This window comes from Ambystoma mexicanum, chromosome 2q, assembly GCF_040938575.1.
Source record: "Ambystoma mexicanum isolate Mex_15411 chromosome 2q, UKY_AmexF1_1, whole genome shotgun sequence".
Classification (NCBI taxonomy): Eukaryota; Metazoa; Chordata; class Amphibia; order Caudata; family Ambystomatidae; genus Ambystoma; species Ambystoma mexicanum.
Genome location: NC_090924.1, coordinates 1,123,463,944 through 1,123,752,301, shown reverse-complemented (window position 1 = coordinate 1,123,752,301; position 288,358 = coordinate 1,123,463,944).

Sequence of the window (288,358 nt, the reverse complement as noted above, 5' to 3'; positions counted from 1 at the left end):
TTGCCATACTTAGCAGTGGTCGAGGTTGTGAAAAAGTGAATGATACCATAATGGAACAAGAACTACTCCTTACAAAAATATGCCCTGAAAACTTAGAGTTACCCCTCCATTCAACTGAATCAGAACGTCTAGTGTACAAATGGCCATGCACGTCAATGTGTAACATTCCCAAACAATGTTTCAAATCTTTACTCCAATTCCTCAATAAATATGTAAAAAGCAAAGACAAAATCAAAATTAAATTACTACAAAATTTGGATACCTGTCCAGTGCGCAAGTACACAGGACTACAAGGACATTCATTGGCCTGCATTACAGGACCTACTTGTAAAACCACTTTCCATGATATCAAAAGCATATCAACACATCATTCAACTATAAGAAATCTAGTCTATAAACTGTACTATGCTAAAAGTCCTGCTTTAGCACTAGCAAAGTTAAATAACATCCTTCTACATGGTACAGCAAAAGACCTACTTGAAGAAATTTACTATATCCAGAAAAAATATTTTGGAAGTGAAATCCATTTACAGAATGAAATAGCTTTAAACCAATTAAGCAACAATTCTACATATGGCAACTTTTTGCTAAACACATACAAAAAAGAAATACTAAAATTTAAACGTACATCAGCTGAAGTACCAAACCATGTATGTGTATGTTGCCGTCGAACTTTTTATAAAAGTAACACAAAAACTGTAGACCTATCATACAAAATAGAAGACAATGAAGATTCTAAATGGTTTGAATTAGCTCTCTACCTTGTAGCAGAAAACAAATACGAAATAACTGAGCCCTTAATACTTTGCAGTTATTGTACTACAAAACTTGACAACAACCAAACTCCTTCACGTGCTATCACAAATAATTTGGAATTATACCCAGTACCAAAACCCCTACAACAACTTAATTTATATGAGAGGATCATAATTCAAACAGTACACCCATTTCAAGCAATAATACGCCTTCAACCAAAAACAGCAAAATAACCTCCGTCTGAATTGGTAAAAGGCATTTGTGGAAAAGTAGTTTATTTACCATTAGATCTAAAAGAAAATGTGCATACTCTAGGAGTGCAACGTCCAATGCAGCAATCTTTAATTATCTTAGTAAATGGAGTACCTACAAAAGACAAAAAAATATGGCTACAGCTGGTAGATTTATATAAAGTTAGACAAGCCTTCCAATATCTTAAAGAGAATAATGAATATTACAAAGAAATTAATATTGAAGAAAACTTGAAAGATACAACTGAAATAATTCAAGAAACACAAGAAGCTGGTCAATTTGAGCTACTAGATCCTGCTACAATATCAAATACTTTAGACCATTATACAATTCATCCTTTGCACTGTAATGACACCATAGAAGATGCACTGGAAACTTACCCAAATGCGTCAAACAAAAGGATCGCCAATCAGCATATGGGAAAAAAGTATAGAAGCACGTGCGTTTCCTCTACTCTTTCCTACTGGCAAAGGAGGAAGGTATGATGATAGACCTATTCAAATATCAGCTTCAGAATACCGCTCATTACGGATGTATTCTGAAGATCCCAGATTTAGACAAAATGTGGAATACATATTCCACCTAATCTTTGAAAGTGAACTAGCAACTTTATGTTACGGAGTTGCACACTTATTAAAATCAGGATCACACTTTCTAAATATGACAGCTACACAATTATTAGAAAAAGTGCAACAAAAGGATGAGGTTTTACAATCAAATATTACAAATCTATTAGCAAATATGCGTCGTACTAAAGAGTACTGGTTTCAACGTCATGGAGATGTACGTTGTATGATTAGAAACCTTGGCTCACCCACTTGGCTTGTTACATTAAGTTGTGCAGAATATGCATGGGAAGATTTACATGATTTCCTACGCATATCAAATAAAAACAAAACAAGCATAGATATACTAACACCTGGAGAACTTTGTTCTTTCGATCCTGTTAATGTTTCAAGATATTTTCACCATCGCTTCATTGCTATGCTACATTTTATTTGTAATAAAATGTTCCTCCCCTTGGAGAAGTGCAACACTTCTTTTGGAGAAAAGAATACCAAGCCAGCGGAGCACCACATATCCACATGCTTTTATGGATTAAAGATGCTCCTAAATTTGGTCAAGACAGTGATGCCACTGTTTTACAGTTTATTGAAAAATATGTCACTTGTGAAATTCCATCAGAGGCCACAAATAGTGATCTTCATGCACAAATTTTACAATTTCAAAGACACAAATGTGGAAAATATTGTTGTCACAAATACAAAAACAAAGGGAAATACTACACCAAATGCTGATTTGGTTTCCCTAGACCAGTTACAAATGCAGGTCAAGTGAACAACCTCATGTCTTCAGTTAGACATAGTGTTAAAGGTAAGTCACCTAAAAATACATATTACATAAAAAGAAAAGAAGAGGAAAAATATATCAATGATTATAATGCAATCATTGCCCACTTATGGAATGCAAACATAGATGTGCAGTACATTGCAGACAATTCTACTGCAGTTGCACGATATGTCACAGCATACTTAACTAAAGCAGAAAAGACAGAGCTCCAAGACCTCTGGAATGACCTGTCATCAGATAAAACAGTATCTCATAAATGATACAGCTTGGGAATAAAAATGCTCACCCATAGAGAATGTGGATCATATGAAGCAGCTGATTGTTTAACTGGTACTGCATTGTATGGTAAATCTGAAAATATAGTATGGCTAAGTCTTGGACCAGTTCTAAAATCATATGAAGATATAGAAACAATAGCCAAATATGATCCCAACAGCCAAGACATTTTAAAAAACAATTCATTGGACAAATACTACCCAAACAGAAGTAATACTTTGGAAGTGAAATCCATTTACAGAATGAAATAGCACATAGCCCAAAACTACACATACAAAAATAATATGAAACCTGATGAAAAAAGACAAACTGTGAAGGCAGCTTAGTTAAACTCACTAAACCAAATTTAATTAATCATATCAAATTGTCATTAAAGACTCCTCAACATAAAGAAGTATATTAAATGTCCCTGCTACAACTCTTCAAAACATGAAGAAAAGAAGAACAATTACTAGATAACTATGACTCATATGAGGATGCTTTCAAAGCAAATGAAAGCACTACAACTGATGTAAACTTTACACAGTACAAAACAATGTTGCACAATGAACAGCAACACGAAGAAGAACTCCAAGCCCAACTAGATAAGGACACTCCTGACAGTAGTCAACCTTCTGTAACAGGAAGCCAAGAACCTCTGGGAGAACCACTAATAATAAATGAGGAAGAATTAGCTATGATAGAAGCAGAAAACACCACATGTCAGTATGAAGATAAGGAAGACTTAACTATACTACCATCAAAACTAAACAATGAGCAAAGTAGCATTTTTCAAGAAGTAACAAAACAAATTGCACATGGTGTAAAACATGAAAATAAAGAATGTTCCTGCCATAATCATAAACCTATACTACTGTACGTCAGTGGTGAAGCTGGCTCTGGCAAAACATCCTAATCAAAATCATTAGTAAGTTCCTTCAACAATTGACAAACTACAAACTGTCAGCTGTTGTCACTGCCCCCACAGGTTTAGCTGCCTACAACATAGGTGGTGTTACATTACACCGATTACTACTATTACCAGTAGAACACCAGAACAAATTAGACTATTACAAACTTTCTGCAGAAGCTGCAATGGAATTTCGCAGAGTATTGAAACAAATTAAAATGCTACTAATAGATGAAATGAGCATGGTCTCCAACCTGATGTTAGCTTCGATTCACCTCAGATTACAAGAAGTACTCAAAACAGACTATGAAGAGATCTTTGCAGGAAAACACATTATTGTTTTTGGAGATCTGCTTCAAGTAACACCAGTAAAAGGTGAGCCTATTTTTAAAACATTAGGACACAAACTCTGCCGTAAAACTGTTGGCAGCATTGGAAATGTCAACCTTTGGCAACATTTCCAATGCAGAGAATTTACAGAAAACATGCGGCAATCTGCAGATCTCACTTATGCCAACATTTGAAAAAGTTTCAGAGTTGGTATACTTTCTAAAGAAGCAGAAGGAATATTGAAAACCCGGCACATTAATGCACTTTATGGCGATAATGCATGTGCCACAGATGTTATGGAACAATTAGCCCACAAAAATATCAATTGTATAGCCTTAATGCCAACTCTTGCAAGCTGTTTCAAATTCAATGAAATCATGCTAAGTAAAGAAATGCAACCAATCATGGAAATTAGCGCCACAGACAAACTAGATGTACATGGTATGACACTACCCATGTTTGACCAAGCCACAACAAGACTAAATAGTTTAGAAAAATCAATCTCAAACCCAGCAGGCTTAGAAAAGATATTTAAATTATCCTTAGATTGCAGAGTAATGCTTAAACGTAACCTTGACGTGGACCAAGGACTTGTTAATGGAGCACTGGTTACAGTTGTTGGCTTTCAAACATACCCACGTGACAACAAAATTCAGTTTGTCAATATACTCTTTGACAAACTTTCAGAAGTAAAAAGGATAGGACGCTCAACAGCTAGATTCCTTCTCTTCAAAGATATGTATGTAAGCAGAGAACCATTTTCTCTAACTCTTGCATACGCAGTCACGATTCATAAATCACAAGGTCTTACCCTAGACAAAGCAATGATAGATATTGGTAACACAGTCTTTAAAGAAGGCATGAGCTATGTAGCACTATCACGCTTACGTACACTTGACGGTCTATTTCTACTCAACTTTGATGTAAGTAAAATAAACGCTGATATTCCTTGCATTTTAGAATACAATAGACTTCGCTCACTATACACCCCCCACCTAAACACATATTCTGTTCCACAAAAAGTAAAACGTTATAAAAGAAAAATAAATCAAACAGAAATGCAACAGGATGTCACTGCAAATCCTCCAAAGAGAGTAAAAGAAACTAATACTTCATCAAGTACCACAAGCAAAAAAGAATCAATTAGGGAAAGTAAACCAAGTACTTCTTTAAAGAAGGAAGACAAACTCCAAAAAAGCAGTTAGATACAGAACTACCTGGACCAGTTAAATTCTCAAATATAGTTGGTGTAAGTTTCTACGCAAATGTAGCAATGAATATTCTATTTCAATTGCCACCAATTGTTGACAACATTTACTTACACAGTAAAGACCCATTGTGTTTGCAAATGTTAGTACTTCACAGAAATGCAGCAAACAATCCTGAAAACGCGTATAGTGTTTTTGGAATAAGACAACAATTGGACTACTGTGCTGGAATGGTGAAATGCACTATAAATTCACAGGAAGATCCACAAGAATTTCTAATGTACTTACTACAAGTACTGGAAAACAAAAACATACCTATAAATGAAATCTTTCAGATTTCATACATGTGGAAACATACATGCACTCTCTGCAACAATGTGACACAAGAAGAAATCCCCAATGAACGCTTTATATATATATCAATACCAAATTGTGAATCCATTCCATTTCAGCGACTTGTACAAAATGCAAACCATGGTAGATTATGCTCTACCTGCAATTCAGATAATTGCTCCACGTTAGTAATACAAACACATAGTAAATACATAACACTAATGCTTCTACGTTACAATGCAGATGGTACCAAAAACAACTGCAAGCTGACTGGATTCACACATGGTCAAATATCACTTGGTAAGAAAACCTTCACAACAATAGGTATAATCTACCACGCAGGAGCCACAACCAATTCAGGGCACTACACTGCATATATAAAAAAGAAATGTGGATGGTTTGAAGGTAATGATAGTACCATTACTCTAAAGCAGAGATTACCAGGAAATCTTACAAACGCTTATTTGATGTTCTAAAAACCAAAATTTGATAACTAAACTGTATTTAAACCCTAAGTAAACTTGTGTTAAAAAGAAATAAACTGTTAGAATACTCCAAAAGCTATCTAACTGCTCAAAGATTCTACAACAACTAATCAGATAAATGAATATCACTAAATTAGACCAAAAAATATACAGTTAGAATATGCCAATTGGTATCTAACTATCCCAAAATTTAACAATATCCAAATAGATAAATCAATACCACTAAAATATATCAAAAAAATAGACAGTTAGAATACAAATTGCTATCTAACTGCTCCAAAGTTTTATAATATCAAAACAAATAAATAATATGTTACTGCTCCCAAAAAATACAACAAGCCAAAGTATTAAGCATTAGCCAGAAACAACAAGTGAACACTGAAAACAAACAAACAAATAAACTGTAGCATAACAGAAAAAAGTTTTTTTTTAATCCAACATGGATTTTTTTTTCTCCCACAGACCCAATGATTTTAGCAACAAATACAGAAACTGAGCAAATTGCACAGTACTCTGATTTGTAATCTACTAAATATGAGGGTCCAACAAAAAAAAAAAAGTATATTGATTATACAATGTAATAAGTCATTACAAAATACTAATACTAACATGCTATTTTCTTTTATCACAGAAATTAACAAGAAAAACATGGACTCCCGTTACTAGACCAAACAGTAAGTATATTATAATAAGGAGAACCATAGCAGCATATCACATCCATAGTATCTAATACCTTTGATCCTTATACATTTGTTTTTCACCCAAAGTTATAAGCAAATATGAATGTGATATGCTGCGGTGGTTGTTGCCAGGGCATACAGTCTTGGGTGCATGGCCAAATGGTCATGCATCCAAGACTCTATGCCCTGGCAACAACCATCGCAGCATATCACATCCATAGAGTCAAACATTTCAACTATGGTCTATGGAAACTTTTAATGTCCGCGGACATTATGAGTGTTCTTAGAACACTTTCAACTTGCCAGCGAACAATACGGACAGCGTTTTCAGGACACCCCCTACGAACATTTCAGAACAACGCGATAGTTCTTAGAACACTTTCCACTTGACAACGAACAATACGGACAGTGTCCTCAGGACACCCCCATTTTGTTTATTTGCGAACATTTTGAGGACACTGCCAGTGTTCTTAGAACACATTCAACTTGCCAGTGAACAATACGGACTACGCCTTCAGGACACCTCCTACGAACATTCCAGGACACCGAGAGTGTTCTTAGAAACGTCTTCAGAACACCTCCATTTTGTTTATTTGCGAACATTTCAGGACACCGCGAGTGTTCTTAGAACACATTCAACTTGACAGAGAACAATACGGACAGCGTCCTCAGGACACCCCCTACGAACATTCCCCGGACACCGCGAGTGTTCTTAGAAGCGTCTTCAGAACACCACCATCTTGTTTATTTGCAAACATTTCAGGACACCGCGAGTGTTCTTAGAACACATTCAACTTGACAACGAACAATACGGACAGTGTCCTCAGAACACCCCCATTTCGTTTATTTGCAAACCTTTCAGGACACCATGAGTGTTCTAAGAACACATTCAACTTGACAGAGAACAATACGGACAGCATCCTCAGGACACCCTGATTTTGTTTATTTGCGAACATTTCAGGACACTGCGAGTGATCTTAGAACACATTCAACTTGCCAGCGAACAATAGGGACTACGCCTTCAGGACACCCCCTACGAACATTCCAGGACACCGGGAGTGTTGTTAGAAACGTCTTCAGAACACCTCCATTTTGTTTATTGGCGAACATTTCAGGACAATGCGAGTGTTCTTAGAACACATTCAACTTGACAGAGAACAATACGGACAGCGTCCTCAGGACACCCCCTACGAACACCCGGACACTGCAAGTGTTCTTAGAAGCGTCTTCAGAACACCACCATCTTGTTTACTTGCGAACATTTCAGGACACCGCGAGTGTTCTTAGAACACATTCAACTTGACAACGAACAATACGGACAGTGTCCTCAGAACACCCCCATTTCGTTTATTTGCGAACATTTCCGGACACCGTGAGTGTTCTAAGAACACATTCAACTTGACAGAGAACAATACGGACAGCATCCTCAGGACACCCCCATTTTGTTTATTTGCGAACAATACGGACAGCGTCCTAAGGACACCCCCTACGAACACCCGGACCCTGCGAGTGTTCTTAGAAGCGTCTTCAGAACACCACCATCTTGTTTATTTGCGAACATTTCAGGACACCGCAAGTGTTCTTAGAACACATTCAACTTGACAACGAACAATACGGACAGTGTCCTCAGAACACCCCCATTTCGTTTATTTGTGAACATTTCCGGACACCATGAGTGTTCTAAGAACACATTCAACTTGACAGAGAACAATACGGACAGCATCCTCGGGACACCCCCATTTTGTTTATTTATGAACATTTCAGGACACCGCGAGTGTTCTTAGAACACATTCAACTTGACAGAGAACAATACGGACAGCGTCCTCAGGACACCCCCATTTTGTTTATTTGCGAACATTTCAGGACACCGCGAGTGTTCTTAGAACACATTCAACTTGTCAGCCACAAGCCCATTTATATTTGCGAACATATCAGGACACAGCGAGTGTTCGACAATGTCTTCAGAACACCCCCATTTTGTGTATTTGTGAACAATTCAGGACACCGCGAGTGTTCTTAGAACATATTCAACTTGCCAACGAAAAATGCGGACAGCGTCCTCAGGACACCCCCATTTTGTTTATTTGTGAACATTTCAGGACACTGCGAGTGTTCTTAGAACAGTTTCAGTTTGCTTGCGAACAAAACTGACACATATTGAGTCCTCAGAACACCCCCCATTCAGTTTATTTAGAACATTTCAGAACACCCGTGATGTCTGCAGACAAATCGAACACAAAAAGAACATCTAACACATAAAAAACACAACTTTCATCCTATCTCATACACTCCCACCCTCCCCAAACACTCCTACACACCAACACACTCTACTAAATACAAATTTTGAACAAAGTTTCACCGCGCTGTCCGCGGACGACCGCGAATCCAAGATGGCGGGCGCTACCGAAAATCTGACGCGCTTCACGCTCCACGCCGTCCAATCATCGAACACGTTGCATGTCCGCAAACATCACGCAAGCCGATTGGCCAATCAGGACACTGTCCGCGGAGCGAACAGGGAAGTCCGTCCACAGACCGAACACAGATATCACACATTTTTTTTTACCTACTTTTTGGTCATTTAAAAAAAAACTACTGGACGGATTTTCACCAAATTTGCAAAAGCACGCTTTCGGGACCAAGCCGCTGCTCCTGGTCCAAATTTGGTGGAAATCTGTCCAGCGGTTTGGGCTGTAGACGCGAGCAAAAATGTTTTCCCATTCAGTCTATGGGAAAAAAAAAGTTTTGGGACCTCCCCTATAACTTTGCCCCCCCCTGGACGAATCCTCACCAAACTTTGCAACAAAAATTCAGAGTGACCCAAATACTTTTTTTGCAGAGTTTGGTGAGGATCCGTCCAGGGAGAGCGAAGTTATAAGCCGCCCAAAAAGTGCTCTTCCTATGGAAAAATCAACTTAACCATAACTACATGGCCACTACCGTGGCCATTTAATATATATATTACTACCCTGGCCATGTAATATATATATTACATGGCCACGGTAGTGGCCATGTAGTTATGGTTAAGTTGCTGTTTCCATAGGAAGAGCACTTTTTGGGTGTCTTATAACTTCGCTCCCCCTGGACGGATCCTCACCAAACTTTGCAAAAAAAAGTATTTGGGTCACTCTGAATTTTTTTGCAAAGTTTGGTGAGGATTCGTCCAGGGGGGCAAAGTTATAGGGGGGATCCCAAAACTTTTTTTTTCCCATAGACTGAATGGGAAAAAAATTTTGCTCGCGCCTACAGCCCAAACCGCTGGACGGATTTCCACCAAATTTGGACCAGGAGCAGCGGCTTGGTCCCGAAAACGTGTTTTTGAAAATTTGGTTAAAATCCGTCCAGTAGTTTTTTTTAAAATGACCAAAAAGTAGGTCAAAATAAATTAGTGATATCTGTGTTCGGTTCGCGGACACACTTCCCTGTTCGCTCCGCGGACAGTGTCCTGATTGGCCAATCGTCTTGCGTGATGTTCGTGGACATGCAACGTGTTCGCTGATTGGACGGCGTGGAGCGTGAAGCACGTCAGATTTTTCGGTAGCGCCCGCCATCTTGGATTCGCGGACGTCCGCGGACAACGCAGCGAAACTTTGTTCGAAATGTGTATTTTGTAGAGTGTGTTGGTGTGTAGGAGTGTTTGGGGAGGGTGGAAGTGTATGAGATAGGATGAAAGTTGTGTTTTTTATGTGTTAGACGTTCTTTTTGTGTTCGATTTGTTTGCGGACATCACAAGTGTTCTGAAATGGTCTAAATAAACTGACTGGGGGTGTTCTAAGGACTCAATATGTGTCCGTTTTGTTCACAAGCAAAGTGAAACTGTTCTAAGAACACTCGCGGTGTCCGGGGAGTGTTCGTAGGGGGTGTCCTGAGGACGCTGTCCGTATTGTTCTCTGTCAAGTTGAATGTATTCTAAGAACACCCGCGGTGTCCTGAAATGTTCGCAAATAAACAAAATGGGGGTGTTCTGAAGACGTTTTTGAGAACACTCCCGGTGTCCTGGAATGTTCGTAGGGGGTGTCCTTAGGACGCTGTCCGTATTGTTCGTTGTTAAGTTGAAAGTGTTCTAAGAACTATCGCGTTGTTCTGAAATGTTCGTAGGGGGTGTCCTGAAAACGGTGTCCGTATTGTTCGCTGGCAAGTTCAAAGTGTTCTAAGAACACTCACATTGTTCGCGGACATTAAAAGTTTCCCATAGATCATAGTTGAAATGTTTGACTCTATGGATGTGATATGCTGCGGTGGTTCTTGCCAGGGCATACAGTCTTGGGTGCATGGCCATGCACCCAAGACTGTATGCCCTGGCAAGAACCACCGCAACATATCACATTCATATTTGCTTATAACTTTGGGTGAAAAACAAATGTATAAGGAACAAAGGTATTAGATACTATGGATGTGATATGCTGCTATGGTTGTCCTTATTACTGTATACTTACTGTTTGGTCTAGTAATGGGAGTCCATGTTTTTCTTCTTCATTTCTGTGATAAAAGAAAATAGCATGTTAGTATTAGTATTTTGTAATGACTTATTACATTGTATACGCAATATACTTTTATTTTTTTTCGACCCTCATATTTAGTAGAGTACAAATCAGAGTACTGTGCAATTTGCTCAGTTTCTGTATTTGTTGCTAAAATCATTGGGTCTGTGGGAGAAAAAAAATCCATTTTGGATTAAAAAAAAAAACTTTTTCTTTTATGCTACAGTTTATTTGTTTGTTTGTTTTCAGTGTTCACTTGTTGTTTCTGGCTAAGGCTTTACACTTTGCTTTGCTGTATTTTTTTTGGAGCAGTAACAGATTCTTCATTTGTTTTGATGTTATAAAATTTTGGAGCAGTTAGATACCAATTGGCGTATTCTAACTGTCTATTTTTTTAATATAATTTAGTGGTTTTGATTTATTTATTTGGATATTGTTAAATTTTGGGACAGTTAGATACCAATTGGCGTATTCTAACTGTGTATTTTTTGGCCTAATTTAGTGGTATTCATTTATCTGATTAGTTGTTGTAGAATCTTTAAGCTGTTAGATAGCTTTTGGAGTATTCTAAAAGTTTATATTATTTTAACACAAATTTATAATTTTGGTTCAGTTAGATACCAATTGGCGTATTCTAACTGTGTATTTTTTTGGTCTAATTTAGTGGTATTCATTTATCTGATTAGTTGTTGTAGACTCTTTGAGCAGTTAGATAGCTTTTGGAGTATTCTAACAGTTTATATTTTTTTAACACAAATTTACTTAAAGGTTTAAATACAGTTTATTTATCAAATTTTGGTTTTAAGAACATCAAATAAGTGTTTGTAAGATTTGCTGGTAATCTCTGCTTTAGAGTAATGAATGGTACTATCATTACATTCAAACCATCCACATTTTTTTTTTATATATGCCGTGTAGTGCCCTGAATTGGTTGTGGCTCCTGCGTGGTAGATTATACCTATTGTTGTGAAGGTTTTCTTACCAAGTGATATTTGACTATGTGTGAATCCATTCAGCTTGCAGTTGTTTTTGGTACCATCTGCATTGTAACGTAGAAGCATTAGTATTACGTATTTACTATGTGTTTGTATTACTATCGTGGAGTGATTATCTGAATTGCAGGTAGAGCATAATCTACCATGGTTTGCATTTTGTACAAGTTGCTAAAATGAAATGGATTCACAATTTGGAATTGATATATATATGAAGCGTTCATTGGGAATTTTTTCTAGTGTCACATTGTTGCACAGAGTGCATGTATGTTTCCACATGTATGAAATCTGGAAGATTTCATTTATAGGTATGTTTTTGTTTTCCAGTACTAATAGTAAGTGCATTAGAAATTCTTGTGGGTCTTCCTGTGAGTTTATAGTGAATTTCACCATTCCAGCACAGTAGTCCAATTGTCGTCTTATTCCAAAAACACTATATTTGTTGTCAGGATTGTTTGCTGCATTTCTGTGAAGTACTAACATTTGCAAACACAAAGGGTCTGTACTGTGTAAGTAAATGTTCTCAATAATTGGTGGTAATTGAAATAGAATATTCATTGCTACATTTGCGTAGCAACTTACACCAACTATATTTGAGAATTTAAATGGTCCAGGTAGTTCTGTATCTAACTGCTTTTTTTGGAGTTTGTCTTCCTTCTTTAAAGAAGTACCTCGTTTACTTTCTCTAATTGATTCTTTTTTGTTTGTGGTACTTGATGAAGTATTAGTTTCTTTTACTCTCTTTGGAGGATTTGCAGTGACATCCTGTTGCATTTCTGTTTGATTTAGTTTTCTTTTACAACGTTTTAGTTTTTGTGGAACAAAATATGTATTTAGATTGGGAGTGTATAGTGAGCGAAGTCTATTATGTTCTAAAATGCAAGCAATATCAGCGTTTACTTTACTTGCATCAAAGTTGATTAGAAATAGACCGTCAAGTGTACATAAGTGTGATAGTGCTACGTAGCTCATGCCTTCTTTAAAGACTGTGTTACCAATATCTATCATTGCTTTGTCTAGGGTAAGACCTTGTGATTTATGAATCGTGACTGCGTATGCAAGAGTTAGAGAAAATTGTTCTCTGCGTACATACATATCTTTGAAGAGAAGGAATCTAGCTGTTGAGCGTCCTATCCGTTTTACTTCTGAAAGTTTGTCAAAGAGTATATCGACAAACTGAATTTTGTTGTCACGTGGGTATGTTTGAAAGCCAACAACTGTACCCAGTGCTCCATTACCTAGTCCTTGGTCCACGTCAAGGTTACGTTTAAGCATTACTCTGCAATTTACGGATAATTTTAACATCTTTTCTAAGCCTGCTGTGTTTGAGATTGATTTTTCTAAATTATTTAGTCTTGTTGTGGCTTGGTCACACATGGGTAGTGTCATACCATGTACATCTAGTTTGTCTGTGGCGCTAATTTCCATTATTGGTTGCATTTCTTTACTTAACATTATTTCATTGAATTTGAGACAGCTTGCAAGAGTTGGCATTAAGGCCATACAATTGACATTTTTGTGGGCTAATTGTTCCATAACATCTGTAGCACATGCATTATCGCCATAAAGTGCATTAATGTGCCGGGTTTTCAATGTTGCTTCTGCTTCTTTAGAAAGTATACCAACTCTCAAACATTTTAAAATGTTGGCATAAGTTAGATCTGCAGATTGGCGCATGTTTTCTGGTAATTCTCTGTATTGGAAATGTTGCTAAAGGTTGACATTTCCAATGCTGCCAACAGTTTTACGGCAGAGTTTGTGCCCTAATGTTTTAAAAATAGGTTCACCTTTTACTGGTGTTAATTGAAGCAGATCTCCAAAAACAATAATGTGTTTTCCTGCAAAGAGCTCTTCATAGTCTGTTTTGAGTACTTCTTGTAATCTGAGGTGAATCAAAGCTAACATGAGGTTGGAGACCATGCTCACTTCATCTATTAGTAGCATTTTCATTTGTTTCAATACTCTGCGTAATTCCATTGCAGCTTCTGCAGAAAGTTTGTAATAGTCTAATTTGTTCTGGTGTTCTACTGGTAATAGTAGTAATTTTTGTAATGTAACACCACCTATGTTGTAGGCAGCTAAACCTGTGGGGGCAGTGACAACAGCTGACAGTTTGTTGTTTGTCAATTGTTGAAGGAACTTACTAATGATCTTGATTAGGAATGTTTTGCCAGAACCAGCTTCACCACTGACGTACAGTAGTATAGGTTTATAATTATGGCAGGAACATTCTTTATTTTCATGTTTTACACCATGTGCAATTTGTTTGGTTACTTCTTGAAAAATGCTACTTTGCTCATTGTTTAGTTTTGATTGTAGTATAGTTAAGTCTTCCTTATCTTCATACTGACACATGGTGTTTTCTACTTCTATCATAGCTAATTCTGCCTCATTTGTTATTAGTGGTTCTCCCAGTGGTTCTTGGCTTCCTGTTACAGAAGGTTGACTACTGTCAGGAGTATCCTTATCTAGTTGGGCTTGGTGTTCTTCTTCATGTTGCTGTTCATTGTGCAACATTGTTTTGTACTGTGTAAAGTTTACATCAGTTATAGTGCTTTCATTTGCTTTGAAAGCATCCTCATATGAGTCATAGTTATCTAGTGATTGTTCTTCTTTTCTCCATGGTTTGAAGAGTTGTAGCAGGGACATGTAATATACTTCTTTATGTTGAGGAGTCTTCAATGACAATTTGATATGATTAATTAAATTTGGTTTAGTGAGTTTAACTAAGCTGCCTTCACAGTCTGTCACTCTATATTTACCTTTTTTTTCATCAGGTTTCATATTATGTCTGTATGTGTAGTTTTGGGCTATTTGGTATAGACACATGTTTTCCAAAGTATTACTTCTGTTTGGGTAGTATGTGTCCAATAAATTGTTTTTTAAAATGTCTTGGCTGTTGGGATCATGTTTGGCTATTGTTTCTATATCTTCATATGATTTTAGAACTCTTTTTCTAGATTTAGCTGGACCAAGACTTAGCCATACTATGTTTTCAGATTTACCATACAATGAAGTACCAGTTAAACAATCAGCTGCTTCATAAGATCCACATTCTCTATGGGTGAGCATTTTTATGCCCAAGCTGTATAATTTCTGAGATACTGTTTTATCTGATGACAGGTCATTCCAGAGGTCTTGGAGCTCTGTCTTTTCTGCTTTAGTTAAGTATGTTGTGACATATCGTGCAACTGCAGTAGAGTTGTCTGCAATGTACTGCACATCTATGTTTGCATTCCATAAGTGGGCAATGATTGCATTATAATCATTGATATATTTTTCTTCTTCTTTTCTTTTTATGTAATATGTATTTTTAGGTGACTTACCTTTAACACTATGTCTAACTGAAGACATGAGGTTGTTTACTTGACCTGTATTTGTAACTGGTCTAGGGAAACCAAATCGGCATTTGGTGTAGTATTTGCATTTGTTTTTGTATTTGCGACGACAATATTTTCCACATTTGTGTCTTTGAAATTGTAAAATTTGTGCATGAAGATCACTATTTGTGGCTTCTGATGGAATTTCACAAGTGACATATTTTTCAATAAACTGACCAAATTTAGGAGCATTTTTAATCCATAAAAAGCATGTGGATATGTGGTGCTCCTCTGGCTTGGTATTCTTTTCTCCAAAAGAAGTGTTGCACTTCTCCAAGGGGAGGAACAGTTTTATTACAAATAAAATGTAGCATAGCATTGAAGCGATGGTGAAAATATCTTGAAACATTAACAGGATCCAAAGAACAAAGTTCTCCAGGTGTTAGAATGTCTATGTTTGTTTTGTTTTTATTTGATATGCGTAGGAAATCATGTAAATCTTCCCATGCATATTCTGCACAACTTAATGTAACAAACCAAGTGGGTGGGCCAAGGTTTCTGATCATACAACGTACATCTCTATGACGTTGAAACCAGTACTCTTTAGTGCCACGCATATTTGCTAATAGATTTGTAATATTTGATTGTAAAACCTCATCCTTTTGTTGCACTTTCTCTAATAATTGTGTAGCTGTTATATTTTGAAAGTGTGATCCTGATTTTAATATGTGTGCAACTCCGTAACATAAAGTTGCTAGTTCACTTTCAAAGAGTAGGTGGAATATGTATTCCACATTTTGTCTAAATCTGGGATCTTCAGAATACATCCGTAATGAGCGGTATTCTGAAGCTGATATTTGAATAGGTCTATCATCATACCTTCCTCCTTTGCCAGTAGGAAAGAGTAGAGGAAAAGCACGTGCTTCTATACTTTTTTCCCATATACTGATTTGCGATCCTTTTGTTTGACGCATTTGGTAAGTTTCCAGTACATCTTGTACAGTGTCATTATAGTGCAGAGGATGAATTGTATAATGGTCTAAAGTATTTGATATTGTAGCAGGATCTAGTAGCTCAAATTGACCAGCTTCTTGTGTTTCTTGAATTATTTCAGTTGTATCTTTCAAGTTTTCTTCAATATTAATTTCTTTGTAATATTCATTATTCTCTTTAAGATATTGGAAGGCTTGTCTAACTTTATATAAATCTACCAGCTGTTGCCATATTTTTTTGTCTTTTGTAGGTTCTCCATTTACTAATATAATTAAAGATTGCTGCATTGGACGTTGCACTTCTAGAGTATGCACATTTTCTTTTAGATTTAATGGTAAATAAACTACTTTTCCACGAATGCCTTTTACCAATTCAGAGGGAGGTAATTTTGCTGTTTTTGGTTGAAGGCGTATTATTGCTTAAAATGGGTGTACTGTTTGAATTATGATGCTCTCATATAAATTAAGTTGTTGTAGAGGTTTTGGTACTGGGTATAATTCCAAATTATTTGTGATAGAACGTGAAGGAGTTTGGTTGTTGTCAAGTTGTGTAGTGCAATAATTGCAAAGTATTAAGGGCTCAGTTATTTCATATTTGTTTTCTGCTACAAGGTAGAGAGCTAATTCAAACCATTTAGAATCTTCATTGTCTTCTATTTTGTATGATAGGTCCACAGTTTTTGTGTTACTTTTATAAAAAATTCTACGGCAACATACACATACATGGTTTGGTACTTCAGCTGATGTACTTTTAAATTTTAGTATTTCTTTTTTGTATGTGTTTAGCAAAAGGTTGCCATGTGTAGAATTGTTGCTTAATTGGTTTAAAGCTATTTCATTCTGTAAATGGCTTTCACTTCCAAATTATTTTTTCTGGATATAGTGAATTTCTTCAAGTAGGTCTTTTGCTGTACCATTTAGAAGGATGTTATTTAACTTTGCTAGTGCTAAAGCAGGACTTTTAGCATAGTACAGTTTATAGACTAGATTTCTTATAGTTGAATGAAGTGTTGATATCCTTTTGATATCATGGAAAGTGGTTTTACAAGTAAGTCCTGTAATGCAGGCCAATGAATGTCCTTGTAGTCCTGTGTACTTGCGCACTGGACAGGTATCTATATTTTGCAGTAATTTAATTTTGATTTTGTCTTTGCCTTTTACATATTTATTGAGGAATTGGCGTAAAGATTTGAAACATTGTTTGGGAATATTACACATTGACGTGCATGGCCATTTGTACACTAGATGTTCTGATTCAGTTGAATGGAGGGGTAATTCTAAGTTTTCAGGGCATATTTTTGTAAGAAGTACTTCTTGTTCCATTATGGTATTATTCACTTTTTCATAACCCTCGACCACTGCTATGTATGGCAATTGTATTCGTTTGCTTTTGTTTGTACGCTTCTTCATTAAAATATGGTTCTGTGCTTGTAGTGTGATTCCATTCACCTCCGCTGATACTTAAGAAGTTCTTTCTGTTGATATTTCGCTTATTGAGAAGTCTTTTTTGTAATTTAGTTATTAGTTTTGTTTGTGGTTTCATTTTGTTTAACAGTAAAATAAATACATTTCTTTTGAGAAGAATTGCACTGTCCATCAATGCTTCTAAGATTAATTTCCTACGATAGGTTTTGGTTTTAAGCTTTGAACCTGATTTCTCTCCTGTTTTTATAAGATTTTGAAGGACTTTGTGACGGTATATTTTGGCTAAAATACTTTTCCTGGTATGCTTACTTTGCACTATGTTAAAATTTGAAGAAGTAGTTTTATCTGTACTGATAGCTGATTTTCTGTTAATTGTTTTTTGGTTTGTTTTACATTTTGATAGAGGAAGCGAAGTTGTTGTACTTGAAACTTCTTGTGTTTCACTAAATGATTGTATTAGCTGTTTTGTTTCAACTTTTTTTACAAATTCTGCTATAGATGGATGCTTATGTTGGACACCTTTATTTTCATTTGCTCTACTTTTGCGTCGCTTTCTACGGACTTGACTTTTGGTAGGCATTCTTTAGGGTCTGTTGAAAAAAATAAAGAAGATATGGATTGGGGTGTTCTGGAATGTATGTGTGCTGTGTGCATGAGTGTTTGAGTAAGATGATAAAGATGTATGTAATGGTGTGTGATTGTGCATTGGGAACTAAAACTAGTAGGGATAGGTATTCTTGAATTCATGTGTTACTAAACTGGGGTTCAGATGACAAAAAAAAGTAAGCTAGTGGTGTGGAAAAGTACAAATAGTAAATCTAATGTATACAATTAAAACAGTTGTTTGTTCTATAATATGAAAATTGTAGTGGTTCAGTTGGGTAATTTGTGTGTCCAAAAATAGAAATTTGTGGGCCATTCTGGCTGTAAATCGCTGTTTAAGACATGGAAATTTGTGGACAAAATGGTACAAAATCTCTATTTTTAGAAACCGAAATAGCTCGTATTAACGTTATAGTATATTTGATTAATAATACAAATATTATGGTGATATTTTACTTACTTTTTTTTTAAATTAACAGGTAACTTCTTAGTTTTTCTTTCTTCTTCGAATTCGGCTGCTTCTTTTCAGGAAACTGGTCTTCACTGCAATTGTAAAAGCTTCAAATTAGTAACTTTGTTTGTATATAGCACTGTTTTTAATTTAGATATTGATTTTTTTAATTGAAATCCTCAGTGCCTTCTGTAAAACCATTAAACTAATTTATTTACATAAGGTACATTGCATCAGTTCAGTACATATGATATGTTCTTAATGAACAAATTGTATTGAATGACTAACTGTAGCAAAAAAAAATATCTTTACTATGTCTTGTGAAATTTATAATATATTAGTGAATACCACTATTTCTGTAAGTAAACTGTTCTAGGTAATAGCGCCTCAATGTCATGTCTAATTTAAAGTAATTAAGTAAATAAATAAATAAAAACAAAAAATATGAAATTGTATAAGTATTTTTATAAAGGTTTAAACATAGATTGTGTTTGCATGCAATTTTGTTTGAATATATGTAGTCTATATATTTCATTTAAAAAATGTTAGTTTAACATGATTTGAGTGTGTGTGTATAAAGAAAGTAAATAGTATAAAGGTTTATAAGTGATAGTTGATTTTAGGAAATTGAAAAAAGTACAGTAAATTCATTTTACAGATTTTACAAGGTAAAAGTCTGTTTAAAAATGTGTTCATCTACTATACAGAAAATATGCATACCTGAAGTTTGTGTTCATGCATATGGATATGCATTTAGCTGTAAGTAGAAATCTTGAAGACTTGTACAGTATTTCTGGTAGATGCTGCTTGCCAATGATATGACACTTGTACTCAGAGAGATTCAGAGTACATTTGCAGTGCTGATCTATGATGATGCAGTTAGATGTAGAGGTCTTGAATGTGATTGGTGCATGGTCATGTGATTTCTGAGGTACATCCAATGAGGGAATGGCAAAGAGAGTGTAGTGGAAATGGTAGAAGGGCTGTTCATGTTACGATATGTCCGCGGACATGGCGGTAGTTCGCGGACATCGGGAGTTACATCCGGGGATTTTTGGGTTCAGAAGTCATGCAAATGAGAATAAGCACTGAAAGGGATTGGTCAGGAAAGTTTGGTGGGTGTGTTGTGCCAGGAGAGATTTTCTCAGATACTCTTTTTGCTGAGAGAACAAAAGATAGCTATGGCTGTGTGTTTCATAAAACAGATTGTTTGGATTTTAGGAGATTTGTGGATACATTGGTTGAAGGTGCATGCAGAAAGCTGTGGAGTAGCTGTAGATCTTGGATTCCCACATGTGGAAGTACACTGGCATGGAGTACGTGGAATGAAGTGGTTGGACTTGCTACCTCTCTGTGCTACTTTGGAGACAGAGCAACATCCAGACATAATTGTAATTCATTGTGGATTGAACAGTTTAGGACATGTGACTGGAATGTTTTTGCAATTTGCTATGAAAGAAGGACTTAGGAAGGTTATGGACATGTTTCCTAATTCTCAAGTGATATTTTCACGGATTGCGTAGAGACAAATGTGGCTTCGTTCTTCTTCATTTGGTCCACAAATGGAAAAAGCAAGGTGCAATGTTAATAAGGCTGTTTGTGTCTTTCTAAGAGATTTTGGCATGTCTTCTTTTCACAATGAAAATATTATGTTTTGTAGTACATACATTTTTCGCAGAGATGGAGTCCATCTTACTTATGCTGGCAATCAGATTTTTCTGAGAAATGTACAAAATGCATTGCGACCTTTTTTGGAATTACAACAACGATTTTGAAGTAGATGTTAAGCATTTACAATTTTTGACTTACAAACACCACCCAAAGGCTCTTTTCAGAGCCACCACTTCTTTCCAGAGAAAATTACAAAGTTTGTGATGGAGTAGCAACCCAATTTTTTTAATGTTCGCGAACTATCCGCGGACTTCTAAAAAATACAAAGAGCCCTGCTTCATTTATTTTCGCTTCTATTTTTTAACTGGGAAAGGCGGCTCTGAAAAGAGCCTTATTTTTTTTTGATTTTTGTAATTTTGTATTTTTTTGGGTTTTCAGACACGACACACTAGGAGAGGAGGGTAAAGGAGGGTAAAGGGGGGACACCAACCACAGGGATAAGAAAGGACAAGCTGAGAGAGGAAGATGTAGAGTGGGTTTTATTTGGGTAGTGAGCAGGTCATTGCGTGCTCTGAGACGACAGTCTCAAAAGCACTCCGAAGTCGCTCCCCCCTGCAGAGTACTGTGTCACAGTACATACATACAACTGTGACCCTCGAAAGGTAAGGGTCATCAGCATTCTGTATGGCTTGTGAGGCAGCTTGAGGAAGATACTGTCCCACAGAGGTGGTCCTTGTGGTGACAGGATCAGAAACAGGATGAAGTAGAGGAAATCAACCTGCTACGTTCTTCGCAAGGTAACCCTGCGAATAGCCCCAGAGTGAAATGACCTCAGGTGTCGCTTCAAAGTAGTGGTCCCAAAGCTGTACTTACCGTGCTTCCCGCGACTGAGTATCATTTTGCACTCATTGCAGGTAACACGGTTCGCACGAGCCTTAGGAACATTACCATGAATGGTAAATAACCACCACACCCAAGACTCACGCCTAGTGCGGGTAGTAGGGTTTTCCTCTACCTCATTCTCATCATCCTCTTCTTCCTCCTCTGCATCCTCACTCCTGTTCCCCTCTTCAGGTCCTTGGGGAGGTGGTGGTGGTGGAGGGGGTGGGGGTGGTGCTGAAGCAGGTGCAGCACCAAGTGGCAGTTCAGCAGCCAAGGATGCCATCTCGATGATGGTGTAGTCTGCAGGTGGCAGCAAAAATCACTGTGTTCTGAAGAATAGCCAGAAACACAATGGGAATAAGCTCTTGGGCGTGGTCTTTTATAGGGGTGCTTGTGCGCGGTTCGCAGACATGCGCACTGTCCGCAGACAGATCGAACACAAAAAAGGATCGGAAAGTTTCAAAAGGTATATAGAAACTCAAGATTGCTATGTGGGACTTGTGCCATGGTGAGATTTTATTGAAAAATATTATGGATTAACTGAAAATGTACTTTTAAATTGTTCGGGGACACGAACAGTGTCCGCATTTCAGGACACCAGATGAGCGTGGGCGCGGTCATATGATCCGTTCGCGAACTAGTCTGCGAAGAAAGCGCCTGTCCGCAGGACACCAAGTGCACGGAGATTGGTTAGCGCATGCGCATTGATGTCCTACGGACACTGTTCGGGTTCTGAAGTAATTAAAAGTGCATCACGCGTGAAACGAACATTTCAGGACACCGCGTGTGTTCTTAGAACAGTTTAAACTTGGTAGCGAACAGTAAGGACAGATATAGTGTTCTTCAGGACACGTGTAATTTCGTTTATGTACAACATTTCAGGACATCAATTGTGTTCTTAGAACAGTTTCAATTGGGTAGCGAACACTACGAACAGGTATAGTGTTCTTCAGGACACCTCCATTTTCGTTTACGTACGAACATTTCAGGACACCAATAGCGTTCTTAGAACAGTTTGAACTTGCTAGCGAACAGTACCGGACAGGTATAGTGTTCTTTAGGACACTTTAATTTTTGTTTGTTTACGAACAATTCAGGACACCGCGTGTGTTCTTAGTACAGTTTCATGTTGCTAGCGAACACTACGAACAGTTGTACTGTTGTTCAGGACACATCATTTTCGTTTATTTACGAACATTTCAGGACACCAATTGTGTTCTTAGGACAGTTTTAAGTTGATAGCGAACATTACAGACAGATATAGTGTTCTTTAGAACACTTTAATTTTTGTTTCTTTACGAACATTTCAGGACACCACGTGTGTTCTTAGAACAGTTTCAACTTGCTAGCGAACAGTACGAACAGGTGTGGTGTTCTTCAGGACACCTCCATTTTCGTTTATGTACGAACATTTCAGAACACTCGCACTGTCCGCAGACACTTTTATTGTTTTAAAAAAAAAAACAGAAACTATTCACAATACAATATAAAAATTAAACTTTATTTAACATATATTAATAATTTATGACAGAGAAGGTGAGGCAGAAACAGAAACAAAAACAGGAGAATTTGGGGTTTCAACATGATTGGTATTAGGTGAAGAAGGGATGGAAGTCTCATTAAAACGTTTTGGATTATGGAGAGGGTTTGGGGATAATTGACTGGGATATGGTGAGGAGGGACAAGTACATGTGGGGCAATGGTACAAAGTTTTTGGTTTGAAATGATTTTCTACAAAAGTTTTTAAATTATTAAAATTAGCCAACAATACATCCATTTTTTCTTCTATATTGTGAAGACTGTTATCCATAACAGGGTTTTCTGAAGTTTTTTCTATTTTGGTATGCTCTGTACAAAAAAATAATATATATGTTAAATGTATATAAAAAAAATAATAAATGAATGATTTATATTATAAAGTGTTTACCATTAGTTTCACTATCTTGTGACATTTCTTCATGTGGGAAAGTGTCCTCTAGCCATTCCAGAGTACTAGACATTTCTGTGAGAAAAAAAAAAGATAATATATTTTTTAATCTAATACAGAAAGTTTATAAATATATGAGTAAAATGAAGTACACTTACTATTTCTGGTAAGATAAGTCCTATGTATTCAGTGGGTCTGGTCTTGTTCTCAGTTCTGTTGTGTCTGTGAGGTAATTATGTTGGAAGCCAATTTATCTTCTTGTGGTATATTCCATTTCAGAACATATTGTATTTAAATGAATGGTTAGTGTGTTACATATATGGGTTACATTTCTTATGTATTACTATATATAATGTGTTTGTGTGCTGCTTTTTGAATTTGTTAAATGTTCCTATATTATGATATAACAATCAAACATACCCCACCACCTCCCCCCCCACAGTTTTTAGGTAGTGGTACTGTTCTCCGAATATGTCCGCGAACATTATATAAGTTCGCGGACATCAAGTTCATAAGAAGAGATCTAGTCAGTTCCATATGACATGTATATAAAGTCAAAGTAATTATTGTTAAGTTGTGCTACTAAAAAACTATGAAATTCAGTGAAAAAACTTTGTTAAAGGGACGTTATGGTTAAGTTGCGCTACTAAAAACCGATGAAATTCAGTGAAAAAACTTTGTTAAAGGGACGTTATGGTTCCAAGTAAAACTGAAAAACCCTTTAAATTCGCCAGTTATTGTAAGCTAAGCAACCATAACTCGCGCCACCACCGTGCACTGCTAAGACTAACACCCAGGACATCAAAGATGACATCACAAATGTCATTGATGACATCACTGATGACATCACATGTGTATGTACTTCTCATGAAATATGTGTAGAAGGGATTCTTATTATGTTGCGAAAAAAGTGTCAAGAATCATTGCAAGAAATATACCCTAATAAGTGCATTGAACGATGCATTGATATAATAGCATCCTATTATGGGGTTCTATCTAGTATACTAAGCTACTCATACAGAAACATAACATTGTGTGCAGCGTACAAGATGAAGGTATGATATTTGTAATGTTAATATGTTGAATAATGAAATGATCATTGTTGTTTTAATAGATTTTTGTGTACTGTGAAATATGTAATAAGTAGCTAATAAAACCCATGTATTACATAATTGCATTACTATAGACAAAACACAAAGACACAAGAACACATACCAATATGGGTATATACAGGGAAAGTGAAGCTAGCAAAAAAGCACAAGTAGTAGCAGAAACAATTCATAACTTAACTGATTAGTTTCATGAAAATAAATGATTGCTCTGTTTCAAAGCTGCTATTTACCCTATGTATATGTATCACTTGATGTGATTGGACCCTAAGGAAAGTAGTGTGAGTACAATGTATACAAATATGACCATATACAGGGAAAGTACAACCATAAAAAAAAACAACAGAACTATCAGAAAGTGCTTATAAGTCTAGTGATTATCTTTATGCACAAAAAGGATTGCTGTCTTTCAAGCTTGTGGTTTTCCATATGTATATGTTTCATATGATGTGACTGTACTCTAAGGGAATTACTGTAAGAACCTACTAGAAGGATATGTCTACAAATAAAATAAAATTCTTAGTTTCTGACTGTTACTGAAGAAAACCATGTGGCCTAGATATGTCAGCAAAAGAATAAATAGTGAGCCAGACATGTGATGTCATCAGTGATGTCATCAATGGCATTTGTGATGTCATCTTTGATGTCCTGGGTGTTAGTCTTAGCAGTGCACGGTGGTGGCGCGAGTTATGGTTGCTTAGCTTACCATAACTGGCGAATTTCAAGGGTTTTTCGGTTTTACTTGGAACCATAACGTCCCTTTAACAAAGTTTTTTCACTGAATATATATATATATATATATATATATATATATATATATATATATATATATATATATATATATATATATATATATGCAAACAAAACTTGAGGGGTGGCAGGGGCGCTACTCTCGATCCCAGCTGCAGTAAGCTCAAACAGTCCAAAGATGTTCTCCTCCTAGCGCGCTTTCATGCCTCAGCAATCTTCAGGGAGGCTGATTGGATGCAGGTGTGCAGGGTGGAATCCCTCTGGTATGTACCAGGAAGTGGCAGCAGGGAATTCCGGTAACTGTAGTGTAGAGCCAGCCAGGATCCAACTCTCCCCCATGTTCAATGTTAGCCCTCAGTGGGGAGGGGGAGGGAGTTACCATCAGTTTGGCACTCCAAAGTTAGGCAACAGTAGCCCAGGTGCAGCCTTCTGGAGCCCCAGTCTCTAGTTAGATGTGCAAACAAAACTTGAGGGGTGGCAAGGGCGCTACTCTGGATCCCAGCTGCAGTAAGCTCAAACAGTCCAAAGATGTTCTCCTCCTGGCACACTTTCATGCCTCAGCAATCTTCAGGGAGGCTGATTGGATGCAGGTGTGCAGGGCTGAATCCCTCTGGTATGTACCAGGAAGTGGCAGCAGGGAATTCTGGTAACTGTTGTGTAGAGCCAGCCAGGATCCAACTCTCCCCCGTGTTCAATGTTAGCCCTCAGTGGGGAGGGGGAGGGAGTTACCATCATTATGGCACTCCAAAGTTAGGCAAGGCAGCCCCTCTGAAGGACCAGTCTCCAGTTAGATGTAAAAACAAAACACGTACAATGTGACGGTTTTAATTCAAAATATACTTTTACAACTGCTGCATTTAAGGGCTGGCCCTATAACGAGTCTGTCATGTTTACCCCCAGCTCTGAGCTGGGAATAACCACTCAGAGAAAATGCCAGTTTTCAGTGCAATTACCACCAGTGGTATTACTGCACGGTAATTGCGCAGAAAATTCCCCATTGGGTCCAATGTACCCGATGGGGAATGGGGACTTACAGTTAGCACCCAAGCCATGATCCGGCAGCAATACCGCCAGATGGGTGGGCGCTAACCCTAATAAAGTTGGGCAGTATCCCATTAGGGATACCGTCCAACCTCGTGAGAAGGCCCAGTGCCTGGGGCTCCTCAATTCAAGAGGTGTTGTTTGGGAAACTTCAGAGTAAAAAGGGAACATACAGAGCAAAAGTACTATCCTCAGCCTTGGCAATATGTCAGAAGAAGCCTCAGACATTAAATTGGAGCCTACTATAAAGCCAGGCCAGACTAAGTTTAGTTTTAGGTCAGTGACTGAAGAAAAGCTGATGGATATCATTACTAAGTAGAAGCCCACCAGTTGTGGGGGAAATGTATGCCCCACCTTCACTGTGAAGGCTTGTCTGCCATCGCTGATCCCCACCATAATGAAATGTGTTAATATTTCATTCGAGCAGTGTGTGGTGCCAGAATGCATTAAGAATGCATTGATATTCCCGCTATTTAAAAAAAAACAGGTCTTGATATGTTGCTGCCAGTAAACTACCAGACTATTACAAATATGTAATTCGTATAAAAAAAATATTGGATAGGGTGGCATATATGCAAGTGTTGGAATATCTGGAGAAAAAAAAAACTGGCAGTCTGGCTTTGGCCTTCCCATGGTACTGAAACAGCACTAGTGATAGTGGGCAGTTAATATCGCCCATGCTTCTAGATCTGTCTGCAGCGGCCTACCTAGTTGATCACGCTCTGCTGACAGAAAGGCTTCAGAAGGTAACTGCTTCCTCAATTCGGCAGCAGCCTGGGTGCAATCCTTTCTGGAAAACCGGTGAGCAATTATCTGTAGTGGCATTGCAGAGGCAGCCCCTGTTAAGGTTTTGTATGGGGGTTCCACAAGGAGCTTGTTTTTCCCCATCACTTTACAATATCTTCACCTTACTGTTTATGTTATCTGCTGAGGAAAAACGAATCAAGAGGATAACTAATTACGTAGATTGCGTCATTCACTTGTCCGGCATATATCAAGTGGACTTGCAGTAAATCAATTGAGTCTACTTGTTAATACAAGTGTGGATGGTAATGAATGGGCCTATGCTCAACGATGAGAAGACAGAAATCATGAATGTGGGTACCAGGGCCAGACGTCGTAGTCTGAGTCTGGAATATCATCATTTCATGGTTGGAGACTGCAGGATCAATACACAAGCAAAGGTCAAGATCCTGGGGGCCTACCTGGATCAGACTTTGAGCATGCAACCCCAGGTGAATAGCAGAGTCTCTAGGTCAGTCTATTGCATCAAATCACTGACTATGATCCAACCATTCTTATCAAAGACAAATTGCATTAGCGTGGCCTAGGCGATCATCGGCTCACAGAAGGATTATTGTAGTAGCCTGATAGGCATCAACAAGGGTGATATATCTAAACTTCAGGTAATCCAGAATAGCATGTTAGGAGTAGTAGAAGGACTGTCTAGGAGAGATCATGTCTCTCACGCTAGAAGGAAGTTGCACTAGTTGCCTATGGATGCGAGAATCTCACACCGATAACGCACACATGGTTATCATGCAACTATCCCGCATATCTGGCAGAGAGTCTGACCAAAAAGGCCGCCCAGATATCACTCAGCTGTAATTACACCAATTTGCTCTTTGTGCCCAGAACCAAATTAACTACAGGGGGGAGATGTGCCTTTGTTGCGGTTGCACCTAGGACATGGTATTCCCTGCCACCAGATCTGAGAGGTATGGAATCCAAAGATGTCTTCAAACGGAATTTGAAGACATATCCCTTCAGTTAACTCCTGGCTCTTCCCCTGGCTTCCTTGGTTTGCATCTGAGTTTCTTTGTGTCTTGTAAGCATAGGTTGTGTCTGTTTTGTTTTTAAGTTTGTACCCTTTCCAGGGTAGGGCCCTTATGCCTTCGGGCCTGCCGACACTTTATAAATAAATTAAAATACATTTAAATAAGGGTTCTTCAGGCTTAGAGCTTTTTCCTTACAAGGCCTGATTTTGTCATCCTAATTCGCAGCTACTATTGTAAAAGTGCATAATGAACATCGTTGGGATGCTGAACTAAGATTTAGCAAACACGGTCTGTACGAATTGGGACAGTAAGAAGCTTGATCTCAAAATGGTTACCAGACTAAAGCACAGTTTTCGATTGTTCATGGTTACTGTAGAATGTAAGCCTATATGTTTGCAATGGTGATTAGTCAACATTATTTGGCTCAAAAACAGAGTACACAAACTTTGAATTTAAAACACTGAGTGGGAACAATACTCCTGTCGAGTACCAGCTGCATAATTTTGTATAACACTCATTGGCCAATTGAACACAATTAATTCCAATCTGTCAGGGTGGCGTGGGCTAAGCCAAGGCAGGAAGTGTTGTTTTTGGAACAACGCTGCACGGCCATTGCCATGTTACTGTCTACTGACAGATATGGATAGTGAGGGACTCGTAAGGCAATTTATCAACAGCCATTTGATTTCACACTGTTTGAAACCTGCTATCTACAGTCTGGGGAACAGTCGCATGTCAGTGAAAGGTAGAAACTGAACAGAGTAGACTCCAGGGAGTGACTGAGACAAGTGACTGCAGAGTTAGGCTGGTCTCCTTGAGGGCCTAATCTTGAAAGCAGCTGAAAGGCCCCAGAGCAGCCCTCTGACTGATCACAGAGCTAATCTAAACACAGATGCAGTGAGCGAAGGAGACCAGCCCAGCAAGGAAAGTGTGCCAAAGAAGTCGCAATTAGCACATTGTAAGGAGAAGTGCCCGTGGAGTCCCCGGGAGATAAACACGCTGCTTTTACATTAAATAGCTTGCCTGAAAAGAAATAATAAACGTTTTAAAAGACAATGAATGCAAGGAACACGCATTCGGCTAGTGCCAACTGATCTGCACGTCATTTTAAAAAAGGAAACCTTTTTATTCATTTGTGCCACTTTTGTTTTGCAAAGTGCAGATACGTGTGTTAACTTTACAGAGTAAGTAGTTTACGGGTGAACAACTAAATAGGCATGTTTAAATGCTCACGTTTACAACAATGTATGTCCACTCATTAAAGCGGAGATTTTGTGAACAAATAGTTCATTTAAAAAGAATGCTATTGACTGAGCTGCGTTGCATTCACATTCTAAAGGAAGTGTCCTTCTCTGTTATTGGGAAGAACCCCGTTAGCAATATGTTTTGCGTTTCCTCTGAAACGTGATTTGATGAAGAAAATGACAGTGCGGTGGGCATCAACCCTCATTGTGAGTGCATTGCACACATCCGTGCTTCGTCCGATGTTGAAATGAAGCACGTGGATTATGTGGCTGCAAACATTTCAAGGCGTAGCAGCCTTAGTCATGCTCCATGGCTGCCTCACCTTTGTGTACGGGCACGTCTCTATTATATGATCCAGGATGCAGCTGGGAGATCCTAAGCATGTAAGAACACATGGCACATTGTGATGTTTGTACAGCAGAGGTAGTCACATGTTAGAACAGAATAGGCTGCAAGAACTCTTCAGCAGCCCCCAGTTTTAGGCTTAAATATGTTCTGGCATACCCGTGGCACATCAGAGCGGGAATCTCCCCAGCTGCTCCCTATGCATACGTGGTGTATACAGGTCAACATGCCCCAATCCAGTAGGGAGATGATAGTCCATTCCCGGTTTTAACTATGCATTCTGAGACTTGTAGTCCTGAGTTTTAATTGGGAAATCCAGGGTTACGAGATCCAGAATGTAACACACGGACTGTACTAGCATCTTCCTACTGAAAAGGGGCATCTATGCCTATGGTGTCACCATACATGGGATTAAAGCTGCACCAGTTTTTTAGGGATGACGGATGCACTGACTATTGCGGATGTGAGAGTTACAAATAACAACCAACATATCATAAAATAACGTGTAGCACGGAGTTACATTGTGCATTGTGTCTTTAAATGATTTTGCACTGATTCTATATGTAGTAAGAAGATGTTGGCCATGTATTCACAGAATATAGAACAAACTGGCTTTCCACCTTTGGTAAATTGAAGGAGAAGTGCAGGTGAAATCGTTGCTGAACTTGCCTGTGAAACAGTGCGGACAGATCTTTGTTATAAGTTGTCACTCTAAGACAGGCACTCTTTGGCTGCAGTGGGCTTTTCATTGCATTTGTTCCTTTGTTGCTGCTGCTGGTTGATGACTGTCGTGTTGTCAACCCACCCTGCCATGGCAGGGCTGCCGATTATTAGAGAGCAGCACCAATGCCATGAAGGCTAAACGGAGCAGCTGGTGGGCATAGCGGGCATCAAAGCCCATGATTCTCCCTTTTCAACTCCTACTTATGAAAATGCATAATTTGCATTGCCGTGTGAGAGTGAGTGATCCAGTTCATGAACAACAACACGCCGGCCCTGGATGCAGAGACATGTGGCCAGTGAACACTGTCGTTGCTTGTTGTGTGACTGATTGACAATTGCAATAATACAGTTGCCAAAACACATCATTATTAAACTGAGTCTGGGACAATAAGTGACAGGGCTCAGAAATAACTGCCATAACTAAACCCTGGCAAACACTGATCTTCAGTAAAAACAATTACTCACACGTTTACATTGTGGCCGTGCATTCATGAATCAAACATTCCTTTATTTGCATAGGGCATGCCTCAGGCAAATGAGGGAATCGTAATGTCCTCTCTACGTGCACGGTAATAGCCTAGAATTCAGACAGGCAAGCACGCTCTATGCACGTTTACCAGGCCTCTCTTGGTGGAGCCTTCTTTTCAGTAAAACGTTGAAAAGTCCTGAGATGAGATGTACTTGCACGGTGTGTGTGAGACCTCTGCTGGGGACAGTTAGGTACTTGTTTAATCCGTCAGCTAATCTGTTTTTGTTGGAGGGCCAGCCTCCCACAGGATTAGTGGGGCAGGTGAGTGTTCAGGCTGTTAATACACCCCCAGTAGCGGTTGCCACAGTCTGTTGAAGAAGAGCTACTATAAAATGGAGAGGAAACAGCAGAAACACCAATATGTGGGAACTGGTGTTTGACCCGGCAATGAGAAACAAGCATTGCCAAAGCCAATAGTTTGGGCGTTTGTAATTCTTTATTGTATTTTACAATTAGGATGGATGAATGGAAGGAATGAGGAATGACACTACAAAGAGAAAGACATGATAACATGGGAGAGAGTGAAGGGCAGTGCCATGGGGCGGGAGAATCTCTGTGGGGTGGATAAATAAGAAACTTGGCAGAATAAAAATATCCAATGGGTGAAAGGTAGACCCAGCAACAGTACACAGGAACATTGTACAACATTTGAAAGAAGGAGTGACAGCGCATGCGAGGGCGGAGTGACATGGCAAATGCAATGGTGTGACAGGGCAAAGGAGGGTCGGAGCAACAGGACATAGGGGGTGGAGCAACAAGGCAAGGGGAGGGTTGATAGGACAAGGGGGAGGGACAGTGCATGGGCAAAGGACAGCACAAAGGGGGAGGGACAGGTTGAGGGGGGAGGAAGAGTGCAAGGTGGGCGGACAGCGCAAGAAGGCGGAAGGGGAGTGCAAGGAGGGAGGGACAATGCAAGGTGGGTGGGACAGTGCAAGGGGGAGGGACAACACCGGTGGGGAAGGAGAGATAGCACAAGGAGGATGGAGCGACAGCGCAAATGGGGAGGTGTGACAGTGCAAGGGGTGACAGCACAAGGAGTGACAGTGCAAGGGGTAGTGACATTGCAAGTGGAAGGAGCAACAGCACACGTGGGAGGAGTGACATCACAAGGGGGGATGTGGCAACAGCGCAATGGGGAGGAATCACAGCAAAAAGTGGGAGGAGTTTCATTGCAAGGGGGAGGAGTGACAGCACAGGGGAAAAGTGAGAGTGCATGGGACAAAGAAGCAACAGCACTGGGGCATGAGGAGCGACAGCGCAGGGGAGGGACATCACAAGGGGGGGCGACAACTAATGCACTGGGCACAGCGGAGTGGGAGGAACATGGCACTGAAAATAACTTAACAGATAGAAGGCACACCAAAATGTGGTTAAAGGTATTTTTTGGGGCGAATGGCAAGTAACGTGCACTTGAATAGAGCAATCTATTGACCCCATTTCTACGCTGACCTTCGAATTTCTCATTATTTAAACTTCCCAAATACAATACTAAAAGTGGGTGATTTTAATACCAAATGACTTTGGGCTCATAAGAATATGTTGCAAAAAAGGAAAATATGATGACTGGGTCGTTTTGATTGGTAAAACCTCATGTTTTCGCTTGGACACTTTCCAATCGATTGCTTTAGACAGTCTTCTTTGTTGAAGAAAGGAGAGAAACATGTCAGAAACATGTTATGTCAAGTTCCACAACCCACACAGTCCTCCCAGCAGGGCACGCTGGAAGTGTGTTCTGGCCCAACATGACGTATCCTGCAGTATATTCATTAGTGTACTAGGATGAATAAGCAGCCTATGCCATGCAGAGCCACGAGCAGTCAGAGCATTATTAGTACTTTATCTGTAGGAGGAATCCAGCCTGGCTCTTAGCACCCACCACAATCACCACTGTTGCAGCCAGGCTCCAATCCTAAATTGCTTCAGAATGTGAGAAAAGGTACCAGTGAGCCCTGGTGGCATCCTGCTTAAGGACAAGTGTGTATCTGGGGCTCCTTACCTTTTCTGCAAGTCAGTCACATTTTCTCTTCCACGGCCTGTTAGTTAACATGGTGGGCTTCTTCTTTCTTTTTTCACCATTTCTTGCTTGTTTGCAGTTTCTGAAATCTGAAAAATCTGAAAAAGGTGAGAACAACTACAGTGTCAGTTCTGTCTTCAGCAGGAATGCTTTGTATTCCCAAACAAGGCTCCAGAGTGTCTGAGAAGGCAGGAAGCAGTGGAGGAGTCCAAATCTAGGCAGCCCTTTGCCTTTCACCTTGCATTTGCATGAAAGGATCCCAGTCTCAATGGAGCGCTGTCTGTTCTGAGTGGACAACCAGACCGCCCCATTCTGTAAAATGCAGGAAGAGATTTCAGAAGCTGTGCTTTAGTTCCTGGTAAATACTCCGAACCTCGGAGCTGCTGACAATTCGACCACTGTAGCTATACTTGAAGAGGAGATGAAGAAATGACGGCTGTAGCAATTTCCAGCGACCAGCGAGCCTGCTGTTTAGCCAGAGCCTGCTGTAACCCTTCCAATTGTCCTGGAGGTCCCGAAAACAATGACTCAGACCTGTATTTTTTAGCCACCCCACATCATGCTGCATCCTTGTGGGGCTGCAATACCCCAATATCCTGGGACCTCAATCCTTTGGGCGCTGCATATTCATCTGAATTCCAAATTGAGCTGAAACTTGGATGACATCCTGCTGGGACTCCATAGACAGGATTTGAGTCTTTGAAGTACCCTCACCAGAGTGCTGGACCAGATTAGAGATGAGAACCCGACCAGAGCATGTCGGAAGCGGCTGTTGTGTGGGCTATCGAGACTAACGGGACAGTGCGGCTTGACACAGCGTCTCAGACACGTTTCTGTTTCCTGCTACATTTCTGCTACGTGACGTCTGGTACCTCTGGGTCCTTTCCTCAGTCATTGGAGTATGAGCCGAGGCGAGGCAAGGCAGAGGCAGAGGCGGTGTCACAGAGATGTGGAGATATGCAAAGACACCGGGGCAGGGAGGCAAGAAATCGTTTAGAGGACCTGGAGGATTGTAAGTGAAGTAAAGTGAAAGTAAAAGTGAGCAATGGGCACCTATGTATGTGAGCCCATAGTGAGCCCATAGAGAGCCCGCAGTGTCAGCAGTTCTCAGCTCCTCCTGCTCCCCTCTTCCTCTCCCCCCTCTCCCTTTCCCCTTTTACCCCTTCCTCAAAAACCTATCAATAGCAACTGGCTTTTGCACGCTGCTGCAAAGTGAATAAATAGGCATAATAGACGGTGATCCCTGGAGGCAGAATCACCTCGCCCATTTACATTTGCATGTATACTGATAGTTGGGAAGTAGCGGGAGACAGTTAGAGTTCTCTTCTCTAACCCCGCTAGTCCCATATCAGTTTTGCAAGTTGTGAAAGTTCTATAGAACCCTGCAGAGTCTGCTGCATTCGAAAAATATCTGCATTGGCTTGTTTGTCACCGAGAAAATCAGTGTGTAGCCCGGTTGCAATGAAAAGGGTGGTGTGTTTGCAGTCTCTGTGCTATTTTACTGTTTTGCTGCTGTTTGTGGCGGTGGAGGAAAGGGGACATAGCAACAGCTACCCTCTACTGTTGGAAATATTTAAACTGAGGACCTGGTCTGCTTTCTCTGCGATAATCGAAGTATTCAGTGTTTGCCAGCAGCATCTCGGCCCGTGCGGCAGACTGTTGGAGGTTTGTCTCCTTTGATCCCGCTTGATATTCTTTTTTTTCTTTCCTACTTGGGGACTGCGGGGGATTGCTGTATGGCACTTCCTTTTGAACCAAGTTGGACTTGGTGCTTGATTTATTTTTAATCTTCAGGTGACACAGTGCTTGTGGGCTTCTTGCCTTTGAGCTGTCTTTTCTGTTTGAATCTCGCTGTGGTGATCATCGATTTTTTTTTTTTTTTCTATTTTATTCTGTTTGCTATGGTCACCCTGCGTAGTGGTTATGGGGCCAGTTCCTGCAATATGGAACCCAAACCAGTGCATAATTTGGGACATATTCCTCACCTCAATGTTGAAATAACACAGGGGCCCTTGCCTGTACTTTTATCTGTGGCTAACGACAGTACAAGGAGCCCGGACGCTGCTAATAAGATACCAGCCCGGGGTAATGTAACTCTAACTGGTGTTATGATCAATCCTGTACAGGTAGATGTGCCAATAGCTGAATTACCTTTACATTTATCATCTCCACATGATGGGACTCTGGATACTTTAGTTAATGCTCCCCTGAATGTTGGACTACTGGAACTAACAGATGCTGAGTGCCTCCAAGAAACTGATGAGATGGTAGCTCCTCTGGCAATGAGGAAAATTGTTAGATTCCATGCTTCCACTCCTCAACCAATTGGGTCCTTTAAGAAGTCTGGTGCCCTAATTTGAAACCGTGGATTGGCTGGTGGACTGGGGGGCTCATTCTCGGGTTGGGGTGCCTCTAAAAATTAATCTAAATGTTCTGGATCTAATGTGTTTGTCAGACCCCAAGGAGACCATGTTGAGCATTGCCCCAATGCTGGGGTCTGTGATCAAGTGGAAAGAAGTCCTCATCCCTTATCAATGGATAAAAGGGCTGTGTAATGCTCATACAGTCCCTCAGCTCTGATAGAAGCAATGGGTAATCTGCATGATAGTGTGGCAGAACAGGAGGCAATTCTGGTGGAAGATTCCAATCTTTCTATTATTGAAAACGATTTGGATTTACAGTCAGCGCCCACTGATCCTATTAGGGGAAAAAGGCATAGGAAGAAAGCATCAAGTAATAAAAAAAAATCAGAAACTATGCCCTCTGTAAAGACAAAGGGGAGTGATTACAACCTTAAGGCTATTCGTAAGTTAAACCATTATGAGATAGCTGACAAAGTGGGTTGTGTTGAACAGGCTGATGAAGGTTCAGTGACTGAGGTATTGGTGAACAGCCCTGGACAGGTTCAGGATACTACTAAAGGTTATGGATCACCATTGGAGACTCCCGGTACCTCTAGGGGACCTAAAAAAGGGGTCCAGGATGAAAATGTGCTGGAATGGGTGCAAACTAAACAGACAAAAATGACAGCATTTGGTAAACTGATTAGTTTAATGCATGCTCGTATGTCTACTGGTCAATTACAACCTATTGCGCCTACCAATGTTGCCAAACGGGTGGCGGTTACAGGTCTTTCTGGGCTTACTCAGGAAGATATACAAATGGAACAACCTATGAGAGGTCTGCTGGTGCCCATTGTGGGGATGGGGCCCTGCGGTTCTCTGGCGGGTGGTACTGCCTCCCCAGTTCTGACACAATATGTTGATAGAGTGGCTCCTGCTCTAGCCTTGGATGGAGCAGCACTAGTGTCTTCTGTGCCAGGCTTGGGCTCACAGGCCGGTGTGGGGTCCAGTCTGGGGGATAGAGGGGTTGCACCTCGTCCAAGCAGTAAAATCAAAGGTTGGATACCTACTGAGAATAGCATAAAGGGGAACAGCCGTAATAGGGTCAGGTTACTGGCTTTCTCAGATCAATAACTACTGATGACATAGATGCCATATCTCTCCCTAGAGTAGATAATGGCAGAATGGTTAGCTTTTTTCATTTGGGTATGGTTGCTTCCATGGTTTGGGACCAACACTGCAATGTGAAATCCATGGGATTTGACCTGGTGGAATTGCATGATTCTGTGGAAGCAAAAAACATTTCTTTCCTTTGTACAACCAGTGGTGTCTACCCCTGAAACAGGTGTGGGGACTACTCCTGTGTCTATGGCTGACTCTGGAAATGTTATATCTCCTATTTACAACCTGTTGGGTAATGGCCGGGACTGGTCATGGATACAACCCACCCTCAAATCTTTACAGAGTTTAGGGCTGGGTACAACACATGCATGACAGTATAACTATTGATGTTATATCTTGGAATACTTGCGGTTGTTCTAATTTTTTGTATACATTATTCCATAATTCGACCTGTACTAGTATTCCTAGAATATATTTACTGCAGGAGACTTTGATGATGGCTGATCCTTCTTTAGCGGGCTATAATACTGTTTCCTGTCCTGCGGTTAGGGGGGATGAAGGGTGTCCGAGAGGCGGTCTAACCATTGCTATAGATTGCAATCTGCAGGTTTCATGGGAAATTCGGTGCTGCCTGGAATGGCTCTTGGCTATTGAGTTAAACTTAGGGGCTGGCTTCTCTCCAATATTGATACTTAATCTCTACTGGAACCCTATCCGAGTTAACTTTGAAATGTTGATGAGGGGCTGTGGTTTTCAGGTCATCTTGGGAGGGGATTTTAATTCCTTCTGCGCAGAAGGTGCCTGGTGGAACTCACTAGGGGCTCTTCCTTCGGTTCAGTACATGAACCTTAGCCGAGGCATTGGGTGGGATCTCTTTCTTAAAGAGTGGGACTTGTCTTTACTGGATCACTCGCCCTCTTCAATTGCCACTAAAAATACTCGGCATAGAGGAGCTTCGACCTCTCGTATTGATTACTTCTATGTCTCAGATGGCATTAGGAAACAGTGTGGATATCTTAGTCATTTTGACCTTGCCTTGCGGGACCATCTACCCATCTCTTTTACCCTGACTATTCCTATGTCTGTCCCTTGTATTAGGCGGGATCTGGCAGGTTTGGAAGGTAATATCAGGGGCACGAGAGTTAAGTGGAATAAGAAAATTGTACTTAAATTCAATCAACTCCTTTCTGTGTTGTTTCAAAGGTCTGATTATGTTTTCTAGTGATATTAGGGTTGATGATGGTACCTCTTCATATAATATTATCTTAGCCTGTATTCGTAAAATTAGGTACTCTATTGGCTATGTGAATTCTCATAAGAAATGTGCTATAAAAGATGACAGAATTTTATCTTCTAAGACACGCAAAAGAAAAGAGCTTGCTTCTTTGAGGAAGGATGGTCTTAAACCCTTTGATTATGGAAAATTCAAACATTCGATTATTTTGAGGCACAAGAACTATGTAACATCTATTAAGATGGACACTTATTCTCTCTGCCATCAAAATATGTTGGAGCTTTTGTGTAAGGGTAAAGACAGCCATTTCTGGTCAACGGTTGGGTATCCTTTTACACCAAGACATATGCCTTGAATGAGGCATTTGGAACATTTCATCATTCTGATTTGGGTTTACCTGAGAAGGGTATCGGTAATTGGAACAAGGAGTATATCGCATGGGTGATTGCCCAATTGCAGCCATCTAAGGTCCCTGGCCCGATGGGATTCCCCCTTTGTTCTTAAAGAGGACCCTGGAATTTGGGTCGAACTGTTAAAACCTATGTTCGACCACATTTTGCTGTCTCACATAGTGCCTGTTTCTTGGTCTAAATCCATTACTGTACCCATTTAAAAGGGGCGATAAATTGGATTTGTCCAACTATAGACCTATAGCTCTAACGGATGCTACTAGTAAGGTTTTTTCAATTCTGTTATTAAGGGACCTCAACCTTGTTATCAGGGAACATAACCTTTTGAGTAGGTTTCAGGTGGGGTTTCGTGTTGAGCTTGGTACTTCTTTAAATGCGGTTATTCTTTCCCATCTTAGACATTATGTCCACCACTCGCATGTTGGGGATGTGTATTTGGCATCCTTGGACATGTCTAGTGCCTTCGATGGGGTGATTAGATCCAGGCTCTTGTGCAAAATGATTACTCTGGGCATTCCCCGTAAAATGGTCCAGCTGATTGCTTTATTGCATTCTAAAACATCCATCTGCGTACGCTTATCTGAAGATGGTGTTCTCTCCTCTGAGATACCCACCTTTACAGGGGTCAAACAAGGATGCACTCTGGCCCCTACACTCTTCAATCTCTATACGTGCAATGCTTAGTGACTGTGGCAGGGCCCCTCCATTGCATCAGCGAGATTGGGGGGTGTTGGGCTGGAGGGGAGATTTAAAAACCAAAGTATTATTGCAACAGATGGTCAGAGGGCCTAGAGGTGGAAGTACACAGTTTCGAGGTCAATTCGTTCCACAAAGTAATGTGCCGTCGGGTCCTGTACAAGCGGACCAATGTGCTTATTGCAGTCAAGAGGGTCATTGGCGAGTACAATGCCCGATCCTCCAGCAAAAGTCGGATAACACATTTGGTGTCATGGGTAGAAGATCCAGAGGCCACCCTGGGGTAGGAAATATTTTTGATAATCCTTCAACTGCCTATCTTTCTGACGATCTTGTCTTTGACGATATATTGTTTCATTAGGACAGCCCAAAGCAGGGTCCGGAACCGATGCCTATTCCCGAAAGGTCCCTATGTTGAGATGATGGTGGGGAATAGGAAGCATCTATTTTTGATAGACACAGGAGCACAGAAGTGTTCCATTGATCATTCACGGGTTCCAGACATTCCACTGTCAGGGCAGAGTAACGTTTCTGTAGAGTTTTCTGGTACGCCAGTGGTCAGTCCGGTTTCTCTACTGGTACCAATTTCACTGGGGCCATTCATGGATCACTGTCCATTTCTTCTGATAACGAACTGTGGAGAGAATTAGTTGGGGTTGAATCTATTGAAGGAATTAAATGCGGTAATTCATTGTTCTTCAGATGGAGTGCGTTTGACGATTTCACCTCAGCAATCTTCTGCCTCACAGATTTTGACTAGACCTTTGCCGCCAGAATTTAGTGAAGTTCCGGCGTGTTTATAGGTGGTTAATGACAATGATGTTGGTATTTTGCAAATTGTGCTTGTTAAAATGGTTTTGAAACCAGGAGTTAAGTTGCCACGAATTCCACAATATAAGATTTCAGTTGATGGTGAGCAAGCTTTGAAGTGTATAGTTTCCGATTTTGTCCATCGTGGTGTAATCGAGGAAATTGCAGGAAGTTTGCGCAATAGCCGATTTTACCAGTGTATAAGAAAGGGGCTAATGCGATTTTGTTCCGTTTAATTATCGATTTGCGCGCTATCAATAAGATTGTTGCTCCACAATTTCCAATTGGGCCTGATGTAACGATGATACTAACAATGTTTCCAGCTTCTGCCACTCATTTCAGTGTGGTGGATCTTAAGAATGCCTTCTTTAGCATTCCCATACAGTATAGTAGATATTTATTTGCGTTCGCCCTAGGGGGACGCTTGTTTACATTCACCCGTGCACCACAAGGGTACACAGAGAGTCTGAGCATTTATAGTAGGGCTTTGAAAGAGCAGCTCGATACACTGGAGTTGCCTTCCACTTGTACATTGCTGCAATACGTCGACAACCTTCTCTTAGCTGCAGACTCAGAAAGTGCTTGCAAGGACGGTACTGTGTTATTGCTTATTCATCTAGCAAAGCATGGGCATAAAGCTTCATTGAAAAAGTTTCAGTATTGTCAACAGGAGGTCGCCTATTTAGGCTATCTCCTGTTAAAGGAGGGAAGAAGATTGACACCTGAATGAATTAAGAGCATTTCTAGCATACAAAAAAGGTAGCAGGCGCCCCTCTCTCGAAAGAACAAGGCATGATAACCTGTACAGTGGTTATTAACCACATTGAGAGTTCGCAGCCGTTGCTTTTTGCTCACTGTACCTTCATAGATGGGAAATATCCATTTGCATATCAGTCTTTGTCCTGCCCACAAGGGCAGTCCAGCACCGAAATGCTATGGCAATTACTCTCTGAACAAGAGTACCATCAGCAACCCCATACACGTGTTTCAGCCTTGTTGGGCATCATCAGTGAGGTGAAGCTGAGCCTCTCTAAGCACAGTGAGCAGGGAGTCCACGTCTGGTTGCCCCCAGGTAACCTAGGGTGACCAACCCCAAGTTCCTTTCAAAAATACAAAAAAGGTAGCAGGCGCCCCTCTCTCGAAAGAACAAGGCATGATAACCAGCATTTCTAGCATGTCTGTCCCAAATACACAGAAGGAAGTCAGAGCCTTGATAGTAATGGCTTCTTACTGTAGAGAGTGGATCCCAAACTTTTCACTAGTGATAAAACCAATGTTGGCATTGACAAAGAAGGGCATTTCTTTGCCACTAGCATGGAATTTGGAACACCAGAATGCTTTTGATCTGCTCAAGACTGCACTGTGTACAGCACCGGTTTTGGGCACACCAAATTATGATAAGGCCTTTGAGTTGTATGTGCATGAACGTGATGGATGTGCTTTGGCTGTGTTAAAGCAGGAACATGGGGGGAAGAATAGACTGTGCGGTTATTTTTCCTCCACACTTGATCCTGTTGCATGCGCTTTGCTGAGATGTTTGAGAGCTGTCGCTGCTGCGTCTGTAAAACAAAATGAGGGCATAGTTCTAGGCCATACTTTAACCGTGATGGTACCTCACTCTGTAGATGTTCTATTAAATAGAACGCAAATGCAACACCTTACTTCTGCACGATTAACAAGATAGGAACTGATCCTATTTGCAACGCATAACCAAATTAAGAGGTGTTGCGTATTGAATCCGGCTGAATTGTTACCTCTTCCACAAGATATTGCTTGCAGTGACGAAATATTACATGACTGCCTTTATACTACAGAGCAAGAAACTAAAGGCAGGATTGATTTAAAAGATACACCTCTGAATGATCCACAAGGGGAGCTGTTTTACGATGGCTCCTGCTTTAAACTTCCGGATGGTACGTCCACTGTTGCTTATGCCATCACTACACTAAGCACGATCGTGGAAACCAAGAGAATTTTGCATAACTCCGCACAGGCCGCAGAGATTATTGCACTGACTCGAGTTTGTGTACTTTCCAAAGGGCTTAGAGTGAATATATTTACCGACAGCCAGTATGCCTTTGGGGTGGTCCACAACTTCAGTAGATTATGGGCAGAACGAGGTTTCTTGACCTCACATGGAACGAAAATCCAACATGGCACCTTGGTAGTTCATCTACTCTCAGCACTTGCGCTTCCTACTCAACTAGCAATCATGAAGTGTGCCGCACATCAGAAGGTAGTAGATGATGTAGGGAATGGGAACGCTTTTGCTGACAGTATAGCTAAACAGACTGCTACTGATTTATATTCAGAAATATATGTTACAAAGGAAGCCACAAATACCTGTACAGTAGATGAAGGGATAGACTTGATAAAGAATATTCAAGCTGATGCCACTTCAGAAGAACTTAAACACTGGGCTGAGGGTTTAGCAAGTTTGGATGAAGAAGGGTGTTGGGTAGACAGTTCAAAAGGAAGATGGATGCTACCTGATGCATATGTCATCGCCATGGACACAATGGCTCATGGTCCCACTCACATATGTGCTAGGAAAATCCATAAATTACTAGAATCTGTCTGGGTGAATATCAACATCTCAAAAACTGCTGAGCGTTTTGTCCAGAATTGTATGGTTTGCTTACAGCATAATGCGGGTAAGGGTACAACAACACCGAGGGGTAGTTTTAGTCCCCCCTCCATGCCTTTTGAAGTGATTAATTTGGACTTCATCGAGATGGAGCACTGTTATAACTACAAATATGTCTTGGTAGTCATTTGTGCCTTTAGCAAGTGGCTTGAAACCTTCCCTGTGAAAGATGCTACAGCAATGACAACGGCAAAAACCATGCTTAAGGAATATTTTTCTAGGTTTGGTTTGCTGAGGGTCATCTGGGAGGATAATGGTCCACATTTTATCACTTCTGTTATTCTGCAAGTATGCGCGGAATTACAGATCGATAAATGGTTCCATTCGGCTAGACACTCTCAAAGTGCTGGACTTGTAGAATGCCATAATTGTATTTTGAAGAATAAACTCTCAAAGGTCTGTGCTAGCAGTCATTTGAAATGGCCAGACACCTTACCTATAGCACTACTGTCCATGCGGACAACCCCACAGACCAGAACTGGACTCTCCCCCTACGAATTTATAATGGGGAGGCCAGCTAATATTTGGAACCTGCCAAACCCTAAGAAACTGAAAGATGTGGAGCATTTGCTCCTTGCTGAATACTGTGACTAGTTAACTCAAAACTTGTATTTGATTCATCAACAGGTGCAAGAAGCCCTCCCAGTTAAATACGAGGGGCCAGGTCACAGAATTTGACCCGGTGACTGGGTGCTCATGAAGTCATTTGAGAGAGCATCCAGCCTCGCACTGTGCTGGAGAGGACCGTTTCTGGTCCTGTTAGCCACACAGACTGCTGTACGCATAGCTGGCCGACGACACTGGATACACGCTACGCACATCAAGAGGATACCTTTCCCTTTGCAACACGACAGAGATGAAAAGAAGGAAACTACTTGCTCTGATTCCGGTGATCAATCAGTCTTGAACAACATCAAGGGTATTTCGGAGACTCTTCCTGACCCCGTGGGGCCTGGGAGACTGCTGTTTTGACTCTGAATTCTTCTTCGGATCTTTCTGCACCCTTGAGCGACTTTGCCTCTGTTTCACCACTTCCATCAGGAAGCAGTGACACATTGTTCGCATATCACGCAGTACCTGGAGTCTTAAGGTACAGATCTACATCCACGGCACTAGATTTACAGAACAGCACTGCTGTGCCCACAGGAAATGACTGTTGAGCTCGTCCTTTGCCACTTTTACGCTGAAAACTTAAGTAAGTGGCTGGGACCGACAAAAGTTATCTCCAATCAAGATAAATCACGTGGTCAGGAGATCACCAACAAATGAATTTACGGAGTATATCGCAGAAACTTTCCATAAAAGAGCTTTGAGGAACAATGCCTGACGCTATCTCTACTCGTGCGGAGCAACTGATTGATTGTGTGGCTAACAAAGACATTGGACAGAAGAATACATGGTCCATGAGGACGTACTGTTTTCTTGTAATTATGTTAACTGGTCTGACAGTAGTAATTGCTCTTGGGTTTTGGTACATTGAGGGGGTGCGTCCACTTGAAACTTTTATACCCACTGAGAGTGTTCCCACTATGTCTTCACCTTTTGTGCATCTGCACACTCTATCTCCTGGGGATTCCCAACACAGACAGAGTTATCACAACAATACGCTTTTGTTAATTATGATTGAGACCCATGTGATCTTAAACACAACTAATTGCTGGATATGTTCGCATCTGCCACAACAAGGGGGGAAAAGGGTTGGGCTGGTATATTCATCCTTTGCCTCTAACTACTGCATGCTATACCTCTCTAAGGGCATTATTCTTTGGTTGTTTGAATGATAGCATCTCAGGGAACTTTGACGGGACTAATTTAAATGAATTTGAAAGGTGAGTCCTGACGCCTCTGGGATACTCCCTTTTTGCAAATAAGGGCAAGCTTAATGTGGCTTCTATTAGGCCTTAAAGACCATTCCAATTGCTAATTTCTTTCAAGATGGCTCCCGTAGGCAACCGGGATGCTACGCCTCCTTCCAATACTATCAATCACAGCCTCAACTCTGTTTCCTTCTACATACAAAGGAATGGTTCTCAGTCAATGGGTACTTTTGAGGGTTGTACCAATATTGCGAATTTGACTAGTGAGGACAGACCCTTATGTGTAGGTGATCCTGTTTATTTCATTTGTGGAAATTAAGCTTATACTTGGCTACCTAGAGATTGGCAGGGTATTTGTTATTTGGGTATCTTGCTACCAGAGGTATATGTAGCTAGCCCCTCTGATGTCTCTAGGGCTCGTCCAAGGTTGGAGAGAAACATCAACCGGACCACCGATATACTCTACAACATGACGTTAGAACTGAAAGCAATTAGATTAGTGGCTCTACAGAACCGGATGGTGTTAGACGTTATCCTGGCTGAGCGTGGTGGAGTATGTAAATTGGTGGGATCTGCTTGTTGTGTTTTCGCACCTGACTCCTCTCCGACCATATTCAAGGCAATACAAAATCTGCAAATCCTAAATACAGAAGTACATGTTCCCGAGGGAAACTGGGATCTTAGTGCTTGGTTCTGGGGCTTTTTACGATCTTGGGGATGGAAACTCTTTTCAGTCTTAATGGAAATCGTTGGTATTCTGTTGTTCTATTGTTGCATACAATGTCTTCCTGTCATATGTTCGATGTTCGGAGGATGTTGTGTGCAAACTGTAGGAACATTAGGACCGAAAATACTCACACCCAAGAAGATGACTAATGTTTTTGTAATGGAGGATATTACTGTCAAAGATTTGATGGCAATCGATATATCCGATGAATGTGATTCAGGAATTACAGACACTGAAACGTGGAGTTACGAGTAAAGGGAATATTTTTAGTAAGGCTCTTGGCTTAGGCCAAAAGGAGGGTTTGTTAAACAGTAATTATATAGTGCCTCCTTAGTATTTATATTGGCCTAAGCCTATTCGTGCTATACAGAACATAGTTCCGATTTTTGGGTTGACTTCGCTGCCATTTTAAGATTCACCCACCATTTTGATTTCCACTTGTGCGTTCTACGTTCTAAAATGGTGGACTAGGTTTTTGACTTGGAGCCAAGCCTTCCGACCTTTGAGTTCTGTTAATGTTTAGGTTGTCCGAGAGCCGACTGTTTAGACTGAGCAAAGAGACCTTGTGCTTCATATGAACTGTCATTCAAGTGTTGTCTGTGCTCACAAGCCTCATTGTTACTCACCGGATGGGAGTAGACAAGAGAGGAGGCCTGATCAGCGGGACTATGGTGTTGATTGAAGAGCTCGGGTTGGAGCCTCCACCCAAGCCTCCTCTCTATGAGGGAAATGACCTTTTTGATGATATGACCCACTGCTGTAAGGTGTATCAGACAGAGGGACCAATCACCCAAAAGAGCGGGGAGAGAACACACCGCCACGGAACCAGATGCAAGAAGCAGCACACGGTTAATCACTTGAAGCAACTACAACTACTTCTAGGTAACAATAAGAAAGAATAGTACCTGAACAACCCAGTCCCCTGATTCAAACGACAATGTACTGGTATCCCCTGGAATGGTAGAAGAGGAATTAGAACCTATCTTGATTAGTAGTGTAAGTAATAAGGAGGAAAACACTGAAAGTCTTACCCTTAGGAAGTCAGAGTTATCTTGTACTCCAGGATTAGGACACAACGACAGTGCAAAATAATAAACGGGAATGTTAGTCAGGTAGCTAGTCCCGGGCGGCACGAGGGTTGTACTAGATCCGGGTAGGTGCACAACTGCAAAGCGTCCTTATGTGCACTTGTAGGGCGGTGGCAGATAGAGTCCATAAACAGCAAAGCGTCCTTACACAGTGGAGCCAGTGAAATGGAAAACCAAACACACAAGAAGAGGGGTATAGATGGGAGTAGGGCGCGCTGGGAAAGCACGCACAAGTGCTTAGAACACCATGAAAGCGCCAAGGCAGTCCGTTAAGCAGGAATTCACGTAGGTACACGGGCGAGCAGGTAAACAGTAGAATCAGAAGGCAGGCAGTCCTTTAAGTAAAAAATCAAGTCGGTACACGGGCGAGCAGGTAAACGGTAGAATCAGAATGCAGGCAGTCCTTTAAGTAAATAATCAAGTCGGTACACGGATTAACTGAATGGAGGAGAGGGAACAGAATTCGTTCATCAGGTTGGAATTTGTTAAAAAGGAGCATCAGAGAGAAGGCGATGAAGACGGAACTTGTAAACGCCGGCTGTAACATTCAAACAGAAGCAGCATCCTCCGAGGTGCAGCAGCTTAAATCAATGAGGAGGCGGAGCCAAGTGACGAGGCTCACGTAATGTTATGAACTACAAATTCCCTCAGGCTTCATGGGAACCGTAGTCTGAAGCCGTCTGGATGATGCGGCAGTAGCCGGCCTCCATGGCATTCTCCACTTTGTCAAGAACGGCGCTGCAGAATGCCGAATACCACAGCGAAGCGCAATAGTTCTGCCAGATGTCATTTTCAACTGTCTGCCCTGAGGTAAGTATGGAGCACAGGGTCGCTGTGTGGAAAGGCGTCGAGGTGTGACAGCATCCACCCCCAAAGGCGGCACCAACCCTCTGCGCGCATGGAAGCGGCGCAGAAGCCTAGGCAAATGAATATTATGCAGCGGTTCCCAAGATCTGTCCTCAGGACCATAGCCCTTCCAGTCAACCAGATAGAACGGGCGACCCCTGCGTAGTCGGAAATCCAGGATATCCCCCACTTCGTATTCAACATCGCCCTGTACCCGGATAGGAGAAGGGCGGAGCGGCAACCAAGTAGCAGGAGGACAGGGCTTCAGGAGGCAAACATGAAAAACCGGATGCACTTTCCAGGAGGCGGGTAGAGAAAGCCGCACCGCCACAGGACTAACCACATCCGTGATAGAATACGGACCCACGAATCTGGGCAGAAGCATGCGTTTAGCAGGGATCCTCAGGTTGCATGTCGACAACCAGACCCTCACGCATGCCCGAGCTGCCGGATTGTCCATGGGAATAGAAGGATCCAAGGGTAACGACCGCGGGTGCTGCCCATACATTGCGTAGAAAGGTGACACACCAGAAGCCAAGTGCTGAAGTGGGAGAATGGGAGAAAAGACTTCCCACAATCTCCTCGCGCCCCTGGCCTAGAGGATCGCGACCCAGACACCTGCCACGAGATGAATTTGCCTACCTACCAGACGACCAAATACCTTGGCACAGGACCATACGGATGTGCCCCCCCGCCTGCCCGCCAGCCTGCCCTGCTCAAGCCGACACCTGCGGCATGGATGAACTCGACTAAGCCCTTCAACAATAAGGAAATACATCGTTAGAGATGCCATGACGACCTAGACAACTGTCAAGACCACGTGCAACCATGCACACTGGACACCCCCACACCAATCCACACGAAGAACATACTCAGTGCTATGACGTAGGTGACGGACACACCCACTGACGCGCATCTTTATTATTTTTCACATAGGTTTTTCCGAAATGCAGAAACGCAAGACGCACAAAGCACTCGTCTACATGCTTGCTGACGCTTCTCCCGACCCTTGCATTGTGATGAAAATACGACGAAGACATGATACTGCCTGTGAAGCAATGTGACACCGCAACTTAAGTGCCGTGCATTAAACATCCCCACCTATGCATCAGGCCCTAGTAGGCCGCAAGCAAGAGCCCCCGTGAACATTGGGCGAGCAAGAGTACAATTGCTGACCCTGCAGAATGAGCCCAGCGAGAACTGATAGCCAAGGGAGCGATGTTGCAACTCGTATGCTACCAGCCGACGCCAAGGTCACACCTACAAGCAAAGCCAGACACGCAGAGGAAAATACAACTTTAAATGTGCAGAATTCTGCCTCAGCCACGGTCTCTCCTCACGTGACCAAGCCAAACCTGACAGGATGCCAGACCCAGGAGGGAGAAGTCGCCTGGGTCCCACGTTTGAGACACAGGCTGCAACAATGAAATGACCCAATGGACACCTACAGCGATGGGAATGGTCTGCTCTCAGGCATATGAGCAAATCCGCGCATTGTCTGCACGAACACATAGTTACATATTGTTGCAAATGACAGGAACACCGCGAGCTGGGAACGACGATGGTCCCAGGCTGGGGGGCTCGCGAGTGGACCAATCAGAACATGGGGCACTCACCACTGACACCACTAACATTAGCCAATCATTAGGGGTCTTCGTGTAACAATTTTCAAGTATCTAATAGAAGGGACAACCCAAGTATACCACCTGACTGACCCTTAACCACTAACAGCGTTCTCTATACGTATGCTATACTAACCCTACCACTCGAGGAACCAATCCAGAGTGGCGATAGGTTTTTTGCTAACTTTCCCAGGTGACGCAAGTAGCGCGTCATACTGAGGCAAAAAGGGGCCTGCGAGCCCCACGAATTTCGAGAGTCTGGATGGACGCATACGATCCTAGACCCATCCCTGCCGTTGTTCAATAAACAGCAGAACCACCTTGCTTCTTGTGTGTGTCTCATACTCATTTTTGGGATACTCGGGAGGAGTTGGGGCCTCCCAGCCCGGAGGTCCGCGGAAGGCCCAGCCGACCCCAGGAGAAACTCCCCGACAAGTTGGAGGCACCGCTGAGATCTGTTTACGATCTACCTTTTATTTTATTTTTCCGAGTACTCTCGTTGCGAGGAGGCCCGGCGGCGGGGCCCCCTCTGCCACTGCCCCCTTTTTGAGGACTACAGGACCATCGCCGAAGTGCGAGAAGACCAGACAGCGCAATCCGGATATTGGCCCTCGGGAGCCGGTTGAGAAGTATCCCGCCCGCGGTTGGCGAGTGTCCAGACGTGGTCCAGACGAGGGGAGGTGGCGAGCCGCTTGGAGGGGTGCATGCAGTCGAGCGGCCCCGCATCAAGAGAACTTGGTGAGTATGCCACACCCAACAAGCAATGTGAAATTGTGAGGGAGGGGGGAGGAACGGAATAAGGGAGGTGGGAGGTGTTACCAAGGTGCGCAGCGAAGATTTGATAAATTAGTGTTGACGTTGAAGTGAATGCTAGCTGGACAAGTGCGAGAGCAGTCCGCTACGCTACAAAGAAGAGTGGGCGGAGGACAAAAACATCACGTGCGGCCGCTCGTAGACACTGATTGGCCTAGGTCGCGACCACCTGTAAGGGTGTCTGTGTGTGTGTGTGTGTGTGTGCGGTTTCCTACGAATTGGCGATTATTGATCAATGAGTAGATGAGGATCCCTATTGATCGAGCAGAGAAACTCGATAGATAGATGACGTTTTCCTGTAGGCGGTAGCTAACTGGTTGCCTAATATGGAAGATAATTGGCTGGTTAAGCCCTCCTGTTGAGGGGCGTATCACACGCGAAGCGACGCAGCGTGCGCAGTCTGATTATATTATTGGTTACCTTGTTCCAGGCGTGACAAGAGGACAGCTGTGGGCTTAACGGGGATAAATAGCAAAACTTATTTCGAGCTCTCTGAAATATGAAAAGAACTTACCGGTAGTTTTGGAAGAGGTCGGTGACGTCACCTGTAGGGCTTTCATAGGATACCTCAAGCACACGGTATTGTTGAAGAGTGGTGGGGAAGCAAATAGTGGTAAGGGGGTGGGCACGGACGTCAACGGCAACGATTATATCCGGGTCAGGTGGAGAGGGGGACGTGACCGCGCACGGAGAACGCCGGCCACGACGAGTGAGGAAGGAGGAGGAGGGGTGAAGTAAAGTGGGACGGGTGTATAAGCACGTCACACAGGGAACGCAGCCGCAGGGGGCTACGTGCACCTTGGCCGTAGGGGGCCGTAACGGTGTTAGGTGAGAGAAACGAAGACAGAAAAGAATACATAATTGCAAATGCTATATTTTATTACTTTCTTTTAGCGGACGATCGCAAGTCCCCAAAATTACGGGGCCAGGTAAAACATCTGAAATTGTATAGAGTTTATTATTAGCCAGGTAACCACTACCATATCAAGGGAGGCTAACAACACAGTGCTACCATGTCATATGGGATAGGATCGGGAGGGTGGGGGAACACCCTCACTACCCCGCTTCAGCATATATGTAAAACACTGTCACCCCATAGGGAGAAACTGATTAAATACAGCATAGAATGGACACAGGGGACGGACAACAAAATGATGACACCCTGGCCGCCTAACGGCAGTTTCGACCCATATGTCCAGCACTCACTATTGACCCATCTACATAACACATACAAGGGGAAGAAGTTGACGCACCATGTGGAGGTGTTTAACTTATGGAGGATGTTCCAGGGGTCCCGACCAGGACCGACCGGAATGTTCACTGTGGGGGAAACAAAGGAGGAGAAGAAGGTAAAGGAGGAAGAAGAGAATGGGGAAAAAGAGAGTGAAAGGACACAGGTTACGGGGAAAGGACAAGAGGGAGGAGAAAAGCCTAGCAATGTGAATGAAACAGAAATAAAAAAGGAGCAGGCCGCCGACATGCCCTTAGCGAAAGTAGTGAAAAAGGAGGAAGGGGGGTTATATCCTATAACGGAGCTACGAGAAGTGGTGAGGCAACAATTAGGGGCGGCTGAGGGGTATTCGAACCCAGCATACAGCCCACCACCATATACAGCTACAGGTGGCTACACGGGGGGGAGGCGACAAGTACGGTAGGGTCAACTTATACGAAGATGCCCGCAAGGGAAGGGAAGACTAGTGAAGAACAAATTGCAGCCATAGGACACGACGAGTGGGTAGCTGCGCAGGTGTTATTAAAATTGCGAGGTTCATTAACAGGAGAAGAGAAGGAGGTAGTAAGAAAAATGAATGAGGAGAATGAGAGTAAGAGCGAGATAAAAGGGGAAGGGGGAAAGGGAAGGAAGGGGAACTGTTACGAGAAGAGGAGGAGATTTTGGAGGAACGATTGGTGGAGTTAAGGAATGAGCAAAATGCCCTGATCAAACAGCTTGAGAGGGAGGAAAGAGAGAGAAGAAGAGAAAGGAAAGAAAGTGAGAATGAGTTGGAAAAAATGAGGGAACGAACTGAAGAACGGAAGAGGGAAGCTGAAAGGGTAAAGGCGGCAGCAGAAAGGGTATCTCGAGCAGCACAGCGCGACAAGAAAAGGGAGGAAGAAGAGAAAGAAAAGGAAATGGAAATATGGAAGAGGAAAATACTATCAGAAACCACAAAGAAATACGAAGAAGGGAGCGTGATAGAAAGAATATTAGAACGGGAAAGAGAGAGGTGGGAAAGGAGGAGAGAGGAAGAAAGGCTATTAGAAAAGATGAGTAGTGAAGTAATGGAGGAATTAAAAAAGAAAAGAGAGGAAATAGGTGGAGAAATAGTAGAGAAAAAAGAAGGGGAAAGAGGAGATAGGAGAGGGGAGAGTGGAATAAGGAAATGTGTACGCAGGGACACAGAAGTAGCAACAACATCAGCGCAAAGGGGAGCAATTGGTAAAGAAGAAGTGGGAGGAACGGATTTAATAGATTTAAAAACAGTGACGATTCGGGGGAAAAAGACATATTGGGGGTTGTCTCTCTTGGATGATTTTTTGCAGCGAGGAAGAAGAAGGATTGGGGAGAGAAGGAAGAAACGGGGAAAGGGAAAGCTTAGATAAATTGTACATCACCCGGACCAACAGGGAATCACTATGGGCCTGCAGAAGGAAGGAAGAACTGGGGGGAAGTGAGGAAGAAGAGCAAGGAATGGCGGGAAGGCACACACGTGAAGCTACACCCTCATCATCCCGTCCAACATGTCCACCTACACCCGCACCCGCCCCTCACGAACACACACCCTACGCTGGCAGGCTTAGAGATCTCCCTGGACGCAGGCAGGAAGAACAAACACACACGCCCACATCAAATAAAGGAAATAATAAACGAAGGGGAAGAGATGAAGGGGAAACAGCTATGAGCGGGGAAAATATGGGCATAACAGACGATGTTGATGACACGGAAGAAGAGGAGGGGTATACGGACTCAACACCGCGACACCCGGGGGGTCAGATAGGACACAACCTAATGCCACTTTTGGAGAGAGGAGGGGTTAGACCACAATACGTCCCTTGGAAGCATGCAGACAAGGAAAATATAAAGTGTAGGCTCCCATCACTAAGTGGAGGAGCAGGGAAATGGATATATGAGATGGAAAAACAGACTGTAGGACAGAAATTGGCAGTAGGAGACGTGAAGGGCCTACTAATATCAATATTAGGGGATGCAGCAGATGACATCTGGAAGAGAGCGGGCTTCCTCGGGGTCACAATAACAAACACATCACACGACGGGGCGCCATTTGCAAACTGCAGACATGCATTATGGCAAGCACTAAGGGTACAATACCCAGACACCTCAGACATAGGAGCAATTACATCACGCAAGATGCGTGAGAACGAAGATCCTGTTGATTATATCCAGGAAATTCAAGAGAAGTGGCGTATGGAAACTAGAGAGCAGTGGGACAAGACACCGGCAATATTCTATCATATACTAATACAAGGGCTTCCGGAGGCAGCGCAGAAACAATTGAAGAAAGTAGTGGGGATGGAAGCAAAGGCTTGGCCGGAAATACAACTGACGATAGTAAATTATTGTAGGACGTGGCAAGAAAAGATGAAACAAAAGGAAGAAGATAGAAAAGCGGAAGAGGCTAAATTAGTGCAGAAAAAACTGACTAAGTACACGATGGAAAGATAGTGAGCTAAAGACTCTGGGTAAGTCTCTCGTAACCAGGACTAATGTCTGGCAGAGGGACTCCCAGGACCCCCCTTGTTAATTTGCATATTTAAGTAACTTTGGGTCTCACCCTAAGTTACTAGGGGAATCCAGACGTGGACCCCTTGCTCACTAGTCTTAGAGAGGCACAGATCCACCCTACTGATGAGGTCCAACCAGACAGAAACACATGTCTGGGGTTTCTGTTGGTACTCTTGTTCAGAGGAGAATTGCCTCGCATTTCGGTGCTGGACTGCCCCAGGGCAGGACAAAGACTGATATGTTTGGGATATTTCTTCTCTGTGAAAGATAGTGAGCTAAAGACTCTGGGTAAGTCTCTCGTAACCAGGACTAATGTCTGGCAGAGGGACTCCCAGGACCCCCCTTGTTAATTTGCATATTTAAGTAACTTTGGGTCTCCCCCTAAGTTACTAGGGGAATCCAGACGTGGACCCCTTGCTCACTAGTCTTAGAGAGACACAGATCCACCCTACTGATGAGGTCCAACCAGACCGAAACACGTGTCTGGGGTTTCTGTTGGTACTCTTGTTCAGAGGAGAATTGCCTCGCATTTCGGTGCTGGACTGCCCCAGGGCAGGACAAAGACTGATATGTTTGGGATATTTCTTCTCTGTGAAAGATAGTGAGCTAAAGACTCTGGGTAAGTCTCTCGTAACCAGGACTAATGTCTGGCAGAGGGACTCCCAGGACCCCCCTTGTTAATTTGCATATTTAAGTAACTTTGGGTCTCACCCTAAGTTACTAGGGGAATCCAGACGTGGACCCCTTGCTCACTAGTCTTAGAGAGGCACAGATCCACCCTACTGATGAGGTCCAACCAGACCGAAACACGTGTCTGGGGTTTCTGTTGGTACTCTTGTTCAGAGGAGAATTGCCTCGCATTTCGGTGCTGGACTGCCCCAGGGCAGGACAAAGACTGATATGTTTGGGATATTTCTTCTCTGTGAAAGATAGTGAGCTAAAGACTCTAGTTAAGTCTCTCGTAACCAGGACTAATGTCTGGCAGAGGGACTCCCAGGACCCCCCTTGTTAATTTGCACTAATAACTACACCTACAACAATGACACCAAACCCCACGCAAGTAGTGGCCGCACAAGATCCCTCCCAAATACAACCACCACAAATTATAACACAACAGCTGCCACCACCCCCACCATACGCGGCTAATATGGGAGGAGGATACTCGACATCAGGAGCTGGATATCATAATTACAACAGGGGAAGGGGAGGAATGATGAGGGGGAGGGGATATGGCTATAACGCACAACAGCAAGGGGGAGGATTCAGAAGCATCTACCCCACTGGGCAACCCGTATACCAGGATAATTCAGGAAGATTCCCATGGCAGACCAGGGAACCACCTGTATGTTGGATTTGTGGAATGTTAGGACACATGTCACGCACATGTAGAATGAGACCCTCCACACCAGCGTGGGGGGAACAAGGACAACAAGGGCCTACAAGGGAACAGCAGGGTTACCAACAACAGCAGGGACTGCCACAGGGCAGCACGCAGCAACAGTTAGTAACACAACAACAGCCACAGACATATTCACTACCGCAACAACAGGTAGCGATATCACAACAACACCAAGTGCAGCAAGTACAGCAGCCCACTCAAATACAGGACCATAAGGTAACCTCCACCAATACACAGCTACAGCAAACACAACTGGGAAGGGTGACTGTCCTGGGACACAACCCTTACACAGGAAGTGGTCAATCATTATACCCACAATAGGACAGCCCACAGACGTCATTGGTGTGTGCCATCCTGTCGGTAACACCTAATAGTGCGGAGGAACCACGCATTGAGGTAACGATAGGTGACAAAAAATTATCATTCCTTCTTGATACTGGGGCAACCCGGTCTTGCATAAGGGAAGGCAAATTTAAGATGTCAGGTGAGGCCATGAACACCCAAGAATTCTCTGGGGCTAGAGGGTTGGTTCCCTTTACTGATAACATCTCCTTATCAATAGGGGATTGTGACATGTCCGTCCCGCTCCTGTATTCAAGGGAGTCACCAGTCAACATACTTGGGAGAGATATAATGAGCAGGTTAAATATGACAATCTCCTTCACGTAGGACGGCATAATTTGTTCCACCCCAGGAATAAACATGCTCACTGCACGGCAAATTATGCAAGCATACTGTGGGCAGACAGTGACTCGGGCTGAGCCAATAGATGGCGAACTGTTCCAGTACGGAACAGACATGGCATTCGCATGGATGCCAGGAATAGAAGGGAAAATCTGGAGGAGGCGAGCTGCCTATTTGTTCAGACCTGAGACACCAGCCAATGAACCGGAAGGAAAGGTGATTTCAGTGAGCATCGAGAGCATTATAGCGACTGCTGATTATATCGCAGTACATGCCCAAGACCGGGAAGGGAGAGCATGGAGGGCAGTGATAGCGCTGGCTGAGGGATGTAGGCTCACCCAGGTGTCCGATGAGGAGCTCTTTTCAGAAGACAAGGAAGAGGGTGAAATGGTATTTATGATGAGTGTAGATATATGGCTAAGAATGACATACAAGCAAGTGGCACAGAAAATTGCCATGGCACTTGAAGCACTCGAATCTACCCCAGTTCCCTTTTACGAGGAAGATATGGCAAAAGTTCCAACATCACTGTGGACCACTAGTCCCTATGACGTGGGCTGCATAAAGAGTATCGGGGGAGTAAGAATAAAACTGAAAAAGGGTGCAATATTCCCTAGAGTGAAGCAATACCCACTATCAAAATAGGCAGATGATGGCATGTACGAAACAATAACGGCCCTAATAAATAACGACATACTGGTACCATCAGAATCACCATGTAACATGGCTGTGTACCCAGTGCGCAAAACTAAAGGAGGGTCTTGGCATTTTATCCAGGACCTCAGGCCCTTGAACAACATTGTGGAAGCAGAATACCCCATAGCAGCAAACCCGGCAACAATATTATGTGGAATTCCAGCAGAGGCCTCACGGTTTACAGTGATTGACCTCAAAAATGCCTTTTTCTCAATACCCCTGCATCCCGATTCACAAGACTTGACAAGCTTCACGTACAGAAACACAAAATGGAAACACACCAGGTTACCACAAGGGTACTGCGAGTCGCCCTCAATTTTCAACAGAGTAATACAGATGGACTTGGAAAACGTTGAATTGGAAAGTACGGTGTTGCAATATGTTGACGACATAATAATTTGCAGCACAAGCGAGAAAAGGTGCAGGGAGGACTCATTGAAAATGCTGACAATATTGGCAGAAAAAGGTTACAAGGTAGACAAAGAAAAGTTACAGTACTGTCAGGAACAGGTATTATACATTGGTCAACTAATATCCCAACACGGAAGAAAGATTGCACCACAAAGAGCACAGGCTATATCAAACACGCCATTGCCGCAAACAGTGAGGGAGCTGCAGCAGTTCCTGGGATTGTGCAACTACTGTAGAGCATGGGTTTTTGATTACAGCTCATACATAGGACCCCTACTTGAAGCATTGAGAGAAGCAAACAAAGGGGAGAGAAAATTGGGGTGGACAAGGGAATTGAAGGAAGCATTTGACGAGTTAAAAAACGCGATATCAACTGCTCCGGTACTGGCCACCCCAGATTATGAACGACAGTTCCTTATCTTTTCACACTGCGTCTCAGCAGTAATGAAAGCAGTATTGGCTCAGAAAACAAGCATGGGATACAAGCCAATAGCGTTCTACAGCAGTCACTTGGACCCTGTTATGTTAGGTAATTTCCCTTGTGAACAAGGTCTTGCCTCAGCTGCCTTCGCAGTAGAGAAATCATCATCCATTACAATGGGGTGCCCAACCACACTATTCGTGGAGCATGCACTATTTGCAATATTGAACAAGCCTAAGTCCACACTAACCACGCAGAGTGCTTCAGGTTATGAGATCATCTTGTCTAGACCAGAACTATCTATTGTTAGATGCAGTACAGTTAACCCTGCAAGGTTTATAGCGGAAGTTATTGAGGAAGGTGATTATGCTCACGACTGTACGCAGACTACCGAAATGTACTCCTGTACTAGAAAAGTTGAAGAGGATGCGCTCAATGGAGGAGAGCTCCTGTTCATTGATGGGTCATCAACAATAGACCAGAGGGATGGGATAAGGAGAACTGGGGCAGCAGTTGTAAAAATGACAGAAGATTTGGTGTGTGTCCCGGTGAAATGTGTACAGTTACCACAGCATTATTCGGCTCAAGCAGCAGAATTGGTTGCACTGATCTTGGCGTTGAAGGAAAGCTTTGACAAAAGAGTTACTATATATTCTGATAGCGCATATGTCACATCAACTGTCCACTTGGGGTTGACAAAATGGCAAAGAAGGGGGTTTAGGAGAGCTGACGGCACCCCAGTGCAACATGCTCTCTTGTTAGCTGAATTAATTGAAGTAATCAATAATCCCCAAGAAATAGCTTTGGTCAAATGTCCCGCACACACTAATAGAGAAGATCATATCTCAAAAGGGAATGAAGCAGCAGACGCACATGCCAAACATGCGGCGCATTTTGGTGAAATATGGAACCCCCCAGAGTCAGAGAGAGGGAGAGGGAGGGGGATAGGAGGGGGATAGCTAAACAGATGTTGATGAAAGAAGGGTACACCCATCTCCCAGCCACACAGATAATGGAATTACAGGCGGCCGCACCAATGGCAGAAAAGGAACTATGGGTAAAAAGAGGATGTACAATGTCGCCAACTGACGCACTATGGCGTCAGGGTAACACTGGAAAGATGGTCATGCCATTGGCACTATTGAACAACGCCCTGGGCCAGCTCCATCAGCCAGCCCATACAGGGAAGGAAGTTATTGCAGCACGAATTAGGGAAGACTGGTTCTGCCCCGAGTTAAATTCTCATGTAACAAATTTTATTAGCAATTGCCTTACATGTCAACAGTTTACGGCCGGTCACACGCTGCAAGTGATAAAAGGTACTATACCCCGGCCAGAGGGACCCTTCCTGCACATTCATATTGATTACGTTGATATGATCAATGTATGTCAAGGAAATAGGTATATGATTGTAGTGGTATGCCCATTCTCCAGGTGGATTAAGGCAGGACCCTGCTCACATGCAGGTGCCTTCAGAGCAGCTAAATTTCTAGTGAGGGAGGTTTTCCCCAGGTGGGGAGTGTGTGAAGTACTGCGGTCAGATAACGGCCCGTACTTCACTAATGAAATGTTTCAGCACATCACGTCCTTACTGGGCATTAAGCATAAATTTGCGTGTGCATATCACCCGCAGGCCAACGGTGTATGTGAACGCCTGAACGGCCTATTGAAGGAGGAAATAGCAAAGATACAGCAAACAACAAAGAAGAGTTGGTTGTATTGTCTTCCGCTAGCTCTATTTGAGCTAAGGAATAGGCCAGGGTCTGACCACCACCTCACTCCTCACGAGGTGGTGACCGGACGTCAAATGTGCCTTCCTCTAACGCCTACATCAAGAGCATTCACAGATTATGAAAACACTGCAACTGTTCTTGGTGATGAAATGTACCAATATGTGTCTTCTTTGATTACTAGTGTAGCGTTTGTATCTCAACAGCTTGAGCGCACGCGGGGCGGGTCTAAGAGTTATCAACAAGAAGACGCCGATAAAGAATTGGAAAAGGAAGGTCTCTGCAAAATTGCTAAAGGTGACCACGTGCTACTCCGCAACTTCAATAGAAAGTGGAACAGCCCACGCTTTACTGGTCCTCACTTGGTAGAGGAGGTATCTACGAGAGCGGTGAAGTTGCAGGATAAGCGTGCTTGGAATCACTTACACGACGTGAAGATCTACAAACTCCAGACCCGCCCTAGCGTTACCGACAGGGCCATTGGAAGAACAACGACAGCATCACCTACGGAGAAGGAGACATCGACCACAGCTGACGACATTAGTGTCACTACACCATATCACCCCCCAGAGTCCCCAGAGACAAGTACTGAAATAGACACTGGACACTTGCCCACAGCCCATCCCATGGTCACGAGATCGAAAAGTAAACAGACTTCCACCAGTTGAGCCCCCTGCCCACTGAGGTCACCCCCAATTGAAGGACATTGTTTTGCGCACATACACATGTAAACACTTGTATGCTTTCTCTTTTTCTTCTCTCGCACATGCAGGTACCGTGTGGAATTGGACTGTTAAGAAAATAAGTAACTAGTAGCGTACATTGCCCAGGAGTAGATGCTACCCGCAGACGATAACTACCATGAAGCCCTATCACACCAATTTGTATATCATATAAGAAGGCCAAAGTACCTAAAAAGAAGGAGGGTACGTGTCTACTACACCGCATTTATTTTGGCCATAGAACAATCAATGCCCCATCTTCACCAGCACTTACCTGCTCTAAGAGATAGATCACTTAGGTTGGCGTGGGAGCAGCTCTTCGCCTGGGCACTGAACGACTACTTGATAGGGAGGGCTTGATAACGACAACTAACCATAATAACAAGCGTATTGAGAATTTTCAGGCGGGCAACTTTAATGTCGCAAGAATAAGCTGGCGGACTGCAGCAAGGTAAGAGCAAATGCCGGTGAGACTAGCTTTTGTAATAAAAATGATAGGAGTTTTGGTCATCACTGGTCTATTGGCTGCCTCTGTATGGCAGAAAAGTTATGCTATCAATATTATGGCTGCACCCAAACCTAACGTACCCCCTCCCACGGCTGCAACAGGTGTTACGTCAGGTGGTACTAGCAACCCTCCACATAAGGGAAGTAGAGTTAACTGCAGCACATACACAGATAATAAGGGTATAGATAATTACATAACAGATTCAGCGCACGTCTCCAACAACATGTGGTACCAGCACATGACCCAAATAGGTAAGCAGACAACAGAAGACAGCTGTTATGTTTGCTCATTGATCCCATAAGCCATGAGCGCTTCTCGAACATTCGTCGCCACAGAAATAGAAGAGAAGACGGCACGATGTATAATATACCTGGCACTATTCCAAAGACAGAGGGCGATTTCAAGGAACGGTGTTGAGAATGGTGTGGAAAACGCGAGACACATATCCATACGAAAACAATTTCCTCAAGTCATATTTGAGTTACCACAAGAGCAGTTTGCATGCTGAAGCGTTCAGATACATGACAAGTGGCCCTGAAAAGGGAGAAACGAAGAAAGTAACACTACAATACCTACCATGTGATTGGTACGCCACTGAAGTTCCTCGTACACAAGGCTGTTGGGAAAGACCACTGGTAACAATAACAGGGAAGGTATACATGAACAATGAATGGGACATGGGAGTGGTCGGCAGCAACATGGTAACAAGAGAAAATATTACCACAATAAAGGAACACAATGACAGATGTTGGACGATATGGGGCAAGTACGTACCCATGCTGACATGGATGGAGAAGGATGAAGACCCAATGAGCATACTACCGCTGACCGCGCCCAAGTTATGCTACCAACACAGAGGAGATGTGGAGGTGGGATACAACACCAACTGTGCAAGCGTGTTAGAGTTACCAGAGGGAGGTGCAGGAACAGCAGTGTTAATGGATCACTACTGGGCCTGCGGAAATAAGGCATATCACACCCTGCCCCCGTTGTGGAATGGTATATGCACAATGGTACACATCAATGTACCATCACTAGTGGTGCCCCAAAAACATGTGAACATGGCCAACTTCCCCAAAATGGATGAAGGCAACAAGAGGAAGAAGAGATCGGTACAATCACAGAGGGGTTCGGACAACGACAACAACAACAATAATGTCCTGAACAGGAAAAAGAGACAAGGAGAACCTCTGACAGGAAACTACCTGTGGGGAAGGTCGGAAACAGCACTCACTTCTATCCCTTCAGAACACAGATTATTTAGCCGAGCTGCAATGTTCTTCTCGTCAATAATACACCCCGGACTACAAGCTTATGCAAACGCTAAATGGCTCCAGATAACCCAATGGGAACTGATGATGACCATTAATTCAACAGTAAACGGATTCAACGCAATAAAAGAGGAACTACGAGCGGTGAGGATGGTAGCACTACAGAACAGATATGTATTCGATCTCCTTACAGCGATGGAGGGAGGAGTTTGCGCAAAGATAGGACAATCATGCTGCACATTTATTCCTGCTAACGATGCCGACAATGGCACACTCACCGAAGCAGTATCACAACTGGCCCAGATGCACTCCAAAATGATGGAAGAAAGTAAAGGAGTGAAGAAGGGTGATAGCTGGTTTTCATTGTTATGGTCATGGATGCCATCATGGCTGTCGGACGGGCTGAAGATTATAGTTGGATGTATAATACTGGCTGGGGCTGCATTGATTATAATAAGGTTCTGGAAGGCCCAGAAGGCACGCACTACAGACAAAATGATTGAAATGGTTGGTATGCACCCCTTGATGCCAACTGATGATGACCAGCACAGAGACACCATAATAAAGGAAAGAGAGAAACTGCGCAAACAGATCATCACCAACCACCTGGACCCGCCATCCGTAAAGCTCGAAAACCCAAGAAACCCGAGGAGCTACATCGGGAGATGGGTATACTGCACACCGGGAGGAAGTTGTGTGTATATGTATTGGTCATTTGAGGACCATGTCAACCACTATGGACACCTGGGAGGAGTAACTAAAACATGGAGAGTAAGAGGAGATAAAGAAAAGGATATGTTTGTGGTCGACAAGTCGACCAGAGGGGGGACTGAAGTGGGAGAATGGGAGAAAAGACTCCCCCCAATCTCCTCGCGCCCCTGGCCTAGAGGATCGCGACCCAGACACCCGCCACGAGATGAATTTGCCTATCTACCAGACGACCAAATACCTTGGTACAGGACCATACGGATGTGCCCCCCCGCCTACCCGCCAGCCCGCCCTGCTCAAGCCGACACCTGCGGCATGGATGAACTCGACTAAGCCCTTCAACAATAAGGAAATACATCGTTAGAGATGCCATGACGACCTAGCCAACTGTCAAGACGACCCGTGCAACCATGCACACTGGACACCCCCACACCAATCCACACGAAGAACATACTCAGTGCTATGACGTAGGTGACGGACACACCCACTGACGCGCATCTTTATTATTTTTCACATAGGTTCTCCGAAATGCAGAAACGCAAGACGCACAAAGCACTCGTCTACATGCTTGCTGACGCTTCTCCCGACCCTTGCATTGTGATGAAAATACGACGAAGACATGATACTGCCTGTGAAGCAATGTGACACCGCAACTTAAGTGCCGTGCATTAAACATCCCCACCTATGCATCAGGCCCTAGTAGGCTGCAAGCAAGAGCCCCCGTGAACATTGGGCGAGCAAGAGTACAATTGCTGACCCTGCAGAATGAGCCCAGCGAGAACTGATAGCCAAGGGAGCGATGTTGCAACTCATATGCTACCAGCCGACGCCAAGGTCACACCTGCAAGCAAAGCCAGACACGCAGAGGAAAATACAACTTTAAATGTGCAGAATTCTGCCTCAGCCACGGTCTCTCCTCACGTGACCAAGCCAAACCTGACAGGATGCCAGACCCAGGAGGGAGAAGTCGCCTGGGTCCCACGTTTGAGACACAGGCTGCAACAATGAAATGACCCAATGGACACCTACAGCGATGGGAATGGTCTGCTCTCAGGCATATGAGCAAATCCGCGCATTGTCTGCACGAACACATAGTTACATATTGTTGCAAATGACAGGAACACTGCGAGCTGGGAACAACGATGGTCCCAGGCTGGGGGGCTCGCGAGTGGACCAATCAGAACATGGGGCACTCACCTCTGACACCACTAACATTAGCCAATCATTAGGGGTCTTCGTGTAACAATTTTCAAGTATCTAATAGAAGGGACAACCCAAGTATACCATCTGACTGACCCTTAACCACTAACAGCGTTCTCTATACGTATGCTATACTAACCCTACCACTCGAGGAACCAATCCAGAGTGGCAATAGGTTTTTTGCTAACTTTCCCAGGTGACGCAAGTAGCGCGTCATACTGAGGCAAAAAGGGGCCTGCGAGCCCCACGAATTTCGAGAGTCTGGACGGACGCATACGATCCTAGACCCATCCCTGCCGTTGTTCAATAAACAGCAGAACCACCTTGCTTCTTGTGTGTGTCTCATACTCATTTTTGGGATACTCGGGAGGAGTTGGGGCCTCCCAGCCCGGAGGTCCGCGGAAGGCCCAGCCGACCCCGGGAGAATCTCCCCGACAGTGCATAGAGTTATTGTAAGCAAACTCAGCTGGTGGCAGCATCGTCAACCAGGAAGACTGGAAACGTAAGCACAGACAACGCAGGAACTGCTCGAGAGTAGCGTTGACTCTCTCAGTTTGCCCATCTGTCTGGGGATGATAGGCAGAGCTGTACCGGTCGTCAATGCGTAAGGACGCAGTTAAAGCTCTCCAAAAATGCGAGGTAACCTGCGGGCCGCGATCTGACACCACAATGGACGGCAGGCCAAAGAAACGGAAGACGTTCTTGAGGGACAAAGATGCTAAGATGGGTGCAGAAGGCAGACCCGAGCATGGAATGAATAGCGCCATCTTAGTGAAATCGTCAATGACGACCCAGACAGTATCGTAACCGTCCACCGGAGGCAGGTCCACTATAAAGTCCATGGAAACCATATGCCATGGCTTGTGCGGCACTGGAAGTGGTTGCAATAAACCCATGGGTTTGGAACGTGATATTTTGCATTGGGCACACACAGAACAAGCGGCCAAATTGTCAACCACATCCCTAGACATAGAGGGCCACCATGCCCAGAGATGCAATGTGCCCAAAGTCTTTTGTTGACCTGGGTGGGCCGCCATTAAAGAGTCATGAGACCATTCCAGTGCGCAGAGACGCACCTCTCCAGGCGGCAAGTATAAACGACCTTGAATGTATGGCAATCCCTGTACTACATCGAGATTGAGGGCCACACATTCCTCTGCATGTGAGGAAACCCAATCCGAGATCAGGGAGCGAAGCGAAGGCTGTGGTGTGCATCCACAAACTACCCTACAATGCAACAATAAAGAACGGTCAGGTGCGGGACTGCCCGGGTTGTGAGACAGACGCGAAAACGCGTCGGCACATGTGTTGAGCCGGGCCGGTCGGTAGGTGATGGTGAAGTTGAACTGAGAAAAGAATAGATGCCAGCGGGCCTGCCGAGCGGTGAGGCATTTCATTGATTTAAATGCCAGGAGGCTCCGATGGTCTGAGAAGACCGTGACCGGATGACGTGCACCCAGTAAATGGTGCCTCCATTCTGAAAAGGCGTCCCTAATAGCCAAGAGTTTCCTTTCCGTGATGGGGTAGTTGCTTTCATATTGGGTTAGCTTTCTAGAATAATATGCAACTGGATGAATCTCCCCTGAGTCAGGACAACGCTGAGACAGAACCACCCCTATGGCGGATCCAGAAGCATCAGCTTCCACCAGAAAGGGTAAAAGCGGGTTAGGGTGTTGCAGCACTGGTGCGGTTGAGAACGCAGCTTTCAAAGCCTCAAAGGCGTTCTGTGCCTCTTCATTCCATCAATATGGTTTTTTAGAGCTTGTCAGTGCCGTGAGGGGAGCTGAAATGGACGAAAATGAGTGGATGAAACGCCTGTAGAAATTTACAAATCCTACATAGGGCTGTAAGGCTTTGGTTGAGGTAGGGACAGGCCATTCAAGTACCACCTTAACCTTGGAACGACTCATTCTGATGCCCTGGTTGGTAAGGTCGTAACCAAGGAATTCCACCTCAGTGGAGTTTAATACACACTTCTCAGCTTTGACAAATAGATGGTTTTCCCTAAGTCGTTGTAGGACAAAGCGTACATGTTCAGTGTGTTGTTCGCTGGAAGACGAGTATATTAAGATGTCGTCCAGGTAGACAACAACAAACTGGTCAAGACAGTCATGAAAGAGGTCATTCATAAAGGCCTGAAAAGTGGCCGGAGCATTGCAGAGTCCGAACGGCATCACTAGATACTCGAACAGCCCATACCGGGTTTTGAATGCCGTCTGCCACTCGTCCCCTTCACGTATTCGGACGAGATTGTAGGCGCCCCGGAGATCCATTTTGGTAAAGATGACTGAAGAACCAAGCTGATCCAAAAGGACCGAAATCAGCGGAAGGGGGTACTGATTCTTTATCGTAATAGCATTCAATGCTCTATAATCGATACAAGGATGGAGGTCTCCCTCTTTCTTTGGGACGAAAAAGAGTGGAGACGCTGCAGGAGACTTAGATGGTCTGATGAACCCAGTGACCAGGGATTTGTCGATGTACTCCTTCAGTACTTTGTCCTCGGGTAGGGTGAGAGAATACACTCACCCAACAGGGATTCTGGACCCCGGCACAAGATCGATAGGACAGTCATATGGCCTATGAGGTGGTAGATGATCTGCCCCCCCCTTGTCAAACACATCCCGAAAAGGAGATGTATTCAGAAGTAATCTGTGTAGTGGTAGAAACGGCCCCAATAACTGCCATGGATGCTACTAAAGCCTGAGAGGAGGATTCCGGGCACACACTTGTGTTCTGAAAGCACTTTTCATTGCACACGGAGGAAGGAAACTGAACCACCCTGTTTGCCCAGTCGATAGCGGGATTATGGTGTTGTAACCAAGGGATCCCCAATACGACCCGAAACTGAGGAGCTTTGATCAAATCAAACGATGGGGTTTCCACATGCCCTTCCTCTGTCTGCATCCGGACCAGAGATGTATTTTGAGTAACCAGACCGGAGATCAAGGATGTACCATTTACTGCATGGACGGTTTTGGGTTGGGCTTTAGACAGCACTGGTACGTTGTTACTTATAGCGTAATCGTAGTCCATATAATTACCGGTGGTCCCAGAATCAATAATGGCAAGGGATGAAAAAGAGGTGTCAGTGGTCACGGTAAAGACTACCGGCAGGCTGACTGGAGCGGAAGCGACCCCGTGAGAGTCCAAAGTGCAACTATCTACCGCCGGGTTCTGGCATTTCCCGCCTTTTTGTTGGGTTTCTTTGGACAATCTTGTTATTGATGTTCGGCAGATCTACAATACATACATAAGTTGTGTGATCGCCATTCTCCTTTCAGCTCTTCTAGCGTCTATCTGTAATACCAAGTCCAGTAATTCACCAAAAACGGAAGGAACAACTGGGACCATGGCTAGTGTGTCCTTCAGCTCTTCTGACAACCCTTTATAGAACACTGCTGATTTCTTCTCATCGGGCCAGTCTGTCTCAGCAGCGAGTTGGTTGAACCGGGTAAGATAAGTAAACAGGGAATATGTACCCTGATGTAAGTTCAGGAACTCTAGGTCTGTTGCCTGAGATTTATAACAGGTATTAAAAACCCTGTTCATGGCTGTGATGAGAGCATCACAGTCATATAGGACAAAGCTGTTTGCTTCGAGTAATGGATTGGCCCAGGCTGCTGCCGTCCCCCCTAGATGTGAGAGGACAAAAGCTGCCTTCGTGGTAGAGTTGGGAAAGGCTGTGGGGCGGCAAAGAAAGTACAATTTGCATTGATTGATAAACGTCCAGTATTGCTTTGGATCGCCAGTGAAGTGTTCCCGACGGTCCAACGGAAACTGCGTAACCATGAGAACAGGGGCTGCAGTGAATCCGGACGTGGAGGCCGAAGAGACACCGGAACCTGAAGCAGTGGCACCAAACATTTCAACCCCTAGTGTCTGATGGGACGGGAAGCGTTGCAAACCGTCAATTCGGTGGTGCAAGGCATCATGTGCTGCCGTCATATCCGACCATAGTTCGGATACCAAACGAACCAGAGTGGCCAGAGGGTCTGTTTCCTCCATGGCTTCTGTTTTTGTTACTCACCGGACGGGAGTAGACAAGACAGGAGGCCTGATCAGCGGGACTATGGTGTTGATTGAAGAGCTCGGGTTGGAGCCTCCACCCAAGCCTCCTCTCTATGAGGGAAATGACCTTTTTGATGATATGAGCCACTGCTGTAAGGTGTATCAGACAGAGGGACCGATCACCCAAAAGAGCGGGGAGAGAACACACCGCCACAGACCCAGCTGCAAGAAACAACACACGGTTAATCACTTGAAGCAACTACAACTACCACTAGTTAACAATAAGAAAGAATAGTACCTGAACAACCCAGTCCCCTGATTCAAACGACAATGTACTGGTATCCCCTGGAATGTTAGAAGAGGAATTAGAACCTATCCTGACTAGTAGTGTAAGTAATAAGGAGGAAAACACTGAAAGTCTTACCCTTAGGAAGTCAGAGTTATCTTGTACTCCAGGATTAGGACACAACGACAGTGCAAAATAATAAACGGGAATGTTAGTCAGGTAGCTAGTCCCGGGCGGCATGAGGGTTGCACTAGATCCGGGTAGGTGCACAACTGCAAAGCATCCTTATGTGCACTTGTAGGGCGGTGGCAGATAGAGTCCATAAACAGCAAAGCGTCCTTGCACAGTGGAGCCAGTGAAATGGAAAACCAAACACACAAGAAGAGGGGTATAGATGGGAGTAAGGCACGCTGGGAAAGCACGCAAAAGTGCTTAGAACACTGAGAAAGCACCAAGGCAGTCCGTTAAGCAGGAATTCAAGTAGGTACATGGGCAAGCAGGTAAACGGTAGAATCAGAAGGCAGGCAGTACTTTAAGTAAATAATCAAGTCGGTACACTGGCGAGCAGGTAAACAGTAGAATCAGAAGGCAGGCAGTCCTTTAAGTAAATAATCAAGTCGGTACACGGATTAACTGAATGGAGGAGAGGGAACAGAATTCCGTTCAGCAGGTTGGAATCTGTTAAAAAGGAGCTTCAGAGAGAAGGCGATGAAGATGGAACTTGCAAACGCCGGCTGTAACATTCAAACAGAAGCAGCATCCTCCGAGCTGCAGCAGCTTAAATCAATGAGGAGGCGGAGCCAAGTGACGAGGCTCACGTAATGTTATGAAATACAAATTCCCTCAGGCTTCATGGGAACCATAGTCTGAAGCCGTCTGGATGGTGCGGTAGTGGCCGGCCTTCATGGCATTCTCCACTTTGTCAAGAACGGCACTGCAGAATGCCGAATAACACGGCGAAGCGCAATAGTTCTGCCAGATGTCATTTTCAACTGTCTGCCCTGAGGTAAGTATGGAGCACAGGGTCGCTGTGTGGAAAGGCGTTGAGGTGTGACACTCATCCTTGTATAAACATTGGGACAACAAAGAACAAACCTCAAGCGTATGCTTTAGCTGAGCTACATTGTGAAGAAACTTGGAAAAAGGCTTACAGCGGATCTGAGAACATACATCACTATTGTGTCTTCATGGAAATACACACCTATGTAATCCTCCGCATAATATTGTAAAATCTGTATGTGACCTAGGCACGAACTCTATAACCACGAATTATTAACACAAAGAGAGGCTGGACAATATTGCATGAAATGTATTAAAATACGAGTGTTTAGATGTTCAGAACTCTCTCACCTCTCCTTGTCGGCTGGTGCACACTGCGAGGTGTTGGGAGCCAGATAGCTATCTGTTTTGCTTTGTAGACTGTACAGTAATAAAAGATCTGTGAATCTTTTTAGCCTGTGATTGGTGTATTTCCTTTGTGGTACTCAGCCTCGATATTTCTTTGTTCTTTCAATTGATCTTCAAGTTATCACAAATAATTGGAAGAATTTTGACCAGATTAATCATAATCTATGGTGGAATTCCTTATGCAACATACATAGAATTTATGGATGTACTGCTTCAACCACATTATTGCATCATACATTTGAATTGAAATGCCAAAAAATTGCACTATTTAATAAGATATATTTGGACTGGTTCAAAACAGTACCCATTTCAAATCCATCTTCCCCTACACCCTCACATTCCCCACTACCTCACTTCTTGTTTGTCATGAATGTTATATGCCCCCCCCCTAATTTATTAAGGCTAGTCTTACTCTTTTCCTCTTTTCACTTTTACTCTTGCAGGGTCTAAACCCAATGTGTCATATCTTATATCAGTAATCATTTGTTTTTGAGATGAAATATTATACAAAATGGTTGAACCTTATTATTGCACTCTGGACTATGCTATTTCTGTACTGATCAATGCCTTTAATAAAAATGTGTTACACAATAGTATGCCAGCTTATGTGATATAAATGATCACCACAGATTCAAAAAGGGTGAATGACATAATCTTTAATAAGGTTTATTGACTCTTCAGTGAAAATTGTAATACGATTGCATGTTCAATGAAAATTGTAATTCCATTACAAGTTGTTCTCCGTAGCATTTACAACTTATTAGTGAGCATGACTTTAGGTCACTCCAACTGCTTTAATCCAATATGCATTGGAAACGGTTTTTTCTCTCTTTTGTGCTGGTGTATAGCCTCAAATGATAGAAGATGTTAAAGAAAGAGTATTTCTTGACACTGCTTTATGGCCTTTTGTTTGTGGCCATTTTATTTCACATTGATTAGCAGCCTCAACACATGTGTCACCACTGTGTCTCCAGTGGATCATCAAGAGTTGATTAGGCTCAAAGATTCCTTTATTCATACCGACAAAAATGTGTTTTCTCAGAAAAAGCCTAAAGGAGAAAAAAGGAAAAAACAAAGAAGAAAAAGTCTTGTGATAACTTTTTTCACATTGATTCAAGCTGTCTAGGTTAGCTATTTCTTATGCAATACCTATTATAAGTATTAAATAGTAGGTTATAAATGGGCACTCGCCCTTATTCTACTTATGCCAGGTAGTCCCAATAAGGGAAACATGCTCTATCTAGGGATGCGCATGCTAATACATAGCAATTTCAATTGTTACCTGAAGCTTTAAAGGATGATGGAGTAGAATTCGATTTTCCTGCTCCAGAAACGCTGTGGCTGCCTTAAAATGTGATGTTATACATGACCCCATCTGGTCGCATGCTCATCCCCTTTAGAACAAAAAGGAACTACCATGCTGGTTGAGCCTTATATCAGCACGATGCATGGACAACTGTCAAAGTGAGTGTACTGAAAGAGTTCCCATGAGGAAGAGTTTTGGTGGGGAGAGGTAGGAATGGGTGGGAATAGCCATAGGGATTAGCATGGCTATGCACAGGGAATGGGTGGACTTATAACCAAACAACACCTATACACTGTGTGTCCCTCCTCAAATGTCATTCCTCTGTGCCCCTCATCATATGCCATTCCTCTGTATGCATACTTGAATATGGATTTGAATGCAATAGTTTGGACTTTGTAGGTGTCACATGCAATCCCTAATAGCCCAATGCCACTTTGATAGTGGATGACACTTTTGGATATGTGGGTGAATACAGAGGTAATATGAGAATAAATGGTGAGATTGGACATTTTAAAATGGATTAATCAGCACTACGTTTTCTGTAAGCATATGTTCCAATCTTATGAAATGAAATTACAATTAGGTTGCTATTTATGTATTTATTTATTGAACATTTGTTTGGCGCCTATACAGCAGAAAGTGTCTCCAGGCGCCAGGTTGGGGTGAAGTGGACTTATTGTGTTAACCTCTTGTAACTACATTATTGATTTGGCTTTTGATCATCAATTCAAAGCGAGATGAATTAATTGAAAATGGACAAAATAATTCCTAGTTACAGACCAGGCCTACAAACATACAATTCATTCATCCTCATAACTCTATTGTCTCATCCAAAACATATTTCCGAGCAAAAACAGGTCCATGCCTATCACATGGATGCTTTTAAAGCACATCTTTGAAGGCAAATAATTAGCTATGCTGTCTAGAATAAAACGAGTTCAGGGAAGGCATCTACTGCACTATATAAACAGAACAAACACTGGAAGTCAAAATTATATAATAGCTCCCCCAACAAAGTAATTTCTGAAGTAGATTGGAAGCAATGTGATTATACACTTATTACAGGTGCAGACCACTAATAACAATGCCGTCACTACTCCTATTGCAGTTAAGGTGTGACATCACAATGACTGCACATAGAGCAATCACACTCTGTGAAAGGCAGATCTCAGCAGGATTCCAACTTCTACTAAAACACACAAGAAGCTTTTCAGATTCCTTTCTTTTGAATTCATTTTTGTTGTCAAATCAAAGCCACGAGTTGATACCTATGGAGATGTTTGTGATAGTGTATGTGTTAAGTGTACTTCTGGGCTTTACAACTGCAGAGTAAAACTCTATGTGCATGATGCCACTTTTTCTTTTTTTATCATTCACATCTTATCAAAGAAAATGAAAGCTTCAGCAATAAAAAAACTTTAGGCATTTAAGTAACAACAAGACAACTGCAAGAATCATTTAAACCATAGAGTGGGCCTTTAAATTGATTTTGTATTAAACTTCTCAAAACATGTTTTGTTAAACATGCTACAAGTCATATGATGCAGTGTTTTCAAACTCATCACATTCTACATATATTAAACACAGTAACCACTTGAATATTTTTTACATGAGACTGATTAAGTGACCAGGTATTACAGATGATGATGGTGTGGCTGTACATTTTAATAATATTGTAGGTAACCTCAGAGTTCTGTGATTTTATAAATTAACGCAGCCGTCCGCCTTGCTTCTATATTTTGGTACAGCACTCCTTCGTGACCAGCAATATTTACTCCATCCCTTATACAATACATAGCCTGTAATACCTGTGTAAAATCCAGTAACACAGACTATTTGAGACATCACTGTTTACCTGGAATATGGAAATAATGTATTGCCGAAGTTAAGACCTCAGAATGCCTGAGCAGATTTCCACCTGCCACTGCAGCACTCAATTAAAGCTGTGACACACTTTTCAATTGTCTTTCTTTTACAAGTATGTGACACTTTACAGCCATTAAGGAATACGGAACGTGTCAAGGTCTTATGTTTATTTTGTGCACTGGTGGAGTTTAACATGTGAGACCAATAGATCAATAATCTATCTGCATGTTTTTACTTATTCTAAAGCACAGCACAAAACGTTTTAGATGCATTTAATTAAACTGCATGTAATATAATGAATGGAATGCCACCTTCCATATGAAGCATGCAATTGCAATGAAAACAGTTTGGGCTTTTTTGTATATTGGGATTAACAAGCGATTGTTGGTAGCAGGTGCAAAATGGTGCGTGTATCTGAGCATATAATAGCAGTGCCTGGCAAAACCCTCCAACTGATGCACAACTCAAACATTTTTGCTTTGCCAATTCCTGTTTTAAACAGCATTTTGGCGGCTTTTCCAATGGTGGTTTTTACAAGGACTTCAGTAAAGGACCTGCAGAGTGCTTATAAATCGAGTGGCTGAAAGCAGGTCTGGTAAGACATTTTTAGTACACCAGTATCTTGTTTACTACTCCAGTTAAGTCATTAACTCTCAGCAGACTGCTTTGAAAAAACATTGGTAGGCACTTTGAGTGTAAAGTGTAATGGTAAGTCTTAATTAAACCGAGTTCAAAGAGTTCCCATGAGCAGGTGTTTTGGGCGTGTAGAGGCAGGAATGGGAGGGAATTACCACAAGGATTAGCATGGCCATGGGTGTGCAATGGGTGGGCACATAACTAACCAAACAACACCTACAGACTCTGTTTCCCTCCTTATGTGTCATTCCTCCCTATGTGTACTCCAATGCAATAGTATCGGCTTATAGGTGAAATTATATGATATGACATGATATGATAGGTTATTTATAACGGGCTTAATACCCAGAGGTTTCTAAGCGCAGACCTGGGGATCGAACCTGTATTGCTCCATATCATCTTGCTTCCAAGGCGAGCACGTTGCCCCTAAGCTATCCTCACAAGACAAAGGTGTCACCCAATAGCCAAAACTTTTTTTTAAAAAAGCACGAGTACCAGAATGAAAGTGCTGGTGTCTGATAAAGCAGAACTGGATCAAAGTGTAAACTTGGCTAGTAACAGATCCTGGCGGTTTCTCCTGGAACAATGTGGTTCCAGTTAAATACGGGATGCTTCTGACTGTTGCACTGAAACTGCTGTGGTACGAGCTTTGCAGAACAACTTTTACATGCCATGGTCCAAGCTTTGCTGAACAACTATTACCAAAAAATATATATTGTGATCTAGTTATGGGAAAGTGTTGCGACATCAAATCCGACTAGACAAAAATATAAGGGTTATCAGCGTACACCCTGAAAAACATTGTATACATTTGATAACGATATTTTGACTGCATTGAGAGCGCTTTGAATACTAACATCACAATAGGCACATTATAGAATAAGCTTAGCGTTATATTGCATTAGAAAAATGTTGTTACATGTTGTATGTTTGTCATGATAGGTATGCATTTTTTAATATTATGATTAATACGGATTGTGCATAACAAGTACAAATAAATGACCCTGTATGCATGAAGAAAATACAAAGGTGTTGTGCATTTCTAATGATATATTTGCATTGTAAATAGAATTCTGACCAGAACTGGAGATCTGAGGGAAGGGTAGCTGTTCACTTTGCTTCTGTAATACACACAAAACTAGACTCCATGACTCTGTAATGCATTCATTATTTTAAAAGTATCCTTAATACAATTAGCTGCATCAGATAAGGAATTGTCCACCTTATTAATCAGACACATTGCCCCGGAGCATGTTGTTATATCATTCATTTTAAAATGCGATGACAGCCAATGTTTCCTTGGCTGAATTTTTTGTATAAATTGAGCAACCAGTCAACATCATGGCACAATGTTTACAACTCCAATTAAGTAATTTACTCTGAGAAGACTGCTTTGAACAAACACTGGAAGGCACTTTAAAAGCAACGCTTGCTGGCAATGATTAAAGCAAGCTCAAAGAGTTCCAAAGAAGAGGAGATTTTGGCGGGCAGAGGCAGAAATGGGTGGGAATGGCCATTAGGAATTAGCATGTTATGTTATGTTATAGAAACTTAGTAGAGCGCACATACGCCCGAGGGCACTTTGCACTGTCGAGTGCATGGAGGACAATTAACATAACAGAGTCAGAGAAGCATATTAGAAGAGTGGTTTTCAGAAGTCTGCGGAAGGTGAGATGATCCGCAGTAGCACGAAAGGCGAAAGGAAGATCATTCCAAGGTCTTGCAGCCACCACAGAAAAGGCTTTCCCTCCCTTTCGCGACAGGCAGTAGTGAGGGACTGCTACAAGAAGTGAAGATTGAGATCTCAGTAGCCAGGTCCAAACATAGTGAGCAAATCTGCCTTGGAGGTACTCAGCTCCCATGCCACAAACGGCACGGTGCACCAAACACATAGATTTAAAAAAGATCCAGCTAGCAACGGGGAGCCAGTGAATTTGCTTCAGCAGAAGGGACAAATGGGATCCTAAAGGGGGGGAGAAAGATAGAGCAAGCGGCCGCATTCTGCAGTAGTTGAAGCCTGTTAATAAAATAATGCGGTTGTGCCAAGTAAAGGGAGTTTCAGTAATCGAGGGAACTGAAGACAAGAGCTTACACTGGCCACCTGGTCATCAAGGGCAAGAGAGGCAGAGATTTGTATACCCAGGTTCAAGACTGATTGTACCAGCAGGGGGAGGAGGTCCAAGCTAGTCAGCTGGAATTCCGAGATACAAAATAGCTGGGGAGATGTAGTACCCACAACCAGGACCTCGGTCGTACTGTCGTTGAGCTTCAACCAGTTTCTCATCATCCATCTCCCCAGATCCTGAAGACACTGGGCCATGTGCAGGCAATGGGTGGGCAGATAACCAAACAACACCTACAGATTCAGTGTCCTTCCTCATATGTCATTCCACCCTATCTGTACTCCAATGCAATAATGTTGGCTCATAGGTGTTGCAAGCGACACCTAATAGCACAAACTAAAAACGATGTTGTAGGTCACTTCAGTCTGAATCCAGGCAGAATAAGAAACCACCTGTAGAAGCCGCAAGACAGAAGCTAGAAAACTATTAGCACATCCGCATAACCCTGTGGCAAGGAAAACTACGAAGAGAGCTTTTTGGACTAAACCTAATGATTCTGTAGGAAGATCCTTCCTCGTAAGAAAATAACGCCCAACCTATGTGGACAAATTTTCGCCTGCTAATCAAGAAAGCCCGCACACTAAGAAGACCAGTTACTATCATCTCCAACAGAAGGCCAGAAGATTCCTAACTTGGCCAAAGCCCACTTGTAACCCCTCACATTGACCACTCCTGAAGAAAGTCCCAAGACCCACATAGAGGACTGAAACATGTCGAGAATTTTTTTGTCAGTCTAATTAATTAAACTGTCTAAGTGAATTGAATATTCCAGTGAAGGGATGTTCTAATTCTAATAATGGAATAGAATTAGAATAGAAGAATAGAAAAGATAACGATGAATCATAATCATAACTCTGATCTAGAAGAACTATACAACAAGGATTTAATTAGAGATCATTAACGTCAGTATCTCTAAGATTTTTTAGAATTGATTGTGCATGATGTTTGTCTTTGTTAATACGATACATATTTATCTTTTTAGAGGGTTTAATCATGTATTTTAGACAATTTTGTAATTTCTATTAAAATGTGTACTTTTTGAACTAATTGATGGCATTCAGATGAATGGATAACTGTTGATAAAGGACCAAGTCCTATCTTTTCGAGTCTTGTGTGGTCACTTCAGTGTACCATGGCCCACTAAACTAACTCCTTGGTGACATGCAATAACTTTTTAACATATGGTAAGGGATACTTTATCCTATATGTAATATAGAGGATTTTACACAGGTATTACATTTTTTATGGGGGTGGGTGTATAATAATACAATTATCATACTGCAAGTTTTTGGAATTTCCATATTCAAAGATATACATACTTTGGAGAGCCATCTAAGTGGGTAAGTCAATAGATATGTATTCAATGGCTAATACATAAATGATATGAGCAACATCACTGAAAATCCTCTGAGGCTCTGGGTCTAGAAGTATTGCAGGAATGTACTTTCAGTTCCAGAATAATGTACTTACACTATGAATGATATGGACACCTTCCTGACTAAGGAAAACCATTCCCAAGCTTGTAAATAATTAAATGTGTCAACACTTGAAACACTGACGTTGACACTGGACATTAGTCAAATTCATTGGAGGATTAAAGAAAGCTGTGGCACCATAGGTGGATGGATATTCTTGCCTGATAGTAGGAATATACATTATGGAATACTGGGCGTACAGTTCACGCATGTACCTTTTGTCATGAAATGTTTTTGAGCTAGAACATGTATATGTAGATTTTGACACATCACACATTTTATACAATCAGTGAACAGGTTTAGCAATATACGACTAGAGACATACATCGAAGTGTTTGGGATACCCATTTGGAGTTTGAAACAATATACATTTAAAAGATGGTATTTTTTTAAGCGAAGAATGCCAGTTGGATTTATTCTGTGTACGTATTGTAAATGGTACATTTGGTTTAACAAAACAGTTTACAGATGAGATGTTGTGGGATGTGTTCACCAGTACTGCAATCTTTTAGCCCATTTCTCAGGAGATATGGTTTCAACAAAATTCTATGGGGCTCATTACTGGTTGTCGCCGAACCGTAATCATTTATCGGTGCCTGACTTGCCGTTAACACCGGGGGATTACAAACCCAGCGCTCCAGAAAGTCAGGCACCAGTAAATTGTAAATTCCCATTCCCGAAGCACCGGCCCCGTTAATAATGGTGGCCACATAACCAAACAACACCTACAGATTCTGTGTCCTTCCTCATATGTCATTCCTCCCTATCTGTGCTTGTATGCCTGTTTGGGTGTCATGAGGCTTATACGCTGTTTTAAGGTTTTCACTTGTATGGTGATATCGATGTTATTTGGAAAGCTCTACATTTTAAAAGGCATTTGTGGCAGACCTAAGGGTACTATTGGCATCTTGTGAATTCATGGGGTGGGAGGATGAATGCATTAGGTATCAGCTAATGATGCATACGTCAAACCCTAAAATTCAGGAACGCCTGGGGCAGGCAAATAATCCATGCTAGAGGAGGGATTGGCAATTGTCAAAGGAATGGAATTAACCAGTATGTGTCTTAAGGAGGTTAATTCTTAAGGCAACAAGGAGTTAGAGCATGCCATAGTTGAAAATGGGGGACAAAAGGATTGTGGGTTGAGGAAACAAAGGTATGTGTGGTGAAAAAAGAATAGCAGAACAGGAATGGTAACCAAGGGGGGTTGTCAGTCCTTGTCTGCCAGTTGGATCAATTTGCCTGTCCAAGGCATTCACAAGGGGCAATGTACCAGGTGTGGGTTTATAAAACACACCATGGATGCTAAAGAATGTCCAGCAATGAGAGTCAAATGCAGGGGATGTGGTAACATGGGACATTTTGCAAGGTTGTGCAAGTTCAAAAGCAAGTTCCAGGAGGGGGACAGAAATATTCAGTATATAGGGGAGGACAAAGGAGAGTGGGCCAACAAAATTGGCCACATCGTTGGTGAAATTGAGGAAGGCGAAGAAGGAGAATTTGTTCCCCCGGAAGTCGAGATTATAGTGGCTGGATGTTTGGTAAAAGCATTATCTGATACAGGGTCCCGGTATACTATTATTCCTGAAACTAAGTAAAAGGAAATATGGGGAGATAAGGGCCATGTTATACACCCGACTGACATAAGGCCAGGAGCATACGGAGGAGGGAGGATTGGCATTATGGGCTTTGTGTGCAGTGACATTGCTTACGGTGACAAAAACATAAGGGCAAAGATTTATGTGGCTGTTAAAGGTGATTGTTTATTGAGGTGGAGACACTAAGGACAACTAGGGCTCGAATTGCACCCAGGCAAATAGCTGCAGGAGAGATCGGTGGGTGTGAATAGAGCAGAGAAATGTGCAAAGCAGTTTGGGTCCAGCTTAAGACAGGTGTTTGAACACAGCATAGGAACATTAAAGGGCTACTCCCATAAAATCCAATTGTCTCCGCAGGTAAGGCGTGTGTGCACAAATTACGAAATCTACCATTGAGAGTGAGAGACAAAGTAAGGGGAGAGTTAGATGGTCTATGGTATCATTGAACCCAAAGAGAGCAGCGAGTGGTTGTGCCCAATTGTCATCACACAATGCCCTGATGGGCGGATTAGATGATGGGCCTCATCACGAGTTGGGCGTTTAGCTATTAGCCCTACCGCCAACCCCCCAGCGCTATTAGCGCCGGATCATGGGTTTAGTAGAACGGTAAATCCCCATTCCCCATTGGGCCCATTCGGGAATTTCCCATTCCCCATTGGGCCCAATGGGGAATTTTTGGTGCAAGTACCGCCGGCGTTATTACCTCCGGCGGTAATAGCACCGAAAATCAGCAAAATCATGCCAGATTTGCCCCGAGCTCAGAGCTAGGGGAAATCCGGCAAATCCGTGATTTGGCGGATCCTTAAATGCGGTGGTAAAAGCGTTACCGCTGAATTTAAGGGTTACCACCAAACTCGCGATGAGGCCCTATGTGTAGACCTAAGGGATCTTAGCAAGTGTATCTGGGTCAATAGACACCCGTAGCCCAAGGTTAGTGAGACGCTCATGACTATGGAAGAAGCAGAATGACATTGTACCCTGGATCTCTCATCTCCATATGACCAAGTAGGCCTACATCCTTCAACACGCACCTTAACAGCATTCATCATCCCAATGGGCGCTCATCAATTCAAGAGAATGCCTTTTGGATTGGCATCGTCATCCATTGTTTAAAAAAATAATGGAGAATCTGTTGAAGGATGCACCTGGGGTGACATGTTGATTGGGGCCAAAAATGAGTGTTCGCATGATGCCAAAGTATATGAAGTGTTCCAAAGATTGGAAAGGACAGCTTGACTGTAAACATTGGTAAGTGTCAGTTCAAAGTACACCAGGGCCCTCATTACGACCCAATTACGAATTAGCGCCCCATTCCGAGGTTGGCAGGGCGGTAATTCCCCATGCCGCCATGGCCCTTCCCCATTCCCATTTTTGCCCCATAGGGCTCAATGGGACTGGGGAAGGCGCTTATTACGGCACTGTAAATTACGGTGCCGTAATTAGCTCCTAGGTCCCTTTGCGGGATGGTTTTTTAACGCCTGCTAAAAGCAGGCGTTAAAGTGCCACCCGCAAAGGGACCTCGTAATCAGGCGTTAAGGGTTTAACAGCTCCATCACCTTTTACGGCGACGTTAACCCCTTAACGCCTGGGTTGTAATGAGGGCCCTTATTTGGGTCACAGGATCACAAGAGAAGGAATGGTACCACATCCAAAAATGTTGGATGCCATTTTAAAAGTGAAATCCTCATCTAACAAAGATGAATTAATGTATTTCTTAATCCTTATATAATTTTCTTCTCGGTTTGTGGAGAATTTTGATGTGAAGAGTCAGCCCTTACGTGTGTTGTTTGGAAGGAGTTTCTTTGGGGTCAGGAGGAGGGGGAAGCATTCAGGAGGTTGAAGGAGGAAGTAGCGAATGCCCCCACTTTACACAGGTTTCATCCTACAGCTTAAACCGTATTTTTGGTAGATGCCTGTGCTGCAGGTTTAGGGTCTGTGCTAAGTTAGATTAGGAATAGCAAGGAAGGACCTGTGGCTTTTGCATTTAGAACATTATCAGATACGGAAACTAGATATTCTACAATTAAACAAGAGAGTCTTGCATGTTATTTGGCCTCTTTGTACTTTAAGACATTTAGGGTTTGCCTTACAAGCTCAGGAGTGATCATAAAGCCTTGGCACACTTGTTTTCTATGAAGGGTTCAGGGTTGGCATCCCCCAGGATTGCCAGGTGGTCACAGCCTTACAGACTTTCAATTTCACTGTGGAGTATGTTCCAGGACAATGCAATCCTGTAGCTGACTGTTTGTTCAGAGCTCTCGAAGAGGGTGCTGACCCATTTGCTGATATTAGTGATGAGTGGCTTGCTCAGATAGAAGGAACTGTTAGTAATGTTTTTTTGAAAAATGTCTGGTTTTACACAGTTAGTGAGGATCACAAGATGAGGATTGCTATTGACAACATGGTGCAGGGCTGGAAGTCGAATGAATCCATGAGATCTCCCTACTACATATTCAGAGATGAATTTAGTAGTTCTGAGTGGGGTGTAGCTCGAGGATGTTTCCATTGAAGTGAACTGACCAATCACCCACAAGGGTAGTTTGGCTAACATGTAACTAAGAGGAGCCTTAGGGCCAGATTTTTGTGGCCAGGCATTGATGACATTGTAGAGTCAGAAGTTGGGCAGTGCATTCCTTGTAGTAAAAGTGACAAATCCCTTAAAATTCAGAAGGATGCAATAGGCAGTGTGGATATACTGAGAGGGCCTGGGAGAAGATTGTCATCAATATCATGGGCACTATGAGTATGTTGGGGCAAGAGAACAGGTTTGCCATAGGTGTCGTAGACTACACATCAAGGTGGTTTGAGGTGGAGTTTGTGGAAGGTATCTTAACCAATATTGTGTTTGATTATTTAGAGAAGCTGTTTGCAAGGGAGGGGTATCCCAAGATCAACATATCTGACAACGGTGTCCAGTTAGTATCGAATGAAATAAGTCAGTATCTGCAACAAGACAGAATTGAGAATCACTGTACAGCCTTACACAACCCTAGAGCAAATGGGTTAGTCAAAGTTACCAATCGCTTAATCAAGGAGTCTACCCAGTTGTCTAGAGCAAATGGGATGAATTGAAAAAAGGGTATGTGTGAAATGTTGATGGCTCACCGAGACACACCACAAGTGTTGACAAGGTTTCACCTTTCGAAATGATAAAGGGAGGGTCTATGTGCTCATATCCGCATCTCGATTGGTTGATGGACCACTGTATTAAGGAGAAGCGTAAGTATTTGGGGAAGGAACATGGAATAAAAGTGGGTGATGTTGTAAGGATTAAAAAACTTTTCTGAGTACCAATAGGATGCTCACAATGCTTTGAATCCATATTTGTTGTAAAAGTGGGTGAGAATCACGTGATAACCAGTGGCTGCTGTGAGGCATCCTGAAGTAAGGGAATGAGTTATGGAAAACTCTAGCTACAATGCATTACAGAATGAATGGTACAAGGTAGGATCATCTAACGACAAGTTTAATTTAGCTTGGAGTTGGATGGTGACATGAACACCAATAGAGAGCTGAGAACAACATTCCATTGTGCCCCAAGTGGGGAGTTTGAACCTACTGACATTGATAAGGATAATTGTAGTGTGGAATGTACGCTGAAGGGTGAGGAATAACAGGTCGTATGAGAAAAAGACTGACAAAATGTGATGACTGTGTACTCTACAAGTGATCTTGTTATATCTGTCTAGCATTCCTCATAAAATGTTAGCCCAGTGTTTTCCTAACCGTTTTGGTGTGCTACTACATATCATTTTTGTTTTTCCCACTCCATTGAAATGTTATTGCATAGTTATTGCTACCCAATAGGGGGAACGAATGTAGTTTCTCCTCTCAGTGCGCGAGATGGTACCCCATGTCTCTGGAGTTCCATCACGCGCACCGTGATTATGATGTATTGCTGTGACAGTGGTCATTCGTGCTGAGCCTTATGGAAAACAGTTGCATTTGGGGGTCTTAAAAACCTTGTACTTAATAAATATACTTGGAGAACATTACTTGTATCCGCATCTTACTTGTATCCGTATTTTACTTCATAATATATGTTTAAAGAGTAACAGAGTGTAATGGGTCACTAGATTAATGCTCAGTGTGACGTATCATAGAAGGAATAGCTGACTAAAGGGAATGTTCTGTTATATTAATTGTTTTACAGCTTTTCAGAAATGTTGTTAATTCTAATACAACAATAGACTGGTTTTGTTTCCTCACCTATGGGCTTACCCTGAATGTTCAAGGTAGGGGATAGTAGCTTTATGTTGTGTAAAATCGGTGATGGCTATTGATACATCTGGTAATTTTCTATCTTTATTTACTTTTTCCATAAAAGATTACTAGGCCCTTTTTTAAAATCTATTTACAGGATGATTATCCAATGGTCAGCAAGTACATCTACATTACTTGGTACATCTTGCAATTACACCCCTTCAATTGATTAACTGTACTGATTTGGTAAGATTGGGGCTGGCCCTTAGGGTCACAATATGTGATTACCATGAATAAGCCACCCATTTGGTTTAGTGGTGTTGGACACATGTACACACTCTACTAATAACAGAGAGGCGAATGAATAGACATTGGAGTGAGAACTAGTGGGTGTTGGTGTTGTTCTGTGTCTAAGCAGGCTTTGGGCCTGAACTAACTAATGCTAGTTTTTTATGTTTATTTTGTCTTTTCCAACAACCCTTGATACCCACGCTAGTTCAGCGATGTGTTGGTTTTAAAATCCGTTTGTCTATAAGGCTGGCTATATGGCTATCCAATAAAAGAACTGCTAACTGGCACATATTCAGTTTATGTGGATTGGACTTTGCTTCTTGTACGAGCTACATTAGTACACATATGAGTGGTATCTAATTGGGGAATAGTGCGTTGGTCACACAAAAGATAGTTATTTACTGAATACAGCTCTCGCACATTCACCAAGAAAGTACAAACTAGGTGTAACCAAACCTGCATTCAGGATAGAATGTCATGAACCAGCATCCTATTTGGTGGGCAATTGGTACCCCATTCACCAACAATCTGCAGAATTTCCCGAAATTTGGGGCCCTTTCTAACTTCTGTTCTCACATGGAAACAATGTGTATTCTACTCCTTTAGCTTCCTCTGATCCATGTTATTTGATGATATAACTATGTAAGTATCATCCCTTATCTTGCAGTGCAAACCTTATCAGTCTTAACAAATCTCTGGCTTTCGGAATATGGCCTGTTTCTCTCCTCTGACACTGGCTCATATTTTATTGCGGTCATGTTTCATGATCATATCAGGAAATTAAGTTAGATGTTATACTTGAATTCTTCAAATGCTACTGGAGATCCCATCCAATCAACTGCTGTTCTCTCGAGTCTTCTTTTGTACCATAGTCCTGAATGTCGCCTAATATCCCTACTATCCCTACCTGTGGCCCATCCTCTATTTCTTTTGCTGTTTAGGGATTCAAATAAAATGTATAGAAATCTTCAAGTTTATTGTACTCCCAATACTTATATCTGTCATCTGTCCTAACACTTAGGTATGCCAGAACATATTTGCCTTTAATGTATGTTTCAGTATTCAATTCAACATATTACCCCAGAAAGGTGAAGCAGCACTACCTAGCCAGTATGCGGGTAGCATGTTCACATCTGCACAACGAAAGGTGCATTGGCAGCATGTCACTGACCTCATAAATGCCTTAGGTCTGGAGATGCGCACTGCTGAACAGGTGCAAAAACATTGGAATGATCTCACAAGGAGGACCAAGCACAAGCTCAGTGCCAACTTGGCTCCTGCACTGGCAACCTGAGGGGGGCCAGCAGAGGAGGAGGTGCTGAGTCCAGTTGAAGAGTTCACGGCAACCTGTGTCTCAGTGAAAAACCTTGGTTGCACAATGGACACAGATTTATCCCTGTCCCAACAACTCAACTCCATCTCCAGAACATGTTTCTTCCCCCTACGCATCGTAAGGCATATATTCCGTTACCTCGCCTATCCTCACTTTTTCTCCACCATCATCTCCATCATCCTCTTCCGCTTAGACCACGCAAACTGCCTTTACCTAGGCACACCAGCGTTCCAGCTAAGGTAATTGCAAAGAATCTAAAACACTGCAGCCAGCCTGCTCATTATCCTACCTTCCAGAGAACAAATCAGCCCTAAACTGATAGTCCATTGGCTCCCTATTGACCGACCCACTACCTTTAAAGCTATGTTCCTCATCCACATGGCCATCCACAAGACAGGGCTGGAATTCCTTCAAGACAAAGTCACACACTTCCACCTCTCAAGGACTCTCAGATCTGGTACAGCATCCCTCCTAGTAGTCCCACACTACAACTGCTACAGACTCTGTGAATACTCTTTCTTCATCCAAGTGCCGATCATCTGGAACTCCCTACCCCTTCACATCTGCAATATTGATGATCACCTGGCTGTGAGAAAGGCCCTCAAAACCTGTCTTTTCCCTCCCTCTGCCTGAAACCAGCCCCTCTCTACACTCTCGATAGGCGCGCAGAAACGCTGACCCATACACAAAAACAGACCTATCTGCCAATACCCACGGATGCAGGCAGAATTCGCAGTGGCTCACTGTGACAAGCTCCCAATTCCAAGCACGACACCCCTACAAACCAATAGCGCATGGATAGACCAGCTCAGATTTTCATTGCAGGAAGGCCCCAAATAGCTTGACCAGCCAATACCACTGACCAAGAAAAGAACCCTGCAGTCAATCTCCAGCCAAGCCTACGGTATGTATACCTTACACCACGTCTCTGGACACACGCCACAGGCCCGGCCACTCATCCATGCACCCTAGATCACAGGTATGGCTATGTGGCTATGCTATTAGAGTCTAGCAACACACAGAGCCATCTACACTGAAACCCCTGACATACATCAACACCTCTGACATTACTATACAGCAACAACCAACAAAACATAATTCTGTCTAGCTAAGCACACATTGAATCTTCCGCACTAGACCTCTATCCTAAACCACAAACAGCACCCACCCACGTGCCTGGCCTCTGGGATGCTTACTGGAGCCTAGCCAGTCCACCTAAGTCCTAACTTGGCAGAAATGCACACAAGCATATTTAATTTAGCACCTCCTGAACAAGGACTGCGGTCACCAAGGGCGTTCCAACCACAAAGCACATTAATTCCATACAAATGGGGAAAGAGTGCTATATAAATGACAAATACAATACAATACAGTGATGGATCAGGGGAAGGGTGCTGCTGAATTTCAGCAAATTACATATATCCGTGGCATACAGCTCACAGTGCGACAAGTCACGATGTCAGATGCATGGGTGTCCTGCCATGTTTGTGTCTGTCTGCCCTTTGCGGCACAAGTGCATGTTTGTCAGGACACACATGGTTGCAAATGTCAATCTCTGTCCATGCGCAGGTGAGGATGCAGCGGATTCAGAGGAGGAGGAGGAAGAAGAGGTGGTGGCATGTCAGTCCACCAGTCAAGGCTTTGAATTACTGCACCTCGAAAATCCACAGGTGCTACAGACCATTTTCAGCCATGCTCCAGCCTCTTCAATTTCTGCTGATTTGGATGCAGAACCAGATGTGGATGACTCGCTGAAGGAGCAGGTGAGTACCCCAAGGGGCAGGTTAGATGAGGCCGTTGGTTCTGCAGTGCTGTAGCTGGCTTCACAAGGCCAGTAAGTGGCGGGCCCCACATCCACGGTGGTTACGGCTGCAAGGCCACCCTCCCATGAGTTGATGTCTGGTTCTGAGGCTGATGTACAATGGAGGGTTGCAGACCTCCAGGAAACGACAGAGCCAACGCAGAAACGGGCCTGGTCCCTTGCATCACACCGCTGTGGGCCATGCACACATGCTGGACGAGTGTAGGGTCGAGAGACAGTGTGGAAGCAGCAAATGTTGCATAAGGCCATCGATCAAAGCAAATTGTTGGATAAAATTACAGATGGCATTGATCAACTGCCCAAGAACATGAACCCACCAGCAGCCTGGGATGTGCAACAGCTGTAGGTTCATCCAGTCCTGAAGCCGCTCCCACAGACTGGGCGTGGAGGCCAACATCAAGGGCCGACGGCTGATTCAGGTGTCTTCAGGAGTGCCTGCATGCAGATGCTAGGGCGCAGAGAGAGGCCCTGAGGTGTGAGATATTAGCATCTTGTAGATCAAATTGCCATCAGATGGAAAGCTTGAGGACTGCACTGCATGAGGAACTCTCAGCCAAAAGGACACAGCTCTGAGGCCGACACTTTACCAGCAACTCGATGCATTACAAGAAAGCATGTATACAGGCTCTTTAGCCATTCATAAGGAAACACATCATGACCTCACAGCCTTTGGGATGCTGCTGCATGCTTCAGTGTCATGGCTGGACCTGGCCAATAAAGACCGGGCCTTGGCACTGCATGGATATGATCCACCACCACAACCACCTGCAGATCAATCACAGGATGGGGGGGTAGAACACCAATGCCTCCTTAGCCACTATTGCTGTGATGTCCATGAGCCAATGGAGTTTTTTTTTTCTTTTTCTTTTTTTACTGTCCACTCATGTGGATTTGCACATGCACCCTCCCCCTGATCCCCTCCCGGTTGACATTTTTTTGCTCACAGTCCAGGATGGACATATTTCTTTTTTCATAACCTCTTGATGGGGAAGGCCCCGTCTTTCTTGATTCTTAATACCCCTGTTGAGGATGGAGGCATGTGTTTTTCCTCCATTCCAAGATGGACTTTTATTTTTTATTTTGTTCTACTTGAGCGATGTGCTGTTGCCCTCCAAAAGGATTGATGAGTGCAGTACTGGAGATGCAGCCATGCACTGGTGTGTCAACTGCCATGGTTGCGTTGAGTACAACAGGATGAAATGTGCTGGTAACACAGGGTTGATGGACTTTTTTCACATATGTGCTGTATGCATGATTTGGTACTATGGCTGGTGACATACCATGTCCCATGTTGTTGTAGTGATCCTGATTCGTCCAGTGACTGCACTTCATGGGGGTCTGCCCTGCACCCATTCACCTCTAAGGGCCCCATGTCCTCTGCCTGCACTGGCCCTCCTTTCACAAATGTGGAGGTACAATTTATGGTGGAGGTGATGATGGAACCACATCAAGGCAGCTCTGTCAGCAGGTATGAGCACAGTCTCTTGTGTCATATCTGTATTAGTTCACCGTTATATTTGCATGATTTCTCACAACTCTTCTCCCTGGGGGTTTAAGTTTGAGTCACAGTAAATGTCAGTGCAGATGGGTCTTTGTCCCCCAACCTTCTGTCCATCTGTTGTCCCTGTAGATGCTGTCAATGTACCATGTGATCCATGCACACTTACTGGGACAATCCTGTCCAGGGTGTGTGGTTTGTTGGAGGGTAATTGAACAGCTATATTGTGTCCTCATGTCCATTTACAGTGGTATCCTATGGGGGGTTGTTGCAGGGTATGCGCATGTGGTTGGAGGCACTTATTTGTGGGTAAGTTGCCGACATGGGTCTATTTTAGATTTGAATGGCATGGTGATTTCTGCTTGTTGTTTCTGTGAAGCAAAGCTGCTGATTGACCTTCCACAGGTGGCCTTAGTTTTCCAGTCTGCCCTTCCCATCACCCACTTTTGTCCTTCTACGCCCCCTGTCATGTGCTAGTGTTCGGTGTATGGGCTTCCAGGCTCACTGACCATGGTGTTTTTTTCCTTCATGTGCTTCTGTGTTTGTCTTCCTCTCTTGCCCACCTTCTCACTGCCCTCACCCACTGTAATGTACTACATGTCTCTCCTCATCTCCCCACCAACCAGTCTCCTCCTTGTACCGCAATTCCCATTATTTGACTCTCTGTCTCCACTCCACTGCTATACATTCATGACTCAATGTCCTGCCTCACTCTTGCCCTCTGTCATCCTTTTGAGCAACTACCACACTTGTACTTCCACTCCCAAGACCTCACTTGTAGTACTTTTCATCCCCTGCATCCATGGATGTCAGTGGGTGTGCAGGACCTGTATGCCTGAAAACAGTCCCCACTTGTGGCCACATCCCAGGGGTGAGGGCTGATGCCTGTTACCAGGGTGCAAGTCGTGCTGTGCTAGTGATCTGTTTCCTTCGCTACCAGTGATTTCTTTGATGGTGAGTTTTGCTGGTGGTATGTTGACAGTTGAGAACACTTGGTTTGTTGCACTTCCGGATGTTGAAACTGGATGAACCATGACTATTTCCTTTTTGCATAAGGGAGTTGACATGGCTGTCCATTGTCTTTACATTGTGGAATGCATGTCCTTTTCAGAATGTTGTTTCAGGTGGGTTGCTGAGGATGCCAGACAGGTGGTGGGTACCTTGTTCAGGTAAGTCAAATGCATCCACAGTGGCACTTGCTGTGGTATTTTTGGTGGCAAGGAGTCTGACACTGCGGGGTGTATTTTTTTGTTTCCTTGCACTGATGGGAGTAGGTCTGCATTCATGGTGTCAGTTGGCTGGTGGTTGAATGCTTGCTGTTTTTCCATGTCAATCAGGGGGGCACCGGTTGCAGGGGGATTTTTGTGAGGGAGGCTGTGACTGTAGGGTGTTTATTAGTGGGTTGTCATGGGGGTGGCCCATCCAGCTGCTTGGGTGTTGGGACATATGTGATGTGATTGCTTGCAGCTTTTGCATGTGTGTTGCGGGCTGCACAGCTTCCCATTCACTCAGCTATGCATTTCATGTCTACCCACACTGGCAGTCCACTCTTGGTACTTCAGGCCCTTCTTGGGGTGGTGTCCAGAGACAAATCAACACTCAGCACAGCACCGCAGGCCATTGCCATTAGGACATGTTCCATGCATTGCACACAAGCAGATATTGTAATGCCTGGTGACTGCCACTCCATTTTGTGTGGCAGTCTCCTTGGCCTCCTTTTCTCATTAATTTCTCTTGTCTGACTGTCTCTTTTATGCCAGTTGCCTTTGTGCCCTGCCTTCCTGTATGACTGCTGCCTCATTGACCAGCTGCATTGTATCAGATCCTTTCCCTTTCTTCTCTGCAATCAATAAGATGTTTGCATTCCGTCTTCTTGGACTTTCCATCATCAGCTCGCCTGCCAGTGTTTACTGCACTAGCCTAATGCCAAGTTAATCAAGGGATGCCGTGTTATTCTATTGGGCGTGCTTCCAATGGGATCCTGGGTTTCCAATCTCGCAGTGATCTCAATTTGGGAGTTCTTTCAGTGTCATTCTGACTGAAGCCGGATCAGTGTGTTTACAATGTCCCCTCACTAGGACAAGGGGTAAGTGGTACCTTCTCCTTCAATGCATGGCACTCTGGGGGACAGGCAGTGTAGATGTTGTGAGTGGGGAAGATGTCACTTTGTGGGGTGATTAAATTGCATTTGCCAGAGGTGTGTGGATATGACTGCATGGGTGTGTTGAAACACATGGTGATGGGTGGACGAGGAGTTCTTGTTTGCATGTGTTGCATGTCACTCAGTGCGGCACATGTTGCACTGGCTGGGGGCTTTGTTGCTTGTGTTGTGGGCCTTGGTGAGGGAAATGTAGGGTAACCTCAGAACAGACAGACATTGAAATGACAGCCCACTAGTGAAAAAGGCTTGGTACCCCCTTTTTCAGGAAGTTCAAGAGCTTTGTTTTCCAAACGAAAAATGGAAATGGCAACAGGTTATTATTAGTCAACTGCCACAGAGCTCTATGTCTTAATCTTAGCAAGCAGCATGTTGTGGCCATGGCAGTCATCACATGTGACAGATTTCATGTACATTGTTCATCCACCACCCTAATTGTGTACCGCCTATTTTCATGCTTATATTTATATAATGTCCAGTCTCACATTGGCCTTCTAATCTTATCCTCCAGGTTATTTGCAAATGGGTGACGGCCTCTTCACCTTGTGTGACTGTGAAATGTTTGGTTAGGCTTTCAAATACATGACCCTATCTTGGGTTCTTACATGTGATGTGCACATGGCCATCAACATGAGATCCGTAGATTACCTGCCTGGTCCTTGCAAAGTAGGAGACTGTTTTCACATCCCAGACACACAGGCCCTCCCATGAGGCCTCCCAACTGTATTCTTCTTGACATTGGCATCACCCTTTGATCTTCCTGGTACAAATGACAAACCTTGTTCTCTGTAGCTCACTTTGTCTCTAGTCCTGCCAAGGGATAGGTCTGGGGTTCCTGCATGTCCCAATGATCCATCTGATTCATGATCTTTCTCCCCGGGCGTCGAGTGATTCGAATGGGATGACCATTATCCTGGGGGGTGCTGGACTCCTTAATCTCAGCTCATGTTTTGGCAGCTCAGGACCTCTTCCCTGGCTCCCATGGGTATGACCTTCAAAATCGGCAACAGCCCTACTATCATTTGACTGCTCGCATTCTTGTATTATTGTACAAAGCTGTACATTGATATATTTGTATGTGTGTTTATGTGTGTGTTCCCGGCCTGCCTGTGGGTTGTGATGTGATAGTCAAGCAAGAGAAGAGGCCTTGTTGCTCTGTGTTTCAAACACATCCTGTGAGGACGAGGCCTACGGTTAGATACAGTGTTAGTTCATGATCTTTATATCATCCACATGCAATGTATTGTACATGACACTTCTGCATAGAAAGAGGTTGATTTCACCTAAATATATATGTGCTTCTACAATCCACATGTCTCTTGCCAGTCACCTCTACCCTTGGGATTCCCCGTCCCACCTATGCCCACCCATTTACATTCCCGACGTGCTCGTGTTCATTACACAATGTGATTTATTTGGTGGGGCTGGGATCTGAATGTACTTCCCGGCAACAGAATGGATTCTGTTGTTTCCATTGGCTATGACTGTGTTGACACACACAGTTTGCCTCCTGCAGGGTATTTTTATGGGCAGAGAGGATATGCCCAATTCATCACTGAATGGCATCAGGGCTGGGGCCTCATTGTGTGTGCTCCACAGGAAGAGGTTTCCACGTAAGTATGATTAGACCAGCTGGTTGTGTGCAGCCTCTCCCTGTGCCCTTTAGCCAATCAAGGGCATGGGTGGTGCTTGTGGGTGAGAGCAATGACCCACCTATATTTCGAGTTTTACACCAAGCCATGTGGCTACATTGGCAGTACGCATACAGCGACAATGATTTTATAGACTGATGGTGGGGCTTATAACAATACTCCACCAGAGTGGTCTACCAAGCGAAAACGTGACTTAAGCATCCTGAATGTGTGCTCCACTATAGCCCTTGTGGGCACATGTGCAGCATTATATCTTATCTCAGCTGGTGTGATAGGATTCCTGTATGGCGTCATCATGAGCAGTGATAGCGGGTAGGCACTCTCCCCGGAAAATGTTTACATGGTTATTGCCACTTATTGACATGGTTTGTTGTTCAGTGAGTGACATGCATGCATGGATGCATGTGCATGCCAGTTCATACCGACCAATGTGCCAGATGTTGCCATACTTTCCCAATACCAGGGCACGATGGAATGTTGACTGGTGGCAAATGTAGCTGTCATGCGTACTGCCATAGAAATTGGCAATTACTTGCATGATCACTCCATTTGCGTCACAGACAACCTGCACATTGTTGGAATGCTAGTGCTTGCGATTGCGGTATATGTGCTTTGTCATTCGGGGGGGCCATAGAGCAACATGTGTACAATCTATGGCTCCAAGTACTTGTGGAAAGTGTACCACTGCATAGAAATCCTGGCATACTCTCTCCTTTTCCTCCAGTTTTCTCAGTATATATATGTGCCTACACAGACATGTATGTGATGTAATGCAGGCCAAGACCTGATGGAGACAGCGGGATTGTGTGTGCCTGTGATATCCCACCAACTATGGCATGTTACGCTGGAAGAACCTTTTCAGGGGGTTTAAGGGCCTGGGAAGAGATGGTCGGTGATGAAAGGTCTTGCTCCCCCTCCCTGACAAGGCCTAGGATGATATGAGGTGGGAACTGGTACCTGCCATATACCTGATGATCAGGTATCCCAAACAGAGTGGTGTGTAACATTGCGGGTTGGAATCCATGTGCCTCATTACAGGTCCGGCTGTAGCCATGCCGGTAAAACCGGCAGGTAGCCGGCGGACCCATAATGAATTACCAGCACCTGACCTTTCGGTGCCACCGAGCTATTCCAAGTGGTGGTCGGTCAAAAGGGCAAAAAAAAAATCCTGAATAACAAAAATCTCGAGAAAAAAAAGGCCGAAAAAAAAATATCGAATTTATTATTTTTTTATATATATGTATTTTTTGGGTCAGCTAAGTAAAAAAAAGGGTTAAAATAAAAAAAATAGAAAAAAGGGGGGTTGGGGGGCAACCCCCCCATTTCGAAAAAAAAACGTCATACAAAAAATATATTTTTTTTTTCGGCCTTTTTTTCGTGATTTTTTTTTTCAAGATTTCTAATTTCGGTTTTATGACCATAAACCATTCCTAGTCCGGTGGTGGGAATTCAGGTGCCAGTAATTTTGATAGTCCGCATTCCATGAGAGCACTGGCACCATTAACAACAGTGCCAGTGCTCCCGTGATAACTCTGCCAGCAGGAGCGCACCGCCCGGCAGGTCTGACCCTGGCAGGCAGGACAGCACCCGCCCGCAGAATCGTACTGTGCCGGTTCAGTAACAACGGTGCCATTAGGCTTACCGGCACAGTGGTTACCGGACCCGCACAGTTAGAATGAGGACCCATGAATTCATTTGGGTTTGCGGTGGATAGGGTGTGCCATTGCTTTGCATGTCCTCTCCCCAACATGTCCACATTATTCCTAATTCTGCATCAATAATGGGGTATATGCATAATCTGCCTCCTGTTTTTGTCCCTGCACAGGCCCCACCCACTCTCTACAAGGCATCTCCCACAATGCGCTCGACTGCACACACAGACGTACCGGACCAGCGCATAGTCCACACAAGGTCTGGAAAAGTTCGGCAAAGTGGATTCAATGAATCAACAAAGGGGGGTTTTGCATACAGAATGTCCCACAAAGTCCCTGTTTTCCCCAAATCAACCCAGACCTAGCTGAGGTTCTCCTCCAGTCTCCACCACCATCCTGCCCTCTCAACAACCATCTCACCCCTGAGGCCCTTGATTCATGGCTTAGCGCATCTCTGATGCGCCTCACCCCCTCCTGCAAACCATCAACCCGCCGTGGCCCTTTCCCCAGATGGTTCACTCCTGAGCTGAAGACCACTAAACGACTATACAAACGCCTAGAACGCAAATGGCATAAAGAGAAAACCCATGAGAGCAGGACCACCTTGGCCCGACACCTGTATCGGTACAAAGCCGAAATCCGGAAAACAAAAAAGGCCCACTACAACTCCCGAATCCTAAACTGCAAAAACCCAAGTAAAGAACACCACAAAATTATCTCTGAATTCACCAATCCAGCTTGTAACACAACCATCCCGACCACATCGCAATCACTCTGTGACTCACTCTCCCTCCACTTCTACTCCACGGCTATAGAAAGGACAAATACTCTAACCTCCAAACTAGCACTCTTACAGCCACTAGACAATCCTCAGCCGTACCACCCAACCCATCAGCTGCAACCTCCACGCAACCAACGTTCGACTCCTTCAGTCCATTAACAACAGAACAGTTTCTCAAACTCCTATCTGCCCGCAAACCATCCGGATCGCCATTGGATCCATGCCCAGCCACTACCCTTAAAGAAATCTTTGCCTCCACCTGCGCAGGAGAACACGCAAGATCCATCATAAATGCTTCCCTCTCTTCCGGTACCTTTCCAGACGCATTCAAATTGGTGCACGTCAAACCCCTGATTAAAAAACCCTCGCTCGATCCGCTCGAGCCCAAAAACTACCGCCCCATATCAAACACCAGGTTCCTCGCCAAACTCATTGATCGAACCGCCTACTCTCAACTTAACGCCTTTGTTGAAGCCAACAAACTCCTAGACCCCGCCCAATCAGGCTTCAGAACTTGTCACGGAACTGAAACCACCCTAACCTCTATCTGAGACGACCTTAAAATGACTGCTGACTCCGCGGGATGCGCCGCACTAATCCTTCTCGACCTATCAGCCGCCTTTGACACGATCAATCACTCAATACTCCTTGATCGCCTCCACTCCCTAGGAATACGTGGAACCGCCCTCAAATGGATAGCCTCATTCCTCAAGGACAGGCACCAAATAATGACACTCTCCAACTTTACCTCCCAAGCCCGACCAGTCGACACAGGAGTCCCACAAGGAGCGTGTCTATCCGCCCTCCTTTTCAATCTCTACCTGATCACCCTCCCACCGATAATTCGTGCACACAACATCCTATGTTACAATTACGCCGATGACACACAACTAATTCTAAAATTCTTGAACACGAATCCTAACTCACGACCTGACCTGGCATCCTGCCTCCTTAACATTGAACGCTGGATGACCCAAAACCACCTCCTGTTAAACCCCTCCAAAACAGAAATCATGGTGTGCGGCAACCCAGATCTTCTCCCGCACCCACTACCCTGGCCAACCGCCATGGGCAACTCACCGATACCCTCCAACACAGTGAAAAACCTTGGATGCACCTTAGACTCTGACCTAACACTCTCGCGCCAAGTCAACAATGTCTCAAAGTCCTGCCACTACCACCTCAAAAACCTTAGGCGCGTCATTTCCTAACAGAGTCTCTGCGGTACAATCAATCGTCATCTCACGGCTGGACTACGGCAACCCCCTATACCTCGGAATCCATGACTACCAAATGAACAAACTTCAAAGAGCACAAAACGCGGCGGCCAAAGTGTTACTTGCGCTTGGTCCAAGAGACCACGTATCCCCAGCCCTCAAGACACTGCACTGGCTTCCAGTAGCCCGTAGGGTAGCTTTCAAAACCTTATGCCTCACCCATCGAGCAGTACATAAAACTGGACCGCAATATCTTCAAGAAAAACTAATAGCTTATCACCCCACTCGCACCCTTAGATCAAGCACAGCCGGCCTCCTAGTAATTCCTAAGACAAACTCAGTCAGGTTAGGCGGAGCATCATTCTCAGCCCTAGCCCCAACCCTGTGGAACTCTCTCCCACCCCACATCAGGCTAACCGAGGAGCTAACAGCTTTCCGCAAACTACTGAAAACCTGGCTCTTTCCCTAAAACCAACCGGTTTAGCATCATCAAAATAACACCGACCCAGCGAAGCACCTAAAGCAAAAGCAAAAAAAAAAAAAAACAGATTGTATCAAATATTCACAAAAGAAATTAAAACGAGTAATGTAGATCTAAACAGTGAAGTCAATAATACGAATTGATCACTGGATAAAAGAAAAATAGAGCATGGACGAGCTTGGAAAGCCGATGACTGTGGTGAACGGATGAGTGAGAAGGGCGAATGAATAATGATGATTCTAGACAAGTATAAATGAGTGTGGTGAACGGATGAGTGAGAAGGGCAAATGAATAATGATGATTCTAGACAAGTATAAATGAATGTGGAGGATGAAAGCGGTTGACAGGTGCGTCTGGAAGACGGTTGAGTCTGGAGACCTGATGAATAATACGAGCAAAATCAATGGGGATGACGGATGAGTGTGTAAACCAATTGACTGTAGAAAGCGGTCTGAGTATGGAGAGCAGCTATGTGTAGAGAGTGGAGGAAGGTGGAGAATGGAAGAGCATGCAGAGCGAAGGAGCTTGTTGAGCGAAGAGAGCATACAGAGCAGAAGAACGTGGAGAGCAGATGCGCGTAATGAATAGAGAAAAGTATCAGCGACTGAATGGGGGAGCGACAGGGTGTGGAGAGCGGAAGAATGTGGAAAGCGGAGGAATGTGGAGGGTGAGAGGCCGGAAGTGGGAGACCGACTCAGTACCAACAAGTCGAATGCGCGTGGAAGATGAACGCTGCTGACAGATGATTGTGGAGGGCGGATGACTGTGGAAGGCGGATGACTGTGGAGGGCGGATGACGGTGGAGGGCGGATGACTGTGGAGGGCGAATGACTGCGGAGGACGGATGATTGCGGAGGGCGTATGACTGCAGAGGGCGGATGATTGCGGAGTGCGGATGATTGCGGAGGGCGGATGACTGTGGAGGGCGGATGTCTGTGGAGGGCGGATGACTGTGGAGGGCGGAGGACTGCGGAGGGCGGAGGACTGCGGAGGGCGGATGATTGCGGAGGGCGGATGACTGTGGAGGGCGGATGACTGTGGAGGGCGGATGACTGGGTAGGGCGGACGACTGCGCAGGGCGGATGACTGTGGAGGGTGTATGCCTGTGGAGGGTGTATGCCTGTGGAAGATGACTGTGGAGCGCGGATGACTGTGGAGGGCGGATGACTGTGGAGGGCGGACGACTGGGCAGGGCGGATGAATGTGGAAGGTGGATGCCTGTGGAAGATGACTGTGGAGGGCGGATGTCTGTGGAGAGCGGATTTCTGTGGAGAGCGGATGTCTGTGGAGAGCGGATGTCTGTGGAGGGCGGATGACGGTGGAGGGCGGATGACGGTGGAGGGCGGATGACGGTGGAGGGCGGATGACGGTAGAGGGCGGATGACTGTGGAGGGCAGATGACCGTGGAGGGCGGATGACCGTGGAAGGCAGATAACTGTGGAGGGCGGACGACTGTGGAGGACGAATGCCTTTGAAAGATGGGTGTGGATGGCGGAAGACTGTGGAGGGCGGATGCCTGTGGAAGATGAGTGTGGAGGGGGGATGCCTGTGGAAGATGAGTGTGGAGGGCGGATGACCGTGGAGGGCGGATGACCGTGCAGGCGGATGACCGTGGAAGGCGGATGACTGAGGAGGGCGGATGACTGTGGAGGGCGAATGACTGTGGAGGGCGGATGACTATGGAGGGCGGATGACTGTAGAGGGCGAATGACTGTAGAGGGCGGATGAATGTGGAGGGCGGATGACTACGGAGGGCGGATGACTGCGGAGGGCGGAGGACTGCGGAGGGCGGAGGACTGCGGAGGGCGGAGGACTGCGGAGGGCGGATGATTGCAGAGGGCGGATGACTGCGGAGGGCGGATGATTGCGGAGGGCGGATGATTGCTGAGGGCGGATGACTGCGGAGGATGGATGATTGCGGAGGGCGGATGACTGCGGAGGGCGGATGATTGCGGAGGGCGGATGATTGCGGAAGGCGGATGATTGCGGAGGGCGGATGATTGCGGAGGGCAGATGACTGCGGAGGGCGGATGATTGCGGAGGGCGGATGACTGCGGAGGGCAGATGACTGCGGAGGGCGGATGACTGCGGAGGGCGGATGATTGCGGAGGGCGGATGATTGCGGAGAGCGGATGATTGCGGAGGGCGGATGATTGCGGAGGGCGGATGATTGCGGAGGGCGGATGACTGTGGAGGGCGGATGATTGCGGAGGGCGGATGATTGCGGAGGGCGGATGATTGCGGAGGGCGGATGATTGCGGAGGGCGGATGATTGCGGAGAGCGGATGATTGCGGAGGGCGGATGACTGCGGAGGGCAGATGACTGCGGAGGGCGGATGATTGCGGAGGGCGGATGATTGCGGAGGGCGGATGATTGCGGAGGGCGGATGACTGTGGAGGACGGATGACTGTGGAGGGCGGATGACTGTGGAGGGCGGTGAGCGTACAGAGCGAACGAATATGAAGAGCAAATAAATGTGGTGGACAGATGAATGTGGAGAACACATGAGTGTAGAATGCGGCTGAATGATTATGGAGAACACATGAATGTAGAAAACGGTTGAGTGTAATGAGGGGAAGAACATTGACCGCGGAGGAGCTTAGGGAACGGATGTGTGTGGCTATCGGCTGAATCTGGCGAGCGACGGAGTGTAGCGAGCGGCTGAGTATGGCAAGCAGCTGAGTATGTCGGGCGACCGAGTGTAGTAAGCGGCTGAGTATGGCGAGAGAACGGGTACGCGTCAAACGAACAAGAATAAGAGCGAGAGAACGAGTGTACACAAAACAGATAAGTACATTGTACGGAAGAGTGAATGGAGCTGATCAATGCAGAACTGACGAGTGGCAGATGAGCCTCTGAAGCGAATGAGTGCGTAACAGATGAGCCTGGGGAGCGGGTGAACGCACGAAACAAATGAATGAATGGACCAGAGCGCATGATTATGCTAGATGGAGGAGTATGCTATACGGATGAATTCGCTGAGCCGATGAATAGTGCATGAGAGCAGATGAGAAACAAAACACTTCGCACGGACCGGACCCCTCTGAACTGCGTGATGTGCAGACTTTGATGTGGAACGCAAGGAACCGTTGTAAGAGCATACTTCATTTCACACCCCACGCTTACTCTCTCCTTACACCACCACTCAAGTAGAACACAGAGATACTATGACACCATTCGGTATAACTGTTCTCATATCAACATCCGCCGCTCACTCCCCATCACTCTAAGTAAACATTGCTGGTTTCTCACCCCCAGCCAGGCGTTCTAGTCAGGCCTAATGCTGCCTCACTCAGACTGGATAACTCCTGCCAGACCGAACACATACTCCTGATTCTTCAACCACCACACCTATTCGCTAGGAAGCAGCTACCACAGAAACTCCGCACCAGCTGCACACATACTTGGAGCGCACACGCACCTTTGACTCTCTCTAATCTCTCCACTGACCCGAACCTCGGTTCCCAAGGGCGTTCAACCTACCAGCGCCTTCAGACCATACCAATGGTATATAAGGCGCTATATAAATGCAAAATAACAATAACAATGAATCGGGCCCTATATCTTTTGGTGCCTGCATTTGGGCATAAATATCATTTGATATTATTTCATGTGTCCATATATCTCTTATTTGCATGCTAACTATTTTAACAGATATGAGCCACGTTTCCATGTTCTGGGCATTCTCTCTTAGGTAGTTAAAGCAATTCCAAGATCTGCTGGTCTATGATTGGAAGCAGTAGGCACTTTCAAGCTGACCATCTCTGTTATTGCTGGTTATCTGCCAATGGAAAAGCTGTTATTAAGAATGCTGGGTCATGTAAGTTCCTACAGATTCAAAACAATGGGCCTTAGTGCTCTAAATTCATCATTGATGAGAGAATAATAAGTTCATATTATAGATGTAGTGCCATCCAGAGCCTGATGGCAAACAGAGAATTGGTGATGCGCTCAGAGATGTCTGGTTTGAAGGAGGGAAATAAGAAGTTTGGAATATTATCAACAAAGAGATTGTATGAAAAATTAAAAGAGGAATATAATTTGCCCATAGATGAAGAGTAAAGTGGATTAGGTTTAGGATTGACCCTTGTCAGGTGCCCACCAGGAACGGTGTGGGAAAGGAGATATTTGATTTCCAGGAGATAGGAAGGAGTGGCAGGTGGAATATGCTGTCTCTGTCTTCCCTCCGTTCCCCCTCCCTTGCCTCTTCACGCCTTGAAACACTTGTGTATAGGTGCGTTATAATTGCCATATCATATCATATCATGAATTGGGGCACAACCTAGGAAGAAAATCAAATTGAGGAGCAACGAAATGCGTGGCACAACCTAGGAGTAAAAACACAGTGGGAACACCTAGGAGTAAAATTATACCAAACAATACATAGGAACAAGATAAGAACAGAGGCAACCTAGGACCAAACCTAGGATCAAAAATCACATTATTGACAGAACTGCAGTGGGGAAACCTAAGTGCAAAATCACAGTACTGAGCAGGATTGCATTGCCGAAGTGGGGTCACTTAGGAGCAAAATCAAGTGTATTCAGCAGAATTGAAGAAAACTAAGTTGGGAGCAAAATCAAAATACTGAGCATAATTCTAGAAGGGAGCACTTAAGAGCAACATCACAGCATTTAATAGAAACACAGTATGGTTCCACTATAATCAGAGCCACAGTATTGAGCAGAATTGCAGCGGGGGAAACCTAGAATAAAAATCACAGCAGGGTACCCCAAGAGCAAATCACAGTTTGAGCAGGATGGCAGTCAGCGATAACTAGGAGCACAAATATATTATTGAATAAAACTGCAGTGGGAGCAAGATTGTATTCAGCATTATTGCTTGTGGCGAACAGTGGGATATATATAGGAATATAATTGAAAGGCTGAGCCAAAGAAATGTGGACATGACCTAGGAACAAAACCACAGAGGGGACAAGGAGGAGCAACATTACAGTGGGAGACATATGGGAACACAATCACAGCAGCAGACTGCAAGGAGCAAAATCGCAGTATTTAGCAGAATTGCACTAGTGAACACCTCTGAACAAAATCACAATATGGAGTAGAATTGCAGTGGAGGACCCTACCAGAAAAATAATATTCCTACATGGAATTGCATTAAGGGACACCTTGGAGCACAATCACAGTGATGATCACTATGGAGGTGGGGATACTAACGAGCAAAACCACACATTTTGACCAAACTTTGCAATTGAGAATACCTAGGAGCAAAATCACAGTTTGAGCAGCATTTCTTTGAGGGGCAACTACGAGCAAATTCACAGTTTTGGGCAATATTGCAGCAGGGGACAAGGCAGTGGGGAAGAACCTAGGAATACAATCAAAGGGAAAATGTGGACACAATCTAAGAGTACAATTATAGTGGGGACACCTAGCAGCAAAATTAAGTGGTGGACACCTAGGAACAAAATCAAACAGGGGACTCCTAGGAGCAACGTTTTGAGACACATTTTATTGGGGAACACCAAGGAGAAAAATCAAAATATTTATTTGAAATCCAGTAGAGGGAGATCTAGGAATAATATCACAATACTATGCTAGATTGCAGTGGGGGAAACCAAGCAGCAAAATCACAGTGGGGTCACTTAAGATCAAGCTCAAAGCAGTGGTCTCACAAGCAAAATCACAGTATTGTGCAGGAAAGCAGTGCTAGAAACCCAGGAGCAAAATCACACTGTGGGCACTTGGATGCAAAATAACATAGTTGACATCTTTGAACACAATTTCAATTTGGGACAAATAGAAGCAGAATTGCCTGTATTAAGTGGAATTTCATTGGGGGCACCCAGGAGGGATCACATTCACATTACTGAAAAAAACTGATGTTGGGGGCACCTTAGAGTAAAAGCACAATTTGGAACATATGGCAGTGCGATGGGGCACAACCTGGGAATATAACCATATCATGAAATAAAGAAATGTTGGTATGACCTAAGAATATAATCACAGTGGGGAAACCTTGGGGGCTCTTTTCAGCAAGTACAGTATCAAGCTGAAATACATTGGTGAACATCTCAGAGCAAAATCACAATATGGAACAGAATTGTAATGGGGAAGCTAGCAACGCAATTACAGTAATTATCAGGTTGGAAGAAGGGAACTACTAGGGACACAATCTCAGTTTGAGAAGAATTTCAGCAAAATGTGTGGCACAAACTAGGAGTAAAATCACAGTGTGGACATCTAGGACTACAATTACACTAATGGATGCGTAGGAACAAAATCAGAAAAGGGAAAACCTAGAGCAAAATCCCAGTTTGATCAGAAGGGCATTGATGATCACCTAGGAGAAAAATCACATTATCGATAGAACTGCAATGGAGAAAACTAGGTGCAAAATCACAATATTGATCAGGATTGCATTGCAGAACATTGCAGTGGGGCACATCCTATGAATAACATCACAATGGGGAGCAAAATAAAGGTGGGGCAAAACTGTGGAGAAATATCATTTACAAGACACGTAGGAACTACAGAGACACAGAGGACACAGAGAAACAAAATTAAAACTGGGGTCACTAATGAGAAAAAAACAAAACTGTATTCAGTAGAATTGCATTGGGGAACACTCTGTTGAGAGCAACATCAAAATACTGAAGAGAATTCCAGTGAGGAGCACCTAAGAACAAAATCACAGCCTTGACTAGAACCATAGTATGGTTAAACTATAAGCAGAGTCACAGTATTCAGCAGAATTGCAGCGGGGGAAACCTAGAAACAAAATCACAGCAGTGTACTGATAGGAGCAGAATCACAGTTATGAGTAGGATTGTATTGATGAAAGTATTGAATAGAACTGCAGTGGGGCAACATTGTATTCAGCAAAATTGCTTTGTGGCAAACACAGTGGGTACAACATAGGAATATAATCACAAGGATGACAAAAAGAAATGTGGGCATGACCTAGGAATAAAATCATAGGCAAGACAAGTAGGGGCAACATTACAGTGAGAGCCCCTAGAAACAAAATTACAGCAGCAGACTCCAAGGAACAACATTACAGTATTTAGAAGATTTGCACTGGTCAACACCTCCGAGCAAAATCACAACATGGAACAGAATTGCAATGGGGGAAGATAGCAACACAATCATGGTAATGATTATTATGGAAGTGTGGGACTCCTAGGAACACATTCGCAGTTTAAAAAGAATTTCAGCAAGGGGCAACTTGGAGTAAAATCTAATTATTGGGCAGGATTGCATTGGGGGACAATGTGGCGGCTGACAACCTACACATAAAATCACAGCACAAATTGTGGGGCACGATCTAGGAGTAAAATAGTGGTGGAAGAATCCAGGAGCAAAATTCAGTGGGGGACACTAAGAATTGAAATCACAACAGGGGACTCCTAGGAGCAAAATCAAAGTTTTAAGGAGAATTCTTATATTGTTCAGCATTGCAGTAGGTGGCACATACGAGCAAACTCAGAGTACTAAGGAGGATTGCAGTGGGAGAAACCTTGGAACAACATCAAAGTGTGGACACCTAGTAACAAGCTCACGGTAGGGGTCACCTAGGAACACAATCAAAGCAGGGGACTTTGAATAGCATAATCACACTAGTGAGCAGAATGGGGAAACACCTAGGAGCAAAATCACAGTATTTAATAGAGCTGCTGTGAATGCAACTAGGAGCAAAATAACAGTATTGAGAAGTATTGCTGTGACGAACCGCCATATTAGGCAGGATTCTAATGGGGAACACCCAGAAGTGAGTGAAAACGCAATATTGAACAGAATTGTATTAGGAGCACCTAGGAGTCTCAACTCAACGGTTTGCATACCAGTACTGAGAAGTATTTCATTGTGGGAAATGCAATGGAGAATAGCCTAGGAATAACATCACAATGAGGAACAAAAATAATGTGTGGGACAATGGGTACACCTGTAGCATGGTGCATCCTGTGCTACACTGATGTGGAATCCACAAGGATTCCAGAAGGAGAATGAGGAAGTAGAATGCGGCCACTCTGAGGACAGTTGGAGACACAGAAGCATCTCCCCCCAGAGACTCCTTCCCTATTTTATATATATATACTCTCATACTTATATTTAATATATAACCTAAGTCTTACTTAAATAAACCTTGTAAACTATTTACTTAATTAATTTTTTCCCGTGCTTCATGCTACAATTCGCGACAAAGAAGTTTGAAAACCCTATTGCCTGGAGGAGCGTAGAAACTGATTACTGAAGATTCCAGGTGAGCGTGAAGTAACTGTGCCCCTCGTGCATATTTAGAGAAATTGTAGTGGACTACTTTGAAATTCACAAGCCATTGATCGTATACAACTCACGGTTCAATTGCATAGTGAGCGTCCCGAAAATGCACGCGAATGTAAACACGGCTTCCAAGCTGATCGGGAGCTCTAAGTGCTGAGTTAGCTCGCGCTTTAGAGTAAAGGACCTTTGACATTGTGACTCACGTCACACTTTGGCGGCCATTTTGGGTATGGAAATGCAAAGTTACAGTTGTAATTCTCGTGATGCCACATGGAATTATCGAGGAATGAAGAATTAAAGGGGAATAAATTACGGATTGTCAATTACCGTGACAGCGCCAAACAAAACGCTCATTTTGGAGCATTTATAAAAAAAAAATAGTAATATTTATTTTTGATATTCCTGCTCCTACTCGTCGCAGTACTTAATGTTGTACTGATAGCTGCAATAGGGGACATTGCAAAAATACGAGAATTGAGTTGGATGTTGATCACAAGAGCACATGTGAGAGCCATACTGTGCTTTTAGTAGAATTGTTGAGGCAACCATTGGTGACAGGGGGGCAGGTGACCAAGTTCAAGCTGCTAACATGACAATGCAGACTGTCCCACCACCGGCCATGTTTTTACTGGAAGCTGGGCAGCCCAATTTGCCATGGACGAGATGGTTAATATCGTTTGAGCATTATGCCTCAGTTGTCTGTGGAACGAACTATAGTGTGGAGAGAAAGAAATCATTATTACTACACTGTTTGGGGCCATCAGGACAGGAAAAGTATGAGGACTTGCCAAATGTACCTAGTGATGATGAAGAGGATTTGAATGAATATGAAAAGTGCATTGCAAAATTGAACAAGCACTATGAGAAGAAACTAAGTACAATTCTGGAGAGATATACATTCGGAAAAAGGGCACAAGAAAGTGGAGAGAGTGTGGAGCAGTTCATAACAGCCCTGAGAAAACTAGCAAAGAATTGCAAGTTTGGACCACAACTTGATGAGAGGTTTAGGGATCAATTTATGTTAGAGTGCAACAGTACTAAGATCAAGGAGAGACTGTGGGGAGAAGATGATCCCAATCTAGATACGGTACTATGCATAGCCAAGGAGGTGGAGCATATGGAGAATTGTGTTAAGACACTAGAGGAGAGAGTGAAAAGTACCACAGTGAAGTCGGAAAGTTCCATAAATGCAATTCAAATGGCAAAAGCTGATGAATCAAATAATCAAAGTACTGTGGTGAGACGGAAAGAGGAGTCTAGAACACAGAGCATGTATAAATATGGTACTGATATGAGAAGTAACAGTGATACAAGGAACAGAGGATTTGCACATGGATTTGGGCTGTACAACAGAGGACGTTATGTGAATAATAGACGTCCCCAGATGAATCAGAGAGGTAGAGGAAGAGTCAGGACGTGTTTCAGGTGTGACAGTCCTATGCATTGGGCTAACAGTCCTGAGTGTCCAGCTATCCACATCATTTGCAAGAACTGTAATGGCAAAGGCCATTTTGCCAAATGTTGTAGAATGGACAAAGCAAATATGAACTGGATTGGTGGTGCAGAAGAAAATGAAGAGGAAGAATGTGTATTTGCTGTCAGTAGCACAGTAAATGGAATGGAACTGGAGAGTCTGAAAGCCATTATCACGATAAATGATAATCCAGTTAAAATGATGACCGATTCAGGAGCAAAGTACACGCTGTTACCTGAAAGAATCTGGAGGAAAATTGGCCCGAGATGGCTGAATGAGCCTGATATCAAACCAAACGCTTATGGAGGAGTGAAGATAGACATTCTTGGATGGTTTGATGCGGAGCTAGCTTTCAAAGATAGGGTTGCAAAAGTGAAAGTTTATGTATCAAGGAAAGGAGAAACGCCCCATCTCAGCTGGACGCATCAGGCATGGTTGAAAGTCAAATTGGATGCTAGTGCTGAAGAGTCGGTCTATATGATTGAATACAGTGAATTGTCTACTCAGGCAGTGAAGAAGGCGGTTTTCAGAGATGAAATAGGCTGTGCAAAAGGGATTACACATAAAATACAGCTCAAAAAGGGTTGTGTTCCAGTAGCACAGAAACTAAGAAATGTTATGGCAATGAGAGATGAAGTCAAAAGTGTACTGAAAAATTGGAGGAACAAGGTATAATTGAAAAAAATTGATGCTTCAGAGTGAGTATCACCATTGGTTTTGGTGAGGAAGAGCTCGGGGAAGGTAAGAGTATGCATCGACCTCAGAGAACTGAACAAGTGTATCATCCCTGAGAGGCATCCGCTTCCTAACATTCAGGAATTGTTATCTACGATGGGGCCTGCGAAAGTATTTTCAACCCTTGACCTCACCTCAGCATATCATCAAATTTGTTTGCACAAAGACTCAAGACAGTAGACAGCGTTCATAACTCCAGAAGGTTTATACCAATACAAGAGAATGCTGTTTGGCCTTATATCAGCAGCCTCTGTATTTCAGAAGACCATGCATCACATTTTTTATGGTTATAAGGGTATTTTATTTTTTCAAGATGATATCCTCATATTTGCGGGAGATCAAAGAGAGCATGATAGGATTTTGGATGGAGCACTAAGGAAACTGCATAAGATGGGCATGACATTGAGTAGAGAGAAATCAAAGATATACAGAGAAAAAATTGAGCAGTTGGGCCATGGAATATCGAAGCAAGGTATTGCACCCAAGCCGGATTTATTGTCTTCCATCAATGATATGGCTCAGCCTAGTAACAAAGAAGAACTGAGAACCTTCCTAGGAATGGCTGAGTATTACTCTAAATACGTCAGGAAGTTTGCTGATTATACGGCTGCATTGAGGGATCTCACCAGGATGAATGTTAAATATGAGTGAAATGAGAATTGTGAAAAAGATTTCAAGTACATAAAGAGTGCCCTCAAAACTGCACCGGCACTGAAGAATTTTACAAGGGGACAGCGAACAGTAATCACGACAGATGCCAGCAATGTGGGTCTAGGTGCGGTGTTAGCACAGCTGCATAATGGAGAGGAGAAGATAATTGCGTTTGCCTCGAGACTATTAAAAGGAGCAGAAAAGTCATATGCGGGCTGTAGATAAGTTCAGGAGTTTTGTGTGGGGAACACAATTTGAGGTAAATACAGATCACAAGCCACTTGTGGAGTTATTCACGAACAATGGTTTGGACAAAGTGTCAGCAAGGATACGGAGATGGGTACACAGGATGCAGGAGTTCAATGTGGTGGTCAAGTATATTCCAGGAGTGAGGAATTATGCTGCAGATTGTTTATCCAGACTTACAAATACCCAAGAAAATAATAAAAAGGATGATGAAGAGAGTCAACAGGAAATGATATGTGTGGTACAGAACACAGCTATTGATAAGGAGGAATGGCTTACAGGAATGAGTAAAGATGTCAAGCTACAATTTGTGATGGAAAATATAAACAAAAGACAAATCCCCATCTCCAAGATCAAAGAAGCAGATGTACAAGGACTTTGGAGTATCAGGGATGAATTGAGTGTACAAGATGGATACTTGCTCAGAGGGGATAGATTAATTCAACCTGAAGATTTACGGAAGAAAATAATTGAGCTAGGCCACGAAGGACACCAAGGGATATCCAAGACCAAGTCCAGAATAAGGAACACATACTGGTGGCCGGGATGCGATGCAGAGATCGAGAGAGTCACAAGAAACTGTATAATTTGTAATAAATCTGATAAGGGTTGTGTGAGTAATGAATACCCAATGGTGTTAACTGATGTTCCGAGCAGACCATGGTTGAAAGTGGGAATTGATATTATGGGCCCCATATGGAGTGAAGGCAGCCAGACGTTTTGTGTGGTTATGATTGATATTTTAACAAGATGGGCAGAAGTAAAAATGATGCCGAGTGTCACGACTAAGAATATTATTAATTTCATTGAAGAAGTATGTAGTAGGGAAGGATATCCTAGAGTTATATTATCTGATAATGGCCCCCAATTTGTCTCAAAAGAAATGGAAGATTATTTAGGAAAGAGATCGATTAAACATGTGACCAGTGCGATTTATCACCCACAAACCAATGGAGTGGTTGAAAGATACAATAGGATTCTTAAAGATGCCATTAGATGGGCATGGGCCAATGGTGTTGACTGGAAAGAATCAGTTAGGAATGTCATAATGGCACACAGATTTACACCGCACAGTTCTACAGGTATATCTCCTTTTGAACTGAGCAGGGGTAGAAAGGCAATCACCAAGCTCTGTCCTGGATGGATGGGTGAGGTGATAAATATGGAAGTTGGAACTAGTAATGCTATAGATAAGATAAGACAGAGACAATTAAGAAACAAAGCAGAGTATGACAAAAAGAGATTCAGGTGTAACAAAATACTTAAAGTAGGAAGTTCAGTCAGAGTGAAGCTTCCAGAAACATTGAGAGTGAGAGGAATCAAGTGGTCGGATCCCATTCAAGTTATTGAGGTGTTTAAGCATGCCAGAAGAGCAAGTGATGGAAGAGTATGGAACAATGGAAGAGTTATGGAAGTGATTGGTGAGAATGATGGTGAAGGTGCAGACAAAAGTGGTGATAGAAGTGAGAGGGGTGACACTAGAGAGAACAACATTTTTTCCTTACCAATGAATTCCATATATGCCTTGAATGTAACACAAGTTCCGATGTCAAGGTTTGGGAGAAGATACCGAAGACCAGGACGATTAATGGACTATGGAGAGTGAAGATGCGTTTAGAAAGAAAGGGGATGTGTAGCATGGTGCATCCTGTGCTACACTGATGTGGAATCCACAAGGATTCCAGAAGGAGAATGTGGAGGTAGAATGCGGCCACTCTGAGGACGGTTGGAGACACAGAAGCATCTCCCTCCAGAGACTCCTTCCCTATTTTATATATATATACTCTCATACTTATATTCAATATGTAACCTAAGCCTTACTTAAATAAACCTTGTAAACTATTTACTTAATTAGTTTGCTCCCGTGCTTCATGCTACAACACCTAAGAGCACAATTATACTGGGTGCCACCCAGGAGCAGAATCACGGTGTTAAATTGAACTGTAGTAATGGGCACCTCGCAGCACCATCACAATATTGATCAGTTTTGAAGTGGGTGAATCCTAGGAGCAAAATCACAGTGAGAGCAGAATTGCAATTGGGAACACCTGGGAGCAAAATAACAGTTTGAGAAGGATTTCAGCCAAGGATACTATCATTCAAAATCAATGTATTGAGCTATTTGGTACGTTTGCAGTGAGGAATAACTTGGGCGGGACAGCCGTTGCAATCCAATCCAATGAGGAGCAAAACAAACGCAGGGAATAACGTAGGAGTAAATTCACATGGGGGACACTTAGGAGCAAAATTACAACGAGGGACACCTATTAACAAAATAATAGGGGCCTGCTTGGAGCAAAATCAAAGTATTTAGTAGAATTGCATTTGGGAGAACATAGAAGCAAAATCACAATATTGAGCTCCATTGCAGTTGAGCAAAACATAGGAATGCAATCACAATGAGGAACTAACGAACTGTATGGCACAACCTAGAAGTAAAATCACAGTGATAACACCTAGGAGTAGAATAACAGTGGAAGGACACCTAGGAACAAAATCGCAACAGGGGATTCCATGGAGAAAAATAATTCTATCAAGCAACATTGTGCTGGGCAACATCAAATAGGGGGCAAAATCATAATATTCAATGAACTTGCAAATGCACAACTTTTATCATGATCATAGTGGGAGGAAACTAGGAGAAGAAAATACAGCACAGCCAAATGACAGTCTCCAGCAGACTAGCAGTGGGGGGCTCTTAGTAGAAAAATCACGGTACTGAATAGAACTGTTGTTCAATCTACTGGGAGCAAAATTACAGCATTAATCAGAACTACATTGTGGACCACCTCAGAGCAAAATAACAATATTGAGCCGAATTCTTATGGGGAACACCAATGAGCGAAATCACAGTCTACTTCTTAGTAGTACGTCATAGAAGGTGTTGCTGGGGTGTGCTATGAGGAAGTAGACATGTACATGGTTGTTAAGAACTGTAGCTAGGATGCATCACGTCATAGAAGGTGTTGCTAGGATTCGCAATGAGGAAGTAGACACGTACATGGTTGTTAAGAACTGTTGCTAGGATGCATGCATCACTAAGAAGTAGACGCAAGTGTGCCGCCGCTAAAAAAACCATCAGGGGAACCCACGCGGAAGAATCTACGACGTGACAGGTGAAACTGATACGCTAGTGGTGAGAGTTGAAAGACGCTGCACTCATGGCAGTATCACATAAGACTGCAATACAGGAATATACCACGCAGTAATAAAGATTGGATTTGGCTCCCCTGAAGAAAATCTAAATGAATTGTCTGGGGGTAATTGAGAGATTGGATCAACTCTTGTCCTGACGAAGACCTAGGAATTAATTACTAGGAGACTGCTGCGGATGAGCGTATCCCTGATAATAGGGCCGGAACGCCCTATTGGTGTTGACATTGTTTTTATTACATCCTTGTTTGGTTATAACAATGGAACGTGTAGGGAGATTAAGCAACAATGATCCCTAGGGAAATGAGATAGATATTATGTTCTCTCAAACGAGCGAGAAAAGTGAGAATCAATGACAATTTGAATTAAGTTAGTCGAGTGAATATGCCTCACTGCAGTTGTGTAGGTCTGAGATTTGAAAAATGTTGTGAGCAAAATCGCATTCGCTATATAAGCTTGTATGAACATGCACTTAATGCTTCATATGTACTGTATTGTGCACAGAAGGCACTTCAACTAACCCCATGTGTACACCTTTTGCACTTTATATCATTATGTGTATTGTAAGTCACTTTTATTAGATGAGTTATAAAGGTGAGATGTATAAATCTCAGCAAATGAATAAAATGTGTATTTTTATATGTTAATAAAAAGTTGGAGTCCCTTGTGCAGTGATTGATGATAGTGGCTGTTACATTATTTGCATAATGGTCATTTGAAACAAGTAGAGAAAGACGAAGGGTTAGTGTGTGGTGTTCTTTCTTTCTCTGAATATGTAAGAATCATGAGTGAAGAAAGCGTGATGTGGCACAACGTGCTTGACTGGCTGTTGCCACAATACATGTGGGACATTTTATAGGATTCCTAGATCGAAAAAACAAGTCATTTTCTACACAAGAGTGCAAAAGTAAGGTGTGAAAACAATACATAAGCTGTTACCTTACATTTCTTGGCTGAATGTGGTCACAAAACAGGTTTAACATTTCTGTCATACAATCCCCCCTGGTTTTATGCCAGCAGGGAGACTTTTCTTACTAGTCAAAAACCGTGGTTTCTCTGGAATGTGCTATTTTCTAGCACATGCATAAAGCGACTGAATGTCATAGCAATCCATTGTAAATTGTTTCTGTCATGCATGATAAGCCGGCAGCATTCACATATGTAATACATAACAGAGGGTAAAAGCAAGACGTGCAAGTGATTTTGCCTGGTTGTACAATTTGCTCTTGCACACCTTGCTTATTTGCAAACTTGCATGAATGGAACCCTTCCATGCAATTACTACTTCTCGCTGAATGTATTGCCCCTGTCTGGGGACCTTGTTTTCTAATCCAAGGATGTTTGCATTGTGACGTGAGCTCGGGTGTAACAAATGTCCATCAGACAGGTAAGTCGATATTGGTAACTTTTATTTTTCAGATGGTAAGAGTGACACCAGCAACATCCCACCCAGCCAAAACAGTTAGCCCCAACTGACAAATCCAGAACGTAGCGCCGCACTCGTACACTGCGCGTTCTGAATCCACCAGCTCAGCAACACCTTCACGTGCACCTCATTCGCAACACGTAATATACATTACGACACATCCTCCCCAACGTGCAGGCCCCAAAATACATGCCACCAACTAAAGAATATTTAAACTGGACAAAACCTTTAACCGTAAGGTTCAGCCAAAACCACCAAAAATAACTCCTAACCCTGCAGACCCATCACCAAACACACTCCGACCGGAAGCCCCAAACCAGGAGAGCTAAAAACAATAAAAACAGAGCATCACCAGTCCGAAGCTGCCCCTTGGAATATGGGTCTGCCACATCCATTACATACCAAAATGAACACACTAACATCCTAACCCCCTCAAGCACTAACATCTCCCGTCCCGAGCTGCCCCTCAGGACAACGGACCTGCCATGTCCGAGTACATTCCCGCTCAACCTAGAGCAACTACCCGCTACCTACTGAAGAGCCTGGCCACCCTCATGGTAAAATCCTACCTAGCTCCAAACCGAACAACCTGCAGAGGTTCAACGCCAGAAATGCCTACCAACGACCAACTCCCAATAAAAACCTTGGCCCCAAGCCATAGCCAAAACACCTAACAACTCCCTAGGCCCCAAGCCATTGCCAAAAACCTAACAACCCCCTTGGCCCCAAGCCATTGCCAAATATTACACGAACACTACATTGCCTTCAAACCAATGCTAAAAGGAGGAGCATACCACCAGTGACACCCTCTGCCACTCTCAATGGCAACCTGAGCCACTGTCATCCTCCCGTAAGAACAAGTAAGGCCCCAAATCCATTGTCCCCCAAATCAGAGTCACCTACTCCTAAACTGTTAGGACAATAAATGCATACAACCTACCACACATAAAGGAGGTATCACAGGCGAAACACTCAATGCCATTCCACAAACATGCGCATACTAACCACAAAATTAACGGTCACATACCTTTGAACATTTATTGAGCATCAACCCAAAACACCCCCAACTGTAGAAACTCCCCAATGATTGGGAAAACCGAGCACATGGCAAGGTAAAGTTCCCACTGAACACAACACCTTTGTCATGCCCAAAGTAAAATGTAATATGTCATTATGAATACAATGCCCATCAGACAGTTGAACCCACCCCCCAAAGTCCAACCTGTAAAAACAAGATGCAAGTAAAACAAGTCCCGCAAACGTTCAGCAAACGTCCATGCTGTAAAGGAAAATGTTAAATACATTTTTCAATAGAGTCCATCCTGTAAAACTATTAAAATTCCAAACAAATGTCCAGCAGACAGGTAGGTCGATATTGGTAGCTTTTATTGTTCAGATGGTAAGAGCGACACCGGCAACATCCCACCCGGCCAAAACAGTTAGCTCCAACTGACAAGTACAGAACGTAGCGCTGCACTCGTACACTGCACGTTCTGAATCCACCAGCTCAGCACCCTGCGTGAGATCCTGGAGGTTGATAGATGATAAAAAAATGATAAGCTCAGCAACACCTTCACGTGCACCTCATTCGCAACACATATTATACATTACGACACATTGTTCTGAGATGGAGAGGGAGCACTGCACAGACGAAGTGCTTGTTTTACAAAGCGTTTTACAAAGGGATTGTGCCATTGCAAAACACTTTTGTAAATCAGGCCCTCGATGTGTCCATCATTCCTCCCCGCTTTGCCTCCATCACTGGGGGCGATACCTGGTGAAAGTGGTAGTTCACTTTCACTGATATTTATTTCAGTCCATGGGGATTTTCTTAAATGTGTCAGTCAGAGTTGGAGAGTGTAGCCAACTTAACATGGCAACCTACTTTTCCTGCTCGTGCAGCCAAAGCATGTATTTTCATGCTGGCGGAAAAACAAAGGAATCTGCTTGACTTCATTACTTAAAACAGGCACATTCCCTAGAAATCCTTTGAAAACGCCCCCCACCATTCTTAAAAAGGCATTTAAACCTTCCAATTACATGAAGGAAATGGAAAGTGCAAAGTTTCAGTCACGTTTGCTTCATGGTTTCCTTTACCACTATGGGGTGGACATTTTGAAAATTGCACAGAGGGAATGTTTTGCACAGAGGTGCAAACAGAAATGGTACCCTCCGTATGATTTATATGTTGCCATATAATGACCCCCATATGCTTTAACGACAGCACAAATTATAATCCAGGTAAAATCTGGCAGATTCCATTGGAATCCTTTATAAATGTTTTCTGCAAATGGTAATTGAGGGATTCATTTTATTATTTTTTCCAACATGTCCCTGGAAGAAAAGATGTAAAGGCACTACAATTTGGAAATGATTACAATTGAAGGAAGGGGACCTTTTATACGGAATCATAAACGTAAATGGTCCCCTTGTATTCTTTACTGTTTAAATGAAAATGATCCCCCTTCAGTCAATTCTCGCCCTAAGGACTGCTTTTCACTGACGAGTGTCACACCAAGACATTTCGGTTGAATCTGCGAGACTGGTAGGCAGCGTGTACACCGCCTTCTTCCCTGTACATTTGCACTCTGCCCTGCAAATGATCGAAATTTGCTGGCAGGGGCATGGCAATGCCTAAGTGCAAATGTACCAGGGCCCCGCCGTCAAATTACGATATTGGGCAAAATTAGCTCCTCTCTGTCTTGCTGTGTCCTTATTCTCTCCATTAACTTTCCTTCCTCAGCCTAATCACGTTATGTTATGTTATGTTATGTTATGTTATGTTATGTTATGTTATGAAAACTTATAAAGCTCATGGTCACCCGGAGGTATCATGGCGCTAGAGAGGGAGGCAAACAGTATCATGGTGCTAGAGAGGGAGTCAAACGATAACAAGCATCTAAGCTAATAAGACTTCTAAAACAGATATGTCTTCAAGGCCTTTCTGAATGCCAGGTGGTTTGATAAATGTTTCAATGCCATTGGGAGATCATTCCATAATTGGGCTGTGGCCACTAGAAAGCCTGGCCTCCAATACGAGAGTGCCGAAAGGACTGTAGGCACAACAGACCAGCCAAGGCCGATCGTAATGTCCGATTCGGAAGAAAACAGGTACATTTAGCTCGTAGATATTCCGCCCCTAGATTGCGACGCGTATGGTGTACCAAACAGAGCGACTTAAAACTAATATGTTGAGCCACAGGCAACCAGTGCAGGGAGCGCAATATTGCAGAGATATGAGCACCATAAGGGGATCCCGTAGCGGCATGTGCAGCCAAGTTTTGTAGACAGTGCAGCTGCTGGACAATGCCCTTAGGTTGGGCCAGATATAATGTGTTACAATAGTCCAAGCGACTAAGGACCATGGAAGCTACCACCGGCGACCTGAGATTCCGGGGTAGGAACTGAAGCACCTTTCTTAGGGCCTCATCACGAGTTGAGCTGTAGCCCTTAAATGTGGTGGTAACAGTATAACAGGCGCATTTAAGTGCTATCCTATCACGAGTTGGGTGCTAAACCGGCTGTTTTACCTCCAGCTTTTTTTCTGGAGGTGAAAATCCCTGTTTTCGGTGGTATTACAGCCGGCTGTATTAGCCCGCTGTATTAGCACTGAAAATTCCCCATTGGAGCAATGGATCCAATCAGGAATGGGGATTTACCGTTAAGGCCCAACCCGTGATCCGGTGGTAATACCACTGTACCAGTCGGTGCGAGGGCTATTACAGTCGGCAGTATTACAGCCGAGAATACAGCCCAACTCGTGATGAGGCCCCTAGTGTCTTAAGGTGAAAGTGGCCGGCCTGGAAAACCGCCGATATGTGTGCATCCATGGAAAGAGTAGCAGAGATGACCACTCCCATATTCTTCACTTTCACGACCGGAACAAGAAGGGGGCCCAGAGAAGATGTCTAGACGGAGGACACCCAAAGTGAAGGATCTGGGGAAGAACTGACCACAAACACCTCCATCTTGTCTCCATTGAGCTTAAGCCAATTGTGGTTCATCCAGTCTCCCACGGCAGACAGCCACTGATGCAGCCACAATGGCATCCCAGCCTGCTCAAGATCTAAACAAATCAGGATCTGAGTGTCATCGGCATATGAATAGCACCTGATACCGAAGGAGTGAATGAGACACAATGGCCAGATATAGATATTAAACATGATAGGAGACAAGGCGGAGCCCTCTGGCACCCCACAACCAAGTGGGCAAGATCCCGACAGGAAGGGAGGAAGAGAAAGTATTTGAGTTTTGTCTGCCAGAAAGGAAGTAAACCAAGCAAGCACTTGACCAGAAATTCCCACCTGAACTAGGCAGGCAAGCAGGGTAGGGTGGTCCACTGTATCAAAAGCCGCCGGGAAATCGAGTAAAATCAAAGCACCAACACCTGCCCACATCCACCAGCCTAGCCACATGGTCCTGGACCGACAAAGAACACTTTATATCCCCCGGCCAGGCCTAAAAACCGGCTGAATGGGGTCCAAAAGTTTGGAGGTCTCCATAAAGGATGACAGGAGTGGTGAAATCAGAGACTCATGAGCTTCATAAAAAATGGTAAGAGTGAGATGAGATGAACATTAGAAAGAAATGTGGGATACAACAAAGGCTTCCCCATGCTACTTTAAGAAGGCAGGACACAAGGAAGTTATCCGACCATAGCACAGGCTCAACTGGACAAGTGGTTAATAGTGCTTCATAGGTCAGAGCAAAATCAAGCGTGTTCTCCAGCTTATGAGTGGATCCTGCGACAAATTGTTGAAGACCCAGGTCAGCCAAGCTTTAAAAAAAAAGATCAACCGAGGGAGCCCGGGGGCCATTGAATTCCAAATTCAAATCTCCCAGCACAACAAGATGTGCACATTTTGTTGGTAGATCAGCTAAAAGATCCTAAAATCCTAAGATCCTGGAGGATGATAGATGATAAAAAAAATGACAAGTACAACAAGGGGAGAACACGCATCTCAACAGTAACGCTTCCATAATCTAAGAGTGTGAGAGCACCAGCTGCGTAATTTTAAGGTTAGTTTAAAAAAACACTGCTATCCCACCTCGTATCTGAGGGGAGGAACGGTCAAGGTGTATCATTTCAAAATTAGCAGGAATCGCATGGACTAAAGCCAGCACTGAACACTCCTGCAACCAAGTCTCGGTTAAACCGAGCATGTCTGGACAGCGATCAGACAGAAGATGATATATATATATATCGGTTGCATGAGCTGGCAGCTAGCGGGAGTTGAGTAGCAACACTGCCAGTCACGCTCTGAGCCTGCTGGGGCACTGCATGCAAATTACGAGGTGAGCTTAAGGCAGAACAATCTTGCCAACACGCAGGAAATTGAGTATCCAGGGGTGTGGAATTAACTAATTCCAGCCGGGGGAGAAAAGAAATGCGCCATTCTGCACGTCCGTAGCACAGAAGGGCACAGACAAGCTTCCCTTAAGCGTGCCTTTGGCGCGCTGACGGCGTATCCACTGCACAGGCTTTCTCTCTGGCACATAAATGCCAGAGAGGTTAAGAAGTCAGACGAGGCCCTGCCTCCTCTTAGATAAAGAAAGAGGACTTGCGGGGAGGGAGTGAATAACAGCGGAGCCCTCGCACTACTAAATGAAACCCAGTGTTCGAAAATGCAATAATATGAAGTGCAACAATTACACAAACAATATAAAACAATTATAAATAGCATCAAGCGTATCAAGAGTTGCAGCACTAAGCGGCTTTAAAGTGGCTGCCTAACGCAACGTCATCTCTCTGGGGAATCAACGTTCTCTCTGGCACATAAATGCCGGAGAGACTAAGAAGTCAGGCGAGGCCCTGCCTCCTCTTAGATAAAGTGAGATGACTTGTGGGGACGGAGTGAATAACAGCAGAGCCCTCACACTAATAAATGAAACCCAGCATTTTAAAATGCAATTAAATGAAGTTCAACAATTACACAAACAATATAAAACAATTTAAAACAGCATCAAGCTTTTCAAGGATTGCAGCACTGAGTGGTGTTAAACGCCTAACACAACCTCACCACCGCAAATTCACAATTTAGAAAGATCCTAACCACAACTACCTCACCACCCAACGGTAATAGCGCTATTGCAATTTGGTCCGGTGCAATTTGTGCAGGATCACAAGTTGCATGGGGTGCTAAATCTCCATTCCCCATTGGGTCTATAGGACCCAATGGTGTTGGCAAGCGCTATCACCACCAGCAGTAATTGCACCAGTGGTAATAGCACCAAAAACAGACAAAAACAGCCCAAGAATGGTCATTTTTACCAATTGTGCCAGTGGTAATAGCACCAAAAACGGCCCAAGAATGGTCATTTTTACCTCCAACAAAATGCTGGAGTTAAAAATGCCATGTTCTGTCCAACTCATGATAACATCACCGCTGCATTTAAGGGCTCAGGCCAAACTCGTAATGAGGCCCACAGAAGCCACATTGAAGGATTCCCATTAGATAATGGAATCTTTTTTGCTTTGCACCATTTGTCAAATAGTAAAAAACAGAAGATAGCACAATTGCAACGCACTGGTCTTGAAAGCAAGACCATGCAGGGCAACAGAGGTACAAATCCTGTATCCACGCTTAGAAATCAAACTGAGGTATGGTATTAGGTGCGTTATAAAAAACAATTAAATAAATAAAGGATTTTCCTACTTTTCGCTGTTTTCGTTTTTTTCCATGTATTTATTTTGTTTATTGTTCCCTTATTAGGCGCTTGTACATTTAGAAATACTGTTTTAAAGCGCCCATAGGGCAAACAGGGTGGGGACAAGGGAGGTAGATACTGAATTACAGCTAGGATAAATAATTGCATTAATAGTACAAACAAATATTGAGACTCGAGGGAAGGGGAGGCAAACCTACTATGCCCTGTTAGTGTTCAGAACGTGCAAGTGCAGAGAGGGCGAGTAGTGAGGGATGATGTGCTTTGATGCTCATGGAGAAGTGCTCAGGGTAAGTGCTGAGAGGAGAAGAGCGTAAGTGCAACCGTCAATGAGTGGTTGAGCCAAGTAAGTGCAGTAGAAGGAAAGACAGCAGCTGAGCTGAGAGATTTAGGCGGTCCCGAGCACACAATAGGGCCCTACGCATCAGTCACACTGCTGTGGGATTAGCAGGGAAGAGAGGAGGAGAAAGAAAAGGTAAAGAGAAAGGTCTTGAGGCGATTTCAGAACTTAAGGGGGTCTTGCTTAAGACGCAGAGGGGGAGGGAGGCTGTTCCACAGGAGGGAGCAACATCAATGATGTGATACCACTCTTTTCAATCGTCAATACATACATTTTTGTTAAACACATTTACAAACCATTGTGTAAACGCAGCATTGTGTTGATTTCGACTTAAAAGCTGTGTGATTATTGTTCAGTTTGTGATAGCAAATTGTAAATCCGCAATGGTCTCTTTAGCCCTAGCGAATTCGCTTTCACTTGTACATCTGGCCACAGATCTTGAAAAGTGGGTCTCAAAGTCACTGGGAAAGGGTCACGCAGAGGTAATGGAAGCTTAATTTAGCTACTGCGGTTCAACTGTACAGTCCACTGTATGATTCATTATTGATTCAGGTGCTTGTGTTGGAAACTGCACAATGTAACTCCTGCTATGTCTGGCCATTAAGTAATGTGCTTTCTGCCCTATCCTCAGCGGTATGGAGCAAAGGCATTAATCGTAGTACCAGCATACCTCTGTCAAATGTCGTGCATTTGTAATGCTGAACGTTTGGGATCTCTTGAAACAAGTCAATCTCACTCTTATATTAGAAATATTTTCTTTGCAGAACAACTTAGTAAATACAATTATAATTGAAATAAATGATGATCAGTTCTAGACAAAATATGTATGAGAAAAGCAAGGGTGTTTAACCAAAGAGTTGAGCGGAACGGATCACACGCTGTTTCTATTAAAATCGATGAATTAGCACAAATCAAGAGTTAGCCTGCAAACAGGTTCGGCTACATGTCGAATTTCCTGAACATTGGCCATTTTGGTAGTATCACGTCTTCTTGAATTACATCATGTGTTTAGGAAAGTCTCTTGGACAGTTTCAGTCTAGAATTGTATAAATATGATTTTGGGATCAGGCAGAGCAGCTGAAGGAATAGATTTTATCCGAGACATAGCTAGAAAATGAATAAGATTGAGGAGCAGAAGTATAACATGCATGTAAACAGCTTTTAGAGTTAGAGTTATCATATTAAAATAGGATTTGAGGGAGTGGTAGGCCATCCTTTTGTGAAATAACGGCTGACAGCGAGGATACAATCCCCGTGATTCATGACATACAGAACGGGTTCGTGACATTTTGTTTTCAGTCAATAGGGAATGGAGAGAAAAACCCAGAATTGTTAGCAGGCACGAGCGTATATCCAGAGGATGGAAAAGAGTGATCATCTTGCTGTCAGAGCCATCTTAACAGTTTGTGGGGCACAGGGCAGAGATAGCCTTGCCACTGCCCATGAAACCATGTACCCATGTTCCCCTTTCAATGCCCCCCAAACCCAAACCCAAACCCACAAAATGAAGTGTTTATATACCTCCAGTCAAATTCAACAGAAACTCCTCTAGGATTTAAATGGATTATCTAGTTGTTAGCTATATTTAAACATTAGGCATCTCTGTGACCTGTTTCCCCAAGAAAATGCTATATTGAATACATATTCACTTTGTTTTTCGAATAATATATTCATTTTGAAACAAAATAAGGGACATTTATTTTTAAGCAAGTTTTTATCATTAATAATGTCCACACCAGTGAGTGACAGACAGACATTGGTTGTATTACCCAGTTTCATACAGCTGAGTTTGTTGGCTTCTGAAAAGTGGACGGCTGACTAACATGATCTTTGTGGATTTATCTGAATTGCTGACCTCGCATTTGTTTACATGATTACTTTTTGAGATAGATGCTGCAGAGCAGTTAGTGTAAAATTGAAGCCTGTCATTCATGCTAATATAGCATCATTGCTTGAATTGTCTTGGTTAAGGCAGTATGTTGTTGGCAATGGGTAAACTGTTGAGATTAAATGCAGTGGTGCATCATTAAATCTGCAGGGCACAAGCCATCAAGGATTGGATGCAGCAGGACAGCCAGACATTTGACCTGAAAGGTTAGTGGCCAGTCCCACTTCCTTGGCCTTTATTTACTTGCTGAAGGATTGTTGAAATAGCACTGCCTTTTGGACCAGAGACTCGGGGGAATTCTGTCTGAAAACTGGAGTCTCAGGGGTTGGGCAGGTGAATATAGGGAACATCATGGCAAAGGACATCGATGTAATTACTCTCTTTGTCATTGTCTTTTTAACTGACATATACCCGTATTTGATCAGAGATCTCACAATAACCATTTTAAATCCTCTCGCCACCAAAGGATAAACCGAAATGTACATTGCTGGTTTGAAAATGGAGAGAGATTGCCTACATTTAATTTAACTATTGATACATTTATGATGATGCTGATGATGATTATTATTATTAGGGTATTTGAGTGGAGACCTAACTTATGGAAGCAACTGAGCACATTATAATCATAGTGGGAAGAACAAGGTTAGGCAGTAGAGAAGCAGGTCAGTGGAGATCTGACAATAGGGGAGTCAGGACAATTGTCAGCAATGGATCTACAACTAACCAGGAAAGGAAACATTGGATATCACCCAGTCTCAGGTATGGTGGAAGTTGGTGGTGCATGGACTGAGGTGTTAGAGAGGAGCTATTCCTTAAAGAGGGTGGTCTTAAGCTCCTAAATGAACTGTAGAAGGGAGGGGGAGTCAGATGTTGATGGGGAGGAGGTTCTAGAGCCTTGGAGCCTAGACAGAGAAGGCCTGCCTTCTGTTTTTTGTTTCTACCTGCACCGAATGAGTTCAAGTCTGCACATGTCCTTACTTCTGGTGGTTCATAGGCCTCCAGAGGTGCTGAATTTTCTCAGTGAGGTATCAAGGGGACTTTGGGGTGACATCCTTGTAGATGATCCAGTAGGATGTGAAGATGATACTGGCTTACAAACGGGGCTAACACAGTTTGAAGAGGGTGGGGGTAATGTGGTTGAATTTGCAGAGTCCTTTGATGAGTCAAGCTGCAGCATGCAGGACACATCTCAGGGGAGAAAGGGTAGTCGCCAGAAGGCATTGCCACCATCCGAGTTTGGAGGGGACCAAAACAGCAGATTTGAAGTTGTTTTCTGGGATGATGGGCTTGATTTTCTGCAGTTGGTACCAAGCTGTTTGTGTCCTCACTATGTGCTGTTTGAAGGAGAGGTATCCGTTGATGTCAAACCCAAGGGACTTGGTGCAGGTGGCTAGCTGGGGTGTGAGGTCCTCATGATGCACAACAGAGAACCAGGCATGGATGGCCAGGTGTTCAGTGTTGTTGGCCAGAAGTATGAATTCAGTCTTGGTGGGGATGAGCCTAAGGTAAGCACTGGACATCTCTGACTGGATCAATGAGAGGCAGGCCTAGAGCATGTGGTTTTCTTGGATGGAGGATATCTGTGTCATCTTTGTATTGGTGGATGTGGATGTTGTGTGGAGCGAGGAGAGTTTCAAGCGGTTCCATGAAATGTTTGAAGATCACGGGGAGAGGATGGATCCTTGCTGACTTCACAGGAGATGAGTAGACTTGGTGATTTGAAGAAATCCATTTGTACAAAATGGTGTTGCTTAGCAAGGTATGATTTGAACCGGCTGAGGATGATCTCACCTATTCCCATGCAGCAATGTAGTACATCAGTGGGTGTCTGGTTGTCTACTGTGTCAAACGTTGCTGAGAGGACAAGGAGAACCAGGAGGTAAGGATGCCCATCATATAGAATTTTAAGGGCATTGTCAATCACCTTGATGGCAGCTGTTTCTGTGCTGCGTCTGGATGTAAAGCCAGATTGGTAGGACTGAAGGAGGTTGCTTGTTTCTATATGTTGGAGAAGTTGCTTTCTCAACTATTTTACCTAGGAAGAGAAGGTGGGTGATGGGTTGGTAGCTGCTGAAGTCATCAGGGTTCAGTGCTGGTTTCTTGAGAAGTGGGAGTATATGTCCAGTTTTGAGGGTCAAGGGGAAGGCACCTTGAATTAGGGTGCAGTTGATGATTGTCAGGTAAGGGAGTAGAGCTTCAGTTTGAAGTGTCTTGAGTACAGAGGCAGGGAGGATGTTGTCCAAATATGATGTGGCCTTGTGGGATGCTAGACTATCAGTGTGGTCCTTCATGGTGAGTGTCTTGAAAGTTGTCCAGGTAGTTGTGGTTTTGCCAAATGGGATGTGTAGTCTGCTGTCAGTTGGAGCACTGGTGTCTATGTGTTGGTGGATCTTGCTGAGCTCATTTATGAAGAAAGAGTTTATGGCCGTAGATACCTCAATGGAGTGCGGAACAGGTGGATTGGGCAAAGGGTTGATGCAGTGATTGATGGCTTTGAAGAGGGCTCTATTCTCATTGTTGGACTTGGCTAAGGTGTTTTTGTTAATGATTGGCCTTGCCAGTGTTGGTCAGTCATCTGCAGACAACACAGAGGACTTTGAGTAAGGTGAGGTCAGATGCACTGAAGGATTTATGCCAAGTCTTCTCATGTTTTCTGATGTTTTGTTTGTTGAAGTTGAGCATATTGGAAAGGTCTATGTCTTGGGAAAAAACTGCTCTGCTGAAGGTGTCTGCACACACAGTTGTCCTAAAGTTATGTGCAACATTTTAACATTAACCAATGATCCTTGGTGCACGTAGTTGTCAAGGAAACATTCACACCAGCTTTGAAGGAATGACAGCCCTCCTACATGATATTGTACTGCTTGCACATTTTTCTACATTTGCAAAACATTTCTATGGCACATTACTTCATCTCAAAGTTAATTTGCTGACTGTACTAGAGCTTTGCCGGCCCCTGCACAAGTACAATGAATCACAAAACATAATTAATTCTCGCATTGTAGTCTGTTATGCCACCTATCAGATTTGCAGTGGTGTCTTTTGAACCCAGGACTCAAAATGTAGGTTCTCTACTACCAGCTACCAGAGTAAGATTATGACCCTAGAAGCCACCTTTGCATTGTGGCTTCCTCAGTTTTGAGTTGCTCCTCTTTACCAAATGCAGTGCCATCCGTACTCTCTTGGCTCCCTCTGCCTCTGTTCCTTGTTCTGCACCACTGCCAGCTCCTCTACCACCCACCCAGTCCCTGATTGGCCTAGAAGACTAGGAAGTCCTCAAAAATGTGAATCCCAGGGCTTCCTTGCCCGGGCAGTCAGGTAAGGGCCACGTAAAGTGCCTTGCCTTAGAGCACCTTCATCACCTGTTCATCACCTGTTTGCACCTGTTTTTCCCTGGGAGCCCAGCTAAGTTGTCTACTGCACCTCTGAAACCCTGCCACTACTGTATTACTACCACTTAATTTTGACATTGTGTTGAATCCTACTGCGCACTTGAGTTTGACATTGTGTTGGATCCTGTTGGGCTTGATAGTTTGCCATTGTGTTGAACCCTGCTGCCCTGTGAATGTTGCCATTGTGTCAAATCCAGGTGCCCTCTGAAGTTCACCACTGTGTTGAATCCTGCTGCGCCCCATAGTTTGCCACTGTGCTGAATACTGCTGGGCACCATAGTTTACATACCACTCAGGGATTTACACTTTTTCTATACAAATACACCTCATATGGGGATACAGACCTTCCTGTTACATTTACATTAAGGTATCACACAAAACAAGGAAAGGTGCAGGTCGTTAATTCTTAAGTAGTTTCACAAAACTATCAATGTGTTCCCTAATGTTCACCCTAGCCAGACGAACACCCTGTCCCTTAAGGTTGTACTAGCCCACGGTTATGGTTGTGTACCGCCTATCTATCAGGATAGAAAGAAGAGAAAAACTAACCCTATTGCTACAATGAAAAACACATTCTTGTTAAAAAAGCACAACCTGGGATCCAGTCCCATGCCTGTGTTTAGTGGCAGAACAGTTCATGTGGGAGTATTCAATACATGGTGCACTGCCATTTATTATTCACCCTCCCCGAAGTGTGCTCTATCTAACCATAAGAACTTTCTTCTTAAGAAAGAGGGAGAAGACACTTTCTCATCAATGAATCATTTTTCTTTATATGTTGGTTGCTTTCTTTTTTTTGCCAAGAAGTTTCTCACAATAAGCATTATTACATTTCTATAAATAAATTAAAAGAAACAAATATGTGTGCTCTGTCGCACTCTGAAACACTTGTGTATGAGCGCGATAGAAATAAAATATCAATATCAAAATGTGAAAAATAAAAACATAACCAATCTAGTGTCATATAGGCAAGCATGTATCTAGAATAACTTAGAGATATCTGCGAAGGTTCTGGTCGACCGGTTTCAATGACATATCTATTGGGGTCATGTTCTTCAGGTCCAATTTCTTTATCACTATGCAGCCTGTCATCTACCCGTTAGATACAAACCAACCTAGGGAGTAGAATTTTTTAGGGAACTCATTTCTAATACAAGCACTATATGCTAAAAACAATGTAATGTTCAAAGTCTGTTATGCCCCTCTCCCGCCTGTACCCTGTACTTAATTATAACCTAATTGTAAGAGTGAATGGGTTATTGCATTCCAAAAAGCATACTGCCTTTCTCGTTTATGTATTTGGGAAAAATGATAAGACTTTCATGCACTTATTTTGGGAGACCAGAACAAACTGGCGTCATGATACAGCTGCCTTGTGCTGTTTAATGCCCTGGCAGTCTGTAATCTTTGTTGGTGCTTTGAAATGCAGGACTTCATTTACATGTGTTTTGCTGTTTGTTTTAAAAGAAATCTCTTCTTTGCAAGTGAAAGCTTTTCTGGTTTGTCCGCTGTTTTGCCCAAGTGTGTTCATTAGCTTGTTAAAATGACGGTAGTGATTTATTCATTGCACATAGACCAGTGCAGAGTTTTTGTAATATCAATTCCTTGCTTAAAAAGTGAGATAGGGGTCTTTCTGCTGGCATGGACTCTAATGAGGTGATTATTCCATGTTGGACTGCTGCTCTGTACGATTTATTAGCAAATTAATTTGTGTGTGCCTCCTGTCTGTGTGAGCCATTGAATGGTTCGTTGCTCAAGGCAGAGTCTGCTGATGTGGTGTCTTGTTTACAAAAAGTCCAAGTGTTGAAAGGGAGTGATTCAGCTCCTCTGGGGAGAAGAGGCTGGATTTTGTTCCATGCTTACCGGAGGATACATCAAAAGAGTGTGCAGTTAGAAGCAGAGGTGCTGTGTTTGGAAAGGGAATAAGCAGCTGAGAGACAATCTTCTTTGATGCAACAGCTGCATTTAAAGATCTGGAGTGACAAGCCTCAAAATATCAAGAAATTGCAGAGAAGGCAGAGTTAGGTTGGCCCAATTTAAATATAGAAAATGCAGACAAGCAGGTTGACAAGCACTAAGTGGCTGCAGTCATCGCCACTGCAGATGCAAATTGGAATATAGAGTCTTGGAATGCGGATGTTTGGTATTCCTCTTCTGATAGTACAGAATCTAGCCCAGACGTGAAGGCAGAATCTGCAGTGAAACAAGATGGGAAGAAGGTTACTGTTAAGCCAATTACTAGGCAGAGAGGAGGGCCTGCAATGGCATAATCCAGGGAGTGGTGTTGTGGATTTAACCACACTCGAGGATTAAACTCAACAGGAAGTGGGGGAAATTATCACTAGATTGAGGCAGAAGTCTGGTGAGCCTTTATTGGCTTGGATGTTGTGCATGTATCATGGCGGAGCTGGAGGCTTGTTAGTTGATTCCACTGACTCCCCACTCGTGTTGCGTTTGTCCACTAATATTAGGGAGGTTTTGCGAGCTGGGCCGTCACCAGAAGCGAAAGGGCAGGTCGCTCAGGTATCTTTGTTGCACATAGCAGCACAGGGGTTTAATAGGAAGTATCATATTACAATGGATTGCCCCACTGAGGAGAAGTGTTATACTTTTAAAGAGGCAGTTCAAAAGGTCAGAGAACATGCTATGAATGAAGCAGTTAATCTAGATGAGCCAGCACATACAGGGGTGGTATCACTGTCGGTGTCAACCAGTAATATGGTTATTACAACTGCCCCACCCGCATATAAAAGTGTCATCATAACTTTGCTGGTGGGCATGACGGGCAAACCTACCAATGAAGTGGTGGATGCTATGTGGTTATTGTCATATCTGTATGAATAGGACAAAGGTGAAGACAAGCCTCGAGAGACAGAGAGGGAGGGGGTGAAGCAAGAGGAGAACGGGGGCAGGAGACAAGATAGCAGCGATTCCCGGGTGTAAAGAAAGGATATGTTTTTAGCACAGTTGAAAAATAGTGTGCCGCGGGAAGATATTGATGGTACTGAAACCAGAGAAATGTTTGAGTTGTACAAAAACCGAGGGCTTGCTGTGAAAGAGTGCTATAAACAAGTCAAGAGACATTTGGTGTCTGAGCAGAAAGGTGACTCTTCACCTTCAGTGCCTCCTGAGGAGAAGCAGAGAGAAAGAGCTAGGGGGATTCCTTCCCAACACCAGCCAACATATGCTGAGTTGAGAAAAACAGTGAGAGGCTGAGACTGGGCACACTCATTCTTAATTTGAATTGTATTATGGCCAAGTCCTGGCAGTATCAGGTCGCATAAATATTGATAGACCTCATGTTAATGTAAAGATAGTTTGGAAACCTGGGAACACAAAGCAGATCTGAGCTTTGATTGACACCGGGCAGAGGCCTCATTGATTCATGGAAATTTGTCAAGGTTTAAAGTGCGACACTTTACCATTACTGGACTGGGTGGAAAGGACACACCACAGTACAGACAGGAGTGGAGATGAAGATAGGCAGTTTGAAAAAACTGAACTATCAAGTGTTGATTGTCCCGATACCTGAATACATTATTGAATTTGACATTTTGGAAATGTTGACTTTAGGGTAAGAAGGTAAAATGTATCCATTTGGAGTAAATACATTGACTTGTACTTCAGTTATTGTAGGCAAATTGAATATCCCTCTGCTGCAGGTGCCACTGGCCATGAAATGTGTGTCAATGAAACAATACTGCACTATTCTAGGCAAGGTCAAAATCACAATCGTAAATACGCCACACCACTTCCCTTAAATTCCAGACGAGTTAAGCTCACAAAATGAAGTGGGAGCAAAATGGCACTCCAGCAATTTAAAAGGGAGATTAAGACAGCACTTGGCTGATTCTAAAGAGATAGATCCAAAGAAGCTAGCTAAGGCTGCTGACTTGTGGGTTGCCAACAGGGCTACTCACACGGTTTCTGGGGCTAGTCAGAAAAAGGATGAGGGGAAACAACCAAAGAAAGACAACAAAGAGAATTCTAACACCTCCAATCCAAAGGAGGGCCACAAACAGCAACATAAGGGTAAGAAACAAGGGAAACCAAATCAGGCTAGTGCACCATCTGAACCCAAACCAGATGGAGGTCAGAACAAACCCCCATTCATCAAAACATTTGGGAAATGTTATGTTTGTGGGTCAACTGACCATGTGAAAGGGGATCCCAGATGTAAGGGTAAACCTTCAGGGGTCCACACTGTCTCCTTTGCCTTCTCCCCAGAGGAAGAAGTACCTATGGCAAGTGTAAACTTTCACCTACTGGCTGAAGAACCCATGAGAGTCTCAGCCAGTGTTTCTTTAGTGTCCCTGGGCTTGTGGGAACAACAGAATTTAGATGTCTATAATTCCATCCCAGATAATACTAAAGAGTATTATAAAGATAGTGTTCTTGTGAAAGGTCAGGAAACTCCTGCCATCAGAGATAGTGGAGCAAGCATAACTGTGGTGGATGAATCATTTTTCAAGGTGGAGGATGTTGCTAAGGCACCCAAACGCCTCGCTAAGTTAGCTGGAGGCCCTGTGCAAATGCTTCCCCAGTTACCAGCTCTCATCCAGTGCAATGACATGACTGTCAAGATACCTGTTAGTGTGCAGAGTGAAGTGCCTGGGAGAGTCCTGTTGGGTAATGACCTTAAAAGTCTTGGAGTTGTGTTAAGCACCCCCAGGCCCCCCAGTAAAAGGAAACAGGAGCTCACAAGGTCTGCAAGGGAGAGAACCTTGAGAGGCTCTCCAGAGGAGATGATGGAAATAAAATATCACTCCCACTCCACAGGAGTTGCTCACTGCCATTTCTAGAAAAACAGAGGCAAAGGGGAAACCCAAAATCTCCAGGAAGAAGTCAGACAGCACCCCTGTGCTACCATCAATGGCATCCTTAAGATTGTCCAAAGTCACTTCTGTGACTACTCCACCTGCTGAGGCAGAGTGTGAGATGCAACCGTGTGTGGTTGAACCAGCATCAGAGTCAGATCTGGAAGAAGACACTGTCTTAGTTAGAGATCTTGACCCTGTTGAACATCCTGAGCTGCAGTCTTTACTGGCAGAAGGTGGACCCAACAGGGAAGACTTTAGCAAAGGACAGAGAGAGTGTCCTACTCTTGAAAGTCTTCAACAGCAGGCTGCTAACCAACTTGATGGGCAAGAAGTTGGAAAGCACAGGTTAAGCTGGGAAGATGGCCTCTTCTACAGTGAACCAACTGAGTCGACCTCTGTAGGAGCTGTCACACTTGCCACACCTCTGGCAAGAGTGGAGCCAAGAATGTGGCACCACTGGTGCCTCTCCCAGTGGTGAGAATTCCTTTTGAGAGGGTGGGCATTGACATTGTCGGTCCCCTTGACCCTCCCACATCTTCAGGCAACAGGTTTATCCTGGTTGTAGTAGACCATGCTACAAGATACCCAGAAGCCATACCTATGAGAACAGTTATGGCTCAGGCTGTAGCTAAGGCTCTACTTGGTATTTCTTTACCAGAGTAGGGTTTCCTAAGGAAGTGATATAAGTGGGGGATCCAATTTGATGTCCCACTACATTCAAGACATGTGGAAAAACTGTGGTGTCACTTACAAGTTCTCTACAGCCTACCATCCACAGACAAATGGACTGGTAGAGAGGCTTAATCGTGCTATGAAGATCATGATATGTGCTTTAGAGGAACCCCTTAAGAAAAAGTGGAACCTTCTACTGCCATGCCTTCTCTTTGCATATAGGGAAGTCCCTTAGGAGGGAGTTGGTTACAGTCCCTTTGAACTTCTCTATGGCCATCCAGTCAGAGGTCCATTGGCCCTGATCAAGGAGGGGTTGGAGAGTGCTCCTTCCCCCAAGCCAGTCAGAGTGACTGACTATGTGATAGGTCTCCGGAGGAGAATGTCACACATGATGGCAGAAGCAAATGATAACTTGAAAGCAGGTCAGGCTCTGGTCAAACATTGGCATGACCAGAAGGCCAACATGGTTGAGTTTACTCAAGACCAGCTTGTACTAGTTATGGTGCCAACAAGGCAGAGGGCCTTGCAGGACAAGTGGATAGGACCCTTCAAGGTTGTGGGCAAACTTAGAGAGGTGAACTCTATGGTGGACTTAGGCATAAGGAGGCTCCCAGAGTCTTTCACACCAATCGTTTAAAGGCTTATGTCTCGAGACCAGATGTAGGAGCTTTGCTTCTAGCTTCAGCTCAAGAGGAAGAGGAGAGTGAACCTCTAGCTGACCTACTCAGAGGCCAACCTTTAGAAAAGATAGAAGGAGTTATTCTCTCTTCTCAGCTGACTTCTGAACAACAGGAGGAGTGCAAAGTTCTGTTAAATCAGTTTGCCTCCCTGTTTTTTCTATCACCAGGCTTGACCCCTTGGGGCCAGCATGATATTCTCACTGGTGACTGTTTACCTGTCAAAATCAGGGGTTACAGAGTGTCAGAACATGTGAGATCCCACATCAAAGGAGAGGTCAACAAGATGCTTGATCTTGGGGTTTTAGAGCCCTCTACCAGTCCATGGTCTAGTCCATTTGTTCTAGTACAAAAGGCAGGATCCAAGGAGTTCAGATTCTGTGTGGACTATAGAGCTCTAAATGCATTCACTAAGACTGATGCTCATCCTTTGCCAAGGACAGATGAGTTGGTGGATAGACTTGGTTCAGCCAAGTACCTCAGTACATTTGACCTAACCTCAGGCTATTGGCAAATAGCACTGACCGACCATGCCAAGGAGAAAACTGCATTTTCTACCCCAGCTGGCCTCTACCAGTTTAAGGTAATGCCTTTTGGACTAAATAATGCACCTGCTACATTTCAAAGGATGGTTAATCAAGTTCTGAATGGGATGGAAGACTTCTGCATGGCATTCTTGGATGACATTGCAGTGTTCAGCCCTACATGGAAAGAACATATTGATCACCTTGGATATGTTTTGCAGGCTCTTGAGCAGGCGCATCTGTCCATAAAGGCAAGCAAATGTCAAATTGGTCAGAGTAAGGTGGTCTACCTTGGTCATGAGGTAGAATGAGGTGAGATAAGGCCATTGCCAGCAAAGTACAAGCTGTGCAAAACTGGGCCACCCCTACTACTCAAACCCAAGTGAGAGCTTTCCTAGGGCTCACTGGGTACTACAGGAACTTCATAGAGAAATATGGGACCATAGCTTCTCCCTTGGATGTGATCTCCTCTCCAAAATTCCCTAAAAAGATTAAATGGAATGAGGAGTGCACTCATGCCTTTGAAAGAAGCCTGACGAAAGCCCTTTGTCAAGCTCCAGTCCTAGGAGCTCCTGATTATCACCAACCCTTCATTGTGCAGTCATATGCCTCCAATATAGGTATAGGTGCAGTCCTTAGTCAACTGGATGAGAACGGTAGGGAGCACCACATGTGCTTGATCAGTAGGAAACTGAAGGAACCAGAAACACGGTGGGCAAACATAGATCGTGAATGCTTTGCAATTGTGTGGAGTCTGAAGAAGTTTAGACCATACTTGTATGGATCTACTTTTGTGATTCAAACTGACCACCAAACCTTGAGATGGTTTATGCAAATGAAAGGGGAAAACCCAAAACTGCTAAAATGGTTAATCTGCCTGCAAGGGTTTGATTTTAATATTGAGCACACGCAGGATGTCACCACCAAAATGCTGATGGTCTCTCTAGGATGTTTATAACCGACTAGAGGTAGAGATTCATCCAGGAGTGGATTAAATCCTCCTGTCCCTTAGTCTGTGGGGGGGGGGCGAGTGTTAGGGAAAATTCTCCAGAATGGCTAATTTCCATTACCTACTGAGTCCCTCAGCAGCTTTGCTGGATTTGTAGGATTTTTTTTTCACCTGGTAAGAGTGTGAGCGTCTTTTTCCTCACTCTTACATGTGTTTTGCTGTGTGTGTTTAACATTGTTGTGTTCATAGACATCCAGGAGTGGATTAAACCCTCCTGTCCCTTAGTCTGGGAGGGACGAGTGTTAGGGAGAATTCTCATAAATGTTTGATTTCATTACCTAAAGTGTCCCCCAGCAGCTTTGCTGGATTTCTAAGATTTGTTTTTCATCTGGTAAGAGTGTGAACCTTTTTTCCCACTCTTACATGCATTTTGCTATGTGTATTTCTACTTTATGTGTGATCTTGGGCACTGGAGCCTCACCTCCTCTATGTGCACCACTTTTTGTGTGTGTTACACAGCACCTTCAGTGCAATGACACAGGGTTTTCTTTGAGACTTCCCAATGACTCAATTTTTCTGGGGCTGACTACTGTCCCCCAGAAAATAGATGAAGTTGCCATCAACTTTATATAGTCACTTTAAACCACATACCTAGTTAGTACACACCATCTTACATGGAGTATTGGAAAGGGTTAACTCTTACCCCTTTTTGTCTATGCCTCTTGAAGCCTTGTTTCGCTCCCTTAACATTAAGACTTGGCTGGTGGCAGTGGTATCTACCCTAACTTTTCTACCCCGGTTATCTTACATAACGTGGTAATGTTTTAGGCTATTATATTAGCCTCAAACATAAAACCTGCTTGGCCATATATGGTTTATTTTGGCTCTGGCTGGGTTTAGTCATTTCTTTTTGTTAAAGACTTTCTCGTGTTTTTCTCTGTGCGGCAAACCGGGGATGACTCCTTTGTTCACTGTCTTTTCATGGGCTTCTGCACAGAAGCCCTCCTTGAGGCGCCTGATAGTCTAGGTAGGCAGGATGTGAGGGAGGGATCTTCAGACTCCTGCCATGGGTTCCCTTGGTAACACAAGTAGCACTCTTGTCTGATTGGCTAAGGGTTCAGGCCAGCCACCCTGATGTATGAATGGAGGAAAACTGCATAAAAAGTAGGTCTCTGGGACTGGAAAAGCAGAGTCGCCACTGGGACAAAAGAACCAACAAGGAACTGGAAGAAGAGGACCTCTACAATGGCTGAACCGCCCGGTGAAGCCCTTCTGCAGGTCCGAATCTCCAAATCCGACAACAGAGAAGATCCTCCAGGAAACTTCTTCCCTTGTGCTGGTGGGACCAACCAGTTGACCCAAACTACAAGCCAGCACCCCTCCTCTGGTCAAATTTGCTGTACAGAGCTACAGTGGGCCGTATAGCCAGGAAGGTCAGACCCTGCTTGGGCTCTAAGGAGCGCAACTTTTATTTGTTGTTTGGCGCTGCTGCTGGTTTCTTCCCTGGGTAGTGCAGGACCTTCCAGTCTTCCTACTTCTGATCAGTCCGACAGTCGCTTCAGGAACCGTGGGCCTGCAGGAACTACAAGGAACGTCTGCCTCAGCTACAGCCCCCTCTCCGTTTCGAGGTACTGTGCAAATACCGGTTTTTGTTTTGCTCAGCCGCAGTGAAAGTGCTTGAAATCTTTCTCCAATCCGAGGGCTTGTCCTTCTCTTCTCTTTGAACTAACTTTTTACCAACCAACCTCGTCCGCAATCTGTGCCACGAACTTTACCGCAAACTACCCTGAACTTTGTGATCTTGAGCAAAAAACGTTTGACCTATTGACTTTGGCCCTAAGCCTTTTCTATCTGATCTCCTCACTGTAGTCTCTCTTGTTCAACTGCTCAGAATACTTACCTGTTGGTTTTGCCTAGTTTCTAATAACTTTGTCTTTCCCACCCTTTTAAATTGCTGGTGTGCCATTTTGCTCCCACTTCATTTTGTGAGTTTAACTTGCCTGGAATTTAAGGGCAGTGGTGTGGTGTATTTACGATTGTGATTTTGACCTTGCCTAGAATAGTGAAATGTTATATAACTGTTGAGTAAATAAACATATTCTTTTACTTAGAAACCTTGAGTCAGTGTTTGCCTGAGTCATAGTAATTGCTGTCCTTTGTGTGACTATTTGTACTGCTCACTTACTCTTGTGATAAATCTGGCTACTCCGCTACTGCTACCACTATAACTGTAGTGCAGGCTTGTACCAAAGGTGAAATTGTACTGTCACTTGTAGTCTTAATTGTGTGTAGTGTTCCCAAAGGGTACTGCACATAATTCTGCCTAACACCCAGGGACATAGGGACATTTCAGACACCATTAAAGAATATGTAGAGGCAGGAGTATTGAGGCTAGTCTCTACCACTTGGAACAATCCCATCTGGCTTCTACAAATAAGGTGATGGAACACACTGCCCCTTCAGTTCCTGCAGTGCCAGATACTATTACCTTGATTGAGAACATACAGATGTTTGAGGGAACCTGGTACAGTGTATTAGATTTTGCAAATGCTTTTTATTCTGTGCCAATGCCGAAGAGTGTCAGGAGCAGTTTGCATTTTCTTGGGGTGGGCATCAGTACACCTTCACAAGATTACCTATGGAGTTCTTGCATAGTCCCACCCTCTGTCACCGGCTGGTGGCAGAATACCATGTAAGCCTGACATACAAATCTCACATTACATTGATGATATTCTGATTCAGGGCAAATATGAGTGCAGTGTGCAAAATCAATTGGAAGCAATTGTTGATGGATTGAAAAAGGAAGGCTGCAAAATTAACCCTAACAAGATTCAAGGGCCAGCAGAGACTGTGATATTTTTGGGAATTCAAGGGCACAATGGGCAAAAGCAAAACATAAAATACTTTAATTTACTACTCCAGTGAACAAGAAGCAAGCTCTACAGTTCATCAACAGTTCATAGAGATTTTTGGGTTTTGGAGACATCATATACCACATCTAGGGCAAATCCTAACCCCGGTTTACAAAGTGACATGAAAGAAATACAATTTGAAAGGGGCAAAAAGCCGCAGAGAGCATTTGATTTGACAAAGGACGCAGTGCACCATGTGCTTGATGTGTGGCTTTTGAAGTCAGGAGAAGTGGAGCTAAATGTATCTGTACAAGAAAACTATGCTAACTGGAGTCTTTGGCAGAAGACCATAAGCAAGTCCCTTTGGGATTTTGGAGTCACAAATTACCTGGCGCAGATGATAAGTACACTCCATTTCAGAAGCACTTCCTAGCATGTTATTGAACTCTTATCAATACAACACAATTGACAGTGGTTCTTGATGTACTGATTAGACCCGAAATACCAATTATGCAATTTGTGTTGAGTTCTCATAGGACACACAGAATAGGACATGCTCAAAAGTCCAGTGTAATCAAATGGTACATTCAAGACAGAGCCAAACCAGGAAAGGGTGGGGTTGTGAAATTACATGAGCAAGTGGCTAATAAACCACTCATAGAATACATACCACAGGAAGTGACTGAAGTAAATTAGTCTACAGTGAAATGGGAAGTACATTATGGAAATTTGACAGTGGAGCAGACAGAGCATGCCTGGTTTACCCATGGCTCTCCTTGCTATGTAGGAACTGAGCACTAATGTAAATCCCAAGACAAAAAGATCTTGACATCATCAGGGAAAAGGAAGAGCAGTCAGTTTGCAGAACTCTATGCAGTGTATCAAACTTTGAAAGAAGAAACACGTGGCCAATGTCATTTGTACACAGATTCATAGTCATTGGTCAATGGTCTAGCTATACGGCTGCCAACATTGCAAAAGAATGGGGTGAAAAATACATTCAAAAGAATTGTGGGGAAAGGGACTGTGGTAAGATATCTGGGAAATGATATCATAAAGTAAAGTAGCAGTGTATCATCTGGACGCACACTGTACTACTGACTCATGAGAACTTTGTATTAATTCTGTTACAAATGAACACAACAAGATTTGCTCGGTGGATGCAGAGGCTCTGGAGAATGATTTAGAGTGTCTGACCAAGTAGGCTCACCAAAAAAGTTGGCACCTTCGAGAAAAAGCTACTCACAGGAGGGCACAAGCGCAATGGATCAATAAACTTTTAGAGGTAGTGAAAAGGGCTATTTTGCAATGTTCGTTGTGTCAACATCAATGACATAGACCCATCCTTCATACTGTCCATGGCACTCTTGGCTAAGAGGCAAGTTACAAGGACAAATCTGGCAGATCGATTATATCGGTCCTATGCCAGTCAGTAAAGGCTGCCAATATGCATGTACCATTGTGGATACTTTTTCAGGATAATTGATGGTGTTGCCATGCAAGAGGGCCACACAATTGAACACCATTATGTTGTTAGACCAGATTATATTGCATTATGGAGTGCCCTTGCAAATACAAAGTGACAGTGGCACACATTTTAAAGGCAAAATAATTCAGGAGTATTGTCAAGAAACGAATGTTGAGTGGCTTTACCATGTTGCGTACCATCCACAAGGTGCAGCCCAGATTGCGAGAATGAATGGGTTGTTGAAAGAACATTTACGTAAGTCAAGGAATGGGAGCCTGGTAGGTGGGCTTCAGCATGTGTTTGATGCTGTACACGTTTAGAATAATAGGCCAGTGGCTGAGTGTGAGACGCTTTGCCACGTTTGTTGACACCTCCTGTGCAGATGCAACCTAATTCAGCTACAGAAATGTTGTATTGGGAGTTTATGCCAGGTGCCTTAGCTCCTTACCAAGCAACTTCGGAATCTGCTGGAGCAGATTTTCATGCTCAGAGAGAAATCACATTAGAACCCAGAGGTATAATAGTCACTGAGACTGGGATCGGAGTACACATTCCCTCAGAACACTTTGAATTAATTGTCCCTAATCTGGATTAGCATTGAAGGGCATCCATGTACTGGGATGAGTGACAGAGGCTGACTTTCAATGAGAAATCAAAGTCATTTTAATGTACTGTGGAGATGAGAAATTGCCTATCCGTGAAGGAGACAGGATAGCCCAATTGATTGTCATACCTGTTAAACTGCACATGATAAAAAAAGAGGGCCCATACAGTGTTAACTACTCTGGGGACCATGATTTGGGTCATCAGACTGCGTGGTAATGGGTGAAAAAGTGCAGGTGGAGAAGCCTAATGGCCCATCTGTACCCACAGATGTCATAGCATCAGAGAGAGACCAAGTGGTGTTAGTAATGGAGCCTGGCAAGGAAACATGGGACTATGCTCCACTGAAAATGTTACTTTAGAGAATGACTATCAACATTGATATGCTTTTTCTGGGTTTGCTTTACAGATTCTGTGCCTGTCTCGTGTGAGTATATTTTAAATGGACTCCCTTTGGCTGAGTCAAACGACACCATGCAAAAGCAAAATGTAATATTTGCGCAGCCAATTACTGGGAGTCTGATGATGAGGAATCATGTTCGTGAGTCACTTGATGAAATGTAATGAAAAAATGGATTCACAAATCCTTGAGGATCAACCAAATACAAACTGCTCAAACTGAAAATATCTGGACATATGTGGCTCAGGAAATCTTACATTGCTCTCACTTTTGCTTATCAAACTCACAACCTGTCTGGTAGCAGTACCAACACCTGCTTCAACCCTGAGACATATTTTCAGCGCGATACACAACGATTCTTCAATTCTGCCAGGTGATCAATGACAAATGGAGAAATCTGACTAAAGTCTATACCTATAATATTGCTAAAGGAGATATTTGTTTCAAGAAGACTTGTCAGCATAAAGAAGGTTGGCACATGTCAACAATTGAATATAAATAAAGAAATCAACCAAACTGTATTTGAAGAACAACTATGTGCACGTGCCCCAAGCACATGCACCAACGTGACCAATACCATGACTTGAAATCATACAATTGTAGATGCCTTTGCTTGCATCTTTATTATTAAGATGAGTTTGATTCTATTTTGTTGTTGTTTGCAATGTATTTCTAGCTTAGCTACAATGCTTCATAGATTTCAAAAGCCTAATATAGTGCCACTGGGCTATACAAGTCAAATGTCCAAGGATGGAATGTGATGGATTTAAAAATGTAATTTCTTGAACTCAAATATGGACATTTGTCTCCAAGCCTCAGGGAAAGCTCAGTTCTGAACACCATCTGCATCATCTGAAACACTGGAGAAATATCTTGTTTTTACCTAGGTCAGTTTTGCCTTGGTCAAGGATTGTTTTGGGTTACTGTTTTGAACTACGCAAGGAGCCGAAAGAACTGTTCACTTGACAGGGCATTCCATGGCATACACTGACCAGGTATCTGTGAAATGATATTGGCAGTTGACCTCTCTGGAGAATTACTGACCTGCTTTAGATTGGGGGAAGCTGAATGATGTTGGCATAGAGAGACATAATCACTTCTGCTGGGCTGAGGGAAGGTAGACATTTCGTGAACACGTGTTTCCCGTTGTGAGGGTTTTCTCTTTGCCAACCTGGGTTTGGGAAGCTGTCCATTGAAGTTCATGGTAGGGATGAAGTGGAGCGCATAATTGCCAATGGTGATGTAACCTTTTCTATAATTTTTCTTTGTATTCTGAAACATTTATTTGAGTTAATATTTGGCCATATAAGCGCCAGTTTTATAACCTAATTGTAAGAGTGAATGAGTTATTGCATTCCAAAAAGCACACTGCCTTTCTTGTTTGTGTATTGAGGAAAAATGATAAGAATGTCATGCATTTATGTTGGGAGAGCAGAACAACACTGAAGTTTGCCATTGTATTGAATCCGGCTGCACCCCATAGTCTACCATTGTGTTGAATCCTGATTCACCCCCAATTTTGCCATCATGTTGAATCCTGCTGTGTACTGAAGTTTGTCATTGTGTCATATCTTCCTGTGCACCATATTTTGCCACTGCCTTTTTATTTAGCGAGGTATTTGAGTTAGCCACTGGTTTTAAATGTTAGCTGGGTATCTGAGATAATCACTGTTTTAAAATTCTAGCTGCAAATCTGAGATAGCCGCTGCATTTTACTTTTAGCTGCATATCTGAGCTAGCCACTGCTTTCTAATTTAGCAACATATTTCAGTTAGCCCCTGTTTTAATTTTAGCTGGACATTATGTTGAATCCTGCTGTGCACTGACATTTGCCTTTGTGTCAAATCCTGCTGCACCCCATATTTTGACACTGCCTTTTTGATTTAGTGAGATATTTGAGTTAGCCTCTGTTTTAAATGTTAGCTGGATATCTGAGTTAGGTACTGCTTTTACATTTTAACTTAATATCTGCATTAGGCACTGCTTTTTTTGATTTAGCAGTATTTTTCAGTTAGCCACTGATTTTGAAGGTTAGCTGGACATGTGAGTAGGTCACTGTTTTAAAGTTCTAGCTGGATATATGAGTTAGCCACTGCTTTTTAATTTTAGCTGGATATCTGAGTTAGCCACTGTTTTTAATTTTACCTGGTTATCTGAGCTAGGCACTGCTTTTAAATTTAGCAAGATATTTGAGTTAGCCACTGTTTTTATTTTAGATTGGCATTTGAATTAGCCACTGTGTATTAATTTTATGGTGATATATGTGTTAGCCACAGGCTTTAATTTAGCAAAGTTATTTGAGTTAGCCTCTGCTTTTTACTTGTGGCTGGATACCTGAGTTGGCCACTGCCTTCAATTTAGCGAGATATTTGCGTTAGTGCACTGCTTTAAAATGTATCAAGATATTTGAGTTAGCCACTGCCTTAAATTCTAGCTGTAGATTCTGAACATTAGAGTACAGCCTTGGGCCTGAATTATCTACATTAACTACATGTTGAAAATAGCCCCTGTTTGACTATAGACACTGGGCCTCATTACAAGTACTCCGGTCCGGAATTAACACTGCCGGTAAAACCATACCGGCACTGTGTCCATGTCCGCCCAATCATGACCCGCAGCCCTGGTAATAGCACCACCCTCAACCGCCACCGCGGAAATAGGGGTCCCGTTAAGTCCGTCTGCATGGAAACACCTCCGTTACCGTCAACACGAAACACCGTGAGCATCACAACTAGCGCGGACACGGAAATACGGGGGAAAAAATGGCGTAAATACCGTGATCACGGTGGCGGAACCGCCGCCACCGCGAACATGGCGTTATACACTTCCTGCTGAACTGAATCAGGGCACAGGTGCACCAAATCAGCCCAGCTGGACCTAGCAGGCCACTGGGAGCCCACAAAAGGGTCAGACCCAGCCCAACACAACATAGAACCATGCAGGCAGCAGGTCTAGTAGCACTGGGACTGGGCCTACTCAACCAACAGGCAGCACTGCACATGGTGGCAGTAATGGCGCAGAGGAGGAGGCGTAGGCAGAAGAGGCGCAGGCGGCAACCAGCCAACCCTGCAGCTATGGCAAACCCCATTGCCCAGCCAGCCCGACCCCGCCGCCAGCCACCAACACCACGCATCAGGGCCTCACCCTGGAACCTCACCCCAGGACAGATCCACACACTATACCGGCTGGACCGTGCAACAATCCTGCACATCACCGCCATGATTGAGGACAACATCAGCAGTCAAATTGACACCCCCACCGACACCCCCCCCATCCTGAAGGTTGTCTCAGTACTGCATTTCCTTGGCACTGGCACCTATCAACACACGGTTGGTGAGCTGCATGGCATATCACAACCCTATTTCTCAAAAATCCTGGTACAGGTACTGGATGCCCTGTTGCGCCATGTGTCGGAACACATAGCCCTACCCCGCACCCTCCCCGAGGTCATTGCCACCAAGTTGGCCTTCCATGCCATAGCAGGCATGCCAAATTGCATAGGCGCAGTTGACTGCACCCACGTTGAGCTGACAGTACCACATGCAATTGAGGCGGTGTTCCGCAATAGGAAACAGTATAACTCTTTGAATGTCCAGATGGTTGTGATGGCATGCAACTGATTACACACTGCTGCGCACGTTTCCCCGGATCATCACATGACTCAATGGTACTGCGGAATTCCACGTTGCCACGGTACATGGAACGCTATGCCGGACAAAGCACATGGCTATTGGGTGAGTACAGCTGACGATGCTACAACCCTGTCGAAGTGGTGTTTGTGTGTCCAGGCCAATGAGCATTGTGAGTGTGCCGCTGTGACCGCACATGCATCACCCCCCTTCCATCTACCAAATACACAGCGGATGCCAAACATCATGAAGGAAGACATGACAGGGCACCACAATGTGCCCGTGCACACGCTGGCACAGCCAATCCCGTCACTGTCCCATGAACCTTGTGCCACTGCAGACACCCACCCTCAATTGAAACACTGCCTCAAAAGGCACAAGAGGCGTGTAAATGAGACGACATGTATTTACTACTTCCGTACAGTGAAGTCACTCTGCCATGTATGGACAGCACTGCACCGTGACATGCACACAAACAAATGTTACCCGCAGGGCAGAGTAAACATGCAAGTTAATGTGTAGGCCCATATCCAGTTAGCAACAGACATCGTGATGGCCAAAACATACCTCCATACACTGCATGGTACATATGCATGAATGAATGATGACACAAGAATGCACCGCAGCAGATGAGGACATGATGCCACAAACACTGACATGTTCCCCCATCTACATCCCATGTAGGTGATGCGGGATATGCACTCACGCCATGGATGATGACACCTGTATGGAGACCAAGGAACAGGCATGAAGAGGCATACAATAGGGCACATATCTGCACACGTGGAATGATTGAGAGGACATTTGGACTGCTGAAGGCCCGTTTCCGCTGTCTGAGCAGATCTGGCGGATCACTGCTGTACAGCCCAGTGAAGACGGGTAAAATCATGCTCGTCTGTGCCATGCTGCACAATATATGCCTGCGCAGAAACATCCCAATGCCACCAGACGCAGATGAGGAAGATGGGGATGGGGATGGGGATGGAGATGGGGATGGGGATGGAGATGGGGATGGGGATGGAGATGGGGATGGGATGGCACCGCCTCGCCCTGGGGGTCCACATGATGGCCAGAGAGCACGGGATGCCCTGATTCGCATTTACTTTTGAGTCGCAGCACATTCACAGAAATGCACGAACACGGTGACGACAATGAATTAATAGTTGCACTGCAAAATAAATGATCAATGTCCACACATGTATGTCTTGATTGGAAATGGTGATGTATTGATGTAATAACAACAGGGAAGGAGGTGCATTGGTTAGGGAAGCTGTACACCCGGGGCCACCCACCACCCAAACGTGCCCACCCCCACCCAGGACCCATTGTTCAAACCCCCAAAACTACCTACCCCACCACCCAAACGTGCCCACCCCTCTTACACCCTTGTAGTCCACATGTGTCCTGCACTGCCCCACACACATGCCATCACTTCCGTGTGCGCTTCTGTGCCTGTGCAACCTTGCCCGAGGGACACGTTAGCCTACTCGAGCGCCTCCTTGGACTGGCAGTAGTGGAGCTGGATGGGGTGGTTGTGTTTGATTGTGCAGAATCTGGGATTGAGGGCATCCGTGCCAGATTTGCCTGTTGGCCAAGCAACATGGCCTCTACAAGCCTGGAGGTGTGGTTGTTGCCCTCCCGCACATGGCGTGCAAGGGTTACTATAGTGCTCACAAAGCGCCCGATTGACCTCGACAGGCAACGCACTGACGCGCTGTAGCTCTCCCTCTGCAGCCTGGATTCCTCTAGCTGCCTCTCCACCAGCTGGGTGAGGGTAGCCTGCTGGTCCTCCATCCGCTGCATGCGGGCATTCAGTTCGGCCATGGATGGGGCGGGCGACCTCATGGGACTCCCCAGTGATGTGGGGCTGAACCCCAGCTCATGGAAGGAGCCCAGGTCTTCAAATGTGGGCATCTCCCCCTGTGGGCCCGTTTCCGAATGCTCTTGCAGGGCACTGTTATCAATGCAGGCCGCCCCCTCTGCAGTGCTGCTGCCTTCGGTGTTGTGTTGGGTGGCCATGATAGGTCCCCGTGGCACCTGTCTAGACTCAGGCAGTGTGGAGACGGTGGGGACGTCGGTGGTGGTGGTGGGCGGCACATCTGTAGTGGCTGGTAATGTGGCCAGAGGTGCAGAACTGCCGGCAGCATCCTCCTGTGTGGTGGCGGTGGCTTGTGTACTTGCCGGTGCAGATTGGCTGGCCTGTTGTACAGTATCACTGTCACTTGAAACGGCTGTGGGGACACAAAGAGCATGCAATTAGTGTTGTTGTGTTGGCAGATGGGTGCATCACATGCGTCATTAAGATTGTACATTCAATAGTGTTAGTCACATGCATCTGATTGCTGGTGTTTGCATTCTGTGATATTGGTTGCCATGCGGATCATGATGGGTCCTTTGGCCCACACATGCACTGCCTGGGGGGGGGGGGTTTGTCAATGGGTCATTTGGCCCACACATGCACTGCCTGGAGGGGGGTTGTCAATGGGTCCTTTGGCCCACACATGCACTGCCTGGGGGGGTGCTAATGGATCCTTTGGCCCACACATGCACTGCCTGGGGGGGGGTTGTTGTTAATGGGTCCTTTGGCCCAGTACTCACAACTTCATATTTACATGTGGCATTCATGTTTGGGCACTTACCGGCATCTGCAGGTGGGCTCACTCCTGCCTCAGCCTCCCTGATCCCATGGATTCCCTCTAGGTGGAGGACGCTGCTGCAACGCTCCTCCCATGCTTGCAGCCTCAGTGGGGAAGGGGGTCCTCTGCCTGTCCCACTGCTGCGTTGGCGGTGCGTGGAAATGAGGTTGTGTACCCTCAGCCTCAGATCGTCCCACCGCTTGTGGCAGTCCTTCACGCCCCTCACTGCCACGCCCACAGCGGTGCACTTGCGTGCAGCTTCGGCCCACACCTCCTTCCTTTGCTGCTGTGTGGCACGCCGTTGGTCGGCGCTGAACAGCATCTCCGCATTGTCCACAATGTGCTCCACCAAGACGGTTAGCTCCGCCTCGCTGAAGCACTGTTTGCGCTGCCTCTGAGCAGGAATCCTGGCAGACATGCTGGTGGTCCCTTTTGGCTTCTCAGAGTTAGGATTTTGCTGGCTCTGGATGCAATGGATTGTGCTTTTATATGATGGCCGCCTCTCTGTTTCCTGTTTTGGCGATCATGGTATTTCCGGTTCCGTGTCCGTGGCGGTGGGGGCGGAAACGGGTTTTGCGCCACTTGTGGCTGCGTTATTTCCATTTCCGTGGGGTTTTCCGTGACGGCGGTAACAACGTTTCCGAGTCCGTGTGGTGCGCGCGACCGACAGCGTGTAATCGGATGGTTTTTCCGCAACCTTGCGGACACGGAAACGTTTTTACCGCCGTCACGGATTTTGCACGGTCCCGGACTGCCAGGTTGTAATGAGGCCCTGTTTCCTTCCTCTGTGTTAGATGGAGCATATCTGCATGCCCAGCATAAACCCTTTACATTCTAGCTGTGTTACACTAAACCTAGTCTCCTCTTTCATAGCGATGATTGTGTGACAGTATCACCACTCATACCTGCTAGTCACTGGGATAGACGCAGCAGTCTCTACATCATGCCAACTAACTGTTAAGATGGTTTTTCTAAACTCTTACCTGGTGGGCAAAAGTTTTGGTAAGCCACCCTAATTTAGCGGAACAGAGGAACCTTTTGGACAATTCAGACCAATCTACGGTAGCTTGGCAGGCGGTCAAGACTAAGGGCCTCATTATGAGATGTGAGGAATGGGTTTACGGTGCCGGTAATGGTGCCGGCGCCGTTAAACCCACTCCGCACTATTACGAGGATCCCTTGCGGGACCCGCTGTGGACGTCTGGTTTATCCAGAAGTCCATAGCGGGTTCCTCGAGGGAACCAGGGAGCTAACAACAGGCCCATTATGAGTGGGCCCGTTGTTAGCACCCTCCCCATTCCCATTGAGCCCTATGGGAATGGGGAAGGACCGAGCCCAGGTTCGCTGAAGGAGGCATTACCGGGCCCTCCAAACTCGAAATGGCCCGGTAATTCCCCATTCAGGGAACTCGGACCCGGACACGATTTTGGAGGCAGCCATGGCGCTAATAATGCCATGGCTGCCTGCAAAGTCGTAATGAGGCCCTAAGTCTCAGGAGGGGTGAGAGTGATCGGAAGCCCACAATGAACACACACAGTAAAGTAAAACTCCACAGATTACTCTTAGACAGATGTATCAAAAATACATTTATTATAAGCCTTATAATCAAAACACAATTAGATCACAGTTATGAAGAGACAATACCACACATGTTCAGATACTATCTGACATATATACAATAATGCGATTTCCTATGGCTGATGATGGGGGGAGAAAATAACCACGACCTGTAACAGCATAGGGGTTAAATCAACCCCATCAGTTTAGGCCGTCCTTGATCAACAATCCCTAATTTATGGAGTCCAGCCCTACGAAGAGAGGAACCTAGCACTGAAAGTACAGTTGTGCTTAAACGCACGGTCAAGCATAAACGAAAAAGCGGGTTCTCTTGAGGGGGCTGTAGCTGCTGAGGAAAGGGCTTGAGGCAATGAAGAATAAGGTCCTCTTCCTAGAAGAAGGTCTACCCTGGCAGATAGAGCGACTTTCGGAGTTTGGGAATAGCTGGGGAGTGCAGGCTATCCCAGCCAAGGTGAGTGTCTTTTGAGGGACACATATGCGTAAAAGTGAATGGATGCCAGAGGCCACTGGTAAATTAGGAAAGTACTCACCTACCGTCGACACAGCCCAGACCAAACTTTGTCAGTCTAGCCCACTTCCCCTGTTGGTGTTAACCATGCAGTTTCACAATGATCTGGCTCTGAGCGGCTGTGGTACAGGACGATTGTGTGTGGCTCATCTCCGGACAAGAGGTTTTGGTGGGAGAGGGACCAGGCCCTCACGCTAGCGATTCGCCAAGTCTCGAATCTCATCTCGGATGGCAGTGTTCTCGTTCGATACCCTGGGCTGGCCCAGAAACACTTCCGTAGAGGCTCTTTGTGAGGGTAAGTAGGAGAAGCTGAGAGTAGTTGTTTCCACTACTCCATAGGGGCAACGCGCCATGGCAGGCCTTCTTGGTACGATGAAGAAACAGGGGTCTGATGGGACAAAAGTGGAGTCAGGATGCCAAAACTTCCAAGCACGTCACCAGTGGTTCCTCAAGTCTTCTTTATTCTTAAGGATACTTGGCTTCTTATGAGATTCAGTGGGAACCTCAGTAGATCGACCTAGAATGGATGCAGAACTCCTCTTATCCAAGATTCGATTCATGCTCAAATCTCAGATAGCCAATGCTCTCTTGCATGCACACCAGATGTTGGCCAATCGTGGCCCACGGTCATTCCATTCATTTATGGCTACTAGACATGCTGGCACCAATAGTGTAGATTGGGACCAGACAGTCCCAACCCTCTTCCTGGGCACTAGCACACGTGGCATGAAGGAGCCCGTGAAAGTTGAGGCTTCCGTGTGAGGCTGCATGCTTCAATAAGGAATACTGGGGTCTGTCGATGTGGGCGAAGGCAAAGGGACAAAATGGCCAAAGGACAGAACAAAAGACTTCGTGGTATGGCCATTTTCAGCACTGGCCACAGTCTTTGGCCAAACGTGGAAAACACAGTATGGTCCATAAAAACAAAGCAAAACATAATTTAAAAGTAAACTGCTGCCACCAAAACATCCTTAGAGGGTGGCTAGGGCCATACAACAAAAGGACCCCTATGCGCTGTACTGTAAGTTACGTGGCGCATAGATAAAAAGTTACCAAGAAATGGCAACAAAGTCGAAGACTAAGGGAAACATAGTTTCCCAGTACTGACAGCCTGAAGGATGTGTCAGTTTTCCCATAACAAATGAGCGAAAGCCCAGAGGAGTGCGGCTGAAGGCTGTGCTCCACTGGAAAAAGTCAGGTTAGATACTCCAAACAAAAGCAAAAAGTGTGGGGGGTTCACAAATTGAGGGAAAATTGCACCTAAGGAAAATCTTTCCTAGCACTCGCCCCTCCCATACAAAAGGACAGCGGAACATAATCCACCCCTGAATGAGTCTCATGTTCGGTTCGACTAAACATTCTGTACAACCCATCATCATTGCTATGTTGGACAACTGGCCTGTGCTCAATGGTGAATTCAAATCCTTGCAGGTTTATGGACCACCTGAGCAACTTTGGATTCTCTTCCTACATGTTCATTAGCAACTTTAAGTGCGTATAGTCAGTGTGCACAGTGAAGTGAGTCCCATAGAGGTAGGGCCTCAGCTTCATTAGGGCCCACATGAAAGAAAAACATTATACTACAGTGGACCACCTGAACTCTCTGCCCTTAAGCTGCCACCTAATAAATCTAATCAGGTGTTGCTTGCCTTTCTCATCTATCTGTGATGGTACAGCACCTATCCCAGTGTCAGAGGCATCTGTCTGCTCAATAAAAGCACATTTGTAGTTAGGGGCCTTAGGACAGGGGCCTGGCACAGGCAGTCTTTTAAGCAAGTAAAGGCCTTCTCATACTCCTCAGACCAAGAGACCTTCTTGGGTTTATTTGGAGTGGTGAGAGCAGTCATAGGCGCAGCTGTGATGCCATAGTTTGCCATGAAGTTTCAATAGTGCCCAGTTAGACCTAAGAAGGCTCTCATCTGAGTTTGGGTAGTGGGGGTAGGCCAGTCTGGTACAGCTTGTACTTTACTGGGTAGAGGCTGTATCCTCCCTACAGCTACTTCATGCACAAGGTAGACCACATATCCTTATCCAATTTGGCACTTGCTGGACTTTATGGTCAAGTGAGCCTTCTGAAGAGCCTACAAGACCATTCCCAGGTGCTTCACATGTTCTTCCCAGGTGGCACTGAAGACTGCTATATCAGCCAACCCATTTAGCACATGATTCACAAACCTTTGTAAGCTAGCAAGCACATTTTTCAACCCAATGGGCATTACCCTGAATTGGTAAAGATCCTTTGGAGTTGAGAATGACGTCTTCTTCTTGGCATGTTCTGATAGGGCTATTTGCTAATACCCTGCAGTGAGGTCAAATGTGCTCAGGTACTTGGATGCATCAAATATATCCCCAAGCTCATCGGTTCTAGGTAAGGGGTGAGCATCTGTCCTTGTGATAGCATTCAGAGCCCTATAATCCACACAGTACCTCCAGTCAGAGGTACATGTATTTGGCCCCAGAACCAATGCACTGGACCATGGACTACTAGAGGGTTCAATCTTGCTGGGTAGAAGTCAGGTGAAGGGCCACATAGACACCCTCAATGGAGCCATTTCAACCCTAGCAATGAAAGTCTTCATCCTATTATGTGGAACACTTAGTGGTCTAACCAGGTCTCTTAAGGTCCACTAAATAGTTTACTTCACCCAGCTGCTCCGCAACTGTGTAAGGGCCTGACCATTTTTCCTGTAGGGCTCCAGGGTTTATAGTATCCATGATCAGAACTTCTTGGCCTGACATGAAGTGACTAAGTGAAGCTTTCTGGTGTTACCATTTTTTTTTTACCAACTTTATTTAAGTTTTAGAGTGTCATAGACATGTATTTATCGATAAACAGTTAATGCCAAACATTCCTTGTTTTCTTCATGTCAACTCATTCTTGTCCCAATTTGTGGTTTCAATACAATTCAATTCTTTTGCTCATATATAAAAATCATATGTACTAACCATCAAACTATCCCTCCCCCAAACATATCCCCAACTTATGGGTGAAGAAGTGTTCTGTTCTATTTTATGAGTTCAACGGGCTGGATCGCTTTTCCAGCTTAAAGTTCAAGTTTATCAAATGATAGATATTGCACAGAGAAATCTTGGCTTAAAGAACATCTGCTCCTTATCGTCTGTAAGTTTGTGTGGTGGTAGCCAAGTGTTCAAATATCTTGAGTAAGAGCCGTTGGCTATTGCCGTCACCTTTTCCATGGCCATCACTCCCCACAGCCTTAGCCACCACATGGCTATTATTGGTCCTTCCTTAGTCTTCCATGCTTGTGCTAGCGAAAATTCTGACCGCACTCAACATGTGGATGAGGACCATGACTGTAGGCCCTAAGTTCACATAGCATCCTTCAACCACCTCTCCTAGGAGTACCACTAGAGGGTCAAAGGGGAGCCCGATACCAGTTATTTCTTTGATATGACTTAAAATCTCTTTCCAATAAGTCTCTGCTCGTGGGCAGGTCCACCACATGTGAATAAGATCCCCGGGATGTCCACAATTTCTCCAGCAGGCCACAGAGTATTCTGGGTTGATGGAGTGCATAGGTACGGGTGTCATGTACCATCGGAGGCAGAGTTTGTATGCTGCTTCTTTGATTGAGGTGCATTTAGAACTCTTAGCTGTTCTATTCCAGATGCGGCCCCAAGTTTCCCCAGAAATTGCTCTCCCTAGGTCTGTCTCCTGCTTTTGCATATATGTGAGGTTTTCTTCAGGGTCTATCCCCCCCATTAGACGATATAATCTAGTTATTCCTTTTTCTGGTTGGCCTTCTTGTATTGTTAGCTCCACTCCCATTGGGCTTGTAGTTGCCCCTTCCTTCACCTTTGCGTTTGAGACCCAATGCCTAAGCTGCACATAATGATATAGTTCCTGCTCTGGTATGTTGAACCTAGCCTTATAGTCTTCAAACGTCAAGGGTGACCCATCTGTGTAGAGGTCTTTTAGAACCATATTACTTTCTCTGCCCACCCCCTGGCCCAGTGTGCCCAGAAGTTAGCCTGCATTCCTGGGGTAAAATCTGGGTTACAAGCAATCAGAGTTTGTGCACCCCCCCCCCCCCACTTTGATCTTCTTATTTCTCAATACCTTGTTCCAATACCATAGGGTAGTTTTAGTTGATTCTAGTGGCATACCTCTTTTTTCCCTATGACATGTGGCGAGAAAGCCAAGGTTCCCCAGGGGTGTCTTGGTCACTGTTCTTTCTAGTGTTACCCATTGGTTTCGATCTTCTCCAGATGTCCATTGTAGCATTGGGGCTACTTGTGCTGCCTATAGGTACCTATGAAATTCTGGGACCCCTAGTCCCTCCAAGGCTTGCAATCTGAATAGCACCTTTTTGGGGATTCTTGGTTTCTTCCCTCCCCAGATAAAGGTCATCACTTCTTTCTGCAATGTTTGGATAGCTGGGCCCGGGATTTTTATTGGGAGGGGGCCTACCACGTAAAGAAATTTAGGGAGTAGGGTCATTTTAACCGCTATAATGCGTGCCAGCCAGGACAGTTCCTGCAATTCCCATTGTTTTAGATCCCTTGCTAGAGTTTTCAGGAGATCCAGAATATTAGTCCAGTATAGTCTGTCATATCTGGGAGATAATTGTACCCCTAGGTATTTTACTGGCTTGCGTTCCCATTTCAAGGGGTATTGATTCTCCCATTTTGGGATTCGTTCTGCCTTTTCGGTAATGTTAAGGGCTTTGGATTTGGGGTAATTAATATGGAAGCCTGAGACCTTCGCGAATTCTTCCAATAGTTGTATGGCCACTGACAGGGAGTTCATGATGTCCCTTAAAAACATGAGAATATCATCTGCATAGAGTGCTACTTTTTGAGGTCCTGCAGTGCCCACTTCAACCCCCTGGATTCCCGGATGGCTACGGACCCTGCATGCAAATGGCTCCACAGCCATGGCAAAGATCAGAGGTGACAGTGGGCACCCCTGTCTTGTGCCTTTCTGAATGGGGATTTCCTATGTAAGTTTCCCATAAACCATTAACCTTGTGGATGGGTATGTAAAGTTGGCCATTACTATGCGAGTAAAGACTGGCCCGCATCCAAGTCTTTCAAGAGTTAACTGTAGAAAACCCCAGTGTAGGCTATCAAAGGCTCTGGAAGCGTCCAGCGCAGCCACTGAAAATGTTTGACCCGTCCTCCGTCCCCAGTCTATCGTGTCTATGGCTCTGCAAATATTATCGTATGTATGCCGCCCCTTCACAAAGCTTGCCTGATCTGAATGGATTATCTCCGGGAGTACCACTGCCAATCTCCTAGCCAGTACCATGGAATACATCTTTTCATCCCCATTTAATAAGGAAATCGGGCGGTAACTTGGACAATCTGTCGGGTCCCTATCTCGTTTCAACAGTAATATTGTAGTTGCTGGGCACATGTCACGGAAACTCGCCCTTTGTCCCTAATGAAGTTAAATAGGTGTGTTAGGGGGCCTGTTAAGATGGTTCTGAATGTTTTATAATATGCATTGCTTAACCCATCTAGGCCTGGGGCTTTGTGTCCTTTTAGTGCTCCTATTGCCTCCCCCACTTCTTCCTCTGTTATGGGAGCTTCCAGCTGTTGGCTGTCCGCCTCATTAATTTGCTGTAATTCCATCTGGTTTAAAAAAGCAACCTGTTCCTCCCCCTCTAAATTTTATTTTTTCAGATTGTTGGTGTGGTATGAGAACATTGCCTCTTCTATTTCTTTTTCCCCCCTCATTATATCTCCATTCCCATTATGGAGTTGGGTTATACGGTTCTAGTGTCTTAGTTTCACAGCAAGGAGTCGGTTGGCTTTACCCCGTGTATATAGTAAAACTGTTTTGTTTGTACCAGAAGGCGTGCTGCGTCATCTGTTAGGTGGGTTTCTAAGATCGTTCTGGCTTTTTTATGTTCCCGCCATATCTTTTGTGAGCCGTTGCTTTTGTATTCCACCTCCGCTTTGTGTATCTTGGCCTCCATGTTACGTCCCACCCTCTCCCGACTCTTAATGTAATTTGATGTTTGCGCGATAAACTCCCACCGTACTACCGCTTTGCTTGCATCCCAAATAGTCGACCAGTCAACCCCGGGTGTTATATTTTCCCGGAAGTAGTTCTGTAAGGTTTGCTCTATGCCTATCCGAACCGTTAGGTCTTTGAATATTACCTCAATTCGACACCAAGGTTTGTGAGATTGCTTTTGCAGGTGGTTTGGTTCTATTTTACGAAGTACTGGGGCGTGGTCTGATAGGCATCACACAATTTCTAAGCCTGTAACCTGTGGGACCATTGTTTCTGAGATAAGTACCATATCAATACGGGGAAAACCCCTGTGTACTGCTGAGTTGTGGGTATATGTTCTATCTTGTGGGTGAAAGAATCGCCATGTTTCAAGCAGGTGTAATTCCCTTAGAAATGTGGCCAGGGCTTGTCTGAATGTGTGATCATTGGAGGTGGCTGGTAGGGTTTTATCCATTGCTGCAGCCATCACCCCGTTAAAATCGCCCCTGATTAGGATTTTCCCTATTCCCCATTGTGCAATTTGGGTAATAGGCTCAATAGGAAGTGGTCCTGTTTCACATTAGGGGCATTAATTGAAATCAACGTGACAAGTTGGTCCATCAGTTTCCCCCCAGCATCCAGGTCTTTTTTAACAAAACGTTTCTCAAAGTTAATACCTTTTGCTAATAGGATGCCCACACCCTGCTTTTTATTCCCACTAGAGGCAAGATACTGTATAGGGAGGGCTCTATGTCTCAGTCTCTGTTCATCGTCTGGGAGTAAGTGTGTCTCTTGCAGCCATACCGAGAGGCGTGCATATCTCTCAACCTGGTCAACATAGATTTCCGCTTGACTGGGGAGTTAAGCCCCTGGACATTTAACGAAACAAATTTTAGCTCGGTCATTCTTGTACATTTAACCATTTGTCCCCCTCATTGCGTTCCAGCTCAAGTACATTTTTAGGTATTATGCATATGTTTTGTACTTTTTCACCCAAAACAGAACAAACATAACTTTCTCCCCCCTCCAACTTTTGGATTAAAACTTCCATACAACATTTTCAGCATAATGTATTCACAGTATGTCACCGGGTTCCTTATTCACCCGGGAAATTTGGCATCCGATCTTTCCGTCTCCCCCACCCCCTTTTCCATTTTCTTTGCTGCATGACGGCTTGTATGATTGCTTCTTGTGCACCAACTTAATTTAGGATTACGTTCAAGATGCAAGTTTCCCCCTCACCCCCCCTGTTGTCGACATTATATTCTTAATTTGAAGGGATTGTCCCATGTCTCCAGATGCTCAGTGATTTTTCAGGTGGGATCTGTGGGTTTAGGTTCTTTGTTATGCCCCCATAGTCGTGGTCGTCCTGGCCTCCATTCGCCTCTTCCGGGTCCACCTTCTGTCTCCTCGCTCCGGGACGGGGATCCTCCCCTGTCAGTGAGGTTGCCTCCTTCGACTTCTTGCATAAGTTCTGGCATCTCCTCCTCTTTGTCAACGGAGTACATCCGGCCCTTCCATTCGAAGCGGAGGCATGTTGGGTGTCCCCATCGATACCGCTCTTCCCTGGTTCTCAACCAGTTGTGACTACCCTCAGTTTTTTCCTCCTGGCAAGTGTAGTTTGGGCTAGGTCTTGAAACAGCTGAATTGGTGTAGGGCAGAATCTGATAGGTTCCTTCTTACGAGCGGCTCGCATGATGTCCTCTTTCAGTTGATACAGGTGTATCCGAGTTAGCACATCAGGGGTCAGGTTCTTGTTAATTTGATACGTGGAGTAGATTCTGTGCATCCGGTCTAACATAATTTCTTTGTTCTCTTCTGTATTCAGGATGTGTCGAAACAGATCCATCACGTATTGCTGTAAGTCAGAGTCCATTACCGATTTCGGGATTCCACAAATTCAAATGTTATTTCACCTAGACCTATTTTCAGCATCTTCTTGTTTATTTTGCACTTGTTCCATTTGCTGTTCCAGTTCATGAACTCTGTTTGCCAGGAGGTCGTGTTCGTGGCTCTGCTCCGTTACTACGGTTTTGACCTCATCGATCCTTTTTTCTACCGCCAAGACTCCCTTATTGAGATCAGAGATGGATTTGGCTAGGCTATTTGCACTATCTTTAATGTCCTTCTTAAGCTCCTGTAGCATTTCCAACAGATCCGACTTTCGAAAAGTATGCTAACATTGATCCAGTATGCAGATTCTGTAAAAAGAGCAATGAATCCATCAAACATTTAGTCATGAGTTGTCTTGCTTTTGAACACCAAAGAGAAAGACAATTTGGAAAATTGATCAACGAACATCAATTCATGAATACAGAGGATTGTTGGAAGGCACTGTTTGAGGGGAACAACAGAGCAGTTCTATTTGCTCTAGTAAATTTCCTTCGATTGCTGAAAAGTAATTTAGACATGGAGAATGAGAAACTGGGTTTACGTAATTAAGAAAACTGTTACGGAGTAGGAACCTGGGTTGTGTGTGTGAAATTAAAATGTTTCAGATTGATGAAGGAAACTAGGAATTGAAAGGAGAGACTGGAAGATTGCAATGTGTTGTTATTTTAAAGGTTTGAATAAACCAAATAAAAGTAAAAATAATAAAAAAAAAAATAGGCGGGTCTTCGAGGCTTCCTGCCCCCTGTGGAGGGGGATGATGTACCTGGGCCAGCGCCTGCATCTGGTTGCGTTTCTGGGTATCTGCTGTCTGCAGCAGGGCTTTAATATCGCCAGAGCCTTGGCCTTTGGTTTTTGTTGTTTGTTTGGACATCTTGGTCGATATGTGATATTCTTGTTTGTCGCTTTAGATCAGGTTTGATGACTTAGAGTCAGAGTTGCTCACCACTGCTGCCCCTCAGGAAGGTTTTCCACATCCACCACTTTGGGGTTTCTTTGTAGGGCCAAGTGTAGCTATTTATCTATGAGATATTTGTGCTATGGGCTGTGGTTTGTTCTGTTCTTCCGAGTTTAGCCTAAAGGGGTCCGCCCTTCTTCTTCTTTTACCTCTTTCTAGATTGTGCACCTCAATTTGTTGTATTATGGGAGTGCATTTAGTTTATTTCTCTATATGGCCACTGAAACTTGTTTTGGTTCATGCCTGGCTGTTTTATGGATCAGCCACCTATAAGCCACACTACTAATAAGTGGAGAGGTGGAGCCATTCAGTGGGCGCTTGAGCCCAGCACTTTGGCTATTGTTGTTGTCGCTGATCCCCTGGTATTGCTTCAGAGTGTTCTGGCGAGCCGTTAGGGATTGATTCTTCTCTTCTTTTCATTGCGTCCTGGAGATCAGGATATGACTGTTTCATGCCGCGCTGGCACTCAGGCAGCGTTTCTGAGTCTCCCTCCGGGTGCAAGTTGTTTTGTTTCTCGCTAGTGCCTAGCTTTTCCACAAATACCCTATATTCTGCTTGATGGGTGAAATTTGTGTTAGGGTCATGTGGATCCCTCAGACAGATGTCGAGTGGCGTGGTTGTTATTGTCTTCTGTCACTCTGTATTAGGTTTTGTTCTCCCCAGCGCCAAGCTCGCCCCTGGAACTGCCTATCACAATCCAAGTAAAAATGCCACCCAAGGGGTCCCAGGGATGAAGGGAGGCTTCATTCCTTTGTGCTTCAAGTGTCTACGGGTGCATCAGCTGGAGCCGGCCGCTGCCGTATTAGCCATCCTCTGCAGCACCCAGCCTCTTGGGCTGTTGTGTTCCACCTTTCCCGCTCTTAGTCATGGGTGAACCCGCTGTCAAGCTCGCTCGGGGGTGGCGCCGCAGCAACAACAGCGACCCCACAGAGTTTCAACACCCCCACAGCTTCCTTACCCCTTCCTGGGTCAGGAGCTCTCTGTCGGGTATGCTGGCATTCGAGCGGTGCGGGGGGGACGGGGTAGGCCATCTCAGCGCGGCCCTTCTGCCTTTCCCGCACTCAGTTGCGAGCAGACCCGCTGTTAAATTTGCTCAGGAGCAGTGCAGCAACCACAACAGCGACCCCACTGGGACTCAGTGCCCCCAGAGCCTCCTTACTGCTTCCCGGGTTGGGGGCTCTGCTTCGGTTGAGTTGGTATTTGGGCAGCGCACGAGCGGATCACAGAGATGTGGGGGGGGGACGGGGTAGGCTGTCCGCGCATGGCTCCTCTGCCTTCCCTGCTCTCAGCTGTGGGCAGTCCCACTTGTTACGTTCACTCAGGAACAGCGCCGCAGCCACAACAGCGACCCCACCAGGTCTCGGCACCCCCACAGCCTCCTCACTGCTTCTCGAGTCGGGAGCTTTACTTCGGGTACGGTGGCATTCGGGCTGCACTTAGCCAGATCACAGAGGTGCGGGGGTGGGGTAGTCTGTCATGGCGCGGCACCTCCGTCTTCAGTGCTGCATTAGTGTTATGTTCTCCGGGTCAAGCGGGTCCATAGCAAGCATACTTGTTCAGAGTCCCATGGCTTAGTCTGCTTCACTGCAGGGCTCTTATTTCAGAGTTTCGGCCGGGTCGCAGGTTCCCCAGGATAGGCACTCGGTCCCGTCCACCATTTTGACTGCGGGGGAGCGATTTAAAAAATGTTGTTTAACTCCATCATGTGAGTTTGGATTTTCACCCAAGTCTCCTCCTTTGTGCTTCAGAGCTTCCGACACCCGCTGAAGCATTTCACTGGGTCGGGTGCATATTTTAGGGGGTTTGGGTGGCCTAGGAAGGGGAAGAAAGCACAGAGCTCACCAATGAGGCATCCGATGGCATCCTCGGCTGGCCACACCCCCCCCCCCCCCCCGGTCATACCAATTTTTCACCAGACACTGGCCTGCCTTCAATTTATCACTGGCCTGAGCCATCAGAAGGGCCATTCTCTTCTTTAACTCTAACACATAGTCCACTACATTGGTAGTGGTGGAAGGAGACGGGAGCTCCCATCCCTCCTTGACTATGGCCAGTGGTGCCCTAAGAGGGTGACCAAAAAGAAGCTTGAAGGGGCTGAAACCAACATCCGCCTGAGGTACCTCTCTGTAGGCGAAAAAGTAAGCATGTCAATAGGAGATCCCATTTTGTACTTTGAAGGTTCTTCCAGAGCCCCAATCATGCTTTTGAAAGTTCTATTAAACCTCTCAACAAAACCATTTGTTTGTGGGTGATACGGTTATGAAATTCTATAAGTGACCCCCCACTCTTTCCACATGGCTTGCATGTACTTAGATATAAAGTTGCTGCCTCTGTCTGATACAACTTCTTTAGGGAAGCCAACCCTAGTAAATATGCCTAGCAATGTTTGTGCAACTGACCTGGCAGTCACAGTGTTCAATGGGATGGCTTCAGGATATCTGATGGCATGGTCGACCAGCACTGAGACAAACCTATTGCTACTTTGTCACAGTATTTGTTCTTTGAGGAAGTGTCAAGCAAACTATAGATCTCGCTTTGCCATGTTCAAAACACACAAGCATTGGTAAGCCCAAAATATTGGGCTAAATATTGGGCTGTGTCAAATTATGAGTGTTTGTGGTCTTGCCAAGGGGGCGTAACACAATAGTACATGATGGTGTCCAGATGTGCATATAAAAGCAAGGGTAGGAGCACGGGGGGAGCTGCCATGTCCTACACATCTACTACAAGGTTGGGGAGGGGGTGGAGAACTGCTGGGAAAAGGAGCACTGGCAGCAAAGAAGAATTAGGGGCTGAAGGGCTGAAAGGATCAATTTGGTGGATGAAGGAGCTTTGGTGAAGATATACTTTGTAGCAAAATAAGAATTCTATGAAAGGAGCAGGAGTCAAAAACAACCGTGGGCAGGGAAAAATGGGCAGTCTGAGTGAATACTGGGGAACAGGAAAGGGGGAAATGAGAACTGAGAGGAGGGGTCACTAAGCTTCATGGTTAAAACAGACAACTGCTTAGTTCAAAGTTTAATGGGGGAAGTCAGCCTGGTGAGTGTTGTGACTTAAGCCCCTGCGGGGCTCAGGCGAAAGTCACGTGTGATGTGTGACGTGGGAGACATGTCATCAGGCCAATAAAGGGCTGAGCTTCTTCCCGCTTGGCTGTCTTTTACCACCATGACTCCTTACACCCAAAATCACATTATTTTGTCAGTTTTCCATAAAAGCATACAAATATATGCATACAACCATATCAACATTACAAATCAATAACACATTAATACAACTCTATAAGTAAAAGGTTTTCAAACACTATATCCAATTAAAACCTTGGAAACCAATTTCACAGTATTGTTCACAGATGGAATCCAAGTGAAGATTAGCAAATATAATATTCTATCTTTACATATTAAGAACAGTCATTACTGTCATTACTTTAGTCATTACTTTACAAAATGCCAGTGCATAAATACAAGTTCAGTAAGGGAAGAAATGTTCAGCTATGATCAATACACAAGCGTTAAAATCATAAAAGACAACGGATTGATCATGATTACAGACATGCTAAAATATTTTCCATCCCATTTAATTTCTTTGACTTTCACTCATTCATTTGTGTATACCCTCTATATTCATTTAAACCTGGCAAGCGTGAGGCATCCATTAAACAGAGTTAATGAATAACACAAATGTCCTTCTAGTGACAGATTGTCTTAAAAACAACAACAGCGACCAGCTCACACATGGGTTATCTGCCCATAATAAGTATAGCAAAGCAGGTCAGCATTGTACAAATGGCCTCATCACGAGTGGGCCATATCCCGACAGTAAATCCGCCAGGATACCCCCAAATGCAATTAGTGTTACCGCAGCTTGGTCCCGCGCTATTAGCAACAGAATCCCAAGTTGCAGCAGTGCAGTATATCCCCATAGGACCCAATGGGGCATTTTCGTGCAATTATCGCAGCGCTCACAGCACTGTGGTTATTGCACCAAAAATGGACAGAAAGTTGGTGGATTTACCCCCAGCTTAGAGCTGGGGGTGTATTCTCTGAGTCTCCCCAAACTCAGGATTGAGCAATGCGGTAATGAGGTGGTAATAACGTTACTGCCACATTTTTACTGCTTCGACCAACCCCTGATGAGGCCCAAAGTGTCTATCTTTCAGGACTGGGAGCAACATTCTTGCTCTACTATCTTTTAAAGCTGCACAGAAAAGCCCAAAGTGCCTCACAACCAAAAGGACACCCTTTACCTTCCTTGCCCCCTGACCAATGTGATATCATAGATCTTAAAAGAAGATAATTAAATTGAGCTCAGGTCAAGAGGTTTCTTTTTGCAGGATTATTTACCCACAATAAATATTTTCGAATGTCATTGATTGCAATAATAGCCAGATTTATATTTGTACCGTTCTGGATTTCCATAGATTCTCTGTCAGATTTGCAGATGGTGCTTAAACTGTGTACCAGCAGCCCCAGTGATAAGCATAGTATTAGTTAAGTGATGTTCAACATTCAATTCATTCAATTATGCCAACAACTTCCTTACTTGAGACTACCAAGGCATTGTCTGTGCTTCCCCTCTGGCCCACAAATGCTTCATTAGTTAGTGTGCTACCCCGGCCTTATGGTTGGCCCATGATCTGAGGCAATGCAGGACAGGGCTGATTCCAGCACCATTTCATCCCACAAGAACAACATACCAAGCTCAATACAGACACCATAGATTGGGGCTTATTGTGGAAGGCTGAGTATTAATTTAAAGAAGAAATTCTTTGTAACTTGAATGTTCTGTACATCACCATAGCCCCATAGCATAGCTCCATATTTCACAACTGCTTTTGCGTTGCTGATATAAACTATCTTTCTCAAATATGGTGGCTTGGTGCTAGACATTGACATAAATCTCCTTACCCCGTGAGAGGTTATTTGAACCTGACCCCTTGTTTCTCAATGTGTGCCCCACCATTTGTCACCATTGGTGCCATTTTCGGACTCTTCCTAGAGAAATGACATGCCAGGAGAGCCAATTCGACAGCATTGACTTTCAGATCTAATGATGTCATAAAGTATGTATACGCAGTGACGCGGTGACGAGGTCCTGCAAAGCCTGTGGCGGACAAGTAATCAGGACTGTGCCATCAGCATATGCCAAGACTGGATATAAATTCACATTAATTCTCACCACATACGAGCTAGCCCATGTAAGTACATCTATTAACCCATTGATATACAAAGAGAACAAAACAGGGTCCATTACACATCCCTGGCACATTCCTGCCTTAAACTGAAAATAAGGTGTACAATGGCCAAAAGATCCGCTTCTCACACAAGCCTAGGCATTTTTATGCAGAGTGACCAACAGATCTATTATCCCCACTGGGCAACCCTGTGAACCGAGGCAGCCCACAGCATTGTCCTGTTAACCTTATCAAAGGCTGTGCTCCGGCCCATAAAAGCAAGATATATTGGTTCACGATTTAAGTATAGTGAATTAGCCAAGATCAAGTAAAGATTTAAAATGTGTTCACTTGTGCCGAGGCCTGGGCGCAGGGGCGTTGCTAGGGGGGGGCTAAGGGGGCTATAGCCCCTGATCTTTTGGTTGTAGCCCCGGATAGAATCTCAGGAGCTACAGCCAAAAGACTAGCTAGCCCCCAGTCCCAACAGTTCCGACATCAGCTTAGCCCCGGGTCTTTTCCAGACCTAGCAACTCCCCTGCGGGCGTAAGCCCAACTTTATATCCACAAGAGTGTTGCTAATGTCAATCCACAATTTGATTTTACCCATCAACACTCTTCCAATGTTGGACCCAAAAGAGCAATGGCATGGCCAATTGGGGGCTGAAGGGAAACAGAGGGCAGGGTGAAAAAAGCAATGTGGGAACACACAAGCACTGGGGATGAATGGTGAAATGGAAGCACACTATGAGAATCAGGTGGTGTAAGACAAGCACTGGAGAATGAAAGGAACACTCAGTGTTAAAGAAAGCATAAGGGTCTTAATAAAGAATGAGGCCACAAAGGTAAACTGGCCAGCAGAAGGAGCATTTGATGGGAAAGAATCACAGGGTCTAAGAGAGCATGGTTCTATAGTCAAATTAGCAATATAGATGCAGGGGGAATACGGGGGTGTCTGCAGAAGTAGCACAGAGGGTCAACAAGAAACATGAAGGTTCATGGAACACTGTGGGAGCAATAGCAATTCTGACTTCTTGGAAGCAGCACTCAAAGGACAAAAGAAGGACTGGGGCAAAAGGAACACAGTGAGGAATAGAGCACTGAAAGGGACCAAAGGATAATGAGTGGGAAAGAGGGCTAGATGGTTTGCTAATTGGATAGTGGTACCAAATTCACACTTTGTCAAGGGAGCCATGGGGAGTTGACAAAGCATTGGAGGAGGTGAGAAGGAAATACCTGATGTGCAGGAAAAATTGGGAAATCTTTAGGAAGCAAAAGTAGATCTCTACTAGGGCCACTAAGAGGGTCCCACAAGGAGTGCACTGTGAAAGGCTGCAGGAGACACAGGAAAGGAACAATATTAGCTTCATGAGGGTCAGTGGGAGGAATGGGAAAAGAAAGGAAGACCTGCCAAAGACTGGGTGAGTACCGAGTAGTGACGCAGCAGAACTGGGGGAGCAACAGTAACATTTCACTGGGCTGAATGAGCATTCTGAGAAGCCAAGGGATGATGCGCAAAGGTCAAAGAAGAATAAGGTTGGGCTGAGAGAGCATTATAGAATCAAAGAACTGAGAAGGAATAGGCAACACAGGGAATGAACTCTGGGGTCATCAAAGGAATACTGATGAGGTGAATGATAGCTGACCAGGTACAAAGGAGCAACGGAGTGGCGACGAACAGAGAGGGGAGAAGGATAATTGCTGGCGCTCATGCTATTCAATCCATACCTAACTGATTTGCCACAGAGGCGTTAGTTGACAGGCTGTTTTCCTCCTAAGATTGGCTTACATTTGGTAAGGGTCTCTTGTATGGCGATGATGTTGTGCTGATAGATCAGACTCTGGCAGGATTAAAGAGGGCTGCTAGAGAACTGTTGTTGTATGCTGTCGAAAATTGGTTGGAGATCAACTTGGAAAAAAACAAGTATACAATTATAGGGAAATCCAGAGATAAGAGTAGGGACCTTTTTCTTGATGTAGATGTTATAGAAATTGTGGCCTCATATAAATATCCTGGATACATAATAGAAGAGAAAGGATGTAAGAACGATGTGCTGGTTGCTGGAAAGTAAGTATGTGTTTTAGCACTCATGAAAATAACAAAAATATTTGCTGCACAAAATGCTGGGTATACCTTGAATGGGGTTATAATTGTATAGAATGAGGAGGTCGTGCCAGAACTGCTCTATGGGCTTGAGGCCTCTTATCTTACCAACCTGAACTGGTTGAATATTTTGGAGCCCAAAATGTGACACTCCATTCTGGGGTTAGCGCAATGTGTCCTGATTGATGCAATCAGAATTGAGTTAGGGCTTATATCACTGGCATGTATGCTTAAGTTAAGGAGAGGGATATTATACATCAAGGCTAATAAAAATTCTGTATGTCCTCTGTTGAGACCGCTTGGTGATACGATGAAGCAATCTAGTATGCATACTCTGGAACAGTTCAAAACATTAAATATGAATGTATTTGGTAATAACGACTGGAAGCCAGAATGAACATCAGAATTTCACGAACTGGCAAAAGTATTATACCCATCTGGCAACTTCGAAATCCAACATTGCCCATTCTAGGCATACTTGTATATATATAAAGCTTCAGCAATATTTCATTGTACAAATCGAGTACTGTATTGCACTGTAATAGACATAACAGGAGGCGTTTCTTGTGGAAATACCGGAAATGGTTGGCTTTTAGGAATGCCTAATGGTTTTAGAGTATATATAAATTAATACATACTAAATCTTAATTTTTTGTTAGATATTAATGGACAGATGGAATGTTGATGTAAAGATGCAATGTGATATTTAATTGTAAATGTTAATCTATAAATTCACTGAAGAAACTTTGTTAAAGGGACCTTGTTGTTAAGTTGCACTACTGAAAACCTACGATATTCAACGCTGTTAAAGCTATGTTATGGTTACAATTAAACTGAAAAACCTCAGAAATTCAACCACCAGTTATGGTATGCTAAGCAACCATAACTCATGCCAGCACTGTGCACTGCTAAGACTAACACCCAGGACATCAAAGTTGACAAAAAAAATGACATTGCAAAAGTGCTCATGAGAACCTAGGAGGGATATGCCAAGGTATGCCAAGGTGGGATGCCACTGGGTATCCACTGGTGCAGAAGTGTCCTGAGGGTGGGATGCATATTACCCATAACATCCCTTTAACAAAGTTTTTTTCTGTCAATTTAATAGGTTTTTTTTAAGTGAACATGTTTCATGGTGTTACATCATTGTATATAAATTATTAATAATTCCTCTTTTCACATGTATGAAATAACTATAAAGCTCCTTTAAGAAACATATATTTTTCAAAACATACTGATGTCTGTTGTTATCAGCAATGCATGCTGTGGATGGAAATCATTGTTCAAATGCATACGGCATACGGCTCCACCATGGCCCCAGCTGAACCAAACCACCCCTATCAATCACTGCACCTACCCTGCATCCTAGTTCAGTGTCCACATAATAATGTAACCAATGGCCAGTGCTCATGGCTTGCATTCATGATCAGTCTCTAAATCCGTGTGGAATAGGCTTTGGCCATGGCCAGTAGCCAGTAGCCAGTAGCCAGATTGTCTGGGTCATGACCCTATGCCATGACACAGACAATCTGGCCACTACCCATGGCCACAGGCTATACCTTAGTCACCAAAGGTATATCACAATTTTTTGTACCTACATTATGACACTTGTAAAAAAATAAAACATGGACACATTTGCAAAACCATGCTTTCAGGTCCTTACCAATGATCCTTAAATGTTTGCTGGAAATCCGTCCATGTTTTATTTTTTCAAAATGTACGTACATACAATAGTTATATAACTTAGCCCCCACTTGACAAAATCCATTCAGACTTTGCAAAAACATTCAAGGTTGGATATACAATATTTCTGAAAACATTTGTCCACATTCGTCAAATGGCAACAAAGTTATAAGCCATCTAAAAATGTTGAGAGCCCCCTCTAATTTTGCCCCCTCGTGACAAAATCCAACCAAACTTTACAAACACAAGTATATCTAGATCTTAAATCTTCTAGCAAACTTTTGTGCAGATTCGTCAAATGGCACCATAAGTATAAGCCTTCGCAATATTTTGGGACCCCTCTCTAATTGTGTTGCCTCTTGACAAAACAGCACCACACTTTGCAAAACCATTCTGAATCAGGTCAAGAATGTAATTCCAAAATTCCATGCAGATTCATTGAGTGGTGCCAAAGTTATAAGCCATCCAAAAACTGCATTTCATCAACCCTGTAATGCACAAATAAGCATAGATGCCCCTGAACATCTAAAATATTCGTGGACATCACTGGATTGCCCTGGACTGTTTGCGGCCATCGGGAATGAAAAACGCCTAATTTTTGGGCTTTTTAAGGCCATATCCTATCCCCTCCTCATCACCCCTCATCTCCCCAGACATAGTTTCCTTAGTTTGACAAGTGCAATGTTGTGTTATTGAATACGTTTTTACCACGCTGTCCATGGACACGAGCCGAACCCAACATGGCGGGCATTTCCAAAAGTCTTATGCACCTCGCGCTTTCCAACATCCAATCATCAGGCATGCCCGATGTCCGCGGTCCTCATGTTGCCCTCTGGACGAATCGGCGGCCTGCCTGCAGAGCGAACAGGGAAGTGAGTCTGCATACCGAACCCAGATATCAGTAATTTAGTTGTACCTACTTTTTGGCTGTTTTAAAAAAAAATACTGGACGGATTTACACCAAATTTACAAAAGCACACTTTGGGGACCAAGCCACTGCTCCTGCCACAAATTCTGTGAAAATGCGTCCAGAGGTTTGGGCTGTAGGCATGAGCAAACATTTTTTTCCATTGCATCTATGGGAAAAACAACACATTTTGGTACCCCCCAATAACTTTATCTCCCACCCCCCCATTGCCAATCCTCACCAGACTTTGCAGGATCTATTTGACAGGTCATACACTTTTTTTTGCACATTTTAGTGAGGATTCGTTCATGGGGGTGAAGTTATAAGCCGCCCAACAAGGCTTTGACAGAGGGCATTCAGTGAGGAGTTGGAAGGAGCATTTACAGTAGGATCTCCAGTACTGAAGGGAAGAGAGGAACTTGGTGAAGGGAGCACTAGCCAAGTTATGTACCAAATTTCTACCACCAACTTCTCCAGAGGCCCTAGCTGCTGCAACATGGTGAGGTGATTCCACAAGGGGATGCAGGATGACCAAGAAAAGGAAGCAGAACAAAACTCAAATATAGAAAGCATTGTCCAGTCAGATGCACTTTCTTCTTCACAAATCATTGTGTACGCCAAAGGTCTGCAAATTAACTAAAGAACCCTCTGGTCTTAACTATTAATGACAATACAAAACAACAGTCTGTGATACCCAGGTGTTTTGGTCAAAATACAGTAAGGATGTTTGACGAGGAAGCCTAAGACTTGCAGTCATTAATATTGTCAAAAAATAATTTGCACATTTTTTGCTGTTTTTTCTATCCTAACAAAACATAATTTTGAGCACATTTCTTGTCATAATATAATGTCAGACACCAATTACCTGAGACAGCGATCAACAACATCTTAAACTTTATTTGTTTATTAAAGAACAGGGTGTCAATTCAAACATAAATGACTTACAAAGTAGGCAATAACATAGAATGGCAGAAGTTCTTGTGTATGGTTCCTTCACGAAAGATCATTGTTGGAATTAATGAATTATACAATGTGGTTAAGGGGTAAGTGTAGGAATATAAACAAGGAACTGGGACTGTATAAACTAGCAATAGTATTAAGAATGAGTCTCTATTGCCAGTATTTACAAACGTACATGTTACAATTGATTATCGTGCGTGAGGCCAGAATGCAGGGGAGGTGGGTTTAGTAGCTATTTTGGCTAGGGTGGAGAGCTGCTTGGAGAGGTTCCATTGTCAGGATGTGGAGTTTAAGCATCATTTTAATACATTCCCTGGGGAGATAACTTTGATATCCAGTTAAGAACATCTCAATGGAGTTAAGCAAGTAGGGGAAAAAGAGAAAAATGTTGAGAAGACAAGCGATGAGGAGCAGAGAGTATGTAAGGGTGTTGACTGTGACTTGCAAGCGATGATGTTTCGGCGGTAAGAACATGAATGGATAATAGGCAAGTAGCAGGAATGTATAGAAAGCTATTTTTGAAGGATAGCCATCTAGTGTGGTGACATTCCCCTGGGGAGATGACTTTGATATCTAGTGGAGAACATCTCAATGAAGTTAAGCAAATAGGGGAAAAAGAGAAACATGTTGAGAATACACAGGGGGTGTGGAGCTGACTGATTGTGAAGTGATGAGAAGCAGAGAGTATGTGAGGGTGTTGACTGTGACTTGCAAGTGATGAGATTTCGGGGGTATGAACATGAATGGATAATAGGCAAGTAGCAGGAATGTATAGAAAGCTATTTTTCATGGAGAACCATCTAGTGTGGTGACTGTAGGTAAATGCAGGGGATGATCTGGGTAGGCTGCAAATCGTACATGTCACAAAGTCGAGGACTTTGTTGAGGATGGATAAAAGGGGTAAACCAAGTAGTAATGTAAGTTAGAGGATTTAATTGAGGCTGTAGCAGCACAGACCCATGCATTAATGGATTGCATGTACGTTATTTGTGTACCTTTGGAGATTGCAGGAGGGAAGGGCAGAAGATCTGAATATCATTAGCAAAGAGGTGCCAGTTAAAGCCAAGTGTGAAATGAGTGTGTAGAAGGAAGACATGCCTGCCATGGGGAGGAGAGGTCTTAGTTCTGATCCTTGAGGAACAGGCTGACCAATAGGTGATGTTAATGAGGTACTTGAGGTCCATGGGATGGAGTGCTAAGAGAGATAGGAGGGCACCCATTCAATTGCTGTGTCATTTAAGGCAAGCAGGAAATGTGTTTGATGGAGTGGGAGATTATCCACAGTGTCAAATGCACTGGATAGGTCTAGAAAAATGAGGAAGGAGGAGAGTAAGTGATAGTATCTGAAGACAGTTGACTACGCAGTTGAAGACAACTGTATCAAGGACTTTAGATTGAAAGGGAAAGAGAGAGACAGGTCTGCAAAATAAGGAGTTGGTGGGTCAACACCAGGTTTATCTAGAATGAGGTGTCTGTTTTATAACAGGCTAGAAAGATGACATTTGAGTGAGATTGGTTGGAAAGTTTGTGGTACAAAGGGATCAATTAGGGTGTAAGAGTGGTTGCAGATGGAACGATGTGTACAGGTTCATCGGGTGGAGTAATCATGGGATAGAGATATGATATGATATGGCATTTGTAACGCGCCTATACACAGGTGTTTCAAGGCGCGTAGAGAGCAGAGAACGAGGAAGAAATAAGAGGGAAGAATGAGCGAGCAGGCAGTAGATATAGAACTATTGTCAGAGTAGCCTTTATGTTTGTGAATTTATTGGAGAAGTATGGGGTATATCATTGGGGAAAAGAGAAGAGGAAATAGAGCAGTTCTTAAAGGTGGAGCATAACCTGGTGTGTCATTGAAAGTTTGTGAGTGTGCAAGCAAAAAGAGGAAATAAGAAAAGTGTAAAATAATTTGGCTGCATCAATCGATTTGCACAAGGCCAGTAGTGAGGCATAGGTATTGAGGGAAGTGGGGTATGACTCTGCGTGCCTTCAGCATAATCAGTGAGACATGGTTGCACTTACCAGTCACATCAATGAGGAGATCCAGTGATGAGAGTGCAGGCAGGAGCAGTGAAGGAGTGGCAATGGTAGTAATTATTAAAGGGGGTTGTCAATGTAGAATTTAATTCGATGAATGTCAGGTTAATGGAGTGGGCAAGTGAGAGAGAGCTTGGAGATATAATTTGAATTGATCAAAGTCTGGTACCATAGAGTCAGGTTTGAATATATATTTGGGGATAGATGAAGGGAGTGGGAAAGTGCTAAGGGATATATTTAGTGAACTTAATGAGTGAGTGGCCAGAAGGACCGGTCAATTGCCAGCAGGGGTGGACTGGAAATCAAAAGAGACACTGGAAATAATTTTTAAAGTGGCCCTATATTACACATTTTCAGCAAGCCCAACCCTTTTCCTAGGGGTTCATTTGTAAATATCACGCAAAAGAGGCCCATGGTGCAGAGGGTGTAAATGGTATGATGGTTGATTAGTGAGTTGCTGAAAAGAGTTTAGATACATTGGATTAGATGGGCTTTAGTAATATTGGATAAGTTGAGGGCACCCATTATGCCAGCAGGAACATCAACTTGGGGAAGAAATGTTTTAAGGGTGCCTGTTGGGCTATAGATAAAAGGTGATTGGGAGTGGGAGCGACCAGTGGAGCAGAGGACTTTTGAACAGAGGTAGAAGTTAAATCAGAGACAAATGGCAAGTCCTTGTTCATCATGAGGCTAAAAATACCCCCTTTTTTGGACTGTTGAGTGGAGTGAGAGAAAGAAGCTAAGTCGATGCCAAGGGCTGTCTGGGTGGTGGTGATATGGGGGAAATCTAGGTTTTCCGATCATGTACAGTTTGTATGTATTGGAGTCAAAATGATTAGAGGGGCAGGAGTTTATTTACATTCCAAAAACTGTGGGTGAGGTTAATATGGAGGGAAGAGTTTGAGGAGATATTTGTGGGAGCAGATGAAGAGGGACAAGTAGGGTAGATGAGGTTGGAATGGGTGGTATGAGAGAAAAGAGGAGTGGCCTGAGGTTGAATTCCCCTTGCAATCAGCAAAGATACACTTCATAAATGCATTCTGTGGAAAGACTTCACCATTTCATATGATTGTCAGCAACGGATTTCTGCCTCGGTGAGTTTCACAAGTGCTTGCATTCAGGGATTTATGATGTGTTACCTTAACATCATTATTTCTCCCCTGAACATGAATGCCTTCTGGAGACAGTGGCATAACATCCATGAAATTACAAACTTAATGGACGCAGGCCATTTTGTTTGAAAGTGTATTGTGCGTTTGTAAACTAGAATCGAACCACGAGGGAAAAAAAAATATTTTGCCATCACTAGTCTCGTCTCCGGTGTAGATAAACCCAGGACACTGGTGTTTATTTTCTTGCTACGTGCGAAAGTTCACTCTCGGTATCAGATGTATTTTGTCCACTAACTTTGTTAACCTCTGCAGTACTTCAGCCTTTAGTGGCCTTTCATCATTGTTAGTTTCAGTAATGGGATAGAGAGTTACATTAAAGTGAAAAGGCATAGCCGTTGCAGGATTTAAACGTGAAACATGCACTGCTTCGGGGGGATCATGAACTGGTTATAACAATTATTCACTTTTCTAGAGGTTCTCAGACCAGGATTAGCGTTGCATTAAAAAACATTCCAAAGAACGCTTTGTCTGCTTAACTTTTTGATTGAAGGTGAATTAAGGAATTAAAACAATAACAGCTCCATTACTATAGGGAACATAAAAATCGTTACGTGCACTGTCTTGTAGCGGATAAGTTTGCTGCAGAAAGCCGTGTGTGTGATCCGCAGATTTCAGTATCAAATAATGGCAGAGTTCATTCAGATTTTCATGCTCCTGTGGTTTATAATAATTAGCACCGAGGTGACATGTATAAAGCACTTTGATAAAAAGACTGGGCAGCTAGCCCAAAGCACAACATGCTCGTTTTGGGAAGAAAGACTATGCCGTGCGCCATAGGTTCTTCACCTACTCAAGGCCGACTCAGCCGTTCATCCTCGACAAGGTCGATACATTGAAAATCAAGGGCAGGTAATAATAGTTATACAGTTAATACAGCACCTATGCGCTTCCCGTATCTAGCATGACGCACTAAACAAATCATTGTATTGTTTTATACAACACGCTTTTCTTAGAGCTTTTCCATTATATAGAATTGCGATCACCTAATTGAAATGACTATTTTATGCATAGAAAACTGTGCAAATGGTGCATATGTGCTGCTATTATTCTATCATCGTGCGCAAGATATGCCACATTTTTATTTGTTTATTCAAATACGAAGCAACTCAGTTGGATCAATATTGATACACATTTTTATTATACCAGAGACAATGAGACAATACGGTGTCTAAACGTGAACACAGAAACAACCTCTTGATTAAGTCTTACCTAAAGGCTACTTGCACATTGGGTAGGTAACAGCTTAAAATAACCACGCCCAGGAAAAATCAATGCCCATTTAGTCACTATTTCCTGTTAACTGATGGCGGAATCTGAGGCACAGGAAAAAATAGAAAAGAGTTGTTTCATGGAGGAGCAACACTTTTCTTTAAAAGCATCATATTCTTTTAGACTAAGAATATTGTTAGACTAAGAATGAGGTGCAAGTAAACATAGCAAAGCGTTCCTTTATGAAGGAAGAACACTTTCCTTAAAAGCACAATTTTCTGACAAAGTGAACATGTGTCAGCCTGGCATCAAAATGACTGATTCTGAGGTGAATGAAAAATAGGTAGGTGTTCTTCCATGAAAGAAGAAGTTTTTCCTTAAAGCACCATATTCTTATAAAGATTGTGGTGCAGGGTTATGAAAGCTTCAGCTTTTGTATGTACCTGATTTATGGACTGACAACGGCCCTGGTAACCAGCAAGAATAAAACACTTGTGTATGGGCACCTTATACATGCAATATCATATCATATCAAGACAGGGACAGTGAGGGGATTCTCCTGACAAAGTCCTGATATTTTGCATGTCAAAACAAAAGTTAAAAAAACTCCTATTGGGTGCCGTTCACATCCACTGCACATGATTTCCCTTTCTAAAAATCGCATTACCCAGACTACAGCACCACTTTTCTATAATGCTGAAAGCTTAAGGACCCTTAAGCAAATTAGAAAAGTGGCAGTCTTTAAAGTAATACTCGTAGTGCTACTTGTGCACAATGAGAGTTTTAGTAGCTTTTACTGAAGGAAAGCATGACATCTCCCTCCAATCCTTCCACCCGCCTCAGAATGGTGGTGCTAGAAACTGGAGGGAAGAATCTCTGCCTGCCACACAACTTGAATCACAACCTCAAAATCAGACCCAAAGCTTCGACATTTGCATGTGATTTATTTCAGCTTCTTAACAGTCTTTTGCAACCATAACGGATGCAGGGTAGACATTGCAACGGGATTCCTCTTCGAAAATGCGATAGTGACCTCACAGAGACTCCTGGTGTCATGGAAAAGGAGTCTAATTGTCCCTATTTTCAAAAAAGGGTCCAAAAGTGATCGACATTGTTACCGGCCAATTTCTCTACTTGATAGCACGAGCAAAATGTTCACAAATTGTATTTTGAAAAGGTTAGAGGAGTGGACCGAGACCAACAACGTCCTTCCCGATTCGCAAGCAGGGGTTCGGACAGGATTTACAACTTTGGATCATTGTTTTTTGCTGAATACTATCATAGAAAAAAATACCAAGATTTGGAAGGGATCATTTTTTGTCTTGATGTAACAAAAGATTCTGGGGCCGATTCGTGGAATAATTGTTCGCCGAAATCGGTGACGCAAGCGAGAAAAATCCAGCGCACGCATGCGAATCCCTCGCAAGCGATTCATGGAAGTCTGTGCGTGTGTTTTTCCTGGGAGCTGCGCCGAAACAGCATGTGGCGCACATGTCACTGTGACATCCCGAACGCCGTGCACGATGCACACAGCGAAAGCGCACAATGTGTAGCGCACACGCCAAAAAGGGGGCAGAAAACGTGGAATGGGGAACAATGCGTGAAAATGAGGGCATAACTGGGGAAGTCCTGCTGGGAAATACATGGAACGCCAACACGTGCGTGTACAACACTTATTCATGGAATCAAACAGGGGAAACCCACGCACACCAAAAGACACGCACAGATGTAAACATGTCTGCCACACGAAGGCAGGCGGAAGCAGCCCAGCGCAGTATAAAAGTGCGCACAAACAACAAACGCATATGTACAGCTACAATGAATGTCCCATTTTATTCGTAGCAGTGATCGTGGGACACCACAGGAGGAGGAGAATAGCCAGGCCCTGCATTTTTTTGCCCAGGACCAGCCTTTTTGGGATGCCTGATGATGAGGTCTACGGCAGGTATAGGTTTCCACCTCATATCATCCTAGACCTGGTTTCTGAGTGGGAGGATGACCTCACATCACCCACCTTGTGCTCCAAAGCACTGAGCACCTTGGAAAAGGTGCTCAATGTCCTGCATTTTTTGGCCACTGGGTCATTTCATTGGACAACTGCCATAGTTGGTGGTGTCTCACAGCCCACGCAGTCATGCTGCCTACACCAGGTGTTGGCAATCATGACTGCGCGCCCCGAGGTCCGAAGGCACATATACATGCCCAGAACACCCGCAGAAAGGCAGGCCGTGGTCCAGGACTTTTACAGGGTGGCACACTTCCCCAAGTGTTCGGTGCCATAGATTGCACCCATGTGGCCCTACGTCCACCTAGGGCCACTGAGAACATCTACCGCAAACGCAAGCACTGGCATTCCATGCAAACTATTCTGGGTCTACCCATGGCAGTTTCATATACAGAATGTCCTCCCTGAGCCGGGACCTGGAAGCTGGGAAGCATGGCAACACATGGCTTATTGGTGAGTAGTAATGTCTGTGTACATGCATGCATGTCACACACAGACAAATACACAAACCCAACTAATGACATCAACTCCCCAGGGGACAGTGCCTACCCTCTGAGCACCCACATGATGACACCAATATGGAACCCCACCACACGTCCCAGGTAAGATACAAAGCAGCCCATATTGCAACCAGGGCCATAGTGGAGCGCACATTCGGAGTGCTCAAGTCACACTTCCGCTCCCTTGACCACTCTGGCGGCTAGCTACTACATGCACCCCCAGTAGTGTGCAGAATCATTGTGGCAGCATGTGTCCTGCACAATTTTGCAACACAGCGGGCGTACCGGTGGACATGTTGGTGCCCCCACATCCCCAACCACATGCACAGGCACTGCTCATGGGAGGGGAAAGGGCATGTGTTGAGGCAGCCCAGACCCAGCTTGTGGCCACATTTTTCACCTAAACTCCCACCCCTGTGGAGTGCACACAGGCCTAGCACATATCAGGTGACAATTGATGATGACACAGAGACAGTCAACTGTCACAACCTTACCACATTGAAAATGTTTCCATGGAAGTGCTACATTGTGTGCATCCCTAGCTACTTAAACATAACCAATCCAGTGTGACCAAAAGGAACACATGCAAGGTGCATATCCCACCACTTCCCTGCAAAACAGGCCATGAAAATCACTTGTATGTCACCCAAACCCTCCCAACCCCCATTACCCTCGTCGGCCGCACCATGACATGGCATGCAACAGCAAAAAAGCAAACCAAATGCACAACACATGACAAATTAGTTACAAAGTGCCACATGATAAATGGAAACAGGCCTGACACAATATCACCTCACAAGAAATCAGATGAAATGACTAACCACCAACTTCCCACACATACAAAGTCATACACAAATGCATGCCACCAGCGGTACCATCAACAAAACACAGAATGCCTGTTGGCATGCACATTGGGCAATCCAAATCCGCAAATCACAAAACCGTGTGCTTTGTGTCCCCTGCAACACACCGCTCAGCACACAGCACAGTGAACGGCCATTGTGTTGGGGATACACCTTGAGCATCATATAAAAAAGGACAAACAACTAAAATTATCCAGTGACGCATGTACATGATCTGAAAATTGTAAGTGATCATGCTCTGCAGGGATACAGTATGGCAGAGAAAGCAATCTGTGTGCATGTGTAGGCATGGATGGGTGATTGTATGTGTGGTGGTGCATTGTGTGTGTGTGTGTCAGTAGGTACATGCACTCAATACATGCATGTGAAATGAAGTGACCCTCAGTGTCCTGTACACATCACATGTGAACATTGTCCAAGTGGACACCCCAGTGTGTCAAACCACACTAATCCACTGACACCTGAAAAGTAAACCCAAAACAGGAACATCCATTGACCAGCAGAACACATCATGTACATAGTACCCCACATTCACAATGTCAGACAGTAACCAATCACTGTAGCCCAAGCGTTCTGTCTGACAATGAAAGCCCCTCCCTCATTTCCTCATCACCTTGACCTTCAGAAGAACTGTCTCTGGGGTCCGTCAGCTTCTTCCTTCGAGTCTACCTGGCTTGAGGATCCCCCTTCCCCTTGGTTTTCTTGTACTTCCTTTCATGTAAATAGGGTCTAGCTCCCTCAGAGGTTACCTTGACTGGTAAAAATACCACATTGCAGAGAACTCCAAAGAGCCAAACCCCCAAACCAGGGAAAAAGCCCCAAGGTGCAAAAGAACCCTGCAAGAGTCTCCAGTAGATGACTTGAAGTTGTAGAATATGTCCAAGCTGAATGATAGAATAACTTCGAAGGTTGCACAGTTGTATAATGGTTCAACAGGATGGGTAGGAACTTGAGTAGACAATAATCAATGAGGATGCCACAACTGACGGGACAGTAACCAAGGAGGCTGGTGCAACTGGATGGTTGAGCTGAAACCCAATCAATCCTTGATAGTGTGAACGTTAAAAGGCAGAGACAGCACAAGTCTGGAAAGGCAGAGTGAATGCGAGATTTCCGGAAATAGCTGACAGCAAGTTAAGAGCCAGAACAGTTGAATAGCTTTGGTAAAAGGCTGAAGTCAACGTATAGGTATGGATGTAACAGATGAAATATAGGAGGAGCTAAAGAGAGAGCGAGAGAGAGATGCTGTGGTACAGAAGTGTACCGAGGCAGTGTACGAGCATGCGGAAATATCTGCCCGAGAGACGGGCAGACAGATCTGCAACAAGGACAGTAGCTGGAAGAAAAACAGGGACCAAAGGCACCAGAGTGTGAAAAACGAGTAAAAGAGCTGTAGTCCAGTAGGAAAATTGCGACATCACACAGCATCGAAGTCCAAGAGGGAAGACAGATACAACGTGCTGTCCAAACGGAACGGAGCATAGAAGTAGCCTAGGCGGCCATCTCAGGTGAGGACTGGACCGTGAGTTGTGGTTCTTGGGTCACATTCCTAATGCTTCCACCTTTGCCACAATTCCCAGGGGCTGAACCTAACATGTACCAACTTGACATTGTCACCACCTGGCCCCCTCCCACCATCAGTGTGGCTTTGACAGCTAAAGGGTGCAGGCTACCGTCTACAGCATGAAGTGCATCAAGTATACAGGCAAGAAATTTGATTGCAGACATGGCGTAGAGAAAACATCCATAATCCCCACTATGGGTGTATACACAGGTAGTACAGCAGACTGGCCACAGGTATGACAAAGGTCCAATGCCCCTGTGTAATTTTCTTTCACACCGAACCATCCTTGCAAGCCCATGGAAAGAGGAAGCAGGAGTGGCATATGTGTCAGGACCCCAAGCCACAAACACATACACATACACGAGACAAGCTTGTATGGGCCCAGCTGGAACACACAGTGGATACTTTCAAAATCCACAAAGCACCACACCGTCACATGAATGCATAATAGACAAACAATATTATTAAAATATAAAAAAAATGACCACATACGACCCGGAGGCGGGGGACCCAGGAGGGGTGAGATACAGGGTGCACCCACATGCGATGATATTGAGATTAAAGAAAACTCCATTGGCTCAAAGCCTGCACGGCCCGACGACTGTGGGAGATAAGTCATCATCCTACTCACCCTCTGGATGGAAATCAGAAGGCAGACATGGCACAGTTGTCTGACCACGCCTATCAGCAGCTTGCCCCTCCACGGCAGAAAGCATGCAGGTCTGCTAAGCCTGGTCCTGTGTGGCAATGGCACGTAGGCCAGCATGAAGCACCTCACGTTATACGCATGCTTCCTCTTGCAAGGTAGCACGTGTAACACAGAGTTCTGCCTGCATGGCCTCACATGACATTTGGAGCACCTCCCGGCATGCACGTAACTCAGCCGAGATGGTTTTCTCAAGCTGTTCCAACCTCACTTCTGACCGCCGCCTCTGGATCATATTGAGCACACCCAGAGTAGATCTGAGGGATTGGTGTTCTACCCTCAGGGTATCCCTGTGTGCCTCTGCCTGATCAGCAAGTGCTTCGCGCAGAGACATCATTTCAGCCCGGCGTGCCCTGTTTGAGGCCGCCATGCCCAGCCTGAGTGAGTGGCTCATGGACAGTGCTGCCTGCTGCTGGAGCTCCAGCTGCCTATCAGGGGGGAGCATAGATTGGGCCACACGTTCCATGCCTTGAGCGATCTTATCAATAGCTGCCTCCTGTTGCTGTGAACATACTTGGATTGCTCACACTAAGTATTCCGCGGTGGCGCACGGCCACCGCGTTGCTGGACATTACACCTGCGGGACCGAAGGAGCTGTGGTCCTTGCTGAATTGGCACCGCCTGCGGCTGCAGGACTACATCCCTCTGTTGACATGATGCCCCAGGCACATCAGCAACTGCTGTGGAGTGTGACCTTGTGGCCAGAACCACCACAGGCAGACTTTCCAACACTGTCTGGCCCCTCATTGCAGGTGTTGCAGACAGAAGATCATCCACATCAGGATCACTCACCGGCGATGAATGGTGAGGATGCGCATCCAACTCAACATTGTGCTCAGAGTGTTCATCAGAGCTGGACTGATTGCCAGCCCTGGACACGACGGTCTGGAGCACAAATGGGTTCTTGTGGTCTACCACCCCACAACCCCCACTTGTGCCGGGTCGCTGATGTAAAAACAACCCTGTGTCTGGTATGACATCACCATCCTCTGGCTCCATTGTGTCAACACCTGTAACATGAACAAAACAAACATATCACATGTCAGCAGCATATAACCCACACACAAATAGATATCACTACATCGACAGCCAACACATGAAGCAGACATGTCACACGCAACTCAAATTCTGGCATGGATCCAGTGGCATTGATATGCAACGGCATCCCGAAAGCAGAAAGGGATGAGTGTAAATTGTGAAGCCTACACATGTACTGAATGTAGTACATCACCTGCATCACACACCACCTCTGGCAGGCACATATCAGAGGCAGAAATGACAGATTGCAACGAAGAGATGTAGCATAAGCATGTTTGAACAGCCAAATGGCCACAGCTGCAAGTGAATCAGAACACACCATGACACACGTAAAATGCATGTAGACATGCATCACTAAATCATCCTCACCAATATAGCTTCATCGATCTGCAGCTCGGCCCGTACCGGGCGTCATGGGCCCTGAAGACATAGTGAATGTCCTGAGCAAAGCGAGGGCCTTCATCGAAGTATGAGGGACCATAACGCCCAGTACGGTCCAAGCTGCCGGTCCATGAAGCTTCTAGAACACCCCTCAGGGCCTGATTCAGCACTTTATGCATTGAATGTGCATGAATCAGTGTGTCAAATCAACACGCCCGGGCTCCACCACTATTGCTAAGTGGGCCTGGTCTCACTCGTAGTGCACAACAGTGCACCTTCAGGATTGTGCCGGTTAAACATAAGGGGCACAATGCTGAAATCTCAGCAGCATTTACGTAAAATAATGACATATTAATTATTGAACAAAAATGCTGCTGAGAACACATGTGTAAATACACACTTTCACACACACCTAAGTAAGTAGCTGCAGTAGCTGCAATGTTGCACAACACAACGTTGAAGCTGCTTGCATATGTGTATGTGAAAGTGTTCAAATACACCCGTGTTCATACACAGATGTATGGTGTATATGAACAGCATCCTATACAGAAAAGTAAGCAGCTTCAATGCTGTTTGCTTTGATGTATGTGAAAGTGTACACATACACACGTGCAGGCCGCTCCACAATAATTACAACCCAACTTGCGGCCTATAATCAATCTGCAGGCTATACCAGTTAGTATAGGCTGCAGATTGACCAATCAACTTTGCTAACCACCCGCTAGGGTGTTCTAATACAGAGAACATGTGTCACAGGATGCACCTGTGCTAGTGCGTTACATAACAGTGAAGGGATGAACATCGGAACATGCATGCCAGGTCACTTTGACATTGCAGCAGTGAGTAGGCATGTAGAACGGTGTAACATGGCTCAAAAATGGGTGAGTGCAGTGCAGTACATGTGTACGTTACCAACAATCTACATCAACATGTACTTTTTTATGTCTATCACTTAACATGACGGCAGTGTAAGGGCAAGTTCAGCCATCATGTGCAATGTGCATGCACTGGGTTGCACAATGCTACAGTTATCCACCCTTTCCCCCAAATTGAACATGCAGGGTGGCATTTCATGGCAATGACAGGTTGACCAGAGAACTGTGTATTGGCAGTGTTGGCTTGCATCATTTGCATCATCTCAGTCAACTGACACCACAGCATATGAGAATGGGACAGTAAGCAGGACACATGATGAACCGTCAGTAGTACACCCATTCATGCAGAAGGCACTACACCAGTTGAACAGAGTGAGGAGGCCTGCAACAAGGGGATACCTGTGCCCCACACAGACAATGACACCCTAAGCATGTGCATGATGCAGGACTGAGCCAGAGTGAGCATGGAATGGATGACGAAATGCCATGATACGTATGTAATCCCGGACACTTACTACAATGATCATCCTGCCAAGGGCACATAGGGGTGTGCATGGAATGCACATGGAGCATGAATGGGCACTCATGTCCCTGGGGAGCATCAGCCATCTGCACAGTCCGAGGGAAACACCCTGCATCAAGGACAAAGGATGTACCCCACAGTATGTGTCTGGCAGGTTTGCAGGGGCAAGTGTGCATGTACACAGGAGCGTGGAACAGGACATTGCAGTAGTCCAACATGTTCCCCACCAGTGCCATGGTGAAATTGAGGTGCAGGGGAGGTGGAGGGGCAAGGAAGCATGCCTGCGTGGAGTACCCGTATGCAGGCTCAGCACACATGCATGTCAGCCATGCGATGACATAGTCCGAGTGCTGAGTTGGAAGACAACAGAGGCTACATGCAGACAGGTCAGTGAGCTGGAACATAGACTGAAGGGGCAGCCGGGTGACTAGCATGTGAGTAGGGTGCATGTGTGGTGATGAGCACAGTCCCCGTCTGCTTCACATGTGCAGCATGCATCAAAACAGGCATGCATTAGTGAAGCATTGCATGACTCGCACATGAGAACCATCTACACATAGCATGTAGTGGCAGTCAAGCACATCAGATCACACAAGCAAACAACACATGGGCTGGACAAACAAGCAACAATACTCACCGGACGGGGCATCATAATCCTGCATCTCTCCCACTCCTTCGATCAATTCTGCCGGGATGAACTCTGCAGCAATCTCCTTGTGCACAGTGAGTTCTTCCTCCTCAGGTGGTGGCCCACTGCCAGTCACCTGAGTCATGGCATAATTGGAGGCACGCTTTTGCTTAGCACAGTGTCGGGGTCATCCCAACGCTTTTTGCAGTCCTGAGCTGTGCCCACCTCATATCCGAATGCACTTACACCATCCGCAACATGCTTCCAGTGTTCCCAACGCTGGGCAGGCGTAGCGTGGCAATTTGGCCCTACTAGCATATTGTGTTCATGTTCCGACACGTAGCCCACAAGGAAGTCCAATTACTGCTTGTTGAAAGGCTTCTTCCTCGACGTGCCGGAGGCTGGAGCCGTGTCTGGGGTCCCAGCCTCTTGCGCAGGAGCAACCTTCCTCCTCTTGGTCAGTGGTACTGACCCTGACTGGCAAATGCCGCCCTGATCAGTAGGGGCAGTGGCGCTGGTGGACTGGACCAAGGGAGTGGCAGGTGGAACTGGGACAGAAGCCCTGACTTGTGTCAATGGCTCCTGGGTGCTCTTGCAGGACCCAGCGCAGCAACAGCCGCTGTGCCAAGGTCTGTGACCGACACAGTCCTGGCTGGCAGACTTACAGCCGGGGTGGTGTTGGCTGCATGTGCCCATGCAGTTGCCAACAACCGGCTGCTTGGGGCAGCAGATGACAACACTGCCCCAGGGACATGTGCCACGGTCAGAGCATCCCTGTGCGCACATTGCTTCTGACTCCTGACCACCTGGAATTCAGCCTGGGAGTCCTCAGGTGCCAGCACATCATGCGCTGGCCGACCCTGAGCCTGGTTGGTGGTCCCCATAGCTGCGCCTGTAGCTACCACTACCGTTGGGCCTGTGACAGTAGATGAAACTGACTGTCGGGTCACATGGGCGCCAGTGTCAGATGCAAGAGCTGCATCTCCCGGAGCTGCAGGGGGCGGTGGCATGACTGCACCAACACATGGCAGGGCAGGTTTTTTAGTTTAAAAATACCTCCTTGATGGGAATACTTGGTATAACTCACGTCTACTTATTTTTCATTTCTTTTTTTCTTTTTTTCTTGATGTTGATAGTCTAACGAAGTTTCTCTGTGTTTCTGTGTATATGATATCATATACACAGAAACACAGAGAAACTTTGTTATACCAAGTATTCCCACCTCCCAGAAGACATATCCATCAAGGATGATTGGGGGTCTTTTTAAAGTAAAAAACCTGCCCGCAAATGAAATTGAAAAAAGTTAATGTTATTTCGTTTTGAGGACAGCCTTTTATGACAGAACAATAGAAGTTTTCCTAAAAACTCTTTGTTTTCGTGAAACCATTATGAATAAAATTGCCCAAATCCCATTGTGAAGACATGTTATTAAAGGGAAGATTTGGGTCTTGACCACCCTTATGGTCCAGTACGTGGATACCAACACGTGGCAGAACATCCTGCTGAAGTAGCGCACCTCTGCCTCTTCCCCCTCTGCAGCCACCCTGGACACCCTGGACTTCCCTTACTCCCTGGTCACCCCAGCCATGTCCCTGACCACACCCACCACATGGAGGATGCCCAACTGAGGCGCCCCTCGCCTTTCATGGCCTCCCAACCATGGCACGTATGTACTAGTGCCAATGGGAGATGTACACAACAATTGTCCTGGGCAATTGGGGTGAAGGGGGTGGGGTACGTGATGTAAACAGCACCCCTGTGCTCCTGCAAGGCTGTATGTGACCCATGTGAGAAAATGACGGGTCACACAACGCTCAGGCACCCCAAAACTGCAATAGAACCATGCATGCAACCACCGGTATCCCACGTGTGTGGAATTGACCTCCCGTAGTACACAGTGGCACCCAGGGACACAAAAAATGCATGTGCATGGGACACACAGGCTACTATGACCTCGCAAACGGGTAGGCGATACACAGGGGGACCCGCAGTGAGAAAAATAGCATGTGCGAATCACCGTCTGAATAGCATGGGAAAGAAAAACACACGTAGGCAATTCCCCCGCCAAAAGAAGAGGTATGTCCTCGATCCACTGTGAAGTGATGGTGCGTGAAACAACAAGAAGTAGCAACACACGCGTCGGTCTCCACGAAAAGCATGTACAGTGAACTGCTGGGCCACGCTCACCTTTAACCCGTGCCGAGGGAAATGCCCACGTGCGTTACATCACTTACGCACTTATGCACTTTCCTCGAATTACACGGATTCACACGCGGGCATGCTGTTTTTGCTCATGTGGATTCACTCTGCACCCGTGCCGAGGGAAACGCCCGCGCATATCACATCACTTACATGCTTATGCGCTAAGGCCCTTTCCTCGAATTACATGCTGACATGCTGTTTTTTCACGTGCTAAATCACTCTGCATTGAGCTGGCCACGCGTCAACACATGGAAGATGACGCTCCTGCCCAGAAGGCCATTTTCTATCTGCCCCCAGAGCCCTGAGCAGCCTCCTATGAGCCATCCTGTGCTGCCAGCTTGCCTGCTGTAAGTGTGCCCTTCTATTTGGTGCCTGCACAGAAGCCATAGCCAGGGATCCTGTACCTGAGACCACCTCTGCTGACCCAGAAGACTCCTGACTGGTGTACCATCGCTCCACAGCCCAGCACCAGGACCAAGTTGCCCACCCACACCTGCCTCTAGGGTTGCCATGTCTGACTCAACACCATCTGGGCCAGTGGCAACCCCAGTCAGAGAGGCAGAGGGCTGAAAATGAAGCTGGCATCCTGGTGGAGCAAGTCCTGAGGAATTATGATGCCTCTTCTCATGTTCACACCTCGACAGGGATGGACGGAGGAGGATCTGGAAGGACATCGTGAGTGCCATCAATGCGGAGGGGGTGGCATCCCGCAACTACGACCGTGTCCTGAAGTGCTGGGAGGACTTCAGGTCCAGGGCCCTCAGGAAGGCCCGGCGCCTCGTTGCTGCTCGTGCAGAAGTGGGGCACCGGCACCAGCTGACCAACATTCAAATTAGGGTCCTGGAGCACATTAACCCAGTGCCTCACCTCCAGGTCCTCAAGATGCAGACCCGTCCGGAGCCGAGTGGTAAGTGTCCATTTGTTAATCTCCAGCATAGTGCATGTTGAGGTGTGTCAGGTGCGTGCACCTTTGATGTATGTTTGGCATGCCCCATGTATGGATGTCTGTGTGCTGGGACATAATAGTGAAGCATGTGAGTCCGGTCAAGTGTGTGCAATGACAATGGTGTGTGTGTTGCTATCCATGATGTGCACCTGCATGTGATGATTAAGTGATGGCCAGGTACACACATGATTGCATGCCTGTACCTGGCCATGTCTGTTGTGTGAATCATGGATGCTGATGTCACCCTCATGGACATGCATGGTGTACATGTGCATTTTACTGAGTGGTGAGTGTGTGACTGGGAAACGCCATGGATGCATGACACTGTCATGATTCCTGCTCTCTTGTCCCCAGCCCTCCAAGATGTCAGGCTGGAGCCAGGCCACGATCACCTATATGGCCTTCAAGGGCCTCTCCATCCCTCCAAAGACCCACTTGGAGTCAGACTTAGCGCTTGTGGCTCCAGACTCACTCACTCCCATAGGATAAAATTGGGAATTGCACTTGTAGTGCATTGATGGGGACAAGATGGATGCCCCCACATATTTCGGTTCCCAGAACTGCATGTGCGGTCTAGTCTTTTGGGTGTGGTTCAGCCCAGAGGCACTTGGGATACCCAGAGACTATTTAAGCCACACCCAGGCTGAGAAACATGCTTTGCGTTTTCTGCACCTGCAGCGTGACACTCACCGTGTTCGGATCGGTCTCCAGTAGGCCTGCATCTTTCTTCTGCGCTCAGCTCCTGCAAGAACAAGAACACCATTAGGAACAGCCTTACCTTGTGGCGCTTCTGCCCATCAGTCATCGCTCCTTCTGTTCTGAGGGCATCTTCGGCGGTGTCATTCCCATCCCGACACGCCGCTTCCTAAGGAAAAGGGAAAAGAACAGAAAAAAGGCATTAGTAAGCATTCTGCAAATCTTCGCTTATTTTTAAATACTGTATGAGCTTCAAATGCTTACCTGAATCCCAGTCGCTCTGGGGGAACTCTGTCTCTGGAACTTCTCATCCATCTGCAAGAGGGAAAAGGCACCCAAGGTTAGCGTGGAAACATCTAAAGGAGCCGCATACCGCGCTTAACCACCACATTTGTTCTTCATAACCGACATCCATGCTGAAAAAGTTGCGGCACCTAAAAGACACAGAAAAAGAACTCAGTTCAATGCAAATACGAAAGGGGTGCATCGCGCATCGCGCTCTCACTCACCTTTAGCGCTACTCATCTCGGCAGCACGTCGCCATCCCCGGACGCGGGCCATCATCTAAGGAAGGAAAGGAACGAAGTTAGAGAACTGTTCAAAAGACTCATTATACGTACATGTCGGACTCTTGCCAGTGAAGTAACTAGGCAGCAACGAGCCCGCATCAATCAACATGCTCCTGCGCTGAAGACAGGAGGGAGAGCACACTATCCAAGAAAACAAGGTGAGCTGTGGATCAAAGGGAAGGGTTGGACCCCGGGGAAGAAGGGGTTCAAGCACACAGAGACAATAGGGAGTTAAACTCTATCAATCCTGTGTTTCAGGCCCAGTCTCAAGTCGAATAGCCTCCAGGGAAGGGTTTGAGGTCATAAGAGGTCAGAACAGGCTGAGTGATGTCCCCGTGGATAACAGGGGAGTGTTACATACACATGCACATCTCGATGCGTGCATTGACTGTTGTGGCCTAGCTGTCCATGATTTCACTGTAGGGAGGTGGACACGGACGGATGCATGACTGTGCAGTGGCGTATGTGCATGTGTGTTGCTTGCAAGGGCCTGTGTGTTGTGGAAGGTGATGATGGCTATGACATACAACAGCGTCACTCATGTGCATTTGCTTTGTGTATTGCAACTTACGTTCAGCAACCTGATGCCTGTGTTCAATGTCTCCCTTTCCACACACTCTCCCTTTAAAAAAATTGCATTTCCTAGCCAGTAATATCAATTTTCTAGTTTTGCTGAAAGCTTAAGAAAACTTTCTCACAATAGAAAAGTGGTAGTCTTTTAAGAAATGCACACAGTGCCACTCGTGCACATGTTTCAAAAGGATAGATTTTATCAAACTTTGCTTCTGGAAAGTAGGACATCTCGCCTTCAATTCTTCCGCCCACTTCAGAATGGTAGAATCAGGTCCAAAGTTCTGATTGTGCATGTGCCTGATTTACGGCCATCACAATGGGCCTAGTGACTATCATGAATTCAGGGAAGTCACTGCAACGCTATTCTGCTTTACAAAGGCATTGTTTTGAGGTGCCATTAACATTCCTGCACATGTTTTTCCTTTAAAAAGCTATGCTTTTCCCTCATTGGCACACCAGTTTTGTAATTTACTGAGCACTCAGCGAGACTTTAGTGAATAAGAAAAATACAATACTTTTTAGAATTCCTCATAGTTATTGACACTGGTGTACACAATGAAACATGTGGATGGAAATGGATGGAAATCATGACAGCTCCCCTCCAATCGTTTCTCCCACCTAGAATGGTGGTACTGGAAAATGGCGGGGAGAATGTCAGATTTTCACTCCAGCTTTTGCCACAGCTGAATCGGAGCCTGATTCAGAGCTTCATATACGATAAGAAAAGTCTCATACCGTGATGGAACACCACTTTTCTTAATAGCTAAATATCGTATAGCGACATTTTTATATTACACGGCCACGATAGTGGTCGTGTAGTTATGGTTAAGTTGCTGTTTCCATAGGAAGAGCACTTTTTGGGTGTCTTATAACTCCGCTCCCCCTGGACGAATCCTCACCAAACTTTGCAAAAAAAGTATATGGGGCACTCCGCAAAGTTTGGAGATGTTTGGGGGCAGGGGGGGGCAAAGTTATAGGGGGGATCCCAAATTGTCTTTTTTTCCCAGAGACTGAATGGGGGAAAAACTTTGTGCACGGCTACAGGTGAAACCGCTGGACGGATTTTAACAAAATCTGCGGCAGGTACAGGGGCTTGGTCCAGAAAGCGTGCTTTTGTAAATGTGGTCACTATCCGTGAAGTATGTATTCTTTATAATTATCAAAAAGTATGTCTGAAATAATTAGTGATATCTATGTTCGCTCCGCGGTCACACTTCCCTGTTCAGTCGACGAACAAGATACCGATTGGCTAAGGGGCTGGCGTCATGACGGCGGACAAGTGACGTCTCTGCCCATTGGCTGCTGCGAGATGTGTTTTGCGTCAGATGGTTTGGATGCGCCTGACATCTTGGATCCGCGAAAAGCAGAGCAACAACCAGTGTACACATGCTTTTTATGAAACTATTTTGCTGTGTCACAGAGCATTGGGAAAGGTTCAGACAGTAAGACATGGGTGATCAATGGATTTGTTCTTCGGCCGTCATGATGTAATTTCTATGGACAACTTAAATGGGGAGGAAACCCGGTATACGTTTAACTAAGATAGGTTAGCAACCTATACTCTGTCTAAGTCCGGGAGGACAAAGATCCGTGTTTAAAGAGGAGACAGAGCTATAGTGTAGATGCCACACATATAAAGAGCTCCCATTGGGAGAGCCACAAAAGGACCAGTCATGGTTAAAATGATAAACATCAGATTTAATAGAATTATGACCTAAAAAGTGATTAAATAGTGTGGTCCACAGTACATACAATTCATAAACATTTAAACATATATCAAACAGTCGTTACGTGATAAGCTAGAATTAGCTAATTGACAGTGTATCAAAAACAGGGATACACTCAACATCAAGAGGTACGCTTTACAGAAAGTGCAACGTACTCTACAGTAATTAGAATCAGTATGTCAAAAAACTTAATAACTCTGGTGCCAGTACAGAGTATTAGCTCGACATGTTTCAGTTCCTACAGTTATTATGGAACATTCATCAGGAGATATACAGGTGACCACGTAACCAAGATAACATTTAAAAATGAAATGATGACATTTGAAGTATTCGTAGCATCTGCAAAGTAAAGAACAAAAAAAGCGCAAAACATGAGCTTCAAATTAGCCATTATCGTTGCATGTTCAAAATACATGAACTAAGGCATCTAAATAGAGGGAAATAAATACCTCCACTGATGCCTGTGGGTGCTCTCTACTCGAAAGGTAGTAGGCGGTGTAGAACTGAGGGTTGTCTCTACCTAGGATATAGAAAAAACATCCAAATGAGCGCTGAGTAGTAGCTCACTAAAAAAGCAGGATATGTGCTTAGGCTTAGCAAATAGCGATACTAGTATCGCATAAAAAACATATGAAAAGGTGTCCGGGTGAGAGAAACCCAGTGCTGAGAGACAAAACGAATTATCCACAGTGTGCCCCATATAATTCCAAAAGTTGAGAAGAAGTCGGTGACTAGAACCTAAAGAGGCAGTTCAAGGTATAGTCTCTAATCTTGTGTGTTTATAGGAGACAGAAGGCGGCTAGTAACACTCAAAAGTAAACAACTACCCCACAGGCAATACCTTCAAGTTGGCAGTAAGAGTGTCAGTCGTGACCAAATCCGACAGCCCCAGGATATAATCCTGCTGCCAGCGCTAGTGCTGTGTGGATAGTACGGAGAGTGCCGTCTGTTATGCGGGCAGCAGTGCAGCAGGACTGGGCGACCGATGTGCGAGTGGTAGTCAGGGAAATACAGTAGTCCTACAACTATGTTGGAAGAGAAAAGAGATGTAGAGCAATGTGGTTAGTCATGGCAGCCATCATGGAATGGCTCAGACCGGACAAGGAATTAGTACACTAGGTAGCACACAGTCTACAAAAAACGATGGTAAGGGATCAAGTGAGTGTAAACGATTATATGTTGTACCATTCAATAGATTCGTTAAGACCCCTGATGTCACTCTGCAGAGTATATATCATCTTTTGTTCCATATAAAGCAATTTTTTCTCCCGGGTGGCATAGTTGGATCCTTTAAGTGATAACAATATTGTCCATTTGAAATCCTCGTGATGATGCTTCAGAAGATTGAAATGTTTCACCATGGGGGCATTTTCAGTTCTGTTCTTGAGACAGCTCCGGTGTTCCATGATACGAGTTTTGGCTTTGCGGGTTGTTTTCCCTACATAGTGCAGTCCACATTTACAAGTGATCAGGTACACCACAAATTCGGTGTTACAATTAGTCAAGTTTTTCTGTGTCCAGAGCTTTGACAGGCCAACATCTACATTTTTAGTTATAGAGGTCAATTTACAGACCCCGCACGAGTCACAAGGATAGTGACCGGTAGGTTCAGGTAGACCCCATAGGGTGGTTAATCTGGGTTCCTGGATAGGGATAGGTTTAAGTTTGCTGTTATTAACCCTGTTACCTATCGTCGTGCTCCTTTTATAAGCAAAGATCGGCACACTCATAGAGGGGGAGGTCGTTTGAAAGATTTTCCAATTCTTCTTAATGATGTTGGTGATCTCAAAGCTCCGGTTAGAAAAGGTATTCACACACACAATACGATCATCTTTAGGTTTAACAGGTTTTGGTTCCAATAGTGCTTCTTGGTTGTTATTAAAAGCCCTTTTGGCTGATTTTTTCACCAGTTTATTATGGTACCCTCTCTGTCTCAGTTTTTTCACGAGAGTGTTCGCCTCCGCCTCGTATATTTCTTTCGTAGAACTATTCCTTTTAAGGCGTAAAAACTGGCCAAAGGGAAGATTATCACGAAGATGTTTAATGTGATGGCTGGAATAATCAAGAAGAGAATTTTTATCGGTGGGTTTATGATAAGGCTTAATTTTCAAGACTCCATTGGTTGCAAAAATGGTTAGGTCGAGAAAATTAATAAACTCGTTACTAGACATCATAGTAAACTGAAGGTGAGGATTAAGATTGTTAAGCCAGGTTGCTGTAGACGTTGCTTTTCTCAAAGGTCTCTACGTAACTTGTACGTAAAAGCAACGTCTACAGCAACCTCAATCCCTATAGTAATAACATTGTGAAGTGGAGTCGCTACATTGACGACATCTTGGTCATATGGAGAGGCACCTTGACTGAAGCTAACAATTTTTTCAACTGGCTTAACAATCTTAATCCTCACCTTACTTCCAAGACTGTAGGCCCTGGCCACAACCACCGCCGCATGTGCCACCCATGCATACACCTGTAGTGTTGCGTTTTGATTGGCAAGTTGTGGGGCGTGCATGCAGCTTTGGGTGAACAAAGTGGTAAGTACTAGCTTTGGAAGACACTGCACACCCATCCCATGTAAGATCTACAGACATACAGCTAGGAGGGAAGCCTCTAGGCAGCGGTACTGAAGGATAACACACCTATAGAATAACCCCCACTACCACCCATCACCGAGGTGGTTGTGGGGAGACCCCTGCACCCTGCTAAAGCCCATGCACGCAAGACTGAAGTCATAAGCAGTGGAGTTACAAGTCAATATGGGTGTGGTGGAATGTGAAGTTGTGTTGATGCCCTAGTGTCTCAACTTCATGGCTGCAGACGATGTTCCGAAAAGTAAATTTATAAGCAGCTAATTTACAAGGACCATGGTTTCCATATGAGGCTATGTTTGTGGATAGGAACTATACTCCTTGTACCTTGGTTGTAAGGTGTAGGTGGTAGGTTACTCACCGAAGATGGAAGGGCAGCCTACAGGCACTGCAGCATATTAGTACCATAGATAAGACGTGTAGATTCCTATGTCTAGAAAATGTCTGCCGATATACTTACTCCTTACTTTGTTCAGAATCCACATACTTTTTTTTAATTGGCTATCGTACTTGGCGGAAGTATCACTTTTTGCATTTATGTGATGAAAGAAAAAGGTGTATTAGTGTTTGCATTTTTTTAAAATTGACTACATTGCATAATAGACAGTTAACTTTTTTTTTTACCCTCATATTTAGTTTAAAAATCAGTATACTGTGCAATGCGCTCAGTTTCTGTGTTTGCTTTTCTAATCCTTGGGTCTGGGAAAAAAAATCCTTGTTGGATTAAAAAAAAACTTCATTTCCTATGGTACTAACTACTTCATTTTTTTTTTCAATGTTTTCTTTATCTTTGTGATCAATGTTATGTTTGTTGCCTTCCTGCCCATTTTTAACAACAGTTAGATACCTGTAGGCGTATTCTAACTGTGCATTTGTTCCTACAGATTTGTGATACTCATTCATTTGTGTTGTTGTTATATCCTGTTTCCTTCATCTTTCCCATTAATTTTTTCTTTGTTGCCTTCCTGCCGATTTTTAACAACAGTTAGAAACCTATAGACGTATTCTACCTGTGCATTTGTTTGCAACAATCTCTGATAATCATTTATTTGTGCCATTCTTCCATCCGTGTGGGCGTATTCTAACTGTTTGTAGTCTTTCACATACTTTGTTGACAATCATGAAGTCCACATTATTTCATAAATTTTGGCTTCAAGAACATTAAATATGCATTTGTTAGGTTAGCTGGCAACCTCTGCTTTAGAGTAATGGTGCTATCATTACATTCAAACCATCCAGAATTATTTTTAATGTATGCAGTGTAGTGACCTGCATTGGTTGTAGCTCCTGCGAGGTAGATTATTCCTACTGTTGTAAAGGTTTTCATTCCAAGTGACACTTGACTGTTTGTGAATCCAGTCAGTTTGCAGTTGTTTTTGGTGCCATCTGCATTATAACGTAGAAGCATAAGTATTATGCACAATGTGATTGTATCAGTAAGGTGGAGCGATTGTCTGAATTGCAAATACTACATAATCTACCATGGCTTGCATTTTGTGCAAGTTGCTGAAATGGAATGCTCTCACTATTTGCTATGGAAACATAACAAATCGCTCATTTGGGATTTCTTCCTGTAGCACTTTGCTACAGAGAGTGCATGTATGTTTCCACAGGTATGAAATTTGGAAGATTTCATTTACAGGTATGCTTTTGTTTTTCCAATACTAGTAGTATGTACATTAGAAATTTGTGTGGATCTTCTTGTGAGTTCATAGTGAATCTCACCATTCCAGCACAGTCGTACAATTGTTGCCTTACTCCATGAACACTGTATGTGTTGACAGGATTGCTTGTTGCATTTCTATGCAGCACTAACATTTGCATACACAATTGGTCTGTACTGTGCACGTAAATATTGTTAACAATTGGTGGCAATTGAAATAGAATATCCATTGCTACATTTGCATAGCAACTTACCCCACTTTCATTTGTAAATTTGAATGGGCCAGTAAGTTTTGTATCTGAGTGCTTTTTTCGGTTTTTCTGTTGCTTTATTGCCAACGTGCCTGGTTTACTTTCCCTAACAGGTTCTTCTATGTTTGCGGCAATTGATGAAACTTTAGCTTCTTTTCTTTTCTTTGCATAATTTGCTGTTGCATTCTGCTGCATTTCTGTTTCATTTACATTTCTTTTACCACGTTACACTTTATCTGGAACAGAGTATTGTTTCAGATGAGGGGTGTACAGTGAACGCAATCTATTGTATTCTAGAATGCAAGGAATATGAGCTTTGACTTTACTTGAATCAAAGTGTATTAGCAATAGACCGTCAAGTGTACGTAAGCGTGATAATGCTACATAACTCATGGCTTCCTTAAACACTGTGTTTCCTATATTTATCAATGCTTTCTCTAGGGTAAGACCTTGGGATTTAGGAATGGTAACTGCATATACAAGAGTTAGAGAAAATGGCTATCTACGTACATACATGTCTTTGAAGAGAAGGAATCGAGCAATTGAGTGCCCTATCCTTTTCACTTCTGAAACTTTATCAAAGCGAATATTTACAAACTGAATGTTTCTATCAAGTGGGTATGATTGAAAGCCAAAAACTGTGCCCAGTGCACCATTAACTAGCCCTTGCTCTACCGCAAGGTTACGTTTAAGCATTACTCTACAATTTAATGATCATTTCAATATTTTTCCAACCCAGGTGTTGGAGATTGAATTTTCTAAACTATTTAGTCTTGTTGTGGCTTGCTCACACATCGGTACTGTCATACCATGTACGTCTAGTTTGTCTATGGCGCTAATTTCTATTATTGCTTGCATTTCTTTCTTTAACCTCGTTTCATTGAATTTGAAACAGCTTGCTAGAGTTGGCATTAAGGCCATACAACTGACATTTTTGTGCGCTATTTGTTCCATAACATCAGTTGCACATGCATTATCGCCATAAAGTTGCCGGTTTTTCAATACAGCTTGTGCTTCTTGCGATAATACACCAACTCTAATACTTTTTAAGATGTTGGCATAAGTGAGATCTGCAGATTGCTGCATGTTCTCAGATCATTCTCTGTATTGGAAATGTTGCCAAAGGCTAACATTACCTATGCTACCAACAGTTTTACGGCAGAGTTTGTGGCCTAAGGTTTTAAAAATCGGTTCACCTTTCACTGGTGTCAATTATAGAAGATCTCCGAAAACGATAATGTGTTTCCCTGCAAAGAGTTCTTCGTTATTATTTTTAAGTACTTCTTGCAATCTGAGATGAATCAAAGCCAACATTAGTTTGGAGACCATGCTCACTTCATCTATTAGTAGCATTTTCATTTGTTTCAATACTCTACGTAATTCCATTGCAGCTTCTGCAGAAAGTTTGTAGTAGTCTAATTTATTCTGATGCTCTACTGGAAGCAGTAGTAATCGGTGTAAAGTCACACCGCCTATGTTGTAGGCAGCTTAACCTGCGGGGGCTGTTACAACAGCTGACAGTTTGTTGTTTGTCAATTGTTGAAGGAACCAGCTTCACCACTGACATACAGCAGTATAGGTTTGTAATTTTGGCAAGTACATTCTTTATTTTCGTGTTGTACACCATGTACAATTTGTTTTGTTACATCTTCAAAAATGGTGCGCTGATCACTGTTAAATTTTGCTTGTTGTACAGTTAAGTCTTCTGTATCTTCTTGATACTGATACATGGTGTTTTCTACTTCTGCCATAGCTACTTCAGCCTCATTTGCTATTAGTGGTTGTCCTAATGCTTCTTGACTTCCTGTTACAGAAGTTTGACTACTGTCGGAAGAGTCTTTGTCTAGTTGGGCCTGAAGTTCTTCTTCCTGTTGCTGCTCATTGTGTCACATTGTTTCGTACTGCGTAAAGTTCACATCGGTGATAGTGCTTTCATTTCCTTTGAAAGCATCTTCATAGCACTCATAATTATCTAGTATGTCTTCCTCTTTTCTCCATGGTTTGAAAAGTTGTAACAGAGACCTGTAATATAGTTCTTTCTGTTGACGAGTTTTTAATGACAATTTCACAAGCTTCGTTTCTTAAGTTTCACTAAGCTCCCTTCACAATTGGTCACGCTATATCTACATTTGCTTTCATCAGATTTTACATTATTTTTGTATGCAAAGGTTTGAGCTATGTGTATAGACACATGCTTTCCAGAGTGGTACACCTGTTCGGATAGTATGTGCCCAGTAAATTGTTTTTTAGAATGTCTTGGCTGCTGGGATCATTTCTGGCAATTGTTTCTATGTCCTCATATGATTTTAGCACTCTTTTTCTAGATTTTGCAGGACCAAGACTGAGCCATACTACGTTGTCTGATTTTCCATACAAAGCAGTACCGGTTAAACAATCTGTTGCTTCATAGGCCTCACATTCTCCATGAGAGAGCATTTTTATGCCTAGCTTGTACAATTTCTGTGATAATGTTTTGTCTGATGCTAGGTCATCCCAGAGGTCTTGAAGCTCTGTTTTGTTCTGCTTTTGTTAAGTAGGCTGTAACATATTGTGCAACAGCAGTTGAATTGTCTGCAATGTACTGCACATCTATGTTTGCATTCCATAAAAGGGCAATGATTGCATTGTAATCATTGATATATTTTGAGTCTTCCCTTCTTTTTATGTAATACGTGTTTTTAGGTGATTTACCTTTATCACTATGTCGAACTGAAGACATGAAGTTGTTTACTTTACCTGTTTCTGTAAGCGGCACATACCACAAAAAAAACATCAACCTTATAAAAAAATGACCTGCACTCACTCTTTTGCTGTAATGTCCCTTCGTCCTACTCCGTCCGTCCACTGTCGTTCCAGGCTGCCGAGTTTCTGTGAAGTGTTTACGCTGGAGGCATCCTTTCTTTTTTATGGTACCATCCACTTTATTCTACATGGTTATTAAATGTGTTGTTTTCTTTTCCCAGCTTCAGGTTTCCATATTTACTTATTACTACTTATAATATCTTTATGTCCTCTTCTATGTTGCACATTTTCTGTGTAAGACAATAGTACATTTTCAGCTATGCCCCACCTCTTTGGGTAATGTTGATCCTGTCCAACCCCGTCCGCAAAGAGGCGCTCAGTCCGTCCCTTTCCAATATCAATAAGGAGGGGGTTCTATATGTTCTATGTTAAATGTATGTCAAGTACGTAGATTATACTACATATCTCTCAAAATTACATGATTAGAGTGTATATTCTGCTCAACAACTTCATTGCCACAATTTCATGCTTAAGTTCCACTTTCCAAAAACCTATACAATTCCCTACAAAAAAAATTTGTTACGGGGACGTTATGGTTAAGTTGCCCTCCCAGAAACCAATGAAATTAACTACAAAATAAACTTTGTTGTGGGGACGTTATGGTTAAGTTGTCCTCCCAAAAACCAGTGAAATTCACTACAAAAAAAACGTTGTTGAGGGGATGTTATGGTTAAGTTGCCCTAATAAAAACCTGTACACTTCACTAAAAAAAATACTTTCCTCCTCCCCTTTATGCTTCAAATTAAAACCGAGAAACCCCTTAAATTCGACAAATCAAAGATGACATCACAAATATCATTGATGATATCACTGATGACATCACATGTGAAAATAATATCCCTAAAAAGTCCCTGCCTACAAGGGGTTATTTCTATTATGTTGGTAGCAAGATGTCAGGGGTGATTAAGTGATGTTACACATGTAATAACTCACAAATGTATACTTAATACGCACTTGTGCTAAAACAAAAAATACATATGCCAACCCAATGCATCTAACTGAGCGGCACATACAGGGAAACTGAAGTACGGTAGAAAGAACTAGCAGCATCCCACAGTTTATCTTCCTGTAAAATTAATTGTGTGTTTGAGGCCTGCCATTGCCCCATGCATGTGCATCATGAGCTGACACCAGACCCTAAGGAAAGTACTTTAAGAACACACGACAAGGGTAAAGTTTTGGTATACAGCACCTTTTCAATTTTTATATTGTGCTGGTCAGTGAATAAAACCACCTAGCCTACATTTTTCAATGCACCAAAATAAGTGAGGCACATATGTGATGTCATCAGTGATGTCATCAATTATATTTGTGATGTCATCTTTGATGTCCTGGGTGTTAGTCGTAGCAATGCACGTAGATGGTGCGAGTTATGGTTGCTTAGCTTACTATAATGGGGGAATGTGCAGTGGTGTTTGTATGGCAGGGAAGGAAAAGAAAGGGCTAAACAAGTGATGCCATCATTGATGTCAGCATTCACATTTCAGATGACATCTTTCATGGTCTGGGTGTTAGCAGTGCACAGGGGTGGTGGCAGGGTTGGGGGCTTACTTTACCATAACTGGCGAATTTCAGGGGGTTTTCAGTCAATCACTGCACAAAATACAAAATACAAAATTTACAAAACTTAAAATACATTTTACACTATTTACAGATGGTCACTATAGTTGCCTGATATTCACTGTCACATACTCCAATGATGCTCATATTTGTCATTCACCCAATTTGTTATTTCAAAGCTTGTAATTGTTTACTTTTTACCTATAATTGCAGTTACTGTGATTACAAAAGGATATGCTTTAAGCCACTCATTTGACCCAGCTATGTTCTTTTGATTTTTATGGAGTTTAAGTAATTTATAATTGCATATCTCAAGGATTTCCTTTGCGTATGAAACAATTCTGGCCATAGCAGATCTATTGTCATACATGCATGCTCCTCAAAATAGGGCTTTAAATAAAAGACTCTTAATTGCAGTAACTCCTTACATTCCAACATTCAATGGTTCATCGTTTCTGGTCCCTCTTTGCAGAATCGACAGTTGACTTCCTCTGGTGATATTATTTTTGTATTTACACAGTATTTCATTAGTTGGCCAAATATTTAATCTGTAGCGCAAAAAATCTGCACGGTGGCTAGCATTTGGAGACCGCATCAAATAGGGCTCTATAATGCCTTGCAATTTAAGGCTAAAAGGGTTTTCAATAAACTTTTTCTGTGCCATGCAATGATCACGTGTACGTGTACGTATCCAATCATATCTCCAAAGTAGATTTTTAGCTTTGGTCGGATTTTCTATTAATAATGCTAGCAATATGCACGCTCCCTGCAGAATTTTTTGTGCATTGCGATGCCAGTTGATTGCAAACTGGTCTCCCGAAATCATCATAAGATTTGAAATTATTTTTAGTAGACCATTGTTACTTTCGACCATCATACATTTCTGTATAGCATACAAATCCTCCATTTGTACATAGCATAGAGAGATGTTACACCCAATTCATGCCTAATAATGCACACTGACTCTGTCATGGGTAGCCTAAGAGCTTTTTTCCAATACAAGCTCTCAATGCTAGCCCAGTATGCATATGCTTGGTATTTTCTCGTTTCGGCTCTATATAAGACAGTGGGTACAAGTTTTTGCTTGTAATAAACAGCTAATTGTGTAATAGAAAATTTACAAAACTTGGATTTTATGATAGCCATTTGGGTTAATGCAGTTAGTTGCTTTGTTTTGGTATGGTTCTCTGCTGGTAAATCTCTTGGGTGATTATTAACACATATGCCTAAATAAATATAAGATTTAACAGAGGCCAATTCTGTGTTTTGTAACTGCCACTTATAGCATGTATTTTTCTTTGACATTTGACCAAATAGCATAACTTGAGTTTTTGCTGAATTATTTTTTATGCAATTCTTTAAGGCTTATTTGTCTAATGCTTCTAATAGGTGCTTTAGTCCACTAGGTGTCTTGCATATGAGAATCATATCATCGGCATATAATAGCCAATTGATGGGGCTCCCTTGTAATTTGGGAGCATCTCCCACAAGATCTTTTAACCAGAATCCCACGTCAGATATGTAAAAATTAAACAATGCTGAGGCCAATAGGCAACCTTGTTTCAAGCCTCTCGCTGTCTGGATCGGGGCTGATAATAAGCCATCATTTCTCAATCTTATTTGTATTGTGGTGGCTGTATGAAGTTCCACTATCCATTTCATGATGCACCATGGGCAGTTAGCATCCAGCATCTTCTTGTACAGTAACTCCCTGGGCACAAGATCAAATGCAGATCCAAAATCGATAAAGGCCACATATATAGCTTGTTTTTGCTGTTTTTCCTGAGATATGATGGAATTCAATGTAATTAAATTGATTGCTGTTCCTAGTCCTGGGACAAACCCTGTTTGAAAAGGGTCTCTCAGGAGTTTTTCATTCAACCATTTATTGAATTCAACTAAGAGGAGACAAGTGAATATTTTCTCTGGACAATCGAGAAGGGCTAATGGAGGGATTGTCCCAGTTACCATGGAATGTGTATAAATCTTATGCAGGATCTGGGTTCAAATGTCTGGACTATCTTTCAATATGATGTTATGTAGCCCATCAGGGCCTGAATCTTGCGATCTACTCAATTTCAAAATGCATTGTTCTATATCCTCTACTTTGAAATCAATTATATAGTTTTGATTGATAGACTCAAAATTGATTTGTATGCCAGGATAAGGGGACTGGTATATGCTTGTATAATACAGTTCCCATTCGTATGCAGAGATTGGATTTATTTGCATAGCTGATTGAATTTGATGTAGTTTTCCATTAAGAAGGGCCCAGATACCGCCGGAAGATTTTAATACAATTTGCTTCATCATGGCCTCTCCATCAGTTTGGTATTGCATTGCACGTCTCTCTCTTATCCAGACTCTATAGGTAGCTTTTAACTTTTTAGTTTGAAGTGATCTTGACTCTGGCAGGATGCACTTTAATCGCTGTATGCCTTTACGCAAGGCCGCTTTTCTTTCTTTCACCATTAGATCAAATGTATGAAGATGACCATTATTGCGTGATGGTGTCTGGCTCTTAGGATGTCTAAAGAGCTGCATTGCTTGCACATAGCACACTTGAACCCCTGCCTCTGAATGTTGATAGTTGTGAGTTAATGTGTGATTATATTGAAAGAGCTTTTTTTTTTACTATGATATACGATTTCCGGCATTATTTAATACCAGACTTGCTATGCTATTATTTATCACTGGCTACCAATTTAGTTTTGAGTCCAACCAGGACATACATAGCTGATGGTTATCACTTGCGATAGAAGGTTTTATGCTCCACGAGACCACTCTATTCATAAAGCTTATATCAGCATATATATAGTCCAGGGTGGCCTGCTGCGTGTCTCTCTGCCATGTCACTCTATTAACTCCGTGTCCATGCACGGAATTATTTAACATGACAAAATTCCTCTCAGACATGATATTTGTCCATCGCTGCTCTTCCGGAGTGCTCTCCGTATTATCTGTTGCTAATAGATGGAGATTTAAATCACCCATAACAAGGGTGTGCGTTAAAGTCGAATCCAATAGCATTGTGTACAGTATGTCACATAGTTTTTGGAAAAAGCAGACTGTTAGATGCTTCCTACCCCAGTAAATATTTATTATGGCCATAATGAGATTACCTCTTGGAATTTTCACGACTTGGAAGAAGTGTGAGCGAGTGTTATATATGGAGGTTTTAAATTGTTTATCTTTTTTGAAGGCCATAAGTAAGCCAGCTATGGGTCTACCCTGTATTGCATGTATTGCCGGGACTGTATGTATATTATATAGGTCCCATAGCGGAGCGGTAAGGAGCCAGGTCTCTTGGAACACAATTATATCATATTCATGAAGGGTATCTCTATTGGTATTAATCAAACGATTGTGACCTCTAGTGTTCCATGAGAGTAAACCTATTGTGTCATAGTTAGCCGATTTCTATGAGTTTACTATATGATCCTGTGTTTGCCAGTGTACTCTTGCTTGTTGTTGGTTACTTCTGGATTGGTCAGCTCTCCCTTGTCCGTATATTCAGGCTTTAGGCATTTGGGGTGTAGTCTGCCTATCATCATCAGGAGTGGGCTCTTGTGTCAATATAAACCCCATGTTATATAAAGAGGTGCAAGCCTGCCACAATGTGTTAGCTACAACGCCTGACTGTATATACAATCTGGTTGTATCAGTGTTTTTATTATTTGTAAATTCAACAAGCACAATATCTGCTGATGTGAGATTTGTTTACCCCGGAACTTCTGCACATATGTTAAGAACACTGGTGCGATTCAAATCATAAACCATAAACCACATGAGGAAGGGGTCAGCATTTAATCACCAAATGGTGATCTTTTTTGTATAAGGCCCATTTTTTATCAAACAGTGGAGCTGGGATTCTGTCAGAAATATTGGATGGAGTAGTGGTGTTTTCTATGGCGGCACTATGCCTCACACTAGATTCTCGGGCAGGACCATTGCTGCATTCTCTTGCCTCTCCTCCAGGCCCCTGTAACAACATATTTATGTTGGGAAACACTGGGTATGTGCCTGACATGTTGTCGAAAGAGCATGTACCTTAAACATTGCTCTTCACCTGCTGAGTATCTTGATTTGCCAATTTATATTGAGCTATTGATTGTCTAAGTTCTTCCCGCAATTCCTGAATAGAGGCAAATATAGGTTTCAGATTCTCGGATCGATCAACTTGGCATGGCTGGGGCATCTGATCAGGAATAACAGAGGAAATCATGGCTGTATGAGCAGATAGATGCAGATAATGCTACTAAGTCATCTAGATCTTTGTAGGTATTAGTTTGCATTTTTAACAGTTTCTGATACACTACTAGTTCATGATGAGGCCTCACTTTAGATGTAACTGGGACCAACTTTACAAACTTCCTTGGCTTTATTAGCTTTTTCCTCTTATTTTGAGTTATTCTGAGATGTAAAATTTTTATTGTTTTATAGGTACAAACAAACATAACATCGACTAATTAACACTTAATCAATACATTAAACACACAGGTATACACTTCTTCACAAAGCTTGAATTCTTTCTCCTTTCCTTTTATACTGTAGATCTGTCATGCTCGATGGCTTTTAGAATTGTCTCAATCACATGCATGAGTTCTATTCTGGCAGTTCATCAGATTCTAGGCTCCTTTTTTTAATGCCTTCAGGTGTCTTCCCATCTTTGCCATATCTTGGCTGCTTTCTCTGGGCATCCTCTTGTGGTATACACTCTCGTTTCCATCGGTACACACATGTCAACGTCCGTTACCCATTTCTCATGTTGTGGGGGTGAGGCTGAGCACCAGAATTGGGCTAGGTTCCTCTTTGCAAGCCCAGTGGATGTTGCAAACATGAGTTTTTCGTATCGAGATAGCTCTATCTCTGGATCAATCCCTAGTATCAGGAGTTTGGGGTCCATCGGTATCTCGCGGCCTACCACCATTGACAGTCTGTCGCACCATTTTTGCCAGTAGTCTTGTATTTGTGGACATTCCCACAGGATGTGGAAGAAGGTCCCTCTCGTTCGATGGCATCGTAGACAGTTGGGATCAGTCGCCCTTCCCCATTGATGCAAAGCCTCTCTGGGATAATATATTCTGTGCAAGATTTTTAGTTGGATCAACCTGATTCTGGCAGAGATTGCTGTCTTTTTGGGATACATGAGGGCAGTAGTCCAGTCCTCTGATTGAATTGGGCCCATGTCTCTCTCCCACTTCTCTTTAAGTTCTGTGAGTTCCATTGTAGCGAATGAGTTGATTGCATCATACATTGTAGATGTTATTTTATGATCAATTCGCTCCATCACTATGTTTCTCTCGATCGGGGTACACTCTGGTATATTAGGGAGGTCTATCTCACTTGTGATAAGGGCGTGTCTCATTTGCCTGTAGTGGAAGTATTCTGAAGCAGGGAGATTGAATTCATCTTTTAGAGCTTGGAATGATTTTATTTCTCCTTCCATTACCATGTCTTCTAGTCTTTTGATCCCAGCTTCACCCCAGGCCGACCACTTGGGGATACCTCTGAGCTCTGGAAGATGCTTGTTATGCCACATGGGCTGTTTCAGTGTGACCTTCCGTTCCCATCCCAGGTGTTTGTGTGCGTCCGTCCAGATCTGTGTTCTCTGAGCGGCCATTGTGGATGTGTTCTGCTGTGTTCTTTTTCGATAGAGGTTTTCTATCGGGGGGATCCCTTGCTCCACCTGAGTATCTGCTCTGTTGTGCGGTAGGCTTGTGTCGTTGTGTAGGATGTCATTCACTAATGGCATCTGGGCTGCCTAATAATATGTTTGTAGGTGCGGGAGTCCAATCCCTCCTTCCCATACTGAGCGCTGTAGGATTTTCAGTGCGATACGAGGATGCCCTCCTCCCCACAACAGTTTCCAAAGCGTCTCATCTATTTTGCGAAATTCTATTTTCGGTATGTATATCGGACCGTTCTGCAGGATGTATATGAACCGGAGGAGGGCGAGCATCTTGAATAGGGCAGCCCTTCCCAACAGTGTGAGCGGAAGAGTCATCCAGTGCCTCACATCATTCACAAATCTATCTCTTATTGGGAGTAGGTTTTTTTCCGTATATAGTGTTAGATCTGTTGTGATCTTTATCCCGAGGTATTGGAACTGCTCTATTTCTGTTTTGTACGGACAGTTATTTAGGGTTGTCGGATCAAGTCCCCTGATCGGGAATAGCATGGATTTATCATTGTTTACCCTTAGCCCACTAAATACCCCATAGGTGTTTATCATATTCGTGACGATGGGGCAAGAGAGGGCTGGGTCACTCAGGTAGATTAGAAGATCGTCGGCGTATAGGGAAACCTTGTCTTCCCAGTCCTGTGCCCACTGGAAACCTTTCTATTCCTGGGATTCTCTGAGCATTATCGCTAGTGGTTCAATCGCCAGTGCGAATAACATCGCCGATAGGGGGCATCCCTGTTTGGTGCCTTTTCCAAGTATTATGCTTCGCGAGGACCACCCATTTACTCTGATTTCTGCTGTTGGGGCTTTGTATAGGTGTTTAACCCAGTTTGTGAATTGAGCTCCGAATCCCATTTTAGCCATTATGCTCCACAGTGCCTCCCAGTGAACGGAGTCAAAGGCTTTCTCAAAGTCAATAGTGAGGAGCGCCAGTTTGTCTTGTAGAGCCGGTGATCTTTTGATGGCAGTTTGTAGTCTAGGAATATTCATTCATGTGGACCTCTGCGGCATGAAGCCGCATCGGTCCGGATGGACCAAGCATGTTATTACTGTCTGTAGCCTGTTGGCTAATATTTTTGCCAGTGTTTATGAGTGAGATTGGTCGGTAGGAGCTACATGCATCCGGAGGTTTGCCTTCTTTATGTATCACCACTATACTGGCCTTTCTTAAATCCGGCAGGAGGATACCCTTTTCCTTTGCATGCAAGAACATTTTAAGCATGTGTGGTGCCACTTCTGCGGTGCCAATTTTCTTCCATATTTCCACAGGGAAGCCGTTGGGTCCCGGAGTTTTCCCATTTTGGAGCTGGGAAATGGCAGTCGTCAGTTCTTCTTCTGTTATTTCAGTTTCGAGTGCCAACCTCTGTGCTTCATTTAATGCCGGAATGGTCAGCGTATCCAGTATGCTGGGATCCGTAGGGGTCATCAGCAGGGAATATAAGTTTTCGTAATAGGTTGCAAAGGCTTCTGCAATATCTAGGTCCGTTGTGGCCCATCCGGTGTTTGTGGTGTTTATCCGGCGTACTTGTAGGTGGCCCCTTTCTCTCCTTTCCAGCCATGCAAGCATCTTGCTGGCCTTATCTCCCGTTTCGTATATTTTGGCGCGTATGGTTCTGTGTGCATGTTTTGCGCACGTTAGCGCCACATTATGTAGCTTCTTTTGCGCCACTTGTACATTTGTGTTGTCTCCCACCGCTCCCGTGCTTATGAAATTTTCCTCAGCCTGTTTCACCTCTGCTTCTGCAGCTTCCACTTCGTGCTGGTGCGCTTTTTTGTGTGCTGCTGTCCAGCTCAGGATTTCACCTCTCAGGGTTGCTTGTATGCTTCCCATATTATCCCTGCGTCCTCCACTGAGTCCTGGTTCAGCTCAAAGTATGCTGCAGTTGCTTCCTGAATTTTTTCTGGTAGTTCCGGGAATCCCAGATAGTATGCGTTCATTCACCACCTCGGTGGCGGCTGAGGTCTCTCTGTCTCAAGCAGCATCGTGAGTGGGGAGTGATCTGAGATCCCTCTGGGTTGTAGTGTCGCTCTATTACTTTATGTGTGCTTTCGCCGGGAAGGAAAAAGTAGTCCAGTCTGGACATTGACGCATGTGCGCCCAAGTGGAAAGAGAATTGCCTCTCCTCTGGGTGAAGGTCTCTCCATGCATCCCCCAGGCCCAATTCTGCCGTGAAGGTAGCAAGCTTGGTTGGTAGTGCCGGATTTCTACCCTTTGTATGCGTGCGGTCCTCACTGATGTTTATTACCTCAATGAAGTCTCCGCCTATTACCAAAGTATCAGTTGGATTGTTTACTATTATCGGTGTAATCTCCTCGATTAAAGCTGCCATGAGTGTCGGGGGTGAATAGACTGCCAGTATGGCTATGGTTTGGTTCCAGAGTGTGCCTTGTATGAAAACAAATCTGCCTCCAGGGTCCTGGATTACTTTAGTTATGTCGATCGGGGTCCTTTTGTTTATCAGTATTAGCACACCCCTCGAGCCCATGGAGAACCCTGCGTGAATTGCTGTCCTACACATGGTTCTCTTGAAGAATCAGCAGTTTGTGCCCGCCAGATGTGTTTCAGTGAGCATTACTATATCTGGGTCTTGCTGCTTCATGTATTGCATCACTAGCCTTCGTTTTATGCTGTTTCCCAGGCCGTTCACATTCCATGTCATAAAGACTAACTTTTTTGTATTATTTCTTGATGTTGCCATTACTCCGTGTCGTCCTTCCCTTGCGATCTTCATGCATGCTGTGATTGTTGCAGCCTTTCTGAGCCATGTGATTAGCGAATACCTGTGTAACACCCAACGCCCCCTCCCCATACTCCACCCCCAACTGAAGTATCTGCCGCCCATTGGACAAAACAATTAACCAGTCAAACTAATCACAAGCGCGTAGCTCTCTTTGGTATTGGAAATACCTCGCTGTGCATTGCTGCTGTGGGGGGTGTGTGTCGTGCCGGTCTGTGGGCCGCCAGCACTAATTTTCCAGTTGCAATATGTGTCAAGCAAAGTTCGTTTGATTTCATGCCATATCTGTTTTCATCTTTCATTTGCCTTCACAGTCATTTGTCTTCTCTCTGTGGTATCGCATCCATTTCTTAATGGGGTGGCCTTTCTGTTGGTTTGTTTAGCCGTGACCTGTTTCTTCTCCACTCTTGGCGTTTGCATGGATTACAGTCTCCTTTCAGATTTCTCCCTGCCCAGGTCCATGCCTCTTTAGGGTCAGTGAAGTGTATCGTCGTGCCATTGTGGTATATCTTCAGCTGAGCTGGGAACAGGAGGCCATATTTCACATTCAGTGTTTGAAGGCGCTTTTTGAGGGGGTCAGAGGGTTGCCTCATTTTCTGCACTTCTCTAGTGAAGTCCGGGAAGAAGCCGATCTTGGTGCCGTTATATGTTATGTCTCCCTTTGCCCTGGCCATTTGCAGCACCGCATCGCGGTCTCTGTAGTTAAGGATCTTCGCTACTAATGTTCGCGGTTGCCCACCAGGTAGCGGCCTGTCCCTCGGAACTCGATGTGCCCTTTCTATTGAAAACAGTTTCGACAAAGTCTTGGGTTCAAATAGATCGGCAATCCATTGTTCTAGGAAGAGTTCCATGCTCTCCCCCTCAGCCTTTTCGGGCAGGCCTAGTATGCGGATGTTATTCTGCCTTGGCCTGCCTTCACCTTCTTCCACCCTGCTCTCTAGTACCTTTATGCGTTCCAGTGATCTATTCATTTGCTGACCCATGCCTCTCAGTTCGTCTTCTACAACCAATATACGGGTCTCCGCCTCTCCAGTGTGGGATGAGAGCTTTTGAAGATCATGGCGTAATAGGGAGACTTCTGTGGAAATGCCATCCATTTTGACCTCCATAGAGGTACGTGAGTTGGAGATGGCGTTCATCACATCCCTTAGGGACAGATTATCTTCAGGATTTTGTGCATCCTCAGATCCGCCCGCTTCCGTTGGTGGAAGCATGGTGGTGGTTGTAAATTGCTCCATCGTGCTCTGATTGGTCCCTTTTTTCGTTGTCGCTCTATCTTTGCCCATTGCAGTTTTCGGCTGTTGGCTTGCTTTTGCTGTGTAGGGTGCAGGCTTTAGTGTTCCGTGTCAGCTTGCGGGGTAGCCTGCGCAGTGGTACTCGTGTTTATGGGAGAGTTAGTAACCAAAGGTTGTTGCGCTCCTGTGGGGCTCTTTGTTATCTATGTGGGGGCTCTCCTTATTGTGTGCCGCCGGCTGCTAGGTTGGCTCGTGGGTCTTGCCTTCCTTCTCCCCCCCCTGGTTATAGGGGTTGTCGCAGTTCGGGTTTCGGGTTCCGCTTGGAAGCTGTGCCCGGGGAAGTCCTGTTCAGTTGGATTGATTGTGGTAGTTTCCTCCCTAAGTTTCCTTTCTACGGCTTGTATGGACTTGTATGACCTCCCCCGTCTTCCTAGCTTCTGTTGGGGCACTTACCCTTGGTGTGCTGGCGGCGCGTAGTGGGGTTTGCTTTCTTGTAGTTTTTAATTCAGGATCTACCTTCTGCACCTCTCTCTGTCCCAGTTCTTGTATGGCCAGTGTTATAGTTCGTGTTGGGGAGGGAGGGGTGCCCCGCCTTTATCATCCACCCGCCCCCACTCCTTACCGGCTTGATTATGCAGGGTGTCAGCGGGCGCTCAACGTTGTATGGAGCGCCCGCAAGCCGCGGTTTGGAGCGGGAGGCTGTGTTCCGGGTGCCATCGTTCTCTGCAGGCGCCGGTCGCTGAGCAAGGGATCAGGTTGCAGCTGCTCGCCTCCACCACAGGACCGCCGAGCCCCGGATCGGGCTCCCTCGTCCGCCCCGTCTGCTTCTGTTTACGAGGGACACTCGTTTCGGGCGTCTGTCGGTCGCTTCAGGAGTGGCGATGCGGGGCGCCTCCAACTTCTCCAGGTCTCCCAGCGCTCCGGCATCGTTCTTCTCCACGAGTGCTAGTCCGTTGCAACCGATTCTCTGACTTGGCACGCAGCGGCCATCTTGGATTCACTTCAGTGCCGAAATTCTTTCTCCACGGATTTCTCGATATCTGTTCAGCGGAATGCTTCCCAGTTTCAGTCTCTTGTAGCGGCAAATGTCTGCTATTATTTGCTGTGATTGTTCGCCTCCGTTTCAACAGTTTTCTTCAGGATTTTGGAGGATTCTGCTGGTGGCCCGGGAGCTCACACGGATCACGTCTCCATGCTGAGCCCACTGCATTTTGAGTTATTCTGGATTGTGTTGGCTTATCATTTCTGTGAAGCTTTGTCCTCACTCCTGAAGAATGGTCTTTGGATACAACAGAAAACATATTATATGAATTATTTGATTTGGGACACCCTGTTTCAATGAACTCTTTCTCCTGGTCATGTACTGTCATAGCTGTGACTATCGTAACCTCTTTTCCATCACTGATGTCCTTCATCAACCAGCCATTACAATTATTCAATTCATTTCCACCTATATTCAGCTTGGTGTTTTGTAAGATGGGACTGCATTTGTGTGGTGTGTTAATGGCATCAACTGCTTTCATGGGTAATATATCCTGATCTAGAACACTGGTCATTTCTTTACCCGGAGCTGACGGGATGCCCTTAGTTTCTTGCGGGGGCATTTTTGCCGCCTTGGGCATATCTATGTATGTGTTTTTCCCAGCTAGTGAGTGGTCCTTGTTTATGAACTCTATCATAATAGCGGTTAAGAAATCAATTTTTCTATTAACCTTCTCATCCAATGTTTCATATAACTTTGCAATTGAAAATAGGGCTGTATTCATGGTGAATAGGGTGTTATTTAATGCTGGCGCCTCCGGAAATTAAAAGCGATTATGCCCAGTATTATTGAGATTCTCTTGTATAAAGAACGGTGGATCAATTCCTGGAGCATTACATTTTGGACGTCTAGGGGTTGGTGCAACAAAGGATATTGATTTGTTAGGACTCTCGGAAAAACTTTTATCAAGCAAGATTGGGGAGTGAGACAAATCTGACCCCTTTTCCTTTTGTGGGGCGGGAGTTGTAGTTATGTGGTGTATACTTGCTTTGTGCTCCTCATGAAGTTGGATCAGGTCTCCTGAGTTGGAGCATATATACTTGACTTCTTGTGAGGGACCCCCATCAGTATAACTGCTGTTCATAAAATTAATTGTTTCCTCGCTAATTTCCCCTGCTAGGGTCAGGGTCTCATAAGCTTGTCTTAACTTGTATTGGGCTTCAACTGAGCAGCTGACTGGCATTATGGAGGAAGAGATGCACACCACTGGGGCTCCCGTACCAGAGGTGCATATGTCCCCCGTATTACATGCACTTTCTAGAGTCATATCAGTGACTTCATCAGGAAATTGTGTGTTGTCGTTCTTGGGCCAAGAGGTGCCAGGAGTCTGCCCCGTCTTGCCAATATCGCTATCAGCCAGTACAAGAGTAGCGACTGGCGTCACCTCCGCCTCACTGGGAACAGCAATTATTTCCATTGCACACAAGCTAGTTGTGTCGATTTTATCGCTTGTATCAATGGAATTTGAAAACATTTGATTATCCTCAGATGGATGGTAGGTACAGATGTCGGTGTTTAAAGACATTCACCGCTTTAACTTTTTCAACTTTTTCTCTCTAATAAACGCACTTAAAACAGCTTTTTTGCTGAGAGACTCAATATTTTGATATACATCTCTGCTGTGATTCGGCATGCCAGTTTTTGGCATGTATAAACCGTTTGACATGATCCGTATGCGGAGTTACCTAAACTAGCAAAATATTTTGTGCTGTCAAATGATCAACAGTAGTCAAAAGACTAAGGGCCTCATTACGACCCTGGTGCTAATGGGTTGACAGCGCCATAAAAGGCTGCAGTGCCGTTAACCAATTAGCGCCTGATTACGAGGTCCCTTTGCGGGACCCGACCTTAACGGCTGGTCTACACCAGCTGTTAAAGAAGGGACCCGCAAAGGGACCTTGGTGGTAAGTACGGTACCGCAATTTGCAGTACCGTACTTATCGCCTTCCCCATTCCCATTGAGCCCTATGGGGCAAAAATGGGAATGGGAAGGGCCATGGAGGAAGGGGGAATCACCGCCCTGCCAACCTTGTAATGGGTTGGTAATTTCCCCTTTCTCCATGGCGGAGTCGGTAAGTTACCAGCATGGACCATGGTGCTATTAGCATCATGGTTTTCCGGCTGGCTCGTAATGAGGCCTTAAATCACTTAATATGCTAGATTACACACACTTAGGTATCTTACAAAACTTACCGCTCAGTACAGAAAATTATAACATTGGGTCCCCACCCTCCACTATTAAGGTAGACAGCGAGACAGCAAACACACTTCTGCAAACTCACTTCCGCAAAACACGCGTGTGCATACACGCGAGCCAAATGTTTTTGAAGAAAGTTCCCACAATAGGCGGGGCCAACAGGCTGTGTGAAAACAAAAGTGAGAAATCACGTAATAAGCGTGGTCAGAGTTGCGCCATATTGTTAGTGGTGCTAGTGTTGCGCTTCGCCTACCCAGTGAGGCCAATGCACTGCAGTCAAAGGGGTGTGGCTCATCGCGTGGCACATCGCCCAAACAATCACACATGCTTCAAAGGATCAGGAGGGCTACTTGCTAGAATCCGACAGTGAGACAGCAAACACACTTCTGCAAACTCACTTCTGCAAAACGCGTGCAAGCATATACGCAACCAAATGTTTTTGATGAAAGTTCCCACAATAGGCGGGGCCAACAGGCTGTGTGAAAACAAAAGTGAGAAATTAGGTAAAGAGCGTGGTCAGAGTTGCGCCATATTGTTAGTGTTGCTAGTGTTGCGCTTCGCCTACCCAGTGAGGCCAATCCACTGTAGTCAAAGGGGCGTGGCTTGTTGCATGGCACGTTGCCCAAACAATCACACTTGCTTCAAAAGATCAGAAGGGCTGCTTGCTAGAATCCAACAGCGAGACAGCAAACACACTTCTGCAAACTCACTTCCGCAAAACGCACGTGCGCATAGATGCGAGACAAATGTTTTTGAAGAAAGTTCCCACAATAGGCGGGGACAACAGGCCAGTGAGGCCAATCCACTGCAGTCAAAGGGGTATGGCTCGTCATGTGGCACGTCGCCCAAACAATCCCGCTTGCTTCAAAGGATCAGAAGGGCTGCTTGCTAGAATCCAATTGCGAGACAGCAAACCCACTTCTTCAAACTCACTTCAGCAAAACGCGCAATTCCTAAAATAATGGTTCATGCTGTGTGATATATAGTTGATTGTTACTTGTTTACTATGAATGGGCTAGCTTTCAAGCAGAGAAATAAATCAGTATTGCCGGTGCTCATGTTTGTAGCACAAAGAATGTCCATGTGCAGTTAGGCGCTGGACAATAGATCCCTTACGGTGCTGCAAAGGCATAGAAAGAAACTTCGAGCCCCCCTCAAAATGTAGGCCATGCACCCCTGCGCTAACACCAACAATGTGGTAGTAGCATTATTGCCTGTTCTAGAACAAACACACCACTTGCATGCGATGTAATGTAAGGCAAGTGGCCGTGTATAGCACCAATCTGCCACTATTGGTTGCCTTGCAGTAAGTGACTGTCTAAGACAAATGGTGGGTGGGGTGCATTCATGGGGCAGTAGGAGAGGCAGATGCAAAATCTGTGGTGTTGATGAATCCAGCTTGGAAGTACCCAGTTTCTGAATGTCAATTATTTTTCTAAGGGTTTGACAGAGGAATGTGGGAGTATGTTCACAACAGGGAGGAGCACAAGATCTGATATACTACAGTGGCTTGGGTCTGGTTAGCCACTGATGTGGGGGAGTGTGATAGGGCTGTAGAGGACAGTGTAGTTGTGGCTTGGTAGGTGTTGATGTACTAAGGGCTAGGCCAGGGATGGCTTTATGTGGGGATTTGGGTGTGTAGTAGTGTAAGGTGGTAGGAGATCTTCAAGGGGAGTCAGTTAATCAGGGGAAGGGGAAGTACGCCTTACAAGGCAAAACGTCCTGCAACCCTGCACTCCTACCCCAGGCCATTTGCAGACTGGTCCCATTTCTGTAACTCTTCATGCCTCCTGTAAACCTCACTGTGTGTTTCTTGCTCGCTCTCGCTCTCTCCCGCTTTCTCTCTCTTTCTCGCTCGTGCTCTGTTACTCTGTCTCAAAATGATACATTGCATCCAAGGTGGAGCAAAACAAGCATCTTTGATTTTACAAATTAGGAAAAGGGGAAGCGTCGAAACACAAACATTACCATGTACTACTTCCTAAGAGTAATGGGAGGCAGGAACTTGTAGTTAAGAGGAGAGCTGCTGAAATTTGAGGACTGCAGTAACTGATTTCACCTTCCTTAGTATGTTGGTAATCAGGCAAAATATGCATAAAATCTCACTCTAACATGTTCAGGTACTTTGCTCAGTGACCTGCTGGGGCTTTCAACCATTAAGGAATGCACCTGTTGAGGCAGGGCAAGGGGCTTGCCAGGTGTTATTCAGGCACCGTCAGGGTAAGGGCCCAAATCCCTGCTCATTTCACCTAGAGATCTACCATGCTGTCATTGGTTGGGGCAGAGGACAGAATCCCTGCTAGATTTACCCACAGTTCTATTGTGTAGTCTTACACAAGCTTCAAATTCTTCACATACAGTCCAAAAAGCAATTCCCCCTCCACCTCCACAAACGGCCACAACTGTCCAGGCTTTAACGCGCCACCATGCTTTCTTTTTTTTTTATTTTTTTTATTAAAATGTTTTGTTTGGTTTACAAATTTTTCATTTATAATTCTGATTCAATTTCATAAAATGCAATTATACTCATAAAAAAACAGTTTCTCTTTTTTCTTTCTTGTATTTAAGTTTCCTTTGTAATGTCTATCCAGAATTTCATTACTGTAATGATGAGCCATTTGTCGTTTCCTTGTAGTAGGTGTGCCCATCTCTCTTCGGTTGTCATTGTTTTCTTCGAGATCTTGAAGAAGTCTCTATACAATTCTCTTTTCTCTTTCAATGCTGGGCAAATCATAGTCAGGTGGTATAAGGTTTCTCTTTCATCCTGGTTTCCACAAAATCTACATGCAGGAGATATATTAGGTGGTTTATTTATCATTGCTAGCTAGTCTCTAGTTGGTAAAATGTTTAGTCGAAACCGCAGAAATAGATCACGGATCTTAGTGTCTGGAAATTGAGTTAGGTATTCAGGTAGCATATTAAGTGCTCTTACTTCATTTCCACCTTGAAGATGGCGTTTAAAGGTTTTTTGGAGATCTATTGTTTTAATCCAGTCATTATTTTTTAGTTTTCGTTTTGCATGCTGCGGTCGATTGATCAGCGTTTCTTCTGTGATTTCTTCTATCTGCATTTTCGTTTTTATTTCTGCAGTCCATTTTGTAAAAGCTGAGACTTGCATGGCTTGTTCTTTTTCTTTTAGTATTTCTAATGAAGGAATCTTATCCTCTGATATGATTTTTCTGTATAAATCCATCTGTTTCCATAGCGCTATGGATTGCAAGGATTGAAGACCCAATTCAAATCTGATTCTTTCTATGGGAAATGATTTTGGTAGGGCTAATGTTTTCCTCCAATATATACCTTCCAAATAGGCCCATCTGATTATTTGCTGGTTGACTAGGGTTTCACTCGCATAAGTTAATATCGATGTTACCTTTTGTTTGTATAGTAAGATATTTGCTTTGGCTGAATAGGTTCCATATTTCAAATGGAAGATTCGCCTTGTCTCGCCAAGGATCTGGCTTTCTCTTCAATATATTCGTGCCATTCTTTTTCACTCTTCGAAGGGTTGATCAAGAGACCTAGGTAGTTAATCGTCTTTGTTGGCTTTATTTCTTGCCCTTCTACGATTAGTTTCCTGTCTTGTTGAGTTTTTATTTTCTGTGTTGACAGTTTCATCACTTTTGTTTTGCAAGTATTGATTTGTAATTAATTCTTTATCATGTATTCTTGGGCTTTGTTCACTGTGTGTTGTAATCCTCTCATGGTTTTATCCAGAATGATGATGTTGTCAGCATATATTAATGTTTGAATTATTTCACTGTTGATTTTGGGTGGGTTTGCTTTGTTGTTTGATATTTGTTCTCCAAAGTCGTTGGTATACAAATTATATAGGCATGCTGCCAAAGGGCAACCTTGCTTCAGCCCATTCCAGGTGGGGATGGATTCTGTAACTGTCCCGGTCGCTGTTATTCGCACTCGCACCGATGTGTTTGCATACAGTTTTTTTTATTGGATTTAGAATCTCCGAAGGACAACCCCATGTCTTTAGTTTGTTCCATAGTTTATTTCTATTTACGGAGTCAAATGCCATCTTTAGGTCTATGAACAAAGCATATATTTGTTGCTTACTGGTGAATGCTTCTGTTTTTAAGATGTTCAGTAGCAGAAGATTTACATTGGCTCCAATCTTAGTTACAAAGCCGGTTTGTCTTTTCGTTTGTCTCCCATTATTCGCTGCCCAATTATTGAGATTTTTTGGAGATAACCTGCGAAAATCTTTCCCAACAGGTCTAAAAGGGCTATTGGTCTATAGTTAGCTGGGTTTTTTCTGTCACCTGCTTGAAATATCGGAATCAAGATGGCAGTTGTCCATGTAAGAGGAATATCTTTGGTCTTTTCAATGGTTTGGAATAGATGAATCAAGAATTTAGCCCATGTTTCTGGAGCTTCCTTGAGCATTGAATTAGAGAGGCCGTCTGGGCCTGGGGCTCTATATGAGTTTAGAGCCTTTATGGTGTTTATTATGCTTTCTTCATCCCAATTAAGATTCCACAGTGACACGTCTTTTCCGGTGTCTTTGCTCAAGTTCTGTTCTTTGTTTTTATACAATTCTGTATAGCGCTTGACCCATATGTTGGCCTCTACTTCTTGGATCAATGTTTGTTGTTTTGCTTCATTGTTCATCAGAGACCATAGATATCTAGTATTTTTTGTTCTCAGAGCAGTAAGGATTGCTTCTGCGTCTTTTTGCTTCATCATTGCTTTATTTGCTTTTATAAAAGTATTAGTATTTTTGTTTTTCTTTTCTGATTTGGTTTTTATAGTGTGCTTCTTTCTTTTTTCCAATTTGTTGCAATCTTTTCTGGTGTTGTTGTTTTGTTTGTTTTATTTCGCTGTTATATTGATGTTTGTGTATATGGTTTGCTGTATATTTGAACTTTGAGTTGACAGTTTTATATTTTTCTAGTATCCATCCATAATTCAGTTTTGCTACATCGTTCATCTCCACATTTCGCATAGAGGTGAGTATTTCTGATACTTGAAGTTGTTGTATTCTCAGTTTATTCAGTCCATTTGTAGCTTCGAATACTGGTAAGTAAATACGATCCGTTTCGCTTCTTTCCTCTTTGCTGTCCAAGTAATAGATATTTGGTGATGATCGCTTGCCATGTGTGGTGCATTATTGGTTGCAATTATTAATTTCTGTAGACTCTCTGATGTAAATATATAATCAATGATCGAGTTGGAGTTTTCGTGTGACCAAGTAGGAAGGAGCAATCCTTTGTCGTTCGTTGGTTGTTCGCATAGAATGATGTTACGAATTTTCATTTCTTTCATCCATTTTCTTACACGACTTGTCATTTCTTGTAGATTATATTTTTTCCCACCTTTGTTAAAGAGATGTATATTTAAGTCTCCTACAATGATGAATTCATTGTTGCAATTGGACATGGTAATGTGGTGAATTTCATCGCAAATTGAATCAATTCGTTTGTTGTCATTGATAGCTGTCGGATTCCAGTATATATTAAAAATTTATATGCACCCGAATTGCTGGCTCTGTGTTAGGTTGTTGTCATTTCCGTATTCAAATTAATGGTGATGTATTGAGCCCAAGGGTGGATGTTCTTTCTGGCTACTATAGACCATGCAGGGATGTTTTTCATTAATATCATCATTCCTGAGGCAGGCCTGCCTATGGTCGAGGTGATAGCAGGATTCATCCAAGTTATGTATTATTCACATAGGATCTCGTCTGTCAGCCATGTTTCTTGTAGGCATATCATTTCTGAGTCTGCAAGAAATAGTGGAGAATCTTCTAAGAGATGTTTATGACCTCTCGTATTCCATGATGTTAGGGATATTTTGTTTAGCTGACCTTCACTTTCTTTTGGTTGTTATAAGTATGTTTTCCTTGTTTCTTGACATTGGTTTACTCTTCTGGTTTCAGATCTTAGTGCTGGATTATTAGAAGTTTCTTTCCCAATTTTATCTTTGTTTGTTTGCTCCAGTTTTCTCTCTTTTTTGTGTTGAGCAAAGCGCACTAAATTCTTTGATTTCTTTTCAGCCATACTTTTTGTTACAAAGATGTCTTCTGTGCTAAATCCTATTTTTCTCAGTTGATGTTTCATTGCAAGTACAAGTTGCATAATTTCTTCCGAGTAGAAATCAATATTGACTTCTTCCATGTGGTCTTTGTTTGGAAAAATGATTAGTTCTATGTCATCGGTTCCAATTGACTTCAGTTGGGGTATAGCTTTGAATAATCAAAGAATATTGCACCTGTTAAGTATCACTGGTGATGCTGTAGATGTCGTCATTTGAAATAGCGATATTCTATGAGCCTACGTAGTAGGTAGTGGGTTATCAAATATTGGTCTCATAATTGGTGGACCTCCACAAGAGATTAGTCTTTCTTTTCTTCTTGTTTTATCTTGCTCAGGTGAATCTGGCCAAGTTTCCTCGTTCGATACCACTGAGTAAGTGAGTGAATGGTTATTTACTTGTTCATTTGATCTTTGTGTGATAGTTGAGCTCTCCATGGTTGAATCGGTGGGACTCTCCCAGGTTGAATCGTGACATTCATGTATGATTAATAATTCCTCGTCTTATGGATTGATAGTTGGTAGATTATTTTCTGTCGAGTCTTCGATTACTTGTATCTCTCCGATTATTGGAATCATTTTTTGCTTATTTGTTGAGTCTTGATTAACTTCTTCTAGTAACTGGTCCAGTGGCTCAAGCTGTATATAATTGGGCTTTTGAGGTAGTATTATCGAAGTCTTGTTGGTTAGCAAGTTTTTGTTCTGTTCCTGTTGCCCCTTATCTTTTATGTTTTGTCGCTGTTTGGTTGGATCAGTCTTCCCCTGTAACGATTTTTGAACTGTTTGCATTTTACACAAAAAGGCACGAGAACCTGTTTGTGTTTTTTTAATTGCTTTTTTATGCAGGAGTTTGGTTGTTACAGCTTGATCTATTGTTCCGGCTTAAAGGCTTCGAATAGAGTTAGTTTGGTCATAATCATTGCAAGAAGAGTTGCTTGGTCTTTTGTTGCATCGACCATGTATTCCTGGATTTTAAGGAATGGAATCATTGCGTTAGAAAGTACAGCTACCAGGGTGTTCTGTAGATCTACCATCATTGTAGGTATTCTCTCTGGAGATTTGTACATATCCTTTGGTAATTCCTCTTTCGTACTCATGGATTGGGAGGTATAATCCTCTATTCTTTGATTTTGTGTATGATTACACGGTACTTCTAGATTTGTTTTTATCGGCATCTGTAATCGGGGTAGATGTATTGATTTGTTTAGATTGAGGTGGTGTATGAGCTCTATTAAACTCATCAGGTCTGTTTTCTTGGGAATCCATTATTGCATCTATCTCCGTAATATCTAGCGACAACCGTGCTAATCGGATAGGTAGCGATTTGGTGTAATCATCGTTAATGGAGCCTGTAGGATAGTATGTAGCTTGCCATTGTTGTTTGGCCATCCTTGCTCTATCCTGCAGTGATGAAGTGCCGATAGATTTTCCAGATTTTATTTTTTGTGATTTTTTCCTTGGTGTTTTGGTTAGTTCCCGGAACATGGTGGTTGGAGTAACCACAACCAGTGGTGGATTATCCAGATGTATTTCTGGAGTCATAGGCGGTTGGGATAGCCTGCTATTAGTTTTACAGGGTATGTTGATTGGCTGATTTGGCCTAATTCTCTCCTCTGACTTAATGTATTCGATAGGTCTCTCCTTTGTCTTCGATGTTGTACTTATAATATTGTTGGGAGCTTTTTCTGCTTTGTTATTATGTTGGATCATTGCTGCCTCAATTAGTTGTTCACCTGTTTTGTCTTTTATACCTTGTTTTCCTGTGGGGCTCTCGTTACTTTTGTTTGTGTCATTCCTCGCATTACCTATTTTAGTAGGTGACCTATCTTTCTCAATAAGATTAGTGCAAAGACTGATTTTATAGGCCATTGCTACGGACTCCTCTAATTTCTCTTGTAATCTGGTTCGCGGCTTTGTCAATTCCATTATGCTAAAATGTATGTCCACGTATTACACAGTGGTTTACTTTTCGTCTTTTTTAGTTAATCAGGTGCACTTACCAGTAGTTTCCGCCGATCACAGCTGTTAACAGCAGATAACAGCGCGCCCTTTACACCTCGCGGGCTTCACGCTGCAAGAGTCTCGCAGTGGTGTTTTTATGCGCAGCTTCCAGGGGGTGTGTCTTCAGTATCACGTGGCCGATGTCACGTGACTAATCGAATGCTCGGCCCGCTCACGTCAAACTGCTATCAGCTCCAGCTGATAGGCTTACGCGAATGGAGCGGGTCGGGTCCACTAGCGATGGTAAGTCTTTCAAGTTATTTAGTATTTCACTCCTTTCAGTCACAGAGGGATAATATCTCTGCAGCTTTTCGCCATGGAACAGACGTTGGGTTCCCAATACGGCACCAGGCACCAGCCAGATGTATAGTTCGGTCCCAGCCGTACAGCAGATAACAGCGCGCCCTTTACACCTCGCGTGCTTCACCATGCTTTCAGTATCAGAGTGATACTGAAACCATGCATGTCATTCTACATCATGAAACATGGAGCAGAAAAGATAAAAGCTGAAGTCTGGATTAATCAAAAGGTGCAACACCTTGGCCTAAAGAAGGTTGTGTTGGTGTGTTATGGCTGCAGGATGGTGAAGAGCAGTATGTGAGCAGTTAGCTAGCTGTGGGTCTCCAGTGGATTTTATTATGCCATACTTAAATGATGCAACCAGGGCAAAAACAGCCCCCCCTCATCGACCTCCTCCTCACATATCCTTTCCTCCTGCTAGTCTTACCATTTCTCCTACAGCTCGTAATCTTGGCCTCTACTTTGACTCTAATCTTTCCTTTCCTCACCATATCTCTCTTACTTCTTGTTCCTGTCGTTTCCATCTCTTTAATGTTCATAAAGTGTGTCCTTTACTCACTTTTCAAGCTACTAAACTTCTCATTTCTTTGTTAATCTTTTCACGACTCTTCTACTGCTCTAACACTATTTTTGGTCTCTCATGTTCTCATCTTGCTCCCTTGAAATGAATCTATAAATCTTATGTTCGTCTACTCTGTCTTCGCTTTTATCAAGATTCTATCCTCTCCTCACTTGTCTCACTTGATTGGTTACCCTTTCATTCTCAACTCAAATTCAATTTCCTTAGTTTAGTCTTTAAATCCCTTTATGGGCTTGCACCTGACTATCTTGCTGCACTCTTATTATTCTACACTTAGTCTCATTCTTTCACCTCTTCTTGTCTCTTTAGAGTGAACATTCCCCGACCTCCATGTGCCCAGTCCTTGTTCCGATCTTTTCAGCTTCTTGCTCCTTTACATTGGAATGCTCTCCCACTCTCCATTCGCTATGTCACTGTCTATTCTCTCCTTCGTCTCTCTTTGAAAACTCATCTTCTTCACAGCCCCTTATTGAATGCTACCAGAACTGATGTTTTGATGTTAATGTATCATAATTTTGTGCCATACCCTTTTTTTAATTGTACAGTGCTTTGGTTTAAGGCACTATATAAAACACAATAAAATACAAAATACAAATCCAAACCTTTCCATATCCAGATTTTAAGGTAGGGAAGGTCTGTCGTGGATTGGCATGTGCACAGTGCATGGGCTGTTACCACCAACTTGGTTAAAAAACACTTAGGCTCTGTGCCTCATGATATGGCAATATTGCACAGAAAGTGCAAACAAACCGGGACACTCTCAGATCTCTCACAGCACAACACTAACCACATTTACAACATGTAATAGTATACCCATACTGAGGCACCCTTAAGGACTCCATACAGTGCACCTCTTCTACACTTATGTCATGTACTGATATGTTTCTGTAACAATAGACTGCACTGTTACTATGTGCGTTTGTTTCTGTAACAATAGACTGCACTGTTACTATGTGCGTTAGCTGAAAAACATGAGCTGAAAAACATCTCCTTTCTGTATTGGAGTGCACAATTTGTTGTGCTCCACTTTCAGTTTACATCTGTTGTTCCAGGCACACAAGTCTTTCAACAAGTCTTTCACTAATCCTGTTCCAGGTGTTGTTCTTATCTCAAAGTATCACTGATCCTGTGCTCTATCAGAAGTAGATTGTGATCCTTTCTTCTATGTAACAATGGATCACTGGTTCTAGATGTTGATTCCTGAACCCATACTGTGGGTCCTGTTGTGATTGGATATTCTGACCCTCTGATTCAATTTTGCTAAGTATGTTGTCTGTGGCACATTAATACATGGTTGACAAGATATACAACAGCAAAATATTGTGATTGGATCATATGCAATCCATTTGATTTACTTGCAGTGCATTTATTACAACCCATAATTGCATTTGATATGCACAAACCTGGAGTGTACTAGACAGGCACAAACCTCCCCAAAATGTAGCTGCAGGAATTTAAACGTTTTGGGTGATAGTTTGAACTGGCAAGATTCTCACTTCTTTGTTGGAGCTTGAACTAAAGTTTGGGACTTGATATAACTCAGGAGGCCAATGGGGCCTGCAAATGCCAGTGAACTAGTTTGAAGGGAAATCAGATGCCTTATAAAATGCAAGCTCTCTTCCTGTTCATTTGTGGAATTTTCTAGGATGAGGGTGGGTGTTTAATATAAATGGTGGACGATTGGTGGCATGAAGCATTGTTTTTTTCTATATCATCATGTTTGTGGTGCATGTTTTTTTCCCTTTTTAGTATCTTCCTTCTTGTTTGTACGTTTTCTAGAGTTCCTTCCTCTTCAATCCTTTGTAAACTTTACTTTTCCTTTGAAAGAGTAAAATGAAAATCCCAAAATGTATTCCCCACATTTTACCCTGATCTATTTTCCCACTTGATTGTCCCCAAGAAAATAAAAGATAAATATTTGATTATTAGTGTTCCTTTTAGCCATACAAATAAACAAATAAAAAAGACAAACCTGTTTTCCATTATTCTCTACTTTGAATTGTTCGTTTTACAAAAAATCCTTGCCAATTGTTTGTGTGACATGAGAATCCAACCAATTTTTGGGGATTCACGGGAATGGATCCCTTGTCTTACTTTTCATCTTTTGTTGTTGCCTTCCTATGTTATTAGTTATATTTGTACATATTGTACTGTGTTCCTCACATTCCAGTTTAAAAGGACATTAAAAATCTCAACAGGCCTTGAATAACATTGTTTTAGAAGGAGATGGCAGTAAACCAGCTCCAACACATTTTACCAACCTAGCCCAGAACTGTTTAACATTAGTTTTTAGATGAACTAGATGACCTTGATATAACAATCCCAGACTCACAATCCTTACCACAATGAGGAACACAAAACAAACTGTTTTGGCCAGTGTATTTTGTTCGTTTTATTAAGAACATACATTTAAATAAACAACGACTCCTAACTCGCTATGCTGAGGAAATCACACAAAACAATACAGGTGAAACATTCCTATCATGAAATACCAACTAAATTGATGATGCCTGACAACTTTACTTCACCAACCAGAATCAATGAAATCATTGGATAGAACATTGCACATTCAAACAGACACTGATGTGTACATTATCATGTATGAATGACATTTCTAAATAAAAAACATGCTTTTCATTTCAATGACAACCACGAATGTATCAACACATTGTAATTGTCATACAACAGATGTGGAAACCTGGACAAAACAATATTCAGTCTACTTATGGTTAGCTAGAATCAGAACATCACATAGATGTGTCAATAAATTGGTGATTCATCATAAACAGCTGGGAAATGGTCTGTGAGAAAATGATCTTGCTAACTAAACAGTTAGATTTGTATATGAATAAGGTTGGTTTCTAATGAAGGACTAGTGAGAAGCAACGTCAAAATGATTTTAGTTTTAGTGTGAAGGGCAGATTAGAAATTAAATTGATTTAACCCACTGTATTTCCTTAACGAAACCCACGTGTTCTCAATACTAGGAAAACAGAAGGTTTATTTGGGACTTTAATTGATTAAGGCTGCTGCAGTGCATATAGGGCCTCATCACAAGTTTGGTGGTAACCCTTAAATGCGGCGGGAACGCCGTGATTTTGCCGATTAATCAGTGCTATTACTGCCGGCGGTAATACTGCCAGCAGTAGTAGCACCGAACATACCCCATTGGGCCCAATGGGGAATGGGACATTCCCGAATGGGTCCAAATGGGACTTACAGTTCCGGCAAACCAGTGATCTAGTGTGAATAGCACCAGTGGAGGTTGGTGGTAGGGCAAATAGCCCGGCGGTAATACGGCCGGGGTTAGCGCCCAACTCGTGATGAGGCCCTATAAACTTGTATTTCCTTTGTCAAATATGTGACTTGTTATAAACCAGAGGCCACAGATTAAAGCACACGTTTGCTTTCTGAAACATACCAAGAAAAGTAAATAATTGCTTTAATTTTGAGAGGGAAAATCACCCCTCAAAATATTTGATTTCCAAGGGAATACACTTTCTAAGACATGAAACCGATTCATTTACGATTTCATTTGTTGCATAAAAATCGTTACATTCAGGAAAAAAGGAATATCACCTTACAAGTCCTAACTAATCGAGGAGTGCAAATATAATATAATGTTCATATTAGGTGTGGCTATGTTTTTGAGCTGTTTGTGCATCTTCAAACTTCTGCATAATTTGTCTGGAAATGTAAGTTGACATTACAAACTGCTATTATTTGCAGGCATACACCAACAATCTCACACTCATACGAAACAACCACTTTGTTGATCAACATGCATAGATCAAACAAACAAATGTTGAAAAAGGAATAACATTGATCAGACCATGTTTAAACATTGTTAGATGTAAGCATCTAACATTCACATACTTTTTCGGCACATTTTAGAATTACAGAGAAACATCTCTGTCTGACCATCAGACAAGGGGTCTGCATCAGAACAAACAAAAACTCAGTTGAAATAATCATTAGTTTTGAATCCAGGATCCAGCGTGTCAGCATGATTCTATTTTAAGAAGCTACACAAAGGGGGGTCTATGAACTTGAGAATTACCTGTGCTTGGTCCTCTGTGAGGTGTATAAGTACAAAATGTGCCTCCCGGAGCATTGTTCAGGGTAATGGACCAAATTCCTCGAGGTCCATCGAGACAGAAATGAGATTACTGATTACCTAAGACAACTGTGCCAGTGGAACAAATGATACTACAAAGGAATGTTACTTACTATGGAATCAATCTAAAAAAAGATCAAATCTAACATTCACGCAGGTTCACGTGAACGCCAGAGCAATGCCGAAATGCTGCTCCTGCAAGTACTTTACCAAGACATGCACTCCCTTTCATTTGTTATGACATATTGATCTACTATTTTGCCCATTACTGAAAGTCTTCACACATTGTTGCAGCAATTTATCTTTGTTACATGGCAATCATCGTAAAAGCTTCTTTAAGCATCTTTATTTGAATCTCATTCCATACCAAAAAGAGCTTGCATGCTGCATTTTGGCAGCTGCTTTTAACTTCAACAGTTTTCACATTGCCTTGATAAAGACCTGGAGTACGGTTGAAAAATGTGCCGAGTGTGCTCTGTTACACAATTGTTTTCTTGTGCAGGCAGAACCTGCACATATGTTACATTTGATCTTTTTTTTGAGTGATTCCACATTAAATTACATTCCTTTGTAATATTATTTGTTCCACGCCACACAGTTGTTTTGGGTATTCAGTAATTCATGAGTCGTTTATAGATGTTAGTTTTTTACATATTTGAAAGGTTGACTCTGTAGTTCAGAAATGAAATTGTACTCTCGCCTTGAAGAAATTTGGGATATTGAACTCAATCATGTTATTCGAGCCTTATTTTCCAACCTCTATAAACTGGAATCAAGCCCATATCTCAGAATGTTTAAGTACGGTTTGATGAATTGTATTGATCAATAAAGTGAAAGGAATCAACATCAGGGATTATTTTCTATGGACTGCTTTGTTCGATGATGTTCCTTTTCTGTCCTGAATAGCACAGCAAATCAATAGACAGCATCTCAATTGATTTCCCTTCTCAAACGTTGTATCTGGAGACAAACAAATACCACAAACCCTCCTCTTTCTGGCACTGTTCACACATACTTCTGTGTCTTCGAAATAAATAGTCTCTGCCTTCTTTCAGAAAATCAGATATGGAATTCCCCGGTCAACACATCTGTAAAGTCCTCTTGCAGAAATTAAATGAAGTCCTTCTCTACCCCAAGGGTTTGGTGTTTTTATTCCTCTTGCACCTCCCACATTAGTGTTATCTGACAGAGCTTTATCCTATTAGATGGACTGTCCAATCGGCATCATGTTTATAAGGTACTCCCAAAAAGCTGCAATACTAATTCTCAATATCTAAAAGGTTTAGAATGACATGTGGAGGAATGTCCCCACCCTTGCAAAAGAGTGACGAGTTGCATACAACTATACATTTCTTGAATAACTTCCTTAGTGTTCATGTGAAGTTGTGCAAAATGAGACATGAATGTTAGGAACCATGTTCTGATTATGACCATGTATCTTTTTATTCTGTAATTCACAGTAAATTGGTTGTATTAATATTATTAAAAAAATTGTCAAATATTCATTTTCAAAACAGATATTTATTTAATCAAGCATTATATGATGAATCAACTTGTGTATGTTATACTTCTTTAACACAAACAATATAAAAGTTAGACATATTTTTCTAATTAAATGGTCATTTAAAATAAAAAGTTTCCTTTGCTGCAATGTGTCAAGTTATTTTTTAAATGTCACTTTGGGAGATGTATTCTTGAGATGTTTCTTTATGTGCCACCTGGTTTTTGATAATCATTAGTGGTTCATCTAATGAATATAGCATGTTAGGGGGATTCAACTTGAAAGACCCTTGCTTGCCTAATAGTGTTTCTTCATTATCAAAGCATTAAGTGAATATGGATACACCTGAGACATCAATTCATGTTGACTAACGGTTTCTATTGCAAAGGTAAGTGCAGATACTCAAGTCAACTGCTTATGGAAAAGCCACCATTTTGAGAGCATGTCATCATTCAGCAAACTAAAAATCCACTTTTGAAATTGTAGATGCTTCGGAAGCAATGGCTTCTTGAACAATTCTCAATGTGTCTATATTTTCTCTCTGAGGTACATGACACAGGTTCTGTATGTAAACACAGATGGATTTATTTTTCTTTGGTGTGTATTATCATTTTATTAAGTCAACTTTCTCTAGACTTATAGAAATATAAAAATCATTTCTCTGTAACATTTAAACACAGAAAATAATATTTAGCATCCAGTTGAAATTCAAATAACAAACAAACATCATATGAGTGATTTCAATGGTATATACAAAGTGATTATTTGATGTTTTTGAATTTGGCCTGTGTGTTCTTTTTAGCATAGTGTTTTTTATTCAGCACTATACAGGGATTGAAACTGTCACTGTTTTTCATTTGTGTGCTCACATGTGCAAATGCTGATATCTCAAGTGCATATGTGCAATTCTTTCATTTAATAAATATCCAATATGTATGGTGGGCACAGGGGTTACTAGAAAGGTTTTTAAAATGACTGAAGGCAACCCACACATAACAGTGACCACATAGATATGGTAGTTCTTCTTTTTTCCTGAAGGGATGATTGTTTGCGGGGAGGCAGGGCAGTGTGCAACCTCTGCTAAAGGTCAGTCAAGCTGGGACAAAGATCAAAGGATACTATGTGAGGCAAGCATCCAGGTGCAGCCACATTTGATAGTGGCACAATGCTATCTAGAGCTTGAATGTGATGCATTCTACTGACCCTAACACCACAACACCCCCAAACATTTCAAGGGGTTATACAGTTCCTGCAGACACTGCAAGTATGTTTTCCACCAGACAAAGCTACTGTAAATTTCCCCTAATTCCACCAATCTCTGAGCCCACCTCTGTAGAGCAAATAGTAGTTGCACTAATCACTTGTAGGGCTAAGTTGCCACTAGATCAGTCTGTTGGCTGTGGTAACATTGCGGCTGGGATGCCATAAGGGCAGACATGTTAGCACTGACTGGTGTGGCATGCTGGGATGCACTACATGTATATCAGTTACTCATTGGGGGCAAAACATACAGTTATTGCATAATTACTTCAGAGACTACAACCATGCATTTCCCCCAAAAAGGTTATTCAAATTCCCCTCAGTCCCAGGAACAACTGAGTCCACCTAAGCATAGAAATGACAGTTGCACTAAGCACCTGCAGGGCTATGTTGCTACCCGAGCAGTCTGTTGGTTGTTGTAACATTGTGGCTGGGATGCCATCAGTGGACATACGTTGTGACTGACTGTTGTGAAATTATGGGATGTACTGAATGTATAGTCTGATGTCAGTTACACGTTGGGGCAAAACATATAGCTACTGAAGATACTTAACTGTGCTCTGAGATAGGTGAATATCAAGAGAGTGGGCAGAGGAATGGACTTTGGTTCTATGTGATGAAACTGTTGGGGTAGATGCAGTACTCTTCAGAAGGCCTGCCTGCCAGCCAAAATCATTAGATAACATCCATCGTAGATTCTATTTTACAGTTGAATCCAAAACATGAAAAGGAACTGGAGTGGTAATGTAGTAACATCTGACTGCTGCCTTTCTTTGTTATTCTTGGAGAAAGTACGTTACACTGCAGAGTTGGTTTCTCTGAGGACAAAAGAAATTCTGCTGGCATTTTCTGCTGGAGTTGTTATTATTATTGGTCCCACTATAGGTTGCCAACTCATTGCCTATTTAAAGACTTATTAAGTACGCAGCTAGATTTGTGAGATGACAAACCAGAGCTTCCTTTCTGTTTATTGAAGTGTGCTTTGGAGTACCTATGGGCAAATGCATTTTCTAATGGATGGATGAATGCGCAATTTGTTCCATATTCTGTTTGATTCCATATTACCCATTTATAGTATTTTTTCACTTTCTGTCTTTCTTTCCTTCATAACTGCCATAAAATGTGGACAGTACAAAATAAAACAACAGTAATCATAATACAAACATCATGCATCTTAAGACAGTGGGTAACAAAATCCTTAACCATCGACCTTCCCAAGTACTCAGGAAAACTAAAAGCTTATCTAAACAGTAAAATTATCTTATTAAAAACATAACTTAAATAGGATGCAACTGCTAACCCAGATGCAGGAGAGGTGCTGCATTTTAAGGCTCGAAGGGCAGACAGCATTGAAGGCGAATCAAGCTGACTCCAAACCGGGATGAGCCAATGCACCCTTGAGCGGAATTCAGCCCGAAAAAAAAGAAGAAATGCGCCTCATCTTTACGCCCCTTGACACAAAATGGACATAAAATTGAAGAAGGGGGCCCTTTCTTCCACTTGGCAGACAAGTAGGCCAATGGGAATATGCCCAATTGGAACTTTGCAAACCAGCTTTTTAGTTTCACTGACATTTGGAGGTCCAAATATGCCTCTGTACCCAAGACACCATTGAGTTGTAAGTAAGCCTTTGCTTTTTTAACCAACAAATAATTACCAATCATCCTGCTCCACGCCCACTCTCTGTATTTACTCTTAACCACCGCTTTATATCCTTTGTCTAACCTTGTGGGGTCGCTGAATAAGTCCCCCATCCCAATGTTAAAAAGCATGTTTCTGACACGCCTAAACCATGGAAGCTTCCGACCGCTTGGTAAAGATAGCAGCTCCTCACCTTCAAGGCAGGTTATTAGATACCTGATAAACCTACACTTATGCAAATGTGATAGCGAGTTCTTTTCTACCTGACCATGCCATTTCGTTTGTTCAAAAAATAAATTCCAAATACGTGTAGGAATCCACAGAATCCACAGATGGTTGTTTAAATGAAAATTCACCCATACTTGGGCCTTTTCCCCCACACAAGCACACTGCATGGTTTTAGTTTTAGAAACATGAATGCAGACGCCTTTTGAGGTACATCATTTATTAAAAACATCCAGCTGATTCTGGATTTTTGTCAGCAGAACTGCATCATCTGCAAATAACAATAGACTCCACTTTATGTTCCCCAAACTTGGGGCATTCATTACAGCTTCTAAAAATGCAGGCACTATGCTATTGATTTATAAAAAATAAATAACAAAGGGGCCCAAACACAACCCTGCCTAACCCCAATGCCAATAGGTACTGTTGGGGCAAGCTCTACGAACAGCCCCCAACGTATCCGTGCCGAGTTGCCAGAGTGTAAAGATGTTTTGCCATTATCCAAAGACGAGGGAATGCCCAGTTCCTGCAGGACGGGCCACAAAGAGTCCCTCAGTACTGTGTCAAAGGCCGATTGTAGGTCAGCAAATGCCAATTACAGACATTGGGAGTTAGAGAGCACATATTTACGGCATAGGAGGACAAGCGTCATTGCCTGATATAGCGTGGAAACACCTGCTCTAAATCCTGCCTGCACATAAGAAAGAATACCTTCTCTGTCCACCCAATCTTCCAAACGGTGCAAGATCACCCTGGAATAAAGTTTCGCCAATGAATCAATCAAAGAGATAGGCCTATAGTTAGAAGGGATATCCCGATCACCTTTCTTATGTAATTGGATAATGGTAGCCTCCCTTCAACTACTCTCTGGCAGGTTACTAAAGAAGACAGCATTACAAAAATGGGTTAAAAAAGGTAACCATAACATAGGTTCACTTTAAAAAGGTAGGGATGCAATCCAGAGCAGGGGTCTTTCCCTTTTTTACTTCAGATAAAACCTGTCCTACTTCTTGAGCTGTAAGAGGATCAACTCCATCCTCGTGGGGGGAAAAGTGGACACCAAGGCCCGACCCATCTCCTCCCCGCTAGCCAGCACAGGCCGCCCCACAGCATATAAGGCAGTAAAATGGTCATGCCAGGCATCCAAGGAAATACTACTTGCAACACAAGCATGATACAAGCATGATATTTCTTTTCACCAAATGTCAAAACTCCTTAGAATCATTTGACCCAGCAGCCTTATCCAGGGGCTGTCCAGATATCTTTACTCTGTTCTCTCTTCTTTTTGGCTAACATGAGTTTATAGACATGTCTAAGCTTTGTAACCGTTCCTGGAGCAGGACCAAACCCATACTTAAGAGTGTAAGCAGAGCAGCCTTGGCCACCCGACATTCACGATCATACCACCCGAAAGACTTACCATTGTCCGGAGTTGGGAGACACCTCTTCTTAGTAACACACAGAGACAATCTCTCTGCCATCAATAAATAAAAATAAACATGTGATAAGAGAGAGTGTGTCTCGAGATAAGCCACCAAAACTGGTAACAATGCCTCATAGATTTGGGCCTGGAAAACAGCTGATGGTGGTTGGCTGAAAAAATGTGCTATTAAGTAGAGAGGAAGGCTTGCTCTGGCCAATGGGGCTAGGTGAAACCAAAATGGAAACTACCAAATGATTATAGTCGCTCTGGACTCCCTCCAGGCACTTGAATGAAACCAACACATCCCATTGGGAGACAGGGAAAAGAATATAATCAATATGGCTCCCTTTACAAAAGGTAATGCGAGCCAGGGAACCTTCCACAAACCCCTCAAAGGAAGCTCTCAAACCATAAGCATATAGTATCGACCAAACCCTGCACTCTAAAGGATAAAAACACGTACTGCGGGGGAGCAGTGGCCAAGGGATGCCGAACAGTTCATCTTCTATGGTAAGATTCAATGTGCACTTAATAAATTCTTCCAATTGACAATTAAAGATGGGCATCACAAATCAGTATCAATTGGAGGACGCTGTGGTATGTGGTGCAAGCTTATTCAAAGCCAGCTCAAGATGATTAATGGCACTCTGAGTTTGCCTCAGGTATACGTTAAAAAAAATACATTCGGGCCATTCCTAAATGTGCAAGCCACACAAAGCAGATCAGGTGAGTCAACATCCAAAACTGTACACAGGGCCTTGATACTAGCATGAATCCAAATCAGTAACACTACCTGGGAATGCTAGGGATCTAAATGCTGGTATGAATTGGGCATATGCACCTGGGCAAGTGAACCCATCTCCGGCAGACATAGCACCCTGTAGATATTTATTAGAACTAGCCAATCGGGATCTGAAAATGTATTGGCAAGTCCATTAAAATTCCATGATAGTACAGTGACACATTCGACTGCACTCAGCCGCTAAAGGCCTGGCCGGGGCTAAAACTTCCCCCAAGATTGTATCAGCTGTGGTATCATCACAAACTAGTGCTAGCCTAGACTCAGTACCAAGGGCTACCCCTCCCCTAAATTCCTCAAGTTATCAGGGCTAACGTCAAACACCTTCATGCATCGACATACAGTGTGCAAAGCTCCTCTGGAAATCGGGAAAAAGCTACAGGTAGGACCTTAAGAGCACCTCCAGGGTTTCATGAGATCAATCCAGAAGCAGCCCACATGCCATAAAAGTCTGCCACCGGACCCCAACAGCTTGGGCCTCCGGGAGTGATAAAATTGACAGAAACCCCCACTGCCGGGTAGACTCAAGCCAGGCGTTATGCAAGTGACAGGTTTTAAAAAGGGCACCAAAACAGACCGTAATCCCCTTGCAGGCTAGGGCTTCTTTACAGTTCGAAAGGTCGGTCCTCATGTATGGGGTAATAAAGCCAAAACTGGCACTACAGCTGCCACAAAACATGCAGTCTGACAGAATGCGGCAAGTGGTAAAAAAGATACTCATCATATCATTAACACCCAAAATCTCTGAGAGAGTATTAACAATGGTTTGTTTGTAGGCAATCTTACTCCCTTGCAATCTCCCTCTGAAGAAGCATATCAAGTTCAGAGACCGCCAACCCACCAAAGGATCTACATAGCTGGGTAGGGAGTGGACAGGCGCCACAATAAGGGGGACACTGTTCACAGCAGAGGGTGTCAGGTGACTGCCAAAGCCATTGGTGACCCTTGCGGTGAACACCAGAAGAGGAGCTCACCAAAAACAGGCCATACTTTGAACAGAAGCAAGGGGGGCAGGAATAAAGGGGTCAGAGGACATTTTCCCTTGCCAGGACAACCTGAGGTGGCAAAAAAGGGGACACATTAGACCAAGACACGGCCATTCCCGACGGTACTATGGAGTAACATGTACCCCATTCCTCAGGAGTTTGAGTGGCACTATCCACCGCCCAGAAGCCAGTCACCACTCCTCCAGACTCCACTGTCACAGCCATATTTGGTTCCAGGTAGCTGTTAAACAATCTAACAAGAATCTCCAAACATTTGTCCACACGACCAGCATCAGCCCTCCTTGGTTCACTCAGTTCCTGCACGGCTGCAGCCAGCTATAATAATCTGTAATCCAAACATGCCAATACTGATGAAAAAGGGGGAAAAGACATATAAAGGAGTCCTCAAAACTTGAGGAATCCGGGCCAGGGCCACCTTCCTCTACCCCAACACTTAATGGAGGAAACTGAGGATCAGCGGAACAACTTACGTTCTAGTCCAACATCGAGGAGACCCCAAAAACAGCACAATGTGCCACACCAGAACTGCCCCATACCCGTGGAGGTCAGACAGTCCACTATTCCCATGCTCCTCCTAATTTTAGTCAACTGAATGTTCCCTACTGTATTGTTTACAGTGCAATGACTTCTTATCAGGGATGAAACAATTCTGATGCTTCATTATTTGAATGCCCTGCTTATGTTTTATCTGTTATGCTTATTTACTTTGTACAGCACAACAGGTCAGAGGGTGTTAAGGTGCAGTTACACAAGACATAATAATACTATCTGCCCCCCCCCCACACTTTCCTTTTCCCCCTTCCCTTGCACTTGCGCGGTCTGAATGACACCTGGCCTAGTAAGATCGTTGTTTGACGTCCTTCTGTTCCCCCTTACTTGCCTCGTCGTGCCTTGAAACACTTGTGTATAGGCGCGTTATTAATGCCATATCATATCATGTCAAAACATCTCTTCTTTTTAACATCTATCTTTACCCTCTGGGTGATTTAATTTTTCTCCCTTGGAATATGCTTCTACATCTATGCTGATGACATACAACTGATTTTCTGACGTAACTCTCCTGAAACAGATCACCCTGACAAACTAAGAGCATGTTTAGCATCTATAGGGGTCTGCATGTCAGAAGATTGTCTAAATATATATATAAACAGTATATATTGGGAGCTCAGATTTTTGGCTGGAGTCTTTGCCCTTGTCCCTCTCCTAATGTCTCAGTGAAAAGACTTGGAGTTAAATTGCAATCTTTTGGTTCTAGAAAAGTGCAGATTGCTTCTGTGTAAACTCAAACCTTTGAAAAAGATGTTGCATTGTATTCCTCTTCATTTCTGATCTTCAGTGGTTACCGCCCAATCATGGTATCACTTGATTACTGTAATGGCATCTATCTAGGTCAGCCAGACCTTCTCGTGCACCGCCTTCAGATTTTGCAATATTCTCCAGTGCACCTCACGCTTAATGTTCCAAGGCTGGCCCATTCTACACCCTTGCTGCGCCAACTTCATTGTCTCCCGGTAAAACACATTGAATTCAAGACTCTTTGTATTGTGTGTCGAGCTACTCAGTGGTAATTCATGGATTCTGCCATTTTACAGGGAAAGTTCATTTCAACTGGTAAATTTCCAGTGAACATTTCTTCACTTGAGAAGTGGTTTGGGATTTGTACTCTGAGGTTATGGCTACACTATGCCAGGTATTACTAAAGAAATGTTCACTGGGATGGGGGCAAGGGCAATATTGATGAGGTTCGCTAGAGTAGCTTTCTGGGGCTGACCAGGGCACTTGGCTATTCAAACCCTAGTGAGAGTGGGGATGGGCACTGGAGGGAGGACACACACGATGATGTCTTTTGTTGAGTAGTTGTGGTAGCGATTATTTTGTAGGTGAAATGCAGGATAGCGGGTTAGGCTATTGGCCCTATCCGGCCTGAACATGTACAAACAGGTGAGGTCCTTGTCTTGCACGTCCTTTGAAAAGGACGCACAAGAAGGACTGATTAAATAGGTGCTGGGTGGGACAACTGAGTGGCACAGTATTACCTTCCAGCTCTCCTCCCTCATCACCACCCTCATGAATTGAGGACACACCAGAGATTCATGAATGGCAGATTGCAACATCAAATCAAAGATGCGTAACAATTATTTTGCAACACCTTTATGTATGTGAATTAACACGTTATGGTAATTTATGCTATGTTTACTGTGCTCAGGACTAAGATGCTCACTTTGCACCTTCAGTTTATAGTGATTAATGAATTTGGAGGGAGAAGACCATGCGCCCTTTCTGCCTTTTTGCCTAATAGGCTCACATACCTCATATGATTGGAGAAAGTGTGTGAAGGATTGCATGTAGCGTAAATAAAAATGAGCAAAGTAGAGTTTCAAGCCTGAATGAAACTTGATCTAATTGTATAGCTCATAGTGAACATTTGTTTCATAGCCTAAGAATTCATGATAAGGGATACACATATGAAGGGAAAGATATGCATCAAATAGGGGATTTGCCAGGTCATACCTATAGATAAAGAAGTGATTAATCTTTTTGTCCCCTTTTGGCACGAGACATCCCCGGCCACAGCAGAGATGCACGGCGCGCCCCCTCAAGAGAGCTGCCCGCCTACGGCAACTGGTACGCTTAGACGTGCACACGCAGTAGGGCGAGAGGGTTCGAGTCCCACTTCAAAAAACCCTTAGTACCGCTCGCTGGAGCCGGGGGCGGCCATTGAGTGTGAGGCAGCACCGCCTGGATGGACCGAGTTCGGAGAGTCTCGGATCAAGACGGGCATCTGAGTATTAAGTGTGAGTGACATTAAAAGGAGTTGGATATTGATAGAAGTGTACGAGGTTAAGCTAAGCCAAGGGGGGGTTTCTCTTAGGGGTAAATTAACTGTTGATTCCATACGTTTTCTCTTTCTGTTGCATATGGCCATTAGGATAAGTTAAAAAGGTTACGAGGTAAAAAAGGAAGACGGGAACCTAGCTCTACAAGAGGGTAGAAGGCAGCGCCGCATAGCGCTATCTTGACTAGTACTGGGAATAAGTGAAACAAAGGACAATAAAAGTAAGAGTCTTAGAGGAGTAAGACTCGGTGTAAAAATTAGAAAACGCTTTTTTCTTTCTCATTTTTTCTAAACTTGCAAGGGTAAAAAGGTCCGACATTTCAAAGGGAAGAGGGTGTAATGGTTCAGAGGGAAAGGGATCCTTAGAATAAGAAACAGATGAGGGAGGAAAGGGGGGTGTATTGTATGTTGTGTGTTGTAAGTAAAATGTTTGTCAAAGTGATGCCATGTATTGAATATGTTATGCTCTCTTTTTACTATAAATTTGGTGACAAAGTAATAAATTGATTGTATCAGGATTTGATGAAAGGTGGCCATGGTAAGTGTGACCCTTTGAAATTAAGTACCCAGGGTGTGATATTTATGTATTTATTTATTTATTTATTTATTTGCATTTATAAAGCGCACAGCTGCCCTGGGGCATCGTGGCGCTGTTACAAGCGAGTTTACTTGACATAGAAAAACAGTGGGCACTTGGTTACAGTAATTGCCAATGTTCCAGGTTACATGGGAAACAGAGAGCATAGGTACAGTTGTTAGTTACAGCAATAGTAATGGTTACCTAGAACATTCTTGGTACAGGTTTACTTGAATTTGATGTTTTTCAATGCCTTTCTGAAGGACATGAGGAAAGATTCCGCTCTCAATTTAGGTGGTAGTAAGTTCCAGCGTTTTGGAGCTAGAACTTCGAAACTTGAGCCACCAGCTCTGACTCTGTTGAAGTTGGGGAAAGGTTGGTGTACAGATCCCTTTTAGGTCTGAGTGTCTGGACTTGTAGTATTCGTTCAGACAAATAGCTGGGGGCCAACTGGGATATGCATCTATGTGTAATAGTGAGGGTCTTGAATTGGATGCGCTCTTTGACAGGGAGCCAGTGGGCATTCTGTCTAACTAGGGAGATGTGCTCCCTCCTGGGTATGCTGAGTGCAGCTCTCAGTGCATTGTTTTGGGTTGTTTGCAGTTTCTGGCAGAGGTGATAGAGATATGTAAGTATCTAAGAGCTGCTATCATTGTAAGTGTACGCATAAGGTACCCTGATTAACGTAAGGTGACACAAGTGGGTGGAAACAGGGGAACAACATGGGGGCCGAAACACCCCAGGCCCATATTTGTAAAAATTTACCAGGTTATGCAGAAAGCATAAAGAAGTAACATGACCAATGGGTCACAGAACTAAAGGGGGAAGGGCTCCCCCAGGTATGGCCCAAGGAGGGTCATTTGATAAAAGAATGCTGGACATTTGAGAAAAGCATGCTGGACATTTATGGAGGCTGTTCGAAGAAGTGCCCCCAATCAAAAGAAAAGAAATAGCTCAATGAAAAACTACCCCTCCCCTGGCAGCAGAAGAAAGTGAAAGCGAGGGTAAAGGGAAGGAAGGGTCAATAGAGGTAACACGGTTGTACCCCCTCCTGAATAAGCCGGTGCCTGCTGAGAGGTATAGTGATCCCGTGTATGTGTCCACCCCTACTCCTGCAGTTGTCTCACGACTCACTGCACCCCCGCCATATGATTGCCCCAGAACTAGTGGGCAGGTAAGTACTCCGACAGTAGATATTGAAAAATTAACAGAAGACCTAGACTCCCAACTCTCAATGGCCCGGAGTGAACTATTTAGAATACGAAATATATGTGAGCAAAGTGGGTCAAGTAAATCAAGACCCGAGGAAATACCAAGGGCACATACGCCTGACAGACCCATAAAGGAAGGGTGGAAGAAGGGGGAGATACTATTCCGAATGCAAGAAGAGCCAACCAGAATAATAGAGTTAGAACAACACACGCCCGGAGAGAACCCAGGGGAAGAGGGAATGGCCACAGGAGGGATGGAGGAGTTGTGCTGTGACATAGAGGAAGATGAGTTGGAAGGAAGAAGATTAGGACTGGCCACAGGAGGAATGCCAGTGAGGCTAGATGAAACACCGTTGGGGAGGTCCATGGAAGAAGAATGGACAGGGTGTTTGATGAACAGAGTGGGAAGAATGGCACCATTGGGAAGGAAAGGGGCAAAGTTGAGTACAGGCAAAGGAACCAAAAGTAGGTTACAGCTACCCCTGATACATGGAGGAGGTGGGAGGCCAAACTACATTCCCTGGGCTCAGATGGATAAAGCCAACTTATTGAAATTATTGCCCCCGCTGTCGGGGGGAGAAAGTAAATGGATATATGCATTAGAGAAGCACACATCGGGAGTCCCATTAGCTGTTGGTGATGTTAAAAGCTTGTTAGTGTCTGCAGTGGGCGACCAAGCTGACAGGGTTTGGGCAAAGGCCGGATTCCCGGGGATGACATTAGATTGTGACCGCTGTGACGGTGCCTCTTTTAATATAGTTTGCGCCAGGATCTGGGACGCATTGAGGGACACCTTGCCAGACACACCAGATTTGCAATCAGTCATGCAATGTACAATGAATGACTGGGAAGATGCTATGGATTTCATCTTAACGATGCAGGAGACGTGGAGAGCGGAAACGAGTACGGCCTGGGATCAATCAACATCTTTGTTTTTACTTTATAATAAAGAGAGGGCTCCCGAAAGAAGTTCAGAAAGCACTCGTCAAAATAGCAGGCACTGAAGCAAAAGGCTGGCCCGAAATTCAAAGTATAATAGTACACCACTGCAACAGGATCAAGGAAAGAGAGAAGGAGATAGCACAGAGAAGGTTGGCAGACGAGGCAAAGTTAATGCAAACAAAACTGGTGAAGGTCGCAGCAGCTGTAGCTGCACTCCCTTCAGATAGAGACGCGGAGGAGGAGGAGGGGTCGGTAGTGATACAAGGGAGAATGGCAGCAAATTGGGCAGGGAATGGGGAGTCACAGTGGAATGGACTAGAACAGTATGGAGGACAGCAGTGGCAAGTGCAGAGTGTCCGGGGTGGAAGAGGTGGGTACAGGGGGAAAAGAGGGGGTGGCCCGGGATACGGAGGGAATGGCGGGTACGGGAGACCACAAGAGCCCTGGGGAGGACAAGGACATTGTTGGAATTGTGGGAGGTGGGGGCATTTCTCACGTGAATGTAGAAGCAGGCCAATGAACAATTACCAAAACGATCAGCAGTATAGCCACCCCCACCTGGGAAGCCATTCGGCCTACCGATGGGCAGTGGAGGAGGACAAGAACAGCAAGATCAAAGGTACCTAGAAGAACGTAGGGAGCAAACACACAATGTCCATCAACACCCTCAGTGCCGCAAGCACATGCCATACACCCAGGGCAACCCCTTCGCCACAGCCGCAAATTGTGCACCTGCTCCCTTTGGGGGGGTGGCCGTGGTATCAGGAAATGTTTTCAACCAAGGGAGTACCACGAGACACCCAGCATAGGACAGCCCACAGAGACATTTGCGTGTCCAGTACTATCGACGACCCTCGATGGAACCATTGATAGGGGCGGAGATAGGGAACAAACAATTCATTTTTATGGTAGATTCGGGAGCTGAAAAATCATGACTACGTGAAGGCAGGTTTACGCTACCTAACTGTAAATTGGAGACGCAGGGGTTCTCTGGGGCAGTGGTCGAAGTTCCTTATATAGAAGATTTGGATGTAACTGTGGGGGGAAAACAGTACGAGCTCCCCTGTTGTATTATGAACAATCCCCCATCAACTTGCTGGGGAGGGACCTCCTCAGCAAGCTCAACATGACTATTTCTTTTACCAAAGGGGGATAGTTTGCTCGACCCCCGGGATCTGCCCATTACAAGTGATGTTGGTAGTACACATGAGCGACAGCGCCAGAAGTACACAGCATCCCAGTAGACCCAGACATGTTCATTCAGGGGTTGAAAACACTGGCATGAGTGGTCCCAGAATTGAAGCACCAGGAATGGAGGGTGCCAGCAGAATTTGTTTTCTGTCCCATAGCACGCCCAGAGATAGTGTCAGGGACAGTGATGTCATTAGATTTACACGCTGTACAGGTCTCAGCACAGAGAATAGCAGTCATTGCAATGGACATACATGGCTGCCAGTGGCGCACAGTGTTGTGCATCAATGCTGACATTGCACTACGAGATTTATCAGACGAAGACCTCTTCACAGACTCAGATAGTGATGGGGAAATAATAATGGAAATAGCAATCCCATGTGACATTATGATACAGACAAGAAAGGTACCAGTGCAGCTGATGGCAGTGGTAGGTGCGCCACCCCCATGTTTTGAAAATGACATGAAAGCAGTGCCAGTTGACCTGTGGACAACACGCCCACGTGACGTGGACTGTTGCATGAAGTGTCAATAGTTAAGATAAAACTGAAACAGGGAACAGTACCCCCTGTCCTGGGAAGCAGAGGAAGGGATAAAAGAAATAATCACTGCATTGTTAGCACAGAGAATAATTGTACCATTGAATTCAGCATGCAATACCTGTATCTACACCATCAAAAAAGCAAAAGGTGGGGCTTGGAGGATGATCCAAGATTTACGCCCACTCAATGACGTCATAAAAAAGGAGTTCCCGTTGGTCCCCAATCCTGCATCGATTGTTTGCAGCATCCCAAAAGATGCTTCTTGCTTCACAGTGGTCGATTTGAAGAACACATTCTTCTCAGTAGCACTCGCAGAAGAGTCCCGATATCTGACAGCATTTACACTGGGAGGAAAAAGATACGAGCATTGTATACTGCCCCAATGGTACTGTGAAAGCCCAAGTATATTCAACTTGATTCTACGCAAAGATCTTGGAAATGTGGTCACAGACAGCACAATTATTCAGTACGTGGATGATTTGCTGATTTGTGGAAAAAATGAGGACGAGTGCAGGAAATATTCTATTACACTTTTGACATTGTTGGCCCACAAGGTTTCAAAGTAGATAAAGGAGCATTACAATACTGTCAACAAGAAGTATTGTACCTGGGACAATTAATTTCATAGGATGGTACACGAATCATATCAGTCAGAGCAGTAAGCAGGCCAAAAACAGTGAAGGAAATGCAGAAATTCCTCGGCATGTGTAAGTACTGCCGAGCCTGGATATCAGACTATGCAACACAAGGCCATTACTGCAGGGACTCAAGGAAGCTCAAAGAGAAAACACAGAAATACAATGGTCAGCAGGACTGGATGACGCCTTCACATCACTTAAGGAGCTAATTTCAAGCGCACCAGTACTCGCAAACCCAGACTATGAACGCAAGTTTTATTTATTTTCACATTGCAGCGGGACACTCATGACAGCAGTACTGACACAAAAAACATCCTTGTGGCACAAACCATTGGCCTATTACAACGGAACATTGGACGCAGTAATGCAAGGACACTTCGCCTGCGAACAATCTCTCACAGCTGCAGCGTTCACAATTGAAAAAAGTGCAACAATTGTGATGGGATGTTCCGTGACACTGTTCATGGAACATTCCCTATTTGCCATATTGGAAAGATCAAAAAGCACACTAACCACTCAGAGGGTCACAGTGTATGAAATTATTCTGTCCAGTGCCAACGTACACATAGTGAGATGCAAAACAGTCAATCCTGCAACATTCATCACTGAAGCATGCACAGTGGAATACTTGCAAGCACACAATTGCGCAACATACAGAGGAAAGGAGGGGACACACCCACAGTAAGTGAAAACACACTAGCTGAAGGAGAAATATATTTCATAGATGGGTCAGCATCAATAAACTCAGAGACAGGAGAAAAACACGCGGGAATAGCTGTTGTGAGGCTAGACGAAGAGGAATATGAAGTGCTAGTACAGCAGCGATTACCAGCCCAATATCAGCACAGGCGGCTGAACTGGTAGCACTTATTGAAGCCTTACATGCCGCCAAGGCGTGTGCTATCACAATTTACACAGATTCAGCCTACATGACTACCACAGTACACAGGGGATTGGCCCAATGGGGGAGAATGGGATTTCACAGGGCAGATGGGTCACCCTTGCAACACGTAGAACTGCTCAAAGAATTGATAGAAGCCTTAAAAGACCCTACAATTGTAGCTATAGTGAAATGTCAGGCCCATAGAAACAACACTAATTTTATCTCTTTGGGGAACACAGCAGCGGATGCTGCCGCCAAGGAGGCATCTTACTTAACAAAAGAAAGGACAGGTGAGTACTTGATACAGAAGAACATGGAGGGAACATCTCCCAGACAGGTATAATACGATGCATGTATCACAAATATTAGACCTCCAAGATGGGGCAACAAACGAGGAGAAAGAGTTGTGGGAGAAGATGGGGTGTAGCCAGCCACCGCCAGACCTCCTATGGTGCCAGAACAGCACAGGTAAGGTAGTTATGCGCTGCAATCTACTAGAAATAGCATTCCAACAACTTCACTTTCCAGCCCACAATGCAAAACAGCACATAGCCGCAGAGATTCAAGAGAATTGCTTTGTCCCAGGTTTGCAGGACCAAATTTCCAAACTTGCAATGGAATGTACAACATGCCAAATATATAATTCAGGTATGACATTGAGGACACTGCGGGGGACATTACCCAAACCGTCAGGCCCCTTCAAAGAACTGCATATTGATTATGCAGATATGGGAGAGAGGTGCAATGGGTAGCGCTACATGATCCTAGTAGTGTGCCCATTTTCTAAATGGGCTGAGCCAGGACCGTGTGCCCACCCGGATGCCAAGTGTGATGCAAGGTTCTTGGTGCGGGAGGTATTCCCATGCTGGGGAATTTGTGAAATGATTTGCTCTGACAACGGCACACACTTTGTAAATGATCTCTTCAAGGAAGCAATGGCCCTGCTAGTTATAAAACATAAGCTATGTTCTATTTATCACCCACAAAGTAACGGTATGGTTGAGAAGATCAACGGCTGCCTTAAGGGGAGATTGTCAAAACTAAGTTTTACACTGAAAAGAAATTGGGTGCACTGTTTGCCCTTGGCCTTATTTGAGCTGAGAAATCATCCCAGCAAGGACCACCATCTGTCACCCCATGAAATTGTAACAGGAAGGCGCATGCACACAGCAAATTCTCCACTATGTAGGCATTCATACGCCCACAGAAGTGCTACAGTATTAGGTGAAGAATTCAATGACTATCTGGCAAAGCTCACAAAAGCAGCCCGTATGATAGCAAGACAGCTTGCTCCCCCGTTCACAAGTGAAGAAGGAAATGAGACAACAACCCCTAACACAGAAAATGCAACAGGCCAACTACTGCCAGGGGAGATGGTCTACGTAAGAAGTTTTGTACATAGTTGGAATGCTCCAAGGTTTCTTGGCCCATACGAAGTAATGTATTGCACACCGACAGCGGTTAAAGTGAAGGGCCTGAGATATTGGATACATTTAACAGACGTTCGAAAAGCCTATGATAATGCTACACAGGAACAGGATGAGAGAGTGGAAAAGAAGGAACAACTGACATTATAAGTCAAAAGAGAGAAACAACTCCCTCATACCAGTAGACAGTGATTTAATATAAAAAGAACTACTTTTATACTGTACATAATGTTAATAATGCACTGCAATATGTCTCTTTCTCTCTCTATCTCTCTCTGTCTCTCTGTCTCTCTCTCTCTCTCTCACACTGCTCATCTTTAAAAAAAATAATTATATATATATATATATATATATATATATATAATGGTCAATTGAAAATGTTGAAGTAAAAATAATATAAATGCTTTTTGGGATGCTTAATGCACTTTTATGTTTCAATATATAGGAGAAACCATGGCCACGGACAGGCTGCCCGCTACGAATAGTTTTAGGGCAGACAGGAATGTAAATGTAAATTTTGAATTGCATAGATATTCGTATGAGTGTGGTCTGTTTATATGCGCTGTCATATTTTTTACATAAATGTTTGGCCTGGTTCTATACTGGGCGGTTGCATTTATATCTATCGATATAAATGAGGGGGACGGAACGGAACCCATATGGTCAAAGAAGGAGCATATCTTATATGTGACAGCTTCCAGCTTATATGGGGATATGACACTCATCCTGATCACGCGCAGCACCTAAATGACACGAGCAAAAAGCTGACACCATGTCCCACTTCCCCATACAATACCTCTGAATATAGTGTCTATAGGTTAAACGATCGTAATCCTTCTGTTTTATCATGGTTATATGACACCACCCATGTCATGCCAACAGTCTGCCCGTCCATAGAATATGAATCCCCCACAAGTATACAGATAGAAAATGCAGAAATGACTGAAAAGCTCTTAGCCCTATATGACAAGTGGGAAAAGGGGGGGCGGGTGAACAGAACACAACACAACAAGCATTTAGGAATGCGAGAATGTACCTCAAAAGCAACAGGAGACGGAGGTTGGGAGGAGAAAATATGATGAGTACTCTGGCTGGGGCTGGACACCATAGAAGACCCTAGATACCCACATAATTGAAATAAGTGGTATGCGGATATGAGCTACACCGCCAAGCAAACAACCAACGAGAGCTGTTACGTATGCTCTCTGATACACCACGCTTCAGGCACGCCTGAGGTACTACTGCCTCAAGAATTGCCTCTTGCAGATGCCCAGTGTCTCCTTCATCTCACCATATGTAGAATAAAGAACACCTTCCACGCACACACAGTATCGTTTGAAATGCTGCAAAACAAGAAGATATGCTACTCAAGAACCAAAGGAGTTATATGTTTAAAAGAACCGTTTTTAGTGATTAAAGGAACATTATTTTCGGAAAACAAGTGGAAAGAGGAAGTAATAACATGCAAAGCACAAGCGCTACGAGGACTGCCAGCAGAGAAACTGCAATGGGTCGAGAAAACATGCGCACCTGTGTGGACCGAGCACATCACAAAATTAACCTTGGTGACAGTTATAGAAAAACCCTTCACATTGCAAAAAGAAATCACATATGAACTATGCTTCCTCGGTGAGGGAAAAAACAACATGGGCACAAATAAGAACTGTAACAAAACGCTCATCATCCCTGACATGAAGAAAGGGACAGCTGCCCTTATGGACACCTACTGGGTCTGTGGTAAACAGGAATACTTGCACCTCCCGCAATCTTGGAGGGGCACATGTTCTTTGGCAACGCTGCACTCTGCCCTGATGGTTGTCCCAGAGAATCATATCGAAGGAAGAGAAGGACTGCAACCCGCCCACCATCCAGAACACTCACAAATAACAGAAGAACCGCCAATGCATGTCCTGTCTGCGGACAACGTGCGAGGTACGATATCAAGAAATCGGAGATCATCCAACTACATATCCAAAGCATCCACAGAACTGTTGGCACAAATTCCTGACAGGTTCCAGCTATTCAACTCCGCTGAAACATTCTTTGCCTCCCCCCTCGTCCCTAGTATCCAGGTGCGAGCCAACGCAAAGTGGCTGCAAATAACACGCTGGGAGCTGATCCAACTGGCCAACGACACTAAAGAAGGATTCAACGTAATCAAGTTGGAGCTAAGTGCCCTACGGCTAATGACAATGCAGAACAGGTATGTCCTAGACCTGTTAACGGCGATGGATGGAGGTGTTTGCCGAAAAATCGGGAGAACGTGCTACACATTCGTGCCTTCTGTGGATGCGGACAACAGAACACTGTCATACGTTATCACGGCAGTGCACAATTCGGGGGAGCGGATGAAGAAGGAAGGTGGAGTTGACCCAAGCTCTTGGTTCGACAACATTTTTTCATGGGTACCATCCTGGCTTGGAATGACTGTCAAAATGCTGATACCCATTATCGTATTTTTGCTCCTGCTTTTTTGTGTGTGCTAGGTCTTCGGTGCTGCACAAACGCAGTTCCTAATGGTACAATGATGATGGTGACAATGGGCAACACTAGAGGAGCGCACACATTATGCAGGAGGCACAAGTACAAACACGTGAGGATCCCGAACCCAAATATAGGCTGGTGGCATTATATTATGATGGGGACATAGTGGACAGGTTATACCACACAACAATATAGGAACCCCTGGAACGAGAATGGTATAACGAAGTATGGGTAGACTTGGAAGGGAATGGGGGATGCATATATGTGACCTGCACTCCCGACGAGTATGCTAGGGTGGGAGAGAGTCTCCGAGGGGTGTGTAGAGCCTGGATGTCAATCAAAGGGACACCAGCATGGGATGAAGCAATAGCCAATGAAAAAGAGCACCAGCGGTTGGGCGAATTACAATATTCGTTACTTAAGTAATGAAAGGGGGAAATGTATGGGAGGACAGGTCTTTAGGGCCCCACTCCCCCACATTGCCCACCTAAGTGAGGCTCATGACTCATCGGCAGCCCCCCATGTACCTGGGAAGCAGGGTGGCTGCGGATCAACACGTGAGGCTGCACAGCTCGCCTTGTAGCATAACATAGACACCCTTTTGTAATACACCTAGACTCCATTTTGAATATACTGAACCCAGGCCTCAGTGGAACTGGCTGCATGCAGAAGCTGCAGCTCACCCCCCACTTGACCGCACACAGGGACCCTGCACTTACCCCCAGCCTCCTTCCCATGGCAGATCCGTTGAATGCCCATTCTCACGCGCAACTAGATGCAAACAAGTAACAGAACAAACACTGTATCATTTACCTTCCGCAGTACATCATTGGCCTGGCAGTGACCAGACTTTTAGTTGGGGTCTGGGAAAGAACCTAGTCGTTTCTATCAAGTATACCCTGACCCTGCGCCTAACCCCTACGTCTATGATATATGGTGCTCATGACCCCCAACCCTGTTCCCCCAGCTGAAGTGTTAAACATGAATATCAAACTCCTGTGTCTCCAAGTCTCATTTATGCTGCTAAACTGTCTGTTAAAAGGTCTAAAACCGCTAATGCCAGTTGCTCGTATTAAAATGACCCCTGCCCATCCCAGGACATCTTCGTGTAATGGTGACACTCGAATCTGCCTTTTCCTGACCAATTTTCGCTGCTATTGTAAAATGGTTAAATGGTTAAAAGAGCATTATATAAAATGCTTGTGTATGATATGATCGAGAGTATTGTGAATACCTGAGAGTCATTTAAAGTACTAAGCCACACCCGTTGTCACTGAAATGATAGATGAGTTTGTTGTTTCCCTGATCCTTGAGTATGCGCACAAATCCTAACCATAAGTGTATGTTGTAATATGTCAATGTGACCAATGCATCCACCAACCTGGTTCTACCTCACATTTTGTGTACACTTTTCCCCTGTAGGCCAAAGCAACAGAGTAATGAATGTTATATGACATAATGCTATTAAAAAAATGTCCCTTCATTGATTCAGTAAACATGAGTATGTGTGCATCGTAGAAATGTGCCCTTTACATAATGCCCCTAAGCTCCAGCAACTCGGCCCCGTAATAGTATTCATGCTGTTTAGTAAACAGGAACCCGCGAAAAGTTACAAGGCCATCTTCCCCTCCTTCTCAAGAGCTGCACATTTTACCCCCCTCCGCCCTTCAAGGCTCGCTGGAGCTTGAAGGCCCCCGGTTTGCTGTTGTTGGAACAGTACAGCTACAACTCCATGCATTCCTGATGGACCCGCACCAAGCATTTACCTTCCCTCATGCCTCCGACACCAGATGCCACCATAAAAATCACTGTGTACTGCCCTGGCCAGGCCAAGAACAATTACGAGCCACATGGCCCCAACTCCCACTGCCTTTTGAGGTATTAGCTATGTGCCCCCTCCAACCCAATAGTATTTCAGTTCACCCTAAGCTTAATGGGCCATAGAAACAGTTATTCGCCCTGTACTAACATACCGTAAAACCATCACTCACTACATCTAACAGAGTAGAATGATAAAGGTAGCCTAACCCGTGCCCCCTGATAAGACACCTGGATCCACGAGAGTGGACCCTTTGTTAATGACAACTTTACAATGATGTATGAAGGAAGCCTCGTATTGCATACTGTCTTTCTGTGTCCCCTCCCTAGTATTAGATTGATGTGTTGTAGGTTTTACATACCAATTTGACATAGACGGTTGTGACGAATGTGTATGAGTGGCCACAAGGGCAAATTGTTAGCACCAAAGTAATGCATCTCCGTGGACAGCTTGCGCCCTGACATTCCACCCCGATGAGCCCAGCTGACCTAAGCATTCTGTGATGCCACCTTGTGGATCTCCGCCAATCATGGAGCACCGCGCCTACACCTTACATAGTAGCTAGTCGTCACCATCCAATCTCCAAGACTATGTGGCCCCTATAGCTTAGCTCATGCATGACGTGTATTTGTAATATAAATGATTGTCTTTGCTATTGTCAGACAGAGCGCTCTCGGAGTTTGCAGAGTCCTTTGCATGCCCTATATCGATTTAGATAAAAGACTTTTACTTTCAACCGCACTTGGTCTTGGTCTCATTCCCTCCAGGGATTTGTCCATCATTGACTCTCATTGGGGAGTCTTATATGCCTTTTGGGGTACACTCAGAAGCAAGGACATTTGATATAGGGAATATATTTCTCTCACACATAACCATAGCATAATGTACTACTGCTTGAACACTCTTCAGAAAACACCGAAATAAAATATGGAAAACCCTACCTTCCATGTAATACCTATATACTGTCCTAAATCACAAACCTAAATATTCTGAATACATTTTATATAAACAACAATTCATATTATTTATTGAAAATATAAAAAATATAAAAAACACAATCACTGACCTTTACCATCCAAAATCCTTGTGCTTACAGCATTTTTCTAAGATGCCATAAAGCAAGCAACAACAACATGCCAGAAGCAACAATCGTATCCAGGGAATTAAATATTTACAATATACTATTTTTTCAAGTAGTGTAAGATTTTTTAAAGAAAAGATAGCAAATCTGCTATCAATTTCAAACATGTTGTAAAGCGTTTTGTGCAAAAGAAAAACATAGAAGTAATAATTAAAAAAGCTTTTCATATGAAAACAAAATTGTTCATTTTGGCACTGAACAAATTTAAGAAATTACTTAAGGTGACTACACCCTTCCAAAGAAATATAGAAACAGTTAATGTACTTACAGATGACAACATTTGTGACGTGTTTGGCGGAATATGGAAACACGCTTCTCATATAGAAAGATTGTTTTTAATGAGGAGTGTTACATTCAAGGAAAGAATGTACCTCCTGCTATCGATGAGAGTGGACGTAGCTATGAAGTCCATAACTGTGTGATTTCTAAAAAAAGAAGGAAGGCTAAGGTCTGATAATACAGAAATTGAAAGTTTATGTCAGTGTAGAATAAAACCTAAAAAGCAAAGTGAGGAATGGGTTTGCAACTTATTGTGCAATATCAATATGTTTTCTTGTAAAGTAAAGATTATTGCGAGTTTTGCACAAAAATAAAGAAATTTGTGAAAAAAACATGGCTTCTGGTCACTCTCTAGCTTGTCTTGGTACAACTAGATGTAATAGTCAGTTTCATCATATATGGATGCTGGCTGAACATCATACTACAATGAGATACATTCTAGATAAACTATATTTGTGCAACACACCATGTATGTCTCTTGCACTTTTAAATCAAACACTTCAGTCTGTAGCTGCAAGCAAAATATTTCTTCCCATACAAACCTAGGTATAGGCCATGGGACATGCCCCAATAATCAAATCAGAGTGCACGATTATCAAGTAATTGCAGGGCGGTAGAATGGGTAGATCACAGTGCTTCATCGAGTACTTTAAACAGACTACCCTGCTGCTGGTGATGGGGTTCTTTGTGAAGGTGTCCTTCCTTCTTCAAATGTTAGGTTTCAAATAGGAGAGTGAGCCTTGTTCATCTCAGCACTAGGTTATTCAAGTAACTGTTGTCATAATGAAGCAGTATTCAAAACCATTGTTGATGCTATATTTATTGTTAGAACTTAGACAGCGTGTAATTCGACTCTCTAGATTTTTTCTCAAGGCATGTGGATTGTGGGCTAGTCATTGCTGCGAGGTTGTGGAGATGAGTCCAGCATCCAATTCCAATATCTTGTCCCGCTATGGTCTCAAATAAGGGTGGATAATTATTTCAAGGTATGGCCTGGTGACCACGTGGTTCAGTCTGCTTGGTAATTATCTGCAGAGTGTATGCAGCGATAGTCACTGCGATCTGTTGATGCAATCATGAGCAGCACTTCGGGCTGTAGCCACGGACAGAATTTATTTCAAACCTATCCCGATTTTGAAAGACTTCACCACACAGCCATTGCCTGGTGGCCATGCCCATTTTAACCCCATTGCCAGTCTCTCGTGGTCATGGCCAGTAGCCTTGGACCATGACTCAGACAATCTGACCACTGCCCATGGCCAGAGGCCATGACTCAGACAATCTGGCCATTGCCCATGGCCACCGGCTATACCTCAGTCACCAGTAGTATATCACTATTTGTTGTACCTACATTATGACACTATGAAACATGCTTTCAAGTCTTTGCCAATGCTCCTTGCACAATTTTCCTGCAAATCCATCCATGTCATTTTTTTTAAAAGGGTCAAAATGTACACAGATAAAATAGTTATATAAATACTTATATAACTCCCATATAGCTCACAGTTGGCAAAATCCATTAAGACTTTGCAGAGAAATTCAAGGTTCGGTCTATAATCTTTCTAAAATCTTTTGTGCACATTTGTTAAATGGCAACAAAGTTATAACCCATTTAAAAATGTTAAACACCCCATCTAATTTTTCCCCTTCTTCACAAAATCCCACCAGACTTTGCAAAATATTGAAAACCGGGTCAAAAACCTTTTTGCAAAGTTTTGTGCAGATTTGTGAAATGGCACCAATTTAGTAAGCCTTTCAAAGGTGTTTGGGCCTCTCTAATGTTGTTCCCTCTTGGCAAAACAGCACCAAACTTTGTAAACCATTCAAGGTCACGCCTAAAATATTATCACAACATTTAATACAGTTTCATTTAATGGCGCCAAAGTTATATGTCATCCAAAAACTACTTTTAACCAACTCTGCAATGCAAAAATATGTATAGATGCCCCCAAACATCTAAGATGTTCACGAACATCACAGGGCTGCCCTCGAACTGTTCACGAATTTCAGAGATGAAAAACTGCCTGTTTGTTGGCTTGTTATGGCCATATCCCATCCCATTATCATCAGCCCTAACTTCCCCCGAGATTGTTTCATTAGTTGGACAAGTGCAATGGTTTGTTTTTTAATATGTTCTTACTGCGATGTTTGCAGACAATTGCTGGTTCCACAAATCCAACATGGCGGGCGTTTCTAAAAAATATAACGCACCTCACGCTTGTTGCCATTCAATTAATGGGTGCATTTGATATCCGGACATCATACGAACCTCCGGACAATCGAAGGCCCGTCTGCGGAACAAATAGGGAAGGGAATCCGCGGACTAAACCCAGATATACTTAATTTCTTTTCACCAACTTTTTGCCCATTTAAAACCGGCCAAAAAGTGCTCTTTCGATGGGTTGAGCAACTTAACCATAACTACAGGGCCGCTACCGCAAGCCCTGTAATATATATATATATATATATATATATATATATATATATATACATTTTTACTTGCACAAACACAAATAGTTGTTCCATATTCTACAATTTCGAAAAATTGGGGCAATGGGCCTCATTGCCACTGTGCCGGCCCGGTACTAACCGGGCCGGTAAGCCTCTAGCAGCATTGTTGTTACCCGACCGGCACAGTATGACTCTGTGGGTGGGTGCCCTCCCACCTGCTAGGGTGTCAGGTGCAAGTCCTGGGACTATGTGTAAAGGGGCATGCTGTGGGCCTCAGACAGAGACCACCAACAAACACCAGGAGAAAGAAACCCACAAGGAAAAGAATCCAGCCTTACAGGAGGCTTTTATGTCCTTTCTGCAGGAAAAGGAGCCTGCAAACTACTTTTCCAAGCAACCGCCGGGCCAAGAACTACAAAACTACACGTTGGGTGGGACATGCGCGCACATGTGCTCGAGAGCAAAAGCACAGGGCTTATGCTCAAGCATCCACCCGAAGCAGACGTGTTCTCCGGAGCTCTGAGCAAGGGGAGCAGCATGATGGGCCACACCCCAGACAACCTCCTCCAGGGCCCTCGCATATCTAAGCTAAGTAGTGCCAGCACTGGGTAGCCCAACCAAGTGCTGGGAAGCTGCGTGAAACGCAGCAAGGCAGCGCCAATCAGTGAACTTTCAGAGGGCGCACTACACAGCCAGGGTCCTACGCAGGGGGCACTGCCCACAATCCCATGTCCCCCCTGCTCCAGAGAAGCTAAATTGGCCATGCTGCAGCATTCATATCAGCCACCTAATTCCGCGCATGGGGCATTTCAGGGCATTTCATCTCCTAGAGCAGTGCATGTGTTTTGCATACATAATTATCCATGCGTACTTCACTGAGAAGTCGCGACCAGCATTGGATGGCCTGCAAGGAAGTTGCAACCAGCCACGTGCGGCAGATAACGCACAACGATTCCCTATGATCACGTGTGGTAGTCAGCATGGGGCACACTTATTAACGCAGAGCCACGTGCAGCCATATTTCTGCATGTACAGTGTTTAGCCAGTCACGGCTGCATGCAAACTTATTCGGAAACAGCAGGAAATGATTGGGCTTGCATGAGGAGGTGTCACTAATCAGTTGCATGAGCATTGACTTGTGTGTGTGAGGAAACACGCTCAGTATAATAACTCACGGGGTCTCATTACACGAAAGGCGGTAAGGGTTAACGGTCACCGGTAATGGTACTGGTGAACGTTAACCCTTACCGCCTTACTACGAGGTCCCTTTGCGGGTTGGTCATTTAACGCCTGCTTATTAGCAGGTGTTAAAAACCAACCTGCAAAGGGACCAGGGTGCTAATTACGGTACCGCAATTTGCGGTACCGTAATTAGCACCTTCCCCATTCCCATTATGCCCTATGGGGCAAAAATGGGAATGGGGAAGGGCAATGGGGGATGGGGGATATACCACCCCGCCAACCTTGGAATAGGGCGGTAATTCCCCTTTCCTCCAAGGCGGTGCACCTTGGTCCACCACCTACTGTGTAAGGAGGCCCATGGTCTCTTTGCATCATTGAACTGCTCCTGACACCGGACCTGAGAGTGCGCAGGCAGGAGGCCAGCATTCACCCCAGAGATAATTCTCTTTCTGGCTCTTAAGCCTGGTTGTACTACGTGTATTATGTGCATGCAGTGCATGGTTTTCAGACTGAGTGTGTATAATTGTTATTCATCTTGCTTATCCTTTGTCCCCTTACCTACCCACCTCCCCTCTCCCAACCCTCTTTCGGGTTACCCTCAGCACCAATTCCTATCCAACCAACGAGTCACTAACCCTCTTTCCCCACCGGGGTCTCGAAGCCTGTGTAAGATTTGCCTTTCAGGTGCCCAGAACGCGGAGGGGGTGGTTGGTTCGTGCCACTCCTGTGCCTGGAGACGAAGCTGTGACACAGGGTCAGACTTGGTGGGCGGAACAGCAACCACCCACACAGTTTCACGGAAGCAGCGGCACCATTACTAACAGTGCTGGTACTTTCGTGGTCCCAATTCCCATCAAGTCCTATGGGACTCAAATGGGAATGCGGATTTACAATTACCGGTGTCTGACTTCCCGGAACTCCGGGGTCATAATACTACCGTATCACCAGCAAGCCAGGCACCAGTAAATATTGCAAGTCTGGCGGCAACCTGCCGGTATCACTTTTGTGGCCCAATGTATTTGATGGTGTCCTGAACCATTGATCTCAGTGATTCCATGTTTTATTGTATTTCCATCTAGTTGTTAATTGAATGCCCTGTTTACAACATTTTTAACATGTCATTTTTGTTTTCATTTGGGGGTTGGCGGTGCCAACCATGCTTCCCACCTCGAGTGCAATCTGGTCGAAGACCGGCCCTGTCTACACCTATGATGATGATGGTACCCAGCTCCTTGTATGACTTGGCAGGCATCTGGGGACTCTACCATTGCCTTGTGGATGTGCCACAACTCTGTCATGCTCAAATCTGATATGTCAGAGTCATTGATTTTTGCAGCTTTCCCAATCTATGGTTTTCTCATTTCTGGCCTTCCTTCCTGGAAGCAGGTCATACTCTTCTTCCCATTGTGAAAACTTGTTTTTTATGCTAGAGACCTCCATTTCCTTCTTGCCCACTATTGGTCACATCTCTTCTTCCTATTGGCAACTTTACCTCCTACATCACATTTCCACTTTCTATCTGACATTGCTTGTATATTTGTTGTTTCCACTCTTATAGAATCTCGTCTTGACATGTACACTTCTCCCTTTACCTTGGTCTCCCTATTACCTAGTTACATTAGTCTTTTCAAACTGCTACTGACGTGACAACAAGTAAAGCTAGTACACATCAAAAGGCTTGATGGCGGGGAGCATTATGACTTCTACAAACATTCAACTGTCATCCCAAAGTAGAACCATTTCCCTGAGATTCTCAAAGCCCATTGCCAGTAATGGATCTCTCCCTTTGAATTTCCCCCATAAACAAGATAAACTGCCAACAGCAATTTCTGTGAAATTCCTCAGAACACTGTAAACATATATGGTTGTATATTGTGCTAGTTCAAACATGTTACAATGTAAATAAATAGATGAAGATCTTTGGATAGAAAAAATGGCTGGAAGAAAACGTAAATAACTAAACTATTCTGAACATTCTATATGAAGAGAATAAGTACTTGTGTAGAATTAAAAAAGTGTGCATTATATGTGCCATTCCTCCAATAACCTTATGCACAAACCCCTAATTTAAATATTCATTCCTACTGTAATATTGGTTCATATTTATTTGGCACAACACCCAGAACGTATTATTATTGCAATATTTATTTAGTCTTGTTGGTACCACAACATGCATTATTCCATTTTTGTCCTTTTTTCTGTCAACTTTTTGCTATTACTGATGTTGAGAACAGTATTCCATAAAGATGTGAATGACGTTGTGTGGATCATATTCAGCAATTGTATGATACAATGCAACCATTAACAGGAGGAAATTGGGATTGGTGGCACCGGCCTTGAATGGTTCAAGTCCTGCCTTGACGGTCGGACGCAGGTGCTGTCTCTCTCTCCTTTTTTTCTGCACCCTCTCGTTTGGCCTGTGGAGTTCCCCTCTCCCCTGTTGTTTAATGTTTATGTTCTCCCGTTGGAAAAATTGATTGACTGCCATGGGTGTCATTTTTATGTTTGTGCTAACGACATCCAATGTATCCTTAGACTAGATCTTGAACAGGGTGCAATGGCCTATCAGCTTAAGAACTGCTGGGTGGATATTGGCAGCTGGATGAACGCTAACTGGCTGAAACCTAACATTAAAAAAAACGAAGGTTATGCTACTAAGCTGTTCTCCAGCTGCCCGGGCCCTTCGGACTAATGCTTTCTGGCCCTTATCACTGGGCCCCTTACCCATTCCATTCCATGTGGTAAAATATCTTTGAAGTCTAAATTGCATCCTCTCTCGGTTTCCCCTCAGGTCAAGGCGAGATGTAGGGCGAGCCACGCTAAGTTTAGGATGATCAGGAGAATGTGCCTGTATGTTCCATCTGAATTGCCTTGTGTGGTAGTCCCAGCGTCCATATCAGGGATCCTTGACTACTGCAATGCTACACTTCTTGCCCAGTCCTAGTTCTTAATCCAGTGCCTGCAAGTGGTACAGAACTCTGCTGCTCCCTTGGCTGTTGGCCTGCCCAAATGCGCCCAAATCTCCCCGGATTTCTCGCAGAATTCACTGGCTGCCATTTGCCTGCAGAATTAAATTTAAGACCCTCTGTCTTGTTCACCGGCCCATTACGGCTTTGTTACACAGAAACTACACACGCTACTTACCAAACATACCCCCTTTGAGAATCTTTGCACTGCAAATCATCTTCTCTTGTGGATGCCCGTTTTTCAAAAGTTACTATCGGGGGGCATGCCTTTTCGGTCACAGTCCCGGTCCTGTCTAACTTTAGCCCCCTGACCTTTCAGACCTTTAGTGACCATATGCCCTTCAGGAAAGCACTTACAATTAATCTTTTTAAGCCGACTGTCCCTGTTTCTGCTTGCCTGCTGACTCTGGTTCCATAGTGCCAAGATACCCTCTGGTCCGAGTTGTGCTTATACATAAATAAATTACAAGGTGGCATCCAGGAAGTCACAGGAGAAAATGTTCAGACCTTTCACTGGATTCCACACACAGGAGAAGTGAACACATATGCATGCACGAATTGTAGGTATAATGTAAAAAGGGAAAATTGTTGGAGGAGATTGCGGAATGCATACATATGTGAGTAAAGGATTGCAGGAGTGCCATCTTGTTACCATTGGGTTAATACAAAGAGCTCCAGGTTCTCCAACCTTTGAAAAACAGAAGCAGCTCACGAAAGTGTTAAATTATTTTGAGAATTTGATCAAGGAAGAACTGGTATGTTTGGTGAAATCCCCAATTCATGCCTATGCAAAGCCCAATCCGCTGCTTCTGGTCTCTCCTGCCTCATGTCAGCTGTTGGTGTAAGAAGGAGGCTTACACCCACAGTGACAGGGTTCTAAACTTACCTCTCCCTAAATTGATCAATTGTGGAAATAATACCAATGCAGATTCATGAATGCATTGGAAGTGACGTGCCCTATAGCACACATCACTGTCGATACCCAGCTAGTATGCTTGCATGTGGTGGTATGCCCCGAGCTCTTTACCCAGGTGGAAGCAGCTGTCCACTGTATTGTAATGACATGTAAAGTGGCATTGGATAGAGTAAATGCTTTCATTTTGATGGCCACTGCACTGCATTTGCGAATGTCGAGCACGTGCCAACATTTACATACAAATGGAGTGTTTGGATGCTTGAAGATTGATCCTGCAGCCGGTCACTCCCTGTGCAGGCAAGTACCTTAAATGAAGGTGGGCATATGGGCGATGAAAACAAATACGGAAAGTGTATTAATCCCTTTATGTCTTGGCACCGTTGTGGCTTCAAATATTGCATATTTTAAGACATTTTCCATCAGAAGTTTAAAACATTTGATAATGACCGCTAGTGATGTGCAAAGGTATTATTTATACATTCAGGATGATTTCCAGCAAACACACTCTGCCTTTTGTTAAATATTGGAGGTATTTATTATCTCGAAATTCCAGAAGTTCTGCTCTTAAATGTCTCCGCAAATAGGTGAAACTCGGTATAAATCAGACCTGGAAAACTGTGTGACAGCGATTGTTTCCTATCTGCTTAAAAAAGGCATTCACGTGTTTTCCATGGATCCTTGGCAGACTGCCAATGGGGAGCGAACAGAGAAATGATGGCTTGCTGAATATTTTGGCTGGTTGAACAATCCCTAGCTCACACTTCATTTAGTTCGTGTTTTTGTAGTTGAAAAAAATGTTAAACTCAGCTCCTTTGAGACGCTGGAACCTTGAACCACACATCACATAAAGAATGCTTCGAAAAACAGTGGATACATTAAGAAAGCGAAGCGAGTCATGTCGTGGGTTAAGTTGGCTACAGGATCAGATTCCATACTTCTGTGATGATAGCACGCATAATAACATGGTATGCGACTATTGAGCAAAGCACTCGCCTTCATTTCCACATATAGTTGTGTTCGAAATGCAGGTGTTCGAAAGTAGCCCTTCCTAATTTTAATGAGAACAACATTACGATTTTGGTGAAGTAGACAACTATGTCAAGAACATTCACTGGGCCCTGAAGAGCAGACACAAAACATCACTGAGGGAATTTTACTGATCATTCATGCCTAAGGGAAGGCAAATACCAAGAGGTCCGTCATTACGGGGCTGCCGACAAAACCCACTGATAGACAGCTGGTTACCAGCAATACCGTAACACTGTTTCCGCCGTCGGACTTCCCGGTGCCACCGGGATATTATGGCAGGCAACGGAAATGGTAAATCTCCATTCCCGAACAGTCCAACAGGACTCCACGGGCATGGGGTCACTGACGCACACTGGTGCTTCAGTGAAAACATTGCTGGTAGGGGCCTGTACGGGCCTGCTGCGAATCCCGTGCCCCTAGCGGCAAACTCGAAGTTTGGTGGTCCGCAAAGGCTGCCGATACGTTTCTACCGTCACCCTTGTTTCCAGACCGCCAAACATGTAATGAGGCCCGATGTATCACTATATTTGCCTGATTTCCATCAGGAGTAAATCATCTGCATTCATTCTAGCATCTTCCACACATCGGATCTATTTATCACTCATTCAGTTACCTTCAACCCTTTATCCACCTTAGTTCACTCTGCCTTCACATCCCCAGTGCTGCAGATGCAGATGGAAGCCTTGAACTTAACAATGCCCAGCGTGCATGCGACAAATAACGCCCCACTACGAGAGCTTAACAAGACATGCATTAACAAAACCAATTATTTTGGCGCATGTTGTGTCAGCCAACATTAAGTTTAAAATGATAACTGTGATTAAATCGGTGAGCTGGAGTCTGGGGGAGATACAGTTGGAGGAAGTAGGCAGGTGTGAACATTGCAGCTAAAGTGAGTCTGGGTAGCCAGAGTGAGATAGGGATGATTCGTTGGTGGGGTTAGCAAGTGGTGAGCTAGGGTGGTTGGGTGCATGTATGCATGTAGACAGGCTGAGGTAGGGTGTGTGGGCCTAGAGTGATTAGGGTATGGTGGGAATACGAAGGTGCCAGGAGTAAGGCTGGGAAGATAGGGCTAAAGTGGGTTGCAGGTTGTGTGTGGGGGGATAGAGTGGCCGAGGTGGGAGATGGTGGGATGAGGGGGGAGAGGATGCAGTTAGGAGGGAGTTGTTGTGGATAGAGGTCAGTGAGGTATAGAGTGATAGGGTCGTGAGGGTAGGCAGGTAGGTAGAAAGTGGTGTGGTAGGAGGTTTAGAGTACTGAGGGGAGGAGTGCAGTGGAAGTGCAGTCGGGTCAGATAGGGTGGATGTATGGCCGTAGAGAGTGATGAGGGAGGGTGTATGGGTGTTGGCTGAGAGGGGTGAGAGATGGTGCGTGGGTATTAAGAGAGAGGAGTGAGTATGGGGGACAGAGTTACGGCATTGGGTGGGCATTGGTAGAGTATAGTGAGTGGGTAGGGCATAGAGGACCGGGTGTGTGGTGGTAGAAAGGGAGGTAAAGTGGGGTAGTGGTTGAATGGATGCTTGTAGGTTTGGTACAGTATAGTGAGTTGGGTAGCATATGTGGAGGTCGAGTGAGGGGAGGTGGGTATAGAGTAGGGTGAGGTAAAGTGGGTGTAGCATAGTGGTGTAGGTAGGAGTAGAAGGGGAGGGATATACTGTGGTATGTTGTGGTCAGAAGAGGGTGAGTGGGTGGAAGAGAGTGTGGTTTGAGAGTAGTAGGAGAATTGTTGGATTAGGTAGGGAGAGGGCAGGAGAATAAGCTGAGACGTGTATTGGGGATATAGTGGGCTAAAGTGAGATAGAGAAGAGTTCACAGGTAAGTGTATCTTCATGTGATAAACTAGTCAGTGGGGCTGAGTGGTGTGGTGTGGTGGAGTGAGTGGTGGAGTTGGTGATGGTAAAGTGCACGGGGACAGAGGGTCCAGAGCACTGGGGTGACGTAAAGTGGTGAGATAAAGTGGTGAGGTTGGGTAGAGTTGTGAGGTGGGGTAGATAAATGGGGTAGATAAATAGGATGTTGTACTGAGCATGGGTAGAGTGGCAGGGAGGAGTATTGGAGTGTGGTAGAGTAGTGGAGTAGTGTAGAGTGAGTAATGGCAGAGTCAAGTAAGGTAAATGTGAGTGGGTTGGTGATGATGGCAACAGAGTAGTGGGCTGAGGAAGAGTGGTGAGCTGGAATATTATAGTTGGGTAGAATAATGGGTTGGGATGGAGTGGGTGGACTAGAGTGGGTACTGTATAAGATGTAGATTATGTGGTAAGGTAGAATAGCGGGGGTCAGGTCGATACATGGGGTGGGAGAGAAGTAGTGTGGTGTTGTACAGAAGTGAGGTGGGGTAGAATAGTGGGAAAATAGTGAGTGATGCTACAGTTGAGGGAGCAGGATAGAACCAGTGGGAAAGTGTCCAATGGAATGGGATTATTTGACATCAGACAGCATTGAGGAGGGGTACGCATGTGGTGAGAATGGGGTAGAGTGGGTGATGTAGAGTTGTGGCATGGGGTAGCCTGGTGGAGTGGGATACTATGGTGTGGTGGGTAGAGTAGTGTTTTGGGAGTAGGGTGGGGTGGTGGTAGAGAAACATGCAGCAGGCCCTGCTTTTGCTAGTTCTGCCACAAGACACTTCACCACGGTGATGTGGGAGGAGGAGGAAAAAGTAACAGTCAGAGCATACTTTGGGCCTCATTACAAGGAGGGCGGTAAAGTGTTAACAGCGCCGGTAAAGGTGCCGGAGCCATTAAACCCTTACTGCCCCATTACGAGGTCGCTCACGGGACCCGCTTAGGACGCCTGGTTTTACCAGACGTCCTTAGCGGGTCCCGCGAGCGGACCAGCATGCTAACAACAGGCCTGTCATTAACGGGCCATTGTTAGCATGCTCCCCATTCCCATTGAGCCCTATGGGGGCTCGAATGGGAATGGGGATGGACCAGGTCCGGGTTCCTTGAATGGGGAAATACCGGGCCCTCCAAGGTTGGAATGGCCCGGTATTTCCCCATCCAGGGAACCCGGACCCGGGTTTGGGGGTAGCCATGCCCTTTTTAAGAGTAGTAGGAGAATTGTTGGATTAGGTAGGGAGAGGGCAGTAGAATAAGCTGAGGCATGTGTATTGGGGATATAGTGGGGTAAAGTGAGATAGAGAAGAGTTCACAGGTAAGTGTATCTTCATGTGATAAACTAGTCAGTGGGGCTGAGTGGTGTGGTGGAGTGGTTAAGGGCATGGCTACCTCCAAACTCGTAATGAGGCACAAATTGTGCCTCATTACGAGTTTGCGGTAGCCGTGCCTGTTTTACTGTTTTACAGGCACGGCTACCGCCAAACTTGCTACCGGCACCACCACCTGCGATTGGGCAATAACCGGGCTCCTGATCCCCATTCTGCCCCATAGGGCAGAATGTGTGTGGGGAGCATGGCTGCACCGGCACCGTTATATAACAATGCTGGTGCAATTCCGACTTCTGGTTGTGGGTGCCGCACAATCCGCCAGGTCAGACCAGACCCGCAACCAAAACTCGTAATTCGGCAGCGTGTAATGAACGGTGCCGGTGCCTTACCGGCTCCGTTCATACGTTGACCGCCAACATTGTAATGAGGCCCATGTCCCAAAAGCAAAACACTGGTGTTATTCAGGTATATGTGCAACTACTATTTCAGAGAAACCGAAAGATAGATTATGTGGATCAGTGCTGTGCCAAATTATTAACAGAAAACGTCACACTTGTTATATTATGTGTTGTTGTACTTAATTCGTTATTTGTCATCCTCCTTTTAATAATTGTTTGGTTAATTACTTGAACTACAAATTGAGCACTCCATAAACATGTTTAGAATTCAATAGACTTACTAGAAAACTAAGTAGTCAGTAACTTGCCTGAAATTCAGAAACACAACGGGTGAATCTATATTTGTGTAATGGGTACCAGAGTGATGGGTTTTCTGTTGAATAGAGGATCCCTGATCCGCTCTTAGAAACCAAACTCTGGTATGGTATTAGGGGCGTTATAAAAAACAAATAAATAAATAAAACATATTGAAAGCATGGGCAAATATGGGATGCATTTTAGCAGCAGTCTTTACTCCCTTTGATATTTTGGGTAGAGGGATGTGTTGGCATCAGCTGCTCATTCTGTCAGCGTCACTGTACTAGGTGTTATGCAGTTTAAAATAATGTATCTTACATACACAGTGGCAGCAGCAACGTTGAGTATCAGAGGGTGAAGGGTTGGGGGATCCTGAGATGGCACAAGCATTCCGAAAAACTCAATAACTTTTTTAAACTAATGGGTTGAAAAGGTGCTTTTTTCAGAAAATTGTTTTAAGAGTATGCTCGTCCTTTTTTGCATAGACTTGCATAATAGCCTGCCACTAAAGGTTTTAAGAAAAATAGGATACACGCCAAACAACTACAATTAGTTTAATTGAGTAACACATGAAAAAAACAAATAGATGCCAGATCACCAACGGTATACAGGAGAATTTCACATGTGCACGATGCCTGTGCACATAATGTATATCATAGCATTCAAATAAAATAAATGCACACACAAACACATACACACACTCACTCACTCAGTAAATCACACACACCCAAGCATACACACACATGCACACCAACTGGACTATCGTACACATCAGCATATGGCCTAACATTCAACACGCACACACATGCATGCAAACAGATTTGAAAAAAGTAACCTTCAATGCTTTAATCACTCTTCCTTCCTGTCTGGGCCAACAAAGTTCAAGAAGCCTGCAACAGAAAGGCTGGAAACACACGTAATAACACATATGCATGTCCCGTCAGGTTCTCAACTTGGTTGCTGAACAACAATTGAGCTTTGGAGAGCAGAGCCTATGTGGTGCTGCACAGCACACAGAGGAAACTCCATCACCAATGTAATTGTATATGTTTGTTTTTGAAATCAGGCTTGATGAAAAGAAGGGTCCCATGTATTGGAGCCACACTCCTATGACTCCGTTGAATCCTCTATCTGCCACTGTGCCCACATCAGTATGTAGGCAAGGACATACTTAGGGAAGACTTCACAGTGGCATTGGCGGTTACATATACAAACAGCTTCATTTTAATGTAAAACCAAGGCATTATACCAAGCATGAATATTGTAGCCAGTGGTTTTATGTGCTGCCTCTTCAGGTGTGTTAACAAGAAAATGTGATGCCTTGTAATGGAAGCACAATCACAAGGCAATGAAGCTGCCTTCTGATTATACGTCACTTAAAACCTTGGTTTTACAAATTAATTTAACACCTGTGAAAATTGCGTTATCCAATAATGCAAGACACTACCAACTCATTTATCAGCCATTTTACACATTTAAATAGCTCCTTCTCGAGAGGAGGGGCGATTTGTATTTGCTTAAGTGGTTCCTTACAGGTGGCTCAAATCACACAACATACACACACCAAAAACCCACAAAAGGGCACACACAATGAAAACCAGTAATTAGGGGGCTGAAACAGCCATTGGCGTAATTTTAGGGGGGACAGGGGTGTTTGTCCCCCCCACCTTTCATGGCACACCATTTTGTCCCCATTCATTTGGCTGGGTCACCTTATCTTCAGATGTCATGCCCCCCCCCCAACATTTCCAGCAAAGTTACTCCACTGGAACAACACATAAAAGGCAGGCAGATCTTAACTTCACAACCATGGGAAGAGTAGGACCATTTTTCCTACACTTCAGCCAGCTAAGGATCATGTTAGAGGCACAGATGGAACAGCTGTGCCTGTAACCACAGCAGCCAGCTCATCAGCCTGCACCCAAGTTCCCCACAGGTTTCCAATCAGACTACACCTTATCCCCCCATGCAGTTCCAAGTTCATCTAGCCCCATGCACGCAGGTCATTGGCCTGCACCTCAGCCCCTTTCAGCAAGCCATCAGTCTGCACTCCAGCCCCCATGCAGGCACCCCATCAACATGCACTCCATTTCCCCATGCATGTGGCAGTTGATATGAGGCTGAGCTAGAGTTCCATTGAGTTATTATTTTCACTTGTGACACTGCCAACATCATGTATTTCTGTCACATAATTTGCAGGATATATCATGGCTTTTGTACTGCACACATCTGGTGTACTCAACTTCAACATCAGGATCAACTGCTCTGATTCCCTCTAGGCCACTGAGGGTGATTACAGACATAGCTTGCACCTCCCACGATCACAGATCTAGCTTGGGTGATGCTTCACTGCTTTCTTTAACCAAGCACTCCTTCCAGTGGTCAAAGACCAGCTTCCGCAAATGCCTTTGTAGGTTCCCTGCATGCTCCTAGACTGGTACTGAGGTGCATTAGGTGGGCACAATACCATTCACCAATTGGAGTGTGGGTTCACAGATCCTGTTGTACTGGTAGTGAGACATCTTCATGTGGTTAGGGTCTGTGAGACTCTGAGGGTAGCCAAGGAACCAGTCGGTATAGCAGACAGGTAGGTCAGGTAGGCCAGCAGGGCAGGGAGAGAGAGAAAGCAGAGGAGAAGAGGAAAGTTTTGAGCTGCTTCCAGAACTTCAGGTGGACCGCTAAAGCTTGAGAGGGGCAGGGAGGCTATTACAGAGGGAGGCACCTGTAGAGGAGAGAGAACTACCCCCCACTCTCTTCCTGGAGAAGCGTCTAACCCTTAGAGAGTTGTAGGTAGCTGAGCGAAGGGCTTGAGAAGGAAGATATTTTGGAAGAGAGCGTTGGATGTAGTGCGGGCTCTGGGCCCCGGGCCCAGAAAGCCTTGTGGACAATGCAAAGGGTATTGAACTTGATACTTGCAGCAACCGGGAGCCAGTGGAGAGATTTCATGGCTGGGGATATACGATCCCTGTGCTTGAGTCCAAGGATAAGTCTTGCAGTCCTTTTCTGGATTAGTTGCAGGGGCTGGATAGTAGAGAAAGGCAGATTGAGAAAGAGGATGTTAAAGTAGTCCAGCCTAGAGAGAACCAGGGCTCTGCAGACAGTGAGCTTCTGGGGGAAAGTGAGAAAGAGAAGAGTCCCTTTGAGGAGGAGCAGCTGGTAGTGGGACTTCTTGGCAACGTCTAAGATGTGAGGAGAGAAAGAGAGTGGAGTCAAAGATGACACCAGTGTTGTTTGTCTCACAGGAAGGCGAAGGAAGAGAGCCCAAGGCGGGCGGCCAGAGTGAAAGAGGGAAAGCAGGGGCAGGAGTCCAAATGAGAAGGATCTCCATCTTACTGACATTAAGGAAGAGATAGTTGGAGGCACACCAATCCTGAATCATAGAGGTTGAAAAACCAGAGTGAGAGGATGGAGCGGGAGAAAGGGACCAAGTTGGACCTGTGAGGGGCAGTCCAAGTGGAAGGAGTTCAGCCACTCAAGGGCCTGATCCGTGATGCCCAGGTTCTCATGGAGTCGATTGATCAGGATTGATCAGGATGGCATGGTTGACCGTGTCAAAAGAACAGGAAAGATCAAGGAGGATGAGGACAGAAGGAATGCTGGAATCAAGGTTAGAGAGCAGAACTTCACAGGTGTTCAGGACAGCAGTTTCCATGTCTCTGGCACTGAAGCCAGACTGATGGTCTTGGAGACAACCAACAGATTCCGTACGGAGAGTAAGCTGGGAGATGGCCAGCTTTTTCAACAGTTTGCCCAGGAAAGGGGTGATGGAGATTGGCCGATAGTTTGCCGGGCAGGCAGGATCAGCAGAAAGCTTCTTGAGGAGTGGGTGCATGAGGGAGTGCTTAACGGGAGAGGGGAAAGAGTGATTACAGAAATCGGTCAAGGCTGGAGCGAGGGTGTCAATATGGTTCTTGATGGTTCTGGTGGAGCAGGAGACCACCTGTTTGGATGACACTTTCATAGATCGGACTTGTCTAGAAACCTTGTCAGGTGTTGTCAGAGAGAAAGAGGAGAAAGGAGGAAGAGAGGTATAGATGGCAAAAGGGGGGCCGAGAGAGGAAGAGGGAGAGGAAGAGGAGATGGAGGACAGGATGTCCTGAGTTTTAGCGTAGAAGTGAGATGACAGAGCCATACAGAGGGCCTTAAAAGGAACAGGAGATGTAAAGACCTCAACAGGATTGACCAGTTCTTTTCAGATTTTAAAGAGTTTGGCCGTGTTGTTAGAGGCCACAGAGACACAGGCTTGAATGCGTGTTCTATTCTTGATGAGTGTTATTGCTTCGACTGCCATTTTGGTGCAACCAGTCTAGATATGTCTAAATGTGGCCTGGCAAGCTTTACTATATTGTTATTACATGTCGCCACTGGTCTACCTTGTGCAGCCAGTTGACATGTTTTCATTGTGGCATGGCATTTTTAATAGCAACGCTTTAATGTTCCTGTGCTCTGTTGGTGACTTGCATCTATTGGATTGGTGTTACCCTACAAAACAATTGCAAACACTCTGGCTTTTTAGCCAATTTTTCTCAGACAGTGTGCTGTATGTCATATGAAAACACATATGTATATCTTTCTACTAGTGCAGTGTGCGGCATAATCGTTCGGCAGCACGTTTGTGCGTATTGCGCAAGTGTGATAATCTAGGCTTGCCCAGAGTGTGGCGCAACCCTTGATTTGTTGCTGAGTTGGGGGGCCCCCTCAGCATGGCTCGCAGGGGGGCCCCCATATCTTTTGTTACGCCATTGCTACTCAGCCATCGCTACCACTTCACTGTGTAGTGCAGGCTTGTACCAAAGGTGAATTTGTACTGTCACTTGTAGTCTTAATTGTGTGTGGTGTTGCCAAAGGGTAATGCATATGATTCTGCCTAACACACATGTCAACCCATTACTTACACACAATCAAATCAGGTTTATCCGTTCTCTCACAGCTCAAAGATATTCTTGGACTCCCTATCAGAATGATCAATGGATGTGTTTTCTACTTTCATTGCAATATGGACACCCCTTTAGCCAACCTGTCCCTCTTGCTACATAGAAGAATTTGAAAGTGATTCTACTGCTGGGGAAGGCCATGGGTAAGGCTTCTAGCCTGGCTGTGCCTGTCCGGGGATGTCGGGGTCTCACCACCTGGCCCCTTCAAAACAACTTTGCTTGTTCCATCCCCAGCTGCCCCTACAGCTGTTTCCGTAACAAACAAGATAAGAGTACCTTGCACACCCCCTTGCTCACCATCCACATCCTGAGGTGTCTCCAGCTCTAAACATCACCTATGGTACAGTGCTCCAAGCAGCATATGCGCAGCTGATGCAGCCCCACAACTGTTGGATGTGGCTGTCCCCAGCATTTGCCTCTCTCGTTTGCTCCCTCTTGTTTCATGCTGTGTCTCGTTCAATTTTCTGTTGTGACTTTTTTCGCCTCTGACCTAGGATGTAGGGCATTACCTAATTTCTACTTGCTCTCGCCAATTGGCCTGTCATGCTGTTATCGCCTGTGCGATCTTAATCTCGTAGTAATAGCCTTGTTCAAATATCTGACAACCTGGCACCGCAAATCTCATCATCACTGTGCCCAAAAAGAAGCACATGCGTCTCTTCTTCCCTGCTTAGCCTACTATGCCCCGAAACTTACTACCGCTCATTTCCAGGACTCAGCAGGTAGAGCTCTACCTAGTATCACCTGAAGCTACACCCATGACTATGACCAAACTTGACAAAGCCCCTCGTACCACGAGGCAATGCTTTACCAAGTCGTGTATTTGAACTGGATTGCCCAAAAAAAATTATGTTTTATTTTTTTTAATTTATTTTAGTTATTTTTTATATGCCCAGACCCGGAGGTATCACGACGTAGGTTACAGAATGCTTACTTGTCTGGTTACAATGCAATACATAGTTACAAAATGCGATGCATGAGTTACAAAGGCTTACGTTTCTGGTTACAGGTTGCAGTCATTATGAGAGTTACAATTATACTTTGAGAGAAGATATGGTTCAGCGCATAATCCGGTTGCAAAAAAGTGGATCATGAGTGAGTCATATGATAAAGGGTGAGAGTTATACTTCATTCATGAGAGTTGAACAGCCAAGTTCTTAAATATCTGGTGAGCGGGTTCGTCTGTGATGTTGAGTGGCAGGGTATTCCATAATTTTGGTGCTAATACCATGAAGCTATTTCCCTCTGCCCTGGACCTTTGGTAGCAGGGGATGCAGAGGAGTGAGTTATTGCTAGATATGAGGGTTCTGATGTTCTTTTTGTGGGCAATGTCATTGTTCAGATATGTGGGAGCTGTATTGTTAAGACACTTGTGTGTCATACAGAGAGTTTTAAAGGAGATGCTGGCTTTGATGGGAAGATAGTGGGCCTCCCTTCTGATCTAAGAGATATGGTCTGCTTTTTTTTATTCTAGTGCTGCTCGCAGTGCTTTATTTTGAAGGAGTTGCAGTCAAGTTTGGGTTTGGAGGCACCAAGCATTAATACATTGCAGTAGTCTAGCTTAGATAGAATAGGTGCCCTGGATAGATTAATGCAGTTTTGAGGTGTCAGAGATTTTCGACTGAATGCAATGAGTTTTGAGGTGTAAGAGGTGGCTGATGAGAGGGCATTGACATGTTTGTCAGTGTAAGACTGGTGTTAAGGTGAACCCCTAGCATTTTAGTTTGGTGGAGAAACGGGATTGGTGTGCCATCGATAGTTATAGAGTTATAATCTTTGTGGAGGGCTTTGATTTTTTCTGGAGACCCTAAAATGAGGATCTCTGTTTTTTCGTCGTTAAGACAAATACTGTTATTGGCCATCCAGATTTGAATGATGCCGTAGATTTTGTTGACAGTGATGGTGTCTTGCTCATAGTTGCACATAATTGGGTTGTGTGTCGTCAGCGAAATTTGTATAAATCACGCCCATAGCATCTAGTGCTGCAAAGAGTAGCTTTGTGTAAGCATTGTAAAGGGTTGGTGATAAGCAGGAGCCTTTTGGTACTCCTATCGGGACGGGATAGGGTCAGCTGCTTCCTTGCCAATGCTGACTCTGGAGGAGCTATCTGATAGAAATGATTTGACCCAGCGAGTGGCTTCTTGGGAGAAGTTGAAATCAGTAAGGAGGGTGTTACAAAGTTTGTCGTGGTCCACCAGATCAAATGCGTCAGATAGGTCTAATAGTAGTAGAATGCTGAGGTTACCAGTGTCTCTTATTATATCCATTTGGATTTTTAGATCAAGAAGTGCTGTTTCGGTGCCATGGTTAGGCCAACATCCTGATTATCTGGCACCTAGGTGGTGGTTGTCTTCTTAGTAGAATTGAATTTGGGAGATGGCTATTTTGTTTATTATTTTAAGCAGAAAGGTGCCATTCGTTATTGGGTGATAGTCTGTGGGTATTGCCGGGTCCAGGGATGTGTTTTTAAGCAAAGGGTTGACCCAGGCTTCTTTGATGCTGGCAGGGACTTCCATGGAAGCAAAGGAGAGCTAACAACAAGTGTGATGGTGGGTGCTAGGGTGGAAGCACATAATTTGACGAGTTTAGCTGTGAAGCAGTCTCCTTTAGAAGTAGAGGCTTTGAGTTTGGAGCTGTATCAATGACATGTTTTTGGCTGACCTGGCAGAATTTGAATGCTGAGGTTGGGTTTGCTGATTCTGGTTCAGTGGTAAGGTGAGGGGTTCTTTGCTGCCTAGTAAGGTTTTTATAGCTGTGATTTTATTTTGGAGCGTATCCATTTTTAAAGCTAGGGCATTTTGTATGGTGGTTCACCAGGCTTTGCTGGTATTTATTGCGGAGGTGGTGGATAATGGATTTTCCAGTTGTTTCAATATGGCAAACAGCTTGTTGGTGTTAAATGCTGCATTATTTATGCAGGTATTAAGGGCATTGGCTTTTTGCTCTATTAAGGTGCATTTGTATGTTTGATTGGATGTGGTGTAGGCTTTTTCCGACTCTATAGTTATGGTTTTTGTATGGATGTGTTCCAGCACTCTTTTGTTATGCCTTAGCACTATTAACTTATCTTCTAACCAGGAGTTGGAGCGTTTGGCAGGCTGTGGTACTTTTGTTTTGATAGGAGCTAGTTCATTGATGGTGGTCATGAGGCAGGTATGGTAGGAGTATGCGAGGCAGTTAGCGTCGGTACCTGTGCAGGTTTGTGTAGAGAGTGTCTCTGACAAGTCTGGGGAGATGGGTTCAACTGAAAGGTTTTTAATGTGAGAATTTGGAAGCAGATGAGGTGGTGATCAGACCAGTTGATGGCTGAAACGGAGTTGACAGTCAGACGTACGTTAAGGGTAAGTATCCAATCTATTCTTCTGCCTTTAACATGCGTAGGTGCATTCATGAGCCACGTGAAGTTCATGGTTCATGTCAGAGAGGTAGGAGTGTAACGCACTTGCTTTGTGGTCCGATGCATCGTCGAATCCTAGATTCAAGACCCCAATCAGTATGAATTTGGTATTTGGCTTGATGTAGGGTGTGATAAGAAATGGAATATTGGATTCAGGGTGGTTGAGGTGGTTAGGCGCTCTCTAAGTGGTGAGGAAGTTGATGGTGGTGTTGGGATTAGTGGTAAGTTTGATGAGTAGTAGTTCCTAGCCTTCCAAGTTATTGCAGGGACGGGACCTGAGTTGAAGGTGATTTTTGGCTATGAGGGCATCCCCTCCTCCTAATGAGTACGGTATGATCTGAATATAGTGAAGTCTGGCGGAATGGCCAGTATAAGTGCTTAGCCTGACGCCGGGTGCAGCCATGATTCAGTGATGACTAAGAAATCAAGATTGTGATCTAGGATGAGATCATGTATTTCAATGGCGTGGGCACCTAGGGAGTGCACATTGAGGAGTGATCCTTTGATCAGGGAAGAAGGTGCTGGAATGGGGTTGGTGGGGTGGGGCATGTGGGTCTGGGTGCTATGGGTGTTTGTCTTGTTCCTGGCTGGGGTTGAGTTGGCTATGCTTTGCATTGCGGCTGGGGGAGAGGTGGGAGTGTGATGTGCTTTGGTTTCCAATTTGATCAGCTGTGTATTGGTAGTGTGTGGAAGTTTGTGGCAAGAGTGTGCTGATAGTCTGGCACATCTAGTGAATCCTTTGCATGGGTAGGTGGTTAGTGGCGGTGGCAGTCTAGACTTAAGGCAATATGTCCGTGGGGTTCCAATATAGGGGAGGGTGTCGGTTTTGTTACTGTGGGTACAAAATCTAGCTGTATTTATCTATCCATTACTGTTTCTATGCTCACCTGTGCATTTACTTGATGTAGCCTCCAGTAACATGAGGCGTGGCTTTGCCAAGTTGTGCATCTGAACGGGATTGCCTAAAAACCGAATCTAGCTGAATTTATCTCTCTGTTACTGTTTCTATGATCACCTGGGCATATACTTGATGTAGCCCCCCGTAACATGAGGCGAGGCTCTGCCAAGTTGTTTGCACACACCAACTCTGTCTGCAACTTACATGCAACTACCTATTTTGACTTGTTCAGATGTGTGCTTCCTATCCTTATCTAGACTGGTGTGGCTATGTGTTGCCTTTGCAATCTACCTGAAATTACCTACTATGACTTGTGCAGCCTTGTGCTGCTCATGCAAGCTATCTGTAACTATATACTAGGACCTGTGCAGCCTTGTGCTGCTTAGGAAATTTACCTGTAATTAACTTCCATAATCACTTTCTGTAACTAGCGCCTAGATGCCTGAGAATATTGTGTGCTGAAATAAATGCAAAAATAAATAAATGTTATTTTTTGAAAAGTAAATATGCACCCCACAACCGGGATTTTTGGCAGTAAGGCTGGGACAAAATTAAGAAAATGCAAAGCCAAAAATCTGTCTTTTTAGGGCTTCAAAGTAGGACTCGAGGTTAGTGACAAAGCTAAGAAATAAAATGATCAAAGAAAATAGTTTTGGTATCTTTTCATTTACACCAATAGGTTCATGGACCAAATTGTTCTCTGGACATTTTGCCCTTTTATTACTTGTTCATCTAAAATCACTGGTGATTGCTCTGATCATTCCTTGATTCCCATTCTGTTGCATATTTTCTGTTTTTGTGAAACAGGTAAATCTGTTGTTCCCATGTTTGCAACCTCCAACACTGCTGATCTCCGACATCTAAATTACAACAGTCACTTGAATCTGCTGTTTTCCAAATAACAAATGTAACTGGGACAAATACATTATTCAATACTGTTAATGACTACACACCCATAGTGTAAAAAAACAGCGCAGACCATGTACCAATCTTTGTTTTTCTCTAATGCTTATTGTAAATAGTTGGACTTTAATAAATTTGGATGAAAAAAGTGAAATGGCTTCAATCTGAACAGTCCCTTAATTAGATTAGCCTCACCCATCGGAAGAGAATATGCAAACCCTTCAAAAAATTGGCTTTGACCCACAAACTCTCTTTGACACTTTGCAACTCAGTCTTCAACTTCTAAATGCTCCAGTATCAACTTTCTCAGTCAATAACTGTATCAGTAGACATTTAGTTTATGAAAAAGATATGTTCAACTCAAAACAAACTCCCAAATAAAGCCTCCATTCATGATGATACTGTACTTACTCCAAATTCCATACTTAAATCAATTTAACCCACCTAATACCTAGACAGTTAAATTCACACTAAATTTAGGAAAATACAACATTCTTCATCACTTTCTGACCTCTCGATTTTAATTCAGTCATCTTTAAACTAATACATCTCTCCATTGTATCTGAAACTGGTTTTAATTACAAATGTACTAAAGAAACCAAGACTGGAATATGATGATCTCTCCTACTTTAGACCAATCACCAGTCTTCAATTGTTGAGAGAGATTCTTGAGAAGGTAGTTGTGAGACAGTTGGAAGATCATGTTGGAGTGTGTCAGAGTGTCCGGTGTGCCGTGGAGCCTGTGCCACTACTTTTGGATTGCCGCCTGAAATTGCTGCGAAATTGCTGCTGGAAGACTGGAAGACGTTTTTGGAGCAAACACTACGTGGAGTCTGCTTTTATTTTATTTATTTATTTTTTTTTACTTTCACTTTGAAGACACAGGAGTCTGTTTTCACTTGCCTTCTCACCTGCCTGACGCTCCACCTCCCTATGCCCGCTTACTTCAAAAACCGGAAGTCAAGCGAAGCGTAGCGGAGTGTGTCAGAGTGTCCTGTGTGCCGTGGAGCCTGTGCCACTACTTTTGGATTGCCGCCCGAAATTGCTGCGAAATTGCTGCTGGAAGACTGGAAGACGTTTTTGAAGCAGAAACTACGTGGAGTCTGCTTTCATTTTTTTTGTTATTTTTTTTATTATTATTATTATTTTTTTATTTACTTTCACTTTGAAGACACAGGAGTCTGTTTTCACTTGCCTTCTCACTTGCCTGGCGCTCCACCTCCCTACGCCCGCTTACTTCAAAAACCGGAAGTCAAGCGAAGCGTAGCAGAGTGTGTCAGAGTGTCCGGTGTGCCGTGGAGCCTGTGCCACTACTTTTGGATTGCCGCCCGAAATTGCTGCGAAATTGCTGCTGGAAGACTGGAAGACGTTTTTGAAGCAAAAACTACGTGGAGTCTGCTTTTATTTTTGATTTTATTTTTTATTTTTTTTTTTTTATTTTTTTTTACTTTCACTTTGAAGACACAGGAGTCTGTTTTCACTTGCCTTCTCACCTGCCTGATGCTCCACCTCCCTACGCCCGCTTACTTCAAAAACCAGAAGTCAAGCGAAGCGTAGCAGAGTGTGTCAGAGTGTCTGGTGTCAGGTGGCGGGCCGAGCGCGGAGTGCCTGACCACAGTGCCGCCAAAGAATTGCAGAACATGAAAGAAGGTAAGCTTTATTTGCACGTGCCATTGGGACTCACTGAAGGGGAGCAAGGACACAAAATGCACTTAAAGAGAGACAATGAACAGACTGAAGGGGCAGAGGGCATAGTGAGGGATACGGATGTGACTTGCTCCACCCCCTCTTGGGCTGCGGAGGCAGAACTCCAGCCAGCGACCCCTGACCCCTTATTAAATCAAAGTTTCTGCCCCATCAATATTCAAGTAAAAATTGGAGCTAGCACTGCGCTATACATAGACAATGGGCAGGCGGCCTCTAATACCGGAGTACCACCCAAAGCCATGGGAGCCGCCACAGATGAAATTGAAATTGTAGCAGGAAGCCTACAGACGGAAGCAGAGCATTCGACAAAACAGGCCACACAAAAAATCACAGACAAGCCAGTGGAAGACCAAATGCAAAATCTGGTCAGTTGTCTCTATTATTGAGCCCTGGGTAAGCCCAAAGGAGGCAAGAACAGGTCACAATGCAAGTCAAGCGACTGTATCTAGTTGGATAGAAAAACCGAAGCTACCAACAACAGGGGAACGCCATATGCTGAACAACCTGAAAAGAAAAAACTCAAACCCGAGGCAGAGGATGAAAGGCCATGGAAGGAGTTAGCACAGTCAGAAGGCCGTGAGGGGGCTAATCCGAGAACTCAGTTCAGCCCCCCATCTAGATACATAGTTAAGAGGACGACATACCCGAACAACCAAAAGGAGGGTGCTCCCAGAAGCATCATATGGAAACCATTTACGGCAGGACCATTGCCAACAAATTTAACAACAGGGGCTCCCAAAACTCCAAACACCATAAATGGAGGAACCACAGTAACCCCAGCAAATGCTAGGGAGACACTAAGCTTCAGCTTTGGCAGACGGAGCCCCGCCTGCACTAATCAAATGAAGAAAACGACAGGAGTCGAAATATCAGATGCAGTTTTGTTGGAGACGTCAATGAATATGGAGAACGCACTAAAAGACAAGACCATAGGCACCGAAAACGTTGACAAAAAAAGAGGAATGACTGACAAAGTTGACATCGAAGACAAATCGTCGCAAACGTTGCCATTAAACCAAGTGGGAAATGAAGACCCGGTTAAATCAGGTCGAACAACGGAAGACAATTTCCTAATGGTCGCAACTATGTCAGGAATCCTAGCACCATTCATGAAACTGTATGAGGACATCGCGGACACATTAAGAGACCATTCTACGATACTTGCAATGGTACATACCAAAACAATATTTGTAGAGGGTTTCATTTCAGCAATCCAAAACAATTTGGACAACAGCACCGCCAATATCACCCAACTGCTACATGACATAATCAAACCTATACTAAAAGAAAGAAAACTAGGGAGGTTCAATCAAAAAGACAAGGACTTTATAAGAAAAGACTCAGGAACAATAACAGTATATGAGGTTATTCCAGGTGTAGAAAAACAAAACAATGCTGAATCTAACGAGCAAGAAAATAAAGGAGAAAGGAGCATGGGTACACCAGTAAATTTAGAAGAGGACTCAGAAACCCAAAGTGTAACCGTTATGAAACTGCAAGCAACTCAAAGTGAAGAGAGGGGGGAGGTAAAACAAAACGAAGATAGACCCCCCCCGACTGAGGATATCACCAGTAACATTCTTCCAAGAGAAAAACCAAAGAGCAAATTGTCTAAACCAGGAAGAAGAAATGAGTCTATGAAATCATCAAAGATTGAGGTGGAAGAAAGTCCCCTAAACAGAAGCGCTAGGGGAAGGCTAAACAACTCAACAGAAACAGTGGAGGCCATTTCTAGTAAAAGACCGACAACAAGGCCTGGAGACTCCATCACTACGGACAAATGTCTGGAGAAAGGAAAGAAAAAGGGGAATGTGTGCGAGATCTTCAAAACAAGAGACATAAACACAGAAGATAACAAACTAGACAGCCAAACAAAAACGAAGAACAATGGGACCGCAGATAACAAATCAGGGGGGCACCACAAGAACATAGGGCCCTCTAGAAAACAAATAAATCAACCACCATCAAAAGCCCCCAGCAGTAGTAAATGCCGAGCTTTCATTAAAAACCTGACAATACCAAAAGAACAACCGAGTATAATTGACCAGCCGAGAAACAACAAGAAAAAGGTGAGACCAGACCAAAAGACTGAAGAACAAAAGATCTTAGAAATCGAAGAAGTTGATTGCTCTGACGATGACCTGCTGTACCTCTCCACTTACCCGGTCTCAGATGACGAAGACAAACAGGGCATAAGAGGCATCAATGAGGTAAACACAGGGGCTGATGATTCCGCGAGTGAGGAGCACACAGATTATAGCGAAAGTGACACCTCATCTATTTATTTTAAAATTTGTTTATTGGCATTTATGGTTAAGAGCGTTTTACATTAATACTAGTCCGGGCCTTTATTCAGGACCCCTGACAGACTTATTGCAGTGATGCCTTATGCCTTTATGAAACAAGATAACAACATTCGTACAACAAACTTAACATTAACAGTCTCCTTACAATGGGCGAGTGGTGGTTGGTATTGTCGGGGAGGGCGAGTTCAATTTCCACAGGGGAGCGGGAGGAGTCCTTTCTGGAGTAGTTCAAGGGCTGGGGGGTATGGTGTTTAGTGTTCTATGCCTTCACGTTTAGCAGTGGGATAAACATCTGCGTCATTCAGGGAGGTTTATCATCCGAGGATCTGAACAGTTTGGATAAGGTGTCCTTCCATGCCTCCAGTGCCATGCTTGAGTCTTCAGTGGACCTAGTTACACTGTCCTCCCAGGCTCTGGTTTCGGCGTTCGCCCACCTTTCCAGTTCTTTGCGCCATGCTTTATGGCTTGGTCCTGTGGGCTTTTTCCAGGCCATGGCGATGGTTCTTTTGGCCGTTATGCACAGCAGGTCCATTATTTTTACAGCGTGTTTAAGTTTGGCTGGCCTAGGATAGCTGCCTAGGAGGCACTCAGCTGGAGTCCATTTGTATCTTGTGACTTCTGCTTTTTCGCAGGTTTGCTTTACTTTCAACCAGAGGTTCTGTGCCTTGGTGCAGTTCCATAACATGTGAATCAAGTCTGCCCCATCTGTCCCGCACCAGGTGCATTGTGTCTCAGTGGTTCGTTTGAACTTTGTTATCCTGCTCGGGGTCAAGTAGGTGCGGTATAATACATTGATTTGTATTGATCGGAATCTTTGGTTCCTGGAGACCTCTTTTGGGAAGGACAATGCTCTAAGCCATTCACTTTCTGTCATTTCATGTTCCATGTCCTTTTCCCAGCAGGTCTTTAGTGCAGCACTGCGAGGATTAGGGATGTCCCTTAGAAGGCTATATATTTGAGATATCGCTTTTCCTCCTTCGTTCAAGTTGTACATCAGCGTCAAGAAGGGGTCCTCTTCAGGTTCTTCTGGCCAGGTGGCCCATCTCGTGCGGGCTATGCTGCGGATCTTTTGATACCACAGGAATTGACCGGCCTGGATATCTTCTACCGCCTGTAGTTCAGAGAATTCTCTGAATGTGCCGTCGGTGTATAGGTCACCCCAAGTATATATCCCTTTCTTTTCCCATAGCCTGATATTGTATAGGTTGGTATCTGTTTTGTCAAGCCCTGAGATGATTGGCACTTCACGGGAGTATGGGTGTTTCAGGCGCAAGACCATTATGGTTCTGTGCCATATCTGCTTGCCCAGGGTCGCCAGTAATGGTGGCCTATGTATCAGTTTCTGTGGGGCCCAAAGCCATTCTTTCAGGTGGATCGGGGCAATCATGGCCTGTAGCAGGGGGGTCTCGGACGTGGCTTCATCCGCTAAACATTTGGACACATGGCTCAGTTGGGCCGCCAGATAGTACTTTTCTAGATTTGGTAGTTGGATGCCACCTTGATCGTACGGTAGGACTAGCGTGGATAGGGCTACCCGGTGCCTGCCCTTACCCCAAAGAAATTCCTTGATTATCGTGTCAAGAAGTTGGAAAAAGGGTTTTTTGATGTAAAAATGGACATTTTGGAATCCATATAGGAATCTGGGGAGGATGATCATCTTGGCTATCGAGGCCCTCCCTAGCATGGATAATGGAAGCTTCTCCCAGAATCTCATGGATTTACGTAGTGCGGGTACTGCAGCCTTCGTATTGTGTATGTGCATTAACTCCGGGGTATGCATTATTTGGATCCCTAGGTAGCGGAAGGAGGTCGTCTGCCATTTGACACCCACCCTGGGGAGATCTTCGCAGCTTCTGTTTTTCAGTCCTGCCAGAGGGAACAGGCAGGATTTAGTTTTGCTAAACTTGATGCCAGAGTATTTGGCGAAGTTGTCGAGGACTTCTAATATTGTCGGTACATTTAGGTGTGGATTGTTAACATATATTAGAACATCATCAGCATATAATGAGATGATATGGTCGATTCCTGCCAACCTGATCCCTGCATCGAAAAATTGCTGTCTGAAATAAATTGCTATAGGTTCCAATCCTAGAACATAGAGCATGGGGGAGAGCGGACAGCCCTGCCTAGTGCCCCTCTGAATGTCCCATTTTTCTGACACGTATTTCCCAGATTTCAGCCTGGCCTTAGGTTTGTTGTACAGGATCTTGACCCATCTGATGAATCCCTGGCCGATTCCGAAGCCCTCCAGGACTGCTATTAGCCACTCCCAATATACGGAGTCGAAAGCCTTAATGGCGTCTAAGGATAGTAGTGCTAGATGTTCGTCGGATGTGTCAGTCTGGGTTATGATGTGTTGGAGCCTGCGCAAATTTAGGGATGTGTTGCGGCCGGGTATGAAGCCGTTTTGGTCTGTATGTACTATTTCTCCTATCACTTTGGATAGTCGTTTTGCTAGGATCGACGTTAATATTTTAACGTCGTAGTTGAGCATGGCGAGTGGGCGATAAGAGTCGCATTTGTCTGGGGGCCTATCGGGCTTAAGCATTGGGATCACTAGGGTCTCTCTCATACTGTCTGGAAGGACGCCTCTTTCGTATGCTTCTGAGAAGACCTGGTGTAGTAGTGGCGTTAGGGAGGGTTCGAATTCTTTATAAAACTCAGGGGGCAGCCCGTCGCTTCCCGGGGTTTTACACGTGGCTAGGGACCGGATGGCGTCTGTTATGTCTTCTGGTGTAATGTCGGAGTTCAAGGTGTCGGATTGTGCTGGTGATAGCTTAGGTAAGCCTATTTCCTCCAGTGTATCTGCAATTTGTTCTGGTGGGATCGTGTCCGTATGGGAGTATAAATCCGTGTAATAGAGTTTAAAAGTATCGTTGATGCTCTGCTGGGTTCTGTGCTCTGTGTCGTGTTCGTCCCTTAATGTTGTGGTTATCTGTCTGGGGTGTTCCCGTTTGCACAGCCAGGCCAATAACCGGCCTGGTTTATCTGCTTCCGCGTGTGTTCTGTCAGTCCTGGCGCTAAAGTCAAATTTGGCTAGTCTATTCCACGCGCTGGAGCAAGCATCTCTAAGGGTTCTAAGGTCATCTTCCCTCCCAGGGGTTTCTATTGGGGTGGCCTCCAGCTTCTGGATCTCACCTTCTTTCTGCTCAAGTACAGCTCTTAGTGCTTTTCTGATGCCTCCCGCTTTCGCTATAACTTCCCCTCGGGTAACTACTTTTAGGGCTTCCCAAACCACGCTGATGTGTTCTACACTGCCTGAATTTTCTGTTATGTAATTCTCTATGGATTCTTGCAATTCCTCCCTGAAGACTGGGTCTTTCAGGGCATTGGTAGGCATCCTCCACATGGGGATGGGTGGTCTCGGACTGTTGTGATGCCAGTCCATCAGGAGTGGGGAATGGTCAGAGATGGTCCTCCCCAAATATTGCATGCCCCCTACTTGTGGCAGGTGCTCCTTGCTTATGAAGAGATAGTCCAGCCTAGTGTGGAGTTTGTGGGGGGATGAGTAATATGAGTAGGCTCTCTCGTCTGGATGTAATTCTCGCCATGCATCTGTCAGGTCTAGTTCCCTGACCAGGGTGGCTAGGGACATGGTGGCTGTGGAGGGACCCTTCACTGGAGGCCAAGACCTGTCCAGCACAGAATCGTGGACACAATTGAAGTCTCCTCCCCACAAGCAAAAGCCCTCTCTATATTGCACCATCTTGGCGCTCAGTGTTTTCAAATGGGCAGGGATATTATTGTTGGGGAAATATGAGTTTACTATGCAGATCTCTCTTTGCTCGAAAGTGCCCCAAATTATTAGGTATCTGCCCTCTGGGTCCTTTGCCATGCTAGTCAAGTGGAATGGCACTTGGGGGTTGATCCAGGTGTAAACCCCTCTGGCGTATTTGGAGTAGGGTGCTCCGAAACCTTGTCCTCCCCAGTGTTCTTGCAGCTTTGCATTGGTTTCCGTGGTGCAGTGTGTTTCCTGCAGTAGGGCAATGTCTACTTTTTTCCTTTGCAAGTAGGATTGTATTCTATTTCTGCGAAGATAGGTGCCTAGGCCCCTCACATTCCAAGTTAATATCTTAATGTGCACTGCCATCTTGGTGTCGCTGGAGGGTGCGGGAGACGCTCGCTTCCCCTGAAGTGCTTGTGGTCTCGACCAGGGCCCTAGGGTCCCTGCCAACTCGTGGGTTCCAGCCCTCCTCAACCGCCGTTTCGACTCGCCAAATCGCTGGCTGCATTTTACTGAATGGAGACTTAGTAACTGTTTTAACTGTCATTCCGTGGAATGAATTAACTAGGAACAACAACGAGGAACTGCCCCCAGCAGTCGTTCCGAACTGACAACGCTCGGGGGCTCCTGGGCCTTCCAGTCCAGTCCAGGTCTTTCAGCTCAGGTAGTGTGTAGGTTTTTTACCTACACCTTTCCAGTTTGGGGGGGTCATCAGCGGACCTGTGATCGGGCTTCCGGTTTCCTGCCCAGTTGTGACATTTCCTTGGTGCGGCAGTAAATTTGGTCACAGTATTTGGGTGCACATGGGGCCTTCCTGTGGTTTCATCTTTTGTTGTGTTCCAGCAATTCCCCAGTGTCTTCTGTGAGGTTATTGTGTTCGAGCCATAGGTTCGCTGCGGCCGGGGTCTCTAGGAAAACGGCCTTTCCCTTGTATAGTATTTTGAGTCTTGCTGGATACAGCAGCATATATTTAAGGTTCAGTTTTCGTAGTCTGGCCTTTATGGGAATGTAGGAGTTCCTTGCCCGCTGCACCGAAGGGATATAGTCGGGATACATGACTATCGATGCATTGCTTCTTTTGATTTCACCTCCCTCCTTCGAGAACCTCAGTATAGTCTCTCGGTCTCTGAAATTCAGTATTTTCGCAATCATTGGTCTAGGGTAAGACCCGGGGGGTGGCCGCTTCTGAAGAGACCTGTGGGCCCGCTCCACAGAGAACCCCTGGGTGAGATTACCCGCTCCAATTTCCTGCATCAGCAGTGTTTCTATGAACTCTGTGGGGTTTGAGCCCTCCATGTCTTCCGGAACTCCCAGAATTCGGACGTTATTTCGGCGGGCCCGGCCCTCCGCATCTTCGGAGCGTGTTTCCAAACGGGCCACTGTTGTTTCCAGCTCTTTAACTTTCGCTTTTAGCTCCTGTGTGGTCTCTGTAGTTTCCTGTAGAGTGGCTTCGGTGGCAGTGACTCTCTCGGCCAGGTTACGGGCATCTTGCCTTATTAGTTGTAGTTCCGATTTTATTTCTCCTCTCATGTCTTCAACAGTTGTTTTCAGTGCCGCGATCGCCTGGAGGATCTGTGAGTCGCGGGGGTCCTCCGGCGGGGTCGGTGGTTCGGTCATGGTGTCCTCTCCCTGTGGCATATGTGTCTTCGGTCGAGCTGTGGTGAACGAGTCCATCGTTACGGTTCTGGACCTGTTTTTGGGAGGAGGCATCGCACCATATGGGGTGTCCGGTTTTCGTGTATGGTCGGTGGCCTTAATTTGACGTCTTCGAATATGAGGTTGAGTTATGTGCGATTCTGATCCCTCAGTGGCTGACCCGATGCGATAGTTAAGCAGAGGCTGTTACAAGGCACTTCCCTTAGCACAATACCTAGTTCGCCGTCTATGGCCTGCGCAGGGAGGACAGTTGCCCTCGTATAACTGGTGACAGTATGGGGTGGTGAGGTCTTAAGTGGGGCAGCCACTTACTTCGTTTTGGGTCGGGTGGGTCCACAGTTGTCGTCGGGATTCTTGTGGCTCGTGGTGGGTTGCTTCAGGGGGGCTCGCCCCTCAGGAGAGCCGGCGGGTCCGGCTTCCTTCCTCCGCTCTTGGGCCACCGCAAGGATTTTTCGCCGGGTCAGATCGTCATCAGGCGCCGGGTGGGCCGGCTCTCCTGCGGCTCCGTTTGAGGCTCCCGGTCGTGTGGGGGCGGGTCGCCCTCGGGCGCACTCCCTCTGGACAGCTCGACAGGGATGGCGGCGAGCGCCGTTCAGTCTCCTCGTCTGGGGCCCACCGAGTCCCGCTATCCGCTGCCTCTCCTGGGTCGTTCCAAGCATCCTCGCCCCCTCCTGCTTGGGATGGAGCTGTGGGAGCCCGGTGTTGGTGTTTCCGTCCGGGGGGAGGCAGGTTGTTGTGGTGTTCAGCGGAGGCCCGCGGGTCCTGTCTCCGTCTCGCCTCGCTTAGTGGGTCTCTCCGTTGCGGGCCGCCATCTTGGATGTCGGGGGGGGTAGACTCCGGGTGCTTCGTTTACGGCTTTACCTGCACCGATTTTTCCCGATATTTCGGTCGGGTGCTCTTGAAAGGCTCTATTATGGCCCGGTCAAATTTCAGCCCTGGAGATTCATTATTTTCGCCGTTATTTCTTGTGCTGCAGGATCATGGGCAGGAGTTCCTCGGAAAGCCGCCTTCACTACATGCGCGCTGGCCACCGTGACACCTCATCTATAATGTCAACACAAACCGGTTATGAGACACAGAGAGAAAACAAAAGAGTACCAAATACTCATACAGAAAAGGATGGACCGAGAAAAAACCAGGAATCAAGTGAAAGAGGTCAGAAGAGCGAACGTCAAGGTCGAGAAAGGTTCGTGGGACGGTCTGTGACCCGAAACCACGGAACCAGTCAGGAAAGTGGAACAAGATACAGCAACAAGCAAATCGAGACAGAGGAAAGAAGAGACCGGCAGTACACAAAAGAGACAGCACAGACCCACATGCAAAACAAGTGCTGCTGACAGTTCCAAGCAACCAGGGCTTGTTCTGAAACGGATCCTTCATTATGAGGACCGATTAATCCTCAACAGAACCAACGTAATAAGACTCCGCCACCACATACCGGCCCTAAGACTAATTACAACAGACGACTTGGCGATCGTAGAATTCACGAGGAAGATTGCACCAACAAGGTAATCTTGCATACAAGATCAAATCTGGTGAGACAACTGCTACTGGAAGAAGCTCCGCAATTAAGACCAATGGGTTTCGACCTACAAGAAAGTGATGAAGTCCTAAAAACCCAGGAGAGAGTAAAGAAACACTCGGTGAGACAAATCAACAGAAAAGACAGAGAGACCAGTAGTGCCAAGACTAACAGTACAACATCAGCGAGAAGGGGCACCCAGAACACACAAAGCTCAAACAAAAGAATTCAACAACAAGAAGAAGAAAACGAAGCAGCAAGGTGGAAATGGTTGAAAAAACATGATTGATGACAAAACAAACACCCAATAATATAAAACAGTAAAACGTGTGGGTTCATGGAGCCTGGGAAGTTGGAACACCAGAGGCTCTAACCACCTTTTTACAAATGGAGCGCTTCAAAAAGAGAAACTTAGTGTGTTGTGCCTACAAGAGACATGGCTGGTGCAACCACCGACATTGGAAGGATACGTGGTATTGCTAAACCCAGCAGTCAACGGTCCAAAAGGTAGACCTATGTCAGGTCTATATGTAGCCATCAAAAATTGCCTGGACTGGCAAGTGCTGGAGGAGACAAATCCAAACTTACTCATTCAGATGGTAGCGTTACAGCTGGATAAAAAAGCCAGTAAAGAACTAATACTGATCAACATATATTGGAATCCAGCAAACTCACTACACGAAAACCTGCCAGATGAAATCGCAGAATTCATCGATGAACAGAGAGAAAAGTGGACTGATCCTATGTTCATACTGGTAGGAGACTTAAATTGTTCATGCCTGAACAAGGACGACCGATCAGAGCATGACATAACAACAGCTTCAACAAAGGAAAAAAGAGGTACAATGTGGAACCGTATGGTACAATCAAGGGATTGTGTAATACTGAACGGAAAGGTGAAGGGGGACCAACCAGTAAAACCAACCTGGAAGGGAACACAATCAGTAGAGATCCTGGACTATATTTGCATCTCAAGTAATTTGTTGGAGAACATCCAGACCTTGGAAGTAATCTCAACAGTAGAAAGTGACCACAACTTGTTAAAACTGACGTGCAAAAACATCAGCAATAACAAGACCGGAACTTATAAGCAGAAGTTGGTCACAGACCAAAAAGGTATCAAACTAAGTATCAGACCAGAGAAAACAAGAGAACTAAACCATAATCTAAAACAAATGATCTTGACGCTTGAAAATGAACAAGGCCAAAAAAGGATTTATTACACCCCGCTTTTCAGAACATTTGTTACAGAAAGGAAACTTGGAAGTAACCATCAAATATCAACCTACCAACACCAGTACGACAGTCGTATACGAGAAAAGAAAAAAGCATTAAGGAGAGACATCAGAAGACTAAAAAAGATTAAACACGACAACTGGAGTAAAGAGATTCATAAGCTAAAACAAAAATACAGAAACTGGTTACATTTACACAAGAAGACCTTGCTAAATCAGGATGCAGAAAGAATGCTGGGAAAAATAAGAACTAAAAATACAGCTGAAATCTGGGCAATCATCAACGAAGTGGAGAAGCCTCAAGCAATAAGTCAAATGAACCCAATTAGTGCTTCTTCATGGGTTAAGCTCTACACACAGCTGCAAGGAGAAACTCACACTTACCCAAAGCGGAAACAAACGACAAATAAAAATGAGGCAACTATAGATATCAGTATTGAAGCAATTGAGAGCATCCTAAAAAAAACTGAAAGATTCGAGAGCCCCTGGGCCCGACGGGCTGACGAATGTAATACTGAAAAGTAACACAGGTGAATGGGCTAAATTTCTTCATCTTCTATTTAATTACATACTAACAACAGAAAAAATTCCGGATTCCTGGCGAAAGGCAGTAGTGGTGCCCATTTTTAAAAAGGGTCTCAGAACATCAGCTGACAATTACAGACCAATCGCATTACTAGACGTGGTGGGGAAGGTCTTTGCGTCTACACTACTAAAAGCATTAGACCATTGGGTACAGCAAAGTGGACTACGTGATACTTGGCAATTGGGTTTTGTGAAAGGGAGAGGCACAGCACTTAACATCTTCCTGATTAACTTAATGAAAGCCAGAACACAAAGGAATAAAAAGAAAGGAATCTATATTGCGTTCGTAGATTTGTCGAAGGCTTTCGACACCATAAAAAGAGCTAAACTATGGAAGAAAATGGAAAGCTGGGAATGTCCACAGTCACTGGTGGAGAACATCAAAGACTTGTGCACGGATACAAGCATCAGAGTCAGATTGGACACAGCGGGTACATTAACAGACGAAATTCAGATAAAAATGGGCTTAAAACAAGGATGCCCACTGGCTCCGGAATTTTATAACCTGTTCACATCAGACCTGGAGGAGTCATTTGAGTCCACTCGCTGCTTTCAACCAAAAATAGCAGGAACGCCGATTGGGAGATTGCTTTACGCAGATGATATCGTCCTGATGGACCAAACCCAAATCGGCTTGCAAAGACAGCTCACTACATTACAATCGTATGTAGACTCAAATGATCTGGTAATAAATCCAGAAAAATCGAGAATTCTGAAGCTATGCCCAGGAGGTAATAGAAACAGAGGGAAAAAACTAGGATGGTCTCTGAAAAACAAACAAATCTTGGAAGCTGAAGCTTTCACGTACTTGGGGCCTGTATAGACAATACCAAAAACAACATGAATAGAATAGTGGGGCTAAAAAGGAAAGCAACCAACCTAGCTGCCCAAGGGATAATTCTGCGTAAAAGATACTGCAGATTCACCTTATCACCTCTAATATCCTTTTACAGGATGAAAGTGGTGCCAATATTAACATATGGGGTAAAATCACCAACCCCCCTACAAGCTCATACACGGTCAATCCTGGAGGGCCTGTTTTGGGGGAAAACTTTACAGCTGCCCAAATCAGTCCCAATACAGCAAATAAGGAGAGAGCTGGCATTGACATCACTCAAAACAATTGCGGTATGGAAAATGCTAAGTTTCTACCGAAAATGTCTTGAAGAAAACACCACGGGAGGATTTGGGGTGCTGATAAAAGCCCTAAAAGACCAATCTGACATAATCTTAATAGACTGGCAAAAGACATGTTGAGGGATCCTAGTGAACCACAGTGAGTCAGAGGATGACTTATGGATCAACCCAGACAAAACGAAAAAGAAACTATACATGGCAGATTGGATCGAAACCCAAGAAGACAACCGCAAATACAAAGGTTACGAAAACTTCTATGCTCAACCACGAAAACTGAATCAGATCCCGAGTTATCTGACTTTATTCCCTAACTGGTACTTCCGAGACCTTTTTCTGAGATTCAGATTGAACATTTTACCAAAGGGAGAAATATTACAAAGAAGAAAAAGGTTGGATATCCGTGAATGCTGCAGAATGTGTAAAATAAAAGGAGAGATAGAATCTCTGAAACATCTCACACTACAGTGTATCGGTTTAAGGAAAGAGCAAGAGCAGTGCTTGGGGGACATCATTAGAAGTCACATGACAAGGAATGTTGATGAGTGGTGGAAGACTCTTGTAGAAGGAGAAAAAATGAAAATAACATTGGCACACATAAGACTAGTGATTCTAATTCTCAAGAAACTAGAGGTGATCAACAACATGACCCAGGCACAATAAGGTGTTACCAAGCTCTGCTATCAGGATACTGTACATCAAACTGAAGACACATCATGGAAGAATGGACATGATCAGGTTAAAGGTTTCAAATATGGAAACCATACAATCTGTTTAAATAAAATAAAAAAATAAAATAAAAAAAAAGATAATGTTAATAAGCACCAGTTACTCCATTGCTATCATTCTGGCTTTCATCATTTTTATAGTACCTTAACAGACATTTGTTTAATACTGGATGTTATATTGAAAATTACTGATTATGGTGATGTATACCTATGAGCCTAGCAGAGTTATCAGCTGTGGTGGTCAGTCATAATGTAGAATGCAATAATGTCGACAGTCAAAATGTCGAGTTTTTTTTTAGAAAACAATAATGTCGAAAACCAATAATGTCGAATTTTTTCTACATTTTTTCGATTTTTTTTTTAAAAAAAATAAATAAATATATATATATAATTAAAATGTGTTGAGTATGAGGGGTGAGAGGGTGGTGGGGGGGTGGGGGGAGGCGGGGGGTATTGGGTGAGGGGGGTTGGACCCCCCCTAGTAAATGATACTCTTCTTGTTTATGTATTTATTGATAGTGCTAATTGTAATTTTTTTCTGACATTTTTTTTTCTAAAAATTGACTCTTTTCATTATATGTATAGGTTTTCGACATTATTGTTTTCTACATTTTTTTTTCGACATTTTGTAAGTCTTGATGTGTCAATGGGTAAAGATACTCTATGATTCTTCCTATTCTTAAGAAACCTTCTTTGGATCATGCTTGCTCATCTAATTCTGACCTATATAAATCCGTCCCAATCTTGCTAAACCTCTTGAGAAAATGTTCTATTCTCAGATCTCGACTCATCTTGATTCTAATTTCCTCCTTCCTCTCTTCCAGTCTTGCTTGCATCCCTGTTACTCTAGGGGGGCTGCTCTTCTTTCTGTTAGTTAATCACTTCTATCAGCCCTCTTTGACATACACTCCTTCCTATTGGTACTTTTGGATCTGTCAGTGGCATTTGAGACGGTCATACATTCTCTTGGTCTTAAAATTTCTGTTCTTCACTGGTTTCGTTCCTATCTTTCTAACCATACATTTTCTGTCTAATGGGCCAGTCATTCTTTCTTCTCCTGCACTTCCTTTTCATCATGGTGTCCCTCAGGGTTCGCTCCTGGGAATCCTCCTCTTTTCACTTTATACTATTCCTCTTGCTTATATCACCTAATTTGGCCTATCCCATCACTTCTATGCTGATGATTCTCAACTATTTGTATCCTTCTCTGCATTTACCCTGGCAATTTACAATACTAATACTCCCTATCCCCTCACTATCAAGTCGTAGATGTCTGCTCATTTTCTTCATTTAATTCCTCCAAGATGAAAGTTATTTTATTTCCTCCATCCCCTCCTGTTTCCATTTCCTTTCCACTTAATTATCTACCCATTTCTTTTTCTGCCTGGAATCTCTGCAAATATATTGATTACTTTTCCCCCACAGAACTCTGCCCTCTCCCACTCCGTTAAATTACACTTCTTTAAAATTCAATACAACTAGACATTTTATTTAATTTCACGCAAATTTGCTTCTTGTAACTTCTTTATTTTTTCTCATCTCGTCTATTGCTCAAGTCTTCTTCTTGGCCATCCATCTTGCTCTTCTCCGCTCTGTCAACAACATTTCTATCCGTCTCCTTTTCTCTTTATCCTCGCATGACTTTATTTCTCCAACTCTGACTTCTCTTTGTTTGCTCCCTTTTCACTCCTGTTTTCTCTTTATTTACCTTTGCCTTGTCTTCAAATCTCTCTATAATCTGGCTCCTCTTTATCTCTCTTCCCTTATATCATTCTATTATCCTACAGGCTTTTTACATTCTGAATCCTTGTTTCATCTTACTCGTTCTCTCTGTACCTCATTTAATTTCCAACCTCTCTCTCTACTAGCGCATCTTCATTGGTACACACTTCCTCTTTCTATTCTTTCTCTTTCACCCTATCCCATGTTCTGTTCACATCTCAAAGTCTACCTTCTTTCTTCCTAAAGTGTATACAATATTTTATTCATTTATTTGCTTTTGGTACTGTTTATATTAGTGTGTAGAGCTTTGGCATAAAGTCTGTTCTAGCAATACAAATAAAATACAAGATACAAATGGAAATGTGCAATCTCAAGAGTCATCCCAGTGTATGGCTCTGGTAATCTTACGATCAATTTATGTAAAACTGAACTTATTCTATTTGCTCCAATGGGTCTGGAAGAACATATTAAACTTTCGATGCCCCCTATATCTGAGGAACACATTTTCCCTCTCTTGTTGCAACTGCTAGATATTTTGGATTCTGGCTGCATTCGAAACTATCATTGAAACTTCATATTGGCAAAAAGGCTAAGACTGTACATTATCACCATGCCTATCTCTGAAAGGTCAAACGTTTTATCCATGTATTTTGCCCAGTTTACTGGCACTTGTGCTTATGCATGTGGATGGTAGGAATAACATTCTTCTTAGAGTTTCCAAGAGTATACTTTAGGCTTGAAGATCAGTCCTGCATCCGGCTGCCCAGGTAGTATCAGAAAAGTGAAACTGCAATCATATTTCTCTAATCTTGGAAGAGCTTCATTGGCTTCACTGGAAGGTTGCATCTTGTTCAAACTAGCATGCATTGCCTACAAGGCTGGAGGGTTACGTCATCCTCTTAGTTTGGCAGAGTGACAGTTGATATGCAGGGGCTCAAGAACTACTTGAAGTAAAGAAATGTTTTGCCTCAAGATACCTTAGGTGCATTAATCCCAAAATACCGAAACTCAAAATAAAATAAAATAACAAAATAAAGTTTAACTCCATGCCCATTGTTTGGGAGTCTTTAATTGTTTGTTGTAGAGATGAATTTACTATGCGTAGGTCGGAATACTTTAACAAGCCCAGCATATTTCTTACCTTTTTCTAAACGTTTTTTTGCAATCTTCAGTTCATGTTCAAACCGTTTAGATCTGACGATTCTAGCAACAACCATCTGAGATGTAAAAGGAAAAGTACTGCCCATGGCAACTTAGTGAAAATTGCATCAAAACTTGATATCAGGATCCTGTGATTGTAAACTACTTATAGAAGAATAATGGTTATTATATCGGCGTCAGGTCAGAGTTTACACCAAGGCCCAGAGATGATAGAACTCTTGTTTGCCAATTGGCCAGGCATTGCCATGAAGGGTGGCATCAGCTAGAAGCAGTTATAAATGCCCCAGGAGGCAATCATACATTTCGAGTCACATAGTGGAAAGAGGCATTAGGGCAATTTTAACATATTTTAAAAAGATCTTATTACCCGTTACATGTTTTGGACATGTTTTCAATTTCCCAGTGGTGACCCAATTGCACAGAAGTGCAAACATAGCTACTTCCCCTCTGTGCAATTTACTAAATTATTTAAAATGACCCCATCCATTTGCTGTAATTGAAGTACGCATATGAGATCGAAAGTGAGACTTGAATGTGATCATAATTGGCAGCAAGACTAGATTTTTAGAACTGTACAGAACTCCTATATCAATATATTAAAGTACTGTTAAACCAACTGAAAATAGAAATTAATTCACAACTTCTAATAAAATGTTTGAACTTCCACCAGGGGAACTCTTATGGCCCGATAAATGGAAATATCTGTGTGGGAAATAGTGACTTTGCTTCCAAACCATGCGCAATATCCCATTTGTCGGTTCATGGAATCGATTGCGCTATGCTTTTTCAAACTTTGCGGGGACTTCACGCAGGCTCACTGCGAGAGGCCAAGTGCTTGCGCGAGACACCACGCAGGGCGCGGTTGTGGCATGCGCAGAGAGCTTGGTAGGAAGCGTAACACAGAAAATGAGGAAGAACACGGCAAAATGTGGGTGTTACGAGGGATGGCCCGCAGGCTGTCCATCCAACGCCCACTATTGCGTGGAACAATATGCAAAGCCCTCCTGCTATCCGCCACCCGAAGGAAGGCATACAGACACTTGTGCATAAGATTCACAGCACAAAGGTAAGATCGGGTGTCGGATTCAGGGATGCATGTATGCAGTCGGGGTTCCTATCAGACTCAGGGGTGCGCATATGCAGTGTAGCGGAGTGCAGAAACAGTTTACGGGGGTTCCCACGCAGATTTTCTGAGTTTTACCTGAGTTATGATAAATTGTATGCATGTTGTTGGGGTGCCGGTAACAGTTACGGGGACCACGCGCAGGGTCCCCAAGGTGCAGACCTGCTAGCGGGGGAACCCACACACTGTTTGAAGGAGGCATGCTTTCACACCTGGGGGAGCAGGCAAAGGTAGCTGTTATGGCTGTTTTTGCTTTGTGTTGGGGCGTGTCGGGGACTTTCTGGCCGCGACTTGTGTATACGGTTACTATACGCAACAGGGACATGAATATGCAGAGCACACTGAATAAATTCTGTGTGCAGACTCTCGCGGTGTCGTTCTTGGTGCACAGCCTTTTCAGGATGAATGTGCACGTTTTCATGAATTGGGCCCTTAGACTCCATTGTACTCGTACATACATGCCCTCTGACCCACATAAAGCACGGTTGCCTTTTCTGCATTAGTTGCTAAATAACATGGAGAAATCATGTGTCCACTTATTATGAGATTTGTAAATCTGCCACTAGAAAATGCGATATAGGGTACAAAATTATCAAGAATGGATCACTTTCTTCCAAATCAGTACCATTTGCCCTGGATTTCAAAAATAGTAGAACAATGTGTAGTTCAGCAGCGATAGAAATTTGTGGACAATGACAGAATAGGTGCATCTAGTTGTCACCTATAGCTCAGTATCAACAAAAATTAACAGAATTATTAAGGACACACAACGAATATCCAGCTGGGATGAAGAACTGAAATACTTTTTCAGAGAACCCCCACCCCCCGGATTGCATATAAGCAACCAAAGAATTTAGCACAGTCGCAGATCAGAAGGACATGTTCAACATAAGAAAATGAGATCCGGAATATACCCATGCAAAACGAAGAGATACAAAACCTACAAACACATCTGCACATCTACTATAACCACAAAGAATAAGCAAGCATTGCTTAAGCACTCGTTCATTGGGAATTAGACCACGATAATGGGCGGAATGCCGTATTACCAACGTATTAGATCCACCAGCTTCAAGGAGTTAATACTGTCCTTTTCCACCAGGTGTGTCCAAAAGATAGCTGATCACTTCAAAGGCTTCTGGGACTAAAATGAAGATTTATTTTTTAATTACTTGGGAAGTCTAGTAGAGTCTTGGGAGGATAGCTCAGGGGCAACGTGCTCTCCTTGGAAGCGAGACGACACTAAGCAACACAGATTCGATCCCCGGGCCCGCGATTAGAAACCTCTGAGTATTAAGCGCGTTACAAATACCCATCATATCATATCATATGTCATATCATACTCTGTTTCAAAATTATATCTCTTCGTCGTTTGGATCCTATGTATCTTTCCAAATAGGTTCTGTTTCTGCCTGATATCCTAGATCAGGAAGTCAACATTTGCTGTTTATTCCACAAGTCAAATTCAAGACCAGTGGAGAGTGCAGATTTTAATTTCAGACCCGTAGACTTTGGAACACCTTAGTTCCAACTAATTTGAGGGCTAATGGAATTGACAAAGCGCTATAAAGCATGCTATTCGGCTGATTTCCTTCAGCTGTGTGTTTTTCATCAGCAGTCAATTTCCGCTGTTTGGAATCATTTAAGCTTTAACAAAGCACAAAACTCCCTAAACGTAAATGTTACCATCCGTCATGTTTTGCTGAACTAGAAAATGCACGTGTGCTGGCATTGTACGATCTGTAAGGTCGTTTGAATCACATGTAGTGCACATGTGTTGAATGTGTGTTCACTTTCTTTATGTTCAAGCCCAAACTGATCAAAACGAATCACAAATGGATCATATTATTTAATGAAATTGCGAGATGAAGAAAAAGCCTCCTTCCGTGATGCAGTTTCTTCTTGAGAAACTGGTTAAGGGGTCCATCAATTAGACATACGAAGTCTTCATTATTTTCACAACATACCGGGTATGCAATTTCATCAACAGAACTTATTTTTCAGCTCAGGCATTTCCATTTTGACATTGTAAAAATATACAAAGAAAATCTATAAGACTTTGATTAAATGTTGATACAGCTGATTTCAACACAGCCAAAGCCAGCGACCAAGCATGGAATCTAAACAAAAGCTAGTAATTACAATGTCAAAGGCATGTATACACTGTGTGTTATGTTTCATTGTCAGGCATGCAAATAGAGCCTTGGTTTCCTTTACACCATTTCCAAAATATAAAAAACGCTAACCAGAGAGTGCTCTTTCGTTTACACAAAGAACGCGACTCAATCATGTTTGATGAGTTGCAAATTACGGGTAATACCACACGTGTTGTTACAGCTGCTTAGGGTGGCCATGAGGATGTGCAAAGAAAAAAAGCCACGGCATGACTCAAAAGAAAAACTCTAAATAATTCTGAAAGATAGTGTATGGCATGGCTCGCTTCAGCATTTTGTGCCAGCAAATTGCTTTTCAATCTGGGGTTTGAATTATGCACAGCGATTTGCCACATATGTTGTTAGCTGGTTAGCGTGCAGCCCGCCCTATCGGGGTTCCTATTTCTTTTGATGGCCATGAAAACCCAAAGTGTATATCCTTGGTTCAGTGATGTGGTTTGCTGTGTCGCTAGTACCGCACTTTGAGATTATGGGGCAGATTCTCAAAAGAATGTGCATTTCAATGAGATGCACAACGGCGGAAAAAATGCGCCAGTGCCATCGCAGGTGGCAATTCAGACAGAGACCCCAAGCATTTCTTCTTCTTCTCCTTCTTCTTCTTCTTCTTCTTCTTCTTCTTCTTCTTCTTCTTCTTCTTCTTCTTCTTCTTCTTCTTCTTCTTCTTCTTCTTCTTCTTCTTCTTCTTCTTCTCCTTCTTCTTCTTCTTCTCCTCCTTCTTCTCCTTCTTCTTCTTCTCCTTCTTCTTCTTCTTCTTCCTCTTCTTCTTCTTCTTCTTCTTCTTCTTCATCTTCTTCTTCTTCATAATAATCTGACAGCAGATTATCAAAACCTTGTGGGCATCTGAATAAATGCATATAATATGCACACATTCAGATCCCTTTTTCCACCTTTGCGCATTTGCACAAATAAGGGGGCGTTTCTGAGCATTTAAAACGACACCCCGGATTCACCAATGGGATGTGCTTTTAAATGGCCGGAAATTAGGCTCATCACTCTGCAAGGTTTGAAACAGGTGCAGATGGAGCCATGGCAGTCACACTTGCATTTCCATTCCCAAACAGGGAAGGACATGCTTTCTGTTTCAGTGGAGCATTTCCCAGAGACGGCCCCTTTCATTGGCCCGTCTAGGTGAAAGGCACTCCGTGGTTGCTGGGATCCTGTCATACGTTAGTGTTAGGAGTGTACTCCCGACACTAATGTACGCAAGGGCACTCAGCACATGTTTGCACTATTGTCCAGCCTTCCTGAAAGGATCAGGTCACCTTTTAGAACAAGGTGACCTGAGTATTTCAACAGTGAGTGCAAAATAATAGAGCATATTCTCTGCACTCCTTTCTTTCATTTGCACTCGTTTTTCAGAAGCTTGCCCCCAGTGTGCAAGAGTGCACACCTTTTCCACAAAACAGGTGAGCATTGAATGGTGCATCTGACGAGATGTGATGTGCTTTTTTTGGGGACATCACTCAGATTAACATTTTTTTTTTTATGTGCAAGTTCTGACATAAGTATCACATTGTTTGTTTGTGCATGTATATAGTGCTAGGAACCCTCAGGTATCTGAGTGCTGCTTATTTCCCACAGTGTGTGGTGTTCATTTATCGACCTCGGAAGGATGAAAGGCTGAGTTTGGCCCTGCCGGATTCGAACCTGTGTCAGCAGGCTCTGCACGGATGTCAAAGCAAGCCTCTACTCGCTGTGCTATCTGACTGATTGTGCCAACGACATATGCATCTCATCAGATGCTCCCAAAATGAGTGCATCTACACTAAATAACACAATCAGAGTATGTCAGACCATTTAATATTCATTCACGTTTGTCTTATGCTCTACTGCATCTCCTCCAGTGTGCAAAAAAGGTTTTTAGAATCTGGTACATTTTGCACTCCTTTTCTTAAGTGGCGCTTATCTGAAATGTACGCTTCTGTGAATGGGGCATATCTATTTCTGGTACATATGATGTTCATGTGTGGCATTTTCGATTCCATTTTTTATTTTTATTTTTGAGACTCTGTTCATACCACGCAATTATATATTATGTATTTTTTGCATATTCTGTTTAGTAGTATTGCAGTAAGTGTTTCCTAAAGTTTCTCAATAGTTGACATTGATTCACGTGGTTGGCATCGTGCATGTGAATTGCATGCTCTGGGCTTGATTGACACAAGCGTTTTGAAACTCCCACTGAAAATGATTTGTAAATCGAACCCTACAACTTGTGCATTTCTGTTTATCAATTTGACAACATTAATATTAGCAGGAGTAGACAATTTGATTGCTGCTTATTTTATCGTACAGACTTCAGAGCTCAAGCCGAGGTTACATGCGGGTGGACGGAGTCCACACACTTTTTTCAGAGGGTGGACTAATACCCCCCCCCCCAGCTAAAATGAGAACAATTGAATTTCCGCTTTGAATTAATGAATGAAAGCCGACCTCGGGTCAGGTTTGCAGGCCAGGCACTTCACCACTGCACTATTTGCCCCGATGAAAAATAACAAACAACTAAAGGTGAAATGTCCCATTTCAATACTGCAAGTTCCAGGGAAAACATTTGTATTGGTTCTTGGAGTTTAACACATGCACACCTTTTAAGGTTTCCAAAAACACTATTAGAATAAAATATCCTGTCTTGGTTTTGTGTGTGTGTTGATTTTATGAAAACCAAATGCCATTCGACCTGTGCAATTTGGGTGGTTATGCCAAGCCAAAGTAATGAAATTTGCACATTTCATATTGCTATGCTAATTTCTGTCGATGCCACATCTCATTGCGTTTGTTGATGAGGCC